General features: G+C 38.6%; 11 protein-coding genes and 1 non-coding gene across 15 annotated transcripts; 6 read left to right on the top strand and 6 right to left on the bottom strand.

Annotated features, from left to right (window-relative positions):
* Window positions 1-16,884: 16,884 nt before the first annotated feature.
* Window positions 16,885-50,235, top strand: LOC134648313 (uncharacterized). The gene is made up of 6 exons (XM_063502807.1): window positions 16,885-17,250; window positions 44,707-47,037; window positions 47,358-47,555; window positions 47,910-48,051; window positions 48,554-48,766; window positions 49,538-50,235. The coding sequence occupies exons 1-6, from the start codon at window positions 17,188-17,190 to the stop codon at window positions 49,624-49,626; spliced, it is 3,036 nt and encodes a 1,011-aa protein (XP_063358877.1). The 5' UTR covers window positions 16,885-17,187; the 3' UTR covers window positions 49,627-50,235.
* A 1,338-nt stretch (window positions 50,236-51,573) lies between these two features.
* Window positions 51,574-56,287, bottom strand: LOC134648145 (eukaryotic translation initiation factor 2-alpha kinase 1-like). Its single transcript, XM_063502624.1, has 3 exons — window positions 56,026-56,287; window positions 53,414-54,756; window positions 51,574-52,144 (listed from the first exon to the last, which is right to left on the bottom strand). The coding sequence occupies exons 1-3, from the start codon at window positions 56,081-56,083 to the stop codon at window positions 51,812-51,814; spliced, it is 1,734 nt and encodes a 577-aa protein (XP_063358694.1). The 5' UTR covers window positions 56,084-56,287; the 3' UTR covers window positions 51,574-51,811.
* An 851-nt stretch (window positions 56,288-57,138) lies between these two features.
* LOC134648324 (eEF1A lysine and N-terminal methyltransferase homolog) lies at window positions 57,139-71,951 on the top strand. Its single transcript, XM_063502829.1, has 9 exons — window positions 57,139-57,309; window positions 57,420-57,978; window positions 58,321-58,458; window positions 60,429-60,547; window positions 65,109-65,289; window positions 66,181-66,358; window positions 67,772-68,065; window positions 69,995-70,123; window positions 71,584-71,951. The coding sequence occupies exons 1-9, from the start codon at window positions 57,218-57,220 to the stop codon at window positions 71,853-71,855; spliced, it is 1,962 nt and encodes a 653-aa protein (XP_063358899.1). The 5' UTR covers window positions 57,139-57,217; the 3' UTR covers window positions 71,856-71,951.
* Window positions 59,114-59,229, top strand: LOC134648552 (U5 spliceosomal RNA). The gene has a single exon (XR_010096904.1). It is a non-coding gene; the product is annotated as a U5 spliceosomal RNA (small nuclear RNA).
* A 2,303-nt stretch (window positions 71,952-74,254) lies between the features above and the next one.
* LOC134648311 (SUN domain-containing ossification factor) lies at window positions 74,255-154,434 on the bottom strand. 2 transcript variants are annotated; one of them, XM_063502803.1, is made up of 4 exons: window positions 154,135-154,434; window positions 153,844-154,056; window positions 76,814-78,803; window positions 74,255-75,714 (listed from the first exon to the last, which is right to left on the bottom strand). In XM_063502803.1, the coding sequence occupies exons 1-4, from the start codon at window positions 154,191-154,193 to the stop codon at window positions 74,737-74,739; spliced, it is 3,240 nt and encodes a 1,079-aa protein (XP_063358873.1). In that variant the 5' UTR covers window positions 154,194-154,434; the 3' UTR covers window positions 74,255-74,736. The 2 variants fall into 2 exon arrangements, with proteins under 2 accessions (XP_063358873.1, XP_063358874.1); XM_063502804.1 differs by lacking the exons at window positions 153,844-154,056; window positions 154,135-154,434 and adding an exon at window positions 85,275-85,547.
* Window positions 154,435-154,880: 446 nt separating this feature from the next.
* LOC134648524 (oligosaccharyltransferase complex subunit ostc-A) lies at window positions 154,881-155,760 on the top strand. The gene is made up of 2 exons (XM_063503045.1): window positions 154,881-155,062; window positions 155,372-155,760. Exons 1-2 carry the CDS (start codon window positions 154,924-154,926, stop codon window positions 155,680-155,682), a joined length of 450 nt encoding a protein of 149 aa, XP_063359115.1. The 5' UTR covers window positions 154,881-154,923; the 3' UTR covers window positions 155,683-155,760.
* Window positions 155,761-158,728: 2,968 nt separating this feature from the next.
* On the bottom strand, window positions 158,729-161,758 carry LOC134648522 (calcium and integrin-binding protein 1-like). The gene is made up of 5 exons (XM_063503044.1): window positions 161,628-161,758; window positions 161,399-161,433; window positions 160,496-160,743; window positions 159,406-159,607; window positions 158,729-158,840 (listed from the first exon to the last, which is right to left on the bottom strand). Exons 1-5 carry the CDS (start codon window positions 161,676-161,678, stop codon window positions 158,819-158,821), a joined length of 558 nt encoding a protein of 185 aa, XP_063359114.1. The 5' UTR covers window positions 161,679-161,758; the 3' UTR covers window positions 158,729-158,818.
* Window positions 161,759-174,723: 12,965 nt separating this feature from the next.
* LOC134648278 (uncharacterized) lies at window positions 174,724-178,614 on the top strand. Its single transcript, XM_063502769.1, has 3 exons — window positions 174,724-175,147; window positions 175,607-175,843; window positions 178,394-178,614. The coding sequence occupies exons 1-3, from the start codon at window positions 174,760-174,762 to the stop codon at window positions 178,612-178,614; spliced, it is 846 nt and encodes a 281-aa protein (XP_063358839.1). The 5' UTR covers window positions 174,724-174,759.
* A 3,533-nt stretch (window positions 178,615-182,147) lies between these two features.
* LOC134648521 (adenylate kinase isoenzyme 1-like) lies at window positions 182,148-185,632 on the top strand. Its single transcript, XM_063503043.1, has 5 exons — window positions 182,148-182,304; window positions 182,948-183,169; window positions 183,736-183,894; window positions 184,230-184,370; window positions 185,381-185,632. Exons 1-5 carry the CDS (start codon window positions 182,272-182,274, stop codon window positions 185,579-185,581), a joined length of 756 nt encoding a protein of 251 aa, XP_063359113.1. The 5' UTR covers window positions 182,148-182,271; the 3' UTR covers window positions 185,582-185,632.
* Window positions 185,633-185,825: 193 nt separating this feature from the next.
* On the bottom strand, window positions 185,826-191,870 carry LOC134648369 (adenylate kinase isoenzyme 1-like). Its single transcript, XM_063502894.1, has 4 exons — window positions 191,563-191,870; window positions 190,660-190,808; window positions 189,745-189,897; window positions 185,826-185,926 (listed from the first exon to the last, which is right to left on the bottom strand). The coding sequence occupies exons 1-4, from the start codon at window positions 191,849-191,851 to the stop codon at window positions 185,846-185,848; spliced, it is 672 nt and encodes a 223-aa protein (XP_063358964.1). The 5' UTR covers window positions 191,852-191,870; the 3' UTR covers window positions 185,826-185,845.
* A 939-nt stretch (window positions 191,871-192,809) lies between these two features.
* LOC134648277 (adenylate kinase isoenzyme 1-like) lies at window positions 192,810-196,565 on the bottom strand. Its single transcript, XM_063502768.1, has 5 exons — window positions 196,464-196,565; window positions 195,875-196,055; window positions 194,996-195,144; window positions 193,914-194,090; window positions 192,810-192,899 (listed from the first exon to the last, which is right to left on the bottom strand). Exons 1-5 carry the CDS (start codon window positions 196,563-196,565, stop codon window positions 192,819-192,821), a joined length of 690 nt encoding a protein of 229 aa, XP_063358838.1. The 3' UTR covers window positions 192,810-192,818.
* Window positions 196,566-197,236: 671 nt separating this feature from the next.
* On the bottom strand, window positions 197,237-215,378 carry LOC134648368 (adenylate kinase isoenzyme 1-like). 3 transcript variants are annotated; one of them, XM_063502893.1, is made up of 5 exons: window positions 215,226-215,378; window positions 201,472-201,652; window positions 200,618-200,766; window positions 200,005-200,175; window positions 197,237-197,391 (listed from the first exon to the last, which is right to left on the bottom strand). In XM_063502893.1, exons 1-5 carry the CDS (start codon window positions 215,226-215,228, stop codon window positions 197,317-197,319), a joined length of 579 nt encoding a protein of 192 aa, XP_063358963.1. In that variant the 5' UTR covers window positions 215,229-215,378; the 3' UTR covers window positions 197,237-197,316. The 3 variants fall into 3 exon arrangements, with proteins under 3 accessions (XP_063358963.1, XP_063358961.1, XP_063358962.1); XM_063502891.1 differs by lacking the exon at window positions 215,226-215,378 and adding an exon at window positions 208,905-209,018; XM_063502892.1 differs by lacking the exon at window positions 215,226-215,378 and adding an exon at window positions 201,912-202,013.
* Window positions 215,379-216,614: the final 1,236 nt, after the last annotated feature.

Genomic DNA, 216,614 nt, shown 5'->3' with positions numbered 1-216,614 from the left:
TGAATTGCTATAAATATTGTGCACCCATGTTGCACCAGACTGCACTTAGCATGTTATAATACTATACCGTTGCCATCAGATATATCGGAGCGGCCGAGGTGCTCAAAAATATCTGAATACGCACTTTAACTCCTTGACAACAGAGGCGTGTTCAGATATTTGTGAGAACCTTGGTTGCTCCGATATATCTGATGGCGACTGTATCTATTGTTATAGTTTTGTGAAACTTCTAGGCTTACCTACTTGTTGCCTATATTTTAGTGTTTAATATGGCAACGCAACGGCAACTGTTTAACTCTTGAACCTTCAAATATATTGAGAAATAGATAATTAAACACACTTTAAGGTTTCCAAATAGGTCATATTTTGCCGCCATATTTAAATAGTCTCATTGTGCCTATTTATGACTCAAAAGTCGCGTGGTGTAATAACGCTCTCAGATCAGTCCGTCATTTTGGAATCAGATATGATAGATGTGTATGAGAGTGAAACAAAAGACTGTCATTTGTCATGTCATGGGACTGTTCTAAATTTTTTGGCTAAACTTGAAGGTCAGCAAAGCACTGAATTGATGATCCTTATTGCCTTGAGGTATTGGCCAACGTTAGGCGGCTTGAAAGCAATATTTATGGGGTAAAACGTAGGTATGTAGGTATTATTTTGTTAATTTTTTTTAGGAAATGATTTAGCTATGCTGAAATTATTTTATTAATAATTCTTAGAAATAAAGAAAAAGTGTAAAAAACATCACTGTGCTGGGCGAGACTCAAGTCGCGGCTCCAGGATACCAGCCCGTAGCTATCAGATTCTACCGACTGAGCTACCGAGAGTTACCAGTTTACAGCGAATATTTACGCCATATCCTTCATATGCGTCTGCATTATGATATCGTGAAGGAGCACCGAAAAATAAAGTGTAACGAAAAGTAAGTGAAAAAGTTAATTTAAATACACAAGTATTAACATACATTTACATGTCATAAATTCATAAGTCAAACAAGTATTGCCACCGTTGCCGACCGGCTACATATCTTTGTTGACAAATTGTGAACAGGTAATTTGAAAGTCAACTCATTTGAATAACCATAATGAACAATAGTTATTGTGATAATTTCTGGACAAGTAACACGATTTGGTAACATTATAATTATGTAAGACCCTATAGATTTCAGCATAGATATGCAAAAAGTTTTAAAATATTCAACGCACATATTATATAAATTGTTAATATTTATTTACAAAGCTTTGAATATTTGCACAACGTAACTTTTTTTAACATGCTTTAATAAGGTCGACCTGTATGTAACTAACATGTAATGGAATCTTGCAAGTTAAATTTGATCCACTTCCCGGTTTCCGATTGAGCTGAAATTTTGCATACACATGTAAGTCGGGTGACAATGCAATATTATGGTACTATCGAGCTGATCTGATGATGGAGACAGGAGGTGACCATAGGAACTCTGTGATGAAACAACGCAACCTAATTGTGTTAGGGGTTTTTAGAATTGTCTCGATGAGTATTAGTTGTCTGTCGTAAGAAAAGTACAGTCAGCGATAAAAGCGTGTACCAAAAATGAAATTTTTGCCAAAAACTTATTATCTGATTAAAATAATTCTGAACTTTTGACGAAATAAAAACCAGTTAATCACCTGTCTTAGTTTTGAAATTGCAAAGCTTGCATTACTCGGCGAACTACGACCGAGGGTCAAACGTCATTCAAAAATACAACACTTCAATAGGATTCCCTTTTGTATGGCGTTTCGTAAAAACTGTTTCTTGCCTAGATTGCGTACGATACAGAATACAAATGTGTAAATAATTTGGATCGCTCTTAAAGAATGCCGTAATTCAAATACCCAATATGTGTTTTTTTTATTATACAATAATTATGGTACTATCGAGCTGATCTGATGATGGAGACAGGAGGTGGCCATAGGAACTTTGTGATGAAACAACGCAACCTAATTGTGTTAGATTACGTTAGTAGGTAGAGTTACACCGAGAAAACTCTGCAACCATTTTGATATTGTTATTTTAAACGCCAAACTTCTATGACATTATCACGATATAAATAACACTTGCCATTGCTATGCATTTGCTATCGAAATCGCTGCAGACTTTTATTGGTCACACTTTAGGTTGGTTATTTACAATAAAGTTTTTTTAAATATAGTTTGCAACTTGCAACACATAAAACGAGATACAGGTTATCAAAGTAACACGGCTCATCAAAAACAACGCAACATAACATAGAAAATGAAAACTAACACACACAAGCGGTCGAATAAATTTCGATTAGAGATGCCACGAATATTCGGCAACTATTCGGTATTCGGCCTATTCGGCTACTTTGCCGAATATTCGGTATTCGGCCGAATGTTGCCTACTATTCGGCCGAAAACCGAATATCTGTTGCACCTACTTAAAAAGAAAAATTGCACAATAAAAATAACCAAAAACTATGTTGGTATATTTAGAATGTGTTCTTGGAAAGTTGTTTAATACGAAGACCATTTTTTGAGCATTTGTTGGTTGAAAAACATTTTATTTTTATCATGAGTCTAATTTGTTTGGCTCTATTCATTAATTCTGTTCAATAAAAATATATCTTAGCTAACGTCATCTAACGTTGAGCTTTGTTGGTGATCAGTTTTCATAATAATTGTGACTCAAAATGTTCGCATGTCATGCCGAATATTCTGTCGCCGAATATTCGGTGTTCGGCCGAGAGAAGGGCCGAATATTCGGTATTCGGTATTCGGCCAAAACCACTATTCGGGGCATCTCTAATTTCGATACAGTTATAATCATTACAGTTGGCTAACGGCTACTTACATCTCTTGGTGGTCTAGTGTTTGCATTATGCAATGCATGTGGGTGATGTGATGCCGTGATGGACCGTAAGTATTTTATTTATTTATTTAAGAGTAAATGACTCACGCTAGACCGAGCCGGGCCCGAGCCTAGGCGTCCGACATGTAATTTGTATGACGGCTGATCACATGATGCTTTCCATAGAAAACGAAGCGCCGGAAGCTCCGTCCCGGACCCAAATCCGACGAATCCGAATCCGATTTCTGCTGGATTGCATTGCACCAGCTGTGGTCAGACAGTCTTCCTCTTTTAAGAAGCATTTAAAAATTTGTATGAAATTAGTTTTTCGCTCCTAATTCTTATAATTGTACGCTTGCAGGGAGGAGCAGTCGTCCCCTTTCCTCTTAACAAATCTAGAAACTCTTTACAAGTTGTCTCATTTTTATTTTACGAAGTTCTTAGGGATGTCCGAAGATGTTCCTAACTCCTACCTACTAACTGACTTAAACATTTGCGAGTTTTTTTTAATTAGTAAAAGCCATATCGGTTACAAATACCCGATATAGCTATAAGTTACTGCAATGGCTCTTTATAACAATATAGCAATCGAATATCAAATACGCTTTTAATTAAACGTGAAAATACTTTCAGTGCGGGCATTAAATTCAATCGTATGTTTAATGTAAGAGGGTTGTATTTGTTACAGATACTTATTTGGTTTGTAATAAGAACATCTCTTTCGATCCAAGGTCATACGAAACTTATGGCAACAACTTGGTTACCAAATTGAACATTAATTAATTAATTTAATCGTGGGTAAATTTTGACATTTGCATAAGTTAAGTTAACAAATTCTTTTCTGGCCTTTTTAACAACATACGTAATAGAAGGTAATGCTGTTTTCTATACCTAGACGTAAACGATAGCTATTCGAATGTGTCGCAAGTGTAGTCTAGAGAAACCTGATATGTGGAAATGGTGCATCATCTCGAACGCGACCGCATGTTACTTACGTAACTTACGTACGTACGTATCGGATAAGGTAATGACAATTAATAAAACGTTAACTGGGAACTGGTACTGTGGTATTTGTAATTAGAGTGCCATTTTAAGTTTTATGTTTTTATAAGTATTTTGCCATCAAAGTTGGAGTCAAAGGGTCAGACGATAGATTTTTGAAGTGAAAACTTCTTTAGCGGCACTGTGCACTTTTTGAGGTGGGAAAAAAATGTTAAACTCGCGACAGGTCACCTGACCGACAGATTCGACAGATTGAAAATTCGTAAGACGGACACGTAATCTGATCGAAAAACTGTTACTAAATGTCATTGAGTTTTCATTTCTGCCGGCACTCCCGGAGTGCAACCCGTTGTTTTTGTTTTTTAATTTGTACCTGAATCTATATTTGGAATGACGTTGCTTAGCGGACCTCGTGCTTCTCTAGGGCAGGCGTGGCTCACTCCGCGATTTCGTCGCTTTGCTACAGGTAGCTAAAAGTACATCCGTTCCACCCCAATTTTGGGGAAGGCCATAAGCCGCGCGTGGTGCTGTCGCCAGCTAGCGGCCATATATGTACTATTATTTATTCTGTGTCTAAGATTAGAAGTACCTTCCATTATGCTTGGCCCGCACGCACTTGGCCGGTTTTGGAAACTACCTATTTTTTATAACGGAATTTCCTTAAGTACTACATCTTGCTCGCACTAATATGCGGGTACGAGCGAGATGCATAGAAAGTTGTAACCTCCCACTACCTTAACTTACTCACTTACTTAACTAACCTTAATATGAACCCCCCTTTAGATTTACCCCTGAAATTTGGCCATGTGATTTAGTCGTGATCGTCTAGTCTAGCGTTAGGACCCCTCGAAGTGAACCGCGGTACCCTAAGTTCTTTAATGAGTATCAGCGAAATTTTGGACTCTGACTTTATTTACAATTACCTGGACTGTAGGAAAAATACATTATGATATTGGAAGCACATTTTATTATGATGTTAACGAATAACTTGCTAGAATAATTTATTAAATTACAGAAATAGTACCGAAAGTCACTATAATTTATTAGTGAAATGTAAATGGAGTTATATTTTACTTCAAATGATATTATTTAGGTAAATGCAGCATATATGATGATACTGATATAAAAGAAATATATTTGGTAAAATGAGTTTAAAAATGGGGTTGGTAAAAGCCTGCTACAATCTATTAAGCCTCCGGGATAACATATGAGTAGCACTCCTGGGGTAAGCCCATTTACACCCTAGCATTTAATATTATTATCTACCAGCTTCTATACGAAATATGCTACCCATACGCTCGATGCAGGACTGGGGGCTCCTAGTCCAATCAGCAAGGTCAATTGGAACTCCTACCCTACTCTTTAGCCAGACGGGCTATGACCAACACTTCGGAACCTATGCGTACCTAGATGGCTATGGAAAGAAGTGTCAAAGTATCCATCAGTCATCAAAATTACTATTCTTTTTTATTTCAAAAACTAGGGATGCGAATCCCATTTCCATTCCCCAGAACTAAAATATAAACTGTATTTCTAGTCTTTTAGAAGTATAAACGAAGTACTAAGTTTATTTGTTAAAAATATACTATATTTTATGAGACTGAAATATCAAGATGAGCATTATTTCACTCAAATCATCCTTTGGATTACTCTTGCCTGCCAAAGGTTCCCTAAAACAGCTAGACGTCGATTTTCTATCTCCGAATAGACTGTGTTCCTAATCCCAGCTTGATATTTATGATTTTATTGTGTAAATACCTTAGAAACATGATTTTAATACTCAGTACCTCGTCTTTACACCAGAAAACCAGAATTTCATAAATAAAAATAGAGATAAGATTTTACATTAATTATTTTCCCCAAATAAATTAGAATATTGGAAGATTTAAGCAATTGGAACCCTATACCTATTTACGCGAAATTTTAGTATAGCGAGACTTTAGTTGAAGTCCTTTAAAAGGAGAAATATATCAGTTTTACAGACCAAGACTAAAATGAACCCTAAATTCCGAATAATTAGTGTGTGAATTTACCCTAAACCTACCCTTTGTCCCTACTCTAGTATAACCAAAGCACAGTTCGTACTTACCATCGACCTGGTACTTTGGAATATACGCAAGTGTATCCCTACTAAGAAGCTGTAAGAGTTCGGCGAGCGATTCCGAGAATGCAACCTAACAGCTCGTGGGCTTGTCTCCCCCCATGGCGGGTTGCACAAAGGCAGGGTGGCAACATGGGTAAGACAGGTCCCTATTATGTATATAAGTGGTATAAATAAGGAGGGAGCTAAGGAGGGAGACGTTTTTCATCTTCTATGTTGGTAAAGAGAAGGTGCCAAGATAACCCTCATCTTGGAACAAAAAGACTCCTAGACAGCTCACATTTAACACCGCAAGGGGTGAGCGGTCCAGCCGGACAAACAGTCAGTCCAAACAATGATCTGGTTTTAAACTATATAGCAAAAGACCCCATAGTAAAACACTAAAATAACTAGGTTCTATTTTACGAACCAAACTCCACACAAAATTAAACTAACTAAACACAGAAGTGAAATTCCCTTAGACACCATTATCTAAGTTCAGTTTTATGACGATATTGTCCCCATAAAACCAAACACAGACACGTTTTCCAAGTCCCTGCTATGCAACGATATTGTCCCTGCATAACGTGACGGCACTTAGAAAACACAGTGTAGAAAACTTCACTATAACTACACACAGTAGCAAAGAATCCCCGCAATAGCCTGAGCTCAGTTTTACGACGATATTGTCCCCGTAAAACCAAACACAGACACGCTTTCCAAGTCCCTGTTATGCAACGATATTGTCCCTGCATAACGTGACGGCACTTAGAAAAACACTGCGTAGGAAACTTCACTATATTTAAATCCCGTACACGGTAACAAAGAATCTCCACAAAAGTCTAAGATCAGCTTTACGACGATATTGTCCCCGTAAAACCAAACACAGACACCATTTCCACGTTTAAATTCACCAGGATAATTCCAAGCGAAAACAAACATAGTAACAGTAGTAGAGGAACTTTGCTCACCGAATATTTAAACGCCCGAGAACCAGAGTCACTGCTAGCCGATGGTTGAAGAATGAATGAATCGCTCGCGGCGCGCACCTGCCTTTTATACCCCTTACTGGCGACCCATTGGCGACACAATCGGCGACGTATTGGCGACGTAACGGCGACGTATTGGCGACCTGTTGGCGACAAGCGACGTAACGACGACCTATTGGAGACATGCGAAGTAACGGCGACCTATTGGCGACATGCGACGTATTGGCGACCTATTGACGACAGGCGGCATATTGGCGACCTATTAGCGACAGGCGACTCAACGGCGACCTATTGGCGACAGGCGACGTACTGGCGACATATTAGGGACCTATGGCTAGGGTCATAACAGTGACGTATTGGCGACATATTGGCGACATATTGGCGACATATTGGCGACATATCGGCGACATAACGGCGACATATCGGCGACATAACGGCGACATATTGGCGACATAACGGCGACATATTGGCGACATAACGGCGACATGTGACTTACTGGTGATCTTACGATACACTGGCGACCTATTGGCGACATGCGACGTAACGGCGACCTATTGGTGACTTGCGACATACTGGCGACAAGCGACGCAACGGCGACCTATCGGCGACAGGCGACGTACTGGCGACCTATTGACGACAGGCGGCATATTGGCGACCTATTAGCGACAGGCGACGCAACGGCGACCTATTGGCGACAGGCGACATAATGGCGACATATTAGGGACCTATGACTGGGGTCATAACAACGACATATTGGCGACATAGTGGCGACATAACGGCGACATAGTGGCGACATAACGGCGACATGGTGGCGACATAACGGCGACATAGTGGCGACATAACGGCGACATAACGGCGACATAACAGCGACATAACAACGACGTAACGGCGACGTAACGGCGACTTACTGGAGCTCTTACAACACACGGGTGACCTATTGGCGACATGAGACGTAATGGCGACCTATTGGCGACATGGACATACTGGCGATCTATTAGCGACATACTAGCGACATGTAGAGACAACTGTTATTCTAAAAATACCAGGATACCAGAACCGAGGAAGAGGTGATTTGTCTCGTGGCGTGTGCCGACGCTTGCTTCGTGAAGAAAGATCCTAAGTCCTATTTTGTTTACTAAGCCATACGACCGTAATATTAAGGTTCACATTCGTAAAGTTCGATGTTACCAAGATCTATCCCTTTCCCGCTTGCGTTTTTAGAGAAAGACGGAGATATTTTCAATGACGTCTACGCACACATTCATAGGCAATAGTAGGGTAGTCAGTTTGAGTAGACTAAATTACAATAAAAGGGAACGTTTTATGGCTCCTCTACACGTACGAATTTGTAAGCATTATTTAACTTTGAGATACTTTTAGTTTCTTTCCGAAAAACACTCCCGTATTGAAGTACTTTATGTTTATTAGTAGCCAAACATAGCGGGAAATTTAAAATCTTACGAGTTTTGGATTGTTCGTATTAACGCTGTACTAGGAGTTCAGACTTCCGTACGACCGAACGTCAAACTGTCAATGTCATCCAAAGGTTCACGCATTTAGGTTAGTTTCAACTTGAGATGATTATCTTACGCAATTTATTAATCTAAATAGCGAAAATTTTATAGTGGGTTATATATTAAATGAAACCACAAGTGGTAAAATATGGAAATGTGTGCTTCAAGTTGTAATTGTTACATTATTCATTGGAATCATGTATGAAATACGCGACTGAAGGGGATTTTAGTATTCAAGGTATTTCTTTCTAGTTTCTGAGTTTTGTAATGACAATTTAAGGTTAATATTATGCAATAGGCATACGACCAGTCACAAAGTACGCACACGCTAGCGAATATGTCATTGTTAAACTGGTGGTAGCCGTAATAATTAAAAAAAAGTAATAATAACTGACAGGTGGCAGACGATAACGACACTTCTTCAACACAATCGGTATAAATTGTCTTACATAAGTGATATGTTTTGCAATTTTTACGAGCTACCTGTTTCCAAATCTAAGTACACATTCGTCACTAGTGCCGAAAGTGACCTAATAATGTAAGTTTTTGTGAGAGTGACGAATGTGTCCTGGACCCCCTGATCGACTAACAGTTGCCAATCTTTAACGGTTACGAAATTAATTTAGCGAAATTAATTTTTCGCATGTTATTCGCGCTTCTTTATTATCTTATATTAGGTACAGTCACGTGTAAAAATATCATACTCAAAAATATGTCCCATAGCTCTTATGTCAGCTAGTTAAGAACTATGGTAGATATTTTTGAGTAAGTGATATGCACCATCATAACATGTACCTAGTCGGCTGGGCAACAAAATTATCTATGAGATTCTTTATTTTCTTGATTCTCCGCAATTATTATTTATTTATTATAGATATATCAAAATAAATTTAGCAGCCGTTTAGGCGAAAATGGTGAAGAAGACAATAAAAAGACATGCTAATACAAAATACAAATGCATTAAGGACTTCTAATGACAAGTAGGTAGATACAAAGATTTTTTTTAATAAACACAACTGGCCAATTAATTAAAAAAATAAACACACTGATCACGAACTTCTAGATTTGTTTAGTAGCTAAGTATTTATGTAGGTACATTTTTTTTTGCAATTCACAAACATACAATTCTTAAAACAGATTTCTACGTACCTCAGCAGGATTTCGCACTTTATCAAAACGCAATCATACCTAGAACTGATATTGAAATTTCTGTGTAATTTAACGCGATTATAATTCATCATTTGATTTCAAACGCTTCAATTGCATTTCGCAATTAAAGTAATAACTTAAGGTACTGTTTCTTAGTTCTTCATTTCTTTTAAATAAGAGTCATTATGGTGTAACGGGTGAATAAATGTACGCATTGAAATCGGTCGAATCGAATGCCTATTAAGTTCCGCTACTTTGATCTGTTGACAGACGTTATTCTATTGATAGTAGCTACTAAGAAATATTTTATTTATAATACTTACATATGACACACGCCTACTACAAATACAAAAATATGCCACAATTAGATTTAGAGTTAGACCGAGGTAAGTCTGCAACGATTTTGATAGCACATAATTTCATAGAAGTTTGACGTTTAAAATAACACATGCACTGCGTGTACTATCAAAATCGTTACAAAATGTCGGTCTGACTCTAACTAATGGTACAAATTACCAAGGTTCTGGAGCATTTGTTATATATAATTAATAGGTAACTATATACTTGTAAGTATATTAACTTCACATGCAACTAAATATTTTTAACAAGCTTTTATTAGGTCGACCTGTATAACTAACTGTGAAATGGAATCTTGCAAGTTAAATTTGATCCACTTCCCGGTTTCCGATTGAGCTGAAATTTTGCATACATATGTAAGTCGGGTGACAATGCAATATTATGGTACCATCGAGCTGATCTGATGATGGAGACAGGATGTAGCCATAGGAACGCAACCTAATTGTGTTAGGGGTTTTTAGAATTGTCTCGATGAGTATTAGTTGTCCGTCGTAAGAAAAGTACAGTCAGCGATAAAAGCTTGTACCAAAAATGAAATTTATTGATGTCATTAATTATGCCATTATTGTCATTATTAGCTAGTGCCACCTGGCTGAAACGTCGGAAAAAAGGTAAAATAATTAAATTTTTAATCGCGTTAGAACCGTTAATGACATTAATTATGAAAACTTACTTTAATTAAGGCATCAACACCAACCGTGTCAGTCGAGTGAAGTGTAAAGAATTGCACAAAACTGTAATTTTAATTGCAACAAACGAACAAACCCTTTTGTAAGCGAATCTTATGGTAAAATCGTTAATCAACGAGATAGCGTTTTGAAATGTAATGTAGCATGAACACAATGGGGCGCCGATTCTGGAACGTTGGATATTTTGCCATCGAGTTCCACCAAATATCTAACGTTCCTTGTACCAAATTTTAAAATCTGCTATGGTTTAGTTATTGATATGATACGATGACGTGTCTCCGAGTCGTGTCAAAGTCGTTACATAAAAATACAAAATAGCAAACCAATTGCTTATCTTTTGCTGATGAATTCCGGAATAAAAATAATCCTATGATTTTCTCCAGATTAAAAACTAACTGTGTGCTAAGTTTCAAAGAAATCCGTTAAGCCGTTTTTGCGTAACAGAGACAAACGTCCAAATATAAAAACTTTGACATATATTTTAGTAGGCTACTTTTAGTACCTATTTTTTTTTTACTTATTAAAAAAAATATTACTCAGCATTACTTCGAACTAATACACTGTGAAATTTATAATATACAGTATTTATACAAACTAGGTACATGATACAGTCTAGAGAGGATAAACAGAACAAATGTGTGAAAGAAAAACGAATACAAGACAGAAGATTCACCTTATCCATCGGCGCTTATCTGCATTATGAAATATTGTCAGACGCGGTGTTATAATCTCACTAGGTATCTACATGTCGTAGACATATGAGAATAGGCCTCCTACCATTGTGCCATGTAGAAAAGAATACCATGTCTCACAGCTCCTAATTGGAGTGCAATACCCATTTTATACCATTTAAGCGCAATTTTGCAAGCCTATCATGTGCGTCGTTAAACCGGCAACTTATTCCCATCGTTTTGCACACTTGGACCCAGTAGGTACCTACGGCCCTGAGAATATTCTAATCGACCAGTTAAAATGACCTACACCTAGAACTGAAATTTGGCAAGTAATCTCGTCTTGCACTATACTTAAATACATGAAAAAATCTGAAAACAGTAAATTTGTAAAAAAAAAATAGTTAAATTTGTACGGAACCCTCAATGGGCGAGTCCGACTCGCAACTGGCCGGTTTTTAAACAAACGTTTTATCGTTTGATATGAGGAGTACAATGTATGTTTTAATTCTAATTTAAACTTTCACGATTTTTACACATTATTAAATTGTACAACGGGACTTAATCGCGTACCTATTTAAGTTTTAAGATTTACCTCCGACGTTTCGAGGGCGGCGATGTCCCCGTGGGCTCGGAGAAGATTCCCTAGACGTCTACCCACAGAGACGCTCTGGGAAATGACAGATCTAGAAGCATGGCACCTCCGAGCCGCCGACCTGAATTACAAAATGCTGGCCAAGATCGCATCGCTGGGAATAGAAGACCTGAACACACCTGGCGACGCTTACCTGGCGCACGGAGAATTTAACCCACTACTAAAAAACAAAAGAATCGGTGAAATAGAGTATACTATTAATAAAGACATGAGACGTTGGCCTCCCGGGGCGGCGGCTCCTCGTCCTCTTAGAATAAAATAAAATATAAAAGTGTAACATATGAAACACAAATACTAACATCTTTAACTCATCACTTGTGACATGACACCTTCAGCTTACACAGATCTTTTTTAGACACAAGTTAGCTGACACAATCCTGCGGGAACCGAAAGATGTAAACACTAAGGGCCCGGCCACATGTCAGCGGTGCGGCGCCGCCGCCGCCGCGCGGCGCGGCACCGCAGAAATCTGCGGCGACGCCCGCCGCAACGCAAAATTTTGCGGTGCCGCAAAGCGGTGCGTTTCGCTGCGCGCGGTGCCGCAAAGCGGTGAGTTTCGCCGCGCGCGGTGCCGCCAAGCGGCGTGCGGCGCCGCGTGCGATGCCACGCTGCATAGTAAAGAATAAAATTCGACTACCAGTTGTTTAATCAGACATGGATCCCTTCACACGTGTTCTGCTCTTGCTGTTGTTATAGCGATAGCGGTTCGCCGAAAAACGCTGCAAATGGTGTTAAAGGTATGAAAATCGGTACGATTGATCTTTAGGACATTTGAAACAATTTGACCCGAAGCACCAACAAATAAAAAAAGCGGCCAAGTGCGAGTCGGACTCGCCCATGAAGGGTTCCGTATTTAGGCGATTTATGACGTATTAAAAAAAACTACTTACTAGATCTCGTTCAAACCAATTTTCGGTGGAAGTTTACATGGTAATCATATATTTTTTTAGTTTTATTATTCTCTTATTATAGAAGTTACAGGGGGGGGGGACACACATTTTACCACTTTGGAAGTGTCTCTCGCGCAAACTATTCAGTTTAGAAAAAAATGATATTAGAAACCTCAATATCATTATTTTTGAAGACCTATCCATAGCCATACCCCACACGTATGGGTTTGATGAAAAAAATTTTTTTGAGTTTCAGTTCTAAGTATGGGGAACCCCCAAAATTTATTGTTTTTTTTCTATTTTTGTGTGAAAATCTTAATGCGGTTCACAGAATACATCTACTTACCAAGTTTCAATAGCATAGTTTTGGAGAAAAGTGACTGTGACATACGGACGGACAGACAGACAGACAGACAGACGGACATGACGAATCTATAAGGGTTCCGTTTTTTGCCATTTGGCTACGGAACCCTAAAACACGAGAGGAGTTATGACGTTATCTTTTTTTTGTATGAAATTTAAGAAAAAATTGTTTAGAAACCTATCGTGTGTAGTATTAAACGAAAGGGCTTCTGAGCCGATTCCAAAAATATATCACATCATTACATTTGAGTACTTAATTTTTTTTAAATTATAATAAAAATATTTTTCAAAACATACCGAGTTTGGGTTTCTCTTTTGTTAAACATACCTCAAATTATACCTAATATCATCATATCTAATTCTAATAAAGCAATTTTGAAAATATTTACATTTACATGCATACATGCAGTATCTTTTTGGTACTTTTACGATACTTCGTGTAATCACCACTTAAAAAATATTGTATGAAATACATTGTTGCCAACCTAATTTTAATTGTCATCTCTGACAGATGAGTACTAAGTGAATTGCTGCCAATTTACAAAATATTCATTAGGTTCTATAGTAGAAACAATAAAATTCCTTCAGAAGTCAGAAACGCGCATGTGACACCCGTAATATAGCAACATCCATAGACTACGAACACCGCTTAGCGTTGCTTGTTAGTCTCCATAGGCTACTGTGGCCAAAATCAAGAAAAAAAAATATCCAAAATTGTAATTTAACTAAGAGCAAGTACCAGGGCCTCATGAGTTAGCAGAAGGTGTCGCTGACCATCCGGCCGTGGGGCGCGGGGCGCGGTGGCCGGGTCGCGTGTCTTAGCTGTATACTTTTGGTTTGTTTACCTACATATATGTCCTATATGATTCCACTTGTTTAAAGTATTATTTTTGTTGAATAAAAAATATTTGTTAAATTTTCAATTTTTTAGTGTACCGCACAAACTTTGTTCGCGGTACACTTATGGGATCACATCGGCCTTGCAAATCAGTTAAATGTGTTTTTCTCTGAAACCGTTTGAAGAAGATATCTAAAATTTGGAACAGTTATAGCAATTACCATCACTAATATTATTAATAAGTCAAAACCGCTTACTTATTATTTTAGGGGAAAATTTGGAGGTTGAAGGGGGTCAGCTGAAATTATTTTTTTTGTCATGTTAAATCATTGTCATTGTAAAATCAAAGTGGCTCTCCTTCCTAAAATGATCTAAGGCTTCTAAGGACTCATTATCCTAAAAGGAATCTCATCGTAATCAAACGCCGTAATTCTAATAGCTGTAACATACATCGTTGTATACTATTCGGTGAGCTTGTGGTCGAAAGTAGGCCTACATTTTTTTTTTCTTCACATTTTTTAGAAATAAATATTTCATGTGTATACTTTTTATAACGAGGAATAGTAGGGCTATTTTATGAAATTTTTATTTTTTGTGTATATATTAAAATAAGGAAAATTTTGGCATTTATTCCGAAAAAAATTAAATAGCAAATTTTTATTTTTAATTTATTTCAAATTATGAATGGTTAAAGGTGAGTTTTTTCAGTTAATTCTTACATAGATAATTTTTACTACGACTTATAGATTACGAGATATAAGCGACTTTCTGGAAAAACCGTTATACTTATATTAATTTTATGCTGTCTATTTAAATACTTAATTGAGAGATTCATAGATCACACTTTGTAAAATTGAAAAATAAAAAAAAAAACTTCATGTAATTATTTTCAAAATTGCTTTCTTAGGGTTAGATATGAGGATATTAGGTATAATTTGAGGTATATTTTACAAAAAAATATTGAGCGGTATTTTATCTGGAGAAGCCCAAACTTGGTATGTTTTGAAAATTATTTTTATTATAATTAAAAAAAATGACTGAAATGTAATGATATGATATTTTTGTAATCGGCTCAGAAAGCCCTTTCGTTTAATACCACACACGATAGGTTTCGAAACAATTTTTTTAAATTCCATACAAAAAAAAGATAACTCATCTCGTTTTTTTTATGCTTCGGGTCAAATTGTTTCAAATGTCCTAAAGATCAATCGTACCGATTTTCATACCTTTAACATCATTTGCAGCATTTTAATGAATTTCTCGGTGTACTGCCAGCGCTATTAAGAAGGCGCAGAAATAAAAAAACAATTGAAAAGAAAGTTTTGGCTGAACCCATATCTTCGTATAATGAATGAAGATGCAAATCATTTCAAAAGAAAATACCGGCGCGGCACCGCAGAAATCTGCGGCGCCGCACGCCGCTCGGCGGCACCGCGCGCGGCGAAACTCACCGCTTTGCGGCACCGCGCGCGGCGCCGCGCACCGCTTTGCGGCGCCGCAGCGCGGCACCGCAAAATTTTGCGTTGCGGCGGGCGTCGCCGCAGAGCGGTTTGCGGTGCCGCAGATTTCTGCGGTGCCGCGCCGCGCGGCGGCGGCGGCGCCGCACCGCTGACATGTGGCCGGGCCCTAATAGGCAATAAACAATTTCTGATTCTGATTCTGATTCTGATTCGGAGAAGACTGGCTTTGGCCTTGACATCAACGTCCTCTATCCGCGCGACGCGACGTGACGCGATTAAGTCCCGTTGTACGATTTAATATGCATTAATTATTTGCTCGTGTTACAAGAGACACCCGGTATATCTACACTGGTTGGCCCGAGACCCGCTTACAGCTGCGAATATCACTGGCCACTTAACTCTATGACGGCTCTATTTGTCTCTGGTTATTGTCTAGCGCCTCTAGCGGTGATGCGATATTGTTTCCAGTTATCTGGTTACAGATTAGCGCAAGATGCGAGGGTGTTGAAACGATGGCCATTTTAAGTACATGCAGCGTGCCTACACTGCTCGACACAAATGTGTTGTCTTCATATTTTAGTGTTAATTAAACTACGAATAGTACGAATATTACTCTAGTGTAGTTGAACTAACGTGTTAATGTTAATAGCAAATTGGGTAGAGCTAGAGAGTCCATTTTTTTCATATTGACCTTTGCTATTATTGGCCTAGCGCTTTGCATTAAACATTATATTTTTTTCTGATAATTAAAACAATACAAAAATTAACATAAAGCTGGTCAAGCAAATCATGTCAGTAAAAAAACGGCGCGAAATTCAAATTTTCTATGGGACGATATCCCTTCGCGCCTACATTTTTCAAAATTGCCGCCTTTTTCTACTGACAAGATCTGCTTGACCAGCTATAGGTACTTATATGGTCTAAGAGTAGAAAGGTGAGAAGACACGAAAATTTTATAATTGCGACTGAATGAACATTTGTAATATTCCGTTCGTTAATGGGCCCGTTCCGTTTAAAAATTCTTGAGTAATAATATACCTTCCTACCCTAATATGGACTACTTATGTACTTATTCGTCTTGCACATTGCCAAACTTTAAATCTGTTTTCCTAAAGTATACACTTATGTTTTTTACTATATGTACATAATGTGTGGTGTGTATAGGTATTTTATTCGAGGTGACGTAAAGAGTTAAATCGCAGGCAGGTTGTTTGAATAAATTTGTGGTTTAATTAGATAACCTGATATTTTTAAATCGCATCCAATACAATCGCATAAGATGATTAGTAGTATCGTTCCAGTGACCCCATCTCACCACATCATTTCTTCCGCAACTGACCCAAAAACGGAAAATTCCTAAACAGGTTTTTATGCAACACTCTATTAACATCCACAATTACGGATGAATGTATATTCTCATCTGAAGAATCCTTTCGAAACGAGTAGGGGACCGAAGAGTAGGGGTGGTAAAACGGAGACGCACTCTCTTCTCGTGATACAGCCCATTCGACCGTCGCCGCGTGCAGCCGATGCCACACGCGTAAAATAAAAACAAATTGTCTATGAATTTTCCCGCCAGTTTTTAGTGACGTTTTGATTTTTTAATTTAAATCGTTTAAGGAGACTGTTAATTTTTGGTGATTAAGTGCATTGTTGGATTAGTGGACTGTGTTGTGTGATGACTGGTAGTGCACCATGAGAGGCTTATGGTTGTTTTTGCTGCTGGCGCATACGGTTTGCGCCATCACCGGACCTAGGGTCAGTATTGTGATTTTTTAATAATAATTTAGGATTAGTTTTTTAATAAATAAAAACGGTTTATATCCCGTATGTATAGCTGGTCAACCAAATCTTGTCAGTAAAAAAAGGCGCGAAATTCAAATTTTCTATGGGACGATATCCCTTCGCGCCTACATTTTTCAAATTTGCCGCCTTTTTCTACTGTCAAGATCTGGTTCACCAAGTATACAATGTAATCATGCATGTTTTTATTATTTGTCTTCACGTCTTTTTATCGAAGTAGCCACTGTTTTATTTTTTTTTTAATCCAAAAGGAAAACTATACTCTAGCAATAAGCGTGAAATACGTCATTTTTGTCGAAGAATGACCGTCGTGCCTACATTTTTAAATCTGCCGCACTTTCTACTGACGTAAATGGCTTAATTGCCAAGCTAGGTATGGCCAAGGTATGGCTAAAAAATCTATTTGTTATACCTATACTAAAACAAACCTTAGGTTTGGAATACACATTTAATACCGAACTAAATTTATAACTAACTTAAAATTACAAAATCTCAAAAATCTTAACCTAAACTATTATTATTGTTATATTATATTTAACTTCGTTTATAAAAATAGTATTTCGAGGAAAATAAAAAATAAATTATAAGTTATTTTAGCATATTTAAATAGGGCCGTGCGGGCGATGCGGTCTCAGCAGAGCTAGGTACGTATAATTTGCTTACATATGTAAATCTTATTGAAATTATAAAATTAAAATGTTGTAGGACACTGGAGCGTCAAAATATACCTAGGTACTTAAAAAAACTATTAATCTTTGTTTAATCATATTTTAAAAACGTTTTTCTTAACATTAAATTTCTAGGTACATTTTAACCTTTGACCTTATTATAAAATAAACACTTACCTATGTCAATTATTCTCAACAATAAAACTAAATTTTAATTACCTGCCATGGTAATTACTTACCTCATAACATTAAAGTTCTTAGTTTTTTTTACCAGGTTCACGATATAAAAGCGAAAGTTCATGTCACGTAATCGTATAATTACTCCCATTTACTACTGATTCTACGATAAAAGAAAGTCCCCATATCATATCGTGTGGCACTTTCCAAAACTGCAGTTTACCCAGATAATTTGCACACTAGGTAATTAAAACCGGCTAAACGCATTTACATAATCATAGGATCGTGACTTAAAAAGACGTAAAAGTTCATATTTCTGCGATATTTGTGTAATAACGGACATAATGGCATATTACGCAATATTATCTGAAGTGTTTATTAACATTAAATGTCGTAAAAAGTTTCACCAAACGACCAGATTATGTTACTTACAGACGTTCAAAACTGTAAATGTTTGCTTATAGCTTGTATAATAGTATTTTATACAATCGTGATATAATAGAGAGCTTTTAAGTCGAGTACCGTGCGAGGCCACGAAGCTTGCTGAGTTAGGTACGCGATTTAAAAGCTTGATTATATCACTATTGGATACAATATTATACATTTTCTACGAGTCAATAAAAATAATACTTTTTCGACTATACAACCTAAATAATTCTACAAATCTATTTACCTACTGAAAAAGAGGCTCGTTAATGCTTTTGTTCTATTGTTTGGTTTCGTCTTCTTGAATGCGGCGACCATTGAGGTATATAACAAGAGACGACATCTCAAACAAAATGTTTCCGCACCTCAGAGAAGTGCATGCAGAAGTGCAAAGTCATTATAGTTGAATCGGGAGCCCATAGTGAAAAGTATGCGATTATAGTATGGTATACGAAGTCTTAATTCAACCATTAATGTCGCAGAGTAAAAAAAAAGCACTTGTTTGTTTCGGTGACAATTTAAAAAGTTTCTGCATTTTTTTAAAAACATTATTTTACTCTGAGCATAATATGAAATTTGCCAAAGGATATAAATATGAAAAAAGTTAGCTTTGTATTAGGTATTTTGTCATATATATTGTATGTAATGAGTGAAAACAGTTGTTCAACTCAATAGTATAGTTTCTGGTCATTTGTCAAGCTTACTTTGCAACTTACCATAGGTACCATAGAAAAGTAAAGTGGTATCCAGATGAGACAATTTTTCGCCAATCTGATGAAATTCTCCGATCGAATCAGCAGGTGCGGACACATAAATGCCAATTTTCATAGTAATTATCTATGGAATGCAAATTTCCTGATCAAATCGACTGATTTGATCAGTCCCTTCTGGATACCACTTAAAGCGACTTTTTCAAACAAAATGCGCAACATTGTAGCGCGTTTAAAGGCGCACGTGCACGTCACGCACACGCAAGCCGGTGTGCACAGGCCTTAATCTTAAACCGAAGACTAACGCCTTGAACTTCACACGCACATTTGCACAATGTGTAGAGAGTGAAACGTTTTGTTTTGACAACGGCGCCCGCTTAACCGCCTTCAATTGTTTTGTTTCTCTGCATTTTTAAAACTATATGGTAAATGTGCGGATGCTGACTTTCTTTCTGGACTTGTAGCAAGTAATTATCTTTACTGGATTCGTCTGACGAATAATGAGTAATTATTGTCACCATGCAAGAGCTAAATCATGAATCATGACAGAAACGAGTGAGACATAGAAATCGTTTAAATATCTAACGGACAATAAATCACTTATATAAGCCAAATATGTACCTACCTTCTTAAAAAATTATATAATATATATTATGATCCAGTTAAAAACAATAACACGTATTGCTTAGTTTTGACAATTTCTCATTTTTTGTTTATATCAAAAATTATTAATGACACTTTAATTGTAAACAAGTCTTTATAATTGGATGTAGTCGTTTTTAGCTGAAGTTATCAAATAATTTCCATTATGAAGAACGTGACCTTTGCACCCATGTTATGTAAACGTTATAGCTAAAATTGCAACCGTTATCAATCCAAACTGAATATGTAAAACATACATTCGAGAATAGATAGAGCAAAAGTACTTAGAGATCGTATCTAGAGTTTAATTCATCAAAACTCTCTTGCATAATGTGAATTTTTTATCTCTTAATGCAGTAAGAATGTTCGATGTATCATATCAAATTAAATCTTAACAAGATTTCAGCTCATTATGAAATAGTTTGAGAGAGCAATCTAGTTGTTCATGCAGAAAATTAACTTCTGCATGTGTGGTTTTCTTTGTATGTGACTCACAGAGGGTAATAACATTGTAGTGATTCTATATAGATACCTAAATCGAGCATTGATCTTCTCATTAAATACATGTCCTTTCGAAGTTCGAACGTCTTTTAAAATTCAGGATATTTAAATAAATAACGGAATAGACATAGATACAATAACAAGACTTATAACTAGGTATCATTAAAATTAAGAAACTAAATAAATTAAAACTAATAACATAAAGAAATGAAACTTGCACCTATCTTAAGTCCCCTAGAGTCCCCTGCGGTAGGGTGCCCATAAGGCTGGCTACATTTCCACGCTGAATACGAGTAGCTATGCCTATTCTTTGGCCTAGGAATGAGCCAGCCCTAGGGTCACCCGTAGATTCAATCAGTCTTGTTATAAATATATTTAAATAGATACCCCATGTTCTAGAATCTAGGCTATCAGCAAAAATAAAATAACGCCAAAACCTTGAAATGACCCAAATGTGTAACAATTACAACATTACGAGGGGCGTTCAAAATATTCTCGGTATTGATATCTTACAACCTCTTCTAAAATTTCTTTCGTTACTGGCCGCTAAGGTTTATTCATTGACATTAAAAAAAAGTATAATTCGAACCGAGATGTTCTTTTGTTTTTCTGCAATTGCTGAACAAACATGAACATCATGTGGGAATTGACAATGTTAACTAAATTAGAACATCGATGCGTGATAAAATTCTTGACAAAACAAGGTAAAAATCAAAAAACCATAAAAGAGGAAATGGATTGTGTTTACCGTGAGTCTGCTCCTTCTTTATCTACCATTCAAAAGTGGTCAAGCGAGTTTAAACGTGGAAGGGAGAGTGTTGAAGACGACCCTAGACCTGGCCGGCCTGTAGTAGCTACTTCACAAGAAAATATTGATAAAGTGGAAAAACGTATATTGGAAGATGGTCGAGTGAAGGTAAAATCTATAGCACAAGTAACCAATCTCTCTATTGGTACCGTACATGATATTATCCATGACCATCTTAATATGTCAAAAGTAAGTGCAAGATGGGTTCCGCGAATGCTGACTCGGCTTCAAAAAGACATGCGTGTAGCTTGTTGTTCCGATTTTATTGACCTGTGCGGTGAAAATCCTGATGAGGTGCTGCAAAGAATAGTTACTGGAGATGAAACCTGGGTTCATCATTATGACCCAGAGAGTAAACAAGAGTCCATGCAGTGGCACATTAAGGGTTCAGCTCATCCCAAGAAGTTCAAGGTCATCCCTTCAGCTGGCAAGGTCATGGCCACGATATTTTGGGATTGTGAAGGAGTATTACTGATCGATTATAAAGAAAAAGGTGTAAATATCACAGGACAGTACTACGCTAACATTCTACGTCAATTAAAGGATGCAATCAAAGAAAAGAGGCGAGGAAAGTTAACCAAAGGTGTTATGCTTCTGCATGACAACGCCCCCGTCCATACTGCTCATATTGCCAAGGCAGCTATTGTTGAATGTGGGTTTGAAACTGTTACTCACCCACCGTATAGTCCGGACTTAGCCCCCAGCGACTTCTTTTTATTCCCCAATCTTAAAAAGGATCTGCGTGGAAATAAATTTTCCGATGATGAAGCATTGAAGGCGGCAGTGGAGGAGCATTTTTACACCAAAGATAAAAAATATTTTTATGAAGGATTAAAAAAAATAATTGATCGATCTTTTAAGTGTATGAACATAGGGGGGGAGTATATTGAAAAATAAAAATATCAAACTTTTCGTACTTGTTTGTTTTCATTCTCATACCGAGAATATTTTGAACACCCCTCGTAGATCTACACTATCTAATTTCAATAGAGTTCATGAAAGGTCACCTTTATTTCAACTTTGGTGACGACCTGAGATTCCTTAAGAAACACCCACTTACATAAGAAACCACAGGCTTAATAGTTACGAAGAATGCAATAAGTACCACATTTTGTGGCACAGCATCAAGTTACGAAGAATGCAATACCACATTTTGCGGCAGGGTAACAGATTGTTTCTTGCGTCAATCCATCCGGGTTTCGCAAAAAATAGACCTGAGGGCCTACCGCGAACCACGTTCGACGTGTTACCTCCCTGTCACGCTTACGTACGAATTTACAAGTGCGACAGAGAGGCAACACGTCGAACGTGGAACGTGGGCGCTCTGGCTCTGACTACGCACAAGGGGCCGATTTTTGAATTTCGATCGCTCGATTTCGTCACTCGAAAATCGGTGGAAAACGGCTAAATACAGATTTTTGAAATACGAGTGATATAAATTGGGAATCTATTGGTATTGACCACTCGTTTTCAATTCTATTAGTAGAATTTACAGGCCTAGTAGTGGATATATTACTGACCGAAATACACGAAACCGAGCGGTCGAATTTCAAAAATCGGTCCCCAGATCGGATGATGGTAGCATGACGTAGGAGGAAACGGGGTCATTCGAATCATGAATTTTGGATGATTTTAGGGGGAGGGGGGGGGGTCAAAAATCGTCATAAATAGATGACGTAATCTATGAACAGCCCCTAATGTGCAAATTACTAATTATAGTTTGTCAAAGGACTATTTCATTTCAAATATAGACCGAGAGAATCATACTATTTTTGTCTTACACTAGTACTAGCACCCAAAAGAAAAGGATGAGTATAGTTTTCCTGGTTCTTGACTGACAAATTGGTTTGACCAACTAGAATTCCTTTGACAATTACTATTACAATATTATCGCGGTTTACATTGAAGCTGAAAGCTTCTACAGACGTTGCAACAAATGGCATGCGATCTTAAATATTGCTGGCTAAGTTGAAGCAATGAATTCAATCGAATATAGCAAAATTCAATCGAAAATATGAAAATATGATTGGTGGATGCAGTTGGTGCGCTAGAGAGGGTATGCGATCAAGTTCACGCAGTCGCTAAAGGCGGGATTCCACAAGTGTGCGGCACTGTGAGGCACAAGCATGTTCAGTGCAAAAATGCTTGTGCCGCACAGTGCCTTACACTGGTGGAATCCCCACTTTAGCCATTTTGTTGTTTTAGCATCAGGGGCCCGTTTCAAAAATGCTTGTAACTTGGAATACAAGTGGAAGTTCCTTTCTAACAAAAGCTGTCAAAAAGTGACATTCGCTTATATTACAAGTTACAAGCTTTTGAGAAACGGGCCCCCAGGTCATCGGACCCGCTAAATATAAACACAGTTTAAGTAGGTAATTGTAAATTTTCTGAAGTTGGACTTTTGAAGCTTTTGTGTGGTTTCTTTGAAGTTGTGAAAAGAGGAAAGAAAGCTAATGTTTTATTTTATGGCAGAGAAAAGAGAACTAAACAATAACAGTTTCCTGTAATACATCATTTTACTTAGTAACACAAACAATAGGTACGGTTTGAAAGTAAAATTTTGTAATTAGCTTGCCGTCAAGTTATTTCCAAAGCGAGTAGAGTCGGACCAAACTAACTATGCATGGAATTTGTCATAACAAGGTATGGCAATGCCATCATTAAATGTCAAATTTCTATGAAAATAATTATGATGATACAATGAAAATTCAAATCTTTATTTCAGACAACTAGTGGCCCGTAGGTAAATACTTTAATAACATGTATACATTATAAAAAATAATGACACTCTTTTATACTACGTCGGTGGCAAACAAGCGTACGGTCGCTTGATGGTAAGCAGTCTCCGTAGCCTTTGGATGCTTGCAACTCCAGAGGTGTTACATGCTCATCACTTAATTCTGTTTAAATCGGTGCAAAGTTAGTTAAGTAAGACGGGCTCTACTAGGTACCTAAGCTACATTTTAATTTACTATATTGTCATATTTTTACAGAGAATATACTCGTATAACTTATCAAGTGACTCTTAAATTTCACCTAAGATATGGTTAAGTTTGGTCGAGATTACAGCCATACCTAAAGTGTCTTTCAATAGAACTTTTGCTAACAATGTAAACAAAAAAATACATACATACTAAAATTACTATGCATACTGACACTGACACTAAAATTGACACTGAATGTCAATTTACTAGTAACTTTTGTTTACATAGGTAGTTAGCAAGTTCTATTGAATGATACTTTATTCGAACTTTTGATACCTACGTCAAATATTAGACGGATATGTCAGTGTCAAACAAGTGTCAAAAGTGACGTTTCTTCAAACAAAAACGTCACTTTTGACACTTGTTTGATCGTTTCTATATCTAATATTTGATCTTATAGTTCGAATATGGCTGATATACAAACATACATATTTAGGTAACAAAAGAAAAGAGACTATTTAACTCTCAGTTTCATACCGAGGTTTCTACCCGTAATACCACAAGGTTATGTGACCGCGACACGGGACACACAACAAAACGGAAAGCTGCCGGTCGACTCGCGCGCAGACGATGATGCGCGCGCGGCGCTGGTGAAAGTGGAAGTCGAGAGGTGACGCGTCTGCCCGAAGGCACCCATGCCTTGAGAGTAGTGTTGAGTCGCTCACTCGTGAGGCACCTCATTTGTACCACTCATTTTGATCATTTGTCGCAGTACTTCGTACCGAAAAATGTCTTACTTCACTCCTCTATTCATTTTACTTGATTCTAAAATTATCTTTCTCCTAAAAGTTCTATTCTTAACCTCCAGAATTGCACTCCAATTAAATGTTACTATTTATTTATTTATAAAGGAAGTGATGAATACATAAATATGTATATACATTAAATATTTTTGTCGCCGTTGGAATTAATGGAATAATCGACGCTGAAAATATGCTAGTACCTCACCTCATTTGAAGTAAGACATTGTAACACCTCATTTTAGAAAATGAGGTACTCATACAAACTCATTTTAAATTGATGTCCTACCCATCACTACTTGAGAGATTAATGGCGTTTTCATAAACGGCTGCTAACTTACAGCCATATTCGAACTTTAAGATACGTCAAATAATAGATATGGAAACGATATAGATCGGATATGTCAGTGTCAAACGTGACGTTTTTGTTTGAAGAAACGTTTCATTTATTTTAATTGAAAATTAGCGAGATAAAAAAAAGGGTGGTTAACTAATGAACAACTCACCCTAATCCAAAAAGGCAATTTCGGCCAAAATAAAAGTTACGTATTTGAGTTACATCGTGGGCGTTATTATTAATATCATCATAGTCATATCATGTCTCGTTACGTCCGTGTTACAACATCGGACATTCAGAAATCGAACAATGAGAGCTAGTCTCTGTAATCGCCGATAGATGACACCATTTTAATATGTCCGTTATGGTTATTTGAAAAGGTATTTAATTTACATCCTATTAAGGTTAAATCACACTGCATTGCGTAGTTGCATAATAATATTTACTGCAGAGGTACATATGGCGCTACTTTACCGCACTCGTGTGATAATTAGCACATTACGTAACCATTTCGAAAAATTAAAGCGGCATTTGTGCTGTAAAACGTTGTACGATACATTTACGAATAAGAAATTCGCAACTCGTGTCGATTTAAAACACTCCTTCCTTTTTTTCGCACTTGAATCGTAATGTACTATTTATTACGAATGTGTAATAAGCGCAACGCAAGTGATGTAGTTACTATGTAGGGAGTCAGAACTAATTATAACATATACTTTCTGTTGGGCATAAACTTTGTATAATGTATTATATTTCTATTAGTGAGAACCTATAATTGGCCTTATGATTATATTGTAATTTCTGTATATAGTGCTGTTGGTTTTCCATGTACTAAAATAAAATAAAATAACAATTAACGCCTCGAATTTAGGAAAGTAAAGGCAAGAGAAAGAAGAATATCGTCACAGACAATTCTTTGTTTTTAAAATTGCCGCATTATCAAACATCGCGCACCTACTTAATACCAAAGTTACTACTTATTCGCGTTTAAAGCTAATATTGCTAATGTCCAGTCACTTTTCTATAACTATTCGACTGGAACTGGACCACTTGTTTGTTATGTTAATAAGTTGAAGTGACGTAAAAAATGGTAGACTGTAATTAAAACACAAAAAAGGTGTCATAATAACTTCATGTAACTGTATATCTACTTGACACGGAGAATCTAAGAGTATACTCGTATTAATAATGTTTTAGGGTTCTTTATAGGATAACTCGTGCGTCTGTCCGTCTGTCACAGCCTATTTTCTCGGAAACTACTGGACCAATTACCTAAGTTGAAATTTGGTACACTTATGTAAATTAGTGACCTAAATTTGGACATGTACTTAACGTAAACAAATGAATTTTAAGGGTCTCTATTGTTTCCCAAATAGTTTTAAGCCATATATATAATGTATTGTTTGCCCGCATTTTCGTTAGTCATAATTTATTTGGTTCAGAAACGCGTCACTTTTCAGGATTGCCATAAAACAGACCTATTTAACTTAACCTAACCCATCTATAGGATAACCGACGAAAAGCCTGAAAAGTTAACGGTTTCAGTTTTATGACTAATGATAATATGACAAACAATACATTATGACTTAAAACTTTATGGGAAACAAAGGGACCCCGAATTTTAAACATGAGAGCCACTTTTGGGCGGTAAATAAGAAAGTTTAAAAATAAAGTTTCTCAAACTATAGGTATATACCTACCTACCTACCTATAATTACCTATACCTACCTATAATTGAAATTAACTTTATAAGAACTGGCCCCATTTTTTTGCCCGGAAGGCCTGTCCTTAGATAATGTCAATGACAGAAACAATGTAAAAATGCATCCCGCCTGTATGGACCCAGCGTAAATATTATAGCTTCTGTACGGCTACCATCAGTTTGTCACTGACATAAACGCCGTCGAGAACGTAATTTACTTTCTATACATCTCGCTCGCACTCGCATATTAGTGCAAACGGGATGTATAGAAAGTAAATTACGTTCTCGACGGCGTTTATGTCAGTGACAAACTGATGGTAGCCGTACAGGTTCCCTTAACTTTGTCTACAGGAAAGACGCGAACGAGTTAAGCATACCTACTATAAAATGTGTATGACCCACTTACTTTAAGTAATTATCAATTTTAATCCTACAAAATTAGGCACCTACCTACATCGTGTTAGAGGTCACAGGCAGACAATAAATTTGTTTTTCTACTCCCGTACTTTTATTTGTCATTTAAAGGGTCGTGCACACACCTTTAAACCCCTATCTTATAGATGTCAAGACAAGTCTTTAGTCTATTACTATTCCGCAAAAAAGTATTTGTGCATATACGCAGTATCTTTTTGGCACTTTTACGATACCTCGTGTATTTGGACACTTTTGATCGGGCCGTCGAACAATCATAATGTTTACGAATTGTTTACCAGTGCACGTCGTAAACAGAATATTAAAACAGCATAGAGAGCGCCGCGAAAGCACTTTCGTTGTTTTCTGGAAACTCCCATTACCAATTATCATGCCAAAGGCGTGGAGTGGACCAATAGAATACCTAACTTTAGGCACTGAATAAGTTTTGTCACAGTCTATAAAACAATAGTCATTCGACGAAGCCGTCTAGACAGGGCAATCGTGCGGGGTGCGAGGGGACGCGCGCACCCGAGCTGCATGCATCGCCAATGTTAGTAGCTCGGTACTACTTAATAGGGCTATCGTGTCTCATTTGAAATGTTTGTAATTATCTGTTATGTAAAAGTCTGTGACAACCCTATGTACTGTGTTCTTATGCGGTGTCGGCATTTACGCAAAATCAAAGGCGTCGGTCCACAGTTATGTACTTTTTACACTGCAGTGGTTTTGTTATACCTACCGTAAAAATAAATGGCCTTACTTTGCTCCCCTATATATGATCCAAGACTGTAAAATGTTTTAAAGTTTAATATGTTCCTTTATTTTTATGTATTTGATAAACATTATACTTCTCAGCCAAACTAAAATTATTGGTTAAAGACTGTGTTAGGTGCACGGAACTAAAATTATACATTTTATGAGTAGAAAGCGCTGCTTAGCTAGTTTTAAAGTGACTGGCTTTTCAATAGCCAAGAAACATGAAAGCATACAGTAACATAGATTTATTTGAGCCTAATCGTGTACTAGAGTCGTATTAATGAGACAGCCAGTAAATAAAGGTAGGCCTTTTCAGAGATTTCTCTTATTTATATCAGACGAGCGAGAGTACAAAGAATGATTTACCTACATTTTAAGTGATGTGACTTATGTAGGTACAGAATTTATGGATACCACTTTAAGATAAGCTCTTATAGATTAAAACAAAAAAAACAAACGCAATTGTTACGCGTTTGGTTTTGCAAGTTATTATCAGAGATATCAGCTAGGGCGGCCACGGCGCTCAAACGTATCTGAACATACACTTTATTAATGTCTCCATCGAGATTAAGTTTTCGTGAGACATAATTTAAAATTGTTTAAGCAGTTTAATGTCTTTGCCGCATGACAGAAAAACATATACATGCAATACATGCAAATCACTAAAAATCTTGTCGTGACAGCCCGTATAATAATGATCTTTTTACACAAACAATAGGCAATAACAATACACACATGTCATAATGCCGTCAAACAATGTTAATCCTTTCTCTACTGTTTCTCTACAACTGACATCTGTGAACGTTTCCTACAATAAGTCTAAGAAATCTACGTCTAGTTTCTAGACAGTTTACATAACTAATATCTGGGCGACCGAGCTGTGCTCGGAAAATATATAAATACTCAAATATGCGCGTTTTCGCAGAGATAAGACCTAGATCGTTTTTTCACCGCCCAAAATCCCTATACTTATAGCAAATTTCATCGAAATCGTTAGAGCCGCTTCCGAGATCCCCGAAATATATATACATACAAGAATTGCTCGTTTAAACTAAAGGTATATGAGATAGAAATAAATGGATAAAGCCTACGGCTTATTTAGACGGCGTGCGAACTCGCATGCGATTTTAGTTAGGTACCTACATTGCGGACTGTTGGTTACGTCCAATTCAACCGACCGATCAAAACCCGCAATGTAATGAAACTCGCATGCGAGTTCTCGCGTCATCTAAATGAGCCCTAGAATTGAACACAACGTGTTATACAATTCAATTAAAACTATTTATGGGAGTTTGACTGTTACTTAATATGTAAAACCGTGTATGATCGTATCATCATGGGAAATAATACAAGCCATTACGACATCTTATCGTATTTTGATGAAATGTGGGTGTTCTGTTATGATGCGTTTAATTTTATGTAAGAAGCTATAAAGTTTTGTTGAATGTGCCCTTAATATTGTGACCTACATTTTTCATTATGTGAAAATTATTTCGTTCTTATCTGTCTATTGAGTAAGGTAAACGTACCAGTGCTCGACATGCTAATGCCCAATAGATGGCACCCTGCTGTCACCTCTATTGACAATGACTTAAGTTTCAAGATGACATGTAGGTACTGGGACCGCGTCGAGCACCAATAGGGAGTATTACTGCAATGTTTGGCCGCCAGAGTGCAGCACTAGTGACTTAAGTATACCATAGAGTAACTTATACATACTGTACCTTAAACTGTTTTTGACAAGTTTTCACAGACAATCAAATATGACATTGATACATCAAGGAGGTTTGCTTACAAAGGGCCTACCGGGACACGCGAAATCGAAACTCAGCTATCTGCCTCTTTATCGCTCGAATATGCAAGAGTGATAGAGAGGTTAGATAATAAAATGTCGACTCTCTCGTTTGCGGTAGACCCTTAGATTGTTTACTTGTTGTTGATGTGGCGCCCGCCCCCTACGCAGACTTTCGCGTAATATTCACACTCCAAGTACACTCTACCTTACGAGGTGCGGTCCAAATATTTCCGGCTGGAATGATTTGGCCGTTTCAAAAAAAAAACAATATGTAATTTTTATTGTCATTTATCCTGTTCTTTTGGATATAGTTTTTGGGTTTCTATTGTTTGCGGTTTTTATTTCACGGCGATTACAACTACAGAAAGTGTAAACTTTTTTTCAAGCTTACAGCGAAGTAAACGAAGAGCGTGCTCTCAGGAAGTTTTGGATGCCTATAAAAAACATGGAAAGAGTTTTCTGGAGTCAATTGTTACTGGGGACGAAACAATGGTTTTGTACTATTATTGCCTCTATAAAAGAAAATCGAAGGAGTGGCGTCGTCATGGTGAACAGTGGCCTCGGAAGGCGAAGGTAACGCAATCCACTAAAAAGACCGTGGCTACCATGTTCTGGGATTGTTGTTTCTTTTATGAACATAAAAGAAAGTAATACCACGGTGACTGGCAGCTACTAGAGGCTACTTAAACAACAGTTACGAGAGGTGATCAAGCACACACTTCGGGGAAAACTTAGCAGAAGTGTGCGCCTTCTCTACTACGATGCCCCCATTCACACTGCTTTAATTACCAAGGCTGCTGTTGCAAAGTGTGGCTTTGAGGAAACTCGCCCCCTACCGTATAGTCACGACCTGGCCCCTGAGTGACTACTATTTGTTTTGGAAACTTAAGGCAGACTTAAGGGGAAGACGATTTTCTTCAGATGGTGAAGTGACCCATGCGGTTTACGCCCATTTTTAGGACAAACTTTCAGAGTACTACAAGGGGATAGAAAAGATAATTTACAGATTTAAAAAGTGTGTTGAAATAGAAGGGAAATTACCTATATCGAATAATAAAAATAGTTTTGTAAATGTATGCTCTTATTTTCTATGTCAGGCCGGAGACTTTTGGACCGCACCTCGTATCTTGGTTCTTTTAGAAACTTGTGTACTTACGCAGGTTTTATTGACTAGGAATATATGTATTTATTTATACACCAAACAGAGAGATCTGACGGACATATCTGTATACATATGACTGTATGACATTTAGTTCCAATTCCTAACTCATCACTAAGTCTAAGGCCTGAGTGGACGCTAGAGGTGGGCGTGCAGCGGAGCGGGGCGTGCAGCGGAGCGGGGCGTGCGGCGTGCATGTTAAACAAATATGCAAAAGTATAGTAGCGGCCTTAGTGCACGCTGCTCAAATCACTTGTGAGCCCGACGCCACGCTGCACGCCCCGCCGAACGCTTCACTTCGAGCATCCACTCAGGCCTTACACTTACACTAACCCACATTGCAAGTAACAGTTATGTAAAGCGTCCGCACTTGCCCGTAACACATCAACCCAATCGACTGGTTGCGCTAATCTCAGTTCCATTCCAAGAAGCGATCGGTTTCTCCGAGTTCTCCGACGATCATTCACTGTGCTAATCCTGTGGTAAAAACTATTTGTGGATTTGAAGTTGATGTATTAGTTTTCTGTATAAGTTGGTAAATTTTTGATATATATAATGCCACGCGATATTGCATCGGCGAAATCGCGACGTTACAAGAAGCGGCGTTAATATTTTTTAAGAATCTGTTATAGATTTTTACAGTACATATGGTGCTACTTTACCGTGTCGAAAATTTAAAGAGCCATATGTAGGTACTGTAAAACGTTGTACAATAAACGTGCGAAAAGGTAATTCACAACTCGTGTCGGTTTAATTAAAACATTCCCCGAAGGTCGGGGTCGTGTTTCAATTTATCGCCAGTGCCACCTTTTGCGAATTTTCTACTTTTCGCACTTGTATCTTAATGTACTAATTAAAAGGCGGTATCGTAATTTAGCGGTCTTGACATCACTACGAGAACCGGGGATAGAGCAACACTATGACGTCTGTCATCTAGAGATCGGTTTTTGCGCGTGATCGGCGTCGCGTATTACCTAAGTCCAAAACTCTGATTATTATTGTGATTCCCTAATAAATATTGTTTAAAATGGTGCTCTGGTGTTTTTACCCTTACAGCTTCAGAAGTGCGATAGTGGATTCCCGCCTACTACGATATAATTTGTCGAAATTGACATTACGAAATTTACCGCGCGTAGTCCTTCCTTGTTTCATTGTTCTGATCGTTAATCTGATTGTAATGAGTAAATGCACCAACACCACTCATCAGTTAGGGACTTAAATATACAAAGTCCAAGATTGGTGTCAAAATCATACCTACAAGAATAGCCTACAAAACTAACCTGTGCCGGCTATTGGCTGGCGTATCGTACCTTTGCCGTGTGTTTTGTGTGTTTTGTGTTTGATTTCAGATACCTATTTCAGTTTATGTACACCAATGATCATGACTGTCAAAAATAAAACATATTGACAGTGCAATAAAGCTGCTGGCATGTATGTATTACAATATTCACAGCAGAAGATCACAAGACATAATCTGACAGATACCATTAGGTACAATTGAATTTTGATATTGGTATGAATGAAATAAATCCTTGGGATTATAGAGTAACTCAGGTAAAAGTTAACTCAGGTAAGAAGTCTGTCGATCCAACACCTAACAGTGCTCCGGGGCCATAGTGGTAAATATTCACTGCCTCACTTATATGTTGTGTTATTTTTGTAATCTATGTGCTTTCAGATACATAACATAATGTGATTAAGTATGTCTACATGACATATTAACAAAATGCTATGATCATTTTCTAAAGTTTGTGTTGTGGTGAAATTTACATTCAAGTAAAAAGCATACAAAACAAGTTTGGTAATGTAAACTTAGCCTTGATTGATACTATATGTATGTTGGTATTATGCTTTCATGATTAACAATGAGTGCTATTTAATACTTTATCCTTTCAGTCAAATTAAAATAGATTAAAAGTTTTCAAAAACACTGGAATATTGGTTACAACGACAATGAGGAGAAATTACTTGTTGTTTCATATGTGTGTGTGTGTGTGTGATATTACACATGCTTATTGCAACTGAAATAATGCTTTGTTGGTGTGTTTTTGGTTTGTGTAATTTCCAGAAATTTGACAGCAATGATTCTTGAATTGAACGACCATACCGTCGTTGAACGCATTAGAGTGACTATCGGGTCAGGCCTCTGTAATGAACCCGGATGGACATGGCTAATATTTCAAAATTAGTTGGTTATGGATGCCAGGTATAATATGTCCTAGTGTTCAACTAATTCATTATATGGAGAAAATATGTTGATAAGTGACTAATCTCCGATGTCATGGAAAATGAGGTATTTATTTAGAAATAAAATGTTTGTTCATGTTGTACATGTATACTAACGGTCAGTACGTGTTACATTGACTGTGTGTGGTTAGTAAAATGCGCTTTGTGAATAAGCGAAAGGTGACATTTATTTCAAGCTGGTTAGTAGTGTCTGTGACAAATGTAGTCACTCCATGTATCCGGAGCCTCCTCGGACTGAATATTTTAAAAGCCAGTTCATTTCACATATAACCTCCAGCATCTTTGCAATTAACATTAAGCTGCAGACATACTGATAAATAAGGCAGTAAATCATTTGAGATGTTGAGAAAATTTCTGTCTGTACATATTATTGATTGGTTTAGTACATAAGGGAGGTTCCAAACACCTGGTTGAGAATTACAGACCAATATCTATCTTGTCCACTTTGTCAAAGGTTTTCGAAAAAATAGTCCATAAAAAAATTTACCCAACTATACATAATCAAATAATTTCATATCAGCATGGTTTCGTTCAACGTCGTTCAACAACTACGAATCTTCTTGTCTATACTACGTATCTATTCGAAAGCCTAGACAATAACATACAGGTAGACAGTGTTTACACTGACTTCAGGAAGGCCTTTGACAGGGTGGACCACCAACTGCTTCTTGAAAAGTTAGCTTTTAATGGCATACGTGGAAACTTATGGCGTTGGTTCAAGTCTTACATTACAAACCGCACTCAAAAAATCACCATAAAAGGGTACGAGTCACATGCTACTACAATTAGTTCCGGAGTTCCACAGGGATCCATTTTGGGTCCACTGCTGTTCGCAATATTTATAAACGATATAAGTTCCTGCTTTAACTATTGTAATATCTTACTCTATGCAGATGACCTCAAAATATATCATACTGTTAGTAATTACAACGACTGTGAGAAATTTCAGCAGGACTTAAATCGCTTCACGGACTATTGTCATGCCAATAAACTTAGCCTCAATATGGACAAATGTAAACTTATCAAATTTACAAAAAAAAGATTAACCCTAGATGACTCATATTATTTATGTAACACCAAACTAGCCATTGTCCATTCAATAAGAGATCTTGGAATTACATTAGATTCAAAGTTACACCTTGATCAACATGTTAATAACGTAACCAGCAAAGCTTTCAAGATGTATGGTTTTGTAATGCGCTCTAGTATCGATTTTCGTCTCCCAGGCACATATCTGCACCTTTTCAAATCACTAATTCGCCCCCAACTGGAACACAATGTAGCTGTTTGGAACCCTTATTATAGTAAATATAACGAGGCCCTCGAGACCGTTCAAAAAAAATTTCTCAATACTATGTACTATCGTTGTAATCGCAGTAGATTATCTTATCCAGAGTTACTAAAAAAATATTGTATGTTAGATCTTAGTTCCAGACGCTCGTTACTTGAAGCAAAAGTATTATATGGCATCTGTAATAATCAGTTTGACTGTATTGCTCTTAACAACAAACTCAGTTATAGAGTACCCAGTCGCAGTAGGCAGCGAGAGGCGCGCCCGCACCAGCTGTTTGTAACCGGCCGCTGCCGCACGCACGCTGGTGAGCGCGCTCCTCTACGCAGACTTGTCTATACTTACAATAAAAAATTTAATCACGTAGATATTTTTGGTTGTAGTTTAAGTGTTTATAAAAAACGTATTATTGATGTTTTAACAAACCCTACAATTTAAGTAGGTACTTCTTACAGTTTCTTACTTATAATGTATTTCCAGTACCTACCAAATATATAAATATAACTAACCATTCTATGTTGTTGTTGACACCGGGAGCCCTTAAGACTAACGGTGATTAGTTTAGCTCTGAATGAACATTATTCATAGTAATTAGTGGTAAGCGCCGTGGGCCACACATATGGTAGATATTATGGTAATTAGTGTAATAAGTATAACTTGTAGTGGCTGTTTGTTTACCTAAATAAATGAAAAAAAAAAAAAAAAAAAAAATTGGTTCTATGTATGAAAAATCTTATGAATGTTTATACAAATTAATTGCATACAGCTTATAGTATGTTGTGGTTGTTGTTTTGTTCATTGGGATGTTGGTTTAAGTTTGCATTGCAAATATTTTTCACAAAATGTCATGTTATAAAATGAACCAAAGACATATATTTAAACAGATTTACCAAACTAATGAAAGTTTTATTGGCATGACATTGTCAAGTGTTTGAGTTATTGACAATGATAATCATTTGTGTTCTAACAGTATGTTTCAGATGCATTTCATTATAACAAAACTTTATTACTGATGAAGTTTGATGAATTTCCAAGGTTAAAATCTTGTCAAAGAGATGGACATATTGAACAAGATATTTACTGAGCTGAGTATGACACTGGTAAAGCAGGTTGTTGCTAATGGTAAGCGAGGTAAATACTTTCAGGAGTCAATATGGATATTGACGGTCTACATGATACATGTCTTTTACATACAAGTGCGACTGGACTCTAAACGTTCCAGTCCGATAAGTGTTTTATGGGTGAATATTAAACGAAGGTAAATAGCTTGGTTAAAGCTTTCCAAATAACTATTTTAACCCATTCACTGCTAATGAACATTGACCGAAGAATATCATGTCATGAGCTACTGTTTGAAGTTATTGACGGTTTTCGTCTGAACTTGTAGTGTGTTATGGTACCGTTTGCATTAATAAACAGTACACTTTTATTACTTCTGGGTTTCATAAATCAGAAGTTATAAATAATAATATGTTTCACAAATTTTGTGGGTTCACTAAGTATGTATTTCATTGTTTTGAAAAATGCATAAATTGTGGTTTATTATGTTATGAACTCATTTATCTTACAATGTGTGCTTGCATGGCATTTAACAAAATTATTTAGTTTTGTGCAGGTATAAGTTAACCTGGATGATGATGTGTTGAGTTATCTACACATAAAATGCACATGCACAGCTGGAGAAAATCAACCATGTGTGTCTTGGGATTGGAAGCTTTATGGTTTAAGCATATGTGCCATGATTTGACTGATTGGTCATTATCAATATACACTTCATGATGGTTGAAAAATACAATTTGTGAAACCTCGATAACATGAACTTCTGTTCAGGCTATAGTGTAGTTCAATGTTGGCATAGTAAGAGTGTTGCCTTTATTTAGGGGCACGGAAGAGGCAAGCCAAGTTGCACATGATCATTTACAATTGGTTGCATAGTAGCAACTGCTTATTATTTTATATTTCCCATGTTAAGGGCAAATGCTGTTATTTCAGGTACCGTTTTCAGATTAAGAACTGACTACGAGTATATTCTCAGATTAGGAACTGAGATATAATTTTATGAGACACTCGGATTGAGAACTGAGTGTTATTTTATTTATATTACTTACTCTCGAGTTTGGAATCGAGTTGTGATTTTGTTTCATCCCAGATTTAGAACTGGGTTACTGTTGTCATACTTATGTGTTTTGTTAACAGGTTTGGCGACTAAATTAAACACATTGTGCTTGATTAATTTTATTAGACACTCGGATTGAGAACTGAGTGTTATTTTATTTATATTACTTACTCTCGAGTTTGGAATCGAGTTGTGATTTTGTTTCATCCCAGATTTAGAACTGGGTTACTGTTGTCATACTTATGTGTTTTGTTAACAGGTTTGCCGACTAAAATAAACACATTGTGCTTGATTAATTTTATTAGACACTCGGATTGAGAACTGAGTGATTATTTTATTTATATTTATATTACTTTCTCTCTTCAATGTCTGCTATAGAGCTTTAATTATTATGTGCTCTTTAAGAAGGGCTGTTACTTTAGTCTTGGCAAGGGATGCTATCCTTAATAGGCTACTTCCTGGCGCCGGTAATCGCAACAGAGGCTTTAAGGAGCGGCCTGTTGCTTGTCACTATCCTTCAGAGGATGGTTGTTACAGGTATTTGCAGTGTAGGCCTTAAGAGGCGGACCATTGCATGTCATATAAGACTATCTTTAAGAGGATGGTTGTTACTGGTATTTGCTGCAATGCAGGCCTTAAAAGGCGGACCGTTGCATGTGAGCTTAGATTATCCTTAATAGGCTAATTTTGTTACTGGTATATTTGCAGTGTAGGCCTTAAGAGGCGGACCATTGCATGTGATATAAGACTATCCTTCAGAGGACGGTTGTTACTGGTATTTGCAGTGTAGGCTTTAAGAGGCGGACCATTGCATGTGATATAAGACTATCCTTAAGAGGATGGTTGTTTACTGGTATTTGCAGTGTAGGCTTTAAGAAGCGGACCATTGCATGTGATATAAGACTATCCTTAAGAGGATGGTTGTTTACTGGTATTTGCAGTGTAGGCTTTAAGAGGCGGACCATTGCATTCCTTAAGAGGATGGTTGTTTACTGGTATTTGCAGTGTAGGCTTTAAGAGGCGGACCATTGCATGTCATATAAGACTTTCCTTAAGAGGATGGTTGTTACTGGTGTTTGCAGTGTAGGCCTTAAGAGGCGGACCATTGCATGTGATATAAGACTTTCCTTAAGAGGATGGTTGTTACTGGTATTTGCAGTGTAGGCCTTAAGAGGTGGACCATTGCATGTGATATAAGACTATCCTTAAGAGGATGGTTGTTACTGGTATTTGCAGTGTAGGCTTTAAGAGGCGGACCATTGCATGTCATATAAGACTTTCCTTAAGAGGATCGTTGTTACTGGTATTTGCAGTGTAGGCCTTAAGAGGTGGACCATTGCATGTGATATAAGACTATTCTTAAGAGGATGGTTGTTACTGGTATTTGCTGCAATGCAGGCCTTAAAAGGCGGACCGTTGCATGTGAGCTTAGATTATCCTTAATAGGCTAATTTTGTTACTGGTATATCTGCAGTGCAGGCCTTAAGAGGCGGACCATTGCATGTGATACAAGACTATCTTTAACAGGCTAGTTTGTTCCTGGTATCTGCAGTGCAGGCTTTAAGAGGCGGACCATTGCATGCGATATGATATTATCCTTAAGAGGACCATTATTTCTACTACCGATAAATGTTTTATCTATATCGTATCGTACTATTTGTTGTTGACCTTGAGAGGTTGGCTTGAGACCTTGTTTACAAAAGGATATTTTAATGACCTTAAGACTGATGATCTCAAGGTTACCTTGAAAGGGTTGCTTGCACTTATACCTTCTAGGGATCGCTGGCGAAGTACCGGATCCAGTAGAGTTGGAGGGAGTGCCTGTTCAAAATACCCAGTTGGAGCGAGTGCGTGCACCGGGCTCCGTGACAACCTTATCGTGAAGGGCTGACTTCTACGGTCGTTGCGCCTACAAGGGCAGTGGTGTCCTAGCCTAGGCAGCTCCGCACATGCATGAGACGTGTCCCATGTTAGCCTCTCACGAGTTGTACGCATTTGTGTGCGTGCATGCGAGGGAGTCTTACATCCTACAACGGAGAAGCCAATTGTGAGTTTGTTCCAAGTCTTTGCTTTTAAAACGACACAAATAGTCATTGTTACGTTAAGCGGTCAGTATGAACGCACCGCTCAATGGAAGGTTTGGGTTAGCTGCATGGGTATACATGCTAGAAATTTATCAAAATCTAATAAATCCTTCAAAGTTATATGACGTTATTCACAAGAAAATAATTTATGTTAGATGGTGTTACAAAAAAGGGGGTGGTTTATCTACCTGCCGCTAGATGTCACGCTCATCGCAATATTTTATTATTTTGCATAATTAATTGGTATTTATATCCTCTTGGTGTCATATGCACGTGAATTAAGCCTTTTGTGTATTTCAAGCAAGTGCTGAGCAGACTTGCATATCCTAACACCTCTCATACCACGGATTATTTGGTACCTAGCCTGGTCATGCTTTCTTACATTTGGTTCAGTCGGCTTAAGCCCTTACTCCAATTCGACTGAAATAGAACTAAATATCTTGGTGTAAGTTGACAATAACGAAATAGACCGTTTCAACGGAACTCGAGTCGAATTACTCAAAAGGACCAAGGCTTGTATATCGGCTGAGCGTAAAAGGTGCTTGTTCAGTTCGCAGAATATTGAACTGGTGGAGGCTACATCCACCTGGTGAAGACCCAGCTTGCTGCGACTGCGTTGGCTGTGGCAGACTTCAGTGGCTGCACTGATGACAGTGACCTGCGGGGCGCTGGTCGGGTCAGGCGATGGCCGAGCTAAAAGGCGGTATCGTAATTTAGCGGTCTTGACATCACTACGAGAACCGGGGATAGAGCAACACTATGACATCTAGAGATCGGTTTTTGCGCGTGATCGGCGTCGCGTATTACCTAAGTCCAAAACTCTGATTATTATTGTGATTCCCTAATAAATATTGTTTAAAATGGTGCTCTGGTGTTTTTACCCTTACATAATATATACGCGTTTGATACCTGATAAAACTGTGTTTTACTACTAGTTATAACTAGTGGAAGTGTGTGTGTAATAATACTAATAATATCTTTGGGTTAAAGGCTCGTTGATGTCTTTTGCTCTCTACAGCGAGTCAGTTTACATGATGAATATTTCAGTTCTATAATTGTCATAAAGTAGGTATCCAACATTAGAATCTGTTCGGAAAAAACTTTTACTCCAATGAAGGCGTAATTAGAGTGATAGAGAAAAATGCCCGCAATTTGCAAACTTCGATTTGCGCGGTTATAGCCCAGATCGTCTGTCTATCTTATTGGCGACCTTCCCGCGCAATGTATTCCGAGTGTTCCGACTCATAAGTAACAAATAGTTATTACAATACGAACACAGCATAGAATGATAAATGAAAACGTAATCAAGTGAAAGTTATTCGACTAAATTACAAAGCCTGGAGCCGAGCTTTGAATAATGAACTGTCGGAGTAAAGATCACTATAATAATTAATAGGTAGGTAGTTACATCCATGTACCATACTGGTTTATCATTACTTAACATGCCATATTAAAAAGCGCTGTTTATTGTAAGTTGTAAAATAGGTATTGTGATTGATATGAAAAATGTATTGAACTAGTTACAAAAAAATAGAGCCTTTTTAATTTTTAACAAGCAGAAACGTCTGCGATCGATGCTATTAAGCTTAGAATAAATTTAAATGTGAAAAAATTACTGTCTTGGGTGAGACTTAAACTCACGGCCTCTGGAGTATCGATCCAGAGGCCAGAAGACAGTGATTTTTCCACTTTTAAATTTATTCTAAGTTTAAATACAGACTTGGTCAATATTTCAAAACTAGGAAAATAGAGTTAGACCAAGATTATATTCAGCACTTTCTTCAAGCCAAATTGGTATCAGATCGGGTGCTAATTTAATTAGTTAAACCATGTTAAACAGAGGCATAAAATTCGCAAGAATTATGTACACCACGTTTAAAGTCGGGCCACGCTATGTTTTCATGCCAACTGCTAAGGTAAACTTACTGGTGCTCGACGCGATCCCAGTACTTGTCATCTTAAAACTAAAGTCATTGTCAATAGAGGTGACATCAGGGTGTCATCTATTAGGCATTAGCATGTCGAGCACTATAGTTCGTTTTTTTTAGCATTAGAAAGAACTTGCTTAGCTTTTCGGTGAAGGAAAACATCGTGAGGAAAACTGCATACATCTGCGAAGAAATTCAAAGGTGTATGTGAAGTCCCCAATCCGCATTGGGCTAGCGTGGGGGGACTATAGCCCAAGCCCTCTCGCGCATGAGAGGAGGCCTGTGCCCAGCAGTGGGACGCATATAGGCTCACATTATTATTATATAGAAAGAACTTGCAAGAAGGTAAGCGATCTTGACATGTCTTATAATTGAAAAACGCTTTTTAAAAATCAAAAACTATTACTTAAGAAAGCAGAAGATATCAATGATCGTATTAGATTCACAATTGTTACATATATGCCGTAACTTATTTTTAAAATGTGTTTTTCAATTAAAAGACACATCAAGATTGTTTACCTTATTTCTAATGCTAAAAAAACCGGCCAAGTGCGAGTCGGACTCGCGCACGGAGGGTTCCGCACCATCAACAAAAAATAGAGCAAAACAAGCAAAAAAACAAGCAAAAAAACGGTCACCCATCCAAGTACTGACCCCGCCCGATGTTGCTTAACTTCGGTCAAAAATCACGTTTGTTGTATGGGAGCCCCACTTAAATCTTTATTTTATTCTGTTTTTAGTATTTGTTGTTATAGCGGCAACAGAAATAGAAATCTCAACCTGTGAAAATTTCAACTGTCTAGTTATCACGGTTCGTGAGATACAGCCTGGTGACAGACGGACGGACGGACGAACAGCGGAGTCTTAGTAATAGGGTCCCGTTTTTACCCTTTGGGTACGGAACCCTAAAAACGAACTATAGTACGTTTATCTTACATGAAGTATGGAGCTTACTGGGATATGGATAAGTATGGACTTATGGAGCCTATAGAGTGGCCAGAGTCTAACACAGCAGGTTAGCCGGAACTAAAAACGTTATACAAAGACGTTAATTACATAATATTACTAAACTCTAAACGCGAATTCTTCTCATGGGAACCATTATGTAAAGATGCCAATTAATTTAAAAGGTCCACGGCTCATTCATAAATTTCGTTCTTCTGGTGATTTATATGATAACGATTGGCATGCATGGCTATCTTCGCCCATATCTAATTGACCGAGCGTTAGCGAAGATAACCGTTTCAACGTGGGCAAAAATGCTTTCGTACCTATGTCCGGATTACTCCGGATGGTCTCCTCTAAACTACAGGTCGCAATTCTGAATCAAATCTTGTGAAATTTGGTGAGCAGGTTCCATGATTAAATATATATTTTTTCAAAATCGCGGAGCCATACATTTATTCAGTTTTAAGTTGCACTCGCGAGGAGCAGAGCCACTAGGGATTATGGTATTCGAAAAGCCAGGAAATTAGAAGGGAACTAAAGATATGGCGCGCTGCGCGAAACTTGGGACGAAAGGTAAGGGCATTGCGCGGGTTTTTTTTATATAGTTTTACCGTTTTAAGAGGGCGCCTTAACAGCGTGATGATACGTCACTGTAAACAATCTCTCTACCTAGTAACAATTTGTCTAGCAAATATGCTCTAATCTTCTTATGCCACTTGGTATCATAGAAAGTGTTATTAAAGTCACGCATTTTGTGTAATTAAGGTTTTTATAATTTTATATTCCTCGAAGTTAAACTGCAGAAACACACTTAGATATAAGCGCACGTAAGCGGTAGGTACCTAATAATGAACTAAGAATTCTGGTTTTAGTTATTAGATCTGTTTCCGATATCATACTGATCTTTCAGTGTCAAAAGCGACATTTCTTCAACCAAATACGTCACTTTTGATATTTAATCAAATTATTAGATTGTTTCCCCTAGTTGTAACTATCTGTGAACCATATAAAAACGGTATGGTGCCGCTAAGGTCGTACATTTGCTGAGCTGAGCATCTCTCCGCGCACGGAATGCACTTTCATCTCACTCGAGCGGCACGCGCTGCAGTATTTAGGTCGCCATATCTGGTGTACGTGCGATTGTTGATACATGTTAATTAAGGATTAGTTCTGTTAGGTATTTTGATAAGACCTTGAATATCACTCACTCTGATTGGTTCATGCGAAATGAAGTGAAAGTCGTGTGTGACATGCGCGCCAATCATCAAGACGATCGTCCAGGTCATATCAAAACCAGTCTAGAACCGTAACATATTTGTGAAATCTAAATCGGACTCTAATTCGTGATAAGAATGTTAAACAAAACAAATCCGATTCCTAGCCGAAAGTGCAAGAGCAGGTAGTAAATGAGCTGACACGTAGAAATAAAAATCGAAAGTTGGCAATTACAATTATAATTCCGTGTAGAATTGTCAATTACAATTATTATACAGTCAACATCAGATATATCGGAGCGGCCAAGATCCTCACAAATATTTGAACACGCCTCTGTCACCTCTATTGTCTAGTCGTTAGAGTGCGCGTTCAAAATGTTCAAATATTTTAGAGCAGCGTTCAAAAACGTTTCTTATAGTATAAAATCGATGAAGCCCAGTTTATCTTTAAATAAAACCGCTGCGAATCGTGCATAAAGCCATCCTCCCTCGGCAAATTTTAGCTACCACATAAATATTAAAATTAATGTATTTTCCATATCTTATGCCATTCTTACCGCACTTTTAACTCTTCATATAATGGCCGTAAATTTATGTAAAACCTCTTTTAATTATAACTCAGCTTCAAAATGGACCGTTTTAAATGTTTTAATGTAATTAATTGCCTTTTTTAGTGTTTCACAGACAATTTACCAGTACGGCGATTACGTCAGTATTTTAGATATTTTCTAATTTAAAATGAGTTTAATGGGTTATTTATAAATGCGTTACAAGCCTCAATTGGCTATCAATCGATTATATTAATCTGTTATTTTGACTTATGTATTTCTGTTGCCGCTACAACAACAAATACTAAAAAGTACGGAACCCTCGGTGGGCGAGTCCGACTCGCACTTGTCCAGTTTTTTTTTATTTAGGTAGGTACATCTTTCGGAATATGTTTTAATTTCGTAATTTTTCCGCTCAGAATGAGAAGCTCTTCAATTTTCATTTCATTTCATATTTCTAAAATATGAATTTTGTGTGCAAAGTATTTTGAATTGCAACATACTCGTACTACCTATTCGTCACCCGCTTAGTCAAAAAAACCGGACAAGTGTGAGTCGGACTCGCCCATCGAGGGTTCCGTACTTTTTAGTATTTGTTGTTATAGCGGCATCAGAAATACGTCATCTGCGAAAATTTCAACTGTCTAGCTATCACGGTTCATGAGATACAGCCTGGTGACAGACAGACAGACGGACGGACGGGCCGTTTTTACCCTTTGGGTACGGAACCCTGAAAACAAGTGCAACCCATTGCCGCGAGGGTGGCATCATAATCATGCATAATATAAATGTGCACAGTTTTGAGAAGTATTTCGCTTCGCAGCACAATCTCAATAATGTGAAATAGAAATTGTCTCGTGTCGTCCGCTTATAAATCACTATAATAACCAACGTATCACTTTTATATGTCCCACACCGGATCATTAGTGTATGCCGAGAAAAAAGACCGGCACTTTGATGTATAATACAATTTTAAACCTTATACCGTTATATTTAAATTATGAAATTCATTATAATGACTGGAACATGTAGATATAGAAAGGAGCATTATGTTTTTCTGTTCTGTGTTATACTTGTACGAAAGATAATGTAGTGCGGAAGCTAAGCTAAATAAGCTATTATTTATTACAACATGGTTGTTCTAAAAACCTAATAAAATAGCATTTTGTGGGAAATCAAACTATCAGAAATATTTATGTTTTTCTTTTCTTTACAGTTAGAAAATGACTACGACAGAAGAAGACAAACGACGCTCGGGCACCCCGGTTTCAACGAGCACCAGACCAGATTCGGCCTCAACTCGCCGCTCCAAAACTTCCAGCAGGGAGGCCTGGTCAGCAGCCCGGCCCCGGCCCTCCAGTTCCAACAACCCCTGTTCCAGCAGCCATATGTCCCACAATTCAACAACATCATACCCACCAATATCCCTAACAATCAAAACCTCCCTCTAAACAACAACGGATTCTTTAACCAAGCACCCAACCTTCCGATCCAAAATACCTTCCAACAACAAAACTTGGCACAGCTCCCCCAAAATAACCTCTTGCAGCAACAACCGACTCTATCCACCTTCCAGAATAACCTACCTCTCCAGCAGAACACAGGTTTCAACAACCCCCTACAAGGCAACACTGTGAACATCGGACAGCAGAGGCCGACTCAAGCGGCTTTCCTGCCAACTCTGCCTCCAACACAGAGTCAGCCATTCCAACAAAGCCCTATTACCATCCAGCAAGCTCCTAATCTTGCTAATCTTGCTCCACAGAATCTAAACCTTAACAATGCCCAGATTCCCTTCCAATCATCTCTAGGCCAGGCCCCAATCTTCTCAAACGGACAAACATCTCAAATTCAAAACTTTTTCGAACAACAATCGCAAGAGAACCTGGAAAAACTGAAGGAACTCCAAGACCGACAGCGGATCATCCAGAAACATCAAGAATTTGTACAAAAACAACAGCAAAAGCAACAGGAGAAAGTAGAAAAACTTCACGAGGAATTCGTGAGCAAACAGGCAACAAAGACGTTGCCCACTTTTTCGACCACAGAACGCTACGACGATTTCTACAACAGAAATCAGGAAAAGCGCAGACCACTTCTCGCGCATGAAACGGATTTATTTAGGAAAGCTGTCGAAATGTACGAGAAGCAGCACCCCACTACCACCACCTCCACAACAACGACTACTACTACCACCACCCCGGCCCCATCTAGGTACAGGACCAGAGCTAAAACTCAAACTAAAACAAGAGCTCCACCCCAAGACCGGGAAAAGCAGAAACTTTACAACGAAATCAAAAATCTTTTGGAAGAAAGCGAAACTAAAGGCTTTGACGACAGCTTGAGAGCTAAAAGCGTAGCGCTGCTTCAAAAACCTGATATCCTCAAACAACTGAAAGTTGCTTTAGCTGAGAATCCCGAAGACTTCAATGAGAAAAACTTTACGTCGCGGGAGATATCTTTGAACGGGCAGAAATTCGAAGTTATAAGAACGACCAACCCCAATCTGATTCCTAAAGGCGCGATATCCGCTGATGGATCAAATTTACACATTATGACCTTACCATCACAACAAAAAGAAAGCAGAATTAATTTCGATGATCTCACAAAAGGTGTTTTGCCCCCCGGTGCCGACTTCGAACTAATACGACAATCCGACAACGGAAAACTTGAAGAAGTTTCCAAAATACCGAGCACTATTCAAAATAAGAAGAAAGTCACTTTCGTATTCCTTGAAGAACAGGACGATGGCTCATACAAAGTGAAAGGTGTCAAAGCAAACGGACAACAAACTGAAGAAGGACCTGAAGTGGAAAACATTTTAAACAAGATAAAGAAAGGCGAAATCAAACTTCCAGGACCTACTAAAATATCCAACGCAATTTTCAGTTCCACGACATCTAGTCCAGTCACAGATGCTACAGATTATATAGCCGAGTCGTCCCACCACCCTTCAAGCTACTCGAGCTTTGTCACCACTTCGAACTACGGGACATCGGGCCATACAAACCCAATCATACACACAACACCTACACCATCATACCGAAGCACCACTCTGGCAACGAGAAATACTCAACCTCATACTTATAATACGCCTACAACTAGAAGTGTAACGACAACGGAGAGATACGTCGCTAAATCCACTTCACCTTCATTCGTAGCTTCTAGAAACACCTTCAGTCCATCAACGAGGAACAGCTTCCCAAGCTCAACTCCATCTTACGTTAGTTCCACGCCTTCTTACAGCGGAGAAGATTTAGTCGTCATAGGATCAAGCTCACTCCCTCCAAGCGTGGATGAAGGCAGTTCACATCTTCAATTTTCTAGACAAGCGAACCCTGGTCTAGTGGACATACTGAAAGAAAACGGGTTGTTCGCTACTGCTAAGTATTTGAAGCAATCAGGGTTGGATACGATTTTGAATGAGACTGGGCCGTATACGATTTTCGCTCCGACAGACAAGGCTTTCAGGACGCTGCTGGTGCAGCTTGGAGGCCCTGACCGAGCCGAGGAGAAGTTCCGAGACAATCCGAGACTGTTAAGTGGGGTAAGTTATCACAACTTTTTTTTAGTTTTAAGATAGAACGTTAGATCACACTTACACGCGATTAATAAACTAGGTACCATTTTTTTTGTTCGTGGATAATTTAATTGCACGTCATAATAAAATATTTTGGTCAGTTTCCAACAATAATTATTTGATGCATTCACAACACATGCAGTGTATGAGAAAAATGGTATAAGTGTTAGTATTTGTCTACATTAAATATAATATTATAAATTGGAGTTCGGTCCTTATCATACACAGGCATGAGGTTAAACATCGTGCAACCAGCAAAATACATAATTCCCATTCCCCTTCCTCAGCTACTTCTGCACCACGTGATCCCCGGAGCGTTCGACATCGCTTCTCTACAAGACGAGATGACCGGAGTATCACTCGCGGGCACCCAACTGAGGGTCAACCAGTATGACATGCACGACGTTGAGTGGAACGAGGTTCGGGTGACAACCATCAATGGGGCGAGGGTGCTGGATGACAAGAAGGATATACATATTCCGCAGGTCAGTAGTAATTAGTTGATCAAATGGATATCTATCGGACCAATCTCTTCAAGAAGTGATTACTCTCTCTCGAGATTGCTCTTTGGCGATAAGGCCGTCTGTGTCTGTGACCTCTTGTCTTCTTGTATTATTTGTGTTTCCATGTACGTCTATCCTGAGGTAGGTAGTGCAATAAAGAAGATTTGTATTGTATTGTATTACTCTCCTTTCCCTCGCTGGAACTGGAACCCAACTCTGGGATAAGAATGAAAAGATATGTATATCCCACAGCCACTACTGTGAGTCATAACATAAACATAATAGCCCCCAGACCAACTGAGAAGTCTTAGAACTAATTATCTCATGATTTTTCAGGGCATCGCGCACGCAGTAGACCGGGTGATGTTCCCGCTGCCCGTTGGAGACCTGGTGCAGACCTTACAAGCAGACAGAGACAGGCGATTCACCACGTTCCTAAAGGCCATACATGCGAGCGGATTCGCGGAAACTCTATCAGGTAAAGATCATTTACCATCTCAGTCTTACTTCAATGGGAATTTGCATAAGTTTACATTGTGTTACCCTATATTCCGTTAAAAACTAATAGAAGTTAATGTTACGGGCAGTGGGGAGAGACTCCTAACTTCGGGTAAACTCTGCTCCGTTCGGCTCAGAATTGCTCCGAGCAATTATTAGAGCTGACACAACTTGGCGTCCCTTTGCGTGCACGACCACAGATACGATAATGGCTTGAATTTTGGCCACGCAATAGCCGAAAGCGATAGTGCCTTAGGTTAGAAAGTAAGGAATAAGTTAGGAAGTGTCCTTTCTTTTCTGTACGGTAGTAGGTACCTACTATTACTTATTCTGTGGTACGGGTTCAAAGGTAGGATGGGAGTCGCTCTCCAAAAACTTGTCTGCCCGTTCTTAGATTAGATTGCCACAACGAATCGATTTTAAATGCGACCAAGCTAATAGCGTTTCGATGAATCTTCATGAAATTCGTTTTTACTTTCCAGAAAGCAAAACCTACACAGTATTCGCACCCACCGACGCAGCCTTCGCTCGCGTCTCCCCTACTGAACTCGCGCGCTACTCGGAAAAGAGCGCTGCGCGAGCGCTAGTAGCTCGACACGTGTTGCCGGGAACGCTATATAGCGCCGGCATGCGGTATTATCAGCTCAGGAATTCTATGGAGGAAGCCACGCCGCTCACGCTACAGAAGAATGCTGGTGAGTCTTGTCTATCCTCATTACTAGCTAGCATAATCTACACCATTCGCCCCAACTGCAATAGACCTCGAACGCTACTCAGTGGACGCGGACGCTGGTTGTAGGCCACCAGGCTACAGTAGACGCTAGTTAGTATTTGATGTGTCACTACTATGGGACACATTTGTTGTCAGATACTATCAAAATAAAGAGATCCCACAACATATTTTGATATTGAAAGTTGATAAAAACGCAAAAAGATTTCTGGTGGAGATGGTGGGACTATAAATAAGAACTTGTAAGACCCTGCCCGTGGGGTATTGGTGAGGGCTATCGACGGAAACGCTGATGCAGTGGTGAAGATATTTATTTTCTTCGAGGACACAAAGAGTCGGTCTTACAAATTATGTCACCGTGTTTTCGTGACGGTGGTCAGGAGCAGAAGGAAGAGCAGTTCAGTTGCAAAATTGGAGAAAATGGTGTCTAAGTTGGTAGTAGTGGATCGCGCGGCCAATCAGGGGTGGCTTCTGTAGGGAGCCAGGCCCTGATTGGTCCCGCGAATCGAAGTTTGCACAGATAAGAACAAATTGCGTAAAGAATGGGTACAATTAGGTGATGACTTGAAACGGGATAAATAAATGAGATAAACTAACAAGTGCGGCGCTGGCACAGTGGCGCCACAAACTTAAGGATTTCGTTTTTAAACCCAAATCACGCCCTCCAACTTAGGTAAGCCTAAGCTCAGTAATTTGATTAGTACCAATTTTACTATAATTGACTTTCTGTCCGCAGGCCGCATAAAGGTGAACAACGCGCAGGTGATAACCCACAACATCCCAGCGACAAACGGCGTCATTCACGCGGTCGACACCATCCTGTAGCCGCCATCTTGTACACCTGAACTTATCTGCTCTGTGGCGCGAACGTAAATACCATAGACAATGAATCTTATTGAAACTTGAATCACTGGGTAGGCCACATGAAGGGGATAGCACGATACTAGAATAGAGGATTTGTCTCTCTCGCGCTTGCTGGAAAGAGACGAATGATTCTGTTCTGCAAAGGCAACGTGCGTCTAGTGCAGCTGGGATGTGTAAAAACAAAAAGTAGAGAGTCGGACCAAACAACCTTTGCAAGGTATTTGTAAGGCAAAGTATGGGAATGTCATCATGAACGAATATCTATGAAAATATAAAGTTTTTAGAGGCACTTTCATACTTCGTCACTTCAAAGTCGATGCAGAGTTAGTTTAGTCGGACTAATGTTTCCATTTCGTAATTTTTTTCGCAAAAAGTTTCGGAATTAAAGTAAAAGTTTCGTGGTAATTAGTAACAAATCGGGTAAATTTGACCTGTTTGCACCCAGTAACGTGGTTTTATGATTGGTAAATGGTTTGTTAGAATTACTTAAATGGCTACAGCGCCGACGGCAGATAAGTTACAGGTTACCCGCCAAATTAGCTTCAGTGAAGCTTAGTCTCCATTTTGTTTTTTAAAATAACTCATCTGTTGTCTATGGCTCATAAACTTTATAAGATTTACCGACACTTAAAATGAATAACCTTGAATTTTAAGTGTTATATTTAATGAAAATTAAAACAAATGGAAACATATGACAAATGGCATAATGCGCTCAGTGTCAAGTGTCATATAGTGTACACTTTAAAAACGTTATTGAGTCCATAGACATCATAGATGAGGCCAAGGTTTTTTTGAGGATGAGTACCGAAAGTAATTATTAGAAAAAGTGACCTATCACTGTTTACAATGTCTTATCTTACCCAGTAATATTCTTACAAAGTGTTGAATAATATACATTAAGATTAACGTTTCAAAACTGTTTGAAAAAAGTAAACAATGGGCAAGTTAAGTATTAGAAAAACAGCATTTAAATTTCTAACCACTGGTACTTTCTGCCCCATATTTTAATTACTTTAAGACTGTAAATATAACTAGAATAAGGCAATAATTTATAAACATGCGTTAATGTTTTTGTAAATAAAATCCATAACTTAAAACTTTGTTGTTTTATTAATTGTCAGAATGCATGTCGAAAAAATCTGATCGAAGTAGGTAAAATGTAATTATATAAGGTTATCTAGGTTAAGTAGCAATGAAGCAAATAAGAATCTACATAAAGAATCAATACAATAATACAATATTTCATTGAGTGGGTCAAAATTCTTTTCGTTGTCTCGTTTCTGACCACTCTGTCACGCATCTGTTTTTGTCTTTTATCAAATAAATAATAAAAGTTGAGTGCTATTGCATGTGTTTCTAGCTGTAGATTATAATTCTCTTAAGAAAAATATAATCCTAATTTCATCCCATAATTCAAAAAATATAGACAACGAAAAGAATTATGACCTAAGTATCAGCAAATAATCTCCAAGAAAAGCATAATATAAGGAAAAAAATATATAATTATTAATACTGTAGGTGCCTAATTAGCAATCACAAGTAACTACAGTACCTAATAGTAATTGATATTATTTAAATGCACGCGTGGTTTATACAAAAATAGGCTTTAAAATCATGTCAATAAGTCCGCACGCGCGCTCGGCCTACAACATAGATCTAAGTTATTTCTCGATACACTGATGTTAAGTTTATTTGGTGATGAAGATAGGGTAGCGACGGTATGTTAGCGAACCTATTATAGATAATTGATTGTGTATGGTTCATGATTGTTTGATGGCTGACAGACCAGTTAGGCCTTGTATACTAAACTGAAGTTATTCTCGCAGAATCATGTATTTTCAATCCTTAGCTATATTCTGCAGTGTAAATCCAGAAATAGCAAAAAAAATATTGCTTAATCCAAGTAAATTCTGTAAAATCCTCATGATTTATATAATCAAGTTGCAGTTGCACAACATGGCTAAGGGTAGAAAAACATCCTGTATCATTAGTATCATTACTTAAACAACATCAGTGCAGCAAGATAGCAGACCTAACAATAACAATCTATTCATAGTTAAAAATCTACATAACCACTCCGATCACACTCAGGATTACATATAACACACACACACACTTAAGTACACTTATTGCTGTTTCGAAGGTTTCAAGATTTGTGACTGAATTTAGCCAGCATCATCTTCAACTGTGCTATTTCATCTTCCTTCGCTGCCAATTCCTCTCTCAGCGACTTGATAGTATCATCTTTATTCTCCGATAGGGTCTTAAGTTCTTCTAAAAGTTGTCTAGTATCAAGCCGCTTTGCTGGGCGTCGTTGGACTAGTTTACCTATGATGTGGGCAATTTTGGGGTAGTTGGCGGTGAGATGGGCGGGGATCTGGCCTTTCCGTAGGTCGGTGATGGTCTTCACTCGCTCCATGTCGGTGCTGAAAGGCTCTATCATTTCGAGGAGGATGATGCCGAGGCTGTACATGTCACTCTGAAAAAAAAGAAAATACATGTTTGTTTGGCTTTGTACGAACATGAACGTCAGTTTTAGTATATATATTGTTAACCATAAATCTTTTTTTTGGCTGAATGGCTTTTGAACGTCCATGTTACGTCTAGTTTTCACGGTAGACCGAAATGTACGAAATTTGGCTTAAATGTCAATTTTAAAACAACACGAATTTAAGGCCTCCCGTCACGTCCACTCACGTCACCGATAATTGCATGCGATTTACATTACATTGCGGCATTTGTTCGATCGATTAAATTTATTGCACCTAGTTAGCTGGCAACTATCTAAGATCGCATACAATTTGTTGCAACGTGAGTTTAAAGCCTGAGCCAGCATATAAGCAATGGACATGTGCTGCAGTGAATTTCTCCTTCACTGTTGTCTCTACAATAATGATTCTACATTGTTACAATAAATATAAAACAAAAAAACATTGTACTTAACAACCTTGGATTAGCAATCACCAGAATAAAACAACAGGTAGTGTAAGCACTTTCAAGGTATGAGGGTATGACCTCTGACTCCTCTGAGGCACGATCAATAAGCAAGTAAGAGTATGTAACGTTGAATGAAACGCACGTTTGTATAATGGAACACATTACATATAACGAAACTGCCAGAATCGTCTATGACCTCGTGTACACGTTGCACCAGAATCGTCTATCACGTTGTATACATAATATATCAGTTCTGAGGGCCTACTGTGAATACCGATTTTAGAAAATTGCGGGGATCTTTCACTTTTACTCTCATTATGACGAGAAAAAACTTCGGTTTTCGCGGTTATAGCCCTGGTTTTTATAAGGCGTTTGAGCACAAGACATTGTATACTCATTTTATTAGGCAAAGACAAATTTTGGATTGTGTTGTTTAAAAGTGCAACTATTAGGTTAAAAACTAGAAGCACGCGAAACAAGAAATGCCTGTTTAAAAAAAAAGGCATTTTCTTGGGCCATATTATAAAAAGCCTGATGGCATCAAGGTTCACACGCTTTAGAATAGTAATTAGTAATCCAGAGATCTAGGTTTTTAATCTTTGCACTTTGTGCCTGATTGTAAGAGGACTGGTTACCATAGCCTTTGCAGAAGTGTGTTGCAATTTGCAAACTCTTTAAAAATCTGTGCATTCGTTTTTTGAGAGAGTAAGCAACTCTTAGAAAAACCTAATTTAGAAACCTTGAGAAAAACAAAGATAATTCAACAGTAGGAGATAACAAATTGCAATTAATATAAAGATATAAAACATACCTTAGGGTTGCACTGTCCCTCCAACTGCTCAGGAGCTGCATACAGGTGTGTACCCAGCGCTAATCCACTGTGCGACTGCTGCAGCGGACACGCCAGCCCGAAGTCTCCCAGCTGCACCAGCACTCCCGTCTCACTCTGTGCCACAAACACGTTCGAAGGCTTCACATCATGGTGGATTATACCTTTAGAGTGTATATAGTTTAACCCTTTCACCAACTGTGTGAACATATCTATGAGAACATCAATATGTGTCCACGCTACAGGATATTTTGTGTCCGGGGATGTGTCAAATCCAGAGTCATCGCCTGAAGACAGATCGGTAGAACTCTTACGGGATGTAGACATGAGGTTGTTGCGGTCATCAAGCCATTGCTTCAGAGTTTGTTTACAGAATGTCATTTGGATGTACAGTGTAGCCCATTTTAAGTTTACTCGGGAGCAGTTCTCGTACTCTTTGCTGTCGAAAAGTTTGCAAACGGCTTGTTCCTCTTGAGGAGAATCGGAGTCATCATCACTCTCGGATTCGTCAAAATCTTCTATAGAATTGTCAGATTGCTCTTGACTGCTTGAGTTTTTGAAGGAAATAATGAAATCGGACTGACTGTGATGCTTCGTAAGTTCCTTAGAGTTATGAGTTTTGAAAGACTTGACTAAATTAAGCTTTGAAGACAGCAAACTGGAGTTGAGTGCTGAGAAATCATCACTGTCCATGTCCATTTGATATTTACGTTTCTTCTTTGTCACATTCGATTCTATCATCGGTTCAAGCCAGGCAGCTTTGTAGTTAACTATATTCGGATGGTTCAAACTAGCCAGCGTTTTAACTTCGGCCAAATGAGTCATTATAGAGTCGACGTCACAAGACTTGATGAACACTTTCTTCACAGCATACTCAACTCCATCTAATCTGTGTTTGGCTTTGAAAACGCTACCGAAACCTCCGCCAGCGATGTAGTATAATTCATCAAATTCTCTATGGTATCTGGACCATTCTAAGCAAGATGGTTGATTGATCGGCCATGACGCTGGTATCGTTATTGGTATTTCGGAACCAGTTGCCACGGTAACTAGCTGGTACAGAGCTCGTTGGTATTGGCTCCTCATGGCCTCAAACTCTCCCATAGCGTACGAGTCATCTATAAGATGCATGCTGTGCAGTTTCTCGCATATAGTGTTGTACAGTTGGTTTGCTCTGGTCATGTCTTTTTCGAGGAGTGCACAGAGCTGTTTGACGAGGGATTGGATGAGGAGGCTGATAGGTGTGGTGGCAGCTGATTGTACTATTTCTACTTGTTGCATACTCTGGTGCAGTATGTACTCATGTTGGCTGTTTTGATTTAAACCTGAAATGAGATAGAGGGATGATTAAATTGATGCTATCTATTTCAACAATTTTTAAATCAACATTAGATAAATTAAAGTCTATTTTTTTATTCGGTAGACCGAAATGACATTTCATAGTATGAACATAAAATGTCATTTCATACTATGAAATGTCATTTTAGTCTACCGAATAAAAAAATAGACTTTACAAAGATATATTGATTTAGGTCTAATGATCAATAATTTATTTATTTATTTATTATTTATTTAAGCCTTTTATTTTTCCTTAAATAGTTTGCATAATAAAAGTTTTCTAATAATATTGTTGTTTATATTAAGGACCCCTGTCGGTTATAGGCCTCCTCCATATCTTTCCACAATGATCAATAATTAGTAGTCATTTTATAATTTTTCATAAATAATACTAAGTAATATTAAAAATATTTTTTAATGAATTCATGCTTCTAGTTAAATTTACTTAACTCTTAAATCAAAGATTTCTAATATTCTAGTATTGATTGTGCATCGTGAGAAAGATCAAGTTGACCCTATTTGTTTTCTAAAGCCCGATTTAGACAGTTCAATACTGGCATGCTGTTTTCGTCACATTACGGTATTTGGTAGATCTACTGAATTTATTGTACAGTTGCCATCAGATATATATAGGAGCGGCCATGGTGCTCACAAATATCTGAACACGCCTCTATTGTAAAGTCTTTAGCGTGCGTGCGTATTTTTGAGTGCCTCGGCCGCTCCGATATATATATCTGATGGCGACTGTAGGTACTCTGTAGTTAGGATATGTATTGAATATTGCATGCAAGTTCTTGAACCATTGAAATGGGGCTTTATACTAGAAAATTAGTATTAGTAGCCTATTTAAACATTAGTTTAAAACATTACAAAATACATTCACATTATACCTATCTAAAAATATAATTCAATTAAGTCATAAGTACCATGTGCCACGGTAGAAAATACTAGAAGGAATAAAGGATTTAGGGTTGTTAGTCAGGATCAAGGCTACTGTATCCATAGAGGCAGACTTATTTTATAGAATTACATTAAATTTGACTGCGCGGGAAAACATTCAAACAATTCCGAGACGTAGTTTTAATCGTGTTGTTTAGAAACGTATTGTGGGATTGAAGTAGGTAATCTTGATTGTAGCTAATAGGTATCGTTAGTCTGAACGTTCAAGGTTAACTGCGCTGTGTGGTAAAGTTAAAGACGTTTTATGGTTCTCAAAACAAAAGAGGCTGGTTTAACCTTAAGTAAGTATTCCTTACCTAAATCGAAGGCTTTCACGGTGGCGAGAGCCTCCCATTTGTCCTTTTTAGTTTCCATTTTGTATTAGTTCTGTGACCCAAGTACTGATTGCAAAGTTTTCGTTTGAAACAGAATACCATTTTATGGCAAAAACTATAAGTTTTTGCTAGAAGGCATAGTTTTTCCTGAGCATATTATAACAAAACACAAACAATTCACACAAATTCACTAACTACATAATAATTTCATCATGACACTGATTTGGTCATAGAGTTTTTGTAATTTGTTTTTTGTTAGTGTTGCCAGCGCATAACCTCAATTACATACGGTATGTATTATGGAAAAGGACGGTTTTCGGCAAAAATTAAGAGACGGAATCATTCGTGTTCAAAGAAAATGGTCATAAAATATCAGATATTGGTCAGGTCGCATTGCAATAACTTTAATTTTCCTGTCTTTTAACACTCAATTTAGCCCTTTAACTTTAACAGATCCCAAAATGAACTCTCCTCGTACTTGTTGCGTTATGCCCTTAGATAAAGAAAGACAGGATTTTTTTTTACAAATCCCAAAAGGAATCACGCTCGACTCAACTGCTTAGAATGAAAGAGATAACAAAGAGACGGCAAGGCATTAAAAAGGGCGGAAAACCGTTAAATTTGTAACAGACTGGCAACTTTTTATTTTTTTGTAATCACCACAGATAAGAAAACGGTCTATGGTTCGCAGCTGTTCGTAACTGACGTAAACTGTATTTGATTCATTTGATTATTGTTTCCTTTGAATTATTGCATTCAAATATATCTTACGGTGTCATATATACTTGGTCAACCAGATTTTGACAGTAGAAAAAGGCGGCAAATTTGAAAAATGTAGGCGCGAAGGGATATCATCCCATAGAAAATTTGAATTTCGCGCCTTTTTTTACTGACAAGATTTGGTTGACCAGCTATATAAGCTTGGAGTCTATAACCTTTGTATGTAAATTTTCCATTAAGCATTTTTTTTCAAAAGAATTTCAACCAAGCTTGCTATAGACCAAACTATAGACTCGTGATCATTTTCTGTCTCAACTTGTTTTAGAGAATTACCTTCACTTGTCAATTCAATTGTCAGATTGACAGAAAAGAAAAACAAAAATACTAACTCGTGTTCTGCGACTTCTGCGTGCAGATTTCCTCCCTATATTTCGCTGAAAAGTTACACATAAACATGAATTTACTACCTAAAAGCCACAAGGAATTCAGTGAGAAGGATTACTGGAATAAGTTTTTCAAGAAACGCGGAAATAAAGCTTTTGAATGGTAGGTTATAATTATATGAAGGCTTTTAGGATCAATTTCTAGTTTCTACACATTTTCATCCAGATTTGTCTAAAGGAGGTGTTTATGATATCTGTCGTTCTAATTTCCAGGTACGGCGAATATCTAGAACTGTGTTCACACCTGCACAAGTACATGAAACAGACTGATAACATTCTTATAACCGGATGTGGTAACTCGAGTCTCAGTGCTGATCTCTACGATTTTGGGTTCACGAACATTACCAACATTGACGTCTCAGAAGTCGTCATAAAGCAGATGAACAACATCAACGCAAAGAGAACTAAGATGAAATACCTTTACATGGATGCACTTAACACTAGTTTTCAAAATGAGGAATTCAATGTTGTTTTAGATAAAGGAACTCTAGACGCGCTCATGCCTGACGATTCGAAAGAAACAAATGAGGCCATAGACAAGTATTTTAGTGAGATAAAAAGAGTTTTGAAGCTTGGAGGCCGATTTGTTTGTATATCTTTGCTGCAAAGTCACATTCTAAATAAGTTGCTGGCAACTTTTTGTGATAAGTCCTGGATGTTTAGAGTGGTGCGATGCCATGAGGCGGAGGAGAAAAATGCAGAAAATGGCGATGGAACCACTTTGCCTGTATTCGTTGTAATTGCTACAAAGTTTAAAGAAATGCCACAATTGGTAAGCTACAAATGTTCTTTATGAAACAGATTGTTTTTTATTTAAGTTTTCCTTCCCTCTGCTACTTCTTAAAAGTTGATTTTTATGATATTTATTTTTATTTTTTACATTTTTATGTTCTTTATATTCAGAAAACACAAGCTTTTCGATCCTATTAGATTAGAAGAAAAAAGTATCCCAAGATTTTTATTTCCATTCCATTACTATTTTTTATAGACTTTGTATGATTGTAACGAAATGGAAGGATCGAAAATTCTGGGTTGAATAGTTTACAACTTTAAATATAACGGCCCTGATGAGTCTACTGCAGCCTAAGATCTAACAAAATAACTTACATTTCAGATAGCAGAGGTATGCCTGGCCGGAGACAAGATGCTGCGTCTAAAGACGGCTGAAGAGCTCCGGGAGTGCATCAAATCTGTACAGGACACAGCATTTGTGACCAACGGCTTAGCCAAAACTAGCCTTGATGATGAAGAGGTAAATTAGTTTTCTACTTTACCCAATCTCTGTTATAGGGGTTCCCAAACTGTGCGCCGCGGCGCCCTGGTGCGCCATAGACGGTAAAGAGGAGCGCTGTGAGCAGGGTTCGAAATTATCCAGATAATTATAGTCTTTGATAACTATCGCGATAATTATCCGATAAATATCCTGACGATAATTATCAGGCATAAAATCACGATACTTATCGCGATAATTATCAAGATAACTATCATTGATAATTATCCTTTCGAACCCTGCTAAATCCCCCTCACCATGTTACCTATCTATTTCGAATAGCCTAGTTAGGTTACCTAGTTCTAGTTAGTTAGGTTAGCATAAAAGCTGATAAATCCCGACATAACTTGGAATACCTAAATTACATTCTAATTATCTACAGTTCTACACTACACACATAAACTGCGTAAATCATAAATTATCTCTTCACTTTCCGTTAGTCGGGTAAAAAAACCATCTAGTCGACGACATCCATTGTTAGTTCCGTACTATTCTCTTAGATGGCGCTTTCATACAAGCTTCAATTAGTTCCGCTGTACTCCCATAGATGGCGACATCACGTAGCGCTTCGCGAAGTTAGTTCGCGCTGTTAAGATTTTTCTCGGTTTGGTCGGGTCCGGCACTCAGCTTTGTAATGTCACTCTGGTTTCCCTTCAAAACGAATAAATCTTTCGCCTTTTACTAAAGATTTCCGTGGAGGGGAACACTCAAATGAGTCTAACTCAATTTTTTGTGGCCTCACACTCGTGAGGCTCTATAGATTTTAAACACCTAGTTAGGGCCACCCCACATCTGGCGTCTTTCGGGCGTCGGCGTCGGTCAGCGCTATGGAAAATGACGTCGCTGCGCAGTTGCGTCGAGCAGGGCCATAGAGTTGTAGACGCCGACGCTCGAAAGACGCTAGATGTGGGGTGGCCCTTAGAATTGGACCAACTATATATGCCTTTAATTTTGACTTCAAGTTCAATTCAAATTCCTATGACGATTATGGTGGGTCACACTTGTCTACGCAGTATGCCTTTGGGCCTTGGCTGTCCTCACACTGGTGCCGCAGTGTGAGCCGCCTGTGAGCGATATAACGTTATTTACATGTATAGCAATAATAAGGCAATGTTATTATGCATTTCGGTTGCAACTTTGTCTAAAACTGGTAGGGAATGAAATTAGGTAAATTTTAATCTTTAGTTTAGAGTCCGTACCATGAGTCACCGACAGTGTCAAAACTGACATTTACGCTATCGAGAACGTAATTTACTTTCTATACATCTCATTCGCAAGTTTTGTAATGAGACCTGGTTCGCCGCACTCGCTGACAAGAGGCAAAAACGACGACAAGGCGTCTCAGTGCCGTTTTCCGCAAATCTCTCTTGTCAGGCCTGTGGTAGACCATGTCAGTCTCGCATCGATCTTCTCAGCCACCAAAAACGGTGTCTCTCCGGTGTTACACAACTCACCAACGCAACGCGTTGCAACGGAGCCACGCCGTTTTGTCGACTAAATATAACTAGTGTATAGTTTTAAGTTTATAAAATACATATGTATGTTAGTCTGTAAGGTATTTGTAATATGGGCCTTGTTGACTGATTTAAATTTCTAAATAAATAAAAAAAGTAGAGTCCAGACGAGAAAATTTTTTGCCAATCTGATGAAATTGTCCGATCGAATCAGGCCGTGCGGGGACGCAAACGTCAATTTGATTCCACGATCAAATCAGCAGGTGCGGACACAAAAATGCCAATTTATTCGTAGTTCTAATTTATTTTAACCCCGGCTTCTGGGTTTTAAAATTGGTGATTAAATTGTGTACGTGTGGACGCTAGATGAGATTGGCGCCAATTATTTTCCTGATCAAATCGGTCGATTTGCCCAGCTCGTCTGGACACGGCTTAAATCACCTGCAATAGACGCAACGGCCAATGATGATGATTGGTATAACTGGGTCATGTTCCCAGGTGTCCCTGGACCTGATGCAGCCCGGGATCGATTCCCCGCGTTACACACTCTACGTGGTCGACCAGAAACGATCGCAAGCCGTCAACAAGTATGCGGTGTTCATCGTGCCACAAGGCAGGTAAGTGAAAGAAACCCCCGCATTCATAAAGCTTTACGCGCCTGAGTTAGTTAAATTATGTTTTATCCCTTTCTTACAAATAATATTGACTTTAAGTATATGTACAAATACATTGTAAAAACAGAAAAAAAACATTTTGTTTTGCTCTAATTGACCAAACGAAACCATTTTTTCCTCTAGGCCTCAGAAATGCGTGGTTAAAATTTTACAAGATTCCTCGTGGGCACGTTCTATATTCGAATATTCTTATTCGTGATATCATCATATCACTACTTTATATACCAAACCCTAATGCCAGTTGTACACACTCGTCGAGAGCCTCTCGCCGAGAGTCTAGGCAACGCTCCGATTCAATCGGGGAAGCGCGCGACGAAACGAGAAAGAGCGAGACCAGAAAGGGACAGTATGTACACACTCGTTCTCGGCCTGTCTCGAGGTCTCTCGACGAGTGTGTACAGCCCGTATAACATCGTTCGTAAACTCACTCCCGCCGCGAATCTTGTTTACTTCCCCACGCCCACTCCACCGCGTTAATTTGCTCAACACTATCAAAATATGCTCACAGAAATAGCTGCTACAAAAATACGCTTTGTAAATGAAAATGCTTATTAATGACTATAGTTCGTTTTATTAGCATTAGAAAAAAGGTAAACAATCTTCACGTGTCTTTTTATTGAAAAACACTTTTGAAAAATAAGTCACGGCAACTATATGTAACAATTATGAATCATGTACGATTATTTACATTCTTTTGCTTTTATAAGTAATGGTTACCGATTTTTAAAAAGCTATTGTCAATTAAAAGACACGTCAAGATCGCGTAGTCTTTTTCTAACGCTAAAAAAACGAACTATAGCCCGTCAACCAAATCTTGTCAGTAAAAAAAGGCGCGAAATTCAAATTTTCTATGGGACGATATCCCTTCGCGCCTACATTTTTCAAATTTGCCACCTTTTTCTACTGTCAAGATCTGGTTGACCAAGTATATAAAGAGCGTATGTGGATTAGGATGAAGTCATCTCCTTACCCGAAGGCCACGGAACGATACAACAGCCATATCTCCCGTCTCAAGTTTGTTTTCTTCTAATTTTCTGCCTTAAGAGGCAACTGGAGTGGTCATTTCTCCATACAAACGTACTCGACTGTTTCTTCCGTGGTTTTTGAAGCTAGAGCAATGAATTTTTCAACACAGATTTTTATTATTATTAATATCTGTGTCGGACTGTTTTTTTTTTTAAATAGAGCACTTCGCAAAAATATTCGCAATAACAAACACTTTTCTGAAAATCACATCAAAATCGGTTCAGCCAAACGCGAGATAATCGCGGACAAATATACAGTATACATACATACAAACATACGGGTCAAACTGAGAACCTCCTTTTTTTTTAAGGCGGTTAAAAACGGCCTAATTTACTAGGCCGCAAAAAGAAGCATGGTATTCAAAACTGACATCAATTAGTCTAAAAAGCCAAACAGTCCAACACAGATGATTTTATTACCTAGGTACCATTTAGATCTCAAAATTTCGTTATACTTGGTTAAGTTTTGGAGGAGGAAAGAGTCGAGTACGAAACCACGTTGTTTGAGATTATTACGCAGGATTTTTCGCCTTCTCCTTATCGCACTAGTTTTAGGAGCCGCTTCCGTTAGCGAGACGGGTATATTTACCTAAAATATTTAAATCTCAGCTCCCGTATCTCGTACGGCTTTAAATTGCGTCTGCCAATTAATATTCACATAGGCCGTTTCAGTTCTGCGAGTGGCCAGGGCTATAACCGCGAAAATCGAAGTTCGCAAATTGCGGGCATTTTTCTCTGTCACTCTAATTACGCGTGCATTGGACTAAAAGACAAAGATCCCCGCAATTTGCGAAATTCGGTTTTCGCGGTAGCCCCGGGCTCTGTTTCCGTAATTCCGCTTGTTTACGCGCGAAATCCAACGAAATATTTTTAGGTTATGTTTGTACGTGAGCTGGATCGTTGCCAGACGCGCCTACGGACAACACCCCGTGGTCTCGCTAGTGTTTACACCTGGAATAGGTGTTCCAAGGCCCTTTTCATACGATCTTTCATTGAGCTCTATGAACTTCGGAAAAGCTCTTTCGATTTAGATGCAAATGAAGCTTTATTTAACCTTTTGGACGCCAATGACCGATATATCCGCACCGTAGGTTCAACGCTAAATTAATCGGTCACAGACCACAGAGCAACATCGACCTACGTGCATATGCATAAAGTTCAACTTCAGTTTTGACACTTCAATGATGTGGCGTCTGAGTCACAGCTTTTGTGTTTGACACGGCGTGGAAAAGGTTAAGCTTTATATGTAGGAGTCAGCTGGTAGCGTTAAGGGATTATTATGAACGTCTTGCCGAGGGTTTCTCCAAGCTCTACCTACAGTATGGAACCCTAAAATAACTGTACTGACAGGTTTTCTAACCCGAGGAGCGCTCAGAACAGTATGGAGTTATTGTATCACACGTATGAAACTAGAGGCACTAGAGCGCTCAACGGGTTAGGATCGGCAACGCGCATAACGGTAGCCCCGGAGTTGCAAGCGTCCACTTCGATAATTGCTTACCATTAGAGGGTCTGTATGCTTGTGCGCTACGAACGTGGTATAAAAAAACTAGCTTAAAACCGGTTCCCTTTAACTTTGCGGTAATCGGTTTAAAGAAACCTACGTAAGAAAACAACGACAACATTAGGTAGGATACATGTGTAAGGGCCCTTAGCAATCGTTCTGTCTGACGCGTAACCTGCGTCCAATATAATATAATATGGGTTGTGAGGTTTAACACGCCAGTACGTTACAGTTCTTCACTATAGAAACACCCTGCAAGTGTATTCATAAAATCATAATAATTTGAGTATCTAAATGTTATATTTTACCGTGGAAAATTAATTGGAGTATCGAGACAAACCTTACTGGTTTAACGATACTTTAGTCATTAAGTTTAGATATTGTGTTGTAATTACATGAATTAATAAAATCTAAAAATAATAAATAAATAAAGGAGTTTCGTCACAAAATTTGTCAAGCTAAAATATTTTTAAATCCAGTTTATATTATTAATAGCAGTGAGTATTAAATACACAGATTATTTTTAATTTTAGTAATATATAGGTTTTACAGGTGTGAAATATCTAAATATAATTAATAATATCTAAAAATAATTTATTGCATTTAGTTTTAAAACGCAAATTTTAGAAAGGGTAGGTTCATACCCTTTCCACCTATGCGGAATCCCATACTTAAAGTTACCTAAAGTTTGATCTCATTATTGCATTTTAAATTTTTAATCGATACCTAATGTATATTTTTAAATCTCAACCATTGCACTGCCCTTAGTGCATGTACCTATAACACTTAGATTTTTCCCTCTGAATGGAATTTTTTTATTAGAGTTTTTGCGTACAAAAATAGGGTTCCGATTATTTTTATTAGTTTTCTCTAGTACACCAACCGGTGTGGGGTTAAAAAAACACCATTCACCGCTAATGATTTTATTTATTTCACCCATTTATATAAAATATATGTCGAGGTGAGAACACCTCGTAACTGGAAGATTAATAGCCTAATTTGTCTAAGTCCGTCTATTTCTGGTCTAAAATATGATGCGTCTAAATAGGCTCGCGCCATAAACATGAATTATCACGCCTACAGATGTGCAATATAATAAACATGTTTTTCTTCGCTTTTTCTCTCGTAAGTTCTATAAACATGTTTTTCCGTTTTCGGTAAACAATAAAATCTCTCACCAATGCTTAAGAAATATATGACGCATCTTAAAATTATGCATTTCCATTTCAAAACCAAACTGTTATGAGTATGACTTAGTCTAAGTATGTATGTGGTTGGACATTTGTGATGTGTATTCCACTATAATACATAAAAACCGTAGTAGATTTTGATGAATGTGATATCATACGATTAGTTTTTTAACCTTGTAAGAGACAGGGTAATTATTACGTTTGTGAATCTTTAACCGTCTTTTATTCCTAGAACCTTTATTTTATAAGTTAGGTATTTATAGGCCCAACCGCCCTGCATACTCGACTGACGAAAATAGGGTAATATTATACTGCATTTAAAATAAATTATTTCACACCATGCATGAAATTAAACACCATCACATAATTATTAGAAAAACATAGCATAGGTAGCAGTTATTATTAAACACAAGCTCTATTTAATAAATCGGATAGAAATATAAAAAGTAGGTGAGTTGACCGTGACGTTTCATATAAATTTCAATATCTGGGAGACCGAGCTTTGCTCGGAAAACATATAAAAACTCAAAAATGCGCGTTTTACCAGCCTCCATAACCTCCATACCTCCATATAGCAAATTTCATCGAAATCGTTAGAGCCGTTCCCGAGATCTCCGAAATATATATACATATAAATAAATAAATAAATATGCAAGAATTGCTCGTTTAAAGGTATAAGATATTAGCAAATCGTTTTGACAGTTCTAAAAAAGAAACTGATTTGACTAGTAGGAAAATACCCTATTGCGAAGACTAAAAGAATCCTAAAGGCTTATTTTCTTCAGAGAATCCGACTGGCTCTTCGGGACCCCTCAGGGTCGTCGCCAGCTCCAAGACTCGGCCCGTTTCGCGAGGCTGGTGGTGGCTGTGCTGCGTCGCGGACATACCTTCAGCAATCTCGACGCTGTTAAAGAGGAACTTGCGCATTCTGCTAAAATGCTGATCCCGCACGGTTTTAGTGGACAGGTAAATATAAACCTAGATAATGATCAAACGTGTTGATTACCCTAACCTAACTATACATAGTTACAACCTTAAAGAGCTTTTACAGCGACTATTAAGAAACCAGACAAGCCTTATATCGACCGGGATATGAACCGTGATTACCTTTTTATATTGTTTTCGAGCTCCCGATATTTCGACGCAGTTACATTGCATCTTGTTCACGGGTAACAGAAGATAGCGAGATCCCGGTCGATATAGGTAAGTCTAGTAAAACTAGTGAATTATTCAAAACTGTTAACAGTGTTAACCAAACAAGCAACGGAACATCTTGACTACGGGTTATTGAAATAATACGTAGGCGTTTGTATAATTCTTTAGAAGGGTCAGCTTGAGATTGTTAGTCACTCATTTTGTCAACAACTCTAGATAGAAACCGAGTTATATGAACATAAACCGAGGCAAACTGCCGAATCCGACACAAGAGCAGACGATTCAACGGATCCACGCCGTTCTGTCGCCAAAATAGTGTTTAGTTTTTAAGTTTATGAAATTTATATATATGTGGGTCTATAAAGTATGTAATATGAGCCTTTTGTTGCCTGAATCAACTTTTAAAATAAATAAAATAAACCACTTTTTAGGGTTCCGTACTCAAAGGGTAGAAAACGGGACCCTCTCACGAACCGTGATAGACAGTTGAAATTTTCACAGATGATGTATTTCTGTTGCCGCTATAACAACAAATACTAAAAAGTACGGAACCCTCGGTGGGCGAGGCCGACTCGCGCTTGTCCGTTTTTTTTTAGATACCGTGCCCATTTAAAGAAATTATGCTGGAAATGTGGAAAAGGGATCTTTATTAATGGATTTACATATTAATTATAGGTTATTATAATTTTAACTATATTCCAGATTCCGTTCCTGTCGCTCGGCAGCGATGTCGGCCGCCGCGTCACCGTCCACTCGGGCTCCTCCAAACTATCCGGCGACTACGTTATAGAAGACGTGGACATAGATGGCGTCCCGTACCGCCGACTAGTGTTCATGGACAACCAGTTCCTGGTGCAGAGCGAGGCTAAACTGAAATCTGGTTAGGACCTACGTTTATACATATAACAAATAAATACGCTTGAATTCTTTTTTTAAACTAGTGCCTGTGCCAGTTCTTGGGATTCGGTTGGCAAGCGGACCACAGATATGCAAAACAAAATGTCGAGATAACGCTAGGAAAATGATGAATGTCTGCGTGCGTACCTTAATTATTACTGAACCCTCTCAAATCAAAGTTCATAGTATTAGGTTCCAAATCACAAAGGTCAAAAATTTTGGATCTTGACCCAAAGATAAAAATAGGAGGTCTATTAATAGAACGAGTAGAGGAAGCTAGGAACTTAGGGCTCGTGATCGACAGCCAGTTGCGGTTCGAAAAACATGTGAAAGCGTTGGTCAAGTCGTGCTTTTTTCGCCTGAAAGTATTATACAAAATTCGAAACCTCTTAAGTGAGGAAGTACGTAAGACTCTATGCGAATCACTAGTTCTCTCCAAACTAAATTACGGGAATATATGTAGTGTATGGGCCACGTCTACAAGACAAAACTCGTCGTCTTATACAGCGAGTTCAGAATGCCTGTTACCGTTTTTGTTATTCAGTCCCGCCTAGGAGTCGCATTACACCGCATCTAAATAAGGCTTCAATACTTAATATGACATCTGGGCTGATCTCGCAGACACCTACACCTTGCAAGTCTTTTGTTTAGTGTCCTGAACGACAAAAAACCGGAATATTTATATTCGAAAATACACGTTTCGTCATTCCACAGACGACATGGTACTAGATCCACCAGGCGTTGTCTTTTAGAAACACACCCACACAAAACTGTGGCTTTTACGGGCTGCTTCCGGTATCTCGCAACGAAGTGCTGGAATAATATCCCTCCACCATTAAGATGTCTTAAAACAAAACAATCGTTTAAGTTTCATTTTAAAATATACCTTTTAAATAAACAAAATATAGGGATTCCGCACGGGTATTTGGTTGCAGATTACCGGATCTAGTCTGTATGTGTACAATATTTTATGTTATTGTAGGCCGTTTTCTATTCCTCATCTGATATCATATTATACACTAACAGGCACCACACTTTTACACAATCCGTAGGTACTAAGACAATTATTATTATTTAATAGGCAAGTTTCTAAATATTTTTCTATTTTTATATTATTATTATTTTTTACATCGATAATCTGCCCGTGATCTGGGTTCTAGCAGAATTATCAGTGCTTCACCCGAAAGAGTGGAGCGTATTACTGAGCCAGAACCCTTTTGTTTTTCTGCAACGCACACAGCCCATTTATTGATACATCTTGGTCCTGATTTTAGTTTTAGTTTGATATTGTTATTGTTTCTGCTTTTTTTTCTGTCAATGTGTGTATTGTGGCAAGCGAATAAATGGTTTATCTATCTATATATCTATCTTAATGTGTTCATTATTTTAATTACAGTAAAAAAGAAGAACAAAACGAAACTAGTGGTCGACTTCGGCCACATCTCCCCCTACCACTCGTTCATGTGCGTCGGCGCTTACCTCAACCCCCCCAAAATGGCCGTCCTAGGCCTGGGAGGGGGGGGACTATGCATGTTCTTAAGAAAATGCTTGGACACCGAAGTGACCGCTGTGGAGATTGACCCGAGCATGTTAGAAATCGCGAAGGATCATTTTGAACTGAAACTGGATGAGGGGATGAAAGTCGAAATCAAAGATGGCGTCGATTTTTTGAAGGACGAAGCCGATAATGGTAAGTGAAATTTTTCAAATCCTCTATTTGTAGTTAGTCGCATAAAGCAATGCAAAATAACCCGTAAATTTCCAAGGTAGATGACTCTCTAAGACATTTAAAGTAGTGCCAAAATACTGTAGCAAAAAATCATCAGATGAATTAGTATAGCGCTGTAGGACCAATAAAAATAGTGCGAATATAGTCTCGATTTCCCGCCGCTGAAGTAGATGGCGATGTGAAACAACAAAACTGCAGTCGAAATTCCCAAAATGGCCGTTGTTGGGCTGGGAGAGGGGGGGGGGGGGACTAAGCATGTGCTTAAGAAAATGCTTGGATACCAAGATTGCGAAGGATCATTTTGAGCTGAAATTGGATGAGGGGATGAAAGTCGAAATCAAAGATGGCGTCGATTTTTTGAAGGACGAAGCTGGCCAAGGTTTGTTTTTAATTGACGCAAAAAGGGATGTTATATGTTTGCCAACAATGTCTGTGTGAATAGGGAATATTACGCGAAACTCTGCGTAGGGGGCGCCACTCCCACAATCAGTCACAATCTTAGGGTCTACAAACGATCATGAGTCAATCGAAATGTTGATCCTCTAACCTAACCTCTTTATCACTTGCATATTCGAGCGATAAAGAGGCAGATAGCTGAGTTTGGATTTTGCGTTTCCCGGTAAACCCTTTGTAAACAAACCGCCTTGATGTATCAGTGTCATATTTTATTGTCTATGAAAATTTGTCAAAAAACAGTTTTAAGGCACAGTCATAGAAGGTAGCATCCTATAGAAGTGGTCTACGCGTGCCTCCGTGAGGGACAAAACATATAAATTCAACCAATCATCCATACTAATTTATGGTGGGGAATAAAGAAAAATGTGAGACTGTGACAAAGGACAAACAATAATAGCGCTTTCGCTGCTACTCCTACTGAAAGATACATAAGACTATCCCGTTCTGTCAGTTATCCCCACCACTCATGCCCAATCCAGTTTAATACTAGATTCATGGGCACAGTATGTATAAGTTACTCTATGGTTTAATAAAGGCGCTAGTGCACTCTGGCGGCAAAACATTACAGTAATACTCCCTATTCGATGCGATTTTTCATGTGAAAGTGAGTTTTCTTGCGGTGGTTCCTAGCAATTTTCGATAGAAAATATAGAAATCGATTCAGCAGTTTGAAGAGTATCAGCTCTTTTCCAAAATGATGTAAGGCATTTTTAGGGTTCCGTACCCAAAGGGTAAAAACGGGACCCTATTACTAAGACTCTGCTGTCCGTCCGTCCGTCTGTCACCAGGCTGTATCTCACGAACCGTGATAGCTAGACAGTTGAAATTTTCACAGATAAATAAATAAATAATAAATAAATAAATAAATATTGGGGGACATCTTACACAGATCAACATAGCCCCAAACTAAGCAAAGCTTGTACTATGGGTGCTAGGCGACGATATACATACTTATATAGATAAATACATACTTATATACATAGAAAACATCCATGACTCCGGAACAAATATTAGTGTTCATCACACAAATAAATGCCCTTACCGGGATTCGAACCCAGGACCATCGGCTTAGCAGGCAGGGTCACTACCCACTAGGCCAGACCCCGGTCGCCTAGTGGGTACTGGCCTAGTGGGTACTGGCCTAGTGGGTAGTGACCCTGCCTGCAGATGATGTATTTCTGTTGCCGCTATAACAACAAATACTAAAAACAGAATAAAATAAAGATTTAAGTGGGGCTCCCATACAACAAACGTGATTTTTGACCGAAGTTAAGCAACGTCGGGCGGGGTCAGTACTTGGATGGGTGACCGTTTTTTTGTTTGTTTTGCTCTATTTTTTGTTGATGGTGCGGAACCCTCCGTGCGCGAGTCCGACTCGCACTTGGCCGGTTTTTGGCATAAAATATGTATTTACCTACCTATGTATCGTTTCAGGCACCCAGTACTCGGTGTTGATGTTTGACATGGACAGCAAGGACAGAACAGTTGGGCTGTCGTGTCCGCCGACACAGTTCTTACAGGACTCACAACTAGCCAGAGTCAAACAAATACTTACCAACGACGGTGAGATATTATACAATACAATACAATACAAATGCATTTATTTCATTACTTTTTACATCAGTTCTTAGGTATAATATAAGGGTTAGGTAGGTAATTAGTCCATCTTAGGTACATGAAGTAAGTACAGTATTTATCTAAACATTGTGCAACAAATTGTGTAAGTAATGAAATAGGTGCGGGTACAGCTTGCTGAATTTAAACCCGCCCTATCTACACTTCAATCTGTCTATTAAACATTAGTTTAAGAGGCAACAGGAGTGGTCATTTCTCCATACAAACGTACTCGACTGTTTCCTCTGTGGGTTTTCAAGCTAGAGCAATGATTTTTTCAACACAGATTAATATTGTCAATATCTGTGTCGGACCGTTTTTCTTTTTTTGATATTTTTGTTTTTTAAGGCGCTAGAGCCCTTCAAAAATGGCCTAATTGACTATGCCGCAAAGAAAGGCGTGCTATTCAAAACTGATATCAATTAGGCAAAAAAGCAAAACGGTCCGACACAGATAATTTCATAATCATTTAGATTTCCAAATTTGGTTACGATTGGTTAAGTTTTGGAGGAGGAAACAGTCGAGTACGAAACCTCGATTTTTGAGATTTTTACGCAGGATGTTTCGTCTTGTCCTTATCGCACTAGTTTTAGGAGCCGCTTCCGTTAGCGAGACGGGTATATTTACCTAAAATATTTAAATCTCAGCTCCTGTTTCGTCTTAATAGACAGATTGAAGTCATTAGGCTTTGTGAGCTTAGTCTCCTTAACGAACAAACAAGAATTATTAAACTGTTTATACGACAACGGTTTCACTCACTTGAATTTTTAGTCATCAGTGCACGAGTTGCAGTCGCCGCGAGCACTCGAGCCTGAAGATGGACCCCCGAAGGGCCCGAAACATGTCGCCAATAGCGACTAAAAATTCAAATGAGTGAAACCGTTGTCGTATAAACAGTTTAAAATATGTCTCACGAAAGTTTAATATCAAGAATTATTATTTGTATAAAACTCTAAATTCAGTGCCGAAAACCCGACTATCGGGTATTTTATGATTTCGTTCCCAGGCCGGACGACCCGATAGTCGGGATCGTGGTACTACAGCTTTATATGAAGATTTTTTTGTGGCCTGGCGCGGGCGTCTTATTTGAGTGGGTAGCAATGAATGTGTTAAAAAAATCATTGATTGTATTATGTAGGTATGCGAAGTCAGACAAAATATGTGTTTCAAATTTAAAATTTAATGTAGATGGCGCTTTACGGCTCCGTACATTATGTGGTTAACTCTGATTGTCAAAAGTTTACAGTTCAGTTACAACAAAACATATGGGGCAGTAACAACACCATCTATATTTCGGCTCTCAAACTAGGGAGTATACCTACGGTTTTTTCTTACAGTACTTAATCTTTGTCTTGCATTATTCTAGTGATGTTAAAATCCTTATTATATTTATACAAACCTTTCCACAGGTCACTTCATCCTGAATCTCGTCTGCCGCGATAACACACTTCACGACTCCATTATACAAGCCGTCAAACACCACTTCACGCACCTCATCACCGTGAAGTTATATGAAGAAGTCAACGAAATCGTCTTCGCGACCAATGGCGAAGCGTACTCTATTGAGAAGTTGGAGGAGGCAGCGAAAGGGTTAAATGCTGCTTCCAGACAGAAAGGGTTAAATAGGATAAAGTGTGTGGATTTGAAGGACTTTTTGCAGTCGATTAGTATAGTTTCGTAGTGTATAATACCAGATGGCGCTAGTAGTATATAAGCTACATTTACGAATGTTTACTTAAATCATATTGTTATTGTAAATATAAGTATAATTAATAAAGTTAATGCATTTAATGCTGTTTTCTGTTTGTCATGTTATCCTAAAGGATATGATATAAATATCATACAAACCGTCAAACAACACTTCACGCGTCTCGTCACCATACAATGCTGCTTCCAGACAGAGAGGGTTAAATAGGATAAAGTGTGTGGATTTGAAGGACTTTTTGCAGTCGATTAGTATAGTTTCGTAGTGTATAATACCAGATGGCGCTAGTAGTACATAAACTACATTTACAAAATGTTTTACTACATCGTGTTGTAATCAAAAACTATACATACTTTACATTACATATGTAAGGTATTTGTAATATGGGCCTTGTTGCCTGAATTATTTTTCTAAATAAATAAATATTTTAGAAATTTTTATTGTAAATATAAGTATAATTAATAAAGTTAATGCATTTACTGCTGTTTATATTTAGTTATTTACCAATTCATTAGTAGCATTTAAAACGTTATCTATTTGTCACTAGATGTCGCTAGTAGTATACAAAATTATAGTTAGACCAAGACAAGTCTGCAACGATTATCATAGCACACGCGGTACAACTGGTGCAAGTGTTATTTATACGTCAATTATTTCATAGAAGTTTGACGTTTAAAATAACGCTTGCACTGCGTGTGAGTGTTGGCCGAAACATTAATGCAATTGAAAATGTTGGCCATTAACCATTATAAATTTAACCTTAAATCGTAACGGGCGATTACAGTTTACGGTTCAATTTATAATGGTTAAAGGCCAAAATTTTCAATTGCATTAACGTTTCAGCCAACACTGCTGCGTGTGCTTATTATCATAGAGAAATATAGTAAGACAAGAGTGCTCACTCCATACATCAGTTCAGACTATTAATTTCAGTGTCTACATCTAGCATCGAGTAGCGGAACTATCAGTACTGCTACTTGACAATAGATGTAGCACCGACCGGAAAGTCTTATCTCAACAGCATAAGACTTTCCGGTCGGTGCTACATCTATTGTCAAGTAGCAGTACTGATAGTTCCGTTACCCGATGCTAGATGCTAATAGTCTTTTTGGTACTAAAACTGATGTATGGAGTGAGCACTCTATGTATTTTTTTCTCTATGGCTATTATAGTACATTACATACCTAGGGAGGTGAATTCGTGAATGCTCCAGATCGCGGGTGTTTGTGAATAAATAAGCGATCTGGGGCTTTACGAATTACCGCCCGTGGTTTGTATAAAGTTTTACGTCTTGCCTTGGCTAGGAAGTGAGATTTTCTTCTCGCGTAGCGGGAACAAAATCCCACTTACGGGTGACGTAAAAATCGTTGCAGACTTATCTCGGTCTAACTCGATTGATCCGTGCAAAACTATCAAGTCCTACTTAAATCGAATTGGATCAGATTTTAGGTCGGTAAGGTTAACTGAAAACGTAATTTTATTTTGTACCTTAATAATTGAAAGTCGATATTTTACCACGGTGTAAGGCAGCTCTTTTAGTTTAGAATATAAGGGTGAATCAACTTTTTCTTGTCACTCGTTGCCATGGTTACGTTCTCCTGGGTCACTCTTTAACACCAGATTTTTAGGCATTTAAATTCACCAAACACGCTTTTTTGCGATACTTATAAACCCTTTCCATTGAGGGTCGTCTACCAAGCGTGTCAGAAGAAGGTGGTGTACAATGTCTTCTAACAAATTATGCTACTATTGTCTCTTGGCTGACCGGACAGAATAACAACAAGAAATAGTTGATCTACTCATAAATAAAACAAACTCAATAAAGTTAATGCATTTAATGCAATTTCTTTGTTTACGAACTCCAATCATGCGACTAGCTCACTCGTTATTGTCCAAACAACACCAGTTGACCCCAGTAGTCACCGGCATGCAATACAATCCACTGTCAACTCTATGCCATTGGCATAAGGCCCTTTTTTGCAAAACACTCATTACTATAGATTTTGGAAATGTTAATGTTATACTTTACATCAAAGAAAGAAGAAAGTACCTAAGTAGGTAATGTAGTAATGCCAATTCGGTGCAGAGTAAGTTTGGAAAGGTAGAAAAAGTAACTTATTAAATATTATTCATCCATGCAAGATTCAATATTGAATTACATTTTTCCGTCATGCAAAATTATAAGGAAAAGAATAAAGAACGGAATAACAGAAACATGATACACTTTTTATCTTAAAATGATCAAAAGAGCTCGTTAATAGTAAAAAATAATATGTATTAACATTCCTAAATCTTGCAAAAAAACTTTTTGAGGCATAAGTTTTACGTCCAAGGTAACTACTGGTATCAACTGTCAACACAAGCATACTCATATAGCAACAGGCTAAAGGTATATTAGGCTCCTAATTTTATCACATTGGCACCTTATTGAGGTCTAACAATAATTTAAAAACAATGCGAGGAAATAAATTACAATAGCTGATTCGTAGCAATTAAAAATATACACAATTAAATACGCGATTTGGTTTCAAAGTTGTGATGTCTATATCCACATAGCCTTATGTGACGTCATTAATAAAATGATAATTATCCTTCACAATAATTAATAATTTCCTAAAACACGATGTTTCTCATAACATAGAAATTATTGCCTAAAAAATTTTACATTTACTTTTGGATAATCTTAGGCGGATACAATAATGCCTAAACGAATGTGGCGTAGAATTGATAAATAACACTGATTATACATAGCTTAATTTATGTATAAATTACATACTTCTTTCTACACTCCACAAATTTTCATGACAAACTTTCATCACAAATCTGAAACCGACCCGCCTCCTAAGCAGTTAAAGTCTCAAAACAACTTCTTAATAATGTTCTTCAAACTTTTCTTCTTTTTACCACCTTCCGCCTGTCCGTTCTGGGACATCTCCGTAGACTGTGACCACAGGCTCCCAGTAGGAGATTCCGAAGATATTTTCCCTAAACCATTGAACACAGGTTCATTTCTCAATACAGGACTTGGAGTACTTCTAATGCTTTGTCTGGATAAGGACTTTAGGAAAGCGGGTGATGACAGTCTTCGTTTACTAGTCTTCTTTAGATTATTGAATATAGACCCGTTGACTTTATGTCTCGGTTGGACGACCTCGTTGAATTTCACTGGCTCCGGTACGGGAGCAGTGAATTCCTCTTCGTCTAATGGTATCGGGTTTTCTTGAAGCATGCCCATGCTGTCCTGTCTGCAGTACTGAGCTTTGGAGTCTTCTAAAGCTCTGTGTATTATTGAGGTTTTCCGCCTTCTGTTCTTTCTGGCAACTTGCCATTCGCCTTCGTCATCATTGGTTTCTTCTACTGCCTGTCTTGTTATTCGTAAGGCCTCTTCGCTCGGGCGTCTTTTCTTCGCTGATGGGGTTTGATGCCCGCTGACTCCCTCCACTGACTTTCTTCTCAGTTTATCTTTTTTCTTATTAACCTTCCTAGGAACGTGTACGACTACAGGTTCAGGTCGTGTTTTGTTGAAGTAGTACAATGCGGCCGCGATGAGGATCGCTTGGTAGATGATGAATTTGAAGACGGTCATGGTACCGAACCAGCTGTCTCTTTCTTCCATTAGGATTTTCATGGCAATGGTCATTTGCGCTAGTTGGTCTTGGAGGGTGGTCATCTGTTCTAGATACTTCTGTTCGATCTCGTTGCTCTTTCTGCGCTCCTCTGACATCTGGAGCATGGTCTTCTCGAAGGACCTCTGCATTTCTTCGACTTGTTTCTTGTATCGCCGGCTCAGCTCTTCGAGGTACTGGCCGGATAGAGACATGTTGCGCTCCAACGTCTGAAATTGAGAAAACGTCACATTAGTATCATATATATAACATATGGAAGGTGTTTTGCTACTTACGGGATTTGAATCAAGATTGTTTTTAACTCTCATAGATTATATTTTGTATGGCTGATATTGATAATAAGGTGAAGTGTATTTGTTTAGATAATTTATTATGCCTACTGAGTACCAAAGAAAACCAGACAGGTATGGCGAGACAAGAATTATATGTAATCAACAGGATTCTTATCTAGGAAGTAATGTCTTTACAACTGGCCGGAAGAAGCACAAAATCGGGAGTTATGGAGAACCAGTGGAGAGGCCTTTGCCCAGCAGTGGGACACTCAAAGAGGCTAAGAAAAAAAAAAGTAATGTACCCGGAACGTCTCGTGACATTACTTTCTCACCTTGAATTAACCTTGCTAAAGGCTCCGCCACGGAAAGGAAAATAGGCTAAGGGGCTGTTAATAAATTAAGTCATCTATTTTTGTCGATTTTTGACCCCTCCCCCAAAAATCATCCAAAAATCATGCTTCGAATGACCCCGTTTCCTCCTACGTCATGCTACCATCATCCGATATCCAGGACCCCCCACCCTATTTTGAAATGACGTAATGTATGAATAGCCCCTAATGGGTTTTAACAAATACTTCAATTAAAATTAGTTATTTACTATTAAAACAGCTATATTAGCAAAAAAAATATGGTCAAGGTTTCATAGATTAATGGGAATAAAACACGCGGAAAATAGAAGAAAAAAACAAATAAAGAGGGGAGATAATCTGTGCCTTTTTATAAAGAAACATCATGATGATGATATACATCTTTAATTATCATTATATTTGTGTATTCTGTTCTTACGTAAGAATTGAATAGTGCACAATTTGTTAATATTTGGATAAATTGAATAGTTAAGTACGTTAAAATACGATTTTTTTATATTCAAATATAAATGAAAAGAGAATACTTACCTACTTCAAAAATATGAATCAAAGTATAGTAATTGGGCTATCGATTGGTTATAAACTTGTAAAATTCTTGCAAATATATTTATGAGTATGACACATAATGTCAAAATTGTTTCAACAAGTAAAGAAAAGACAAAACCCACCTTGACTCTATTAGATAGCCTCAGGAACACAGACTCCTTCTGGATCGTGGTCTGGGGCTGGTTCTGCGACGCCGGCCCCGGCGTCGGGTCCACCGCAATCTGATCCAAGTCCGACAGCGCGTCCTCCAACAACCCCTCACTCCCTTCCTCGGGTGGAATTATCACCTCTTTAGCTTTCTCGGTAGTCACTTCAATTTTATTTTTACCGTCTTTGGAATAATCTTTTTCATCAACTTTGATTTCTATGTTCTCTATTTGCTTCTCTTCGGGTTTCTCTTGGACGATTTTATCATCCGCGACTACCGGCTCGTTTTCACTTTCTTCCTCTTTTGGTATTTCAACTGGCACTGGTCTCTCAACGGTCTCTTCGACTACAACTGGTTTTTCTTCAGATTCGACTGTCTCGTTGGCTTCGTCCGACGAAGCATTGTTGAGCGATACTAACTTCACGTCCTGTTCGGAGTTCGTTTCACTGCTGACGTTCTGCGGCGATTCGTCAACGGTCAAATTAGAGGTAACATTCAATTCGGTTTCGAAACTAGTGTTTAAAACTACTTTTTTCTCTTTAATTGCGAGAATATTACACAACGCGGCTAAATACTTAGGGGGAAACAATGCGTTCATATATGCCACGCGCTCTTCGGCAAACTCGATAGTCTTTGTACTTTTAAAGTCCAAGCCGAAAGGCTGGCATATACTGGTGCACTTCAGAGTCTCACGGAGGAACACTTGACGCACTAAATTAGTCAGTTTATCTGAACTACAACTAACCAGTTCATACACTTCATTGTAGAGCGATTCACTACAATTATCACAAACTATTATATGGCTGGGGGAGCAACACCTTTTGTACATTTTGTCCGTCGACGTGTCGTTGTGTTCGCTTGAAACGTTTTTAGGAACTTCTGTTTTGACTAACGCTTGTGCGGCTTTCTTCATTATAGACATGACCGCGTCTCGCGCGGAACCAAACAGGTTTTTAGTCGGTTCGGTTTCTGCTACTGGAACAGCGGGAACGTCAATACTTTCGTCATCATCGTCGTCGTCATCGATGTGGGCGGCGTGCTGCGAGCTCTCCTTCTCTAAAACCTCAAACTCCGAGGTCCCGTACACTTTGAACAGCGAAACGGGACAATAATGTTCGGAGCCGTGGTGCGACAGGAGTTCGACTTTGATAAATTTTCCGAACAGATGCGGATATAAATCAAAACTTTGAACGTCTCTCAAGTCCTTGGCCGTGAATTGTCCGACACTAGCCCACTCGCGCGTCGGGAAACGATCACTGAAGTAGACGGCGAAGTCTTTAGGGGTGGACGAGAATAGCTCGAAGTTGGCTATTTCTATTTTTTGCGCTTGAACAGCTTCGCAGAGCTCCACTACGAACCAGATGCGACTGTTGCAAGTGTTGAGCATGTATTCGTCCCTGTTGGGGGACAGGATGGAGCTGGCGGAGCCGGCCTCGGGGTTGCAGGCCACGACCTTGGCCGCGCACGACGGCGAAGCGTAGTTTTTCGACCGCAGTTTTGTGCTCTTACTGCTAAAGTTAGTACTGCTATGACTAGGTTGACTCGAGTGGTTCAGGACAGTGTCTTTCTTTTCCGCCTCTGCGAGCTGTTTCTGCGCCCACTCCGAGAACGAGGGTATGTCCTCTTGTGGCATTTCTGGTTTGACTGGAATGTTAGGTTTCTCCTCGTTGTCCTCCGTTTGAGATTCTGCGGGTTCCTCAGGGGGTGGTGTGGTGTGAAATGCATCTTCTGTCTGCCGCACCTCGTGCATAGGTTTAGCTTTGACGACGAGGTGAGATTCTGCCGCATCCTTCTCTGCTTCTTTTTCTTCTAAGACCTCGCTGCCGTCTACGATGGTGAAGGTCTTGGTTTCGTTGTGCTGCTCGGAGTCGTTCACGAACAACAGGTCCTCGGGAGTTTTCAAGTCTAGTTTCGCGTTGTCCGCTAGCGAGATGAGAATTGGAGGTTGTCCAGTGTCAGGTAATCTGAAAAAAAAATTAACAAACATTATTGACATGTTATGTAGACATTTATTCTGTGCTTATCGCAAGTATCATGAATATATAATTACGGGAAGAGTTTAAAAACAAAGCAGATGAAGAACACACAAAGTAAATCGCACATCCTGCATTTATTTTCATATCCCGGGCAAGTAAAAAATAGGATATATAAATACCGAAAAGTATTAGAAACGTCCTGTATCATTAGGGCGGAAAGAATAATTAATCGCTGGAAACGATTACAATGGATAATACAATTATGGCCCTTCGAGATGGATACGGGCATTATTTTAATTGGTTTAATACGGGCTATATGTTAACTATATCGAAATATAATGTACGGAAGCCGTTGAGTTATGTTAGAAATCACGTATTTATAACTTGATTTAGCCCCAGATACACTTGTAAGTTTTACTTACGTAAGTAAGGACACAGATATACTACAGAATGAGAGATGAATATCGTTATCTCATCCTAACAAATAGCTTTGTCTCTACTTACGTAAGTAAAACTTACAAGTGTATTTCAGGTCTTATGTAAATATAATTTAACTATTAGGTATCGGTCTACACTTATTGTTGCATATTCCTGCATTGGAACAACAATTTATTTACATTAAACATATATACAGTGGTCCTATACTAAGCTAAATTAATAAATAACTTAAATCTAAAATAGGCCCTTGAGGCATTGTATCAAGGTTGCTGGCGACATTTCCTCGCTGTATCGCAATGCTGATACGTTGTGCGAGGAAGCCGCCAGCTCTTCGGTCACCAGTTACGTCAACCGGACGCTTCTTGTATTTGTATCTCAAAATACTGAAGAGACAAGAGAAAACTAAGTTAGACAATTCTCCTGTCCATACTATTTGTAGCATACAATATAGAACTGAAAGTTGCATTCTAAAGTACGAGCATCTTGTCACTTGCACTTTCCATACAAGTGTTGAATATGCAGTAACTTAGTCCAGACAGAGCTGAGTGACAAAACAATGTACATTATTGTGACGGTTACACCTGAGAGCCAGAGTAGCCGATCTACCTAAAGTTTTGCGTAGGTTTATCTAGTGTTGGTTAAGACTCAAGCCCTTGTTGACTCTGTTTTTAAGAATCTGACAATTCAGTCGATTTCTCATTTTTCAAGAGTCTCAACAAAGGGACCGTTTCGTTTTAAAATGAGATATGAGCGTTTCGTTTTAAAATGAGAGCATACATTCAATTGGATGGGAGCGGCATATTCGCGGCCAATTCGTGTGACATCAAAAGTTTATATCACGGCACTATAATAAGGTCATACACTTCCATACTGCATAATACTATCGCTCTGTCGCCGCGTCAGTGTCGCTGCGTTAGTGACGCCGGAGCCGCTTTGCTCGGAAGTCTACCTTTACCAACTGACAAATTCTTAAATTGACTCTCGTCATTCTCTAATTTTTTTAACTAGCAACGCAAACAAAATTGAACATCATCATTTCACTAGCAACCATCAGCAATAGTAATACAATTCGTGTTACCAATCTATTAAATAACACGCAACGAAAGCAAACAGTTGCCATTTGAGACAATCACGCCCATATTCATGTACACTTGTACAGACGGGCAATTTATTTTTCACCTCAGCAGCTCGAACAAGGGTACTTTGATTCTTAAAAACAGTGAGCAAAATGCGATTTTGCTCACTGAGTGAGACAAAATGACATTCAAGTGACCTTTATAGTCAAATGTCATTTCAACATGCGGGGTCTAATAAAAGTTCGAAATACTTGGGTTCTATTATCTCTGTCCCTTTCACACTGTTAGCAAAAAGAAACAGACAAAAAAAGTTAAAACGACATTCAACAGTATATTCACGGTTTATAATAGACCCCCGAAAAACTTCAGACCGCATCGTTCCAAACCACGTACGAGTATGAATTCTTAATAATTAATAAATAAAAATAAAGTTTAAGATTTCATAAAAACTGATAAAATACTATATTTTAGGTATTTTATTGTACAATTAAAATAACGAACTCAAAAAATACACAGATCATCACGCAAAATTAATTATTTTACTTTTAAGAATTTTTACCATAGTTGACAAATAGTACGTATCCGCAATTCGGACCGTATCTTACAAAGATTTTTTTTGTTGTCAAAGTTGGCGATTGAAGTGTCAGTTAATGTTTGTTATTTCTATATTATTTTACTGGAATTTATTATTACGTTTTGTTTTTGTGTTCCATTGCGGTAATTAAACTTAATTGTTTGTATATCTTAAGAAAACATGAGTGCAGGTATTAAGTGATGAAGAAGGATTACATTTTTCAAGTTGTCTAATAGGTATGTTCTCACTGTGCTGAGGTGAAAAATGTTGTGTACTACACGAGATCAAAGTTATTTACATCTCGTGCGCTTTTGAGTCCCTTACTACGCTCAAGATACTAAATTAGATTCACTCGCTACGCTCGTGAATCTATTATAGAATCTTTCGCTTGCACGGGACTCAAAATAAGCACTCGAAGAAATATCAAACTTTGATCACTTGTTGTACAAATAACTATAGATCCCGTGGGAGTCAACGTCCGGGCTATTGTGATGTTGCTTGAGTTTAGCTCTGTCTGTGACTCTGTGACACAATCGTGTTTATTTCCGACTTAAATCATTCGACACATACTCGTAGCAATAAGCAAGAGTCCGTAAGATCTGTCTGATTCCCGCCAAACAGTGACACCTCTATTGACATTAGCATGATGAGCACCAGGGGCCCGTTTCTCAAAAGCTTGTAACTTGTAATACAAGTGGAAGTCCCTTTCTAACAAAAGCTGTCAAAAAGTGACATCCGCTTGTAAGCTTTTGAGATACGACGTTAGGCTTATTAAAAACTTGTTGTTGAAACAATATTAAATTCAACGTTAGATAAGCTTTCTAATTTCTAATGCATTAATACCAATGTTTATTTACTTTATTTTAGCAACGTCTCAATATTCTACCGCCTTACCATTTACCCAAACAAAAGGTAGGATTATGATAAAGTTATCATTCCAGTAACGGTGTGTAAGCCGTGTTTGTAGCCAAGGTGAACGACCAAGTCATGACCGCACGTTCCCTGCGGATTGTCGACATGCACCTTCATTCCACGTCTAGGGAGTCGCACTGCACGCATGACTGCCAGTTACTCGTATAACCTAAACTAAATCTTATCCACTGGTTTGGCCGCCATGTTCCTTTTAAAAATATCAGTCTTAAAAGATAGACCACGCGAGTACATATGTACTCGTGTTCAAATAGATCAAAAATATCCAGCTAGGTGCCACTAGGTTTATAGGACATGAAATTATATATACCTATTCTATCTGGAAAACTTCGATGGCTTCAGTTTGTTAAGTTGGCGAACGTCCCAGACCCGGGATTTTGAATCCCGCCTGAGGCAGTGATTTTTTCCATTTAATCAATCAATCAATTAATCTTTACTGCAGATAACAAATGATCTATATTACCTACATTAAAATCACGACAATGCACGGTAACACATTGTTGACAAATGTATGCTTATGTATTACTGCGGCAACACTTGTTTACAAGCCGTGAGATCTGGACGAGCCTCTGCCGTCTGTCTGAACATAAACAACAAGATTGTTCACTCAGACCGCCAGAGAAGTTATCTGACGCGCGCGGTTGCAACCCAATCTCAAAATTCCTGCATTCCGACAAGGTTCACAATGTCGCGCCGCGCACGATAGGCGTGGCGTTCAAAGGGTCAAGCAGCTACTTGCCTGGAGACTTAAGGCTTATTTAGACGGTACGCGAACTCGTATACGATTTTATTTACACTGCAGACCATTGAGGTGACATCAATTCAACCGACAGATCAAATAACGCAATGTAATGAAACTCGCATGCGAGTTCTCGCACCGTCTAAATGAGCCCTAAAAAGACGTGTCTGTTGTAGTGTTATGTACTAACTACGAGGGTGAATCAAAAAGTCCTTAGAACTGGCTGTTTATAAAAAGTTTTTAAATGAAGTTTATTTTTTATTTTTATCTGTCATTATAACGTAATATTTGACAGTTGGTTTCATTCGAATTGTTCCCGCCGTTACATGGTAAATCAATATTTTGCGAAATAAGTCGACTAAAAGGTCCCATTATGGAAAAAAATGAGTTACGTGCCGTGATAAAGTACTTGTGTATGAAAAAAATTACTACCAAGAATTTTTTTTTGGATATTCAGCAAACCGTAGGCACTAGTGCTGTACCCTATTCCACCGTCGCTTTCTGGGTTGCCGAGTTTAAAAGAGGCAGATCTAGCTGCGAAGACGACCCCCGCTCCGGCCGACCCTCTACCTCAGTTAACGCAAAAACCGTTGAAAAAATTGAGAAAATGGTTTTGGACGACCGGCGACTAACAATTAAATACATAGCAGAGACTCTAAAGATTTCGTTTGGTAGTGTACATTCAACTAACCGATGTTTTGGGTTTTAAAAAAGTGTCAGCAAGATGGGTTCCGCGAATGTTAACGCAGGCTAACAAAGACTTGCGTTTAGAAGTTTCGAAGCGGAATCTAAAGAAAATCTTGCATGATCCGGACACTTTTTATCGTCGTTTCGTAACAATGGACGAAACATGGGTTCACCATTTTGACCCTGAAACAAAAAAGCAAAGCATGTCCTGGAAACGGCCATCCTCCCCTCCAATAAAGAAATCTAGAGTATTTCCGATAGCAGGTAAAGTTATGGCCTCAGTTTTCTGGGATGCAGAAGGAATCCTTTTTATTGATTATCTGCCTAAAGGAAAAACCATTACAGGTGCCTATTACACCGATTTGATACCAAAAGTGCGTCAAGCAATCAAAGAAAAACGTCGAGGAAAATTGAGTGCGGGAGTGCTTTTTCACAATGATAATGCTCCGGCTCGTCGATCACAAATGGCTTTCACTGCAATCCGCCAAGCTGGTTTTGAGATCTTTGATCATCCGCCCTACTCGCCAGACTTAGCTTCTAGTGATTCCCACTTGTTTCCGAAACTAAAGGAGCACATTCGCGGAACTAAATTTGATGCCAACAACGCGGTCATGGGTGCCGTAGAGGAGTTTTTTGAGGCTCAAGAAAAATCGTTTTTTTATGATGGATTAGAAAAACTTGAAAAACGGTATAATAAATATATAGAACAAGAAGGAAATTATGTTGAAAAGTAAAAAAAATAAAAATGATATTCGTTTGTTTTTGACCCTATTTCTAAGGACTTTTTGATTCACCCTCGTATGCTTCACCCACACACGCACGTATAGTTGTAGTATATAATAGCATATACGCGTTATTTTAACAGAATGTATTCGTATTTAGACACCAACAGTTGTATCATTGACGCCACTCCTTACATGGCGACCCTGCCAGGATTCGAACCTGGAATCTTCTGATATACTTTTTTATGCAGCGGGCTAAATTTAGTGATGTTAAGGCTACTTGAGTATGCAGTAAGCCTTAAGGGGATGACGAACATTATGCAAGCCGAAACGCAACAATTGCGCAACTTTAAGTCAGGCATAAATAATTGCTCATGTCCCAAGCCAAGCCTAATCCACCGTGTCGATATAATTATGCTAAATATCTATTTTTACCACGCGAGTTTGCGTTATGAGGATGTTTCAAACGATAATTGCCTGTCAATTTCTAATCGTCCAAACAGTTCGTATGCACGATTTTAACAGGCAAATATATAAAAACGAATAAGTACTTACGAAACTTTATGAAGGCAAAATATATAATATAATTTTTTGGTCAATTGCACGCAATGGTGAAGTAACTAGGAATGTTAATCATTAAATTAGTTTCTTTTTCATTCTTCAGTTCAGTCATGTCACTTCAATTTAATACGATCGACTATTTAAATATAAGTATACAGTTTTAACGTTCCTTTTTCTACCTAAACATAAATTATACAAAGTCAATATTCAAAACCCGCCGCCCAATCATATGATGCTTTTAATAAATACTTACCGCCTAATCGCTAACTTACATCATCATGAAACAGCAGGGCAGCAGCCCGGTTGCCGCTGCGTATGTGGCTTACAACCGGGTTGGAAGTTGGTACAATCCTTACGTGTTTCATATCTTGGTGAGCCCTTGGTACCATCGCCCACACTGTTAACTGACAGCTCGTAAACCTTATTACAGAAGGCATAAGGTCCACCGATGGATACTTAAGAGTGTTGCTGTTTGTATCTGCAGGATCAGCTGAGACATCAACGTAGACTTAGCAACAAGTGACAGGGCTAGAACAGTACTTACGTGTAGAAGATCTTGGTGAGCCCCTGGTGCCCTCGCCCAGACTGTTAACTGACACCTCGTAAACCTTATTACAAAAGGCATAAGGTCCACCCATGGATAGTTAAGAGTGTTGCTGTTTGTACTTGTAGGAGCAGCTGGGACATCAACGTAGACTTAGCAACAGGTGACAGGGCTAGAACAGTACTTACGTGTAGAATATCTTGGTGAGCCCCTGATGCCCGCCGTAAGAGAGCAGCTGGCACACCAGCAGGCCCGCCAGCAGCGCCCGCGGCGGCGACATCGCCACGCCGCCGCCGCATTGGCGCCACCGTGCACCTATCACACACAGCCGACCGCTTATCCTCGATGCTTCGTGGCCCTGGTAAGCGCTATGGTCAGATCTTCGGCGGCCTGTGTTTGACGGTTTCAATCGAAGCAGGAACGCTCAATGGCGTTCGTATTGATATGGTAGGAGCACTTTTTCTGCTCGATATCGTAACAGTAAGTGTGGTTGCACGTACTGCATCTATCGTTCAACACCGCTGGGTATCTTTAAACACTGTGGCTTTAGGGAGTGGCAAGTGTCAGCAGTGGGACCTAAGTTCTGTGTCACGATGTTAAGATATGGTATTAGGACCAATTTATCTTCTGTTCGCCGAGTGTTCGATCAGATATCTATCACTTATCACCCGACGCGGCTGGGTATCTCTATGCTCTTCTGGGGTCTTTAGTGTCCTGTACCTATTGCTCGACGGTTCTAATCGTGGTACGAACATTCGATGACTTGTTAGCTTATGGTAGGACCAGTTTGTTTTCTATTATGGAGTGTTTGCTTCAAATCTTTGAAGACATCCTGTGGTCCTATAGTTTGGGAACTTTAGAGGTACTCCTGTTCTTGAGTTCTTATATAGTTGGCCTGTGTCACAAAAAGGGTCAGCGAGAATTTAAGGGTCATCGGTCCCCAGTTTTACGTCAGTTTCGTGAATAATTTTCGTGCGGGCGTTTTCCGCAATTTGTTTTCTAGAAGGACTTTCTGTCAGATTAAATGCTTTCATATAGACTGAAATTTGTAATGTTAATGACGTTTCATAATGGTCACGTTCGTTTTAATATGACGTTTTCACAGCATTTCACGAATTCATAAATATTCCAATACGAATCCTCTTGTGGTCACTTTTGTCACAAGTTCGATATATTATGTATATTTATTAGGTATATTTCACTTTCGTTTCTCAAGGAACGAAGAAGTTTTCAAAACACAATTTTTTTTAGGTATAAAAATGTCTTTCACGTTGTAGTGTTACACTGTGGAAACAATGGCGTGATTCCCTGAACGTGTTTCGGAACAATGAGGTGGTTGTTTATATCATTCACCCATTCACTCTTTGCCGGCTGAACAATGTGTCAGTGTGGCGTTTATGACGCGCCCATGTTTTTACGAACGCGACAAAATCTTTCACACGTTAGAAAAGAAATAAGAATGCTTTACGGTTGCGATAAAGGTAGGCGGCAAGAGAGCTAAGGCATGACGTTGCGACTTGCAAGCTAGCCGCAAAATTGCATGGTCACTGAATTCATTCATAATATGCCCATGCAAATGCAAAGTAGCAGCTCGCTGTACAATATATGTGTAACAGCATTACAGCACTCACAGCAGTGACGCATAAATATTATAAGCAGCAACAACGGGAGACAAATTTTTAAACTAAAACAAATGTCTGTGCGACCGATATTTAACTACTTAAACTCTCTAACTTAAGAGCTCATCAACGTGAACACTAGCGCCACTGCTAAATAATCGTGATTATTCAGATTTAACGAAAGATATTTAAAAAAGGGGGCCGCTACGTACTGTATCTTGTATTATTAAAGTACCTTTTGAATACATCAAACTAGTTTCTATGTTGCTGGATTCGTCAATCTATGCGTCCAAAGTTAAAACGGCCGTTTTTGTTTTGAGTTTATAGATTGACGAATCCAGCAACATAGAAACTAGTTTGATTTACTCAAAAGGTACTTTAATACTAGATACAGTACGTAACGGCCCCCTTTTTAGGGTTCCGTAGCCAAATGGCAAAAAACGGAACCCTTATAGATTCGTCATGTCTGTCTGTCTGTCTGTCCGTCTGTCTGTCCGTCCGTATGTCACAGCAACTTTTCTCCGAAACTATAAGAACTATACTGTTGAAACTTGGTAAGTACGAGGGGCGTTCAAAATATTCTCGGTATTGATATCTTACGACCTCTTCTAAAATTTCTTTCGTTACTGGCCGCTAAGGTTTATTCATTGACATTAATAAAAAGTATAATTCGAACCGAGATAGTCTTTTGTTTTTCTGCAATTGCTGAACAAACATGAACATCATGTGCGAATTGACAATGTTAACTAAATTAGAACATCGATGCGTGATAAAATTCTTGACAAAACAGGGTAAAAATCAAAAAACCATAAAAGAGGAAATGGATTGTGTTTACCGTGAGTCTGCTCCTTCTTTATCTACCATTCAAAAGTGGTCAAGCGAGTTTAAACGCGGAAGGGAGAGTATTGTAGATGACCCTAAACCTGGCCGGCCTGTAGTAGCTACTTCACAAGAAAATATTGATAAAGTGGAAAAACTTATATTGGAAGATGGTCGAGTGAAGGTAAAATCTATAGCACAAGTAACCAATCTCTCTATTGGTACCGTACATGATATTATACATGACCATCTTAATATGTCAAAAGTAAGTGCAAGATGGGTTCCGCGAATGCTGACTCGGCTTCAAAAAGACATGCGTGTAGCTTGTTGTTCCGATTTTATTGACCTGTGCGGTGAAAATCCTGATGAGGTGCTGCAAAGAATAGTTACTGGAGATGAAACCTGGGTTCATCATTATGACCCAGAGAGTAAACAAGAGTCCATGCAGTGGCACATTAAGGGTTCAGCTCATCCCAAGAAGTTCAAGGTCATCCCTTCAGCTGGCAAGGTCATGGCCACGATATTTTGGGATTGTGAAGGAGTATTACTAATCGATTATAAAGAAAAAGGTGTAAATATCACAGGACAGTACTACGCTAACATTCTACGTCAATTAAAGGATGTAATTAAAGAAAAGAGGCGAGGAAAGTTAACCAAAGGTATTCTGCTTCTGCATGACAACGCCCCCGTCCATACTGCTCATATTGCCAAGGCAGCTATTGTTGAATGTGGGTTTAAAACTGTTACTCACCCACCGTATAGTCCGGACTTAGCCCCCAGCGACTTCTTTTTGCTCCCCAATCTTAAAAAGGATCTGCGTGGAAATAAATTTTCTGACGATGAAGCATTGAAGGCGGCAGTGGAGGAGCATTTTTACACGAAAGATAAAAAATATTTTTACGAGGGATTAAAAAAAATAATTGATCGATCTTTTAAGTGTATGAACATAGGGGGGGAGTATATTGAAAAATAAAAATATCAAACTTTTCGTACTTGTTTGTTTTCATTCTCATACCGAGAATATTTTGAACACCCCTCGTAGATGTATTCTGTGAACCGCATTAAGATTTACACACAAAAATAGAAAAATAACAATAAATTTTTGGGGTTCCCCATACTTCGAACTGAAACTCAAAAATTTTTTTTTCATCAAACCCATACGTGTGGGGTATCTTAGGGATAGGTCTTCAAAAATAATATTGAGGTTTCTAATATCATTTTTTTCTAAACTGAATAGTTTGCGCGAGAGACACTTCCAAAGTGGTAAAATGTGTGTCCCTCCCCCCTGTAACTTCTAAAATAAGAGAATGATAAAACTAAAAAAAATATATGATGTACATTACTGTTTACCATGTACTACTTACCATGTAAACTTCCACCGAAAATTGGTTTGAACGAGATCTAGTATTTTTTTTTTATACGTCATAAATCGCCTAAATACGGAACCCTTCATGGGCGAGTCCGACTCGCACTTCGCCGCTTTTTTTAAATATCATTCGTTAAATTTACATAATCACGATTATTTAGCAGTGTGCACGTTGATGGGCTCTTAATGTATATCAGGGTAAGTCGATTATTTTATTAGCGATGTGTGACCACCTCCTACTTATTTCAGGACTAATAGAAACGGTCGTGAAACTTGATTCATCACGAAACCAAAGTGATTAGTAGACAAAACGATACCCAATATAGGAATAATAGGATTATAGGGAATACTCGGCTTGAATATCGTTATATTCTAGCTAGGAGCTTCTCTAATATTATTAACCTTTTCAACGCTTTTCGTCCCATGCTAAAATGTGGCTTATACGCCAAATGGTTGCAATATGAAGAGCGAAAATAAACCTTATCTGTCAGCAGGAAAATTGCTTTGACAGCGTCCGTCATAGCCTTTTTAGTGGCTGTTGGCGTCATGGGCACGACAGCACTCGACCACTTTAGTGGCTCTTGGCGTTGAAAAGGTTAAAAGAAAGGAACTTTTGATGTCTCGCAATTAACCAATTTTTTTAAAGCGAGCGCCAAAAAATCTTGTCTCAATAGGCACAGTCGCCAATTCATTAACTTGTAGGTGAATGAATGAATGATCTCATTGCACGATTTGCACGCCGTATTCAATTGTTGTCTTCATTGGCCCGATTACATCGTTTAGTCTACGATACGGCCTAACTGCCACTAAAATATACACATTTTTTACTCTATTGCCTTGAGATAAAGTTGAAAAATGTATACATATCTGTTACCAAGGATTTACATAAGACATTTTACTTTGAATGTAATTGCGTTTACTTAGTTGCGTAATTAGAATGGATGATTCTATATTCTATTGAACTGATTGTAGCGAAATCGATTAAACCTTATTATCTCTGTTTCCCAAGCTCTTGATAAAGTAATATGGAATATGGAACAAAAACCACAGGGAATTGATAAAACGTCTGTCACATTTATATTGCGTTTTTTATTTCAAATTAGTCTTATTATGTATTGAATTTACAACAAGTAAAATGTAAGCTCAAAGTTTAAATCCATCTACAATGCAATTTAAATTATGTAAATCGCGGAAGTCGTTGAATTACACAACTCTATTATTGTTAATCCAAAAATCGGTAACTTTTCATTGCAAGCATTTAAATTGATTAATGTTTACTTTCATATTGTATACCATTTATATGTTTGTATTTTTTAGGTTATGTAGATTATACAACTGCGTTCGAATTTTTGTGAAATCTGAATGTTTGGACGCAAATGTGTATAATTGTTTTTTAAATAATGATTCTGAATGATAAAAATTTAACGACGACGTTAATTTGGATTTGATTTGGTTTGATATTCAAAGAAATATAATAAACATATCTACGATAAACGGGACATTGCTCTTTAATCGTTATACATTATTTATTGCTAATACTAGCATTGTTTACACTATTAATTTATACTACACACGCCGGCGTCCATATGACGTCACACTCAACTCGTGCGCGCATTGACTCCTGCGCATGGCTTGCGGTTACGCAACAAATCTTACCGATAAGGTAAGGAATTTACTTGGACTGATAAAAGCAAATGTAAGTTCTAAGAAGTAAGAAGAATAAGGGAGAAGAAGAGTGCTGATAAATAGAAGATAAGAGAAAATTAAAAGTTAGTGATGAAAGTAAATCTCGAGGATTAATGAGATGAATAAAAGAGAAGGTAGTAATGACAATCAAGTGAAAAAGAGTTAAAAAGACAGAAATTAGTCGCAGAAGTGGTAAAAAAATATAGGTACAGTCACGCTCTGTGATTGTTTTTGGCTAAATTGGTTGTTGGTACTCAGTTTAATTTAGCTAGAACCCTAAATGGCGTAACAATCCCGTGCGGTGACTGTAGTGAACCAAATATTACTAGTAAGTGTTGAGTGTACCTCAACACTTATTAGTAATATTTGGTTCCTAATAGACACAAAGTCAAGACCAAAAGCGACAAACCTAGGAATTTTTAGAATACCTGAGTTCTAAAAGAGCTTTTAATTCAACTTCTAACGTAGATATGCATTTTAGCATTCGGTCTCAGGCTAATAAGCTTATTAATGCTATCACGTGGAACTAGCTTATGTACTGATTGCAATTAACCATTAGGAACGGCTGTCGATAAGATCATTAAATGCCGATAGCCGCCATTACACATGTCGATATGGTCATTATAATAATGATGACCAAAGCGCAGCGGATAATAAATACATGATTAAATATGTCGATTTAGTTAAATCATGCATTCGTGGTTTGTGTTATAGATTTGATTTAAGCTTATATGACTTGGAACTCCGGTAGCCGTTTAAGAAGTGTAACGCTCTTACGGTAGATGTCGCTAGGGTGTCCCCTAGACCCATAATATGGTGCAAAGATTCGCTGGCTATGGATGAGGTCTTGGTAGCTCAGATGGCAGAGCGCTGGAGTATCGATCCAGAGGCCGTGAGTTCAAGTATCACCCAATACAGTAATTTTTCCACTTTTAAATTTATTCTAAGCTTAATAGCATCGGTCGCAGACGTTTCTGCTTGTTAAAAATTTAATTTATTTAAACTGTCAAACATTAAAAAGGTTTTAACCACGTGGTTTCAAAAGGTCGTGACCACATGCTGCAACGGCGGGAGCACGCGATGGTGGACCGACGTAGCTTCACCTCAGTGCTCCCGTTGAAGATCCTCGTATAGAGCAGTATACTCGTATGTCTAGCAATCTTCGACTTAAAAATACGCGAGTGACCCGTTTTAATTTATTGAATACTCAAAAGATTACCTCAGCTTAATTGGCCACCTACAAACATGGACATGGCCTAAGTAATTAAAATTCAGCTCGCTAATGAGTTACGCTCACGTTCCAGCTAAATGACCGCTAACCTAGCCTAACTGCATTAAACTCGTCGCATACCTACCTATCTAACCCGGTCAGAGAACATATGGGGCATGTAACCGTCTCGTCTTGCGTTTTTCATAAAACGATTGGATAATGATTATGATGCGAATTTTTAGGGTAAACGCGAAAAACATGCACAGGATAGGTACTTACCTATTGCAATATTGTTCGAATCAAAGGTTTTGAATGAATAACTCTTCATGTCTGTATTTCTGTTAGGTATTACCACGTTTTCACTGGTCTTCAGGAGTCCCAGGGAAGGACATAGGATAGTTTTAATCCCGGAAATCATCCCTAAAGGGTATGAAAAGGGGAATTTGATATGGAAGTGACATGGAAATACTAATTCTACGCGTAGGAAGTCGAGGGCAGAAGCCACAGCCAGTAATATAATAAGACCATAGGCCCGACGTGAGCTTATTTCATAATTTCATCAATTAACACCCTCCACAAGCCGCGACGCCATATTGTCATATCAGGGCAAGCTTTCTCGAGTGCAACGGCCCCCGTGGGCAGACCAGACAGGTTCGGCCTACTATTGGCCACTACTATTGGCCAATTCGCGCCATACCAATTATAGGCGCTGTGACAGTTCATTGTCAGATGCAGTTGGAATATGTTGAATGGGAAAATTCTCGAGAGTAATAAATCATAAACTGAAATATTACAGTCAATTTTCGGATTTACCCGACATTCTTAAGTATCTGGGTTTACCCAAATAGACCTTAGATGTCATACATGTACCTACTAAACAAAAAGTGACACAGCTCTCAAGTACCAGAGTCCGGATTCAACCAACTTCAGCTTTCGCGGCTAACGCCATTACAGAAAACACAGTTTTGACGCGGCCGAAATGTTCGGCAGGTTTTTGACCGAAACCGAAACTTCGGCCGAAACATAATTTTTAGCCGAAACCTAAACTTCGGCCGGACACTAATGAAAAGCAGCAGAAAGCGTGCTGTGTCTCGTAAGGTCGGATGACCATATACAGTCGCCATCAGAGCGCCTACCGCGAACTACGTTCGACGTGTTGCCTCCCTGTCACACTTACGTGCGAATTTACAAGTGCGACAGAGAGCCAACACGTCGAACGTGGTTCGCGGTAGGCCCTCAGATACATCGGAGCGGCCATAGTGTTCACAATACCTGAACGCGCACTCTATCGCCTTGACAACAGAGGCGTGTTCAGATATTTGTGAGCACCTTGGCCGCTCCGATCTGACGGCGACTGTACAAGACAAGTTTACAGAGAAACTAGTTGATCAAAAGGGTGTAGAAGAATTGTTTACGAGTCAATTGAACCCATCTAAAACAATTTATAGCAATATTTTATAGCAGCCCCAATACATACTAAACGGCATTTCATGTAAAGAGATAACGAATGGACCTCCAATAACAATTAACTTGGCTATTAATATAATAAATTGCAAACTGAATAAGAAAGAAGCAATGCAGATTTAAGTTTTAAGTACCATTACTTGTTTTCGTTCCATTGGGTACATCATTTTGTATCTATAGAATAATTTCATTTGAGGAACGTTTGAGTATCGACTTTTTTCTCAAACATTTTTGAGATCCATATTAGACGGAGAGCTAGCTACGGAAATAGGTATGCAATTTATACAGCAACCAAATCCCTCTAGTTAGTGTACCATACTATCTGGGGGCACGGCAGTGCCCCCGCCAAGTCGAGCAAAACAAAGAGGCACGGCCGTACCATCCTTTTCTCGAAGCGATTCAGGCCATTTTCGACGTCCTGTAATTTTGTGCTGGCTGAAGCTATAACCCTGAATTTTCAGTAATATATAGGGCTTAACATGCTTAAGATATACATATTCTCAAAAACATTCAATTTGAACTAGTAGTTTAAGAATTATTGTACGTCAAAGTTCCTTATTTTAGACATTGACACACTCACTCACTCACCTACGATCATCATAATTCTAAGGTACTTCTAGTATACCCAAAAGCTTCAAATTTTAAACATAAGTCGTTTTCAGCTTATCAAGCCATAGAAAACCTAAAAATATTGCAATATCAGTCACGTTTACTCGTACCGTACTCGTAAATATGTGTAATGCTCGAACTGCAATTAGCGCTAGCGTTATGTTCAATTAGAAATATTTTTAATAAGTGACGATGATCCTTATGTCATTATGCAGCCGTGCGATGGCCATGTCATTATACGTATTAAAAATTAAAGATATATATTTGATACAGTTTTAACACCCCCTGGCACTGATTAAAATAACCGACTTGGTTTCACATTACATCTCAAAACTTTTTTGTAGTAGAAGCGTTGCGAGACTTGCACCTTTTTACATGTAATGTTTTTGATGGGATCATTATTAATTAATCCGGGCGCCTGGCAGCTGTTCAGCGGTGGGTGTGACAGTGGTTGGGCAACAATGTTGGGGTTGGGGTTGTAAAATCAATTGAAGGCTCTATAAATTCCACACCTTCAGTTGATTTTACTGTGTTTGGTGTGATATTATAGCTAATTATGTATTTAATTCAAATATAACAATGCCAGGCGTTTTATTTGGGTGGAAAGTAGGGCCACCAGGTGTTTAGTACCAGTATTCCATTACCAACCAACATCACAGTAGTTTGACATCAATGAAGAACGAGAAAGACAGGATTTATGACCTATTATGTAAAACTATATGCCTGAATAAACGTTTCGAAACTTGCCTGGAAGGTATTTAAGCAGCTTAATAACATTTCTAATCCCAAACAAGTTCCTGCCCGTGATATACCGATGTCATTTATACCGTTTCATGCAGACTAGCCTTCTCTAGACTCCGCATTTTGAACAATGATATAAGGGGCCCACAGATTACCAGTTCGCTGGACGATGTCAGCCTGTCAGTTGTTCGGAACTGTCACCTTTTGCGTTTAACTGACAGGCTGATATCGTTCGGCGATCTGGTAATCTGTGGGCCCCTTTATGTGTCGTTTCCAAGCAAAAAGCCCCACTTTCTCGCTCGCCATAAAGACGCTTTGACAGGTTATTCGTATAAATAAAGATACAAGCAAATCTCGTCCTTATGGTAAGCGACAAAGTGGGACCTTTGACTAGACTTTGACGCATTTACTTATATCTCAGGATTGGCCTTACGTGCACTAAAAATGGTACTAGTTCAGTGGTGTCACTCAGGAATTCGAGCCAATCGTGTAGTGTAACGCAACTAGTTGCGACCAATCACGCGGCCGCGCGCGCGTGATGCGAACTCATCAAGCGATCGCGTTGCAGCGTTTTATTTCACACCGCTGTACTGGCCCCATTCATGCTCTATTCTTATTGCCCGTAAGGGTAGTCCTGAGATATATATGTCAATGCTTCGACGCATATAAATATCGAAGGGTTATACTCATACGTCATACATGGAGCACAAAAAATACTTTCATATCTTTTCCATTACCTACGAATGAATCTGTTTACTGTAAAGTAAAAGTTGCATCTGACATTATTGTATCCTACAACATTCCGAGTTTGTTTTTGTAAATTTACTTTTATTAGGTACTAAGTTTTATCATTTATGCACGCACACGTGTTGTAAAAAAGCACGCAACTTCAATGCAATCTCGCTCTCATAATAAATGAATATGTACATATTGCATTAGATCACCCACGCGTAGTGAGCGGGACTTGTCTTATATGATATACTTATAAATGTGATTGGGCAAGTGATCTTTGCTTCAAAAAGTCATACCTGCTAGATTTTCAACCATATTCAGCTTTCAATAAGGTTGTATTTTCTATTTTACCACATAATATATGACATTTAGAAAGTAATTTCATTTAACAGGTTTCAACCTGGAGCTAGACCTGGAAAAGTCTAGGATTTCGTAATTATCCATATACGGCGCATATAATGGCACTTGGCTAAGTGTAACAGCGACACTGATTAAATCTATTGGATAACACAATTATAGAATCGTGAGGTTACGTTCTTACGTTCTTGTACAGTCGCCATCAGATATATCGGAGCGGCCAAGGTGTTCACAATATCTGAACACGCGCTCTAACGTCCTGACAACAGAGGCGTGTTCAGATATTTGCGAGCGCCTTGGCCGCACCGATATATCTGATGGCGACTGTACTAGAAACTTGGTTCTGGTAAAGTTTGTGGGTTTTGGTAGGACCGTGTTCTCTGAGAAAGAGAAACACATATTTGCTTTCTAACGGCCCGATTCGAACAATGCTTATAAGAAGTCACAGCGTTACGATACCGATCTGTCAGTGTCAAAAGTGATGTTTTTTGGGTGAAGAAATGTCACTTTTGGCACTAACAGATCGGTGTCGTACCGCTGTGACTTCTTATAAGCATTGTTAGAATCGGGCCGTAAATACTATAGGTACGTACTAATAAAACCTTTCATTAGAACTCAAAGGCTAAGGAATGCAAAGGGATTCTGAAAACCTATAACGGACTCAAAATCTGTCTCTGTCTAGCCGATGTGTCAGCAGGGGGAGGGAATAGGACGGCGAACGGACGACGGTGCTAAAACCGGACAGTTGGCGTCTGGCGCATACTAACTCATTGAGTTGCATTACACTTGATAGATATAATATATATATATATATATATGTAGAAGTAGATACGTGTGTTCATATATGTATGATAGTGTCTAGTTGACGTTAGGTTAGAATCTACCTGATTGTTATAATATGTAATATTTTACATTTAAAATAAATATCTTTTTATTTATTTATTTAAAACTAACTCGAATAAGTCGAATATCTTCATTCAGATATGACAATTACATATTTCAATATTGTAGTCTAAGACAAAATAATTCATAAATCGTATTCTATTCGATCAGATAAGACCAAAAATAAAATTATCTGTCTATTTGTTTAAAGATTGGTACTGATACCTAAATAATTAGAAAGGTTCGGGTTGAATTTGTGGATCATTAGTTGCAGTACTGGATGCAGTTAGGTGATGTTACGGCGGTACGTTTCAAGTCTTCAACGCGGACGAAATCGCGGGCAGAGGCTATAGGCTATAAAATGATCTGACCTGTGTGTGACCAACTAATAACGATTACTAATCTATCTGGTACCACTGTACCAGAATGGCAACCAGTAGTAGATCAAACCCACATACCACCCACGGCCGGGTGGGCGAAATGTAACGAACTTACGACCATTTTATCTATTTATTAGCTATTGTCTCCTAGTGCAATTCAATCTCAAGATGTATTTCGGTACACTCAGTAGCAGAAGCAGATAAGTGGGTGAAATTTAATGATCATAACCCGGTGTGACAGGGAAAATATGGAATATTACGCAAAACTCTGCGTAGGGGGCGCCACTTCCACAATCCGTCACAATCTAAGGGTCTACCGCAAACGAGAGAGTCGAAATTTTGTTATCTAACCTCTCTAGCACTCTTGCATATTCGAACGATAAAGAGGCAGATAGCCGAGTTTCGATTTTCACGTTTCCCGGTAGGCCCTTTGTAAACAAACCGCCTTGATAAATAAATAAATAATAAATAAATATTATAGGACTTTCTTACACAAATTGACTAAGCCCCACAGTAAGCTCAAGAAGGCTTGTGTTGTGGGTACTCAGACAACGATATATATAATATACAAATACTTAAATACATAGAAAACAACCATGACTCAGGAACAGATATCTGTGCTCATCACACAAATAAATGCCCTTACTGGGATTCGAACCCAGTTGATGTATCAATGTCTTATTTTATTGTCTGTGATAACTTGTCAAAAAACAGTTTAAGGCACAATATGTAAAAGTTACTCTATGGTTTACGATGACTGCTAGTGCTGCACTCTGGCGGCAGAACATTGCAGGAATACCCTCTATTCTGGTTTGACGTTAAATCTTTAATTACTTACTGTGTTTATTTATCCTCACTTCCCCCTTTCGCAAACGAGTTAGATAACGCGTATTTTATATCTGACACTGATTGCCGTCATAAAATGTAATGAGTTGAATATTAATAACCCAATCGTCGATATTATCTCGTATTTATTATTTACTATAAATAGTTTTCTGTCCACAGTTGTATAATCGTCGTAATTTAAAGATTATATACATACCTCCTAGTAAATTTAGATATATTAAACATGAACAGGAGAGATACGGATATGTGGGCGGCAATCCTTGATGTTTGTTATGCATGTTTTTAAATAATTTTAGTTAGATTTTTATCATTTTCAAATCGATATATAAAATGTTTGATTTAAAGGAAGCGTAGTCAATTGACTGTTTATTAATTATAATTTTGATAAGATAATCCGAATGTATTTAATTAAAATAATCACAAGATCATTGTATAAAATTAATTAATTACTTATCATTGAATTAATTATTATTTTAAGACGATCTCGGAAATATTAATACATAATTGGGAATTGTATTGATAAACAAGTATAGCGCAGGTGGTGTGGCGTGATCTCAGGTAGTCCTACCTGGAGGGGTAGGGTTGGAAAGGTTATTTAAGTGGTGGCATGCCGTTGTTTTGATTCATTCTTATGCTAAGCGTAGACTGTGTAAGAGCTATCTGTACTCGTAAATAAAACTGAGTTATTAAGTGAAAAGTCTGTTTCTCCTTTACTATTTCTAACATAATGGATGGTGATGAGAAAGGGTTATCACCCGATAACCATGCAGACCAGGCGAATAGTAGAACTTCGCCGACAGATACGATTATAGATAGGTATGTATATACCTAATATACCTATTGCTATTGACTGCCGTTTTGTTTATTGTTAGACAAGGCGTCAAGGCGACAGACCGTCTTCCAAATCTTATTCAGGGAACTAATAAAAATAAAGATAAAAATCAATGTATCCAAATAGGTTCTGTTTGATCGCTTTTGCATCGTCAATATCTTATATCTTAATGGAAAAAGAACTTGAAGACCATTTTAAGACAATCATTTGAAGGCTTACTACTTTAACGGCCAGAAACTATATACTTAGCTACTGACATAAATACCTGCTCATCTCATTCGTACCTAGTGTGGGGCGTGCAGTACTGAAAAAGTGCAAATGTAATCAAATTGACATCATATTTTACGTATCTGAATATCCCTTGTAAGCTTGAGTCATCAATGGACAGTAAGAATCGGGTTGAGGTAGGTCAATAGGCTTGGTTCATTCACACACTTAGGTCTTTGTGTTTGCATCGTCGGCCATAATTTACCTATAGTTTAGTGTAGCTACTTTTGTGATGATTTGCGTACATTGAAAATTAAGCAATCTAAAATTATATAAATCTCAGTTTTACCTCCTGTCTAAGACCCTTTTGGGATTACGGCGCCCTTCGGTCATCTTTAAGGTAGAACAGTATAGTTTGTACTTGTACCTCTAAAAATAGCAAAAGCTTGTACATAATTTAAAGATAAACTAATCGAAAAGGATGTAAAAGGAAGCACTTTTTATCCCGCGGGACGTATCTGTCGGGATATCTGATTTATTTATAGGATGAATATCTTCCGAGTTCGAGGGCATTGATCCTGCTTCAAATACTATTTTGTATACGATGTATTCAAGACTGTAACGTAATATAAATTAGATATTAAAATCCTTTTAAGGTTTTTGGAATTACCCAAATACATTTTATCTATCTGAATTAAAAAGGATCACCTATAACAGTAACAAATTGGTAAGTACATACTTGAATTTATGGAAATTCTTCACTTCCCGCTCCTTTATACGTTCGACGAAGTTATCGCTGTTTTAGTTAATTGAAAACAGAGACTCACGATTTTTATATCCACTTAGCAAGTTGGCAAATTAGTGAGAAATTACAGTGTATTATGATTATGACTGCGTAATAACATATTTACACGAAAGTATTTACTAAATTGCTTATTATTCTCAACGTTTTTCTGCATACTGTTATTCCGATAAAACTTATACTTACAACGCTAGTTACATTAATTACGTTTAATGTAATTAAACGGTTCCGTGACTTGCGTAATTGTCACATGCCCACATGTCACGTAATGGCTGGAGGTGTGGATTCCACAGCTCAGTTAAAAGAAAGGTGGCGGTGTAAAAAGGAAAAATGTTGCAAGAATGTGAAAATCTGAACGTAACACCATCAGTTGAAAAGCTGCGCATGGGCGTGTGATGATGAAGCCCTAGACATCTGCCGCGGCCCGGAAGCTTTTAGTCACTTTTTCTTTCGAATATGACATCTGTTCCATTCCAGTTTATATGCTATAATCATCTGTTCTGGAGATCGACTGGGAAGCCGAAGGGACGGAGAACCACGAGCAGATGGTCGGACGACATTAGAAAGACGGCAGGGCCGACCCGGTATAGGACCGCCGCGTACAGAACAACATGGAAATCCATGAGGCATATGTTCAGCAGTGGACGTAAATACTTATGCTGAGAAGAGAGAGAAGAATTATTTGAAAGCAATTTCGTTACAGTAAAACTGCATTCAGTTGTTTCGGAGACCGCAAATCATCAAAAATGCAACGGAATTGACTGAATAAAGAATCATTTCAGTAACGCAAACATTGACCCAGTTTTCTGTAAACGTGCGGTTACACCAGGCATGCATCAACAAACCTACAGTTGGCGAATTTTACAATGCTTTTATGTTTCTCGTAAGGTGTAAACGTGATGTTAGAACTGGGAGCTCCCAGTTCTAACATCATCATCATCATCATCATCAAATAACATCATCAAATCTTGGAATGTAATGTTTTTAACTACAGTTCAACCTAATGCAACAAAAAACAGTCATTATCTTCCTCCCGGGGCCCGCTTGGTAACTAACTCCAATGATTGGCGTAGGCACTAGTCCTTATTTACTGACAAATTGGTTTGACCAACTATATAAAGCATTTACGTCCACATAGGTACTTAATCTTGCAGAAATGTTACTTTCTGCTGATAATTCTGACACGAATTAACCAAGTGATGATGGAGCCAATTGTATACCTTACAATTAATTTTACTGAATGATACTTGTAAGGAACAATATAAGTTATGTAGTTGCAATATGGGTCACTATTGAGAAATCCATCGTATTCACGTGTAAAAATTGTCCATGCATGTTAAGATAATAGAACAATGACATCATAAAACTACAACAGCTACTAAATCACACAACTTTCATAACTATTAAAAACTTTTCTCTATTATGCTAACTAGAAAAAATACCAACAACTTTTTGTAAAATACAGCTCTCTGAGAGACATCGGAAGCTTAGTAACAGAGCGTTCCTTTATCACCCTTCGGGTACGGACTTGTCATAGTTACTCAGGATTCAACCATGATAAATAAAAAGATTTCATTCTTTCATTCATTCATTTCATTCATTAAGTACCTCTCTAAGCAGAGATTATACATAGATAGAAAAGACATACAAATAAAAACAAGCTTCAATCCGATACACACATAAGCTCAGAATGGGCAGGGATATGACGGAATATTTGCAAACTCACTTGAATTCAAAGGGTATTGAATTGAATAATATGGGGCATTATCTATGAAAAGGGACCTTATTGTCGCTGGCGCTTACGCCGCACGCCGTCGCGTGGGCTCGTATTTATATCGGAGCATCGTTAATTATGGCGTAAGCGCCATCGACAAAAAGGTCCCTATTCTTAGATAACGTCACATATAAGTGCGTTGTAAGTGTCATAGTACTCACTACATACTCATAGTCCTAAATCATTCCGTGGAAGGCTAAAGGATTGTATGAGTCTAAGTAAGGATATAGCAGGTTTTCTATTGCTATAATTGGAAATAGGATCCAAATCCAATACATTAGCATCGAGGTTATAGACGGACAAGCATCTGTTGTAGTCAGCAGCAGAAGTTGCTAAGCGGGCCAGGGGTTCAAAATGATCTTGACGCGAGTTTTATTGTTAAGAGAATAAGAGCGTGTCTCTAGCACGACTTGCGTTCTTGCGCGTACTTGAAGTCGCGCTATAGGTATGTATGGAGTCGCGCGCGAGAACGCATATCATGCTAGAAGGTCTGGTAGTATTTTATAGTACGAGGGTAGTTTGAGAAGTAACTTGTTTCGCCTACGTATAGATGGCGTTGGCGTCAACTCTGTATGTATTGATTTAGTTTAGTAATTAAACATATTTAATATGTGGCGCCATGTCATTTTTGGCAGGAATTTGACATTTGACAGTAGTTCAAACAAAACTGGTCTGAGTTACGCGGGAAAATGGAGAAAATTTGAATTCGTGGAGTTTTTCAGTTCTTTTTTTGGAAGGCAAAACTGTGAAACAAATCCATAAAAGGATTTTACCTACGTTGGGTAGTTCGTGTCCTTCCTAGGGAACGATTTGACTTTGCGTAAATGAGTTAAAGCGAGGCAGGACATGCATTAAAGATGCACCTCGCCCTGGAGTCCCGAAAACAGCACTTTTACCCGAAATCATCGATAAAATCCATGATTTAGTTTTAGCCGACCGAAGATTGAAAATACGCGAATTAGCTGAAGCCACAAACATCTCTTCTGAGCGGGTGCATTTTATTTTACACGACGATTTGCACAAGATAAAGCTTTGTGTAAGGTAAGTGCCGCGATTACTGACTCCAGAACAAATGCGTATTCGCATGTGAACATCTGATGAAGATTTGCAGGTGTTTAAAAAAAATCCAACAGATTTTATTCGCCGTTTTGTTACTATGGATGGAACCTGGATCCATCACTACATCCCGGAGACGAAACATCAGTCGAAACAATGGGCTGGTCATGGAGAGCCAACTCCAAAGAAAGCCATATGCATTCCGTCTGCTGGAAAGGTGATGGCGTCTGTGTTTTGGGACGCAAAGGGATACTTTTAATTGCCTACCTGGCCAAGGGAAAAACTATAACTGGAGCATACTACGCATCACTTTTGGATCAGTTACAGGCGGCAATAGCTGAAAAACGTCCAGGTTTGGCAAAAAATAATGTGATTTTTCACCATGACTACGCTCCGGTGCATTCAAGTCGTGTCGCTGCACAAAAATTGTCGGAGTTACGATTGGAACTTCTTCCACACCCTACTTATTCACCAGATTTGGCTTTGTCGGACTATCACCTCTTCCCGAAACTGAAAACATTTCTCTTAGGGCGAAATTTTAAGTCCGATGAGGAGGTTAATGCGTATTTCGAGGCCCTTGAAGAAACGCACTTCCGTGAAGGCATAGAGAAGTTGCAGACTCGTTGGGACAAGTGCGTAGAACTTCGGAGGGATTACGTAGAGAAATAAAATAAATACATTTGCAATATTATTATTTTTTGATATGAAACCAAGTTACTTCTCAAACAACCCTCGTAGCTATGCAACAAGATCTATTCCAAACAAAGTCGAACGCGTTCATAGCATTCATTGAAGAAACGAAGGAACTAGAGCGTAAATAAAACGCACTCGACACTTCCACTATCATGCATGATTTACATTTCCACCTTTTTTCTACACATGATTTAACATTTTTATCTTTTTGTGCACATATCGGTGTCCACCGCGATTGAGTGACAGAGAAATAGCGGATTTATGAAGTGGATTCCTGCTAGGAAATCTCGCATGTACAATATAAATACAGTATATTTATACAGTAATCGTCATAAGCAGCAGCTGAGAGACAATTCTAAGGATTAGGGGACCCTAAAATTTCGTTGGCAATGGCAGCTATGGGAAGAATTCAGGTCCTTCGGCACTGTACAACATAACTGCTGGAAATGAATTAAAAATCAGCAGATCTCTATTCACAAGGAACATCTAACAGATTTCACTAATATCTAGAAGGAACCATTTCTCCACCGTAAAACTGTCAAATAAATTTACACACTATAACATTAAGCAATCTAACACTAGCAGTCATTAAAGACTCTGAATGGACCTGTCAAAGTATTTACGTTATATTTGCAATGACAGTTAACAGCGACAATTATATTTGCCCCCTTACAACTTTTACCTTTTATTGAGTTGGAAAGTAGTTTTCAATTGGTAGTTACGTTGGAAATATACTTTTCATTTCTCATGATCTGAAAGAGGGTCATTGTTGTTCTAAAAGGTATGCAGAAAGTGATACGTTTCTGCAGTAGAGCATTTAACTTTCCAAGTACAATTTTTTTAATTTTTTTTACTATAAACAATTGAAATTTGGTTTTAAATGGATTTGTTATACAATTTCCATTCTGATTTTTAACTCCCCATTCCATAAATAACTATTCTTTTACATAAATTGTTAATTGAAAGTACCCTCGAGAAACAGTATAAAAATGTATACTCAGTCATGTTTTTTTAAAATACTATGCATTTTACTTTCCTCGTATTCGAAATGAAAAGTAGAGTGTTTAACTCGGGTGAAAGGCATCATTTCAGCCTCGGACTATTGGCGCTCTCACTGCGTTCGAGCACCAAACTACCTCGGCAGAAATGAGTGCCTTTCACCCCTTGGTTAACAATCTACTATAGATACAATATACAGGCTAAGCAATCCAAATGTGTCATTTCATGTTAATCGGTGTGAAATGGATTTGGGGTTATTGCAGATTTAACCAGGTCTTGTATAATCTTAATATTTTTTTATCGCAGTTTTCTTATTCTAAGGAGTTTAAAGGGCGGAATGCATTAACCCATTCAGCGCTAATGACGACACGTTTTGCCTCTACGAAGCATTTTCGCTACATACCGGGAAACCCATGTTATCGTCTACGATGTAGCACTACGACCGTAGCTAAGCGATGAATGTGTTAAAGCTGTACTTACATTAAAACTGTCGATCAAACTACTAAAAGAATAATTATCATTTATAATATTAACATTAAAGTTATAAGTGTTATAACATATTTTTATAAATGTGAATTCTCTATCTAGGCAGTCTGTGTCAAACAAGTGTCAAAAGTGACGTTTTTTTTTGAAGAATATGGCAGTGACCCATTAGAGCGCTACGTGTGCTACGCCGTAGCAATATTTTCCCGATTTGTAGCTAAATTATCCGTAGACCCGTGACGCACGTATTAGCCGAGCCTTGTACCTAGAAAACGATATATGATATCCCTTTCGGAGAACCCACGCAACGTCAAACGTCAAGTATACGCGACACATGAGATCGACATGATAATCACATTTATCACATAACGTCGAATGAATGTAGACCACGTCAGATAATAACATACGTACCTACATTGACTGAGTATACATAGATTAAGATAATTAGCAAATGCTAAATAACTTACTGCATATTTGCTAACGTCTTGGCGTGACACACATGCCATAGATAACAGTAAATCGCAAACAATTTAGTAAATAGATGTCATAGTAATTACTAATTTAGGCCATTTAGGGTGTAATGTTAATTAATTGTAGTTTTTTTATACAGTTTTAGATAGATAGATGTTTTCTCGTTAAAATACGTGTAAATTTTGCTAATTTTTTCTATCAGTATGTTTGTTTAATTTGATATGATGTTATATTTTGATTATTTTGTAGTAATGTGATTTATGTTAATTAAAGATTGTACGAAATATCATTAGATATTTACCAGTTGCTTTTCGGTGAAGGAAAACATCGTGAGGAAACCGGACTAATCCCAATAAGGCCTAGTTTCCCCTCTGGGTTGGAAGGTCAGAGGTGGCAAACTCCCGGGATAACGCGAGGAAGATGTTAATGAAAGATTAGAATAGAACTTAGAATATAAAAAATACATTTTGTTAACTCGATCTCCATCGGCCAATTGATCTTGTACTTTTATATTGTAACTTGTTTATTCAATAAATAAAATAGATGTAATTACTTATTTAATTACGACTACATTACATAAACCACGTCGTTAATCTTCATTAGATTCGCAAGCTAATGTCAACAACAGTTAATTCGCTATGAAATGAGAAAGTTTTTACCGATATGGAAAGTATTTTAGTTAGGTATTTGAATGTTGGTATTTCCTTATATCATTTAAGATATCATACGTGAGATAAGTCATGTATTCGATTTTAATTCATGTAAATAGTTGAGAGATGCTGATAAGATATTAAGTAGAGTTCTTAATAATAAAGCCTACTATTTTTAAGTTACATACCTTAAATATATTCTTACTATAATTCTATTAAATATATATAGGTAAATGTATATTAAATATATAAACGGCTTAAAATACGTGAGTGACCCGTTTTTAATATATTTAATATGTCTGTGTCTCACGGAAGTTTTGTTATTAAAATAGGTAAATGTATACGTTGAAATGTAGATTACATACAATATTTTATTGGAAAATAAGCTAATTTCAAGTTAAGTTTTTTCTAACTGAAATGACCTAGATTTCCAGCCTTTACACGAAGTTTTACCAAGTTACCTAACATACGCCTCGTTCCAAGCGACCTATTTCTGAAACGGGCCATATTTCACGCCTGAAATACTAAGGTCATACATCCAGACTTCACTCAAACCAAGCACTATTCACGCAAACAACCACCGCTTCATTTCCGAAACACGTTAAACGAAATCACAGCAATTTTCAGAACAAACCGTAGAAAACGCAGTATTCGCGAAACTCAAAAAATATTTTCGTTCGAAATTTGAAAAACAATATTTTCGGACGCGGCCGGCTAATTCTTTCGCCACGGTCGTGACACACGTCTTTCGCGCCCGCGGTCACGCGCCATACTGAATTACCAATGCAAGTACTGGCTGGCAGTTGAGTTGAGAGCGAAATTGTTTTCCGAACGCTATATTTACACTAACTCAAATTCAACTGTGACTACATGTAAATACAGTTTGTTATCGATTAGTCGCTCTCGTTTTTTTTCTTTCCTAAGTGCAAACAGGTTGAGCACGAGAAATCTGCAATGTAGGAAGTTGACACATAGGTTCTGGATCGACGATTTACCGTTTCTGCCGAGTTTGACAGCCTTGAACGTCTGAACAGCTTCGTCAGGTTAATTATAGCAAGTGGTCGAATTACATGTTTATTTTCAATACAGGTAGGCCTTCAAGAATAAATAACATCTCGTATTATTGGGACTGTGAGGCTTCAAGAATACTTTCTAGTAAATGGAGTAAGCAAACTGTTTTCCACCCGTCAACTAGTTTTGTACAGCAAAGGTTAACTATAAGCAGGGTTGGGCAAAATACTGGCTTCCACGTATTTGAAATACAAATTACAAAATACATTTTTAAAAGTATTTGAAATACAAAATACAAACTACTTTGGTGACGGGTATTTGAAATACAAAATACAAATTACAGTGTTTAAAATAATGTATTTCAATTACAAAATATACCTACCTTTATTCATTTTTTTGTTTAGCATTTAGTTTTAACGTTAACGAATATCCTTTCATATAAACTTATAGGGTCATTGCGCTAGTTTTCGTCCAGCTCTAGTTTACGTCCACTTGACGAAATTTGAATATATACCTACATTCCTGCACAAATTTGGACTGATTTCAATCCTTATGTCTAAGGCGTCTAAGCAATATATCTGTCTACATATAACAATGATATTTCGCAATGAGTTTTTCGGAACTATGTACGAAATATCATTTGATATTTACCAGTCGCTTTTCGGTGAAGGAAAACATTGTGAGGAAACCGGACTAATTCCAATTACGGCCCTAGTTTACCCTCTGGGTTGGAAGATCAGATGGCAGTCGCTATCGTAAAAACTAGTGCCAACGCCAATTACTGGGATTAGTTTCCAAGCGGACCCCAGGCTCCCATGAGCCGTGGCAAAATGCCGGGACAACGCGAGGAAGATGAAGATTTCGCAAAAAGTAGTAAATTAAAAATGAAATATATATTTGATAATCCGTCAAGTCGTCGAAAACTAGTGCATGGACGGAAACTACTGCAATGACCCTATCCCCTAGATTTAAACGAAAAGTTCCACGCAGAAGTTGACCTAATATAGATCCAGTATCCAGCCAATGAAAATTGTATCTCGGCTGGATCGGAGGTTCGCGGTCGGCTCACAGCTTGTGCGAGAGATTAGACATTTTAGGATTATAGAATTTAATAAAATGTATTTATAGAAATGTATTTTGAAGCTTGAAGTATTTGAAATACAAAATACTAAATACATGTGAGTGCAGTATTTGAAATACCAAATACAAAATACTTTTGAGGTAGTATTTGAAATACAAATACAAAATACTAATTTGTATTTCAAATACGTATTTCAAATACATGTAATTGAAATACTGCCCAACCCTGACTATAAGCAGACCCAGAAGCCAATGAATATCAGATTTATGATGGGGCCGTGTCGTACAGCTGCGTTTCGTTTCGTGACCCACAAATGGTCTCGCCGGAAGATCAGCGCTGACTTCTGGGTTAGCATTATGCTGAGGCGGGACCATTTCGTGGTAAACTATGTATTTATTTTATGTTTAATTTTCTCTGTTTGTTGTGTACTTGTGTATGTTATAGTTTATCACGAATAAATGCGATGATTATGATTATGATTAATATTTGCAGCTTCAAAGATCAAGTGCATCATGTTGCACTGCGACTGATCGTTTCTGAACGTTGTCAAGGAGGGAACAGTGGCTCGGTAAAAAAAGCCGCGTACAGTGACTCGCTCAACCTAATTTCAACACGAGAGAGGCGATATCAGGCGACTGAGCCACTGTTGAAGCTGAGCCACTGTTACCGCCTTGACCCTACACCTAGATTTATATCGTGATTTCGTGAAACGATATTACTTCGTACCTATTAAAATAACTGTGCAATAAACTGAATCCGATCGGTCATAACACTCATAACCGGTGTTAATCTAATAAGCAAGAGGAACTCGATTTCCAAGTAATATTTCCTGAGTATTCTGCGATTTATTGATACGGTCAGATTATCGTGAAAAGCATTTTGCACAAAGCGTTATAGGTTTATAGGGGAGTGAAATCTTTTAGAGGCTCTTAGAGTTTTATTACAAATAAATATGAATGTATATGACATATTAACACAATATAACGGGAACGTTAATAAAATGAAATTCTAAAGATTTACTAGTATAATAAAACAGAAACGATTTCAAATCGCTTGAACTAAACACATCAGAATTGATCGATCTTTTGTATTCCAGACTCCAGAGACAGGCAGCTGTTAACCTTGTATGAAAAAAACTATTAGAGTCGGAGACACGGTTGTGACATTTCTAGAGTTATTAGGTATATCCTAGGCTAGGTCTCAGGTGTTACCAACAGGACCACACCGACCAACTGTTTTCCGCCACTGAGTTATAGAAACTCGACGTTTCCCATCGGGATCTGTCAAGTGGCAATTATCTAAAGATAAAAGCTTCTACTGCTGGTAATTAAAGTGGTACCAGCGTACCTTCCTTTGCAACAACGCATCACGCTTGCCTAGCTTTTGTTATAATCATAATCATTTATCCACCACCCACCATCACCAGACTCCATCAGATTAACTCTCCATCATCAGATTGGCTTGATGGTACCATAAATTGCATTGTCGTCGTTATATTTTTCACGTTATCTAACGATTACGAATTAATTAACAAATAATTGTGCAATATTTGTTAACTACTTACCTAATTAGTTTGTCAAAATAAGATAAAACATACTCCTAATAAATAAGATAATCCTACTACTAAAAACATAAAATTTGGTATGGATACAGTTTGAATTCTAGGAAAAGAGACGGGATAGTTTTATCACGGAAATGATTATCTACACAAATGAAGTCGCTTGTAAAAAATACTTTTCATCCGGCTAAACTACTCAAAACCGCCATCTTAAAAACCGTGAGAACCATCATGCGGCGAGGTTAATGCAAATTCTATGTTGATCGGATCAATAACCCTCGTCCATATGAGTACCTATACAAACTTGATACGTAGAAAATTTACATAGCAGACATGTCGTAAACTGTAGGTCAGACATACGGGCAATTTTAATGCCTTTTATATGTAAAGTTGAAAGACTTGAAAGGAAATTCCCCTTAATCCCTCATAAATAAGCTATATAAACGAACGATGATGGAAGCAAAGCTAGCCAAGGGCAGTTCATATGGGGGTTCAAGGGGAGGGGAAGGGGTATCAATTATACTAGATTGTTTTTCTCCAGAAGGAGGCGACGCCCACGAAGCTAGCAAAGGCCTATCTGTCTTCAGTGCTATACGCACAGCTGAGGATAGGTTAGAACTATTTGGAAATCCATAATTAAGAACCTTCAACCTTCAGCTATGAAGAATAAGGACTAAGAAGATGATGGTTAAACTGTTGTCGTTTATTGTGTCATGTGACTCACTCTCGCACTTATATTTTTGACACTTATTAAAAAGCGATGGCCACAATTGACTGGATAAAAGCACGACAAACATAGACGGACATATCATATCGCGACATGTATTTGTTATGCATCTATGCAGTATCATAGAGGCCGATCTGTTACACAAGCGACGTTTCAAGACAGCTGTCTGACATTTCTAACGACAGTCGCTAATTGGCGACAGTTTTGAAAAGACAGATTGATTTGTATGAACGCAAGCGAAATTCTGTCATTGAATACATGGTGGAAAATTCTCCATGGTTCCACAGGGTATAATTTGTATGGGAAAGCAGAAAACAAGAAAGGTCAACTGAGGGTTAATGGTGCTTAATATCCTCCATATGAGTAATTCTTAAGCTGAAGGTACCAATTTGGCGTCGTTAATAAGGGCCTAACATGAGACTGATACAAAAATTCAATTAGAAACCGTCATTATCGACAAATGACGAAGGTATTGTACTTAACCTTTTGACTGGAAATGACACAACAAATAGTCACGTACGCGACTTATGTTTTCAGGAATGGAGCAGACAAAAGTGTATAGAAACAGATGTTCTTGAGTTCGCTTGTTAAACATCGTTAGTGTTCAACAGAAGATTTACCTTCGTGTAATGTTAACCTTATACCGTGGTCCGTGTCTGTGATAAACATGTATTATGAAATGAACATATTTATTACATCAGCTTTATCTAAGAAGAAAATAAATGGTAAAACTAATAATGGAAGCGTTCATAGACCATAGATAGGTTGACGTTTCGTAAATGTTTATTATTGATTTTACAATATTCTCGATACAATCCAAATTAAACTTTCGTGAGACATACTTTACTGTTCTATAGACGAAAACGGTTTCACTCACTTGAATTTTTAGTCGCTATTATCGACATGTTTCGGGCCCGTCGGGGGTCCTTCCAGGCTGGATACATTTCGCTAATGGATCGATTATTGTTTTGTTGTCGGTTTTTTTTTGTCAGATTCCGATAAAATTTGGTGGATATATATATATATATATACCTACTTAAAGTTCCCTATTCTGTGCAATATAAAAATCTTCCTCTGAGTTATTAAAACGTAAAGTATTTTCGTAACCCAACGGAAACTTACATAAATTAAATATTTCGAGACAAGTTAAGATTTCGTATTTATTTCACCCAGAACGAGGAGCTACCAGCCAAATGTTATCCAAATCTAACGAAAAAAATCTATAGTAAAAACCGGCCCTAATTTCATCTCTCTGTGCCTCGACAATAACTCGACTAACATCGACGATTCAATAGGCCACACACAGTCAAGCGATAACTTATTCTCTGAAAGTGCCCTGAGAACCTTCTTCATCAGAGAAAGCTGACGCGCGAACGTAAAAGATAATCTGCGACATAAGCGATGGCAATAAACAGAGCAAGCAATTTTCACAAATCTCGTTACAAACTAAGCGTGACCGTGAAATGCAAATTTAAGTCTAGGCTGTGTTGTGACACGAGTCACAGCCGTGGTTTGGAAGATGGGATTATAATTACGTACATATATGCAGTAAAACCCGCGCAATAAGATTCTGAAGAGACTACGCGAAAAATGCGCCTAACGGGAAAGTGTATTAACCTTTCAAAATGGATGAAAATAAGTACCTTTAAAAGTAAATGTCATAAACCGAAATAAATGTCATATAGGTACGAAGAAAAAGTGACCAAGGCCACCAAATTCCAAATTTAATAATTTAATTAGTTTCTATATCGTCTTAAGGGGATTGAAAGGGGGGGTAGAACTTACTAAGGAATTGAAATATGAACGTACAGTCAAGTGTAAAAATATGAGTGCATACAACTTACTCAAAAATATGTCCCATAGTTCTTAATTCGCTGACGTAAGAGCTATGGGATATATTTTTGAGTATGATGAGTGCACCCATATTTTTACACTTGACTGCACTATTTTACACAGATAAACTCGCGCAGAAGCTAGTATCTAGGTTTAGAGCTGGGATGCCTGGGATTAAACCCAGGTAAAAGTAAATTATTGTGCATTATTTTGTGCAGGTAATCCATTATATCCGATTTACGGCGTACGCTACATTCTCTACACGCTCTTGTCCGTAAGGTGCCTAGAATGATTTAACGATCTGTCTAACACTAAATCTTTAGATTATCTCCACTTTCTACGTAAGAGTGATCGATTAGAACTGTAAATATAATAATGAAAGTAATACTAATTACTATTATTTATTATTAATGCATTAAATAGAGTTCAAAAGAAATAATAATGTGATAGAAAGGTTATTGTCTATTGTTTGCGTAAATTAATGCGCCGCTTAAACACATAGATAATTGACATAAAGAAAATAAAGATGTTTAAAAAAATCCGGTATGGCGTTTTGAGAAGGAATAATAGTGAAAATTACCCAAGTTGGGAAAGGTAACATCTACAGGGCCATTCCACAAAAACGTTTACTTTGTCGAGGACGTGACACGTAAGAGGCCCACTGATTACTAATCCGCCGGACGATAGCAGCCTGTCAGCTGTTCGGAACTGTCACCTTTTGCGTTTATCCGACAGGCTGATATCGTCCGGCGAACTGGTAATCAGTGGGCCCCTTAAGGCCTTTATAACTCGCAGAATTTTTTGTATATTCATTTTCTTCTTGGTCCTGGCTTTGATCCCATTTTACTTGGGGTCAGCACTCCTAGTATTTTTGCGACACGATTGAAGTTTATCATTTTTTCCCCACCTCAAAAAGTGCCCAGCGCCGCTAAAGAAGTTTTCACTTCAAAAATTGCATCATTAAAATGTACGTGGAGTATTTTTTCTAGTCTTAGACCAGAACCAGAACTAATGGCGGTCATAATGCCTGCCAATCGAATGCATTCGTTTCAGAAATGGTGTTACATTCAACATTTTCGTTTCGCATAACTTGTAAGCCCATAATATGTTTTACAATTGTAAAATATTTATTTCAATCGTCCTAGCTTATATCTACAATTGTATATGTAGGTTCAATAGGCACTTGTAGATTACATTGCTCTATAGCACTTCAGACTATTTCAACTATTGATATTTTTTTTTGTGTCCGTGATAGTTAATGAATATTTCAACCTGCGGCCGTCTTAATTTCTCCTTGTGTTGTTATTAATTGTCTTAATAATAACTTATTATTAAGACTTTTTTTTATAATCTATACAATAGTAACTAGTTGTTTAATTAACGGTTATTTTCGGTCAAGTCAAGACAAAGAATATGTACCTACTATAAGTAACAGAAATATCAAACAAAAAAAGAACAGTTTTTTTTAGTTTTGCCTAACGAAGTACCTATTAATAATGCAAAACAATCTCATTTTACCTTCTTTTGGGTCTACCCTGATCCTATTAGGTACACCCTGAATCAGTTAGTATGAAAACGATATTAAAAAAGATATCTAAGCTACTAGATCTACATTTAAATAAGAATTTCATAGAAAAATTACTCGGGTTTTTGTTTAAAACTCCAATTTCTTATAAAGCGTTAATTAATTGATTATATTAGTCACGGAACAATGCCTTGTCACAACCATGTGAACTCTGCCCTCATTGTTACAGCCAATCAACTATTCTTGTCATTGTCACCGATCTTAGTAACATGTTAAATGAAACTACTTACTTGAATAATAGTATTTTATGCAACCGTTGTTTAAGAGAGGTCAAAAAAGGCGAGTGGCGTGAGTAACAATTTGAGGCGAAGCCGAAAATTGTTAATAAAGACGCCACGAGACTCAGTTAAACAACTTACTTTGAAATAAAATTGTAAATTTAACAAATATTTTTAATTCTAGAAGTAGCAAAAATGGAGGGTACGGGCAGGAAAAGAATGAATGAATGAATGAAATTAAAAAAAAAACATGTCTATGGTTCACTTATTTGTCAGAGATGACATTTAAAATAAGGTTGGCAACACTGTATTTAATTCAATATTTTTTAAGTGATCATTACACGAAGTATCGTAAAATCGCCAAAAAGATACTGCGTGTATGCACAAATTCTTTTTTGGGGAATAGACTAAAGACTTGTCTTGACAACTATAAGGTAGGGTTTTAAAGGTGTGTGCACGACCCTTTAAACGACAAAGGTTTTGAACGTTTTATTTGTGACCAATGAAACAAGTGACAAAGACGCCAACGAAGGCGCCGGACGATATCGGCCTGTCAGTTGTTCGGAACTGGGCTGTAACCGCGAAAATCGAAGTTCGCAAATTGCGGGCATTTATCTCGTTCACTCTAATTACGCCTTCATTGGAGTAAAAGAGAAAGATCCCCGCAAGTTGCGAATTTCTGTTTTCGCGGTAGCCCCCCTGTCACCTTTTGCGTTCACCTTATAGAGTAATGAATAAATAATACAATTTAAAAGTAAACAGTACAAAAATATATAATGGCATTAATGACTACCATATTCCCAAGATAACAGAGGGCCTACCGTGAACCACGTTCGACGCGTTGCCGCTCTGTCGCACTTGTAAATTCGTACGTAAGTGTGACAAGGCAATTTGACCTCAAACCAGACCTCCCATTGATCCCTTATCGGTCAGTCATTAACCCAGCTGCGTCATATAAAAGATAACATTATCTTTACTAGATATGAGATGAGCTAGTTAATTATACAAATACAAATACAAATAATTTATTGAGAAAAGTATAGTACAGTAGTATTATGTACACAGTAAAAAGCTTTTAATATTATCGTGTTTGATTGAGGATGAGCTACGGTTTGCAAATTCCTAAAAAACGTCGTTGAAAACCCTCTGAAAATATTCAGAGGGTTTACCGCGAAAATTTCGTTATCTGCCTCTCTATAGGTCGAATGTGCAATGGGTGATAACGCGATTTCGGTAACTGCATGTTTCCATTGTTATTTTAAGTTCGTGTGAGATGTGTATTGTGTACTAGGGCCCGTTTCTCAAAAGCTTGTAACTTGTAATACAAGTGGATGTAACTTTTGACAGCTTTTGTTAGAAAGGGACTTCCACTTGTATTACAAGTTACTTTTGAGAAACGGGCCGCTGATGTTATATGTATTTAAAATGTTTTTATTTTTGACACGGTCGCGGGTCAACCATTTAATGTAGGTGTCAAAAAATTATTGAATACTTTGTTTGTTGTTTAACATTTGATCTAAGGTTAGATTTACATAAATCCCACCCAGACTTCAGCAGTTAGCTTAATTTAATCGTTTGTTTCCGTTACCCTTCGGCTAAGTTTCGGCCCTGAGACCTAGATAGGCATCGAGCGACCCCGATATTCAGGATTTAGCTCACAAAAATACTAAAGCAAGCTGTATTAGGTCTTAAGTCAATGCCGTAAAGACTAGAGATGTTGGGGTGACCGTTTAAATCAGTCAGCAAGTCTGTGATGGTATGGTATGGATACTATGGATTACAAGATTCTGGTGGAAAATAAACATGGATATTTGTTGCAGGTGCACTGTACTATTAACTCCGAGTTTAAACGGTTAACCCCGAGTTATCTGATTAACCCTTGAATTCCTGGAACACTATAATATAATATATAATTTGAATACCAGATACTTTTGAAAATAGGGTGTCAAGATTGCTAACAAAAGGCATAGTGGTAAATATGTCGTTTTCCTTAACACTTGCATATATGTATATGAAATTCCGTGATTATCATATCTACTTATAATGTAAAGTACCTAACCTACATGTAAAGTTATCTTTTACTCATATCATTACCCAACCATAATCACTGTCAAAACACGTTCAATTATAGAAACATAATTGTATATTTGTAAACACTCTTCTGTTCGTTATTCAGCTTTTCAACGAAACATATACATATAATACCATGGTCTAATAAAACATGGTCTTCTCTTCCCAGAGTGTCACTTGTCTACGTCACAATAACATTGCCACTTTATTTCAACATAACATGTTACATGGGTACATTATATCTATGGTTAATAAGTTAAAATATTTCTTTATAATTTTATAATTTTCATTTATATGTATTTTATCTTAAATTTTACAATAACACGTCATTTTTAATTATTCGTTAGCAATATCTTCCGATTAACTAAAGAAATTTCAGACGTTCGGGTAATTCTGTTTACACTACTGGCAACACAGGATAGCGCTGTCACATTTGACAATCCGCCATTTTGTCCCTGACCGTCATCCTTGTCGAACGCGTGTTAATTGTTATTTCCTTCTCGCTCAGTGTCAGCAGTCGCAGTGTTTTCCAAACTTTTCACGTCGTAAGCTTGGTAATTAATGTTTTGTTATGAAAATGGTTGGCTGCTCTATTCGGAACTGTAAGAGTAGGAGTGAAAAGTGCAGTATAGATTTGTTTTATTTTACTATGTTTCTACATGAATAACTTAAAATTAATGCCGTTAAAATAATTTTCACCGTTGGTTAAAATTCTACCACATTTTAAAGTTTGAGAACCTGTAAACAGCATGATGACGTAGGCAAGTGACAGTTAGGTCATTCGCGAATCTCGGAAGAGAGTACCAGGCGGAGTATATTATTATACCATGTATAATACGCATAGATGACAAATAAAAGTACATACCTTTGTTTATCTTTTAAAAGACAGTTTGTGAACCTATACTGTAATTAATATGATATTGTACAGTCGCCTTCAGATTTATCGGAGCGGCTAAGGCGCTCACAAATATCTGAACACGCCTCTATTGTCAGGGCGTTAGAGTGCGTGTTCAGATATTTTGAACACCTTAGCCGCTCCGATATATCTGATGGCGATTGTACATATATTCTTGGAAGTTTGAACAGGCTGCGGAGCGAGATACCATTCGTTACCCGAAGCTAATCTGCTACTTGATTTCCTAGAATATAGGTACACATATAGGTACCATATTATGCTGTGTAAATTATACCTACCTACTTAATATGATTCTGCTCACGCTCAGGATACATACCTGTAACAAAAAACAAGTACCTACTTAGATTATTGGCTTATGAACCTAAATTACAATTAGTATTACCTATGTACATACCTAAATCAAAAATGCTATTGAATATGAGTATGAAGACAAGGACATAGTCATATTTACAAAACAGGAACAAAGGCGGAAACACGTGCAAGTGCAGACTTACGCGAAGCCTGATGTACTCACGTGGCAAGATCTTGTTATCCTTATCTGATTTCCACATACGCCCTTTCTTGTTACTCCAGGTACTATACTTGCCGCAAAACTAAGTGGCGAATCAGGTCGTTAATCATCGGAATGATGCTATTCCTTTCGCACGTCATTTCATTGGACTCTGGCAGACAACAAAACATAATATGACACACGTTGCACCCAACGCACTGCCCTACCTAAAAATACATCGCAACGAGATCGCATGAGCGTCGTTGACCCGAGACTAATATCTAACCAAAGGAGGTATTAGGTAGGTATAATCTAACAAAATGAAAGTACTAGTCACTACATAGTATAAAACAAAGTCGCTTCCCTCTGTCTGTACCTATGTATGCTTATTAGGTCTTTAAAACTACGCAACGGATTTTGATGCGGTTTTTTTTTAATACATAATAGAGTGACTGGTGCAAGAGGAAGGTTTATGTATAATTTGTTAACCCGTGCGTTTTGTTTTGTTTTAATATTTAGACTATGTTTGATTCTGATTGTATGTATTGTCCCTACCGCATAAGCGTTTTGGCAATTTTGGCATCCTTAGCTGTAAGTTTATGCATGTGAATTAAATAAAGAAATCAGGAATAGGACCATTGACAAATCCTTGTAAAAACAACGAGAAACATTGTATCATCGTAAAGTCATGGAAATGGCTACACAGGGAGTGTTTATTAACAATCTAGTACAATTCCTAACACACAGGAACATACTTTGAGACAGTTGAAAATCGAATTAATATTAGTCCATGTCGACCATAAACCAACTATTTATTAGTCACCGTCATACCAGTCCAATGATATTCAGAAATGCGGCAAATCGGACCCTCCTTTGAGAACTACATTGTTACAACTGTTACAAGTATTAGTCAGGAAAAGTCTTTCTTTATTTATTGGGGAGAAAATAGTCGACCTTTATTACTTGAGAATAAGGAGTAAATTGGTTTACGGAAGTTAATTAATATAGGTCGTACTATTCTTGGCCGTTTTAGGGTGTTCCAATCCCTAGGCGAGCGGAGGCGAGTGGATTAGATAACACAGTGGCGCTCATACACTTTGAGACCCGTGAACGTAGTAATAGACAGTCGTTTTAGAAGTTTAATTTTGGATTTCATGATGGCGACATTTTCGCGATTTTTTATTATTTGAAAGCAGGTTTTCTAGCGGTGGTTCTTAGACATGTTTTATCAAATTCACTTGAAACGTTTCATTGCGTTGGTTTTTATTTTGTTTTTTGTTAAGGATTTTAGCTTTGAAGTTACACTACTATTGGACTCTGTAAGCAGCAGCAGTAATCACACGGCCGGCCAGGAATCCCGTCAGGCCAAGAATAGGTAATAGACACTCCGTTTTATTTGACAAGGAGAAGGCGTATAGAAATTCACTTTGCCCAGCGAATTATGATAATGTCACACAGTCGTTTAAGACAAATTTAAATGGCAGCCAAGTAAAAGCTGCTTTGTATCGAATTACATTGAAATGTTTAGACTTAGATATGAAAATCGGTATTTAAATGGTCTGAAGTCTAAACAAATCAGGCTCAGACGGAGATGGCGGGACGACTTGGGCACCTTCATCACTTCATCAGTAACTGATGACTGGAAAAAGCACAATAACGGGAGTTGTGGAATTCAAGGGGAGAGGCCTTTGCCCAGCAGTGGAACACTATATCGGGCTAAGAAAAAAAATATGTTTGGGTAGGTACTAAGATACTAAGGGCCGATTTATTTGTTACGATTTATCTCGCCCGATAACTATTCCAACGAATATAATTATGAGGATGGCACATGACATGATAATCGATTAATCTTGTTATCAATGGAATATATAAATCATATCGGTCTGTTTAACTGGGATCCCTGGGGACTGAAAAAACCAACGGGTTGCACTCCGGAAGTGCCGACAGAAGTGAAAACTCAATGACTAGTCCAAAATCTCTGCCGCACTATGTATAATTGATCCATCCTCCTTTGAAAAACTTTAGTTCCGAAATTGCTGGTCGCTGGTTGCTGGTGAGCTTGTTTAAAATTCGAAATTCAAATTTGTAGCGTTAATTGTTTAAATTTCGAATAGAAATTGTAAAGTTACCTTGCAGTCCTCGCATCTAAATATATTTGGTCATGATATTTTGAGTTTTATTCACCAGTACTAGAGTTCACTTTTATTAGCGATTTCATCAAGGTAGCTTATTGAATTATGTCATTAAGTTTTTCTTTATTGATTTAAATACCATCTAAATGAGTGGCCATCTAAACCTTCGATCGCCTTACGCTGTCTCGAGTTTATCATTTTTTCCCCACCTCAAAAAGTGCTCAGCGCCGCTAAAGAAGTTTCCACTTCAAAAATTGGCTATAAGTGCCGGTACAGCCCTTAAAGTCGAAACACTTAAACATCCCAAGTAACAATTTGTGGTAGTAGACGAAGTATTCACCGCCATCATGAATAAAATTAGGGTTCCAAAAGAATTTTGCCGTGACCCAGCTACACCTACAAATTCTTTAGAAAGACATAGGATATTTATTTAATTTAGATGTAGTCATTACTGTTGTTTTCTTTTTCAGTGTCATTGGTAAAAAAATGTGCTAATAGTGGATGTCGATAAATATCTAAACTGTCACGATTTTCTGCGGTATCATCTTGGGTCGTCCCATTCGTTTTTCGTCAAGTTCTCAAATTAGTCCTATTCTGTTTTCGTCACTCATTCTACATTCGTCACAATCGTCGGTGGCTTTCAATGTAGAATGAGTGACGAAAGCAGAATAGGACTAATTTAAGAACTTGACGAAAAACGAATGGGACGACCCAAGATGATACCTTTTCTGCTTGTATCGTCGTTTTGTGTTGTTTGTGTTGTTGTATTGTTGTATTTGTGATTTGTCATTGCTTGATAAATCTAAACTATAATGACTAATATCACTGGGTACTTTTTTATCAATTCATTTATATAAAAAATATTTTGTACGGAACCACATTATGTGGCTTAGGCCTGAACTGATATAAGCAAGATATAAGTAGCCATTACAGGTCAAGTTTATCATTTAAAAGTAGTCGTTTTCTACCTTTATGTATCTAAATGGGTTTATAAAAGACATAAAAACTCAGCTATAACGCTGTTATCTTTTAAAAGAAAAACCAAAACCACTATACAACGGTTTTGTGATATAAAAGAGTCATTGTGACGTTTATAGCGATGAGATATAATAGGGATTTAAAAACTACTATAGCGCTTTTTAACGCTATAAATATGTCCCAAAAACGCTACTATAGAGCAAAACAGTTCTATAATAGTGTTCGTATCACTACTAAAGTATTATGTACTATAGCAGTGATCTCTAAAGCCACTATATCCTAAAATTGTTGTATAGTTGGGTTTTTTGTCACTGTTAAAACACAAAATTATAGCGGCTTGCAGGGAACCTTAATAGCGCAAATTAGTTGCATAAAAGTGATTCTAAGTACCATTATACAGTAATATTGCTCTATAGTAGCTACATTTGAACCTACTATAGTACATGCCTATAACGGCTCTATAAAATGATGATGTAAACCTTTACATCAGTTGCTTATAGAATAGTTGCATAAAAGTGATTCCAAATACTATTATACAGTAATATTGCTCTATAGTGGCTATATTTGAACCTACTATAGTACACGCCTATAACGGCTCTATAAAATGGTGAAGTAAACCTTTACATCAATTTCTTATAAAATATATTAGCTGTATAAGCCTATAGAGCAAAAAAGTGTTGTCAAACGCTTTTATACAACAGGTGGTCACCTCTGAAACCTTAATACGACGTCTATACAAGCTTTTAGCGATAAAAACTAAAATTATAGGACTAAAATGTTACTTGGGATGTTTTAAAAATGATAAACAACCAGTTATCGACTGCGTATGCTTAATTGAATTTCAATATCATATCACATACGGAAGTCTGTTCTGATACATAGTAATTAGCATGATACACAGTCATACGTGATTACATTAATTACCTTGATGCATTTCACGCATGCTATTCGCCAACAATGACTTATGGAAATTGGCATTGATGTTTGTATGCAACAAGAAAACAAAATTTAGAAAAAATGTAAACAAATATTCTGCCCTGCTAAGCCAAAGAGCGCTATCTGCAAAGAAAATACATTGCTAACTTATAATAGTAGTTTATGCAACAGTGATATAATAAGGGTTCTTAAAATTCAAGGGTCGAAGTTACAAAACGAGACGTAGTCGAGTTTTGTAAAAAAAGACCCGAGAATTTTAAGAACCAATTATGAGCTGTTGCATACATTACTTTTTCTATGACAGCTGCAGCAAAAAAAAAAAAAAAAAAAAAAAAAAAAAAAAAAAAAAAAAAAAGAGTTATTATTAAAAAAAGAGTTATTATTAAAAAAAAGAGTTATTATTAAAAAAAAGAGTTATTATTAAAAAAAAGTTATTATTAAAAAAAAAAGTTATTATTTAAAAAAAATTGAGTTATTATTTAAAAAAAAAAGAGTTATTATTGTAAATGAAAACATACCTCTTTCAATCAAGATGATTGGAACTTGTATCTTTAAAAAAAATAAAGCAGTTGTATTATACTCATAAGATGACTGCTAGCAGTCATCTTATGAGCCTATAGACAAAGCATTCAAATGACATTGCTTTAGATATCACTGTCAGTCATTTAATTGACACATTTAAGTGCTGGAGTAGAAAATAGTAGTTTATGCAACAGTGATATAATAAGGGTTCTTAAAATTCAAGGGTCGAAGTTACAAAACGAGACGTAGTCGAGTTTTGTAAAAAAAGACCCGAGAATTTTAAGAACCAATTATGAGCTGTTGCATACATTACTTTTTCTATTACAGCTGCAGCAAAAAAAAAAAAAAAAAAAAAAAAAAAAAAAAAAAAAAAAAAAAAAAAAAAGGAATAATAAAAAAAGGTAATTATTAAAAACAAAGAGTTATTATTAAAAAAAAAGAGTTATTATTTAAAAAAAATTGAGTTATTATTTAAAAAAAAAAAGAGTTATTATTGTAAATGAAAACATACCTCTTTCAATCAAGATGATCGGAACTTGTATCTTTAAAAAAAATAAAGCAGTTGTATTATACTCATAAGATGACTGCTAGCAGTCATCTTATGAGCCTATAGACAAAGCATTCAAATGACATTGCTTTAGATATCACTGTCAGTCATTTAATTGACACATTTAAGTGCTGGAGTAGAAAAATACTTTAGTTTCTATTACTGAGAATTCCATTTTCAAAATCATTTGTTTTTGAGATATTCTAATAGCGCTATTCGGCTTAGGAGGGCAGTATTGGTGATTTCACTAGAATTTGACAGATGTCGCCACTACTTTGAAAAAAGCTCGTATCTCGTGTCAAATGGTTTGATGTATAGTCCGTAGATTTGAAGCTGGCTCCGAACGGCTTAATCCTTTCTCTATTGTTAAGTAAATAGGCACGTGCCACTCCCTGCATAAAAAATGGTTTAGTCACTTATTACAGTTACACTTACGTATTACACTTATTACAGTCACTTATACTGCGTTTTGACTTCGAGTAGCCGTTTAAGATACGAGATTTTTTCAAAGTAGTGACGATATGCTACATATTTTTACTGAAATTAGCAATAATTTAGCCAACTTAAATTTAATGTAAATACAAGGTGTATAAGTAAATTGCCAATAGGGCCATATTCTTCCTTTTCTCTGAACTAGGTGGGTAAAAATTGATTTCACAAATGCAAATTTGAAGAACTAAGCAAGACTCAAATAATGATGTCAAAATTATTACTTTTATCATTTCGATTCTTGATGAAAATCGTCCTTGAAGTTGGAAACCCCGTTTTACGGTACTGTGTCTCTTACGGTTTCCAAATCTAATTATATGATAGACATTTCTCCAACTAGTCGGAAGCGAAACGAAATGTACTTAGAAAACCAAACGCAAATACTTATATCTATTCATTAATATAAGCTCTGTTTATGCCATTCTAAGACATACTCAATATTAATAATGCATTATTAGCTAACCACACAGAAGTAAACTGCCAAAAATGGATTAAACACTCAGAGAAATGTCATCTCTATCTCAGCTTTCTTTAACATCAAAATTACCATTTCCATAAAAGGAGAGATAAATCGTTTTGATTCTGGGCTGGTCAATTGCGCGGGCGGCGATGAAAGTGTATGAAATTAATTGAAATCATCTTCGTGACGTGGATTTATGAGATGGCAGGGCGAGTTGGCGGCATGCCGTTATGTTGACAGAATAATAGACTACCTAGTTTTCTAACTAGTCAAATCACCAAGTCGGGGCTGTTCATATTACCTATACCAAAAGAAAAAATGTCGAGTGAGACAAATAAAAATATCCCGGTATTTTATATACTTAAAACCTTACTTCAACGAAATTTTCCAATATTTCCGAGAACTTTCTAAGTGTTTTTGGAAACATTTAGCAATTTTTACATCTGTAGGTACATGGAACTCTGGGCTCTATAACCTACAAATTAAAAACTTGCGAATTCATCTGTTGATAAGCACATACCTACTAATTTAATGTCTATATACTCTATAGTAGTACGAAAATACACATAAAACATTGACACAGGCGCCTAACAAGGCTAATTAGTCACAGTCAATCTAATCACTATCACATTTGTACTAACGTCTATACGATGTTACAGTCGCCATTAGATATATCGAAACAGCTAACGTGCTCACAAATATTTGAACACGCCTCTATAGAGTGCGTGTTCAGATATTTTTGAGGACCTCGGCCGCTCCGATATATCTGATAACTGTACCTACCTATATCTCTAATTTGGCAATCACACATGTTTACATGCTTCGCGGTGATAGGTTTTTCATACCGACGCCCCTATCAACAGTTGCATTTTAAACCTTAAATGTAAATAGATAAGGTATATTAATGCTGAGATTATTGTCATCGCTTGACTAAATAGAGGAATGTGATTTTTCATGTCCACTGTCATTGTTGTATTCCGATGTTGAATGAACAATTAATATTAAACGCTTTCGAATATCGATTGCACTTAGCAAATGCAAGATGTTTTTTTACTGCTTTTGATGCAAGCCATTTGTGTAAACACTAAAAAGTAAAAACAAATGTGTAATATATGGATACTTAGTGCATACTTATATGTATACATTAATGCTTGTATGAACAGTCACCTTCAATAATAATGTTACTCTTCGAAGGCCGCAAAAATATGTGACACGCTCTCATGGCTCTACAAATAAAATCGTGTAAGCATGAATCTAGTATTTTAACTGGATCGGCATGAGGGGTGGGGGAAATGACCGAAGGGGATAGTCTTATGTATAGGTAAACCAGAACTTTGGGAGTATTGTCAAGAGGGCGCTCGTTTTGAATTTTATATAGCAACAATTTGTATAGTGGGGACAATGGAAATTGGCAGATGATTTTGTTTTATTCCGACAACTTTAATAAGTGCGAAGTTTGATGTTTGGATATTTCTTCGGTTTTTACGCTTAAATGGCTGACTCGATTTAGATAAAATGAATAGCGTAAAGTCAATTTTCTTTTTTGTTTTCTTTTTTTTAGGTTTGGTCGTTTAATTCCGCCCTTACGCCCTTCGCTAGCAATCCGTGATACCGATGCATGCGATACACCTAATACACAAATCGAATTATTACAAGACATCAACCAAATCGTGACGACCTGACTATAGTGACATTTGTCCATAAGTTTGAAACTTACCCGTCAATTCTAATGCCAATTTCGTTATGTTTTCTAATGGAAGAAATTTCTCTCCCGCACGTTTTTTTCCAATAAATAACTATATACACTATTTACAACTTTTTTCTCTGTAAAATCTAAAACTTTCGGCATGATTATCGCAGTCTAATAATAATTCACACGAAACTAGACAAAGCAATGTTTACATTGTCAATATTGACAACTATCATAGAGGGTAGATGTTGTCTATTATTAAAATTGTTGCCATTGTTAGAAATTAGTACCAACAAATTTCCGTAACATGGCGCACCCTCAATAGATCCTGGTTCACCTATATCTTTCAGTAGGAGTAGCAGCGAAAGCGCTATTATTGTTAGTCCTTGTCACAGTCTCACATTTTTTATTCTCCACCATAAATTGGTATGGATTATGGTAGGCAACAAATAAATTCGACCAATCATAGTGTCGCATTGCCTATGTTTTGTCCCTCACGGACGCACGCGTATACCACATCTATTAGGATTCTACCATCTATGCGTGTAAGATATATTTGCGGCCTTCGTTGTGCAACATAATATGGCAGATGATTGTACAACTCGCTAAGAACTGACAGCGCTTAGTTCTTAGCGCTTACGTCCTAGGACCTAGGTCCGAGCTGAAAGTCTGGATGTAAGATCAATACGAAATAGCAGTGACCCGGACTGGTGGCCGAATGCCAGACTGTATCGATCACGGTACGGACACACCCCTAATCGCAATGTGTATGCAGTGCTACATAATTAACAATAGTGCTATGTACGCTCAAGGAATTTAATTTGAGTACCATTTCGTACCTTGTCACAGTGACAATTGTATGAGAAATGTATGGTGCATAGACTAGGAATCCTAGTCTATGGTATGGTGTAAAGACTGGAAAGTGTAGACTTTTGACAGACGAACTGACAGTGGTATCCTTATCAAGATATTTTTTTTCCTTTTAAAATATTTGAACATCTTTTACCTTTAAATAAGTAATTCTTGTATATATATTTCGGCGATCTCGGAAACGGCTCTAACGATTTCGATGAAATTTGCTATATGGGGGTTTTCGGGGGCGAAAAATCGATCTAGCTAGGTCTTATTATGTCTGGGAAAACGCGCATTTTTGAAGTTTTTATATGTTTTCCGAGCAAAACTCGGTCTCCCAGATCTATAATTATTACAGCTATCATCAGTGTGCGAAACGAACTACTGCGTAGCGTGACGTAGCTAGAGCTAGACAGTTTTTGCACCAGACGGATGAAAGTGAAAGTGGGATTGAATCATACCATCACTTACAAACAAAGCTTAGACATTCTCATTACTTCCATTGAGCTTCGTACATCTATTAGACTATTGACGGATGAAGCAATCGGATAGGTGATTATTGATAAACTTATTTTATTTATTTATTTCAACTTTATTTTACAAAATATGTATTTTTTTTAATAGCCCGTTTCAGTGTCCCACTGCTGGGCAAAGGCCTCTCCCCTTGATCTCCACAGCTCCCGTTGTTGTGCTATTTCCGGCCAGTTACTGATGAAGGCGTCTAAGTCGTCCCGCCATCTCTGTCTGGGCCTGCCACGTCCGCGCTTTTTTTGCGGTATCCACTTGGTGGCTATACTAGCCCACCTATCTGGATGCATGCGGCAGACGTGGTCCGCCCAGTCCCACTTCAGCCTGGCGGTCTTCTCCCCTACGTCAGCTATGCGTGTTTTGGAGCGCAATGTATAGTGTTTCGGATACGATCCGTCCTTGTGACACCTAGAATGCTACGCTCCATTGCTTAGTTAATTTTCAATCGCAGGAAAAAAAACCATCTGCTTTTGATGGCTGAAACTAAAAACAATCGCTGCTTTGTCGATGAAATTATCATTGTGTTAATGGACCGAATAGCCCCTATGACGGAATTAGCCACATTGACCTTACGTAACAACCGCTTGAAAGAAAACCTACTTGGAGCTTGTCTGATATTTCGAGGGAGTGAATTCTAAAGACGTCTGGACGGAGAAAGAATCACTAATACATAGTATAAAACACAGTCGCGCCGCTTCCCGCTGTCTGTCCATATGTATGCTTAGATCTTTAAAACTACGCAACGGATTTTGATGCGGTTTTTTTTTAAATACATAGATAGAGTGATTCAAGAGTTCATTGAATCACTCTGATTCAAGAGGAAGGTTTATGTATAATTTGCTAACCCGTGCGAAGCCGGCGCGGTTCGCTAGTTAGTCATAAAATCAGTGCGTCTGCATTAAGATGGTAGGTATGGGTATATAAGTTTGAGAATGCGGGAGGTACGCAGAGGGCCTACCGCGAACCACGTCCGACGTGTTGCCTCCCTGTCACACTTACGTACGAATTTACAAGTGCGACAGAGAGGCAACACGTCGAACGTGGTTCGCGGTAGGCCCTCTGCTCACGTTTAATTAGACAGGATTTTATAAAATAACTTTGCCCGCGCTTTCGTCCCGCAGAATTATTGGCCCGGCTTTCTTATACCCCGTTTTTCTTCAGATTAATAGAAATTTTATAATCTGAAAAGTAGTGGTAATTAACTTTTACTTCCGAAATGCTAGAGGGTTCCTATGATATTGCGGTACAATAATACACTCGCGGTCAAATAATACGGGTCAGTACGAAATGTATACATGTAAATGTATGTAAACGACACTATAATTCAGTGCATAGTTACTCAGAGAGGCTACCGCGAAAACCGAAATTCGTAAATTGCGGGATCTTTCTCTTTTACTCCAATGAAGGCGTAATTAGAGTGAAAGAGCAAATTCCCGCAATTTGCAAACTTTGTTTTTCGCGGTTATACCCTAAGGGCCTAAGGTAAAAAGGTATGTTTCGCATGTATTTATGTCAAGCTCGGGCCTCAAATGATTTCTAGCTTATTGTTTAAGACATTTAAACACTAATTGCATAATTATCGAAAGCTATAGGTAGGTACTTAATTTCTCCCTAGGCTAGAAAATCTAAGCAAGCTCATTAATTAACTAATAGGCATTTATGCTATCGTTTAACTTTACCGCTTAAGAGAAAAGGGGAGGGCCGCTTCTCCACACAAACCTATTCCGTAATAGTACATTACCATACAAGTGCGAAAAGTAGAAAATTCGCAACGAGTGGCGATAAATTCAAATCGACACGAAGTTGCGAATTACCTTTACGCACGTGTATTGTACAATTACAGTACATAGGGCCCTTTAAATTTTCGACATAGGCACGTACTCGTATTGTGGTAATTACCGCACTAGGGCGGTAAAGTAGCACCATATCTATACCTTTAAACGAGCAATTCTTATTTGTTTACTTATTTATATATGTATTTCGGGGATCTCGGAAACGGCTCTAACGATTTCGATGAAATTTACTTTGTGGGGGTTTTCGGGAGCGAAAAATCGATCTAGGTCTTATCTCTGGGAAAACGCGCATTTTTGAGTTTTATTATCTCCCAGATAGTGTACTGTACACGTATTTTCGTAATCGAAAAAAGTCAAGTGAAGAGGCATAGCACTAGTGATGGGTAGGACATCAATTTAAAATGAGTTTGTATGTGTACCTCATTTTCTAAAATGAGGTGTTACAATGTCTTACTTCAAATGAGGTGAGGTACTAGCATATTTTCAGCGTCGACTATTCCATTAATTCCAACGGCGACAAAAATATTTAATGTATATACATATTTATGTATTCATCACTTCCTTTATAAATAAATAAATAAATAGTAACATTTAATTGGAGTGCAATTCTGGAGGTTAAGAATAGAACTTTTAGGAGAAATTTAATTTTAGAATTTTTTTTTTTTTTTTTTTTTTTTTTTATACTTGAAGTGTTTAAGTTTAGAATCAAGTAAAATGAATAGAGGCGTGAAGTAAGACATTTTTGCGGTACGAAGTACTGCGACAAATTAACAAAATGAGTGGTACAAAATGAGGTGCCTCACGAGTGAGCGACTCAACACTACATAGCACAGTACTAGAGTCAGTCAAAACATGAATGGTAAATACAGCCTACGTGAATAATAAGCTTGTTGGCTTGAGTGTTATGCAAAAGTAATAGCATCGTGAGATATCAAGATTGAAGATGTGTTTCCAATTTTACAGCACAATTCCAGAAGCTAGCTACAGGATGGTGCTGTTTAAACTGTGATGGTGTCTAAACTACAAACCAATTTTAAGGTTCCGCAGCTAAAATGGCAAAAACTTTCGTCATGTCCATCAGCGGGCGCAGCATGGTTCCATTTTTATCGCCTACCACTGTGCCCGTCACTTTCGCACTTACATACTTGTTAGAACGTGACAGCCGTACCAGGCATGGTGACAAGCGATAAAAATGCGACCGTGCTACTGCCGCAGTACGTCCGTCCGTCTGTCTGTCTGTCGATCCGCACGCCACAGCCATTTTACTCGGAAACTACTAATAATGGTATGAAAATGAAGGAAGCGAAAGTGGTAATGTATGTCAGGATTGTAGCAAGTGGAAATCCGTGGTCTCTGGCTACCCCTCCGAAAAATAAGCGTGTACCTATGTTATATGTATACTATGTATTAAGTATTTACTACTAATAAAATGTGGAAAGTTGGTGTATTTTGTGTGCCACGACTTAAGTTTTTCTTGATACTTTACGCTTATCGGTTTTATGAGCTTGAGCTTATGAATGATATGACATCAAAAATATTCGTAAATCTTATGCAAAGAAGTTTTTCTCAAATGTATTTTGTTTCCTTTGTGTTCACCAAAATAAAATATCCTAATCTAAGTAGGACACTTTTATAGGTATCAAAGGATAGATTCACCCCGCGCCGCATCGCTTCGCTTCGCGTTCGCGTGTTGTTTGCCTACGTAGTACTCGTACGCTGCGTTAGGCGGTACGAAGTTCGCCGGGTCAGCTAGTTATTCTATAATATTGTGAAATGAACACCCTGTATAGTGAGTTTTCCTCGCATTCGCAATGATGTTACCTTAACGACCCTACGATAAATTCAGATTGTCTTCCCCACAGACGGCTCCATTTATCGGCTCACTCCAAATAATATCAAATGATGGATGAACTTTCTACTTTCCAATATTAATAATGAACAAAATGCTTTTCTCCACAGATTATGTAATCTAAGATGGATTACTTTAGCTAACAGTTAATTACGAATATTACGATGTACTTAATGAATTGATGATGGTAACGTTAGTAATTGCTTATGATTAATTTTAAGACCAATGAAAACTGTTTTATGTTGTGTGTGAATTATGTGCAAACTAATAAAATTGTTTTTTTCTACTCCAGCACTTAAATGTGTCAATTAAATGACTGACAGTGATATCTAAAGCAATGTCATTTGAATGCTTTGTCTATAGGCTAATAATAACTCTTTTTTTTAATAATAACTTTTTTTTAATAATAACTTTTTTTTTTTTTTTTTTTTTTTTTTTTTTTTTTTTTTTTTTTTTTTTTTGCTGCAGCTGTCATAGAAAAAGTAATGTATGCAACAGCTCATAATTGGTTCTTAAAATTCTCGGGTCTTTTTTTACAAAACTCGACTACGTCTCGTTTTGTAACTTCGACCCTTGAATTTTAAGAACCCTTATTATATCACTGTTGCATAAACTACTATATTAGTCGAGTAATAAAGTATGTTTAATTACCTGCAGTTATAGTTGTGCCGTTCTCGAGAACGTTCTCAATTTACTATGGAAAATATTCTCGAGCGAGAACATTCCCCATACAAAAGGGAGAACGTTCTCGAGAACGGCACAACTATACCTGCAGTAACAGTATGAAATGGATTGGATATGTCACCGTAAAATTCTAAACACTCGCCAGTTTATAATCTCGCTTTAAATTATAAACTGACTGTAGGGAGATTATAAACTCACCTAACCTAAGTTAGATTTTAAACTAACGGGTTCACAATCTTACGATGTCTGAAACATAGAAACCTCTGGTAAAACGTTAAAAAACTATAATTCAAATACTATTTTCAGTACAGAAGTTGCCTTTTCAGGACAGGCCAATTCGAACGTACTCTGATATCAGAATGATATTTTCGTGCATTTCGCTCATACTTGTCCGTACATGTATGGACGCTGGCGAGGCGTATGATAATTAAATAAGTGATCAAACTGAGAACATCCTTTTTTTTAAGCCGGTTAAAAAAATGTTGTCAGGCCAATTTAAACCTAGTGCAGGGAGCAGTTTTAATTACAAATTCGAATGCAGTTGGCCTAAGGCCCGATTTACACATTGATTAGTGTTAAGTGCGAGTTCATACATCTGCTACTTGCGTTTAGTAACAAATGTATGAACTCGCACTTAACACTAATCAATGTGTAAACAGGCCCTAATACATATTTATATTAGATCCACAGACAAAATTCACGATCAATCCAGAACGACACTGAAAAAATACTCGTCAAGCGGTGAAATGTAAAGTGCTACATCTGTAAATAATTAAGCTACGCGCCTAAGTGCAAATGGTGTGCTTCAAGCTGTAAGCTCTTAACGAGAAAGCTTGGAGGCGCAGGCGCACGTAGCGTGTGATCTAAATTTTAGAATTCCCTAAATTATTATTATTATTATTTTCCCTTAGGGGAATACTATAAAATTTACTATTAATGGTAGTACCTAAACAAACAACAACTTTTACTACGGACTATTAGAATCAAACCCCGTTATCAAAGTACAGTCACCACACGGGATTGTTACGCCATTTAGGGTCCTAGCTAAATTGGTCGTTCAATACTTACGCTATAGAATGTCCAATTTAACAAGAACCCAACTTGGCATATCAGTCACGGAGCGTGACTGCACATTGAAAATATGGGTTGGTGTTGAAGAAATATTATCTGCACCGATTTTTGTTAGGTATATTGTTATTTGTTATCGCTAATGACTCTTTAACAATAGGGTAACAAAATTATCAACACCAGACTTAGCTTAAAGTATACTTGAGCTAAATAATCTTGATTCCACTTTTATTCTGTGATACAGTCAACATCTTAGAGCATTTAATAACCGGAGTCGCCTTTAATGCCAGCTGTGCACACTCGTCTCGACGACGAGTGTGCACAGCCGGCATAGCTACCCCTCTACCGAAAACCTTGCACAATTGTGCAAACTTTTGTATGGACTGACGTTTATCTGACATGGCTATTTGTACGTATGGGCACAGTATAAATAATAGTACTAGGTATAGAAGACTCGCTCTCTAACAAAACGCGTCTGTTACGATCAGCACAGATATGGCCGCTAGGTGGCGACAGCGCCACGCGCGGCTTATGGCTTTCCCCAAAATTGGGGTGGAACGGATGTACTTTTAGCTACCTGTAGCAAAGCGACGAAATCGCGGAGTGAGACACGCCTGGTATGGGCCCAATACATTCCACGATTCTTCTCTTTCCGAACAGATTCTACATTTGACGTGCCCCTCCCCCGCAAAAATCGGCACACTGTTTTGTACAGAAAATGACAGACAAGGCGTCTGCAGTTACTATTGCTTTCATGCAATGGGTCCCATATACACAATTGATCCTCAATACAAAACTGATCGACTAATGAGTGATGATATACTATTAGTATAAACTTGTCATCTATCCTATTTATTATTGATGCTGGCTGTATTATTGTGTATTCAGTGGCCCGTTTCTCAAAAGCTTGTAACTTCTAATACAAGGGGATGTCACTGTTTGACAGCTTTTGTTAGAAAGGGACTTCCACTTGTATTACAAGTTACAAGCTTTTGAGAAACGGTCCCCTGGTCTGGTGTAAGTGTAAATGTGGCATAAATTCACCCGTCACACGACAATAGCGGCGATTTATTGCTTCAAACGGGAACAGCTTGCAGGCTGCGTGGAAGTGCGCTGATTGACCGCTTTCCCTGCAATGTCGCGCGCATAGGCAATGTATGCGCTATGCTGATAGCTTAGGAACAGGTGAAGATTCATTTTCCGAGGTTCCACCCAGAATAAGGATAATGAGTAACATAAGTTGACTTTTATAACAGAATCTACTAAATTAGATAGAAAATTAGTCATTTATCACACTAATTATGTGACGTTTCACGGGTAAAGTTACCTTATGGCGGTCGGCGCTTACGCTGTTATTAACTACGCTCCAATACTAATGTGTACGTGACGTAAGCGCCAAAACCGCCGTAAGGTACATTTACCAGTGGAACGTCACATATATTAGGCACAAAAAATGGAAATCATAATAAAATACAAGATACAAAATTTAAGTTTTTTTTAACTTAATAGATATTATAGCAACTATTATATACCTACATAAACGCAATATTTCACCGTCAAAATCGAAATTTTGCGAGGCTGTTTCAACTTGGTTCATTTCCGACTTTTGTATTGCTTTCAGTCAACTGCGCGATGTAAAATGAGAATCCCATAAACGGCAAATAGAAAATTCTAGCAAAGATAGTAAATAAACGGCTTCAACTATAGTATAGTAACCATACAAAAGTCGGCACAACAAACAGGTGCCTTGTTAAGGCTATTGTTTAATTCATGACGTCAGAGAAAACCGAAGAAAATTTAGGCGAAAAATGTATTGAGTGTCGCTGAATACAATGAAAACTTACTATCAAAAACTCGCATCTCACTGGAAACTTTTACAGGAAAATCAACGTAAAAAGGACTTGAGACTTAATGAAAACGAAAAGTATTAATCTGCTGTTGAAAAACAAAAGACTGTAACTGTCCACGAATGTCGCAAAAACTAACGCATTTTAGATGTACTAGGTATAGATATGTTTAATGTAAATTCATCTCAAACATGTTAAGAGAGAGTGCAATTTCATTTGCAGTGGCGTTATTAATTTTAAAAGTCGAATACGTATTTTAATTGATCTCTAACCCGTTTGGGGAGAGTGCAGTTTTGATTGCGCTATAGTGAATAATGCAAGTGTTGTGCAGGTAAATTATGACTTTCCCTGGACACCAGCTGAGCTGGATTGGAAGTGTTTGTTCGATTAAGTCTAGATCTAGTACTTCTATGGGTTAGTATTTGTTCTCGAACGCAACTTGATTTTATTTTAATCCTTTACATCAAGAAAAATATGTCAAGGTTACGAAAGATGGCGCGGATTTTATATAAGCCTTTTCATAGTATAAATTTCTCTCCATCTCTTATTAATTTATCTTATCATTATCACAAACAATTTTTTTACTTACACATTTACATACTTAAGCCTAGCAAGTTTAAAACGCATCTAACTTTCTGTTTGAAAATGCATAATGGCGCTAGGAGTAGGTATGTTATAAATTTTATTACGATTGAAAAGTTCCGAAATATACCAAAATTAATCAAATTACCAGAAAAAAATACATCAACCACAATTTCACAGACATCAATACTGTTATCAAACGTCATTTAAATAAAATTCTACGTACAGATAATACAATAGTTATCATTAAAATTCGACGTCAATAACTCAATACCCCACGCGACTCGGAAATAATCACTATATTGTAAACCAATTCCTAAATAACCCGTATATTTGTATATCAGTTATATCACATACGTCGAGCGGTGTTTAGATTTTTCATATCATCAATCGTATAAAAATGTATAAAGATAATGAGATAAGGACTAATCTATCCGTAGTATTGATATCAGCCTATTGATAATCTGTGTTTCAAAATATATTATCATTAGATCATTGCCAGAAATTTCTAGGTAAAAAAATCACAGTGATAACCGTATTGATAAAATTAGCAGCATAGTGTGATCTTGCTAAAAAACATTGTTAAGAGCCAACAGGAGTGGTCATTTCTCCATACAAACGTACTCGACTGTTTCCTCCGTGGGTTTTGAAGCTAGAGCAATGATTTTTTCACCTCAGCAGCTCGAACAAGGGTACTTTGATTCTTAAAAACAGTGAGCAAAATGCGATTTTGCTCACTGAGTGAGACAAAATGACATTCAAGTGACCTTTATAGTCAAATGTCATTTCAACATGCGGGGTCTAATAAAAGTTCTAAATACTTGGGTTCTATTATCTCTGTCCCTTTCACACTGTTAGCAAAAAGAAACAGACAAAAAAAAGTTAAAACGACATTCAACAGTATATTCACGGTTTATAATAGACCCCCGAAAAACTTCAGACCGCATCGTTCCAAACCACGTACGAGTATGAATTCTTAATAAAAATATAAATAAAAATAAAGTTTAAGATTTGATAAAAACTGATAAAATACTATATTTTAGGTATTTTATTGTACAATTAAAATAACGAACTCAAAAAATACACAGATCATCACGCAAAATTAATTATTTTACTATTAAGAATTTCTACCATAGTTGACAAATAGTACGTATCCGCAATTCGGAACGTATCTTACAAAGATTTTTTTTTTAAGTTGTCGATTGAAGTGTCAGTGAATGTTTGTTATTTCTATATTATTTTAATGGAATTTATTATTACGTTTTGTTTTTGTGTTCCATTGTGGTAATTAAACTTAATTGTTTGTATATCTTAAGAAAACATGAGTGCAGGTATTAAGTGATGAAGAAGGATTACATTTTTCAAGTTGTCTAATAGGTATGTTCTCACTGCGCTGAGGTGAAAAATGTTGTGTACTACACGAGATCAAAGTTATTTACATCTCGTGCGCTTTTGAGTCCCTTACTACGCTCAAGATTCTAAATTAGATTCACTCGCTACGCTCGTGAATCTATTATAGAATCTTTCGCTTGCACGGGACTCAAAATAAGCACTCGAAGAAATATCAAACTTTGATCACTTGTTGTACAAATAACTATTTCAACACAGATTAATATTGTCAATATCTGTGTCGGACCGTTTTGCTTTTTTTGATATCTTTATATTTTAAGGCGCTAGAGCCCTTCAAAAATGGCCAAAATGGCCTAATTGACTATGCCGCAATGAGAGGCGTGGTATTCAAAACTGACATCAATTAGCCAAAAAAGCAAAACGGTCCGACACAGATAATTTCATAATCATTTAGATTTCCAAATTTGGTTACGATTGGTTAAGTTTTGGAGGACAAAAACAGTCGAGTACGAAACCTCGATTTTTGAGATTTTTACGCAGGATTTTCGCCTTGTCCTTATCGCACTAGTTTTAGGAGCTTCCGCTTCCGTTAGCGAGACGGGTATATTTACCTAAAATATTTAAATCTCAGCTCCTGTTTCGTCTTAAAAGGAAATACCAGCTGAGCCACTTCTCAGATTAAAAAAAATTGGTAAATATCTCCGTCGCGCTGACGGTATCTAAAATGAGTGCGATAAGGACAACTGCAGCTTAAGCGAAAAATCCTGCGTATCTAATTTCAGTTCTCGATCCATTATCACTGTCCTAGTGGTTGGACCAATAGTAGCCCTACCACAGGACGTCCATGACCGATGTCGGCCCACGGCGACAAACGAACCACTTTCGTCGACAACCGACACACCATACATAACCCTTATCACAACCACATAAAACCCACCAATGGTCATTTGACGCTGTTGTTGTTAGTACTTTCATAACGAGCTTGTGTCAGTTACCGTCAACATATTATTTGAATACGCCGTAAATAAAGGGAGGGCCATAAATTTTGTACAATTAGAAATTTTATGGGACCGGTAGATAAACTGTTGTTGATATGGGTTAGTGGATCCAGTCACTAAAATGTAGTGGTGAGAGTCGCAGGCGAAACTGATAGGCTCTCATCATCATCAAGTGATGAAGATGAGTTGGTGAATGTGTTGATAGGCAAGTGCCTATTAACACATTCACTGGCCAAACACCCGCTGTTCGTTCATTTTGTACTGGATATGGAGGGCTTAGCACTGAAAGTGTAAAGATAAAGATGTGTCTCACTGCTGGGCATATAACTGTATTATGAGAGTACGTCTATTTCTAACAAGTAGAGTCTGTGCGGAAAGAGAAGAGTCGTGAAATATATGGGATCCAATATATTCTACGACTCTTCTCTTTCCGCATAGACTCTATACCAAAGTAATATTCCGATTATAATATTCGTATTTTAGAACAAGCACTATAGATAGAGCGCTACGCTCATTGATATAGTATAAAATGGCCCCACAAGAGTAATGTCAAAACAGATCACGCATCACTTTTTCGTTTAGTCTTGTTTGAAACGCTCAAATGTGAAGTTGTCAACAATTACGAAATGAGCCGTTAATAGTAGTTTATGCAACAGTGATATAATAAGGGTTCTTAAAATTCAAGGGTCGAAGTTACAAAACGAGACGTAGTCGAGTTTTGTAAAAAAAGACCCGAGAATTTTAAGAACCAATTATGAGCTGTTGCATACATTTACTTTTTCTATGACAGCTGCAGCAAAAAAAAAAAAAAAAAAGACTGCTAGCAGTCATCTTATGAGCCTATAGACAAATCATTCAAATGACATTGCTTTAGATATCACTGTCAGTCATTTAATTGACACATTTAAGTGCTGGAGTAGAAAAAATATGTAAAAATAACAATGATAAAACAAGGAAAAAGGATGGAATGTATTTCTTTCGGTTAGTTCTTTGGATAGCATTACATAATTTATGTAATCTGGTGGTAATTTAATGGTTTTGAATAAATTAATTTGTTAGTACCAAAGAAGGGATGTCAAGGAACAAAAATCTAATGAGTCGATGTGAGGTCAATATTTTTTTATATTTTTATATGGAATTCATAAGGAATAATATTATGTTTAAATTCAAGATTTCCAAGAAAACCTATGCGACGTGCAAAGTGGACTGCTATTTAATTATAGCAAGAGATAGGGGTGATGCAGTTTTAAACAAGGCAAAACGGCACTTGTGTGTTCGGCCCATTTCCCTGTTTCCGACACATACACCACCAATAAGGGCTTATATCGATTAACTGTAAATGCTAAACCTGTCTGAACACAGTGACAACCACAGGATTTTTTATATAAAGTATAGGTAGACTTTATAAAAAAAAACAAACAGCTAAATGTCCCCGTACACCCGTGCTATGAGTAAATGTAGATCTTAAATACACAGTTATTTAATAAGTAGAATTTATTTCAAGGAAATTAGTATTTAAAGACGTATACGAATTAAAAATTTAATTTGTTGAATTTGAACCACGAATTAATTTTATTTGAGCTCCCAATTAAATTAAATTTGTTTTATTTATTACTTCAATTGGTTTTCCTGTACAGTAATACATATTAAAGTGTACCAAAGTGACTCCATTCGTTCATTATTCTCGTTTGACGTTGTTTGACATAAATACGTTACGTTTAGTGCCATCGGACTAAATTTATTAACAGTGTTGGTACTTATGTTTGCAAATTTGACACTTAATGCTTACGACTTTAAGCTCTTTTCTGTACGAAACATTTATCTTGACTCAAAATTTACGTAAGTGTTTTTATCATCAATGCAAATGGTGCGAAACGTCATTGGGATCCACATTTGTTGACGTTTTTGATCTGCTTTGTGTGTCTATTTCTTTTATATTAAGTCAGTGGCTACGCTGTTTTCATCTGACATGGTCTTGTCAGATTACTGGTAGATTGTTAGTTAAAATAGTTAATTACCAGAAAATTAATAATTTGGTGTGGATGGGCACCTGTCCGAAAGTCAATAGCTTTTACGTTCAATCAACCAAACTTGACAGTTTCATCAGTGGCATGTTAGTAGAATGTGGTGCAACATATCCCTAAGGGTCCCTAGGGCAGGACTGCATTACAACAAAAAATGGTTTGATTCACTCAGTTACAAATGCCTTAAAAATTGTTTCCTTATGTGTCACTTCAATTATCGCGTTGATTGTGATAGTAGGTAATCTATTCAGCCAAAGCCCACATACAGCATTGATTCAAATTCGCAAACGCTATAAAGTCATCCGTAATAAATTATAAAACCTATAATAATATTGTGATAAATACCAAACAGCTGGAGTATTGGTCTTTGCCAATGTTCTGCCAGTCCCAGCTCGTAGGTCCTTATTGACTTAATCAAATATGACAAGGGAATTCGATTCCCAAGGTGTGTTATCCAGGTGCACTAACATAAATGTAAAGTGTGGTATTTATTGATGAAATTATAATTATCGAGATAGGGTTCAAAATGAGTTCCGATTCTAGTATTTCTTTTTGTATGGTCATGTCATTAAAGATCATTAATATCATCACATCTGTGCTTTACGGTACTGCTTTATTACTAGCTTCTGCCAGAAGTCAGTTTTTATAAATATCGATATCGGTGAATGTTCTAGCGAATTTCGAACGATAATTTAAAGGCACTACTTTTTTCATTACTGTCCTGGTTTGATCATTAACTATGACTACTACGAATTTTTTCGGATATTGTTCAGTTTCTCCGCACTCCGTGTACAAACTCCAAGGTATGGGGTTGGCCGGTCGAAGTATTTAGCAGATGGCGCCATCATAGTTTGCCCTGTCAATCCCTAGAATTGTGTCAATTTTTTGGTTTTTTTTAATGTCCTGGATGCCAGCCCTTTAAGCCAAACCTCATTGAAAAAGGGGCAATCTAGGATTGCGCCATCTATGCAAACCTTTGATAGTTACCAATCCCATTCTAGGGAGCCCAGGACCCTACCGCTTCCTTAGCTCGAAAATTCACAGAATTTCTCCTCAGACTGGTACTTATATTCCAGGATTCCCAGGGACCAAAGACCGTCACCGGTATACCCTCCAATGACCCTCCCAAAGGCTTGCGAACATTTCTGAACCTCCCTTTACAAGACACAAGGTTACCCTTTGGCCTGCTAAACGCACACTGGACCCTGCCAACATTCCAGACGCCATTATTAATGACGTATCCACGTGCGAGCACACCTGCCATTACGCTTGCGACGATCCTTCCACTTCGACGAAGAACCAGTATTAGAAGTGATCTCCATTAATAGGGTCGTTAATGATCTAGAGCTCAGGGTTCACTGGTTAGCCTGCGTTTGTAAATGAAGAATACGGGGCCAGGAATAACAAGTTATTTTGGAAACGGCACAATCGTATTTTGCTCAGTGTCAATGGCGATGCCAAAGCAAACTGCGAATGCATATTTCGGTCTCGTACATTTTGCTGGGGACAGTCAGATTTTGTCTATACCAGAAGAAAACTACTGTATGTGGCTAAAAAATAACTGCATTCCCTTTGCCAGTGAAGTTTGGGATTATAATAATAATAATATTCTTTATTTGCTTAAAATATGGTACAATGAGTTGGTAAGGATAACATATATCTGTGCTTAAACATATTTTGCTAGTTATTTAGTTTTTGTTAGTTATTTTGTTAGTTTAGTTAGTATACTGAGCAACTTTTACTATGGGACAGGCCCCGAAATCCGGAAAAAAAAATTACCTCCCCTCGCATAGAAAATGGACCAGCCAAAATGTATGAATGAAGCAGCCAAACTTTTTGTTCGCAATTTCGGGGTTGGTCCCATAGTAAAAGTTGCTCAGTATAATCCCAACCTCCCTGGCAAGTTGGCAACGGGAATGTAGTTATTTTTTAGCCACCCGTTACGAGGTTACGACGATTCCCGTACTATGACGTATCCGCACCATGCCTAAGGCGGTTACACTTAAATATATCACGAATCTGTATCTCTAATCGGTCCTCTGGTCTTCCCACACCCACAACCCAAGATGTGGACTATATTTAACCATTCATCATAACAATTATTACTACAGATTATATCACAAATGAACGAGTGTACAGTTAACCGAGAGTTATTACACTGCCGTTTGAGCGGCGAGTATTTTTAACTACACTTTCCATTTCTATCGGCTGGAGTAATTCGCTTTTCAACTGTTAAGGGGGCATCCGTTGACTAAAACTTGGCGTTCTAAACGAGAAGGAACGAACCATTGTGTAGTATTCCTTTGCGTCAAGACATTTTTTCATGAAAACTGTGGCGATGTGTTGCGTTCTGGCGACCTAGCCAAGGTGACAATCGCTTGCACTTCGCCATCGAAAAAGATGTAACCATGTACGTCACAATGTTTAAAAATACAATGAGGTTATTTGATACGAATTTATTGGGACAACGTTATTTGTAGTTCGGAAGAGCTCTAACAAAATTACTGCTCAAATTAAACGAGATCAAGAGGCCCCTTAACACAGTAATACCGGGTGGCGAAACAGTACGCGCAAAAACTCCGCATTCAAGGCTGTTACAGCTCTTTATTCTCTTTGGTCATTGACTGGTCACTATGACTGTCGAAATCGTTGGCATGTACACGATCGAATCGTAAAAAATGTCAAATAGTTGCCATTCTACACTTGAATTTGTATCTAATCTATTAGGTCCGGATGCGGACCGCGGTCCGCCATTTGGTGACCCCTGACCTAAGTATTTTACTTATCCGTATTTGTCGCCAGATAAGGTAAAAAATCACACCTAGTTGAAGTCATCACAGGCAGTGTTGGCCGAACGTTAATCCCAATTACCATTAAAAATTAACCATTGAAAAGGTTAATTCGAATTAACCATTAACCATTGAAGGAAAATTAATTGTCAATTCGCATTAACATCAATTTGCATTAATATTAATTTATTTCGAACCATTAAAAATTAAAAAGAATTAATGGTTAATGCTTCACAAACCATTAAAAATTAAATCAATTTTTAATGACAATTAAAAATATTATTGATAATTATCAATTAACAAAAATATATCGTAATTTTATAAAGGCGCCCGTAATTTTTATCTAGCTAGTGGACCTCAGGTTTGGTGCAACATAGAAACACGCCGTTTGGTCATCCGACTCGTCTTGATGAGCACTTGGGAGACCAGTACCCAAGATAGAGCTGATGCTGAACCCTGGGTGTACCTAGTGGAATTCAGGTTTGGTGCAACATACACATACGCCGTTTAGGCTATTCGACTCGTCACAATGAGCACTTGGGAGAGCAGTACCCAAGATGGAGCTGATGCTGAACCCTGGCTGTACCTAGTGGAACTCAGGTTTGGTGCAACATAGACACACGCCGTTTAGGCTATTCGACTCGTCACAATGAGCACTTGGGAGAGCACTACCCAAGATGGAGCTGATGCTGAACCTTGGCTGTACCTAGTGGAACTCAGGTTTGGTGCAACATAGACAAACGCCGTTTTGGTCATCCGACTCGTCTTGGTGAGCACTTGGGAGAGCAGTACCCAAGATAGAGCTCATGCTGAACCCTGGCAGTACCTAATGGAACTCAGGTTTGGTGCAACTTAGACAAACGCCGTTTTGGTCATCCGACTCGTCTTGATGAGCACTTGGAGAGCAGTACCTAAGGTAGAGCTGATGCTGAACCCTGGCAGTACCTAATGGAACTCAGGTTTGGTGCAACATAGACAAACGCCGTTTTGGTCATCCGACTCGTCTTGGTGAGCACTTAGGAGAGCAGTACCCAAGATAGAGCTGATGCTGAACCCTGGCTGTACCTAGTGGAACTCAGGTTTGGTGCAACATAGACACACGCCGTTTAGGCTATTCGACTCGTCACAATGAGCACTTGGGAGAGCAGTACCCAAGAGGGAGCTGATGCTGAACCTTGGCTGTACCTAGTGGAACTCAGGTTTGGTGCAACATAGACAAACGCCGTTTTGGTCATCCGACTCGTCTTGGTGAGCACTTGGGAGAGCAGTACCCAAGATAGAGCTGATGCTGAACCCTGGCAGTACCTAATGGAACTCAGGTTTGGTGCAACATAGACAAACGCCGTTTTGGTCATCCGACTCGTCTTGATGAGAACTTGGAGAGCAGTACCTAAGATAGAGCTAATGCTGAACCCTGGCAGTACCTAGTGGAACTCAGGTTTGGTGCAACATAGACACACGCCGTTTTGGTCATCCGACTCGTCTTGATGAGCACTTGGAGAGCAGTACCTAAGGTAGAGCTGATGCTGAACCCTGGCAGTACCTAATGGAACTCAGGTTTGGTGCAACATAGACAAACGCCGTTTTGGTCATCCGACTCGTCTTGGTGAGCACTTAGGAGAGCAGTACCCAAGATAGAGCTGATGCTGAACCCTGGCTGTACCTAGTGGAACTCAGGTTTGGTGCAACATAGACACACGCCGTTTAGGCTATTCGACTCGTCACAATGAGCACTTGGGAGAGCAGTACCCAAGAGGGAGCTGATGCTGAACCTTGGCTGTACCTAGTGGAACTCAGGTTTGGTGCAACATAGACAAACGCCGTTTTGGTCATCCGACTCGTCTTGGTGAGCACTTGGGAGAGCAGTACCCAAGATAGAGCTGATGCTGAACCCTGGCAGTACCTAATGGAACTCAGGTTTGGTGCAACATAGACAAACGCCGTTTTGGTCATCCGACTCGTCTTGATGAGAACTTGGAGAGCAGTACCTAAGATAGAGCTAATGCTGAACCCTGGCAGTACCTAGTGGAACTCAGGTTTGGTGCAACATAGACACACGCCGTTTTGGTCATCCGACTCGTCTTGATGAGCACTTGGGAGAGCAGTACCCAAGATAGAGCTGATGCTGAACCCTGGCTGTACTTAGTGGAACTCAGGTTTGGTGCAACATAGACACACGCCGTTTTGATCATCCGACTCGTCTTGATGAGCACTTGGGAGAGCAGTACCCAAGATAGAGCTGATGCTGAACCCTGGCTGTACCTAGTGGAACTCAGGTTTGGTGCAACATAGACACCCGCCGTTTTGGTCATCCGACTTGTCTTGATGAGCACTTGGGAGACAAGTACCCAAGATAGAGCTGATGCTGAACCCTGGGTGTACCTAGTGGAATTCAGGTTTGGTGCAACATACACACACGCCGTTTTGGTCATCCGACTCGTCTTGATGAGCACTTGGGAGAGCAGTACCCAAGATAGAGCTGATGCTGGACCCTGGCAGTACCTAGTGGAACTCAGGTTTGGTGCAACATAGACAAACGCCGTTTTGGTCATCCGACTCGACTTGATGAGCACTTGGGAGAGCAGTACCCAAGATAGAGCTGATGCTGAACCCTGGCTGTACCTAGTGGAACTCAGGTTTGGTGCAACATAGACAAACGCCGTTTTGGTCATCCGACTCGTCTTGATGAGCACTTGGGAGAGCAGTACCTAAGATAGAGCTAATGCTGAACCCTGGCTGTACCTAGTGGAAGTCAGGTTTGGTGCAACATAGACACACGCCGTTTTGGTCATCCGACTTGTCTTGATGAGCACTTGGGAGAGCAGTACCCAAGACAGAGCTGATGCTGAACAGCTGGCTGTACCTAGTGGAACTCAGGTTTGGTGCAACATAGAAACACGTCGTTTTGGTCATCCGACTCGTCTTGATGAGCACTTGAGAGACCGTACCCAAGATAGAGCTGATGCTGAACTCTGGCTATACCTAGTGGAACTCAGGTTTGGTGCAACATAGACACATGCCGTTTTAGTCATCCGACTCCTCTTGATGAGCACTTGGAAGAGCAGTACCCAAGATAGAGCTGATGCTGAACCCTGGCTGTACCTAGTGGAACTCAGGTTTGGTGCAACATAGACACACGTCGTTTTGGTCATCCGACTTGTCTTGATGAGCATTTGGGAGAGCAGTACCCAAGATAGAGCTGATGCTGAACCCTGGCAGTACCTAATGGACCTCAGGTTTGGTGCAACATAGACAAACGCCGTTTTGGTCATCCGACTCGTCTTGATGAGCACTTGGGAGAGCAGTACCCAAGATAGAGCTGATGCTGAACCCTGGCTATACCTAGTGGAACTCAGGTTTGGTGCAACATAGGCTCACGCTATTTAGGTCATCCGTCACATCTTGAACCTGCAAGTACTGCCAGGCTTCAGCATCAGCTCTATCTTGGGTACTGCTCTCCCAAGTGCTCGTCAAGATGTGACGGATGACCAAAACGGCGTTTGTCTATTTTGCACCAAACCTGAGTTCCATTAGGTACTGCCAGAGTTCAGCATCAGCTCTATCTTGGGTACTGCTCTCCCAAGTGCTCATCAAGACGAGTAGGATGACCAAAACGGCGTGTGTCTATGTTGCATCAAACCTGAGTTCCACTAGGTACCGCCAGGGTTCAGCATCAGCTCTATCTTGGGTACTGCTCTCCCAAGTGCTCATCAAGACGAGTCGGATGACCAAAACGGCGTTTGTCTATGTTGCACCAGAACTGAGTTCCATTAGGTACTGCCAGGGTTTAGCATCAGCTCTATCTTGGGCACTGCTCTCTCAAGTGCTCATCAAGACGAGTAGGATGACCAAAACGGCGTGTGTCTATGTTGCATCAAACCTGAGTTCCACTAGGTACCGCCAGGGTTCAGCATCAGCTCTATCTTGGGTACTGCTCTCTCAAGTGCTCATCAAGACGAGTCGGATGACCAAAACGGCGTTTGTCTATGTTGCACCAGACCTGAGTTCCATTAGGTACTGCCAGGGTTTAGCATCAGCTCTATCTTGGGCACTGCTCTCCCAAGTACTCATCAAGACGAGTCGGATGACCAAAACGGCGTTTGTCTATGTTGCACCAAACCTGAGTTCCATTAGGTACTGCCAGGGTTCAGCATCAGCTCTATCTTGGGTACTGCTCTCCCAAGTGCTCATCAAGACGAGTCGGATGACCAAAACGGCGTTTGTCTATGTTGCACCAAACCTGAGGTCCATTAGGTACTGTCAGGGTTCAGCATCAGCTCTATCTTGGGTACTGCTCTCCCAAGTGCTCATCAAGACAAGTCGGATGACCAAAACGACGTGTGTCTATGTTGCACCAAACCTGAGTTCCACTAGGTACAGCCAGGGTTCAGCATCAGCTCTATCTTGGGTACGGTCTCTCAAGTGCTCATCAAGACGAGTCGGATGACCAAAACGACGTGTTTCTATGTTGCACCAAACCTGAGTTCCACTAGGTACAGCCAGCTGTTCAGCATCAGCTCTATCTTGGGTACTGCTCTCCCAAGTGCTCATCAAGACAAGTCGGATGACCAAAACGGCGTGTGTCTATGTTGCACCAAACCTGAGTTCCATTAGGTACTGCCAGGGTTCAGCATCAGCTCTATCTTGGGTACTGCTCTCCCAAGTGCTCATCAAGACGAGTCGGATGACCAAAACGGCGTGTGTCTATGTTGCACCAAACCTGAGTTCCACTAGGTACTGCCAGGGTTCAGCATCAGCTCTATCTTAGGTACTGCTCTCCCAAGTGCTCATCAAGACGAGTCGGATGACCAAAACGGCGTTTGTCTATGTTGCACCAAACCTGAGTTCCATTAGGTACTGCCAGGGTTCAGCATCAGCTCTATCTTGGGTACTGCTCTCCCAAGTGCTCATCAAGACGAGTCGGATGACCAAACCGGCGTTTGTCTATGTTGCACCAAACCTGAGTTCCATTAGGTACTGCCAGGGTTCAGCATCAGCTCTGTCTTGGGTACTGCTCTCCCAAGTGCTCATCAAGACGAGTCGGATGACCAAAACGGCGTTTGTCTATGTTGCACCAAACCTGAGGTCCATTAGGTACTGCCAGGGTTCAGCATCAGCTCTATCTTGGGTACTGCTCTCCCAAGTGCTCATCAAGACGAGTCGGATGACCAAAACGGCGTTTGTCTATGTTGCACCAAACCTGAGTTCCATTAGGTACTGCCAGGGTTCAGCATCAGCTCTATCTTGGGTACTGCTCTCCCAAGTGCTCATCAAGACGAGTCGGATGACTAAAACGGCGTTTGTCTATGTTGCACCAAACCTGAGTTCCATTAGGTACTGCCAGGGTTCAGCATCAGCTCTATCTTGGGTACTGCTCTCCCAAGCGCTCATCAAGACGAGTCGGATGACCAAAACGGCGTGTGTCTATGTTGCACCAAACCTGAGTTCCACTAGGTACAGCCAAGGTTCAGCATCAGCTCCATCTTGGGTACTGCTCTCCCAAGTGCTCATTGTGACGAGTCGAATAGCCTAAACGGCGTGTGTCTATGTTGCACCAAACCTGAGTTCCAGTAGGTACCTACTGCCAGGTTTCCGGGTCATTTTGTTGTCTCATTTTAAAATATCACGACCTGATAATTCACTGAAGCTTGTATTCATATGCTTATTTTTAATTTTAATACCTAGCTCCAAGTTTCTAAGCAATAGTAACATTAATTATTAGTTTATGAAAAAATTGATTTAATTGCATTAAACGTTAATTTAGATTGACAATCAATGTAATTAAACGTCTCAAAATTCAATTCTAATTAACTTAATTTAAATTGATGCGTAATGCAATTGACTAATTGTGGATTTAATGGTTAATGGAAATGATTAATTGTTAATTAGAATTACACATTACGGCCAACACTGATCACAGGGGATTTTGGTCAAAATACGATATACGATATGAGTCATACGTAAAAACGTATCCAAATATTTTGCCTCACAATCTACGAAGATATCGGCCAATGGACCGTGGTATGGACACGATTGTATCACAAAGTTGTTTAGTTACAAAATGAACGTTGACGCTTTAACATAAAGTTCACTTCGAGGTTTTCTCAAGACTTCAAGAGACTACTGAGTTCTTCAAAAAAAGAGGCAGGTTTCTAAGGGAATCGCGGTTGTCCCACGCCTGGACCTAGAATCGCACCTTCGCAAGCGTCCATAGGCATGCTTCGGTAAACGGGCTGTATATAAGTATAGCTTACTTGTTGTCACCGATGTATTATAAAAAAACCGGCCAAGTGCGAGTCGGACTCGCGCACGGAGGGTTCCGCACCATCAACAAAAAATAGAGCAAAAAAATCGTGTTTGTTGTATGGGAGCCCCCTTAAATATTTATTTTATTTTATTCTTAGTAATTGTTGTTATAGCGGGAACAGAGATACATCATTTGTGAAAATTTCAACTGTCTATCTATCGCGGTTCATGAGATACAGCCTGGTGACAGACGGACGGACGGACGGACGGACAGCGAAGTCTTAGTAATAGGGTCCCGTTTTTTACCCTTTGGGTACGGAACCCTAAAAAGTAGTCTATTAGTGTCTATTAAAAGTTCTCATTTTAGCCAACTCAATCGAAAATCATCGCATTTAATTCCCAAGCCACGAATTTCGCGCATACCCAATTACCCGATATACCAAATAACAAATAACAGCGCTTTCCAAATGCTCATAAAGGCTTCGTCACACAGGCGCGTTTTCCGGGCGGGGCGTGATAATTGTGTGCTGAATAACGATTTCTCGACACTTCGGCAATTTAATTCAAGAGAATACCTACAGGTCGGTACAACCGACAACCGATTCATATCAAAACAAACGCACAATGGATAGATGTGCAAATAGTGCGCAATAGAGGTGTTATCTAAGTTATCTTATATCAGCAGTATCACAACTCGTGGGGGTTGGTACTTTGCTGACATTGTATATCGAAGATGCGCTCATGTATCGGATAGTAGATAAAGTTGTAGATTAAATATATTGTAACAGTAAAGTAAGGGCATTCCACTAAAAGATCTACAATGTCAAGGACGTGACGCGTATGGCAGTTACCTAATTAACCTGATTTACTAATCTGATTATACACTAGAAAATAAACGAAAATTTAGGGCGGAAAGGCGGCCAAAACTGCTACAACGTCCGCCCTGTTTATTGCCTATAAAACATGGGAAACGTGAATTTTATATTCGAAGTTGGCAATTATGGCTAGATGCCAAACGGCATCGTCTGACAAACAACCTACTAGCCTAGTCTAGACAGCTAACCAACTTAATAGACTAGTAACATGGCAAATCATTGTGTCACACGGGCCCGCCCCTGAACAGCCACTAGCCAACTATGTAGTTACGATCCCATATTAAAACGACAAGCTGAAATAACATGAAACATTCACGTTATACGTAAACATGTGTTTGTGTCTGGTACTAGTTAGTATTCGTTACAAAAAAATTGCTCATAAAGATAATGGAGCGAGTACAAGTTTTGTATGTAAATTTTGTATTGGCTCTTATTTGTTTGTGTTACAATTTCTAGCAATCAAAATTAGTATCAGACATAGATATATGTTACTTAATATGTTCATGACAACTTTTATGTTATTTCAGAATATCATTTTTAAAATAAGAGTCGCAATACTACATATTCAAAAGGAATTAGTCTCAATAAGTCCACTTAATATACAATTACGACTATGTCGCACTAACAAAACTGCGTACCCGTACTGATTTAGTCTCGCATGTTTCACTAATGAAAGCGACAAGGTAACAAAACGCACTAGGTCAACGCAAATCAGTCATAAGATCACATGGCTGGCTCGTCAAAACGATACGCGTGATGACGTCAAATGACGCCCACCGAATAACTGGATGGATAGGTGGGTTGAATAACATTCGATTTTTGAAGACAGTTAAAATACCTGTTGCTAGGTAAATTGAACCGATGGCGTGGCGCCAAACACGTGATATCACATTTTTGAAATCTAAGATATCGAGACATGGGCCCAGAATAAGTAATAGTACCTACTACAGTAAAGGACACTTTCTAGAAAACCGAAGTTTGACAGCGAGGGTCGAATCATGATATCTCTTTCTAACTTATGGCACTATCCCTTTCGGCTATTTAGGATTGTCAAAATCCAAGTCATTATCTTATCTGTGGTCGTGCACGCAAAGGGACGTCTAGTTGTGTCAACCCTAATAATTGCTCGGAGCAATGCTGAGCCGAACGGAGCCGAATTTGCCCGAAGTCACAGAATAAAATATAATAGTATTAAGTACAGAAGACTCACTCTCTAACAAAACGCGTCTGTTACGATCAGCACAGATATGGCCGCTAGGTGGCGACAGCGCCACGCGCGGCTTATGGCTTTCCCCATAATTGGGGTGGAACGGATGTACTTTTAGCTACCTGTAGCAAAGCGACGAAATCGCGGAGTGAGACACGCCTGCCGAAGTCAGGGGCCACTGACATGGGGGGTAAAGCAGCGAGTTACATAGGTAAGAAATGTCCGGCTATCCCGCCTCCGCCTGGCCCGGTAAAAGAGGAAAACCTTGGTGGTTTGATGTTGCGAGGGATTAATGGTGCCAATGGTGTTACAAAATCATAAAAGAGGAAGCCGGTGAACATGCGGAATGGAGAGGAGAAAGACGGAGGATTAGAAGCCGCACCGAGGACTCAATCGGGATAACGATGAGAGTGCTGAGACAGGATTGTAAGATGAGACGGTCTTAAGGCTTGTGCACATTGGTTGCATGTGCGTGGACGTGCATGTGCGCGTTGTAATATACAGATCCTTATGAAAGGCGGCACACTATAATGTCACTTTTCAAAGGAGCAGCAGAGCTTAGAAAAGAGTAGATGTCTCTTTCACTCGACATTATTCTTCTCTGAGATTTCGAATTGACGTAGGAGAGTGTAAGAGTCAAAGCGAGAAACGAACACATGCGACCTATACCACTACCACCAGTTTGACACTGACATAAACGCCATCGAGAACGCAATTTACTTTCTATGCGTCTCGCTCGTACTCGCATATTAGGGCAAGCGAGATGTATAGAAAGTAAATTACGTTCTCGAAAGCGTTTATGTCAGTTTTGACACTGTCAATGACTCATGGTATGGGCTCTAGACTTTTGATAAGAGCTCATTTAGACGGCGCGCGAACTCGCCTGCTATTTTAGTTACATTGCGGACCATTGAGGTTACATCAATTCAGCCGACCGATCAAATTACGCAATGTAATGAAACTGAGCGTTTTCCAAAAAAAGTGTACATTTCATTCATGTCTTCAAAATATTGACTTCTTGGGCTCATTTTACTCAGAATCATTTGTACATTCACGCCTCATACATAAAAAAAATATTTTGAAGACATGAATGAAATGTACACTTTTTTTGGAAAACGCTCATCTGGCATGCAAGTTCTCGCACCGTCTAAATGAGCCCTATACGGCTTCCATCAGTTTGGCACTGACATAAACGCCGTCGAGAACGTAATTTACTTTCTATACATCTCGCTCGTACCACTCGTACTCGCATATTAGTGCAAACGAGATATATAGAAAGTAAATTACGTTCTCGATAGCGTTTATGTCAGTGCCAAACTGATGGTATCCGTACTTGACTGTATGCGATGCGATTGTCATTTGTTACCTATTCGGTATCGCTATTTTCGCAACTCACGGGATGTCCGTTCGACCATTGAATTTGTTGACGATAGTGATTAGAACTGACTATAAATAGGTATCACTATAATTCACTATTCACTACATAGTATAAAACAGAGTCGCTTCCCGCTGTCTGTCTGTCCCTATGTATGTATGCTTAGATCTTTAAAACTACGCAACGGATTTTGATGCGGTTTTTTTAATAGATAGAGTGATTCAAGAGGAAGGTTTATGTATAATTTGTTAACCCGTGCAAAGCCGGGGCGGTTAGCTAGTATTATATAATGGAGTTGACGTCTGACAGGTTTTGCAACCATTGTGAAAATGCGCTCGGGTTTCGGTCAGTTCAAGGTCCTGCGGGCTCAGCACGGTTCCATTTTTATCCACTATCACTAAGCCCGTCACTTTCGCACTTACATACTTGTTAGAACGTGACAGGCATGGTGATAAATGATAAAAATGCGACCGTGCTACTAGGGCTGAGAACAATAAGTGTATAAATTATAAATATTCTAACAAACATTACGAATTTACATTCAATATACTTAGTAAAACATTTCTCGAAAAGCTTAATTTTTTTTAGGGGTGACATAGTCACTGTGTGACAAAACCCCTTTAAAAATTAAGATTTAAAAAAAAAAAGCTTTTTAAATGACCATTATGAGAATTCTCCTGAACATGACATTTGGTTCTGTCGTTCCTGATCTGCAATTACCTACTTAGGGTGGTATTCCACCTGTCGAATTTCTTGGTCCAACGTGTATTAGCGTCTCACATTTTACTTAATGAGAGAGCAACACGCAATGCACATTAGACCATGAAATTGAACAGGTGGAATACAAAGGATTTTCAATATTTAATTTCTTGGCATAATAATGCTTGAAACTTTATAGTCTGCACTCTGCTAATGTATCTGTTACTGAAAGTAGTGACATTTGACATAACAACAGTCAGTCCTAGTTTCGTCTATATTTTATGTGTTGTTTTGAGTGTGCATTGTTTGAAGACAAAGAAATTAATGATTAACTGAGGACATAGAGAAAAAAATACATAGAGTGCTCACTCCATACATCAGTTCAGACTATTAATTTCAGTGTCTACATCTAGCATCGAGTAGCGGAACTATCAGTACTGCTACTTGACAATAGATGTAGCACCGACCGGAAAGTCTTATCTCAACAGCATAAGACTTTCCGGTTGGTGGCTACATCTATTGTCAAGTAGCAGTACTGATAGTTCCGCTACTCGATGCTAGATGCTAATAGTCTTTTTGGTACTAAAACTGATGTATGGAGTGAGCACTCTATGTATTTTTTTCTCTATGCTGAGGATGAGGAATTGGTTTACACTCATGTATCAGATATAGAAAATACTACACAATGTACCTCAAGAATTCTAAACAAAAATAAATTTACCAATAATTCTTTCAAACATTGAAATTAAAGAATACATCTAATTGAGTAACGCTAGGTCATTCATATGGCCCTGAAACTGACACTAATTACCTGTCTTTCAACATTGCTTTGTTGAGAAACTATTTATATTACACTAGCTTTTGCCCGCGACTTCATCTGCGTGGAGTTAGTAATTTGGGTAGCTTATTTTTACCCAGTTTGCTTTTTAACAATTCCCCATACAAACTTCCACCGCCCTTTTCACCCCCCTAAAGGATGATTTTTGGGATAAAAACTAGTCCCTATGTCCTTCCCCGGGACTCAAACTATCTCCATACCAAATTTCAACTAAATCGGTTCAGCGGTTTAAGCGTAAAGAGGTAAAAGACAGACAGACAGACAGACACACATTTATAATATTAGTATGGATTACATATAATTAACATTTTTAAGGTGTTTGGATATTACTTAGGCTTCCTATTCTAACTATGCCTACACTTCATTATATTATTTGAGTGTTTCTTTTATTTTTTGCCATTTTTATAAATTGTGAAATTTTTTGCCACTTTTGTGTTATTTCTAGTCAGGATCGCGAGCGCTTTTCATCCTTATAGGAGAAAAAAGTGTCCTAAAATTTCCATACATTTTTCAAACTTTCCTTTTCGTTACCACCTTACAAAGTATATGGGTAAATTGTAACACAATAGGAAAAAAATTCTGGGACATTTTTTTACCCTATTAGGATCGAAAGTGCTCGTGATTCTGAGTAGAAATAACACAAAAGTGGCAAAAAAGGTCATAATAAATAAAAATGGCAAAAAATAAAAGAAACACTCATTTAACAAAACACTCCTTTTAACAAGGTAAAAAGATGGTAATAAACATTATTTTCATTAAGTAATACGTCATTAATATGCCAAGGTGGGCATTTCCTGTGTATCAATGAATCACTAGGTATAAACCATATTTATACAAATTCCACAGACGCATAATAATAGTAGTAGAGTATGAAGTTCAATGTTTGTGTTCAACGATGATTAAGCAAATCTATCAATATTTTTAAGTAGAACAAATGGGTGGTCTAAATTTTTGCATCATATTTCATTTATTGTACCTACTGCAATTTAATTAGTCATGTGCTTTGGAATTTAATTTTTTTTGTGTTAATTAATTAATTGCAATGTGTAATAAAACATGGCCATACATTTTGTATCAATAACATTTGTTACAAAAAGAAATCGTTTAAATTTATGAAGACACTTTATTCCTCAATTATATACAACTTATTTTTTGTTCACTGTAGGTTGATTTTTATGAACTACATTCCACTCTCACTTTCATAGCGACTGTAATTCAGAAAAAGCACTTACCCATCTGTTGTCACCGAATTCAGGGACAACGAATCAGCGATCAGCATCTCCAAGCTCTCAGCTGGGGGCTCATCCCTCGGCCCAGGGTCCGGAGCCTGGTCCTCCTCACTTACAGCACTGCGCTTCTGACTGACGTTGTGCAGCCCAGAGAGGTCCACGCTCCCTTCATCCCCCAGGTGGCCTTCCGACACCACCAGCATAAACAACGCGCAACTGAAAACAAAAAAGCCAAGGTAACAACGAAATTACATATTATGTTACGCAAGCACCGAAAATCAATCCAAAAATTACCTCGACAGCACTGAAATTGTCAGCAGCGACGTGTAAATAACACACAAGCCGCCCTTCATCTTAATATCAGTGAGAAATCCAGAGTCCAGTTCATTTTGTGCGAAATATTCTCACTTAGCCATCGCTACAAATTTTAACACTGTATTGCACTAACAGAAGTTCACACGAGACACGCACTTTTAATAATAGATTTCACACATTGTACGGATTTCAATAACAATATAAGGCCCAGCTGCCGCGGCAAGGTACGTTCCAACGAAATAAAATGGGGACGAACATTTGTTCAACCAATTTTACTGCAATCGAATAATTTTGACAGTTGCGTTTTTTTCTGAATACTTCATAGAAGTGTCAAATTTGGGAAATCAAATTTCTGTGATTGGTTGTTTTGTGAAAGAATTATCGACCGTATAAGCTGGTCCAATGAGAAACTGACATTTAATGCCATTGCCTCGTTCTGATTGGTCACAATATTCATAGCACTCCTTTACACGCACGTGATTTTGATAAATACGGGATACATAAGTAAAACAAAGAAAATTTCTTTTATTTAAATTATACCTGCATCTATAGCAAAAGATGATTCATTATTCATTTTCACAAAATTTATAATCCTACACAATAACAATGTTAATATTTAGCTACCTTTTTATTTATTTGCGTTTCATTCTACATCAAACTTCGCATCTACCATTGTGACGCGGTGCTGCGCGCCGTTGTCACTGTCAGCTACGTCAACGGTTGGAGTCTCCCTGGCTCGTTTTCGGTTTTTCGTCACAAACATTAGAAATGGAAAGCTTATTCGCAATACCGTTTTCGGTATTAGAAATCCCTAATATCAAAATTAAAAAGCCGTCATGGCTTCAGGCTCCATCGGCGATGACTACTTTCTCATTGGTGCTACTCTCATACTTTTTGGTGACTGGAGGTTAGCGGCGTCTTGTTTTCTATTTATTTTCCAATAAGACTATCTTACTGAGAGAAACTTGTGTTAAATCCCTATTCAATCTTTCGTCCATTAAGTTTTAGTTTAGTTACAGTCTTATTTTATTTAAAGTGCTTGCAATTTTGAAGAGTTTTGTAGCTCGAAGTGTCAGGTTAGGACGCTAGAAGCTTCTCATTAACTCAATTTATTATCTCTCTGGACGAAACTACTAAATTATCTAACGACTTGTTTATTTGTAAAGTTCAAAAAACCCTTAAATTATTATAGTAAAGACATTTATTTATATTTCAGGTATAATCTATGATGTGATAGTGGAACCGCCTAGCGTCGGCTCAACGACCGACGAGCACGGCCACAGCCGCCCCGTGGCCTTCATGCCGAACAGAGTGAACGGCCAGTACATCATGGAAGGCCTAGCTTCCTCGTTCCTCTTCTCCATGGGGGGCCTAGGCTTCATCATCCTCGACCGGACACATAACCCGTCTACACCTAAACTGAACAGAATCCTACTCATCTCAGTAGCGTTCCTGTGTATCCTGGTCTCCTTCTTCACAACCTGGATCTTTATGAGAATGAAGCTCCCTGGATACCTTCAGAATTAGAAATAAGATCAACTTTTTACAAATGAAATCTTTTATATTTACTTAGTCTGTATTCTAAGTTGAATAAAATACTTTTTTTACTTATCAGCATTTTATATGCAAGGAACTAATCCTCAATTATGCAAAGTAAACGTCTAATTACTGCGTGCAGGTCAGGAGCTCGACGACTCAAATAAAAAAGCTTTGATTTAAAGTAAACTAATATAATATAATTACTAAGTGCTGGTTACAAAGGGTTCTTGCCAAAACGGTTAAATGTAGTGATTTGCAATATTTAATCAGTACAAAAGGTGGTTTAAATTTAGGTGCCTCTAATTGGCTGCGATACAAAGTATGTGGAGCGCTCCTATTGCTGCTTAAGAAAAAGCTTCCGAATACTAACCGAGCCCGACCGCCGCGTTTAGCTACTGCATTAGGAATACAGGTGTTGAGATTTTATACAAATATAAAGGTTGCGTTCGCAACACTGCTTTTGTATACAATATCAGTCCCGGTTGTCAATGTTACCATACATATTCAGCCTGCCTGCATATTGTTGCCTGCCACTTAGCAGTTAATTTTAAAACCTGCCATTCCAATGTTTTATGATACAAAACTGACTAATAAAATATGCGGTGGGGAACAGTATGCTGATAAATAGCAAATTATTTTTAATGTTGTGTTCAGTTATTTATATATTACACAAGAGTATACCATTATGTTTATATGTTGGTTACACATGACTTATTTTTTTTATTTGTAAATGCTTTCCACTTTTGATTGGGCTTAATTTAAAAAAGAATTGGAGAAAATGGTTTTTTCCCAAATAAGTCAACAAAGATGTTTATAATAATATTATAATATAATATAGCCATTTATTCCGAACGATATCAAGTTACAATTGAATATACAAATGTTTTTATTTTTTATAATATATCTCTTAGTTCGGTGTGCCGTAAGGCATAGGCCTCCTCCAACTGTCTCCATTGGGATCTGTCTGCAGCAACCCTCATCCAGTATGGCCCCAGAGTCAGACGGATGTCGTCTTTCCATCTTGTGAATGGATGTGCTTGCTTTCTAGTACAGCCTCTGGGGTACCATAGAGTAATCTGTTTGCTCCATTTTTCTATTGGGCAGCGTAGCATGTGGCCTGTCCATCCCCACTTTAGATGGTCAATGCGAGCAAGTATGTCGGTAATCTTTGTTTTATTTCTTATTTCTGAGTTTCTGATCTTATCTGATAGTTTGATCCCTAACATACTACGCTCCATTGCCCTTTGACACCTTGCAAGTGTCTCGCGATGGTTTTCGGTAAGAGACCAGGTCTCACAGCCATACGTTAGGCAAGGTAGAACGCAGGTGTTGAATGTTTTCTTTTTGATGTTGACGCTTAAATCTTTGCTCTTCATAATTTCTTTAAGTGACCAATACTTTTTCCACCCGCTGGCTATTCTTTTATTTATTTCCTTGATGTTAAAGATGTTACTTCACAGCTTATATACTTAATAATGATCAGATAATTCTATCCTATCTATCATAGGATTCATAGGTAGGGACTAGGGCTTGCAATTCGAATATTCGAATTTGTCGAATATTCGACCTGTTTTGATATTCGAATATTCGGCCGCTCAGGTTTCGAATATTCGAATATTTTTTATTACTATAAAAAAATCTATGTAATCCGCTGTAGTTACAGTTTCTGTGTGTTTTACGGGTATTTACAGTGAATGAGGAACGGTAGGTATCCAAATACGAAGGAAATAATATTTTTACTGTATTCCTCTCGATAGACTTCGTGAATACAGTGAAACCTAACTCAATTTAAAAGAAAATGAAATAAAAAGTATGTTATTTTTACGGTGCGTAAGTTTTAAGTTAAAGGGTCATTCTGTTTATTCAGTACAAGCGTACGTTAAGCGAATTTTTGAAGTATAAACCTTGCCACTTATTGCAATTCTCAAATTTAATCATACCAAACCTGCCCAACTTGGTAATCTAACCATGCACCTTTAGCTGACGAATAATCCACCCAGTACTCAACTAACTTTTTCCCTTAAATATTCCAATATTATATAATTAGCCGACCATTAGGAATAATAACTTGCCAAAACAAATAAAGTTAATACAGATTCAAAATACAATGAAATTAAAGGCCTTTTTACAGGCCTCTGAGTGATTACAAGTTAATTTAAATCGGAAAATAATTACCTACTAAAAAAAATATCTTACATACTAGGTGTTTGGATGGTTAAAGTTATATTATTTCACGCAACGACGCATTTATAATAAGTTTTGTCTAGAAATATTGAATACGTCTAATTTTGGCGTTTTACTTGTTTTTATAAATGTGGGCATCTTATAAATAGTAGGATGATAAAATCTAGTCAATTAAGTGGATTTCTGCCAAATATCCTTAGTTTTAGCAATATGTGAAAAAAGCTTTTGAATAAAACGATAATAAACCGATTTCTCGTTCCTTTTCTTATTTTTTATAATATTCGAATAATTATTCGAATATTCGAATACGTCGTCAGAAAAAGTCGAATATTCGAATATCTGAAAGTTTCGAATATTTGCAAGCCCTAGTAGGGACCACAGGTTCCATCATTCGACGCGACAAGTATAGTGTTTTTCTAAATGGGAAGAGATGTACTAAACTACATTTATTACTGTATAAACATGTATATTTGGCATTAGAAATAAAAATAACATTAATATAATTATAACTTTACATACATTGATTGCAGACCTAAAACTAGACATAATAATATCTTTTAATTTCGCACGTATATTACTTCTGAATTTTTTTATATGTTCATGATATATTTTATACCTTACCTGACTTACAATAATGCCTTATAAACTACCTATAAATAGTTTTGAGATTCAAACTGTCATGTAGACTGGTAGAGTCGGAATAGTATGTGTTATAATTATAATATAACATTCAATTAACTCACAACTTTGGAATAAATCAAAATATTTTGATTTGTGTGTTTTCAGTTCATCTATACTGTATGTTTTTTTACGCAATTAATTTTCTCAAATAGTTTCCTCGGATCCGCGCGATACGAGCGCTTATTTTACTATTCTTAAAGTAGGTGATAATAGTTTAAGTTGACAACATTTTTGGAAGACATTTTTCGATGCTGTTTCGTTACAGTCGTATCCGGAACGTTCTGCAAAAAAAAAACAATTTATTATCAATTATAACCGATACATTTCATGATGAATCTCCGATAGGCGTGGCTCTTGGAATCGGAAAAGGGTTTTCACCAACCTTTATTATTTTTGACAAATCTATCCAGAAGCTTACATACAGATGTAGTGCATAATTATTTTCCATCGTACTTTCTCGAAAATGTTCGTATTTGTCATGCTACTTCAGTCAACCCCCTCTTTCTGAAGCAACCTAACGAACCTATCCTATTTTTTTTATAAAAAAAATAATCACCATTTAATATAGTAATAAGAATCAAAACAATCATTACATAGGCAAAGGGGTAGGTAATACATAGCGTCGGGGATAGTGCAATACCGCGTAACTGACAAAGTCGATAAAGTTCTAAATTCAAACAATGAAACAAAGAAATTGGTCCTTACTGCATTTGCTAGTTACGCGGTATTGCACTATCCCCGACGATAGGTAGGGTAGAAAAGGGGTTTCAAACGATGTGTGGAAGGGCGGCACCGTCTATCTATTAGTTTAGCGTGACTAGGTAGTATTGGTATAGGTATACTCACTGCGTAAAATCCGAGCTCTTATCAATAATATGCTCAAACTCGGCAAAGCTGAGCGCGCCATCGTCATCCAAGTCGGCTTCTTCCAGAACGTTCTGCACCAGCTGCTGCAGCTCCGAGTCGGTCAGCTGTAGCTCGGGGCCGCAGAGCCGCTCGATTACTTCGCGAAGGTCGGAGACGCCGATCATGTCGTCGCCGTCGAAATCTAGAACGTTATAGAACGATTTAGAAAAAGGGCTTTTGTCCAATAGTAATTAATTCATCGGATAAATTTATCTTCATGGTCCAGGGTTCGAATCCCCGACGATGGCGGCGGTCAGTGCCACTGGGCGAGCGGGACAGCAATGTAATTATGCGCGTGCGATACAGATAGGAATAGGCGGGACAATGTACGAAGTCTTCGTGCTTAGCGTCCGTACTTTACCAATGAGTTATTCCGAACTGTATGGCATGTCATTTGATAAATTTAAGAGCCCATCAACGTGCACACTAGCGCCACTGCTAAATAATCGTGATTATTTAAATTTAACGAAAGATATTTAAAAAAAGTACCTTTTGAATACATCAAACTAGTTTCTATGTTGCTGGATTCGTCAATCGTCAAAATGAAAACGGCCGTTTTAACTTTGGACGCATAGATTGACGAATTCAGAAACATAGAAACTAGTTTGATGTATTCAAAAGGTACTTTAATACAAGATACAGTACGTAGCGAGCGGCAGCGGCCCCCTTTTTTAATGTATTTCGTAAAATTTAAATAATCGCGATTATTTAGCAGTGGCTCCGGTGAAGAAAAACATCGTAAGGAAACCTGCGTGGATGTAAGAAATTGGAAGGTATGTGAAGTCTCAAATCCTCTTTGGTCCAGTGTGGGGGTCTAATGGACTATAGCTCAATTCCTCAGCAGAAAGATTTTTAGAGGCAGGATTATTATTTATTTATAATAGGTATATTATTTGAATAATGGGGGCGTCAATTCCAGTCAAGCCAAATATCACCAAATGTCACGAAAATGTTTGCTGGTAAAAAATATGTAAAAACTTTATGTTAAATTAAAATATGAAATGCTTGAAATTGAAAAATATAAATTTACCAAAAATCCTAAAAGCATGCTCAGCCTTCACCGCTTTCGGAGCATTATCACTGAACACCGACATCATATCCAAGAAGTCCTCAAAAGTGCAGTCTCCATCGCTGCTCGAGCTGAACACTTTGCAGATCCGGTCTCGGAACGGGTTGACTCGGAGCTCTGGGTACTGGAGTATCTTGGCCATCGGGAGCTTGGCGTTCTTGTTGTGGCCAACCTTCTCCGGAGCCAGGGCTTTGAACCGAGTGTGGGCACTGAAATGGAATTCTGCACTTATTGCAAAAACTTAAATATAAATACAAACTAAAAATATAAAAAATAAATACTTACTAAAATCCGTCCTGGGCTGTCCCTGACGCAAAGGTGCCCATCACGTTCGCTGCGTTGCCGCGTTGTATTGCGATGGACAGCCTTTGCATCAGGAAGAACCCGGAGCCGGGGTCAAGGCCCCTTTCACTCAGGCGTTTAAGTTTTTGCAATAAATGTTCATTCTGCACTTTTCAATATTTCTTTTTTTAGTTTTGTTTTCTAGAAATTGATAATTGTTTTGTTCAAAGGCTGCCCTTTAGATGAATTTATAAGGTTTTAACTTGTGTTTTGTTAAACAATATCTTGCATGTCACATGTAAGTTTATATTGTAAATATAAAAAAAGACTTGCAACTTTATGTTTTCAATGCTTGATGGTGCATTGCTGTTTTTCAATGTTTATGCTAAATATACCAAGTATTATAATAAACAGGAGCAGACAAATGAAAGCCCATAGCAAAGCGCCATAATCAAACAAAAGGAAATCCTAGTTAATTTCCAATAAGCATTATTGCACATTGCATCCACAAGTCAACAAATGATGTGCCTTTTGTTTGAGAACGTCACAAATGTAGAATCGTACGTGTGGATTTATACTTACTATAACACTTCCTTCTTCGTAAAGTAAGTGAGGTCCTAAAACAAATTCAATTTTAAAGATGTCAATACAATCTTTATTTGCCATGAGTCAATGTTATTTATTATCACGTCGTGAATTTTTAGATAGTTTATTTCATCTAGGTCAAAGAACTTTTAATTAAGGAAAACACTTTACATTTCTGATTCATACAATTGACCCAAATACAAACCTAAGATGGTCTCAACATTACCTCGTAATCTTGAAGCTCCTCCTCAGTGAATTGGCTCTTGCCCTGGCCCATTTTGGATGAGGAAGGAAATCCACGAGTTTCTGGATAATTATGTATGTAAACAGTTAATTTAGCGATGAATAGTTGTACCCTCTAGCCTAGCAGTATATAAACAAACTATTCATCATATTCATAATCCAAACCAATGATGGAAGCGATCGGGTGCGGTGCAGCGCGATCGCGATTTGTGTCAGTTCTGACAGTGACACTGACACATGGTTAATGTTGCTGTTGTAAAAAATATTTTTATATCAATTTTACATGGATGGTAGAATCCTATAGATAAGCTATACGCGTGCGTCCGTGAGGGACAGGACATACGAACATACGCAATGCGACAAAATGATTGATCGAGTTATTTGTTGCCCGTTCCCACCATAAACCATACTAAATTTATGGTGGGGAATTAAAAAAAAGTAAGACTGTGACAAGGGCAAACAATATGCTATTCCTACTGAAAGGTACAGACCAGAACTAGACTTCTATCCCGTTCTGTCAGTTTCCTCCACCACTCCATCCATACTAAATGTACGGCGGACGTTTCTTAAATCCGTAGTTTAGTTCGAGCGTGCGTTAGAGTTAGACCAAGAAAATTCTGCAGCGATTTTGATAGCCCACGCAGTGCAAGTGTTATTTACACGTCATAATTTCATAGAAGTTTGACGTTTAAAATTACACTTGCACTGCGTGGGCTATCAAAATTAGAGATGCAACGGATAGTTGTTTGGCCGGATACCGGATACCGGATATCCGGCCTAGACACTGGCCGAATATCCGGTATCCGGCCGCCGGATATTCGGCCGGCGGAACTATACCTATATTTTGAGTTTTGCAGGTGCGCGTCGTGCAGGTTTCGACCTGTTTCGTAGTGAACGTTCGCGCGGACACAATTCTAGGATCGTAACGAGTTTTATCATGTCATTACGTAGTAAGTTCGTATATAGTTACAAGTGCGCGCGCGTATTTTTGTGTAATCAAATAAGTGTATTGTGTGACATTGGTTACGTATTCATTTCTATGTACTGTGTGGTTAGCATGATGACCGTGACTGTTTATTAGATTCCATTTTTTAACCCAAAATGTGTTAATTTTACTATCCGGTATCCGGCCGGATAGTAGGTCACTATCCGGTATCCGGCCGGATACTAAAAAACAGGCCGGATAGGCCGGATACCGGATAGTAACCGGTTATCCGGTGCATCTCTAATCAAAATCGCTGCAGAATTTTCTCGGTCTGACTCTAAATAGCCGTTTAATAGTCGATTTAGACTCTCGCGCGAGCCACGAGACGAGCCGCGAGCCGAGCCACGAGACGCGAGTCCACCGTTTACACTCGCGTTCGGCTTGTCACTTTCTCTTGTCACACTCGGTTTAGACTCTAGTTTAGTCGAGTTTAACTCTCGCGCGAGCCACGAGACGAGCCGCGAGCCGCGCCACGAGACGCGAGTGTAAGCGGTGGGCTCGCGGCTCGTCTCGTGGCTCGCAAGCTCGTCGAGCTAATTATAATTTAAACACTAACGGCACGGCATAAGGTTTATAACCGAATGACAAGCCGAACGCGAGTGTAAGCGGTGGACTCGCGTCTCGTGGCGCGGCTCGCGGCTCGTCTCGTGGCTCGCACGAGAGTCTAAATTGGCTTAATGATATTGGTAAAGAACGTGTAGACCAAAGAGTAGTATAATATATATGTGTAGACCCCTGAAGAATCGTGTAGAGGAGCCATAAGGGACGTGTCAAGTGTTGCCATTAAACGTTTTAGCTTTTTGACAGATTTTTGACAGTGATGTTAAACTGAAACTGAATATAAAACTGAGGGTAAAAGTTAAAAAAGTTTCCGTTTTCACTAATTTAAGCAATAATTTGCGTGGAAATCGTTGTCTCTCATTTGCATTGCTCAGATTGCTCTCATAAGCAAATAATGAGTTATACAATACTGGATTACCTGAACGAGGACTGCTGGCGCGCCGTACTGCAGTATGTACCTGTTCAGGACATCGTGAGGACGGAGAGTGCCAGTAAACGGTGGCAGAAAGTGGTGCTCACATACTTGCAAGGTTAGAAACATAACTGTTGAGTATACAATTAATTAAAAATTTAAAAAACTAATATCTAACTAACCAAACTTACATCCATGTAACATATTTGTAGCAGGAAATAAAAGGCTTTTTATTTTTATTTTTATTTTATTTATATACAATTATGATTAACCGCAGAGAGTAAGAGTAAGTGGGAGTTAGTTTTTGGGGTTCCCTACCCAAAGGGTAAAACCGGAACCCTATTACTAAGACTCCACTGTCTGTCCGTCCGTCTGTCTGTCACCAGGCTGTATCTCATGAACCGTGAACCGTTTTGTTCATCATCAACCATGTTTAAGTATGTGTTCATTGTTTGATGCAGCATTAGTGAATGCAAATCGGTTATTTTCGGTTATTTTTTGTATGGAAATAATCGGTTATTAACCGAAACCGCGGTTATTTCCATACAAAAAATAACCGATTTGCATTCCCTATGCAGCATGTAGCGAACTTAAATAATATGCATCTTGTTTTGTCAAACATTAAATTTTTTTTTCCCAGGCATCCATATTGGTATTCTGAATAAGGATTCAGATGTGGATCCACTTTATTTACATGGGATTTACAATATTACGAAGTTTTCAACACGGAATAACTCATCATTTAAGAGTTGGACTAATAAATTGGGGTCTTCAGTCGTGGCTGCAGACTGTTATGATCTGGAATGTATGAAAATTCTTAGAGAAAACTGCCCCAATTTGGAAACTCTGGTATTTGTCAAATTATCTTGTGTGTTGCATACTGAAATAGATGTCATAGTGACAAAGCCCTCCAGTGGTGGAGTCACTTTACTAATCCCGGATTCTTGTTTATTATAATTGTCATTTAATTATTTGGATATCATTACCATAAGTATCTTACTGCGGGGCTTAATCTATTTGTGTAAGAATGCTCTATAATATTTATTTATTTATAAGTAAATTAGAGTAGAAATATAACTTATTTGTTTGTAATAATGTAAGTTATTAATCCACAACAAATGAAAGCAATTTTAAAGAGATTAACGTTTCCTTGTAAAAAAAACTGCAACTATTTAAAAAATATTGCAACATTTCAGATTATCCATTATATGCTGTATGACTGTGATGACCACAAATATGATTTACACCCATACAACTTGAATGAAAACTTCAAAGATTTGCAACACCTTTGCGTCAAGTATTATGTAAGTATGTTTACACTTTTTTCAAAAATACGGATATGACCTTCAAACCATCAAGACAAGAGTGTACTGCCATCTTAAAGGCCATCAACACACTTACAACCCGTACATCATCGCTTACCAACAGGCGATTCGTCTGCTTGTTTGCCTCCTATATAATAAGAAAAAATGTTTATACATATATTTAGGGGCTACAGGATAAATTTAGCTAGTTTTTGACTTATTACACAATTTGTTACAGGCATCTGATCATTATGTCAGCCAATTTATAGCAGACCGAGCATTATCCGTATTGCAGTTCAATTATTGCACATATTTGACTGGCGAATGTTTGAAAACTATAAACACAAGTAACTTAAAATGCCTCATATTTGTGTGGTGCGGGGACATACAGTCCAACTGGTTGCCCACCTTAGGCAAACTTAATAAGCTGACAAAGCTTAAAATGTCTGAAATGCCTAAGAAAGTATGCATAGAGATGATTTTAGTGTTGGATAAAATGCCCAATTTGGAGTGGTTAGAAATATGTAGCAATGATACTGGGGACTATTCGCATTATGTTGCCATTGAGCCAATATGTAAACTGACTCGCTTGAAGTATCTTAGTGTTGACTTTAATGTGGAAGATGAAGACGTGGATGACGTGACGCGGTGCTGCAAGGAGCTGCGTTCCTTGGAGTTTTCTAAATGCGGAGGTAAGCCAAACTATTTATTTCTTCTTCTCAGTATATTTGCGTCCACTGCTGAATATATGCCTCTTTCATGATTTCCATGTTGTTCTGTATGCGGCGGTTCCTTGCCAGGAACCTGCCGTCTTTATTATGTCGTCCGACCACCTGGCTCGTGGTTTCCCGTCTCTTCAGCTTCCCAGTCGAGGTCTCCAGAATAGTACTCGCTGGCCCCATTGGTCGTCATCCCTTCGACAGAAATGGCCGGCCCATTCCCACTTCAGTTGCGCAATTCTTATGGCGATGTCTGTAACTTTCGTGCGTTGGCGAATGTCCTCATTGCGAATTCTGTCTCGCAGGGAGATCCCGAGCGTCGCGCTCCATAGCTCTCTGTGCCACTTTAGCTGGCGGACCCTTCCGACAGTCAACGTCCATGTCTCGCATGCCATCATCAAACTATTTATTTATTTAAATTTTATTGCACAAAAGAAAAATGTATAAAAGGCGGATTTTTATACATTTTAAAGGCGAAGGCCTACCATTGTATCGAGAAGCAGTAGCGCGCTCTCGCTCACTTTCTTCTTAAAGTAGATCTTTAATTGCAGATCTGACTGAGGAGGGTATAGAGATGATATGCCGCAACGCAGGCGCCCGGCTGACATCGCTCGGCCTGCTCAGTATAGATGTACTGACGGATACTTCTTGTTGGGCATCATTCGCAGCTGCCCCGAACTCACGGTAGATACATTTGGATTTTCAGTATCTTCCAGTTTTTCAAAATTTTAAACTCAATGCACCTGACGATTTCGGTTTAGAATCGAACTTAACACATTCATTGCCAACCCAGCCAAACAAGACATCCACGCCAGGCCACAAAAATTTCTTCATATAAAGGTGTAGTACCACGATCCCGACTATCGGGTCGTCCAGCCTGGGAACGAAATCATAAAATACCCGACTATCGGCTTTTCGGCGTTGAATGTGTTAAACTTTCGTGAGTCATACTATCGCACCTAAGCAAAAAAATACGGATTCACTCGATGTTTCTAGGTCTCCATTTTCAAGCATGCCCCAAATTACGAGTATCCGCATCGGAATCTCTATGGTCTCGGAATAAATTCAGATATTGTCTATTTATGTCATCTAGTCTCTGAACGTGGGTGGGTTGTCGCTAACGCTGGCGGTGTTGCCGCGCGCGGCTGCGGCGCGGCACGAGGTGCGGCCGGGGCTGCGCTTGCGGCTCGACCTCGCCAAAACTAACTTACCTGAAGACTACTTTGGCTATTATATGGTAACAATCTGATAACACTATAGCCACATTGTTAGTAAAAAAAACACGCGAAATTCAGTCTTTTGGGACTTTATATTAGATCGCCTAGATTAGATTTTTACATTTGCCGCCCTTTTCTATTTCATAATTTTCTTGCGTGGAATTTATTTTATTTAAGTATACGTTTGTAATAGATAGTGTTGCGCGCGCATTTTTAACTGAATATGTACGAAATATCATTTGATATTTACCAGTCGCTTTTCGGTGAAGGAAAACATCGTGAGGAAACCGGACTAATCCCAATAAGGGCTTAGTTTACCCTCTGGGTTGGAAGGTCAGATGGCAGTCGCTTTCGTAAAAACTAGTGGCCACGTCAATTCCTGGGATTAGTTGCCAAGTGGACCCCAGGCTCCCATGAGCCGTGGAAAAATGCCGGGACAACGCGAGGAAGAAGATAAGGCAATAAAGTTAAGTATGAGTACAACATTGCTGGCCTTGATCGGCAACACCCCAAGTGTTTTCCGAGCAAGTGTTTTTCTCGGTCTCCCAGAAGTCCCAGATATTTTTATAATGAAGTGAGAGCGTAACTTCAGTTTTATGGCGGCGGTTAGGTCCGTGTAGGGTTTGCACGACGGATCCAAAATGTATGGGAAGATCCGCGGATCCGGATCCAGATCTGGATAATTTCATACATTTCGGATCCGGATTGCAAACCCTAGGTCCGTGCGACTCTTACCTAATACACATATTTGTTCACAGGAAGACCACCATGAGACAAATGGGCATATACTGACGGAATATGAAGACCTAATTGTAAACTTGGATGATCCTAATTAAGATTTCTTAGGAGGTTTGCAGCCCGAGGGCTGGGTTGTGACAGATCTCTCGAAACCATTTAAAAGAAAAGAAGAGTTTCATTAATTGATGACTGTTTAAGTTAACACTAATTTATAGGCAACACACGTATACTTTTTTTTACTGTAAGTAACTAATAAAGTTTTATATATAAAGGAGAAATCATTTTATTTAGTGAACAAACAGCCGAAACCTCTTTAATTAGGTATCATGTCTCTGACTGAAGCTCTAGGACTTCGCGGTACCAGACCTCCACCTCCAGGCTCCGGGTTCTGGCGCGGAGGTAGTGATGACTGATGATGTAGGTACATATTGTACCTACAGTACCTAATGAAATTCGATGATACTCTCAGCATGTCTATAATTAACTAGCGACCCGCCTCGGCTTCGCACGGGTTAACAAATTATACATAAACCTTTCTTTCGAATCACTCTATCAATTAAAAACCGGCCAAGTGCGAGTCGGACTCGCGCACGGAGGGTTCCGCACCATCAACAAAAAATAGAGCAAAACAAGCAAAAAAACGGTCACCCATCCAAGTACTGACCCCGCCCGAAGGTTGCTTAACTTCGGTCAAAAATCACGTTTGTTGTTTGGGAGCCCCACTTAAATCTTTATTTTATTCTGTTTTTAGTATTTGTTGTTATAGCGGCAACATAAATACATCATCTGTGAAAATTTCAACTGTCTAGCTATCACGGTTCGTGAGATACAGCCTGGTGACAGACGGACGGACGGACAGCGGAGTCTTAGTAATAGGGTCCCGTTTTTACCCTTTGGGTACGGAACCCTAAAAAACCGCATCCAAATCCGTTGCGTAGTTTTAAAAATCTAAGCATACATACAGACAGCGGGAAGCGACTTTATTACACGACTGCCCAAAAAAAAGAGTGTATTGTTTTCAGCGTTCATGTTTGTATGTATATATATGTATGTGAGTTTCTTTATTCCACGATAACTTCAGAATGCCTTAACCGATTTAGATGTATGATATATCATTAGAATCCTTACGTCATCCCGGGTGACATAGGCTATGTGACGTCATTACAAAATCAATATGGCGGACTTAATACGCCATATTACGCAACCTTAAGAAAAAAATATCTTGCAAACCCATCGAGTAGGGCATCAAAATGAAGCGCTTTGAAAGACGATCAATAATATATATACAATATGAGGGTTTACGTCCAATTTTAAGAAATTAAGAATTTACAAAATATATTAAGAAATCCAAAATCGCGTGTCATCTGTGTGTTATCTGTGGAATGTGGATCGTGAATGACAGCCATCATCTTATTGTTTACATTCTGAATCGTTTCTATTTCAAGAGAAATTTCTGCTGTCACCATTAAATACCAAGATTATGCATGACCTCAAGCAAAGCTAAGGTGCCTACAATGTACAATCATTCTCGTTGACGGTAAATATTACTAAAATTTGAGGTTATGATAATTCATTCGAACTGACGTATGAAGGGCGGAAAAATAAACACGTTATGGTTCGATGTACATTGCTGCTTTTCTTAGCGCAATTCTGCCTGAATTCTGCTCATTGGGTGTTACATGGTGTTACCCTACTTTAATTTGCAGTACATTGCTACTGACAAGATTTGCTTGACGCACTATAGGTATTATATTAATCATATTTTACTTGTTTTGAAACCAAGCCAATATGTTCTAAATTGCGCAAAAGTTCTAAAGTGTGGATCATGGAACGCTCATTTTGAAATTAGAACACTATGGTCTGTCAGAAAATGCCCTAAACTTTATGTCTTCTTACCTTAGCAATAGAACACAAACAGTTGTTGTAAACAAAACCCAGTCTAGCGGAGCTGTAGTCCAATTAGGAGTGCCGCAAGGTTCTATTTTGGGTCCATTCCTGTTTTTGGTTTATATAAATGATTTGCCATGTATAGTAGAAAATCTTTGTGAAATAGTTCTTTTTGCTGATCATTACTTTTTAAGGTTGATCGGAAATCTACCGATTATAGTGTAATTAACAGCACACTCGTTAATGTACTTAACTGGTTTACTATGAACAATTTGCTTCTTAATGCTAAGAAAACCAAATGTATTCGATTTTCTTTGCCGAATGTTAAACCAGTCGATACTAAAATACTTTTGAATAATGAATGCTTAGAGATGGTAGATAAAGCTCTGTTTCTTGGTTTAACATTGGACAAAAATCTACAATGGAGTCCTCATATCGGAACACTAGCTAACAAATTAAGTTCGGCCGCTTACGCCGTGAGGAGAATTAGACAACTGACTAATGTTGAAACAGCTCGCCTTGTTTATTATAGTTATTTTCATAGTGTAATGTCATATGGTATTCTGGTTTGGGGCAAAGCAGCTGACATACAGACTATATTTGTCTTACAAAAGAGAGCCATTCGTTCTATATATAACTTAAGAGCGCGTGAATCATTAAGAGAACTTTTCAAAGAAATTAATATTTTAACTGTAGCTTCCCAGTACATATATGATAGTATTATTTATGTTATTAAGAATCTAGACTCCTTCACTAAGAATTCTGATGTCCATAACTTTAACACTAGAAATAGAAATAAGCTTGCTATCAGAAAGTTTCGTGTCCGTAAAGTACAAAAGTCATTCGTTGGGCAATGCATTCATTTTTATAACAAGTTACCTGAGAATGCTTTAAGATTACCCTTTCCAGCTCTTAAGAATTACTTAAAAAAGTCATTGATGTTAAAAGCTTATTACAGAGTCGAGGACTACTTGACAGACAAACATGCATGGTCCAAACCAGAAACTAACTAATAAAAAGTAGTAGCAATTAAAAACATTGTATTATGTATAGAGTTATAGGTGACACAGCTCAGGTAAGCAGGAAAGCACATCAAATATTATATGTTGGTAATTAATAATAATCAATCAGATTTATATAATATGTTTTCCCATTTCTTTTAATAACTTTATTTTCTTTTCCTTTTGTAAGAATTTGATATGTTTTCTGAAAGAGCTACGATTTTGTATGATTCCATGTACATATGTATATTTTCTAAATCAAATTTCTATTACACCTTATGTGTATAATTGCATGAATTCTATAGTAATTTAAATTGTATTTTTTTCCCTTATTTTCTCGTAATGCATGTTAATTATAAGATGTAATTATTTTTGAAAAGATGTGTCCCGCCGAGTTTGTTGCCGGTCCCATATTGGGATACCCTCCTCCAATTGAGGGGGGATTTAAATCTTCTCGGGGCAGAGGTGTAGCGTTGGAGCCGGTCTACCTAGCTTTATTTGACGTTCATAAGCGCATTGTAATTATGCCTACTTGAATAAACTATCTTTTATCTTATCTTATCTTAAGGGAATAGAAAAGTGTAAATAAGTTCTTTGTAGAGAGTCTGAGATTGTAGAGTCCGTCTTCAGATACAAATCTGCACCGACGGAACAAAGTGTGAAAGTGTCATTATAACTCTATATTTTTATACGTATTTTTTTTTATATAAAGCCCGAGACACACTTGTAAGTTTTACTTACGTAAGTAGGGACAAAGCTATTTGTTAGAATGAGATAATGATATTCATCTCTCATTCTGTAGTACCTATAGCTGTGTCCGTACGTAGTACGTACGTAAGTAAAACTTAAGACAGATGGGCTCTTCCTGCAACTTCCCCGAGTATTTTAATTACGAAGGCCGAAGGCCGAACTCCGCATAGGGCCGACGGTCCGAAGCGTAAGGCAGGTGCGTGCACGCACCTGCTAGCATGCTTCCTGTAACTTCTCCAAGTATCCTAATTGCGAAGGCCGAAGGCCGAGCTTCGCTTAGGGCCGAAGGCCCGGAGCGTAAGAAATGTGCACACTTTCTGCAGCTTCCCCAAGTATCTTAATTGCGAAGGCCGCAGGCCGAGCTTCGCGTAGGGCCGAAGGCCCGGACCGTAAGAAAGGTGCACGCTCTCTGAAGCTTCCTCAAGTTTCTTAATTACGAAAGCCGAAGGCCGAGCTTCGCGTAGGGCCGAAGGCCCGGAGCGTAAGAAAGGTGCACGCTTTCTGCAGCTTCCCCAAGTATCTTAATTCCGAAGGCCGAAGGCCGAGCTTCGCGTAGGGCCGAAGGCCTGGAGCGTAAGAAAAGTGCATGCTTTCTTTAGCTTCCCCAAGTATCTTAATTGCGAAGGCCGAAGGCCGAGCTTCGCGTAGGGCGGAAGGCCCGAAGCGTAAGAAAGGTGCACGCATTCTGCAGCTTCCCCAAGTTTTTTATTTGTGAAGGTCGAAGGCCGAGCTACGCGTAGGGCCGAAGGCCCGGAGCGTATGAAAGGTGCACTTTTTCTGCAGGTTCCCCAAGTATCTTAATTGCGAAGGCCAAAGGCCGAGCTTCGCGCAGGGCCGAAGGCCCGGACCGTAAGAAAGGTGCACGCTCTCTGCAGCTTCCTCAAGTTTCTTAATTACGGCGGAAGCCAAAGGCCGAGCTTTGCGTAGGGCCGAAGGCCCGGAGCGTAAGAAAGCTGCACGCTTTCTGCAGCTTCCCCAAAGTATCTTAATTGCGAAGGCCGAAGGCCGAGCTTCGCGTAGGGCTAAAGGCCCGGAGCGTTAGAAATTTGCACGCTTTCTGCAGCTTCCCCAAATTTCTTAATTGCGAAGGCCGAAGGCCGAGCTTCGCGTAGGGCCGAAGGCCCGGAGCGTAAGAAAGCTGCACGCTTTCTGCAACTTCCCGAAGTATCTTAATTGCGAAGGCCGAAGGCCGAACTTCGCGTAGGGCCGAAGGCCCGGAGCGTAAGAAAGCTGCACGCTTTCTGCAGCTTCCCCAAGTATCTTAATTGCGAAGGCCGAAGGCCGAGCTTCGCGTAGGGCCGAAGGCCCGGAGCGTAAGAAAGCTGCACGCTTTCTGCAGCTTCCCCAAGTATCTTAATTGCGAAGGCCGAAGGCCGAGCTTCGCGTAGGGCCGAAGGCCCGGAGCGTAAGAAAGCTGCACGCTTTCTGCAGCTTCCCCAAGTATCTTAATTGCGAAGGCCCAAGGCCGAGCTTCGCGTAGGGCCGAAGGCCTGGAGCGTAAAAAAGATGCACGCTTTCTGCAGCTTCCCCAAGTATCTTAATTGCGAAGGCCGAAGGCCGAACTTCGCGCAGAAAGGTGCACGCTTTCTGCAGCTTCCCCAAGTATCTTAATTGCGAAGGCCGAAGGCCGAACTTCGCGCAGAAAGGTGCACGCTTTCTGCAGCTTCCCCATGTATCTTAATTGCGAAGACCGAAGGCCGAGCTTCGCGTAGGGCCGAAGGCCTGGAGCGTAAGAAAGATGCACGCTTTCTGCAGCTTCCCGAAGTATCTTAATTGCGAAGGCCGAAGGCCGAGCTTCGCGTAGGGCCGAAGGCCCGGAGCGTAAGAAAGCTGCACGCTTTCTGCAGCTTCCCCAAGTATCTTAATTGCGAAGGCCGAAGGCCGAGCTTTGCGTAGGGCTGTAGGCCCGGAGCGTAAGAAAGCTGCATGCTTTCTGCAGCTTCCCCAAGTATCTTAATTGCGAAGGCCCAAGGCCGAGCTTCGCGTAGGGCCGAAGGCCTGGAGCGTAAAAAAGATGCACGCTTTCTGCAGCTTCCCCAAGTATCTTAATTGCGAAGGCCGAAGGCCGAACTTCGCGTAGGGCCGAAGGCCGAACTTCGCGCAGAAAGGTGCACGCTTTCTGCAGCTTCCCCAAGTATCTTAATAGCGAAGGCCGAAGGCCGAGCTTCGCGTAGGGCCGAAGGCCTGGAGCGTAAGAAAGATGCACGCTTTCTGCAGCTTCCCCAAGTATCTTAATTGCGAAGGCCGAAAGCCAACTAATAGGAAATAATTACGTAGTTGCAGAGATATTAAGCCATATAGCACTTTTCAATACGTCTGGTTTTTGGGTCAGACCTACTTAGGTTTTTAAGCACGTTTTATGCTAACATATCAAAGATCAACGTGATAAAATCTCCTTGAAGCAACTAAATTGTCTTAAATCATAAAAAAAATGTGGTTGGTTTTTTAAATGGTCACTAAAATGTATAAAATAAAATAAATTAATTAAAAATTAAAAAACACGACTGCAGTTTAAAAGCGAACTGAAAAGCTAGAAATAATGTTTAGTTATGTTAGGTATTCAACTTAATGAATGTAAAATAGAATATAAGTGTTCAGTCAGGGTCATAAACAGCAATCGGAAAAGTTTAGGCTCATTTAGGATCGTGACTGTACCTGCATATTTTATTTCGATTGCAGTCGGGGACCTTGATATATTGAAATTTTCCCATTCACAGGTCCCCGACTGCAATCGAAATAAAATATGCAGGTACAGTCACGATCCTAAATGAGCCTAAACTTTTCCGATTGCTGTTTATGACCCTGACTGAACACTTATATTCTATTTTACATTCATTAAGTTGAGTACCTAACATAACTAAACATTATTTCTAGCTTTTCAGTTCGCTTTTAAACTGCAGTCGTGTTTTTTAATTTTTAATTAATTTATTTTATTTTATAATATGTAGTGATACCTAGTCTTTTATTCATCGTTCTTAATAATCTTTATAATTCTTCACCTCTATATGTTTTTCGCCCTTCCCAATTACGTACGAATTCTGAATCAAAATAAGTTACAGTTTCTACATGCCTACTTGGTAAGGCCTAAATAGGTCAAAACAATCATCAGATCAACAACACAATGATTGTCAATTGTCATCATGTTGTCATCATTACGGTGATTCGATTGTATTGCAACAATCTGTTTGTCGGCTTCTCGCTGTATATGAATTACATATATGTTATATTGATACATATATATGTGTGATACCTATCTGTAATCCTGAGTCACGCTTTGCTTTTTGAGTTCGCTAACCGTATTATGCGCTAACCGTATATACACTTAAAAAAAACCAAGTTGGTAGAATAGAAGACATCAAATAGGTAGTCAAAATGCATCTGAATGTGAACAGTAAGTACTTAAAGATCTCGTACATGGTGCTTTACAACAACGAATAACTTAAGTACTTACTAGTCAAGATTTACTATAGGAGAATACTAAATACATGCAGTGCGACCTCCGTGGAATGAACTGACTTGGAAACAAACCAGTACCTACGTAATGAAGATAATGTCTCAGATATTCCTTTTAATAATATCATCCTCTCTAATCCTAACGAGTGCAAACACAAAATGCTCCAGCGAGACCACTCCCGTCGTCCCCAAATATTACAAAATGGAAAAATGCCAAAGGTCCAAACTTGGCATTGCTGCTAAGGCCAACTACACCACTTTGACCAGCTGCCAGCGCCTTGGCATCGAGAAGAAGGCGTTGGCATTAAACTTCGTGCCCCCGGAAGTGCTGAGAAAGACAGGGAAGAAGAGGGATAATGAAACTGAACCTTTAGAGTATACGTGTGAGGTCCTGAAGTGTGCTGAGGTAGATGGAGGGTTATCTTTGGTCAATGACTCGAGATATGACTATTATAGCATCTACGCTAAACCCGTTCGTAAGTAACTATTTATTTATCAACCATGCATGGCAAAAGATGGAGTATGGATGTGTTTTTGCCAGAAATTAGGTACGGACAATGCAGTGAAAGCAACGTCTTCGGTTCTTCGCGCACACGCTCTCGATTTCATCACTAACACAGAAGCGATTTAAGCCATTATGTGTATAAGTACAGTCACAGTCAGCAGCAGAAGTTACTAAGCGGTCCAAGTGTTCAAAATAACCCTGGCGCGACTTTATTTTTAAGAGAATAAGAGCGTGTCAAGGTAATTTTGAACACTTATCTCGCCCGCTTAGCAACTTTTGCTACTGACTGTAGGTACCTATCTCTAAACAAGAGTCAAGTGCAATTGTAAAAATATATTTTCATAGGAATGTGACCTTTATGCCTATCACACTGTCACTGTCACTGAAAATTCTTCAAAGTTAGCTGGATTCTATTGTATGTTTATTTCAGTGCACATAAACTCCACATGCATCCCAGCCACCGGCATGTTCTACCTGACGCCCACCAAACTCAACTACACGGAGGGGCGCACCGCCTGCCGAAACATGAGCGGGGTGCTAGCCGACACGGCCAGCGAGCAACGGACGGATGCTCTCGCGCAGATGTTGGCCGGCGCGGGAGTGGATGCTGCGCTTGTTGCGCTGCGGAGAAGCAATGCTAGCAACAGCGTATTTATAGGAGCCAATGGTATGTTATTGCCTAGTACACATAGGTACATGGCCGACTTAAGCCACTGCGAATGGGAGCGAATAAGTGTACCTAACCCAACTCAAGTACACGGAGGCGCGCACCGCCTGCGAAACATGAGCGGGGTGCTAGCCGATACGGCTAGCGAGCAACGGACAGATGCTCTCGCGCAGATGTTGGCTGGCGCGGGAGTGGATGCTGCGCTTGTTGCGCTGCGGAGAAGCAATGCTAGCAATAGCGTGTTTATAGGAGCCAATGGTATATTACTGCCTAGTAACACATAGGTACATGGCCAACTTAAGCCACTGCGAATGGGAGCGAGTAAGTGTACCCAACCCAACTCAAGTACACGGAGGCGCGCACCGCCTGCCGTAACATGAGCGGGGTGCTAGCCGATACGGCTAGCGAGCAACGGACAGATGCTCTCGCGCAGATGTTGGCTGGCGCGGGAGTGGATGCTGCGCTTGTTGCGCTGCGGAGAAGCAATGCTAGCAATAGCGTGTTTATAGGAGCCAATGGTATGTTTTTGCCTAGTACACATAGGTACATGGCCAACTTAGCCACTGCGAATGGGAGCAAGTGTACCCAATCCAACTCAAGTACACGGAAGCGCGCACCGCCTGCCGAAACATGAGCGGGTGCTAGCCGATACGGCTAGCGAGCAACGGACAGATGCTCTCGCGCAGATGTTGGCCGGCGCGGGAGTCGACGCCGCGCTTGTTGCGCTGCGGAGAAGCAATGCTAGCAATAGCGTGTTTATAGGAGCCAATGGTATTTTCCACGCCGTGTCAAACACAAAAGCTGTCACTCAGACGCCACATCATTGAAGTGTCAAAACTGAAATTGAACTATATACATGCACGTTGGTCTATGTTGCTCTGTGGCCTGTGACCGATTAATCGGTCTTTGGCGTTGAACCTACGGTGCGGATATATCGGTCATTGGCGTCCAAAAGGTTAAGCCACTGCGAATGGGAGCGAATAAGTGTATCTAACCTAACCCAATTCAAGTACACGGAAGCACGCACCGCCTGCCGAAACATGAGCGGGGCGCTAGCCGAGCGAGCAACGGACGGATGCTCTCGCGCAGATGTTGGCTGGCGCAGGAGTGGATGCTGCGCTTGTTGCGCTGCGCAGAAGCAATGCTAGCAATAGCGTGTTTATAGGAGCCAATGGTATGTTATTGGTTATTGCCTAGTACATATAGGTACATGGTCAACTTAAGCCACTGCGAATGGGAACGAGTAAGTGTACCCAGTCCAACTCAACTACACAAAACTAAAAGCAATCGCTGCTTTGTCAGTGAAATTGTCAATTTTCTTTTGTTCGTTGTTCGAGAAAAACGCTAGTAGACGGAATAGTCCCTAGGACGGAATTAGCCACATTGACCTTACACAAATTGTATCTACTAAGTATAGTAACGGCACCAGTCATGGGACATTTAAGAGGAAATTTGGAGTCTGTGATATTTCCCTGATACATGTAAAAGTACTACCGCTTAGCTTGTTAAAAGATGAATATCCATCCTTCTTTCATGTTTAAGGCGTGTTGTATCAAAGATACCTACTGCAATTAGTTTCCACATAATTAATAAATTAAAAGTATGTTTTTTTTCTCCAGTCATGGACAGCAAAGCTCCAGTAATGGGTCCCCATAATGGACATACCCGATCAGTATAAGATATTGGAAAAGGGAATAAATTTTTGGCAAAAAACTAGTTATTAGTCATTTTTGGTATAAGCTTTTATGTAAAAATGTATTTTTCTTTCGACAGCCAACTCATCGAGACAATTCTAACAAACCCAAACACAATTAGGTTGCGTTTATCACAGAGTTCCTATGGCCACCTCCTGTTTCCATCATAAGATCTGGTCCGAGGAGAGCTCCTAACATAGTTCGTAACTACATTATACTTCTGTATTGTTTAAACATGACATTACGCCATGGCAAGCATCATTATGTAAATTGTCCCATCATAGGAGGTATGCAGTTTTACAGCTCCTATAATGGGATTGGGCAAAATACCACTATTTTTTATACATATCTAGAGTCACGACATAGTGTGTTGTATACCTTATCCCATGGTAAATGCAATTAACAAAACACATTCTAGTTTACACCAAGTAATATTTAATTACAATTTAATATATGAACTCACCTCTCTTAGCGAAGTTGTTAAGAATTCTTACTGGTTATTTTTTCAGTGACACGGCAACTTTTGGGTTGGCGCCAATTTCTTAAAAAGTAACCGAAATTAATAAAAAGTCAAACTTAAACAGCTCTAATATGACTCTTATTTATGGTTAAATATTGCCAGTGTTTATAAACTACTTTTACATACTTATTTTAGAGGATTTGTGGTTTTATGTCCCATTACCGGTTCCACGTCCATTATAGGGTCCATTACTATATATATTACAATATTGCGAGATTTTGCGTTTTAAGATTATAAATTGTAGGAAGATGACATCTGTCACTGTACCCTAGCGGACGGGCGGCTTTAATGCCTAATGGCATTATCTACGAGTCAACCAAATTTCTATTTTAATAGGAGACTCGCTAGACTGCACGACCTACCGAGCCTGGGCGCCCGGGCACCCGCGGCGCCAACACGACAGGTTCAACTGCGTCGTAGTCACGCGCCAGAAGACCTGGAGGTCCACATCCTGCAAGAAGAAGTACCAGGCGCTCTGTGAACTCAACCCTGGGGGACCTTATAAGCGAGGCTCCATATTTGCCTCGCTAGCACCTCCTAACAGTGAGTATCTTTAACCTTTTCCACGCCGTGTGAAACACAAAAGCTGTAACTCAGACGCCACATCATTGAAGTGTCAAAACTGAAGTTGAACTTTATGTATATGCACGTAGGTCGATGTTGCTCTTTGGTCTGTGACCGATTAATCGGTCTTTGGCGTTGAACCTTCGGTGCGGATATATCGGTCATTGGCGTCCAAAAAGTTAACAGTCAGAATGGTTTCTTAAGAAAATGGCGTAGCATTTCATCAGCTTCCTAGCATTGTTCCATTGTAATCTCTCGCCTGGAGATAAAATGTTTTTTTTTTTTCAGGTACGGAAACACCTGCGCAAAACTAAGATTGAAAATCAGTCAACATAATAAAGGCCTACTGAAACCTTATAAAAAATGTTTTCTTTTTATTCCTGTTTTAGTCTAATATTTAATACTAAGAGGAATCTAATAATAATACATGGATGGTCGACCATTTTTTGAGTTATCGCCCGGGATGCGACGATCGCCGCCTACGCAGAGTTTCGCGTACCTAATATTGCCTGACGTGCCTGACCAAAGTATACAATACTCACAAGGAGTGCCTGACCCACGGTCTATACCTTAAGTCATCCACCTATTTAATGGGTAACTAAGAGCCTCTATAAATTATACAATTTGGCTCAACATGGACATACCGATGTATTGCATAATAGGGATGTTGACATGAATCGCGAATATATAGCATGTTGTGTTTTTACCATAGCAGGCAATATTAGAACGCGGAAAATCATATTTTGCAAGTGTAAATATGCGTAATAAATTAATTAAAAATAATCAAAAGTATTTAAAATAATGCCCAGTATCACGTGACTGCAAACGCCAATCGGAGCGCGTGACGTAATCACAGTGGAATCACCAAAGACAAGTTATAAAACCTGCCTAAGTGTCTACAGATTATCGTACCGAAACGCGATCTTGGTGCGGTGCGGCGCACGAATCGATAGTGTGTAAGGTGGTGCGTTAAGGACGCAGCTATAAGTTAGAGCGAGAAAGAAGGTCGCTGTCCGATGCGGTAGTGTGTTAAGGCTTTAAAAAAAATTGTCTATTGCCATATAAAGAATTTAAAAAATGACTGACAGCAGTTTGTTTAAAACGCCGTTACGTCATCAAGGTCACGTGACAGTTTGGAGCGTTTAGGCGCGAAATTTAAACACGAAACTTATTATACATGTTTTTTTATTCAAAATTAATGAATATATTTTTTTAATATTTTTTTCTGTAATTATTACGTGTCTATCTACAAAATGAAACCAGTTCCAAAAAATTGTCAACATCCCTATTGTTTTCCATCGTATTTACTCGGAAACATTCGTATTTGTCATGATTAGTTCAGTCAATGTCATTACTTTTTGTACCGAGACCATAGATGGTAGTATTTCTATAGATGTGGCCTACCGCGTGCCCCCGTAAGGGATAGACATAGATGACGTCACAAACCCGGGGATACCATATAGCTAAAAATTACCCCAATATTAATTATCAAATATTGGGGTAATTTTAATCACGTTCGCGAGTTGTTCGCCTACGTAAGACGCAGCGATAAATAAAATATCAATGGGCCAATTTTTTTTTTTTTTAATTTATTTAGAAAACAAACAGCCTTTTACAAATAAGTCTTACAAAAATGACTAAAAATAGGCCTAAAGTTTCATACGTTACTAAGTTGATTATTACAATGAAAAGTAAATAGGTTACTTAATTATAAATTACCCGTAGGTATAGTTGTGAGTACAACACGCAAATAAAGTAAGAAAACAATGCAAAATATTGACTTGAAACAATTTTTCAATTACTAGTAAACAAAATATGCCGAACTTTGTTCTTGAAAACGGACAAACTATGAACAATGTCTATATCATTAAGCGATTCATTATACATATTACAAGTACGCCTAAAGAAAGAATTTTTAGCATACTGTGTGCCACAGGAAGAAATATAAAAGGTAGGTTTTCGTAATATGCTTTCGGTGCCCAGTTTCTCCTTCCGGTTGCTAAAATCCATTTAGCACGCGTGCCTGCATCTTGTGGAAATCTGGAGGTAATAAACGAAATATTCATTTTGTAATCTGTCACTCTTATTGCAAAATTAAGAATTAGTGCCTGCAGCATATCATAGAATTAGATTCTCTGAGTCGTGGCAAAACCCCCTATAACGTTAGAAAGAATCCGTAATGCTTAAATAAATATAATTTACATTTTAATTTAAACACAGTTCAATTTTATTGTTCGTATATGTCCAGTTCTACAGCAAAATTATTTATAAAAATGTTATTAAAATACAAAATACCCGAATTTTGGGGTAATGATATGCATCGCGGGCTGGTATCCCTCGAATAATAGCTATGCAACTAAATTGAATACACGTTATTAAAAGGGTGACGGCTTACTGTCAATATGCGTACGTAATTTGGTCGGTTAATTTATCAGGAAATATTTATAGGTTAATATTTTTACCCGAGTTATTATTTACTGTAAATGCTTTTTCTACTCAGATTTTAATTGATATAGATTATAGGATGCTGTTACTAAGCATGATAATGTGACCGAAGTATAAAATACTGTATTTACCTGTGAAATGTTACGTTGTCCTGTTTTTGCCGGCAGTCACTTGTACAGCGCAAAACTGGGCAATTCACCATATTTGTTGAATTGTTAAGTACTACTACATGCACACCAAACACTGATTTCAATATTTTTCCTGATAATCTTTGCACTGTTCATATGTTTCACACCAATTTGACGTTTACGCATTGTTTGTATCCCACCATAAACTACGGTGGGGAATAAAAAAATATGAGACTCTGACAAAGACAAACAATAATAGCGCTTTCTCTGCTACTCCTAGTGAAAGATACATAAGACTATCCCGTTCTGTCAGTTATCCCCACCACTCATGCCATGCCCTCGACCGAGACTGACTGAAATAGTAAGACACGTTCGTAGGTTTCCGTGAAAATACGATGGAAAATAATTTTGCACTTTGCACTACATCAAATGGGTACGTATATATTTAAACGATGGCGGTGCCGCTTTTTATCAAGCGTTGTTTGATTTTCGACTTTAAGTGTTGGTCGTTAAATCGAACTTAGCGTGCGGACGGATTCAAGCGCGTTGTAAAAGCGCTCGTGCTTATGAGGCCTTAGTGTAAGGTCTGAGTAGACGCTCGAAGCGGAGCGTTCGGCGGGGCGTGCAGCGTGGCGTCGGGCTCACAAGTGATTTGAGCAGCGTGCACTAAGGCCGCTCCAATACGCTTGCATTTGTTTAACATGCACGCTGCACGCCCCGCCCCGCTGCACGCCCTACTCGATCGTCCACTCAGGCCTTACACTTACACTTAGACTGACTCCATATCTACGGGCATAGGTCCGCCATCGTTGGACCTTATGCCTTTGTAATAAGGTCCACCAATGGATAGTTAAGTGTGTTCCTGTTTGTACATCATGCTAAAAGGAGGTTTGTATATTCCAGACAATGTCCTTACTGGCCAGTTACCGCCATAATTCGAAAACCGTCACTAATCTAGACGTTACCCATTTCAAAATTGTGTCACCTGTATTGGCAATGTCATTATATTTCACAAACTTTATTGGATATTAATTATTATTAGTTTACAATTGTACTTGTAATTAGTTTGTAGCCATAATGGGCTGTTTATCATCAAAGAATGAGAATGAGGTATGTTTCGTTGTTTTTTGGGTGATGTGATATCTTAATAGTTGTGCTCTGTGACATATTTAGCCACGACCAGCTGTTATAATGATATATTTTGGCTGATAAATCATGTTCCTTGATCGATGTATTACGCTATTATTGAAGTTGGCCAGTTTTTATAGCAAGTCATGTTACCAGAGTTGAAAGGCCACAAGATCCAACAGACACAAGTTTATCAGAGTTGAACTTCCTCAAGGCAGTTATCTACACAGTTAGTACAGTCGGCAGTAAAAGTAGCGGATCAGACGACGCGCCAAATTTATAGTTTATCAAAGGACTGTCTCATTTCAAACATAGAGAGAATCATACTATCTTTGTCTTACACTAGTACTAACACCCAAAAGAAAAGAATGAGTATGGTTTTCCTGGTTGTTACTGACTGACAAATTGGTTTGACCAACTATATTTACCAATAGCCGGGTCCACACAGAGCTAATATATATATATATTAGCTCTGCTATAGCATTACGCGCGAGGTAATTTCCTCGCGCACAAAACGTGCCTCGCGCACGCCGAAAAAGAATAGGTCCGAAAGGTCGCAAAGGAAGCGGTGAATTTATCATTTTTTCTCTTAATATAAAGAAGTGTAATATCCATTAAATTTTAGGATGAAGGCGTATACGACATGACGCCCATCAGAAACCTCCCAGTCATCTTCGTGAACGGCGTCCCCGGCGCCGGGAACCAGACGGTGGCGCAGACCATCTCCAACATTACCGGCTACACCATGATCAGGCCTGGCGAGCTGGTGCGCTCCGAGGCCGAGAAGGACACGGCCCGGGGCCGGCTGATAGCTGACCGGCTGAATGCTCAAGACGAGGTTCCCGAGGTAACTAACCAACTCCATCACCGGCTACACCATGATCAGGCCTGGCGAACTGGTGCGCGCCGAGGCCGAGGACACTGCCCGGGGCCGGCTGATGGCCGACCGGCTGAATGCTCAAGACGTACCTGACGTACTAGGCTATTCCATTAATAGGGAATTTTAGAAGGAATCTTTACTTTCAAAGGTTCAGTTCAGAAGTTCGTGCGCCATCTTCTTTCCTGAATATTTTCAAATCAAGAGTGAAGAAATATAGGTATTTAGACCGGAAGTAGACAATAATTTAACGAGGAAGAGGCTGTCATTAAGGGGTGATATAGACGAACCCAACTGCAATTTTTCGCTTCTGTTTCTTTTTTAATTAATTATGAAGACAGCCATATCTAACCATGTTTGAGTGAAGTATATAACTTAAAACTTACATATTGCAAACCAAAAGTAACCTTACGGTATAACTAGACCACCCGGCCACGACGATACCCGTCCGGAAATCTCTGGTGAATGCTATCTTTGAAAGGCTAGGCGCCTTTGACCAACTCTAGACTCTCTTTAACCTTACGGTATGTCCGCAGCAACTGACGGTGGACCTGATCAAGGAAGAAATGCTGCAGCAGCAGGACTGCAAGGGCTTCATCCTGGTGGGATTCCCCAAGAGCTCTCGCATGTCCAGCATGTTCCACCGCCAGGTCAAGTGGCCAGAGAAGATCGTCGCGCTGGAAGTTGATAATGAGGTAGGTATTCCGCCATTTTGTTTCATTTTTGTTGGACTCTCGATACGATGTACAGTCAAGGGGTGTAACCTCACATACCTGCTGACCGTCCTGTATCTGTTGTAGATTTGTAGGTATTGTAATTACAATTTAAAGGTGTGGAAGTGCCATTCGTGCCGTTAGACGGATGTGCGTTTTTTTTTTCTCGTCGTTTCCCCAGATGACATAATATAAGATTTCTTTAAGTAAAATTTTAGAGGGTATGTGCGACGAAGCCCAAACCTGTCCGCCTTCGGAATACCCAACTGCCAGTGATGTATGTAAGTATATAAGTAAAATTTTGCCTCGATTGACAGGTGGCAGCGACGCGACTTCAGGCGAAACTATCGGAATTGGGCAGACCAGAGTCGGACATAAACTCCGCGAGGCAGATCGTCAGGGAAGCGGCGCACAAAGTCAAGAGCGTGCACAAACGGCTCGGAGGACATATTGTCACGGTAAGACACCACCACTACAGTAAAGATACGATTACAAAAATATTAAGTAGGTAATAGTGCATTACATACCTAGGGAGGTGAATTCGTGAATACCTCAGATTGCAGGTGTTTGTAAAATATGCGATAAATATGCGATCTGGGGCTTTACGAATTACCGCCCGTGTTTGTCTAAAGTTTTACGTCTTGCCTTGGCCAGGAAGTGAGATTTTCTAGAAAATCCCATCATCTCTAGAAAATCCAACTTACGGGCGGGCGGGGTGACGTAAATTAAATTACAGGGTCGCCCAAAAATTACCTTTGACAAATTTTTCAAGAGAATATTTGGAAAGATACGTTTTGTTTTAGTAAAATAATTGTAATTTTAATGATATTTTGTAAAAGAGGTGTTAGAAAGAAAAAATTGATAAATTGTCAACGTATTTTTGGGCCAAAAAAAGTGATTGTTGAGACAAATTAACTGGTGTTGCACTATGTTTCACCCCATAGTTATATTTTATTTCATTTCTACAATTTCTTGAAGCATTGTAACCCTCCTTCGGCTACGTTTTTATACGCAGGAACAATGTCCATAGCAAACTGGTATTTGTAGTTGCATTTTCATTTTACTACTTTTAAAGCCGGGTATTCATTAGGCAACATTTGTTAATAAACTGTTTATGAATTTGATCATCATGTTTTGCAACAAGTTTACCGTAAACACTGTTTCTGAAACTTAGCAGTCCACAGTTTATTTGTTGCTAGGATGTCTCCCGAGGATTATCTATGTTTCTAAACTTGCGTCACACATGTCCCCACTCGATGACATCTGTTTATAAACTGAATGTTTCGTCTTGCTCTCCACCTAGAGTGGAGAGCACAGCAACATGTTTATGCAACAATATTTCATCATCCTTGTTTATAAACATGTTTACAGAGATGATGAAACATCGTGCAACACTGTTTATAAACAGTCATTAAACAGTGTTTATTAACAAAAGTTGTCTAATGAATACCCGGCTTAAATGTTCCAGCTGGATAGCTCCAGCAACCCGAACGCGCTAGCGTCTACTCTAGAAGAGATCCTGTCCGACATGCTGGAGACCCCCGCCAAAGAGGACCGGGACGGGGAGGGAAGCCAGGGGCAACAGGAACAGGGGACACAGGAAAGCCACGGGAGACAGGAAAACCAGGGCAGACAGGAAGAGACCCGCGCCGAGGTCACGGCCAGTTAGGGAATCCGGATTGTGATCTTTTTAAAATAATTTATTGTACGAGTTTTTCAATGAGGTGTTTTATTGCGTTTTTTGTTACATCCTTGAAAACATAACCCGTTTTTTGGCAAAGAGTAAAAAGGAATGAAATAAGAGAAATACTTTGGGGGCCGTTTTGACCAGTGATCAGATTTTATTTAGGAAGAAACAACTTTTTCTGTCTTGACTAGTAGATAATGTAGGTACCATAAAAAACGGCATCTTGAATTCTGGTAAGACAGTGGCTTAAGTGTTCTTAGAGACGAATGAGTCTAGGATCTCTGACAGTTCGCGGAACATCGTGTCTGCATCATTCTCGGCATTTATCTGTTAATAGACAAAGGTTTTATTTACTTCATTCTTTATTACAAGGTACGTCCAGATCTAAAGTATGGACGGTAAGCAGGAAGAATTTGCTGCTCGCACAATGGCATTGACCGTCAACAACTAGGTTAAGCCCCCTCCACACTCGTGCGCGAATCGCGGCGCGAAGCCGCGAACGCGAGTGTGGAGTCGATTTCGCTGTCTGCGAATATATATATAGAGACAAACCAAAGAAAGTCTGCAGCGCAATAATTTGACATCGAATTAAAAAACTACATATGGCAATGTTTTTTAAGCAGTCAGTAAACGTCATGCACTATGTATGTGTTTGTCAAAATCGTTTAAATATTCATTGTGTTTTGTGATGAACGGAATAAACATGGTGAAACCTTACAAAACCGGCGTGCGGGAGTTACTTTTCCGCATGACGAATAATTTTACACTTGTAAAAAGTCAGCACGAGGCGATTCAAGCTGAAAAACGACAATGTTTACAAAATTTGGAGTTGATGACGGGTAAGTGGAATGAAACATCTTAATACTTCACCATGTGTACCTACTTAGATAATATAATATTGGTTTAGACTAAGGTTTCACAGCAAATTGAACACACCTAATAGGTATAGGCATACTTATGAACTTCCTCTAACATTTCGAGAAACTCATTGGTACTAGCCGGGTTTTGAGCTCGAACCCACAACCTCCATGCTTATGCTCACGGCATGGGTACCTACTAGTTAAAGCTAAAATTAATTTTTAATATATGTTTATTGTTTTAATGGTTTATTTCGTTTTTCCGAAAACTAGTTCGCAAATTGCGGGCAATTTCTCTGTCAATCTAATTACGCGCGCCTTAATGGGAGTAAAAGAGAAAGATGCTCGCATATTGAGAACTTCGGTGTTCGCGGTAGGCCCTCTGTACCTATTTACCGCCGTCGCGGATATTACAAAAGCTTATTAATTTTGATGAAGCCAAATGTCACATTCTCCCAATATTATTTATCAATATTAGTATATGTCTACATATTAATAGTGACATCTATTGTTGGAATGAAATTTATTTTACCATAAAAATTAAGCTGTGCATACAGCTTAATTTTTTCATAGACGGTAAATATGGTAGAAATTTCACAAGTATCAAGACTATTTAATCCATTTTCTGTGGTGTTGTCGCATACTGATTTTTAAAAACTACTTTTAATCTAGCGCTGCAGACTTTCTTTGGTTTGTCTCTAGATGGTCAAGCAGATCTTGTCAGTAGAAAAAGGCGGCAAATTTGAAAAATGTAGGCGCGAAGGGATAAATTCCCATAGAAAATTTGAATTTCGCGCCTTTTTCTACTGACAAGATTTGCTTGACCATCTATATAAGTATGTATATACATATATATATATATATTTATATATATATATATACATAGTCTGGAGGGGGCTTTAGGTAGTTCTCGATTCGCCGGATTCATGTATCATCGGATTCTCGTTTACTCGGATTGTGACTTACTAAAGTAAATCCGGCGAAACAGGTATCCGGCGAATCGGAAACTAACCGCCAAATCGACATCATGGGCGGAACAGCTAGGAATACCTGTAGGTATTTAATTACAAGCGTGCGATATAGGTGATAAGTAGATAGGAGATGGCGGATCAATGTACGAAATTCTTCGTGTTTACTGTCCTTACTTTAACAGCAATACAGTTAACTGACCATTAACCTTTTCGCCGCCATTGACTTGATATAAAGTCAGTACATTTCGTGCCCCACACTTCCACACGCCATGACTTGATATGTTATTCGGGTTGTCTACGTGCAATGGGGTTGGCCGGTTGCAGTATTTAGCAGACGGCGCCATCATAGCTTGCCCTGTCAATTGTCCCTAGATTTGTGTAAACATTTTGTTTTTTTAATGCCCTGGATGCAGTGCCGGCCCGAGCCCTTGATCAGGGTAGAGCGAAATCGGGTTTTGGCGCCCTTCGGTGAAGTTTTCTACAGCCCCCCCCCCTCACCCCCTCGCCATACTTTTAAAACTTTTTTTTTCTCTTTTGCCATTTTGGCACCCCCCCTGCCATCCGGCGCCTAGAGCGGCCGCGGCAGCAGCGGCCCTGCCTGGAGAAAAACCGGCCAAGTGCGAGTCGGACTCGCGCACGGAGGGTTCCGCACCATCAACAAAAAATAGAGCAAAACAAGCAAAAAAACGGTCACCCATCCAAGTACTGACCCCGCCCGACGTTGCTTAACTTCGGTCAAAAATCATGTTTGTTGTATGGTAGCCCCACTTAAATCTTTATTTTATTCTGTTTTTAGTATTTGTTGTTATAGCGGCAACAGAAATACATCATCTGTGAAAATTTCAACTGTCTAGCTATCACGGTTCGTGAGATGCAGCCTGGTGACAGACGGACGGACGGACAGCGGAGTCTTAGTAATAGGGTCCCGTTTTACCCTTTGGGTACGGAACCCTAAAAAGGGGCATGCTATGATAGCAAACCTTTGAAAAAAAAATATGAAAAATTATTTATTTAGGTAAATGTTTCGTTTTAACAATACATTTAATGGAGTCTCCTAGTAAGTAAAATATACCTGTGACAGGAGACCCCGCTCTTCCCAGCCAACATTTTCGTTCTAACAATTCGATATATATTTGAATTTAATTTAGTTTAGTATAGTCTAATCTAAAAAAGCGGCCAAGTGCGAGTCGGACTCGCCCATGAAGGGTTCCGTATTTAGGCGATTTATGACGTTTAAAAAAAAACTACTTACTAGATCTCGTTCAAACCAATTTTCGGTGGAAGTTTACATGGTAATGTACATCATATATTTTTTTTAGTTTTATCATTCTCTTATTTTAGAAGTTACAGGGGGGGGGGGACACACATTTTACCACTTTGGAAGTGTCTCTCGCGCAAACTATTCAGTTTAGAAAAAAATGATATTAGAAACCTCAATATCATTTTTGAAGACCTATCCATAGATACCCCACACGTATGGGTTTGATGAAAAAAAAAATTTTGAGTTTCAGTTCGAAGTATGGGGAACCCCAAAAATTTAATGTTTTTTTCTATTTTTGTGTGAAAATCTTAATGCGGTTCACAGAATACATCTACTTACCAAGTTTCAACAGTATAGTTCTTATAGTTTCGGAGAAAAGTGGCTGTGACATACGGACGGACAGACAGACGGACAGACGGACAGACAGACAGACATGACGAATCTATAAGGGTTCCGTTTTTTGCCATTTGGCTACGGAACCCTAAAAACTACCTTACACTAACTTAAGCTAAAATATACCTACATTATTATTAATATTAAGTGTGTGTGTGTGTGTGCGTGTGTGCGCGCGTGTGTCTGTGTGTCTGAGTGTGTGTGTGTGGGTGTGAGTGGGTGTGCGTGTGTGATTCTACGACTCTGATTACGTATAATACACTATACTGCAAAAGAAATGAGGGATTCTATTTCTTCATAGGTTAAGGATTTCAGTTTTTCTGTAACTGTAATTTTGCTACCTTTGACAGTTGCCAACCGCATTTTTGACATGGCGTTGAGGACACTAAGTATTACTTCATTGACGTGGCGGCGAAAAGATGAACGAATGGTCAGTTTAACCTTTTCGACGCCGTGTCAAACACAAAAGCTGTCACGCTGACGCCACGTCACCGAAGTGTCAAAACTGAAATTAAACTTTATGCATATGCACGTAGCTCTATGTTGCTCTGTGGTCTGTGACCGATTAATCGGTCTTTGGGGTTGAACCTACGGTGCGGATATAGTGGTCATTGGCGTCCAAAAGGTTAACTATCGATAATATAGGGTTCTGTCTGCACTTACTCTAAACGCTTTATCAGAGTACGCAGCCAACAGCAGCTCATCAACTTCAAACGTCGCCTTCACCCTCTGTTTGACTGCTTGCTCGTTCGCGGGCTCGCGTTTCATGATCCGCTTCGTCAAGGTGTCTGATGATGCTTCGAGGTAGAATATTACCTAGAAGGGTCATATAAGGTTACTAGAGACGAGGCTTCGCACGGGCTTACACAAAACCTTAACAAAACATACCTACACCTAAACCTTCCTCAAGAATCACTCTATTGATTGGTGAAAGCCGCGTGAAAATCCGTTAAGTAGTTTTTGAGTTTATCGGAACATACACACAAACAGACACGCGGCGAGGGGACTTTGTTTCATAAGGTGTAGTGGAGGATCTAAATTTGTTTGTAGTAACATTGGTGTCCATGGTTCTGTCATCCTGACGCTCCCAACCGTACAAAATACAACCGTATTGATAAAGGATACACAAAGGTGGCGAGCTTGTCTGGTAGATAAGTAGAAATTAGGTATTGTTTTATTTTCGGGAACAAATGCGATAATTGTTGTTTTTCTGTACTTACCTATATCAATGACCCAGGAGATACCTAATGGATAATTGGTTTGGTTTGCTTTACGTTTTTATTGAAGTGGATTCGGATTGGAATTGAACTCTTGAGCTGATTGTATTTGAGATAAGTAACCAAGAAAGCCCATAACATTACATATAGGTAGTATATTACATACCTAGGAAGGTGTATTCGTAAATGCTCCAGATCGCAGGTGTTTGTGGCCCGAACCGAAGGTGAGGGCCATAAATATGCGATCTGGGGCTTTACGAATTACCGTCCGTGATTTGTCTAAGTTTTACGTCTTGCCTTGGCCAGGAAGTGAGATTTTCTTCTCGTGTAGCGGGAACGCGGGTGACGTAAAAGTACTTACCGTGCAGGGTCTAATTCTTTTCTCAAACATGACGGCTTGACTCTTCTCTTTCGGGAACCCGTCAAGGAGGAAGCCCTTAGCGGCCCTGGCGTTTTTGTAGATGGCGTCTTTCAGCAGGTCGATGATCACATCACTTGGAGCTGTGTCATCTTAAAGGAAGAAAATTTAGGTTTCCTTTCATCGTAAATAATAGAAGAAATCTAATCTATAATATTTAAAACTTTCGTGTTTTAAACACATATTAACTCACATTTATAAACGGGTCTATCGCGAAATGTATTTAACCTTTTCGACGCCGTGTCAAACACAAAAGCTGTCTCTCAGACGCCACGTCATCGAAGTGTCAAAACTGAAATTGAACTTTATGCATATGCACCTAGGTCTATGTTGCTCTGTGGTCTATGACCGATTAATACGTCTTTGGCGTTAGACCTGCGGTGCGTATATATCGGTCACTGGCGTCCAAAAGGTTAATTACCTTTATTTACCGACGTTTCGACACAGGTTTCACTGGTCGTGGTCGCAAGGTAATGAAATAAAGGTAATGAAATAAATCTAATCTAACCCATCCCGAGGTTGAAAACGAAGAAAATACGTGAGATAAATCAACTGATATCTGAAGCTCTCAATTCTTGTTCTTAGATTGCCGCTTGTCATTAAATATTACGTACACAGCAGCCCCCTTCCTCAAGTTAACAAATGTACCTTACTTTTTCTTTTACTTCGAGGTTTCTTACATATAATAAATGCCCTAAAAGCAGCGGTACAATGTTGAAATTATGAAGGTCACTTTGACAGCATAACAATACAAGCGTTCATGGCGCGAAACGAAAGGCACAAATTACGATAGCAGGATCGTCAAAACGATTGACAGAAATACAAATAGCTAAATAAGCCACTCACTTCGCTCCAAAATCTTAGACAGGCACTTTCCTCGCACCGACCCTGACTTCACCTCCTCGTGAACCAACGCATCAGGCAATAAAAGTATGAAGCCATACTTGCTTAAGATTTTCTGACACTGCGTGCCTTTGCCCGAGCCTGGGCCACCGAGCACCCATACTATTGGTATGCCTTCCAAGGAAATTCTTTTAAACGCCTTGCATTTTTCAGATCTGCATTGTAAGGGGCAGGGAGGGAATTTCTCGATTACGTCTTGGTCGCACGGCCAGCAAGGATCTTGGTCATTCATTTTTTAATTTTGTTATAAATTGTTTTTTAAATGCATTGTTTGTATCAACGAATAGGTAGTAAACAATATGGTTTGTGTTGTATAAAATGATTTGGCGATTAGAGACGTAAATTATGTCACAGCGTGACAAGATGTTGACAAAAGGGTTTTGACAAGCTTGGTCCTTATTTTTGGTTCTAATTAAGTATGCGGAAAAAGGTTAGTAAGACCTTGTTTATGTTATGTTAATCGAATATTAATCTATGATGTATACCCACAGACTTGTAATTGTCGCTTATACCTTGTGTATACCTACCATATACCTACCTACCTATTTTACCCATACATTTGATACTAAAACGTAGTGGTTATATCTTATACCTTTAAACGAGCAATTCTTGTATATTTATTTACTTATTTATTTATTTATACCTTTAAACGAGAAATTCTTGTATATTTATTTACTTATTTATTTATTTATATATATATTTCGGGGATCTCGGAAACGGCTCTAATGATTTCGATAAAATTTTCTATATAGGGGTTTTTGGGGGCAAAAAATCGATCTAGCTAGGTCTTATCCCTGGGAAAACGCACGTTTTCGAGTTTTTATATGTTTTCCGAGCAAAGCTCGGTCGCCCAGATATTTCTCTTTGTTTGATACATTACACAAACTCTGACCAACTAGGTAAAAGATGGTAAAGTTGTTGAAAGTGGCCGCCATATTTAATTTCTTCATGTTTGGTACGATCGTGTTGTGATAATCGGAGACAAACAGACCACAGAATATGCCGTTAACCGTCGCCACAGTCATCATCTCCATCATCAGGTAAATCAGGTTATTCAAAATAAAATAACTAAATAACAAATAATTTCATATTTAATTTAATACGTCATTTTGCTTTATAAAGAGAGTCAATTTCATACCAGGGATATCTATATTTGTATTTAACAATTTTTTTAACCAGCATACCTACTATTCGTAATATTAATACTGCAGAGACACTATCGGATCCAGAATCGCTCCCACGTCTTTGAAAACCTCATCAACAGTTCTCTCGGCGTTTATCTGCAGAAAATAAAGTTTAATTAATTAGGTACCAAACAGGCTTAAACACTTAATTAGGGACTCAACGTCCTCACCATTTAGAAGGAATTCGCGGGATTCCTATATCTGGATTCGCGGTATACTTAGAATATTATTAGTACCTATTTTTGTAAGTCATCTCGCTTTTTGTTGTAGGTACAGTCGCCATCAGATATATCGGAGCGATCAAGGTGCTTACAAATATCTGAACACGCCTCTGTTGTCAAGGCGCTCTGTGCTACTATTCGCTAGGTGCACGACTGGTGCTGCCCTCATTTTGGCGGACTTTCTACGTTAAATCTTATGGAGTAAAATTAGTTCAAGCGGCTGCCGCTAGTACTAATGGCGGACATTCCATAAGATTACCTGTGTTTGTGACGATCAGCGCCACTTCCCCCTCCACCGACTTCGCACCTTGCCAATATATCTGATGGCAACTGTACGTCGTTTTAAGAGGGGGCGAACGCAAACTTGTAGTTTTTATATTTAATTTTTACACGTTTTTATCAAGGGCAAATGCCATTTACTAGTTTTTTTTTAATAACCTAAAAAATTTAAAGGCTGGATAGAAGAAATCACTTATTTTCAGTTGTACCTATATCGTTACCCTGCATAGTCTGCATATCATAGCAGTATAATTTTTGTATAAAGTAGATAGAGATACAGCCGCGGGGTTTTACGAGTAAAATTTTAAACGGAAGTTTTTCTGAGTAATGAAGATAAAAAGTAAACACCCGCTCGGTGGCCATATCTTCCGTAACAAGCAAGACTCACGCTGCCTCCTGCCTCACGAACGCGAAGCGAAGCGGCGCGGCCGGCGCGGCACATTTGCGGCAGCCCGGCGGGCCCACGGCGTTCGCGTTCGTAACGAGATCGCCGTAGGACACTTCTATATAGGCATCAAAGGATTGATTCACCCCGCGCCGCATCGCTTCGCTTCGCGTTCGCGTGTTGTTCGCCTACGCCGTACGCTGAAGTTTTTCCTCTCAAATATACCTTTTTGAACTTATGCGGGTACTGAGCCAGCACGCGATCATTGTTCTCCATGAACGTCTTCAGCCTGATCTGAATGGCCTCCTCCGTATCGTCGAACCGTCTCTCCTTGGCGTTGGCTGCGCGGTGCAGGATTCTCTTCCTGAGCGTGTCTGGTGTGGCTTCGAAGTAAATAATTGTCTGGGGAGAAAATCTGATTAAATCGTCCGATCAAATCAGGACGTGCGGACGCAAACGCCAATTTGGCTCGCCGATTAAGACCATATGTTCTGTGTTAAGACCGATATTACCGCCAGATTGACGCCAATTTCATCCCATCTGTTCCCAATGTTGATAGAGCCCACTTAGACTAACTCTACATCAACCTTTAAGTGACAAAGTGCAGAAATGCAGCTAAAAAAGGCAATTTTTATTTTGATGTTAAATTTATTTATGCGTTAGATTTTGATAAAATTTGGCTGGTTAAAGAGCTCCTCATTTTGGACGGGACTAATACGAAATCACTATTATAACCCGAAAAAAATGTATGCAATATTCCATTAAGTTACAAAATTAAATAAATTATTTTCACGTAATTCAGTGGATTTTTAAGACATACGGTGAAATTGCAAATTGTAAATTTAATACTCGCATTTTTTATTTCTGTGGGTAATTTTTAGCAAATTACCTATCAGGTAATTATTTTGCATTCCCGGATTTATTCCACACGCCGTCATCCCTATTTATCCCGATATTGACGGTATACCTATATCTTTTCTAACTTATATTCATGACAGGGACGGAGGGGTTGGTCTGTGGGGACGGATTAGTCTGTATTGTAGGTATAGACTTAATGCCAGGGCCGTCTTAAACTATGCTGGGGCCTTAGCACTCTAGAATTTGGGGCCCTTTTGGAATATCCCCAAAGTCAATGTTTTGTAGGATCTCACTTTCTATTAATGCACGTAACCCAGTTGCTCACTGTTACTGTCCGTCCTTCGGGCCCCTGAGGATCGGGGCCACCTGAGGATGGGGGCCCTGGGCACGGGCCCCGTGACCCCGTGTGCCCTTATGGTAAAGACGGTACTGCCTAATGCCTAACTCACGTTGGCGGGTGATATGGCCTTCTCAAATTCCTCGCCCTGACTCTTCTCTCGCGGGTATCCATCGATGAGAAAACCTTTGGAGTTCGCTTTGTTCCTGTCGATGGCTTCTTTGAGGAGGCGTAGGACCACCTCGTTGGGCACTAATTCACCTGGAATAACACAACACTGGTCTTCAGATGAAAAAATACGCATTTTTGGTACAAGCTAATCGCTGACTGTACTTTTCTTTCCACAGACAACTAAGACACACTTAGGTTGCGTTGTTTTATCACAGATTTCCTATGGCCACCTCCTGTCTCCATAATCAAATCAGCTCGATGGTACCATAATATTGCATTGTCACCCGACTTACATATGTATGCAAATTTTCAGCTTCATTGGAAGTCGGGAAGTGGGTCAAATTTAACTTGCAAGATTTGACCCGTACAAACATAGTTAACTACAAACATACATATACACAGGTACATTGCAAGTTAAATAAAAGCTTGTATAGTTCATTTTTTTAGCATTAGAAATAAGGTAAACAATCTTGATGTGTCTTTTAATTGAAAAACACATTTTAAAAATAAGTTACGGCAAATATGGAACAATTATGAATCTAATACGATCATTTATATTTTTCTGCTTTCATAAGTAATAGTTTTTGATTTTTAAAAAGCGTTTTTCGATTAAAAGACATGTCAAGATCGCTTACCTTCTTGCAAGTTATTTCTAATTTTACTTTATTTTACTTTACTTTAAAAAAACGAACTATAAAAATACACATTTTTGGTACAGGCTTATCGCTGACTGTACTTTTCTTTCTACAAGCAACTAATACTCATATCTTGACAATTCTAAAACCCCAAACACAATTAGGTTGCGTTGGTCCCTTCTTACCATGTTTGATGATTTTAGCAATGCGCTTCCCAAGATCCGAGTCTTTCTTCACTTCGTCCCGAAGCAGGTCTCCCGTGGAGAGATGGGTAAAACCGTACTTGTTCACAATCTTGTGGCATTGCGTGCCCTTACCCACTCCTGGGCCCCCAAGGATCCATACTATTGGCTTGTGGGCGGGAGGCTATCAAGTGATACAGATAAATTAGAGAAGTACCTAAAAAGTCTCCTAAAAACTCCCTAATTATTGTGTCAAATTGTTTTTATTCTAGCATTTAAAGAAAATAGTTTGCCGAAAGAAACTGTACTGGGTTACAACTTTGTGGCATTACGTGCGTGTGGCTATGAAGCCTAGAATAAATTTAAAAGTGGAAAAATTACTGTCTTGTGTGAGACTTGAGCCCACGGCCTCTGGATGGTGAGTTGGAGATTTGCTGGCTATGGATGAGGTCTTGGTGGTTCAAATGGCAGATCGCTGGAGTATCGATCCAGAGGCCGTGAGTTCAAGTCTTACCCAAGACAGTAATTTTTTTCCACTTTTAAATTTATGTTATATAATGCCGATCTTCGCCACATTAACCTTAGCACCTACCAGATGTGGATGCGTGGCCAAGTGGCAGAAGATATTGCAACCAGGTGGCTCTTCTGTTATTTCTTCTTCGCGCTTGGGTTGATTTGGCTTCTTAGGGGCCATTTTTTAATGATTTTTATTTAGAGATTTGGTTTGATCGGTTTGATCAACTATTGACAACTTGATATTGATGGATGACATCATGATGACATTTGAGACCATAGCAAAAAGTTGGCAAAGAGTAATAATATAGGGACTAAAGAGAATAAATTAAAGTACAAACAGCAACACTCCTAACTGTACATCATCGGTGGACCTTATTACAAAAGGCATAGGGTCCAACGTTGTATAGTTAACAGTGTGGGCGATAGCACCTAACATACTACACTACGGATTTGAGCCTACCATCCCATCCTACCATGAGCCATGAGCCTACATAGAAGTCTAAAGTTAATTTTATCGTCACGACAAATATGTAAGTAAGAGATTTATTTATCTCTGATGGTTTAGGTTAGGTTAGGGCTACCTAGGTCGATCTGTGTAAGATTGTTCCTAAAATATTTATGTACCAATTTAAAAAAAAAGTAGGTATAGATAACTACAACTAGCCTTGAAAAAACATGTTTTTAAAGAATAATCCGCTATAGCTATCCTATAAATAACAAAAATGGACACGTGAAAGACGTCGCTCTTGCGTCGCTCAACCATCGGCAACTTTGGACAAAAAATCGGCCAAGAGCATGTCGGGCCATGCTTTGCAGCATGTTGGATACAGCTTTTTTCCAACGAAAAAATAGACAATAATAACAACGTATTTATTGCTCAACAAGTGTTTATAAATAAGGGCGTGTATGTACAAAGCGGGCGGGGGGCGTTAGGCCTTCACGATGGGGTCGAGGATGCTGACCACCTCGGCGAAGATGTCGTCCACACTTCTCTCGGCGTCTATCTGTAATTTCAAATAAAATCGTCAATATTGTGTAAAAAAAAACCAAAATGGCTACGCACCATCCTGCCCCGAATGAAGTTACCTCACCAGCAGGCGTATTATGGATGGATTTATCCACCTGACAAAATAACCGTCACTTTTTAACACCGAGCGATTGAAAGTGATGGACCGTTTTATCACCCTGTCACATAGACAAGAACGACCGTCATATCCGTGCAGGGTGAGCCTGCACATTATACTACTCTTTGGCCTGCACTGTACTGCAGGCAGTGTCATATTGATAGAATTTAAGTGAGTTCAAAATGCCAAGAGTTCAAAGATCAGGATTGTGTTTATGTTTGGTTCTTACAGTAAATACATAACAATTTTTCTCGTACTCGTATCACTGCCAATGCTAAACCAAAATATATACCAATACAGTCGAGCTACAGTAGAATTCTTCGGGGTGTCAATTAACCATCTTTGAAAGAAACCATACCCTCTTCAACTTATCAGGGTACTGTGCTAACACCAGCTCGTTGTTTTCGACGGTCTTCAGTCTCAGCTTGTTCGTATCTTCGTTGTCATCAGCGCGGCCCGAGCTGGTACCATGTCCTAGGAGACGCTTGGTCAGGCTTACCAGCTCGCTATTGCAGGGGTCTTTAGTCTCATCCGTACAGGTCGAGCTATCAGCAGACAATTCTTCGGGGTGTCATCATTGAAACCACTTACTTAGCCTCTTCAACTTGTCGGGGTACTAGTCATCAGCGCGGCCCGAGCTGGTACCATTGCCTAAGAGACGCTTGGTCAGGCTTACCAGCTCGCTGTTGCAGGGGTCTTTAGTCTCATCAGCACAGGTCGTGCTACAGCAGACTTCTTCGGGATGTCAACCATCTTCTGGACATCAACATCAATCACTTACCCTCTTCAATTTGTCAGGGTACTGTGCCAACACCAGCTCGTTGTTGTCCACGAAGGTCTTCAGTCTCAGCTTGTTCGTATCTTCGTTGTCATCAGCGCGGCCCGAGCTGATAACATGGCCTAGGAGACGCTTGGTCAGGCTTACCAGCTCGCTGTTGCAGGGGTCTTTAGTCTCATCCGTACAGGTCGAGCTATCAGCAGACAATTCTTCGGGGTGTCATCATTGAAACCACTTACTTAGCCTCTTCAACTTGTCGGGGTACTAGTCATCAGCGCGGCCCGAGCTGGTACCATTGCCTAAGAGACGCTTGGTCAGGCTTACCAGCTCGCTGTTGCAGGGGTCTTTAGTCTCATCAGCACAGGTCGTGCTACAGCAGACTTCTTCGGGATGTCAACCATCTTCTGGACATCAACATCAATCACTTACCCTCTTCAATTTGTCAGGGTACTGTGCCAACACCAGCTCGTTGTTTTCGACGAAGGTCTTCAGTCTCAGCTTGTTCGTATCTTCGTTGTCATCAGCGCGGCCCGAGCTGGTACCATGTCCTAGGAGACGCTTGGTCAGGCTTACCAGCTCGCTATTGCAGGGGTCTTTAGTCTCATCCGTACAGGTCGAGCTATCAGCAGACAATTCTTCGGGGTGTCATCATTGAAACCACTTACTTAGCCTCTTCAACTTGTCGGGGTACTAGTCATCAGCGCGGCCCGAGCTGGTACCATTGCCTAAGAGACGCTTGGTCAGGCTTACCAGCTCGCTGTTGCAGGGGTCTTTAGTCTCATCAGCACAGGTCGAACTATCAGCAGACAATTCTTCGGAGTGTCAACCATCTTCGGGATATCATCATCAATCACTTACCTTTTTCAATTTGTCAGGGTACTGTGCCAACACCAGCTCGTTGTTTTCGATGAAGGTCTTCAGTCTCAGCTTGTTCGTATCTTCGTTGTCATCAGCGCGGCCCGAGCTGGTACCATGTCCTAGGAGACGCTTGGTCAGGCTTACCAGCTCGCTATTGCAGGGGTCTTTAGTCTCATCCGTACAGGTCGAGCTATCAGCAGACAATTCTTCGGGGTGTCATCATTGAAACCACTTACTTAGCCTCTTCAACTTGTCGGGGTACTAGTCATCAGCGCGGCCCGAGCTGGTACCATTGCCTAAGAGACGCTTGGTCAGGCTTACCAGCTCGCTGTTGCAGGGGTCTTTAGTCTCATCAGCACAGGTCGTGCTACAGCAGACTTCTTCGGGATGTCAACCATCTTCTGGACATCAACATCAATCACTTACCCTCTTCAATTTGTCAGGGTACTGTGCCAACACCAGCTCGTTGTTTTCGACGAAGGTCTTCAGTCTCAGCTTGTTCGTATCTTCGTTGTCATCAGCGCGGCCCGAGCTGGTACCATGTCCTAGGAGACGCTTGGTCAGGCTTACCAGCTCGCTATTGCAGGGGTCTTTAGTCTCATCCTTACAGGTCGAGCTATCAGCAGACAATTCTTCGGGGTGTCATCATTGAAACCACTTATACTTAGCCTCTTCAACTTGTCGGGGTACTAGTCATCAGCGCGGCCCGAACTGGTACCATTGCCTAAGAGACGCTTGGTCAGGCTTACCAGCTCGCTGTTGCAGGGGTCTTTAGTCTCATCAGCACAGGTCGAACTATCAGCAGACAATTCTTCGGAGTGTCAACCATCTTCTGGATATCATCATCAATCACTTACCCTCTTCAATTTGTCAGGGTACTGTGCCAACACCAGCTCGTTGTTGGCGACGAACGTCTTCAGTCTCAGTTTGATCGTTTCTTCGTTGTCATCAGCGCGGCCCGAGCTGGCGGCGCGGCCTAAGAGACGCTTGGTTAAAGTTTCAGCTGTTGCTTCGAAGTAGATGATTACCTGAAAAAAAAAAGATTGTCATATTTTAAGTGCATCTAGGTAAAATAATAATATCGCACGGAAGAATAACACCAGACTAACTTACGACGAGTCTAAACAAAGTGTAAAAAGTGTAAATGGCTGAAGGAATTATCTTTTGAATATAATACATTCATTTTAGGGAGCTCTAGGCTAGATTAATGTCTGATTTCTGGAAATTCATTCATTCATTTAAAAAGTTTTGGAAATTGTTTAGTACCTACGAATGCGAAAACCAACGATGGGACGTTTGCCGTGTCGTGTATATCCATAAGTGAACACACAACAATCGGGTTTTTCATTCTGAAGTTTCACAGCACGAATTTTTTGAATGGCACTATCTTTATCTTTCAATATAAATAAACAAGCATTTCTCTGAGATACAGGCGCGTGCGTTATGGGAAATGTTTCTTTGGCTACTCACAGTGCAAGGAGCAATGGTTTTCTCGAAGGCTTCGCCCTGACTCTTCTCGCGCGGGTACCCGTCGATGAGGAAGCCATTGGACTCCGCGAGTTTAGCTTCAATGGCGTCTTTGAGCAGCTCCAGAACTAGCTCGTTGGGAACCAGTTCACCTGGAACGAGTGGATTGATGTTATTGTTTACTACTAGTCAAATCAGTTTCTGTTTTAGAACTGTCAAAACGATTTCCTAATATGGAATTTATATGAAACATTACATGTGACGTCAACTCACCATAAACTACTTAAACACTAGGTACTTATTATATTTCTATCCGATTTATTAAATAGAACTTGTGTTTAAAAATAACTGCTATCTATGTTAGAATTATCTGGTGCTTTACCTATTTCATGCATGGTGTGAAATAATTTATTTTTAAAACAGTCAAATACCCTATTGTCTTAGTTACACTTTGATGGCCATGTCTTACTAAATGGTGCCCACAATGCCTTGACAGGGTATTCTTCTTTGGCCAGGCGTTTTTTACTCTATTAAATCTGGCGTATCGTATATGTATATGTATAAGAACGCGGGTATGGAGTATAGTGAAATATATTTGAGAAGCCTTATTGGCGTGTTATGCTCATATCTTGGTCTCAGAGACTGAAACATCAGTTCTTTATTACAATGGCCAGAAACATGAGCTTTTTATAACTATGGCTTAAACGATAGTATGTTCTCAAACATGGCAATAAGCTCGAGAAAAGTAGCGGGGAATATAAATGGTCGACAGTTATCACGACAATAATTTTGGTCTAAATTTACATTTTGTGATTTCATTGATAGCTGGAAGAAGGTGGAAGAATGTAGATACTTACCTCGTTCCATGATAGCCGTGAGACTCTTCCCTCTCTCGGATCCACTCTTGACTTCCGCTCTCAAAAGATCGCCAGAAGACAGATGGGTGAAGCCATACTTGGCGATGATCTTGTCGCATTGAGTGCCCTTGCCGGAGCCCGGGCCTCCGAGCACCCACACGATCGGCTTGTTGATGGGGGCCTGTGAATTATAGGAATGTTACTTCTGGCCCCTATTTTGCCACGACAGGTGCGACAATTGTGGCCATCACTGTTGCTGACGTCACAGGCATCCATGGGCTACGGTTACCGCGTACCATGGGGCGGGCCGTATTCCTGTTTGCCACCATCATTGTACTATTTAAAAAAATGACAAATGACAACCTTCAAAAATTCATATTAATGTTTTCGAATGTTTTGTGAACTGTCGATGGTAGAGGAAACTACTGATAGGTAAGTACCCTTTCTTCGCAAGCACGTGAGGCACATAGCACAGAACACGCCGGTTGGTTTTCAACAGCTTCCTTACAGCGTTTGCAATATATTTTGGACATTATTATAAGTATTAGGTAGGTACTTGACGTCTTAGGTAAACTATACTCACTTTTATTATCATGCTTATCTAGTTGGTTTCGGTACTTGAGTGTTAAGGGCGATTCTCAGAGATGACGTTCGGTGCCTGACTTCGGTGCCGAATTTTATTTTTTACTTATTTGATACACAACTTTATTTCCTAAAATCTAGCCTTAATATAAAAAATATTGGTAGTGGAGGCCTCCATTAGAACCTTATAGTTTCTTTGATATTTGAGATTTAAAAAACACCGAAATCATGTGCAGGCACTGAAATCAATTTACGTCACCGAATTCAAAAATGCTTAGGTACACAAAAATCACACTTCAATTTTATATCTAAATTATATTATAATTTATTAATATTTTTTATTCTTATTTGATGATAAGCGATATAGTGAGGCTAATGATATAGCATAGCTTACATAGATTTAATAAATAGTTTACCTTTGTTTACTCAAGATTTTAAAATAACAAAGTTGCGGCTTATGAAACAACATCTCTAGAAGATATCCCACACTAATTGACTATCCTCATACAATAGGGCGATGTATGGTCCTGAAACGAGTTTCAGACATGTCGACCATAAATTCGCACATAAGTGCTATGAAGAAGAAAATGTTTGTTTCACACAATCCAACGGCACACTCATCAAAAAGAAACTTATGTTACCTACACCCCATAAACAAGATACTTTTGAGAAAAATATTTAATGCATTTATAAAACAATGTAAACAATACGGAAAACGAGTATTTTGCTAGACTTTTAAATATGTAGTATTTTTTAATGACAGAGGTTTAAAGCGTGAACTCCCTCAATTTAAAACTACTTGAAGGTGTTGACTAATGCTTAAAGATCCAATCACCTATTAGTTATGATCTCCTGCACCCTCACACACTTGAGCTAAATTGTAACTCCGATATTTAAACATAAATACATCAGACGTTGAGGATTGTTAAAACACTGGCTATGTTGAATTTGTGTTCATGGCTATGCTTTAGAAATATTGATCAGTAGGTACGTTCAGTGCCTTTGAAGCGATCTCGACAATAGAAGGCCACTTTATTTTTAATCCCTTGTTTTGTGGGTGCACCTTGCATAGTATGTAAAACACAAGTTATTTTAAACGAAGTGGGATCTAATTAACTGCATTTATTTAATATGGCTGACACGTTTAAAGGTATCATGGTGTAGGGTCTCAAGTGATACAGAGGACAAATTCACATAATATACTCCATTGGTTTGAAGATAAATCAAGGCAACAGCGAAAAGAGAGAAAGAAACATTGGGTCTACGATTTTCAACATACGTCTCGTGAAAAAAAAAACACTACTCATTATAAACTAGTGATTTTGTTTACTTATACTATGACTTAATTTACGTACAAGCATAGTTTTACGTTTATAAAGCGTATCTTAAACTTTTTAGGTGTGATAAGTTAGAAAATAAAGTACAGCAAACTAGTTTACAAAGCAGGATTTGAATTCGGTGATCACTTTCTTGATATCGGTGGTCAAAAAATCCACCGAAACCAAGGAAATCAACACCAGTGATGTCAAAATTAATCGCTTTTTAGCAATTACAGAAATAGTATGAATGATACAGAGGAGATGTAATAATGATGGGTTTAGGTACTTTCGAGGTTTTCTTAATCACTTGCATAGCGATAAATGCACTAGAACTGTGGGAGAAAATTGCACCAACGATCTCAAAAAAACAGAACCGAATCTACCGAATGACAGAGAAACATTTAAAAAAAGCGGCCAAGTGCGAGTCGGACTCGCCCATGAAGGGTTCCGTATTTAGGCGATTTATGACGTATTAAAAAAAAACTACTTGCTAGATCTCGTTCAAACCAATTTTCGGTGGAAGTTTACATGGTAATGTACATCATATATTTTTTTTAGTTTTATCATTCTCTTATTTTAGAAGTTACAGGGGGGGGGACACACATTTTACCACTTTGGAAGTGTCTCTCGCGCAAACTATTCAGTTTAGAAAAAAATGATATTAGAAACCTCAATATCATTTTTGAAGACCTATCCATAGATATCCCACACGTATGGGTTTGATGAAAAAAATTTTTTTGAGTTTCAGTTCGAAGTATGGGGAACCCCAAAAATTTAATGTTTTTTTTCTATTTTTGTGTGAAAATCTTAATGCGGTTCACAGAATACATCTACTTACCAAGTTTCAACAGTATAGTTCTTATAGTTTCGGAGAAAAGTGGCTGTGACATACGGACGGACAGACAGACGGACAGACGGACAGACGGACAGACGGACAGACAGACAGACATGACGAATCTATAAGGGTTCCGTTTTTTGCCATTTGGCTACGGAACCCTAAAAAGTACCTTAGTATACTGTGACTGCACCTCTACTTTATTCAACGGTTAAGGCACAACTAAAGCATACTTTGTTTGAGCCACTGAGTCCCTAGTCTACAACTTTGTAAGAGTACCGACATGGTTTGTAAATTACACCGAAATCAGTCAATAGCCCGGGACACATCGTAAATTTGGTTTTATTCAATGTGTTGAGCAAACACATTATTTTGATATAAAGAATATGATCAGTTAACTAATACCTTATGCGTGAACACCGATAATAACTCCGATATAATCTTGAGTAATAATTTTGTTTCAAAAAATCTGGGCGCGGGACACGCCCACCGAACATCATTTTTCGCATTTGGATATTTTTTTAATGTATTATATAAATAATAAATAAATAGTTTGATAGTGTCCCAGACAGAATATATGCTGAAAATCATGCCTGAATTAATTCAGATTTATTGAACAGTACATTCAATAACTTTTTGCCCCGGACACGTAAAAATGGCCCTCCTGAGAAATGCCCTTAACACAGTGTAGGTAAGGTACCTACGTTAAATTATGTGAATAATTGCGTTATTGATAGATCATTTTGTTTTAACCCCTAGACTTTTAGGCGCCATCTATAGTTAAATTGAAATTTTGTTACCGTAAAGTAAAATGTGCATTCCTACTTTGCTCCTCACGGGAGTCACGGGGTAATTGTGCTCGAACAGTTTTTATACATACTATATTATTGTATTTTTTATACAAACTATATGATCATTATTTCATTTAAGTGTTACAATATGATAGAGTGCGGAAAGAGAAGAGTCGTGGAATGTGGGGCCCAATACATTCCACGACTCTTCTCTTTCCGAACAGACTCTAGGTCTATTTAAATTGTCAAAATATGTATACATATATCATGATAAGTTGTACAATTTTACAACTGTACAATGTCTGATAATTGTACAATTTTATATCGTGCAATAATGTTTTAATAAATAAATAAAACACTGGATACAATTATATCAGAGAAAAAAAATTGAAGGTAATTTAGGAGCAAGGTTACGGTACTAATTTCAGTTATACTGATATCCACAATTAGAAAGCTATTTAGAAAGAAAATAACATATTTTACGCCTGTAACATGCCTGTAACTCTGTTTACTCTTCCTAATTCTGAAAACAGTATAGGTACCTACTTAGTGATGTTGACGGTCTTACAAGCGTCATTAAACCTTGTCCAATCACTGAATTCCCACAGTAATCGAGCGAGCGATCTATTTTCGACGCGCGCGCATTGACAATGACCGCTTCCTAGCTGTCACGAGTGTCACGGCACAATGTCACTAATGAGCGGAACTGCGGCCTCGGTGACATGACGAGCGGAACTGCGGCCTCGGTGACAGCCAACTTTTTAATGACAGTCCAATCAAGAGAGCTCGTTTTTATGAGGCGCGGGAAATCCTTAATGAATGAAGTATTTTATTTCAAACCTCAGTCAGTAATAAATAAGGCTGTAGCTAAGCCTATGGGAAAGCTAATGTAACGTTCTCATAAACCCTTAAGGGCCAGTACAGGGCCGACGTTGCAGTTGGCGTGCAGTTCCCATACAAATTGCAGTCGGGTTGCAGTCCGTCTGTATCGGCCCTAATAAGAAGCAGAATGAGCGGATGATATTTTGACATTGTCGAACGAGCGAGCGAAGCGAAGCGAAGTTCTTACATTCGACTTTGAACACGCGGCTGGCTAGCGGCACGTCTCGGCATTTCGATGTTTTTAAGCTGAACTGTCAGAAGATAGTTTGATACTCAATAACATAAGTAAATTTGTCCTAATTTAAATGAAATTGGGTAAACGTGTAGTCGAGGGCATTATATTTTAGTCATTAAATTATGAGCAGGCCCGATAAAGAGGTTATTGAGCTTGAAGAGCTTAGAAGGCCAAAAAGCTGTTTGTGAGGGGTCTTGCTATTCTGGTCAATTTTTTGCAAGAAACATGGTCGAGTTTAGTATCAAATGAAAGTGCTCGACTTACACTTTTATAATATCGTTTTTAAATTTACCATTTTGAAATAATTAGCAAGATAAAAATAAAATAGAATAAACATAATATATGTATGTGACATTTGACAAGAAATATTTCGGCTTAGCACAGATACAGTTTATTTTAATCTCTATGGTGGTGACTTAAATCCAGGGGAGGGACAGCCGTATACGAAGCCCTTTATTCGAAAAAATAGCGCCATCTATATTACTTAACGCTAAACTTGTAAATGGCGCTTCAAAATTGATGCAAAAAGAGCGACATAAAATAGTAGAAATTAAATAAAATGGAACTCAAAAATGTCCATACTAAATTGTTGTTATGTGTAAGCATTTTACGTCAAAAATGTGACAGGTACGTAGAAAGTGCCGCCCTCATTTATTTTCTAATATTTTATGTCGCACTATACGAGTACCTAAGTAGGTGCAACAAAGTCAATCGCTATATAATTTTTGGTTAACCGCGAGTTCTCAGTTCGGGGCGAACTACTAGTTAATTAAAGTTATAATTATTACTATACGGTACTTCTAAAAAATCGTCGGTCGAAAACGCCAGTGTTAAAATTTCTAATAAACTTTTAAATGCAAATTCACAATTTACATAGGTAATTACACTAATTACTGCAGGCGTATTTTGGATGGAATTATCCACATGATAAAATAACCGTCACTTTTTAACACCGGGCGATAGAAAGTGACGGGCGCCGTTTTATCACGCTGTCACGTGGACAAGAACAAGAACGACCATCATTACCTGCCTACAGCCATCTCTGCAACAAAATTGTCAACAAATACTGCACGATCTCGATAATTCATTTCTCACGGATTCTCGTCCCAAAATATCTCGATCGCTCGCCACAGACAAAGTTCTTACACCTTATGCCCAAGGCGATACAACAAATTGCATGTAGACTAATGTAGACATTATTATTTTTGGCATTCGTATACCAGAATTATCTACGTAGTCTTACAGGAATGCAATAATGGTATAAGACGTCGTATTTAAGTATCTTCTCTACTAATTCGATCAAAAATACTTTGTCACAGTTTAAGTACAATCAAAGAATTTAAGTTTTGTGCAATTTCGTACCTTATCACAGAGACAATCAATATGAAAGTCGCTAACCCTCATACCTACTACTCGTATTGTCACTGCGAAACGGAAAGGTACGAAACGGTAGGTACTGAATTTAAATTCCTTGACCGAACACTTCATGGTTTCAATTAAGTAATATTATTTAGGTTCTTTTTTTTTAATTAACAATATATTGGCTTGCTTGTAAAATGACCTTGGCTTGTGCGCGACAGTTTCAAGTTTGACAAATAAATGGCGGTCGAGAGGTACCTAAATGTAATTCGAATGAATTAATTAAGTAATGTTCAATATGTAAAAAAAAATTCTTTATTTAACATAATTTATACATAGGTACATTTGTAGTACATATATTTAATCAATACTTTAGTCAGCTTGATGGGATGATGATGACGATTGATAATCACTATCCAATGTCATTTCTCAGGCATATAATAACTATCTCCATACCAAATTTCATGTAAATCCGTTCAGTCGTTTAAGAGCAGTGAACAGGTAACAGACAGACAGAATTACTATCGTATTTAATAATATTTGTAGAGATGTCCTAGAAACTGCTCAATCGATAGTGATCGAATGCTAACTACCTACTTAATAAGTACTGTTATTTGTCAAAAGACGAAGTGAACCACTTATCGAGTCCATGAATGAAGGACATAGGTTTAGTATCGATCGAAATGAGAATTAGTAATTAGTACTCGCTAGGAATAAATACTGAACTGTAGATTTCTTAGAAACAATTAATCTACCACAACTTTGCGCAAGTAAAGTTTTAAAATAGGTACATAATAATATTACTTAGACCAATTCTGTTCATTCCAAAACTCGGTTGTTCTCAAATAGACTTGATTACACAAAACCAATTGATATAGGTATAGTTGTTTATTTATAATTTTATAGGTACGGATTTGGAAGCATTCATGTGATTCATTGCCACTCAAACGCTTATGATGTCAGTAGAGTAACAGTGAGATAGTCATAGGTACAACTATAAGTACATATATACCTATTTTGGTAAGCCAGCTTTGTCAGTAAAAGTTATGTTAAAGTTACTTATTGATTTATAGAATAGGGCGGCAAATTTGAAAAATGTAGGCGCGAAGAATCTATTTCCCATACAATTTTCGAAGTTCGCACCTTTTATCTACTGACAAATTATCTATAAAAGTGAATTAATTTAGTAGTGGTCTACCAATTTATCTTTTTATAAATACAAATTCACCCCGATTAGCTCATAAATAAGATTTACAATGTCTGCTACATCTACGTAGGTGTAAAACTAAAAACCACCAAAATTACGTCTCACCCTGAAACTATTGTGTTTTATAATATTTAAAACCTTCGCGTTTTGAACACATATTAACTCACATTTATAGACGGGTCTATTGTGTTTTGTAATAATGTCAACTTATTTATACTTATACCTTGCGATGAAGCTTCGAAATTTCCACATCAAACCACACTGTTATCATAAAAACCAAAACACAGAACACTTCTCTAACACCATCTAGCCGAGTTTTCATTTAACACTCAACTAAATATCTGATCCCATTCTTATTATGATACTCTTGAAATCGTGTGACTTCTTATCTTGTTCGGATTATACCATTATACTGAAGGGCATTTAAAGTTCTACGTGCTGTAAATAAACAGATTTTGTGCCAGTTGGCAGAAACGTTCGGTTGTGAACTGTGATACAGACGCGATCATAACTGGATTATTTTGGAGAAATTGGGATGTGGGAGGGAACTTGGTCAAGAAAATCACGTTTAGATAGAATTTGTAAGGTTGAAGACATGTTCTAAAGAACTCTGAACTCAATTGGACAATAACAATAACTTTGTATCTTGTAATATATATTATCTTGTAAGTTAATAAAAGGGGGACAATGATTACTCGCGTCCGCGGGAAGATTACCTTAGATACCCCGCACGTGTCCCCTGGGTGGTGCTAAAGAGTAATCAACTCTGGCTGCTGCACTGCACTATTTCCATACGAGCCTCGCAGCAAGAAAAATAGAAGCGAATAATATAAATAAAATAAATAAATATTATAGGGACATTCTTACACAAATTGACTAAGCCCCACGGTAAGCTCAAGAAGGCTTGTGTTGTGGGTACTCAGACAACGATATATATAATATATATATAAATACTTAAATACATAGAAAACAACCATGACTCAGGAACAAATATCTGTATCATCATACAAATAAATGCCCTTACCAGGATTCGAACCCGGGACCATCGGCTTCATAGGCAGGGTCACTACCCACTAGGCCAGGCCGGTCGTATATGAGCACAATGATCACACGGACCAGAGATCTCGGACCATCAGTCCGAATTTGTCAGATTAATGTAGAAGGTATTAGTAGACCGAAATGCGACTACATTTCCAGACTTCTCAAAGACTACAAAATCGACGTCCTGAACTTACAGGAAACTTACACCAGGGATGAGCAGGACATCGAAAATCCGGATGACCTGATCACCCTGAGCGACGAAGCCTTAAAGTGGCTGAATGGTCTTAGTGTAGACTTATAATTATGTTTGTTTCTATTTTTACAATATGTTTGCCATACGATAAAAAAAAAGTTAATAAAATAATATAAATAAGTACCGTAAAATGACCCTGTGTAGGGTCAAAACTGAAATTCAAACCTCGATAACAATATCATCATCATCTTCCTCGCGTTGTCCCGGCATTTTTGCCACGGCTCATGGGAGCCTGGGGTCCGCTTGGCAACTAATCCCAGTAATTGGCGTGGACACTAGTTTTTACGAAAGCGACTGCCATCTGACCTTCCAACCCAGAGGGTAAACTAGGCCCTTGTTGGGATTAGTCCGGTTTCCTCACGATGTTTTCCTTCACCGAAAAGCGATATATATATATATAAAAATGTATACATATGAAAACTGAATGGTGTATTTAGGTAATAAGTGTTCCGGACGTTAGTATTTTAGTTTTTATTTTATTTTGGGTAGTTCCATTTCATAACTTTGACGATAAAGAGGAAAACCCACCTCACCCCGTAGTGCCTCGTATTTGGGGTGAGAGGGGTTTTCATACAAAGGTGATTTTTGGAAGATTGTTGGATCGATTTTTTATTATTATGCGTATTACTATAGCTCCATTTTAAATTGGAATACATTATTTTTGTAGCAGTAGCCTTAAAATCCCTTCTCACCCCCCTCTCAAACCTTCTCTCCCCATTCATAACCCACTTCTCCCCGCGAAACCTACTCACCCCGTTTTACGGTAGGTACGCGTAGCCAACGTGCATTAGCATAGCTTACGCTCCGTAGCGATCGAAACGCAACTGTCACTTTCGCACTAATATGGAAGAGTGATATAGAAGCAAAACTAACAAAGCGATTCGATAGCGATTGTCACCTTGGCTATATAGGCCACCTGGATTTAGCTGGCCACTGAGTAGGAAATTGCAGAGTTCAGTTAAATATTCAAGCAACCGAGGCCCGTTCTCGTCAGCAGAGCTGGAAGTGAGCTCTTTCAGGGGTGATGCCTTCCAGGCCGGCAGCAGAGCTATTGTTGAACGAGCCTAGCGCCTGTGACGGCTCGGCCACGACATTAGGCGACTGGCGACGGCGGCATCGGCAGCGACAACCATAGGTGGGAACGAAAGGTCCGATCGCTGTCTCGTTCCAAGGTCAGACTTCTTCCAGCTTGACAGAGAGAGCGGGACAGGAATTGTCTGGTTCAGGTGGGAAAGTCAACGGTCGAGATGGGGCTGGGTGCTTGGCAACTAGTGTGGCAAGGGTTTCAGTGTTGGGCGGCGCTATTCCGTCATCCGACATAAGAAGCCGTACTGCCCCTCTGAGGTCACCCTCGTAAACTTTGGACTCTATAGCTCTAAGAATAGAGGGCGCTCTCAAAACGGCCGGCTCAGCTTCCACAAAAAGAGAATCGATTACCCCAGAAGAAACGATGTTCCGCTTAACTTTGGTCGTTAAGTAATTAAGTTGCGTGCGCTGGTTGATTCAGGCGCCTTTAGAGCAGAGTAGGCAAGGCAAATGAAAGCAGAGCCAACCAATCTGGTGTGCCGTTGTTCTTAATACAATGGTCGATTGCCTCACACAATTTGCCTGCCGCCAGGTTGCGAGCCCCCTTAGGTAAAAGACGCAACACACGCACAGATTGCTTTAGTGTAAGGGCTGAGTGGACGCTCGAGTTGGGCGTGCAGCGCGGCGGGGCGTGCGGCGTGCATGTTAAACAAATGCAAGCGTATAGAGCGGCCTTAGTGCACGATGGCCCGGCAGCTTGAATATGTCATGCTCGCTTAAAAGTCTTTGCTTACGGTGGCGTTGTTGATCGGGTCGCCACTTTCCCGAATGAAGGTTGAGAGAGGCGATGGCTGAGATACGCGTCATACTCGTGAACGGGTGCTGTTTGTGGAGACTGGTCTATTTAAGCTAACACGAGCTATTATATTTAGTAACTTTATTTTTGAGTATAATTACATGGACACACCTCATTCGGTTCTCGTATGCTATTTTATTTTTACTATCATTTTCTTTAATTTAATGAATGTTTTAATTAGGTATACAGGATTTTGACTCTTGGAGACCCTATACATCTCTAAGGATAATTTGATTAACTACTATATATTTTAATCTTTTAGTTATGATGACACTTAGAGACATTTACATCTCTAAATAATTTTAGATTATAGTTTTTGTATCTTTGTGTTTTTTTTTTTCAATACTATTGTTATTGCGTTTTCTGTAATTCGACATTTAGAGGCTTTATACATCTCTATGTTAGTTTGATTTGATATTTACGGCTTAGTTGTATTTTATAATTATTGATGTGTTTTTTTTTTTGCTGTATGTAAATTCCATATTGACGTGTAAAAGTGCCCTTGTGGCCTATTTGCTGAATAAATGTTGATATTTGATATTTGATATTTGCTGCTCAAATCACTTGTGACCCCGACGCCACGATGCACGCCTCGCCGAACGCTCCGCTTCGAGCGGCCACTCAGGCCTTACATTTAGGGTGACAAGGTCATCTAGGTCTAGACTACTATTGTTACCTGAGAGGGCTTGTAATAGCCGCCGCTGTACTGTAAGTGTAGGAGGAAGGGCGATGGGTCGGGTACTATGCTTGTGGGTTATATGTACCTTCAGCCCGTGATCGGTGAAGGTACGCGAAGAGTTATGGCAATGGGGTCATTGCGAATGGGTCGTAGCCTGCATAAGTAAGAAACTAAAAGTTAAACATAAGTAAAAAGTACAAAGTCTTAAACTAAATAGAATAGAATATCGAGAATATTGCACATGATATATTGCACCGCCTACAAGTTATCTGCTTTGCCCGAAGGTTGACTGGTAGAGAATGCATTTTAGCATTAAGTCCGCCTTTTGTACGTTTGTATTTTCATTTGTGCAATAAAGATTAAATAAATATTAAATAAATTAACATTGGAATAGTATAAAAATGTATTTAGTCCGTCGTATAAAATCGAAACAGGAACTATCGAGGATATTACGTTGGGGACCTTCAGGGGACCTTATGTTACACAAGCGTACGGCAAAAGGTATTAGAAGCACATACCTACTTAGGTTTCGCATCCAAACCCTGATTAAAATATGAAAAGACACAGATCAAATAAACAATAACCAATGTTGATGGCAGTTACATTTCAAAAACTGTCAATGCGCATGTCGTGCTTGGGTGTCGTCTAGGCGACGACCAATAAAACGAAGATACGTGCCGTCTCGCACCTGCGCGATGTGTGTGGCAATGCCTGAAGCACCGGGTGGATGAAGGCGTTCTGATACTCCTGTCCGCTCTTAACGTAGTGGTATATTCTCTTTGAGCACGCGCTGCCAAGAGGATTTTCACAGATTGTGCCGGGAGGGTAGCCCTCCGTACGCTGCCCACACTAGCTTAGCTGAACCTCACAGCGACCGCTAGAGTCTGTGCGGAAAGATAAGAGTCGTGGAATGTATGGTGCCCAATACATTCTACGACTCTTCTCTTTCTGAACAGACTCTAGTTTATTTTTAACAAAAAGAGGCCTGAATGTTTATATTGCAGTAGTTATGAATTTATTAAAGCAGAGACGACAGTTGTGCTTGTTGCTACGATACGATATATCGATATAAGATTGAATTAGTGTGATGTAATCAAGATGTAATGCAATCTTATCGCATCACAGGCAATCTAAATGCACGCGATATACCTACAAAGTTTATGCTAATAGCACGCTAATAGAGTCTGTGCGGAAAAAGAAGAGTCGTGGAATGTAGGTATTGGGTCCCATACATTCCACGACTCTTCTCTTTCCGCACAGACTCTATCACTAATTTGAAAAAAACTACAGTAGTCATCATAAAAAAGATTGGTTCTTTAGATTAACTTTATCTTACATACATATTCGGAGACAACGTTTTCAAAACCACATAAGTCTCAAATCAAATAAGTAAGAAATAAGTTCGATTAAGTAAGAACTGGATCAAATAATTGTTAGGATAGTGTACCTTCATACATATATTGTATTCTTTAATATTTTAAATAATGAAAATCGAATCGAGCCAGGCAATGATTGACATTGGTAATTTTGAGCAAGGTACCTGGCATGTAGTTCAGGAAGTCAAGTTGGTTAGTTATTATTATTAATATGATGAGCCTACTATGTATTCTCTATATCAGCGGTTGGCAACCTTTTAGCAGCCAAGGGCCACATGCCACATATAGTTAACGAAGTTGATGCGGGCCGCACTTTGTTAGTTAATATTTATGACTTTATCAGACATTGTCGTTTGTCAATATTACATACAAAATAGCCAGGGAGGCTCGCGGGCCGCAAGTGACAGGTTCACGGGCCGCATTCGGATCGCGGGCCGCAGGTTGCCGACTGCTGCTCTATATTATAAGTACAGTGTCAACGACAAGACAATATTTTTACGTAAGTACCTAATGAATTATAATATAGTCTGGCAAGCCATTTCCTTCAATAGAAAAAGGCGGCAAATTGTTGTTGTCCTCCCATAGGAAATTTGAATTTCGCGCCTTTTTCTACTGATACAGTGAGTTTGCCAGAATAGGTAATAAGCTTTTAGGAATGTAGGTCGGGGTCAATAGGTCAAGACAGAGTGCAGTCGCAATTTATCTGCTTTTTCCAGCCCCAGTTTTTGATATTTTAAACAAAATACATTGATAATGACCTACAAAATTCGATTATTTATTTATCGTATGGCGGTTACACACTGGTTAAAATATATGCAGGAAGTATTTAAAATTTACAATTATGCAGATATGAACTCGCATTCTTCGTTAGGGTCACAAAAATCGATTATAGGCTATCTCACTTAGATGTATTAATTATTTTACATTTACTTTTATGTGCACTAAAATTTAAATAGGTACTTATAATATTTCTTTTTAATTTAAAAAAGAATAGCTCAACGCTGAAGCAATACAGACGACAATGTGGCAAAAATACCTACACTTAATAAAAATAATAAAGTATTCTCGCTGAGCGATCTCTATCATTTTATAAATACACAACATTTCTCTAGAGTTTCATTTATTTTCATCATAATCTAAATGTTACGTCACTCGAAGATCTACACTAATCCGCTGAAAATTGAAATCCACTGTTATACAATCCTATCTATCTCCACTAAATTTTATCCTTGTTTAATCTCAATAAAATCAACCAAATCTGAATATACATTCACCAACTAAGCAACTTTATTTGATAATAATAAACAACTTACCATTTATATTTTTGAATTCACCGCGTTCGTTTTCAAAATGGCGGCACACCAACGTCCGTTTACCGCGAGCGATGCGGGGCGACTGCGGCAGCAAGTTCGGTCAAGGCCGTGGAAACTGTGCCAAACAGCCAATAAGCTACGACTGACAGCGCGGGAAATGCTGAAAGCCCGCTCCTCGAACACGACGCGCTTAAATTAAATTATACTTTGACTGTTATAGTTAATTATAGTTACTGAGATTTCTATACCGTTTAGCCTCCTAAGGGCCTGTTTAGCATCCTAAGGGTTTGACTAAGATTTCTATCCCGTTTAGTCTCCCAAGGGCCACTTGCACCACCTGTTTTTAAGTAGCAAAGTACCCTTGTTTGAGCTGCTGAGGTGAAAAAGCTCTTTTCCGAATAGGTGGTGTGAAAAAATGATTTTCCTATTTTAAAAATTGTCCTAAATTATAGCAGTAATACTGGGGCCACACTAACGAGAAACGCCGGGAAACGCCCTTGATTATCGCGATAATTGACACATTTCATACGGCCACACTTGGATTATCGCGATAATCAGCGAAGGCCATAAAATCCAAAAAAAAAAAAGAATATAATAAATAATAAATAAATAAATAATAAATAATAATAAGTGCTCATATATTTCGAATTCTTAGGTAAATAATTCTAACACAATGGTGTTTAAACGGCACTTGGACTTCACAGTGCTTTACATAGTAGTTGCCATCTAGCACTGGATAAAACAAATTATAATTATGGTCGACCGGGGTAAACGCAACTATGGGATTATTGCGTCTATATTTGAGTTCTTTTTAAACAACGCTAATTACAAGAGATCCCGTTGTCAAGTCATTAAAGGGCGATTTTTTTGTTGTCCTTTACACTTTTTTTTCAAATTTGGGATTTTTTATGTTATTTCTACTCAGAATCACGAGCTCTTTCTATCCTAATAGGAGAAAAAAAGTGTCCTAAGATTTTTATTTCCATTCCGTCACCATTTTTCATACACTTTGTATGGCGGTCGCGTAATGGAAAGATCGAAAAATTTATGCAAATTTTGGGACACTTTTTTTCTCCTATTAGGGTAGAAAGAGCTCGTGATTCTGGCGGCCTAGCCAAGGTGACAATCGCTATCGCTTCGCCATCGAATCGCTTAGTGTCTCTCTATCACTCTTCCATATTAGTGCGACAGTGACAGTTGCGTTTCGATCGCTACGGAGCGTAAGCGATTGGCACGTTGGCTACGGGGCCAGAGTAGAAATAACATAAAAAATCCCAAATTTGAAAAAAAAAGTGTAGGGGACAACAAAATAAAAACGCCCTAAAGCCTGAAGTACTTTAAGAATAAAAAGTAGGTATAGAGGGTGTTCCGACCAATGGTATTCGGGAA

The sequence above is a fragment of the Cydia amplana genome, chromosome 5 (genome assembly GCF_948474715.1).
Source record: "Cydia amplana chromosome 5, ilCydAmpl1.1, whole genome shotgun sequence".
Lineage (NCBI taxonomy): Eukaryota > Metazoa > Arthropoda > Insecta > Lepidoptera > Tortricidae > Cydia > Cydia amplana.
This window is presented reverse-complemented; position numbering and strand designations above follow the sequence as displayed.

Bases quoted from the DNA above. Each gene is read 5' to 3' on its own strand.
- LOC134648313 (XM_063502807.1), top strand. From the start codon at position 17,188: ATGAGAGGCTTATGGTTGTTTTTGCTGCTGGCGCATACGGTTTGCGCC. The intron at 17,251-44,706 runs GTCAGTATTGTG...TTTTCTTTACAG, and splicing joins GCGCCATCACCGGACCTAGG to TTAGAAAATGACTACGACAG. The intron at 47,556-47,909 runs GTCAGTAGTAAT...ATGATTTTTCAG, and splicing joins AGGATATACATATTCCGCAG to GGCATCGCGCACGCAGTAGA.
- LOC134648311 (XM_063502803.1), bottom strand. From the start codon at position 154,193: ATGAAGGGCGGCTTGTGTGTTATTTACACGTCGCTGCTGACAATTTCA. The intron at 78,804-153,843 runs GTAAGTGCTTTT...TTTTTTTTTCAG, and splicing joins AATTCGGTGACAACAGATGG to ATTACCTGACACTGGACAAC. The intron at 75,715-76,813 runs GTGGGTTTTGTC...TCTCAATTTCAG, and splicing joins GGCTATCTAATAGAGTCAAG to ACGTTGGAGCGCAACATGTC.
- LOC134648277 (XM_063502768.1), bottom strand. From the start codon at position 196,565: ATGGCCCCTAAGAAGCCAAATCAACCCAAGCGCGAAGAAGAAATAACA. The intron at 196,056-196,463 runs GTAGGTGCTAAG...ATCACTTGATAG, and splicing joins TGGCCACGCATCCACATCTG to CCTCCCGCCCACAAGCCAAT. The intron at 195,145-195,874 runs GTAAGAAGGGAC...GTGTTATTCCAG, and splicing joins TGCTAAAATCATCAAACATG to GTGAATTAGTGCCCAACGAG.
- LOC134648278 (XM_063502769.1), top strand. From the start codon at position 174,760: ATGAAGATAATGTCTCAGATATTCCTTTTAATAATATCATCCTCTCTA. The intron at 175,148-175,606 runs GTAAGTAACTAT...TGTTTATTTCAG, and splicing joins CATCTACGCTAAACCCGTTC to TGCACATAAACTCCACATGC. The intron at 175,844-178,393 runs GTATGTTATTGC...CTATTTTAATAG, and splicing joins CGTATTTATAGGAGCCAATG to GAGACTCGCTAGACTGCACG.
- LOC134648368 (XM_063502891.1), bottom strand. From the start codon at position 209,003: ATGAAAACTCGGCTAGATGGTGTTAGAGAAGTGTTCTGTGTTTTGGTT. The intron at 201,653-208,904 runs GTATAAGTATAA...TATAATTCACAG, and splicing joins TTTCGAAGCTTCATCGCAAG to GCCCCCATCAACAAGCCGAT. The intron at 197,392-200,004 runs GTAAGTGATTGA...TTGAAATTACAG, and splicing joins ACCCTGACAAATTGAAGAGG to ATAGACGCCGAGAGAAGTGT.
- LOC134648522 (XM_063503044.1), bottom strand. From the start codon at position 161,678: ATGGGCCAGGGCAAGAGCCAATTCACTGAGGAGGAGCTTCAAGATTAC. The intron at 160,744-161,398 runs GTAAGTATAAAT...ATTCCATTTCAG, and splicing joins ACGAAGAAGGAAGTGTTATA to TGCCCACACTCGGTTCAAAG. The intron at 159,608-160,495 runs GTAAATTTATAT...ATAACGTTCTAG, and splicing joins GCATGCTTTTAGGATTTTTG to ATTTCGACGGCGACGACATG.
- LOC134648369 (XM_063502894.1), bottom strand. From the start codon at position 191,851: ATGAATGACCAAGATCCTTGCTGGCCGTGCGACCAAGACGTAATCGAG. The intron at 190,809-191,562 runs GTGAGTGGCTTA...TCTTCCTTTAAG, and splicing joins GTCTAAGATTTTGGAGCGAA to ATGACACAGCTCCAAGTGAT. The intron at 189,898-190,659 runs GTAAGTACTTTT...TGACCCTTCTAG, and splicing joins AAAGAATTAGACCCTGCACG to GTAATATTCTACCTCGAAGC.
- LOC134648521 (XM_063503043.1), top strand. From the start codon at position 182,272: ATGGGCTGTTTATCATCAAAGAATGAGAATGAG. The intron at 183,170-183,735 runs GTAACTAACCAA...GTATGTCCGCAG, and splicing joins CTCAAGACGAGGTTCCCGAG to CAACTGACGGTGGACCTGAT. The intron at 184,371-185,380 runs GTAAGACACCAC...TAAATGTTCCAG, and splicing joins TCGGAGGACATATTGTCACG to CTGGATAGCTCCAGCAACCC.
- LOC134648145 (XM_063502624.1), bottom strand. From the start codon at position 56,083: ATGGAAACTAAAAAGGACAAATGGGAGGCTCTCGCCACCGTGAAAGCC. The intron at 54,757-56,025 runs GTAAGGAATACT...ATCTCATTTCAG, and splicing joins CGTGAAAGCCTTCGATTTAG to GTTTAAATCAAAACAGCCAA. The intron at 52,145-53,413 runs GTATGTTTTATA...CTTTTTTTTCAG, and splicing joins AGGGACAGTGCAACCCTAAG to AGTGACATGTACAGCCTCGG.
- LOC134648524 (XM_063503045.1), top strand. From the start codon at position 154,924: ATGGAAAGCTTATTCGCAATACCGTTTTCGGTATTAGAAATCCCTAAT. The intron at 155,063-155,371 runs GTTAGCGGCGTC...TTTATATTTCAG, and splicing joins ATACTTTTTGGTGACTGGAG to GTATAATCTATGATGTGATA.
- LOC134648324 (XM_063502829.1), top strand. From the start codon at position 57,218: ATGAATTTACTACCTAAAAGCCACAAGGAATTCAGTGAGAAGGATTAC. The intron at 65,290-66,180 runs GTAAATATAAAC...ACTATATTCCAG, and splicing joins CGCACGGTTTTAGTGGACAG to ATTCCGTTCCTGTCGCTCGG. The intron at 66,359-67,771 runs GTTAGGACCTAC...TTTTAATTACAG, and splicing joins CGAGGCTAAACTGAAATCTG to TAAAAAAGAAGAACAAAACG.